Source organism: Hemitrygon akajei, chromosome 7, assembly GCF_048418815.1.
Source record: "Hemitrygon akajei chromosome 7, sHemAka1.3, whole genome shotgun sequence".
In the NCBI taxonomy this organism is placed as follows: Eukaryota; Metazoa; Chordata; class Chondrichthyes; order Myliobatiformes; family Dasyatidae; genus Hemitrygon; species Hemitrygon akajei.
The window spans coordinates 69,868,130-70,144,523 of record NC_133130.1 but is presented as its reverse complement, the minus strand read 5'-3'; the positions used below and the strand labels follow the sequence as shown (position 1 = coordinate 70,144,523).

At 39.2% G+C, this 276,394-nt stretch overlaps 3 protein-coding genes across 4 annotated transcripts; 1 reads left to right on the top strand and 2 right to left on the bottom strand.

Annotated features, from left to right (window-relative positions):
- Positions 1-12,697: 12,697 nt before the first annotated feature.
- snx9b (sorting nexin 9b) lies at positions 12,698-132,074 on the bottom strand. The gene is made up of 18 exons (XM_073051145.1): positions 131,699-132,074; positions 108,176-108,262; positions 94,986-95,060; positions 93,183-93,305; positions 88,296-88,476; positions 84,579-84,726; positions 84,062-84,146; positions 72,018-72,143; positions 70,340-70,457; positions 68,638-68,768; positions 64,121-64,224; positions 63,782-63,885; positions 31,840-31,917; positions 23,415-23,491; positions 22,803-22,892; positions 19,495-19,609; positions 16,562-16,653; positions 12,698-16,030 (listed from the first exon to the last, which is right to left on the bottom strand). Exons 1-18 carry the CDS (start codon positions 131,708-131,710, stop codon positions 15,980-15,982), a joined length of 1,797 nt encoding a protein of 598 aa, XP_072907246.1. The 5' UTR covers positions 131,711-132,074; the 3' UTR covers positions 12,698-15,979.
- A 17,234-nt stretch (positions 132,075-149,308) lies between these two features.
- On the bottom strand, positions 149,309-267,204 carry zdhhc14 (zDHHC palmitoyltransferase 14). The gene is made up of 9 exons (XM_073051143.1): positions 266,751-267,204; positions 205,266-205,426; positions 191,062-191,223; positions 183,594-183,731; positions 182,127-182,175; positions 178,995-179,097; positions 176,470-176,579; positions 175,239-175,341; positions 149,309-150,444 (listed from the first exon to the last, which is right to left on the bottom strand). Exons 1-9 carry the CDS (start codon positions 266,975-266,977, stop codon positions 150,088-150,090), a joined length of 1,410 nt encoding a protein of 469 aa, XP_072907244.1. The 5' UTR covers positions 266,978-267,204; the 3' UTR covers positions 149,309-150,087.
- A 622-nt stretch (positions 267,205-267,826) lies between these two features.
- Positions 267,827-276,077, top strand: tmem242 (transmembrane protein 242). 2 transcript variants are annotated; one of them, XM_073051142.1, is made up of 5 exons: positions 267,827-267,966; positions 268,552-268,681; positions 269,929-270,029; positions 272,285-272,422; positions 275,788-276,077. In XM_073051142.1, exons 2-5 carry the CDS (start codon positions 268,552-268,554, stop codon positions 275,896-275,898), a joined length of 480 nt encoding a protein of 159 aa, XP_072907243.1. In that variant the 5' UTR covers positions 267,827-267,966; the 3' UTR covers positions 275,899-276,077. The 2 variants fall into 2 exon arrangements, with proteins under 2 accessions (XP_072907243.1, XP_072907242.1); XM_073051141.1 differs by lacking the exon at positions 267,827-267,966 and adding an exon at positions 268,346-268,416.
- Positions 276,078-276,394: the final 317 nt, after the last annotated feature.

Here is a 276,394-nt window from a genome sequence, read left to right as displayed (position 1 = left end):
AGCGGAGTTTAAGTGGGGAAAAAGAAGGTTGCAGATGGGAATTAATGTCTCCCTGTGTACCTCACCAAAGATTGGGCTCCACCAGCTCATTTCCTTCTACCTTAAACCCATCGACCTCTATTTTCCAACTCCACTCTTCCTTGCTCACTTGGCTCCTTTGCACATTATCTTACACCCCTCTTCAGTCCACCAATCACTTACTGACCCCAGTCTCATCACTCCCCCTCTTCATGCTGGCTGTCTTTTCTCTCCATACCTGATGAATGACCTTGACCCAAAATGCTGATAATTAAATCAACAGTGGTAATGTGTGAAGACACAAGAGACTACAGATGCTGGAATGTTGTCCAAAACTGAAACTGCTGCAAGAACTCGAGGGATCAAGCAGCATATGTGGAGGCAAAAGATTGATTGATGTGTCAGGTCAAGACCTTACATCCAATTCAGTTCCGAATATCTGACCATTTTTTAAAAACTCAGCATTCTGCCAAAGAGAATAAACTCTCATTCTTCCATGTAGTATGCTATCTGTCCTGTTAGTGCTCACTCAATCAACTTCCCTATATCACTGCTCTTTGCACCTTATCACAACTTACAATTCCAGTCAGTTTTGCATCATTAGTGCCTTGGAAACATCACATTTGATCTTCTCATCCAAATCCTTGCTGTCATGAATTAGCTTGTGTCCAAGCATAGTAACAGACAACCAATCTGAGAAGGACCTGTTCATTTCTTTCTATTTTCTGAGGGTTCATGTTGAATGCATAAATCCATGTTCATTTAGCACTATGATCGTAGGGCAAGGGGTGCTGTAGAACAAAGGATTCTGGCAATTTAGGTCCATAAATCATTGAAAGTGGCATCACATGTAGAAAGGGTCATAAAGAAAGTTTTTGACACATTGCCCTTCATAAATCGAAGTACTGAGTACAGGAGATGTGATGTTATGTTGATGTTGGAGAGGCCTAATATGGAGTATTGTGTGCAGTTTTGGTCACCTACCTACAGGAAAAATGCAAATAAGGTTGAAAGAGTACAGAGAAAATTTACAAAGATGTTGCCAGGACTGGAGACCTGAGTTATGAGGAAAGATTGAATAAGTTAGGACTTTATTCCTTGGAATATTGAAGACTTAAGGGGAGATTTTACAGAGGCATACAAAATTATGATGCGTATAGATATGATAAATGTAAGCAGGCTTTTTCCACTGAGGTTGTGTGGGACTAGAACTAGAGGTCATGGGTTAAGGGTGAAAGGTGGAACATGAGGGGAAACTTCTTCACTCAGAGGGCCGTGAAAGTGTGGAATGAGCTGCCTGAGCAAGTAGTGTATGTGAGCTTGATTTTAACATTTAAGGTAAGTTTGGATAGGTACATGGATGGTAGGGGCATTGAGGGCTACGGTACTTGTACAACTCAATGGGGGTAGGCAGTTTAAATGGTTAAGCACAGAATAGATGGGCTGAAGGGCCTGTTTCTGTGCTGTACTTTTCTATGACTCTATGACAATCATATATCTTGGTACCACATCCTTTATTGTAGTTCCAGCACTTTCCCATCTACAAAACGTTTTTTGTCTCTCTCATTTCTTATAGTGTGGTCATATTTACCAGTTTCCAGTCTGCAGGAACCATTGCAGAATCATTTGTATTTTGGAAGGTGATAACCAGAACATCTACTTTCTACATAGCAGACTGTTTCAAAACACTGGAATGTAGTCTGAGGTCTCAATTTGTCAAGGTTTTTAGTTGTAGTTCTGTGAAGACAAACACAAAGTATTTAATTTCACTATCATCTCCTTAATCCACATTATAAATTCTGTAGTCTCCACCTGCAAGAGATCCACATCTGCCTTGCTATCTTTTTACAAACTAATAGATATTCTTTGGTTTGAAAAAAGGAAAAAAAATGTTTTTAGTTTACTCAAAACTTTTAGTTTAATTTACTCTCATACCCTACTTTGCACTTGTTTATGTTTTGGTCACTCTTTATTGAATTGTATAATGTTCACAGCCCTTAAGCTTGTTACTTTTTTCCCAGCACAATAGTAGTTCTAAATTTGCCTGCTCCCTCATTGGTTCAGTACACTAGTCTGGAAATCTACCAGGGACGCATTCCAGGAATTTATCCCCTAGATTGCTCCCTTTCAGATGCAGTTCTGCACTTGAAAGAAATTCATCTACAAAAAGCTTTGGTTTAACAAGTGTATTGTTCAGGCTGGATAGATCTATCATTTCTAAATTGAAGTTTATGTTACATTTAATTTTAAATTGCGCTCCATATAATTGATTTGAGTGAAAGCAGTTTGATAAGAATTGATGTGTAAAAAAAGAGCAAGATCTAAGAACATTAGTGCCTCTCCAAAGCCCAGCACTGAAACACAAACTGCAACCTACTGGTTCAGATCAACAGGAATGCTTGACATCAAACTCCCAAAATAGTTACAGTCGGCCCGCCTTATTCGCGGATTCAACCAGCCGCGGATCGGGAAAACCCGGAAGTTCTCGCTCCAGCACTCGTTGCTTGAGCATGTACAGACTATTTTTTCTTGTCATTATTCCCTAAACAATACAGTATAACAACTATTTACATAGCATTTACATTGTATTAGGTATTATAAGTAATCTAGAAATGACTTAAAAGTACAGGCAGTCCCCGGGTTATGAATGAGTTCCATTCCTGAGTCCGTCTTTAAGTCGGATTTGAAGTCGGAACAGGTACTATTTAGCGTTAATTAGTCTAACGTTTTTCTTAGTATATAGTACATATTTTACCTTTCTATGCATATAAAACACTTAAGAAACATACGTATTTCAATAATTAAACCACTGCGTTGCTTAGTAATATTTGTAGCTTTCATCGGGGCAGTGCCTTTCACATGCTTCATTAAAATTGTTCCGATCGTTGACCGACTGTAGCCTAACGCTTTTCCAATGACCGATGGCGTTTCACCTCTTTCCGATCGCTTTATTACTTCCACCTTATTGTCAATCGCGATCATTTTCGTGAACAGAAACACTTCGTATTTAAAGTCCGCCGCCAGGTCCTAATGTCCACCGCACGGTGACATGTAAAATAAAGTCCGAGGTTCCGCTGGGTCCTAAAGACCACGGCATTGATACATGTTAAATAAGGGACTTGAGCATCCGCGAATTTTGGTATCCGCGGGGGTTCCGGAACCAATCCCCCGCGGATAAGGAGGGCTGACTGTACTCTGCTTTGAACTCCATCATAGCAATAAGGAGAGAAGAAACTTTTCAAGGATGTTTTCAATGTCTTCTTATAAGAAAGAGGCAACCTCACTGACTCATGGAAGTCTTTGGCAACTGGCTATTCAAAATGGAGTATGCAGGACATTGAGAACCTTAAGTCAGTTCACCAAGAGCATGAAGAAGCCCAGTTAAATGACCTTCCAAACCAGCAGTCAAGCACTCTGTCAAACAGCACCTGGCCCACCTGTGAGAATGTCGGTGTCTCAATAACAACTTCATTGGAACAGTATTGGAAAATATGTTCTTTAAAAAAACTTCATTAGACATTTGCATTGCAAATGTGAATAGGCAAATAAGGGCTTTTATTTTCAAATCATCTTTACTAGTTGGACTAGTCATAGTCCTTTGAAACTAATGAGTTACTGTTTTGAAGGGCACCTGTGGTTGACAACTTGGAAATTATATCAAGAATAAATAGTGCTACAGATGACCAGCTTTTCAACTAATATCATTTAAGATGCAAATAGTGCTAGTTCTGTTTAAGATTGCTTCACAGTAAATTTCTTGTTTATTTAACAGATGGGATTTCAGTTCATTTGAGGTTTTGGTTCAATGTCTCATCTGTAGGAAATGCGTTCACTGACTAAATTCCCATTAGCTGACCTTTTTTTGTTTAGTCCTTTAACCATTTTTCTTCAGATAGAATCACAGAAAATTGATAGATTTAGATTTTACAGCATCTCTGAAAATTGCAAACCTACAAAACAGAATATTCTCAGTGTTTTAAGAAATACAATGTTATGTGGAGTACATTTCAAGGTAAAGTTTAATTCAACTCTACATGAATACAGCCAACTGGAAGAGTGTTCCTCCAGCTTTAGTCAGTGAACGCATTTCCTACAGATGAGACATTGAACTAAAACCCCAAATGAACTGAAATCCCATCTGTTAAATAAACAAGAAATTTACTGTGAACACATTACCAACTGTACACAACACATAGCACATATAGTTACGATAGCAGAAAAACAAAAAATAATGATTTAGCCCAAGGCCTGGAGATTGATGTTACATGGGATGTTGTTTTGTTCTTACTTGTCTGCCACCAAGCAAATACTGAAGTGCAGCACTAACAGGAAAGACCAGCCCCCAACCCTGTATGGATTCCAATGCACCCGCAGATGCCTCTGCTCTCACCCACACTGCCTCAGCGTCTCCTCTCCTGGGCGGCTTCAGCAGGCAACACCACAGCATAAAGGCCTGGTCCACACAACAACCAAGGCAATGCAGCTCCCCTGCTGTGGGTCCCAAAATGTATTCTGAACTATAAAGAACACATTCAATAATGTTATCAAAACCACATCTATAGCTAATCAGCAACGTCATTGTAACAATGTGTTTGAAGTGGACTTTCAACCTGCCGTGTGATACTTAAAAAGCAGTAATCTATTCCATTCTCAAGCAAACAATTTCCAACCCAGTTCTCACACACAAGCTTGTTAGCTAACCCACACCCTGGAAGTTGTCCTGATGAAGGCACTCAGCCTAAAACATCAACAGTTTATTCATTTCCATAGATGCTGCATGAACTGCTGAGTTCCTTCAGTATGTTGTCTGTGTTGCTTGTTAATAGGTGCTGTTACAGTAGGTTTAAGTCAGCATCCCATTTTTAATAATTTGGTCCCACTCCTTTCCCTCAGCCTCTACTATCTATGCCACTGCATGTTAAAATAACACACATTGTCTTTAGATATACCCTGAGGATATAATTAGGCTCATTTATAATGGAATATTGTATTCTTCTAGTATATATGAGCACTTATTATCTTGATCCTACACATGCAGAATAGTTAATTTAACCATATGAAGAGAGTATTCAGCAACTTAAGTGGTTCTGATGCACCACACATTAATACCTTAAGGAGGAAAATCATAAAAATAATGTTATGTCAAAGTTCAATGTATACCATTTTCACATTAACTGGCAATCAAACCTGAAGTTTGCTTTGGAGGCGAATGTCTTATGTTTTTAGACAAATTCTAACCATTAACTTTGAATTTGGGTAATGGATCATTGGTTTGTCTAAGAAAATGAGAAGCTCATTGCAAGTGCTGAGTCATTGCAGATTCTCAAAAGAAACAATAAAAAATGATATGAAGAATTCAGAAAGGTTGGGATTGGAATTCTCATGATCAACAATATTACAATATTGGTATCAGCTACAATTGAACTAATCATACTTATATATTCATATCCCAATCATTAATGTATATAACAAAAAGCGTCCCAGAATTGCTCCCTGTAAAACACCACTTTGTCTTTAAAAATAATTGTCCACCATCACCCTTTATGTCTCATTACCAAGCTAATTTTGGATCCAATTTGCCAACTCTTCCAAGATTTTATCAGCTTGCAGATGGGTTTCTTATGTTGCAGCCTTATTGAAGGCCTCGCTGAAATCCAAGCAGATTATCTCAGTGGCAATGTTCTCAGCAATAGACTCTGGTGCCTCTGAGAAAAGTATAAAATTCATCAAGTAGGATTTTCCTCTCATAAAGGCATGCTGACTTTCTTTGACTAATCACTGCATTTCCAAATATACTTTGATCCTATCCCTAAAATATATATATTTTAATAACTTGCCTACCATTTATATTAAATAGTCCTATAACAACCTGGCCTAACATTGCTACCTTTCTTAAATAAATGAATGTTTGATGTCCTCTAGTCATCTATCAAGTGGAGATTTAATAATCTTTACTGTGGCCCTACAAATGCCTGGGATACACCTAATCTGGATTGTCAACCTTAAAGCCCACTAAGGTTTAGCCCACTTGCTTTTAGTTGATAACTTGCTGGACTTTCATTGAGCCCTTTCTGAATTCTTCAAATACAATGTTATTTTCTTTTGTGAATACCGATGAGGAGTTTTTATTTAGGAGCTCATCTAAATCCAAACATGGACAGCCACTTTTGACCCACATTTTCTTGATTACCCTCTTGCTATTATTGTACCTATAAAATGCCTGGAGATTTTCCTTGATCTTGTGAGCCCCATCTTTTTTTCTCCTAACTTTTTAAATGCCACCACCCTGTGTTGCCATCCCTGTGCTTCCCGTATTTTGTTCGCTATACCTGTTGCATACTTCCTTCTTTATAAATGCTTGATATCCCTTGACAGCAGGAGTTCCTTAGATTTGCTTGTCTTATCTTTCAACTTTACAAGAATATATTTTCCCTTTGAATGGCTTTTATTGTGTCTATCAAGTCCTTTAACACTGTTGCCCTTGGACTTTTGCTCCTCCTACATCTACCCATGAACCATCTTTAATCGTGGCTTTCTGTAGGTTCCTCAGAGGTATATTCACCCATCATTTCCCAACAAGAAGGAACTATTTTGGAGTGTGATACAGTCCAAAATTCCCACCTTCTTCCACCTGGGTCACATTTCTTTGACTATCTTTTCTTCAGCTTCTGGGTAACCATCTCCTATGTACCTAACTTTCAGACTTGTGAATGCTCTGTAGCATAGTATCTCAGAACAGCATTCAAGCCGATCATCCCAAAGCTGCAGTTATCCAGACTGCAAGGAGAAACTTTGCATTCCCACAAGCTGCAAGTTGTACAATACACAGAACTGAGCTCACCTGCCAACTTAATTTAGAAAGAGCCTCTTAAAATATTATCCAATCTCTGTTCTCACATTTTATTTAAACAAGGATACTTATTGACCACCTCCCTGACTAAGCCAATGTCACACTCTCCAACCAAAAGCAGTGTTGAGAAATTTCCACAGACCCTCCCACTGAAGCTCCCTCACTCATTTTTGCCTATGCTCTGCAACCTCTACACACCAAGAATTGCTATGAAAATTCACATTGTGGTTTGGTCTTCAAATCATTGTAGGGTTAGAAGTGAAATATAATTCATTTGTGGTGTTCAAAAGGGAACTAGATAATATCTAAAAGCTAAGTTTTTTTTAGAGCAATGGGAGTACAATTAGCTGAATTGTTCTTCCATTGAGCTTGTGAGTCAGGCCAAATGGTCTCCTTGCATGTTGTAACCATTGTGATTTAAGACACTGGCTCTCAGTTTTGATGCCAGTGATATTCTTTAGAAATGCAGTGTAGGAAATATGACAGCCAATACTACATCCTGGAGTTTACATTGTTAATCAGAAATTCAAGCGAGCTAGTCACTTAAATATCATAAAGGACAGGCCGGAGGCTGGGTATCCTGTGGCAAGGGTCTTGTCCTCTGACAGCCATTTGCCACCATCTACAAGTCAGAAGCATGATGGAATACTCTCTTATGCCAGGAATGAACACAGGTCCAAAAACACTCAAGCTCAACATCAACCAGAAGAAAGGAGCCTAAATAATTGGTACCTGATTCACTATTTTAAACTTACAATCCATGTCATACAAGGTCACAATTAGGAAATGTATCACTGACACTTAATCACACTGTCTAAATCCTAGACCTCTCTGCATAACAGCATCATTGGTGCACTTACATCATGACTAGAAAAACTCAATAATGTAGTTCATCACTATTAGGAATGGACGATAAACTTTGGTCTTGCCAGAGATGCCCAGTTCCTGACAATGTCAACTCATTTCCAGAATCTGTTAAAGTCTGACATTTCCAATGACTTTAAGGGAAAACCTGGCAAAAGATGCATAATGGTTGCAAAATAGGTTCTAATTTTTGTTTGCATCTTTAATGGACTATAATATCCAAAGGTGCTTCACAAGAATATTATTAGTCACCTTTTCCAAAGGAGATGAGGAAAGAGTGAAATTTAGTCAGAGATATTAGTGTGTGTCTGAAAGGAGGGAAGAGAAATGGAAATGTTCAGGAAGGAAATCGTAGAAATTAAGGACTTTGAAACGGAAGAAGCTGCTGCCAACAGAAGAGTAATAATATGCAGGATGACCAGGAGGACAGAATTAATGGGACACAATGTTGGCCATTAAGAACTACAATGAGTCAAGGATAGTGGAAGTAGACAAACTAGTTGTCTTTGTTCTTGCCAGGAGCTTGAAGAAATGGAGGCTGCCATTTTGTGAGCTGTCTTATGAACTGGTTTTGCTCAGAAATAGCAACCAAGTGCTTTAAAGTAGACACATTGAATCTCCTCATAATCTGCAGGACCAGAGATAATTTCCAAATAAGAAGTTATTTGTGAGGAATTCTTTGGTATGATAGAACATGTAGATTTATGAATAGTTGGGTCTTTGTCTGCCCCGAGTAACTCGAGCTTAGTAACTGGCTGGTTTTCTCTGAGAAGAGACAAAACTTACCAGTTGTCACTCTCCAAAGGAGGCAATAAATTGATGCTATCTTGGACCATGGCCAATAGGGAGGTGACACAAGTCAGTCCAATGACCTCAAACTAGTAAGATTGAAACATGAAATTTAAACTCATAGTAAGTATTTAAAGTAAGGAGTTTTGAATACAAAGCAGCAACAACTCTGGAGGCCAACCATCGAAGATGTGGAGGACTCCACATCGGATATGTGGAAATCCCATTTGGACCATGAGGAACACCTGGCCAGCGTAGACTCTTTTTGCCCAGGTATTACAGTTTCTATTCTTTAACTGTTCATGGAGGGTCAGGGAAACCTAGTACATGTTCACAGTTAGTCATTTTGTGAATTCACATGCTTGTCAGTTGAGATAATAACAGTACTTGTCAGTAAATACTGTACAGATTTCTCTCTGTACCAAACTGATCATCATTACTAACGGGTAATCCTTGTAACAACAACTATTACAGAGTTATAGTCTATAGGGTTAGGGGGAGATAATGGACGGGATACAAAAATAGAATAGGATTTTAAAAAAATGATATGCTTCTTATGCAAGTAGTGACAAGTTAGGAAACTGTCGTCACAATGCTGATATCCTTAAGTTGATGACCTTTATTGATTCATTAACAGAATGCAAGTACTTCATTTAAAAAACATTTTATTCATAAGATTTGCAAAGACCTAATATTGTACAATGTCATCATTCCAACACAAGATAAAAATATTAGGTTTGCATTATATGAGCATGAGATTCTCAAGCTTCATTCTGGGAGAGAAAAATTCAGCATTTTTTTTCTGTGTTCCATTCCCTTCCAGATTTCCTTAGCAAGTACTCAATCCAGAAAAGAAGGATGGCAGTCTCATCCCCACTGCAGCTATTTCAAGGGCAGTCTGTTGTGCTATTGAGACTTTGGCATGTGCATGAAGAATTTAACTGGAGGGACAATCACACCACCAAGGTTTAGTGCTTGGTGGTGTCTTTTTTGTGAAATTATTTTGATGATCTATTTAGCAGATTCTGTGGATTTAAAAAAAATCTTATTTTATCAAAGGATCTCAAGGTGACTTCACAGCTTTCCCCCAGGTAGTGTTTGCTATGACTACATCCTCCTGCACCCTACAATGTAACAGTCTGCAGCATTCCGTTGTTAAAAAATGTTCACCATGGTAAAGGATGTTTCCCATGGTGGGAGAGTCTAGGACAAGAGGGCACAGCCTCATGATAGAAGGGCGCCCTTTCAAAACAGATGCAGAATTATTTCTTTAGCCAGAGGGTGGTGAATTTGCTGCCACATGCAGCTGCGGAGGCCAGTTCATTAGGTGTATTTAAGGCAGAGATTGATAGGTTCTTGATTGGACACGGCATCAAAGGTTATGGGGAGAAGGCCAGGAACTGAGGTTGAGGAGGAGATTGAGTGGCGGAGCAGACTCGATGGGCCAGATGGCCTAATTCTGCTCCCATGTCTGATGGTTAAAAGTTCCTTGCACTGGAAGGCCAATTATTTGTCAAAACAGAGGTGTATAATTAATTTTTGCCACAGTGTGTGTCCTGGAAGCGATCCAGACAGGCGAGAGTCATTGTGCAGATGTAGGGGATGATTCTTGACAAAGACCATGTCCAATCCAAACTGCTCAAAAAACTTTTTGAATATCACAAAAGACAGGAGTCTAGAGATGCTGAAACATATTACTAATGACTGAAAATTCCAGCTCATTTTGACAACAATCAGCAACTCTCATGATCATTAACAATAATAGGTTTTGCCTGGTGCTCCTGCACAGGATCAGCCAACCATACAGGAGAGAGGGCATTATGCTGGTTGCTGACTGAAGATGGAGAAGCAACAAATGAGAAACAGGAGACAGTTCTGATTGGAATTTTCATTTCCACATTCACCTTTGCCAACGTTATTCAATAGGCCAGTTTCACGTCTATACTACTGATTTGTTGGAGGATTGTTTGAAAGATGCAATTTCCAAGTCCAAGTCTGCTGTCCTCATTAAGCATTAAGGTGCACTGGTATCTAGAACGCACAGGTGAATACAAACTCATGTGTCAAATCAACTCTGTGGTATAATGAAAGAGATCATTTATTTCTGAAAGTAAATAAATATCATGAACTAGCCCTTCAATATCCACTGACTCCTGCTTGAAATGATTTCCAGTATTTTCTTGTCAAGTATGAACAATATCTGTGGAAATCCTGCTGGTGTCCTAGATTTTCTGCTGCTATTCAAAAATAACACTTTTCTTGAATGAATAGTGAAGTAGACTATGTTCATCAGAATGAACAGAGCATGAAGGACAGTCCTCATTTCAGACTCTTCATCATTGTTGTGTATTCTTGCTCACTTGTGAAATACAACCAGTTGAACAGGTTGAAATTTGCAACCCAATGTACATGTCTGAGTTAGCATATTGAGGGGAAAAATGCTCTGGAAAGGAGCACTCAGCAAAATGATCCACATGCTCTACCACCTGTTTCCATACATGTTAAGAATCTGGTGCGATTTTTTGTTGTAGGAAAGTTTAAATTGTTGCTGTTATTCAAATATGTCACTCAATGCTGAAAAAGTCAAAGTGATTAAAGTGTTATGACACGGGTATCTGATTTTTTTTTGTTACCAGATAGTTTCAAGATCACCAATTTATCTCCAATGGCTGGAGAAAAACAACACTGGTATTCTATAGCACTTTCTTCTGTTATCCTTAACTGCAGAATCTGTGGGGGACTCCTCCTAGCAACACACAAAATGCTGACTAACATCAGGTCAATAGCACCCATGGAAGTGACAAAACAGTCGACGTTTCAGGCTGTGACTGCTTCAGGACTGGAGAGGAAGGGGGATATACCAGAATAAGAAGGTCAGGGGAGGGAAGGAGGACTAGCTAGAAGGTGATAGGTGAAGCCAAGTAGGTGTGGGAGGAGGAAGAAGTTAAAAAGCTGGGAGGTAATAGGATAGAAAGGAACATGGGAGAAAGGGAAGAAGGTGGTGCACTAGGGGGAATGATAGGCAAGTTAAGAGAAAAGGTAAAAGTGGGGGGGGGTCAGAGTGTGGAATTGAAGAGGAGGGAAGGGGAAAAAATTACCGTAAGTTGGAGAAATGAATGTTCATGTCATCAAATTGGAGGCTACCTAGACAGAATATGAGGTGTTGCTCTTCCAACCTGCGAGTGGCTTCATCATTGTAGGAGAGGAAGCCATGGACCAACATGTCAGAAGTCAGATGCGGATTGAAATTAAAATGGTTGGCCACCAAGAATTACTGCTTTTTGCGGACGGAGGCCATACCAGGTGCAATGAATACAGTAGACAACCCATCAGGGTGTTAGGTTTCTTCTGTTCTCTCCCTCTCTCTAGTGTTCTTTACTGTCTTCCACAACAGGAGAAGGAACAGATCCATGTCTGACCTGATCAATGGAGTTTAATTTGGCAAGAGGAAGTTACCTTCTCAATCATCAAAATCTTTGTTATTAATTCAGCTGTAATGTTTGATAAATTTTCTGTTATAAAAACAATATGTATCATCATCAAGGTTTTGACATCTCCCCAATATGTGGTTCTCAAAACTGAGGCCCAGATATTAACATTGAAATGTCTGACATGATACCATTCGCTCTTGACTAACCATAGCATAATTTTTTTTTTGCTTAAATGGTATATAGGATGGCCCTACCAACCTACCAATTTAGATACTGGTTCTGAAATGTTCATGATGAAGACTTTACATGCTTTACTGATACATGAGCAATTTTCTGGGTCAAGAGATTTTGTGCCTGCGTCACTGCCACATGGTCTATCTGGTTTAGTTTAAAACTTGTTAAAAACTCAACAGCTATGACACACCCGAGAGTAGCTTACATTTCAGAAGGCAATTAAAAGTCAATTAACATGGATCCGGAGCCATAACCAAATCAGATCAAATCAAGGTTAGATAGACATAAGTGAATTGGCTGGATTTTAGGAACAACCTTTAGTTTCTGGCAGGTTTCATTTGAAACACCAATTTCAGATTTATTTATTTTTTAAACAGAATGATGGATTTGTTTACAAATTTAAGCACTGCATCACTATCATATCCTATCATTGTGATGGTAAGATACCTCAGGCACTAGTATCAAAACTATTATGTAAATGTAAAAACAGTATTACTGAATTGCTCTTGCATCATTTCAAACAAACCAATTTTATACTGAAGTTCATTTTGAAAATTGTACAGTAACAATATAAAATACAAAATAACAGATTCACTTAGATTGCTTAACTCCAGTAGCACATCCTTTTCCTCAGGCTCAAATCATTCATCAGACAAAATGGTGTGTCCCCACCTGCCTTTAGGTCTCCCAGAAGGACAGCATGGTTACATAGTGGTCCTTGTAATGCTTTACAGCATCTGCAATCAGAAGATTGGGGTTCAATTCCCATCACTGTCTGTACATTCTCCCCATTGACTGTGTGGGTTTCCTTCCACATTTCAAAACAAGCATATGGGTTTGGGTTAATAAATTGTGGCTATGCTATCTTGATGCCAAAAATCATGGCACAACTTGAGGGCTGCTCCCTGCAGTTCTCAGACTGGGTTGGTTGTGACGTAAATGCACATTTCACTGTGTTTTGATGAATATACAACAAATATAGCTAATCTTAATCCTAATTCCCTTGTTTGCTATAAACTAGTCACTTAGCCAATGAATTTCAGTGTTCAGAAGTAAAGCTTGGTGAGATTTACTGTTCTCTGAACTTGATGTTACAGCATTCCTGATAAAGTATAAACTTCCATCACAGAAATTCTGTGCTATAATAGGATTAAGATAAATCTGACAATTTAATTTCAACAAGATATTTTCACATTGGGATTAACAGAGATAATTTACATTTGTATAATTTGTGCACAGAAAGCACACCAATAATGTAATATCTTGTAACAAATCTCATATAAAGTTAACACATCTCAACAATTTAATACAGTAGACTGCAGTTAATTGGGACACATCGGGACCAGCACATTTTGGCTTTATTAAGTGGCTGCCCCAATTAGCCAACATTCCATAGAAATAATTAAAAAGGTATGAAAAAAGACAAACTATTTAACTGAGTAACAAATTATATATTCAATTGAAATACAGAACAAATTAGAACACAATCAATACTACTACAGTACTATAAAACTGTATTAGTTCCTATCAGTTATTGTCAAAGGAATTCAGCATAAGTAAAATGCCATGTTGTTTTGATTGGCTATAAATGAACAAAATCAGCACGTGTAAATAATGGACTGCGTTCATACAATGCTATTGACGATTGCATTTTCCAAATGTTCATTTTCATTGTAACATTCAAGATGATTGTTGATGCCTTCTTATTCTTCATAGTTCCTAACTTGTTAAAGTAGTGAAATTGTTTCATTTTCACTTCTGGGCATATCTGGAATCTTCAACCCTGAATGCTTGAAACTGCAGTTAGAAAAACAGTTCTGACTTGTCTATCTGCTTATTTCTTGCCAACAATGCGACAGAAATCACTGCTTTTTGAATACAAGCACATGCAATTGATGCGATTTAAAACCTGTTTGTTTTAAGGATGGTGCCATGTCTAATGGCCACAGAAGAGCATGCCACCGGCGCTAATTAGAAACTATTTGGTATCTGTCTCCTGTCCCAACTAAACGGCATAGTGCCTCAAATGAACGAAAGAAATCCCAGTTATTTTCTCAATTACTTTTTGTTCTTAAAGAGTTGGCCAAATAAGTGGCAGCCCCATTTAACCGATGGTCCAATTAATCAGAATCCACTGCATTTGTATTTTTCATCCACCAAATTGAGTATAGAAGGCAAAATATGAGTGCAAATATTTCTATTTTTTAAAAATATTCTAGTTAACCACCTTATGCACAGAATTTTCTTCATCACTGACAATATAAAGATGTTTTCTTTTGTCCTATATTACAAAACATTTTCCACATTTCAAATTTACTTGCTCCCAGCTTAGCACTTGAACATGACAAACTCAAATATCAAAAATGTATAAGCATAGAACATTTATTAGTTCATCATCCAAAAATAATGTCAATACAAAATTAAATAGTTATCTTTGGTGCAAACATGCTCTTATAGTCCTCTTAGATTCATAAATGTACGTCTGTATAATTACAGATATCTTTGTGCAGTCATTTTAAATTTAAAGCAGGGCTCTAGGTAATTTAATAGCTCTATTCAGAATTACTTTGAATTTTTTTTTGCATTTATATAAAGTTTAGGTCAGCCCTGAACTTTGGAGGGCTGGATTTCAAGAAGATCTGATAATCAGTTAAGAATAGCAATCACTTTGCTAAAATATGGTTAACATTATAAAAGCAATTTTTTGGTAGTTTGGTAGCTTAGGCAGCAATAATGATGGAGGCTAAAGATGGTGATTATTGTAAAAAAAAATCTGACATACACTTCATTACAAAAGCCAAATTGTAAACCAACTATGCCCATTAAGCTTTTCAGAGTGGCACCTCAGAGTATAACCTTTGACACTTCTACTAATGCTATCGCCAAAAGGGGATGGAACAAAAAGCCACGTCCCAAGTAAAATTTGGTCAAGAATAAATGGCAAAGTTCATAGTCAGGAATGTTAAGATATATTTTTCAAGGTCTGATATATTCTTGGTATCTGTATGAATTGAAAAAAAATCAAAATAATGAACAATAAAAAGTTTAATAACTGCAAGAGGTTTCTCCTTCCAAATGTTTCCATGTCTGTGCTGCACTACTCATATCTGAATTGCATCCATCTACTGGCATTTTGGAATCCTTTCTTTAAATGGCTTTCCTTTTGCTATCTGCTCCAATTGTTTTTAAAATAGTCTTGTCCTTGCCCACTTTCTTTATAGAATGCATAAGTGACATGAAACTTTATTAAATGTATTAAAAATAAAAAAGCACATTTGAATTGAAAGAATGCCTTCAGAAAGTACTTGTGTGGATAACAAAAATCAGTTCCCAAGTTCCATTGTTATTGCCTTCAATATCATAATAATCCCCCCACCCCAAAATGCAGCGTTTCTTCTTCCTGTAGCCCATTTAGAAACCAAAGTAATCTGCAACAATGAAATTTATACAGGCAGTAGCAGCTACCATGGCATCATATCAACAATAATTCCTAAAATGATGTCACTGCTGGTCAAAAATACAACTGTACATTTGTCCTGAAAAGGAACAAACAAGAAAGAGACAAAGAATAATGCATAAAGTAACAAAAGTTCACCATGTTTATACTCAAAGTCATGAAACAGTTTTGCAGCAACAGAATAAATGGTCCAAACAGCTGTTTTGCATGCTTAACATTATCTCAAACAAAACCTGAATTTGAGATGTCTTTCTTGTGCTTTTCCTTCATAAACACACGTCAGAGCATGGGTTTCCTCCACCATCTGGTCAATTAAGGCTGATTGCTTTGCAGGGTTTACTGTTGCACTGTAAAATGGCTCAATGCTTGCTTCAGTTTTGCTGCAATCTAGTGTAAAATAATAAAAATAATCTTCAGTTCAATAAACCTCAACATATTCTTCATACGATCTTCCAACAAATGTGTGAATATTGATCAACTGTTCAATGGCATTCTCTCATTCATAAAAAGAGTACTCTTGCTCTTTTCTCCCCATATCATTCTTCAGAATTGTTTCCCTCTTTATAGTCAATTCTAGCACATGGCCATCTCTCAACTGTACTCCTCAGGGGAAGAAAACAAGTTAGTTTTAAATAGCAGATAAGTTGGCAGAATAAGGGAGAGGCAAATGGAATAACTCTGATAAGGACAGGCATGGGTTGCTATGGGGGATAAGAATTGAGGTCATTTGGTCAATAGGTTATTGGAAACAGCAGGTAAAAAACTGGATCGTTTAGCTACAGGAAACAAATGCTTTTTACTTAAACACAACATAATTTTTAAAACTTATAAAATTTAATTGCAAGATGAAAAGAAATTGGCATTTCCCCAATCACCCCAATGGAATTCAAAGTAAAACAGATCAACTATGCTACTTACTGTCTCATAAAACTGGACTTGTTGCTGTAAGTAGTGTTGCATTACAGAATTGTAATCATAAATCCGATTATTGTGGAAGTGATTCATCTCAGCTGTAATGAAATTATGGAACTTTAATCATCTTTATTTACTAAAACAATGAAACAAGGAAAATTAACTATGTTTAACTTTCTATGATGCAATCAAATTTTCTGATACTCAGCTTTCTCTCTTTTATTTTTTCTTACAGAAACATCTGCATGATGCTAAGCTAGGGCACATCATCAGTGATGTTACCTGGGGTCATCAGGTGTTTTGGGTCTTTCAGCATCATACACCCTCACCCAGGCGAACCAACCGGGGTTGATCACACCCCGGCCTGTTCCCTAGCAGCAACCCACGGATCTGCCCTCTTTATCCAGAGCCATCTTGATGCTTTCTCTGCTGCATCTGTGGTGGTAGAAATGGCTCTCCTTCTTCTCTCTCCCGTGATTCCAAGTGCAGTGTATACTTTGCAGAGCGACTGGCCTGCAAAGCCACGACACCCGACCTCCACGGGCCAACACTTTGCTCTCCAGCCTCTTCTTTGACAGTTGTCCTTCAGATCCTCATACTTGGCTCTTTTCCGCTCGGAGGCCTCCTCCATGTGTTCTTCCCATGGCACGGTAAGCTCAAGCTTACAAAACGTGCTTCGATGAGTTGGACCACAACACCATGTCGGGCCGCAATGTAGACTCTGTGATGTGGGGAGGAACTCAGCTTTCTCTTTTTCACATTCCCTTATTCCAGACAACGCAGGGTGAAATGGCTCATGAACAGATTATGGTTAGTGAAATACTTATGACTCATCAGACTCTGTGCCCCTATTTACTATGTCTGTTTCCCATCAATAATCGGGAAAGTGATCTGAGCGATGAGCGGAGGGGTCAGAATAAACAGATCAAGATTAGGTCAAGATTAAACAGCAAATGTCAATAAAAAACACAAGTTCCTGGTGCAATATTTTAATATACAACAGAAGCAGGAGTTTAAACCAGGACAAATGTGATACGAGAGAGATTAATCCTGTTAAAAAAAAAATGGCCAAAATAAATAAAAGAATCTTGCATGTAGCCTATGCAGTTCAGGGGATTTTGGTTCCATATCAAGGTCAAAGTCAATGCATGATAGGATTAATAATTGACACAGGTAGAATAATGAAAAACCGAACCTGTTGTCAGTGGCTGAAAATATTATATATCATTGGTGATGGGTGAAAGGCAAGTGGTATCATCTTAGTAATCAGTGCAATTTCATAGTTACCAAAGTTACTGCACTATTAGTCTTCCTTTGGTTTCTCTCTTTTACTCACAGATAGAACATAGAAAACCTACAGCACATTACAGGCCCTTCAGACCACAACGTCGTGTCGATCATGTAACCTACTCAAGAAGCTGCCTGGAATTTCCCTACTGCATTAGCCCTTTAGTTTTCTAAGTTCCATATACCTATCTAAGTCTCTTAAAAGATCCTATTGTATCCGCCTCTACCAATTTCGCTGGCAGTGCTATCCACGCACCCACCACTCTGTGTGAAAATCTTACCTCTGACATCCCCCTTGTACCTACTTCCAAGCACCTTAAAACTATGCCCTTCATGTTAGCCATTTCCACCCTGGGAAAAAGCCTCAGGCTTTCCACACGATCAATGCCCCTCATCATCTATTACACCTCCATCAGGTCACCTCTCATCCTCCGTCGCTCCAAGGAGAAAAGGCCAAGTTCATGCAACCATTTCTCATAAGGCATGCTCTCCAATCCAGGCAACATCCTTGCAAATCACCTGTGCACTCATTATAGCATCCACATCCTTCCTGTAATGAGGTAACCAGAACTGAACACAGTACTCCCAAGTGGGGTCTAACTAAAATCTTATATAACTGTAACATTACCTCACCGCTCTTGAACTCGATCCCATGGTTGATGAAGGCCAACACACCATACACCTTCTTAACAACACTGTCAACCTGCACAGCAGCTTGAGTGTTCTATGGACATGGACCCTAAGATTTCACTAATCCTCCACACTGTCAAAAGTCTCACCATTAAAATAATATTCTGTCTCCAAATTTGACCTACCAAAATGAACCACTTCACACTTATCTGGGTTGAACTCCATCTGCTACCTCTCAGCCCAGTTCTGCATCCTGTCAAATGTCCCACTGTAATGTCTGACAGTCCTCCAAGACTATTCACAACACCCCCCTACTTTTGTACCATCAGCAAACTTACTAATCCACCCTTCTACTTCCTGATCTAGGTCATTTATAAAAATCACAAAGAGGAGGGGTCCCAGAACAGATCATGCAGAACTCCACTGGTCATCGTCCTCCATGCAGAATACAAACCATCCACAACCACCCTTTGCCTTCTGTGGTCAAGACAATTCTAGATCTACAAAGCAAGGTCTCATTATTTTCTGAATGAGCCTCTCATGGTGAACCTTATCAAATGCTTTACTGAAATCTATATACACTACATCCACTGCTCTATCTTCATCAATGTGTGTTGTTACAACCTCAAAGAATTCAATCAAGGTTGTAAGGCATGACCTGCCCTTGGCAAAGCCATGCTGACTATCCCTAATCAGATTATGTCTCTCCAAATGTTCATAAATCTTCTCCAACAACTTGCCCACCATTGAAACTTTTGATACATTCAAACTTTTCACATTATAGCAGCTGGCAGAAAGCTTTAAAGCCAAAATACTGAATTACCACAATAGTGTCTTAATATTTGTCAAGTGTTCACAATTCCAGAGCTGGCAAACTTAACTACTATTACTATTAACAATTGATGAAGGCTTCACATATTTACCCTTTTATCTACCCTGAGCCATTTTCGTCTGCCCCATGAATATCTGTAAACAAATATAGATTAAAAGCATGCCATTTTCCATTTTGTTTTTGTACCTACCTTGTAATGCATAAGACATGGTGCCAATACGACTCACCATGGTGTTCTTTTCCTGTGCTGTTATCTTATTTAAGGCAACCAACTTGTCACCCTCTTTGGCTTTTTCTATGGCACCCTATTGAAAATATCACAGTAAAAATAATGAAATAAACCATGCAAATCAGAGATATAATCCCTCCATAAAAACTCTATTCATAATCTTAGTTAATATCATCACTGATTAAAGTTCTGGAGCAATTCTTCATCAGTAAAGGACTTTGCCATGAAAATTTTCATCAAAACAAACATTTCTGAACAGGTTATTTCCTAACAGAAACTTAAAATAAGAAAATGTCAGATCAGGAGTAGCACAAGGCATATCTAAATATGAGATACCAGCCTAATCAAGGTTTGGTACAGAATTACGTGTCCTAAGGTGTGATAATTGTGTACATTTTTTGTATGGGTGAGCTCACAATCAATGGATCAGATTAAAACACTATAACATCTTGCGTAATGACAAGAAAAAAAAGTCTCTACATGCTCAAATGAGTGCTGGAGAGGGAACTTCTGGGTTTTTTTTTTAATCCCGATCCGCGGTAACCTATGCACATCCTCCCATATACTTTAGATCATCTCTAGATTACTTAGAATACCTAATTCAATGTAAATGCTATGTAAATAGTTGTTATACTATATTGTTTAAGGATTAATGACAAGAAAAAAGATGTCTGTACATGCTCAAACAAGTGCTGGAGAGAGAACTTCCAGGTTTTCCCGATCCGCGGTTAGTTGAATCTGTAAGGAGGGCCGACTGTATTTTCAGGTGAAATTTCAAGACTACTATTCAATCATCAAGAAAACTGTAAGACATTTTCTAACCACACGATGTAGGATAAATCCAATCTGTCCTCCATCTCTTCATAAATATCTCTAAAGTGGCAGATGACATCATAGATTATTATTATGCACCATCGGTAATCTGCTCAGTAATGCTAAAATTAGGCTTTGCCAGGATCACTTAGCTCCTAACTTTGATACAAATTTGGTCCAAATGCATCTATTGAAATATAATTTATGATAGAGGCTGGAAAAAGATTCCTCAATTGAGGCTGGAGTGCCTCTTGTCCTTCGTTGCCCTTGCACTGAGATACTTGCTTAACTACTTAAACATATTCAAAAATACAGTGGTATGCAAAAGTTTGGGCACCCCGGTCAAAATTTCTGTTCTTGTGAATAGCTAAGCGAGTAAAAGATGACCTGATTTCCAAAAAGCATGAAGTTAAAGATGACACATTTCTTTAATATTTTAAGCAAGATTACTTTTTTTATTTCCATCTTTTACAGTTTCAAAGTAACAAAAAAGGAAAAGGGCCCGAAGCAAATGTTTGGGCACCCTGCATGGTCAGTACATAGTAACACCCCCTTTGGCAAGTATCACAGCTTGTAAACACTTTCTGAAGCCAGCTAAGAGTCTTTATTGTTTGGAGGATTTTCATCCATTCTTCCTTGCAAAAGGTTTCTAGTTCTGTGAGATTCTTGGGCTGTCTTGCATGCACTACTTTTTTGAGGTTTATCCACAGATTTTCAATGATGTTTAGGTCAGGGGACTGTGAGAGTGCATTGTGGATTTTGAGGTGTGTTTAGGATCATTATCCTGTTGTAGAAGTCATCCTCTTTTCATCTTTAGCTTTTTTTTTTTACAGACGGTGTGATGCTTCCTTCCAGAATTTGCTGGTATTTAATTGAATTCATTCTTCCCTCTACCAGTGAAACGTTCCCCATGCCACTGGCTAAAACACAAGCCCAAAGCGTGATTGATCCACCCTGTGCTTAACAGTTGGAGAGGTGTTCTTTTCATGAAATTCTGCACTCCTTTTTCTCCAAACATAACTTTGCTCATTGTGGCCAGAAAGTTCTGTTTTAACTTCATCAGTCCACAGGACCGGTTTCAAAAATGCATCAGGCTTGTTTAGATGTTCCTCTGCAAACATCTGACGCTGAATTTTGTGGTGAGGATTTAGGAAAGGTTTTGTTCTGATGACTCTTCCATGAGGGTCATATTTGTGCAGGTGTCGCTGCACAGTGGAACAGTGCACCACCACTCCAGAGTCTGCTAAATCTTCCTGAAGGTCTTTTGCAGTCAAACGGGGATTTTGGTTTGCCTTACTAGCAATCCTACGAGCAGTTCTCTCGGAAAGTTTTCTTGGTCTTCCAGAACTCAACTTGACCTCCACCATTCCAGTTAATTGCCATTTCTTAATTACATTACGAACTGAGGAAACGGCTACCTGAAAATGCTTTGCTATCTTCTTATAGTCTTCTCCTGCTTTATGGGCATCATTTATTTTAATTTTCAGAGTGCTAGGCAGCTGCTTAGAGGAGCCCATGGCTGCTAATTGTTCGGACAAGGTTTGAGGAGTCAGGGTATTTATAAAGCTTTGAAATTTGCATCACCTGGCCTTTCCTAATGATGACTGTGAACGAGCCATAGCCCTAACAAGCTAATTAAGGTCTGAGACCTTGGTAAAAGTTATCTGAGAGCTCAAATCTCTTGGGGTGCCCAAACTTTTGCATGGTGCTCCTTTCCTTTTTTTCAGTTGAAAGTTGTACTAAACAAAAATAATACACTAATCTTGCTTAAAATGTTGAAAAGAATGTTTTATCTTTAACTTTATGACTTTTGGAGATCAGTTCATCTTCTACTCACTTAACTACTCACAGTAACAGAAATTTTGACCGGGGTGCCCAGACTTTTGCATGCCACAGTATGGTTGAAGATTCCACCATATTTGAATGTTTGTGACCGTGTGGGTTTCCTCCCACATACCAAAAATGTATAAGTTAGTAGGTTAATTGGTCACATGGTTATAATTGGGTGGTGCAGTGTAACAGCCTGTTACTGTGCAATATCGCTAAATAAAATTAGCTGAACAACTTAGCTGTTATGCTCAAACCAGCACTCTAAAATGCAAGAGTAGTAAATATATGGCCGATAAAAAATAATCTTTTTACACTGTATATCATAAGTTTCAATATTCAGTTTCCAGCTGCCACTCAGTTGACAGCATTCTTAATACTGATTGTAAAATGGAGTTTATTCCATTTGCTGGCTTCCTTATGCATTTTTCATCTCTATCTACACATCCTACTTTATAAATGTGTCATCAATACTGGGATTATGAATTACAATTATATAGTTCTCTGGCCTCATGTTGATGTTTAGCTTGACATCACCTTGCTTCAACTTTTTAAAATTCTGCTTATTGTTGTCTGACTCGGCAAAAAAAAACTTCAATAGAAGATTTCACTTGTTAATTTTCTTTTACCTTGTGCACTCCAATGATATCAGGGAAACATCCTAATAATCCTTTGTATTCCTGGTTGGTTTCCATCAAATAATGCAGATCTTTTTTGGGCTGTTGAAAACATAAGTTCATATGACATTTCCACACAATGGCACATGCTGCAAAAATCTCTCTCATACTTGGATGTCATAATTTCAATTCCAGTAGTTTCTCCCATGTGATAAAGAAGAATGTTTTACATATTGTAAGTGCACAACCTCTCTTCAAACCAAAATCAGTATTCCTCATGTTTCTTCATCACCTCTTTGATTTCCCTGTATTGAACCAAACCAGCAGCCTGAGGTATAGTATATCTATAATCTAACTCATACTTACTTTATCAGTCAATAATGACTGATAAAGTCATGTCAATAATACCAACCAAATTGTCAAGCTGAATCAAAATTTAAGTACTACTTGCAGAATGATCAAAATCTCACGTTTCACCACCAAGCTGTTGACTTAGATCATGGTTCACAATGAAAAAGCTGCCATTAAATTATAAAGACATTATTTCATTTGCAATGCATTTATAAGTTACATGCCTATTCTACATTTCCACGCAATCACCCAAATTAAAAACATTTTTTATACCTGTTCTGCAAAGAGGTTAGCTATTTCTTCATAAGTCTTTCCTGCTTCAGTTAAAGGATCTGTCAGAATGCATTCACCTGAAATACAAATGAATAAACAGTGAGTTCTTGGCAAATTATATTACAGTTATTATGAATAATACACTAAGCCACAGAAAAGATTTTTTTACAAAATGACTATGTCCAAATGCAAACAGGCTTAGAGCTTCCTTTTGATTGTATTGACTGTTTGGCACTGATATCCCAAGTCAAGTCAAGTTTATTGTCATTTTGACCATAAACTGCTGTTACAGTACACAGTAAAAATGAAACAACGTTCCTCCAGGACCCTGGTGCTACATGAAACAACACAAAACTACACTAGACTATGTGAGACAGCACAAGGCTACACTAGCCTACGTAAAACATAAAAACTGCACTAGACTACAGACCTGCGCAAGACTATATAAAGTGCACAAAACAGTGCAGGGCAGTACAATAATTAATAAACAAGACAACAGGCACAGTAGAGGACAAATTACAATATAATAATAAAATGATGTAGATATCAGTCTAGACTCAGAGTATTGAGGAGTCTGATGGCTTGGGGAAAGAAACTGTTGCACAGTCAGGGCGTGAGATCCCAAATGCTTCAGTACCTTTTGCCAGATGGCAGGAGGGAGAAGAGTTTGTGTGAGAAGAGTTTGTGTGAGGAATGCGTGGGGTCCTTCACAATACTGTTAGCTTTGCGGGTGCAGCATGTGGTGTAAACGTCTGTAATAGCGGGAAGAGAGACCCGGATGATTCTCAGCTGATCTCATTATCTGTTGCAGGGTCTTGTGATCCGAGACTGTGTAATTCCCAAATCAGGCAGAGATGCAGCTGCTCAGGATGCTCTTGATACATCCTCTGTAGAATGTGATGAGGATGGGAGGTGGGAGATGGACTTTTCTCAGCCTTCACAGAAAGCAGAGATGCTGCTGGGCTTTCTTGGCTATGGAGCTAGTGTTGAGGGACCAGGTGAGATTCTCTGCCAAGTGAATACCAAGAAATTTGGTGCTCTTAACGATCTCTACTGAGGAGTCTTCAATGTTCAGCGGAGAGTGGTCGCTCTGTGCTCTCCTGAAGTCAACAACCATCTCTTTTGTTTTGTTCACATTCAGTAACAGGTTGTTGGCTCTGCACCAGTCCATTAGCCGCTGCACCTCCTCTCTGTATGCTGACTCATCATTCTTGCTGATGAGACCCACCACGGTCGTGTCACTGGCAAACTTGATATGATTCAAGCTGTGTGTTGCAGCACAGTCGTGGGTCAGCAGAGTGAACAGCAGTGGACTGAGCACACAGCCCTGGGGAGCTCCCGTGCTCAGTGCGATGGTGTTGGAGATGCTGCTCCCGATCCGGACTGAATGAGGTCTCCCAGTCAGGAAGTCTTGGATCCAGTTGCAGAGGGAGGTGTTCAGGCCCAGTAGGCTCAGCTTTCCAATCAGGTGCTGAGGAATGATTGTGTTGAATGCTGAACTGAAGTCTATGAACAGCATTCAAACGTATGTGTCTTTTTTGTCCAGGTGGGTGAGGACCAGGAGGGTGGTGGTGATGGCGTCATCTGTTGAGCGGTTGGGACAATACACGAACTGCAAGGGGTCCAGTGAGGGGGGCAGCAGGGTCTTTATGTGCCTCATGATGAGCCTCTCAAATCACTTCATGATGATGGATGTAAGTGCAACGGGACGGTAGTCGTTGAGGCAGGATACTGAAGATTTCTTCGGCACAGGGATGATGGTGGTGGCCTTGAAGCACGTTGGAACGACGGCGCTGCTCAGGGAGATGTTGAAGATGTCAGTGAGAACATCTGCCAGCTGGTCTGCACATCCTCTGAGCACTGTGCCAGGAATATTGTCTGGTTCAGCAGCCTTCCGTGGGTTGACCCTGCAAAGAGTTTTCCTCACATCGGCCACGGTGAGACACAGCACCTGGTCATTGGGAGGAGGAGTGGTCTTCCTCACCACCGCGTCATTTTCTGCCTCGAAACGAGCGTAGAAGTTGTTCAATGAATATGGGAGGGAGGCATCACCAGCACAGGCAGGTGATGTTGTCCTGAAGTTGGTGATGTCCTGAATGCCCTTCCAGGACAGCGGTGACACGCGGCGCATGTGGAAGTGGCTGTGGATTCGCTGGGCGTGTGCACGCTTTGCCTCTCTGATGGCCTGGGACAGTTTGGCCCTCGCTTTGTCACCTGCTCTGAAGGCGGAGTTCCGGGTCCTCAGCAGTGTACGCACCTCCACGGTCATCCATGGCTTCTGGCTAACGCATGCAGTGATGGTCTTGGACACAGTGACATCATCAATGTATTTGCTAATGTAGCTAGTCACTGATGCCGTGTACTCCTCTAAGTTGGTAGATTCGCCATCGGTTGCAGCCTCCCTGAACATGTGCCAGTTAATGTGCTCAAAGCAGTCTTGAAGAGCAGAGATGGCTCCCGCTGGCCAGGTTTTCACCTGCTTCTAAACCGGTCTGGAGTGCCTGACGAGCGGTCTGTATGCTGGGATTAGCATAACAGAGATGTGGTCTGAGTAACCGAGGTGGGGGCGGGGCTCTGCCCAGTACGCGTCGGAGATGTTTATATAAACAAGGTCCAATGTGTGCTCCCCTCTCGTTGCAAAGTCCACATACTGATGGAATTTGGGGAGCACTGACTTGAGGTTCACGTGGTTAAAATCTCCGGCGACAATAAACAGTCCATCAGGATATGCACTCTGCAGTTCGCTAATAGCCCCATACAGTTCACAGAGCGCCTCCTTAGCATCAGTGCTGGGGGGGGAATGTACACACCGACTATAAGGACAGTGGTGAATTCCCGTGGTAAATAAAATGGTCTGTATCTTAACAGTCACTAACTCCACTAGCGATGAGCAGAAACTAGAGACCAGCAGAGTTCTTGTTGATGCAAATACACACACCATCACCGCCAGCCTTACCGCACAGAGTTCTTGTTGATGTAAATACACACACCATCACCGCCAGCCTTACCGCACAGTTCTTGTTGATGCAAATACACACACCATCACCGCCAGCCTTACCGCACAGAGTTGCATATCTGTCAGCCTGAAACAAAGCGAGCCCATCTAGCTGAATGGCGGCGTCTGGAACTCTGTCGCTAAGCCACGTTTCCGTGAAAATGAAAGTGCAGCAGACTCCGCTGAGTAGTCCGTTGGAGTCGGATGTAGTTCAATGTATTGTCTAGGGAGTGGACATTGGAGAGCAGAATGGACGGGAGGGCTGGCCGGCTAGGGTTTGTTTTTAGCCTGGCACGGACCCCTGCCCGCTTGCCGCTCTTCCACCTCCTCGCACACTGCTTACGACGTCCCCACTCCCGGCCATCAGCATCAGGCGACACCAAGGACTGTAGGCCTGGTCCCTGAAGCAGGCTGAGGTTGCATAGCTTCTCCAGCAGATCCTCATGAAGGTTTGTTGTTGGGCAATTTCTGTACCATAGCAGTGTCTGGCGATGGTAGATACGAACACTGGTTGCTCTGTTGTCCATGTGCAAATTAAAAAGAATTATGCCTTAGTTTAAAAAAATAAATTAAAGTGACACCAGGTCTGGAGAGGCCACTGCTGCTGCCTGCCGCACCACCAAACTCTGGCCTCAATAATATCACATAACTTTAAACGCAAGTTACATTCAGTCCCAATAAAGTCTCCACCATTTCTGCATTAATATACACTGTGTTAGATGCAGACTCTGAGCTGTACACAGAACCAACCTGCCACATGGAGTTCATGCTCATTCCTAGCCCAAAGTAGTATAGATACTTGATGAAGGGTCTCTGCCTGAAACACCATCTTGTTTATTTTTTTCCCCACAGATGCTGCCTGACCTGCTGAGCTCCTCCAGCATTTTCTGTGTGTTACTCTGGATTTCCACATCTACATAATCTCTTGTGCTTAGGACCTGATTTCTGTTTCCTTGTTTTGTTTTGCCATTTCTATCAATTTATTGTCAGGTATTCACATATTAAGCTGACACTGCTTTTTAAATAATTACTTTTTGTGACCAAGCTATTTTTTTTAAATGTATTGATCAAATCACAAAGCTACAGTTCTTCAAAAAGTAAAGTAGTTTAGAGTCATAGAGCAATACAGTATGGATAAAGGCCCTTCAGCCCAACCAGTCCATGCTAACCATGTTGTCCACCCAGCTAGACCCAGATTTCCTGTGTTTAGCACATGTCCCTCCAAGACCTAACTCCTCAAGTACCAATCCAAGTATTTCTTAAATGAAAATACTGGCCTCAGCCACTTCCTCGGTTAGTTCATTCCATATAGTCACTACCCCTTGCATGGGAAAAGATGCCCCTCAGATCCTTTTTAAATCTTTTCCTTCTCACCCTAAGCATGAACTTCCTAGATTTGAACTACTCTAGGAAAAAGGCTGTTACCATCCACCTCATTCATGCCTGTCAATTTTAAACACTTTAATAAGGTCTCTCCTCATTTCCCTACATACCAAAGAAAACACAAATTTTAAAATGTAACGATTATACTAATTCAAGGTAGATTTGTGACTACGCCAATGAGTTTAGCAGCCACCTATGGGGTTTGAGGAAGGGTTGCGACAGAAGAAACTTTCAAGGTGGCTGTAATTTGCATTAGAATCACAATTGCCTCTATGGTGGAAACTCCCCACTGTAGAATGTTTAACTTCACAAAAGCCCTTTTATTGCAGCCAAGAATGTAATCTCATCTTGACAAAAGAAAACAAACTCCTGACTTTGATGGTAATGTTAATGATGGAAATATACAATAAGACCCAGATTCTGAAATGTTAGTAAGGTAGTTTGCATTCTGTGGATCATCATTCACCAAAGATTACAGTATAACATCAATGCAGAAATATAATTTCCCTACATTCACTAGACTCGCCACCAATGATGTAAAAGGATCCAAAATCAAAGATGGAGAGTTTAAGTTTTAAAACCTCGACAAGTGCTGGAGTGATCGCAAAACATTAATTATAATAAACTAATACTTCCTGTAGCAGGCTGAAGTAATAAGCTTGCAAAAGTTTAAAACATAACCTCTCAAAATGTAATCGAGTCCAGCTGCAAGATTATGGACAGCCATACTTTTCCAGGATTTTTACGTATAAACTGGATTATGAATTACTTGAATTGACTTCTTCCTTTCAAAATAGTACTTTTCAGTTTTAAGAATCAATCACCACACTGGGCATGTACAAGAGTTATTGCAGCAATCTTTGTATGCACATTTATGATATTGCAACATATTTACAAAAAACTGTTACATATATACCAGGTTCATGCTGGAAAGTACATTTTTTTTTGTTGATGAATTTACTTGGTACAGATATAAAAGCCAAATTTTATGGACATTTAGGGAAGTGGCAAACAATAAGCAACCTCCTGTTTACACAGTTTGAATGCCAGGCAAGTAAGAAATAGCCTATTTATGTACAGGATATGAGCCTAAAACAAACATATAGTTCTTCAAATATGGCTTAGCTTGAGTCTAATTATATTCATTTATCAGTAAAAGGGAAGCACAACTGGAAGTGCGGCAACTAGGAGCTCATAGAAACCTATCAAATATTGAAAGGCCTAAACAAAGTGGATTTGGAGAGGATGTTTCCTATAGGCTAGAACCAGAGGGCACAGTCTCAGAACAGAGGGACATACAACTGCTGATAAAAAACTCACCCCTTTGGAAGTTTTCATGTTTTATTGTTTTACAACACTGAATCACAGTGGATTTAATTTGGCTTTTTTGACATTAATCAATAGAAAGACTCTTGTGTCAAGGTGAAAACTAATTTCCACAAATTGGTCTAAATTTATTACAATTGCTAAACACAATAATTGACTGCATAATTACTCACCCCCTTGAAGTCAGTATTTAGTAAATGCACCTTTGGCAGCAATTACAGCCTTGAGTCTGTGTGGATAGGTCTCTATCAGCTTTGCACATCTGGACACTGCAATTTTTCCCCATTCTTCTTTACAAAACTGCTCAAGCTCTGTCAAATTGCATGGAGATCACAAGTGAACAGCCCATTTCAAGTCCAGCCACAAATTCTCAGTTAGATTGAGGTCTGACTTGACCACTCCAGGAGATTAACTTTGTTGTTTTTAAGCCATTCCTGTGTAGCTTTGGTTTTCAGCTTAGGGTCACTGTCCTGCTGGAAAACAAATCTTCTCCCAAGTTACATTTCTCTTGTAGACTGCAACAGGTTTCCCTCCAACATTCCCTGTATTTTGCTCCATTCATTTTACCCTCTACCTTCACAAGCCTTCCAAGCTTGCTGCAGTGAAGCATCCCCACAGCATGATACAGCCACCGCCATGCTTCACGATAGGGATGGTGCGCTTTTGATGATGTGCTCTGTATAGCTTAGGCCAAACATAGCGCTTGGTTTGATGGCCAAAACGCTCAATTTTGGTTTCATCAGACCATAAAACCTTCTTCCAGCTGACTTCAAGAGTTTCTCACGTGCCTTCTGGCAATCTCTAGCCAAGATTTCAAGAATTTTTTTCAACAGTGGCTTTCTCTTTGCCACTCCGTAAAGCTGCGACTGGTGAAGCACCCAGACAACAGCTGATGTAGATGCAGTCTCTCCCATCTCAGCCACTGAAGCCTGTTACTCCTCTAGAGTTGTCATAGATCTTTTGGTGGCCTCGCTCATTAGTTCCCGTCTTGCACGGTCATTCATGAGGACGGCCTGCTCTTGGCAGATTTACAGCTGTGCCATATTCTTTCCCTATATTGATGATTGACTAAACTGTACTCCAAGGGATATTCAGTGACATGGAAATTTTCTTGTATCCATCTCCTGACTTGTCCTGTTCAAAAACCTTTTCATGGAGTTGCTTGGAGTATTCTTTTGTCTTCATGGTGTAGTTTTTGCCAGGATACTGACTCACCAGCAGTTGGACCTTCCAGATACAGCTGTATTTTTACTAATCAATTGAAACTGCACACGGTGATCTCCAATTAACTAATTATGTGACTTCTAAAACCAATTGGCTGCACCGGTGATGATTTGGTGTGTCATATTAAAGGTGGTGAATACTTATGCAATCAATTATTTTGTGTTTTATATTTGTGATTAATTGAGATCACTTTGTAGAGATCTGTTTTCACTTCGACACAAAAAAGTGTTTTTTGTTGAGCAGAGTCAAAAAAACCTAAACTAAATTGACTTTTTTTTTTGTTTTCAATGTTGTAAAACAATAAAACATGAAAACTTCCAAGGGGAGTGAATACTTTTTGTAGGCACTGTATGTTTAGAAGAAAAATAAGGGGGAATTTCTTTAGCCAGAAGGTAGTAAAACTGTGGAATTCATTGCCACAGATGGCTGTGGAGGTCAAGTCATTGGGTATATTTAAATGGAGGCTGATACTTTGTGTCAAAGGTTACAGGGAGAAGACAAGAAAATAGGGTTGAGGGGATAATAAATCAGTCATAATGGAATGACAGAGCAGGCTCAATGGACTGAATGACCTAATTAGGTCTTATGCTGCATTAATTTGCATGAACCTAACAAGGCTCAGTGGGGTTCAGGTGGATGATAAAAGGTTTACCAAAGATCCTTATAGCTATGGGACAAAAATGATCTCTTTGTATTTCAATAATTTTTATAAGTCAATAGTTAAACTTCATATTAAATAATTTTTAGTTGATTTAAATAAGTCAAGTGAAGTTTATTGTCATTAAATGACCTACATGTATATAATATGTAACCATATAGAAATGTGACAATGTTTCTTCATATCAGAGTGTAAAGGACAGTAGTACACACAACACATAACAACTTATGAAGGTAAGCATAACATCTACAGATGAATCACACATAAATAACAAACTAAAGTGCATCAATATTAAGTTATGTAAGGTACGGAACAGATTAACCAATGACACTTCCAATAGGTCTAATGGCCTGGGGGAAGAAATTGTTTCTCATCCTGACCATTTTTGTTTTCATGCATTATCATTTCCTGCCTGATGGTAGAAAGTCAAAGAGAATGCTGGATGGATGGGTGGGATCCTTAATAATACTAAGGGCCCTGCATATGCAGCGCTCCTGGTAAGTGTCCTGTTGGATGGTAGGGAGACCCCTATGATCCAACAGTTGACAAGTGGGAGTCATTCTAAAGTGGAATGTAAGTGTCCAGGGCCAATGAGTTCCCTGATGGGTGAAAGAGAAGGACAGTGATTCCAAGTAAACCTAAAAAAAAGGGGTATCGAGAGCTGGATAAAGGGAGAAAAAAAGAGGCATATAGTAAAACAAGATAAGTGAAAACAGGAGGGCTGAAAGGAATATAGAAAATGTAGGAGTACGTTCATAAGAAATTAAGGCAAAAATCTAATTTAACAGCTAATCAAATGTATATGCAAAACAGTTGTAACATTTATTACAATATAGTACCTTCATAACCACTGGTCGTGAAGACCTGTGAAAGATTTTGCAGAGCTTTTCCAATCTTCTGATACTCCTTAGGCAGTGCTTTAAGAGAACATAGAACATAGCTTAAATTATCTTCAGTGTTGAAATCAACACAAATTGCACATACAGTATCTGCAGTTGCTTAGGAACATAGGTAAAGCAGTTGACTTTTAATAAAGTTGTTCTATTATACTGCCCCTGCCTTTCTGACTGTAATTTCTAAACTTTACCTTGTACACTTTTTTTCAGCTATTTCATATCCACAGAGGAAATGACCATTCAGCTCACCTCGTCTTTGCTGGCTCTCAGAACATTTCCCATTTTCCTTATCCAGTGTTTTCTCTCATATACCCATCAATTCCCAATTCTCCTTCCACCCATCAATAGTAGGGACAAGTTACACAAATAATTAAATGACCAAATACAGCATGTCTTAGAAAATAATTTTTTTTAAAAACTGAAGCAGCCAGAAGAAACACAAGTGGCAAATAGTGCATAGATTTGAATTAAGCAGCCAAGATTGAAAACAATCCCCAGAATTGTGAGGCAGCAGTACTAATCAACACACTATATGGTGCCACCCTGTGATGTGCTATTAATAGAACAATAAAATGATAAACACATTAAAATAATAGTGCTTATTATTTATTTTTTCAAATATTTTAAATAATGGTAAATGGAATGAGAAAACTTCAAAACTGAGGTAAATTTTTACATACTACAAAATAAGACTATGATACAAGTTATTATAATTTATTCCTAGTAATTTATTTCAGACTTTTAGGTTTCACTTCTGTATCATTTTAAGAGCTTCTTCTTTCAGTTAGTATTCTGGTCTCTAGAAGCATAGTTCATTTGTATACAGTATGTTTTGTATGAACATCACCTCCTGTATGTAAGCTTTCTTTAAAATACAATTTCCTGCGCGGGATAATTTGAATTTCGACTTGAAGCACACAAGGTGGAAAGATAACTATCTCTATCCTCTCTTTATTTGCCCTTAAAACAGCAAAGCTTTTTACAAGGAACTTGTCATTATAACCCTGAAGAAAGCTTCTTGCCTGTGTGATTTTGAGGTCTTTAAATACACACACACACACACACACACACACACACACACACACACACACACACACACACACACACACACACACACACACACACACACACACACACACACACACACACACACACACACACACACACACACACACACACACACACACACACACACACACACACACACACACACACACACACACACACACACACACAGACAGTGATGGTAGTAGACCACACTACTGTAGGCTACATCCACACTACACCTGATAAATCTGTAACCAATGCTCTTTCTCCTCGTTTTTACCCTTCGTCCACACTAAAATGGTGTTTTCGTCCCCTGAAACCGGAGCTTTTCAGAAACACTCTCCAAAGTGTGTATTTTTGAAAACGCCGGATCGTCTGGATCAGTGTGGACGGGGTAACCAGAGACTTCTGAAAATGCTGTCAGACGGCAGCGCACTATTTCATTGTTTTCTTGAATGCAACCTAACAATTTCAGAACAGACAGCAATGAAACTGACACCAGAAGAGTTAGAAATGTACTCACCAAATACTTTGACCCATAGCTTACTGAATACTTTGCCCTGTTTTCTGTCCTTGCTCGTATGAAGGTGGTTTACCTATTTATGCAAGTACTTCTCTGACAATAGATGTGTAACAGCCTAATGTAACATTGTATGGAAATACAAGATAACACTGATGCAGACATGTTTTTATACATTTAACAAGGGTCTTTATTAATGCAACAGAGTTAGTCAGTTTTTCAATGTTCTTCGTCAGCCGGGTCAATCTGTCTGTGAACTCCCTGTTGGTTGCCTCCATATGCTCCAGTATTTGTGTTTTTTTCACTTTTAAGTTCTCCTGCGCAAAAGCCAACAGCTGTCCATCGTTTTAAGTTTTTCTAGTCTGTAACTACACAAACGTGCACTTTTACGGCGAGATTCGACACCAAACATGTTGCTTGTTTTTGGTAGATGTGTCCTGCGCATGCGCAGGAGGAGGAGATTCGCCGAAATCTCCGTTTCAATGTGGATAGAGATATTTTTTTTTTAAACGCATAGTGTGGACGCCTATCGTTTTTACACGAAACTGGCATTTTCAAAATTATCCCATCTAGTGTGGACGTAGCCTTAGCATGCTTCATTCCAGGAAGATAACATCACAATGTTTTCAGTTGGCTGATTTACACATTTAGAATGTGTAATAGAATGTAAAGTACCAGACCATCAACTTTTCAATCCAATCAAGGCTATTGCATAACAAGTTACTTGTTACAGTTTACAGATCTTGTTTACAGTTACTGTTTTACAGATTTGCTAAGTATGCCTGTAGAAAAAGAATCTCAGGGTTGTATGGGTGACATGCATGTACTCCGTTAATAAAATTTACTTTGAACTCCAGTTGTTACATTCTGAATGTTTCATAAAACACAGATACCTACTATGTCCAAAAATCTTTTGATTATGTTATTTATTATTCAATTTTAGGGCATTGATTTTGGAGCAAAAGGAAAAATTTGAGAGTAGAACCAAAATGTATTATTCACAGCTGACCACTCTCAGCCCAGTTTTCAAAATCTCTTGCTTTGAAAATTGGCAAACACAATCAGCAAACAGTAAAGCACAAGTATTTAAAGCTGTGATGAATTTGTCAGATTAAAAAAACTGTTAATGATGAGCATTATGTCAGCACAATCTGAGCAGAAAACAAGGACAAGTTTTATCACTGATTTAGGATTAAATTCTATTTTGCTGCCGTAAATAAAAATCACACACCTATCAGCATTGCAAACAGATAAATCATCTATTCACAATATAAGCAAATAATGCAAAAAACACTGGAGCATTTGGGAAAGACAAATAGAATGTGAGATTAATTCTGCAGTGAGCTGAATGCATTGCTTGGGTTCTTTTAGTTCCCCACCATCCCTTCCTAAACATGTGAGACATCTGACTGAAGGTTAAACAACCAAGAGGACAAAAGAGATCAGTCTCCATATTACAAATTAATTGCTATCATGGATATCTGAAAGTAATTACCAATGGTGGAGTTTCTGAGAAAAATGAGGGAAGTGCAAGATAGATATATTCCAAATTAGAAGAAATTTTTGGAAGGAAGGACACTATCGTGGCTGACAAGTCACAGCCAAAGTAAAAGCAAATGAGAGGGCATACAAGGAAGCCAAAGTAGCGGGAAGAAAGAGGACTGGGCTGCTTTTAAAAACTTGCAGAAGGAAAATAAGAAGGTCATTAGGAAGGAAAAGATGAATTATGAAAGGAAGTTGGCATCTAATATCAAACAAGATACTAAAAGCTTTTTTAAGTATATAAAAGGTAAAACAGAGTTGATTGTAATACAAAATGACGCTGGAGATATTGTAATGAGAGACGCAGAGATGGCAGAGGAACTGAATGCGTATTTTGCATCAGTCTTATCAGTGAAAGACATCTACAGTATACCGGACATTCAAGTAAGTCAGTGAAGTGAAATATGTGCAGTGAAAATAACAACTGAGAAGGTACTCAGGAAGCTTAATGGTCTGAGGGTGGATAAATCTCCTGGACCCGATGGAATACACCCTCGGGTTCTGAAGGAAGTAGCTGGAGAGATTGTGGAGGCATTAACAATGATCTTTCAAGAATCAATAGATTCTGGCAAATTGCAAATGTTAATCTGCTATTTAAGAAGGGTGGAAGGCAGCAAAAAGGAAATTATAGACATGTTAGCCTGACAATAGTGGTTGGGAAGTTATTAGAATCGATTGTTAGGGATGAGATTACAGAGTACCCTGGAGGCACGACAAGATAGGCCAAAGCCAGCATGGTTTCTGAAAGGAAAATCCTGCCTGACTAACCTGCTGCAATTTTTTGAGGAAATTACAAGCAGGGTAGACAAAGGAGATGCAGTAGATGTGGTGTACTTGGATTTTCAGAAGGTCTTTGACAAGGTGCTGCACGTGAAACTGCTTAGCAAGATCAGAGCCCATGGAATTACAGGGAAGTTACTAGCATGGGTGGAGCATTGGCTGGTTGGCAGAAAACAGAGTGGGAATAAAAGGATCCTATTCTGGCTGGCTGCCGGTTACCAGTAGAGTTCCACAGGGATCAATGTTGGGACCGCTGCTTTATACAATGTATGTCAATGATCTGGACTATTGGATTGATGGATTTGTGGCTAAATATGTCAATGATACAAAGATAGGTGGAAGTGCAGCTGGTGTTGAGGAAACAGAAAGCCTGCAGAGAGACTTAGATAGTTTAGGGGAATGGGCAAAGAAGTGGCAAATGAAATACAATGTTGGAAAGTGTATGGTGATGCACTTTGGTGGAAGAAATAAATGGGCAGACTATTATTTAGTTGGTGAGAGAATTCAAAATGCAGAGATGCAAAGGGATTTGGGAGTCCTTGTGCAAAGTACCCTAAAGGCCAACCTCCAGGTTGAGTCGGTGGTGCAGAAAGTGAAGGCATTCATTTCTATAAGTACAGAATATAAGAGCAGGGATATGATGTTGAGACTTTTAAAGCACTCGTGAGAGCATACTTGGGAGTATTGTGTGCAGTTTTGGGCTCCTTATTTTAGAAAGGATATACTGACATTGGAGAGAGTTCAGAGAAGATTCAAGAGAATGATTCCAGGAATGAAAGGGTTATCATATGGAGGAACGTCTGGCAGCTCTTGGGCTATATTCCCTGGAGTTCAGGAGAATAACGGGGCATCTCAGAAAAATTCCGAATGTTAAAAGGCCTGAACAGATTAGATACGCCAAAGTTATTTCCATGGTGGGGGAGTCTAAGACAAGAGGGCATGACTTCAGAATTGAAGGACATCCATTTAGAACAGAGATGTGAAGAAATTACTTTAGTCAGGGAGTAGTAAATCTGTGGAATTTTTGCTACGAGTGGCCAATCATTGGATGCATTTAAGGCAGAGGTAGATAGGTTCTTGATCAGCTAGATCATCAAAGGGTATGGGGAGAAGGCAGGGGAGTGGGATGACTGGAAGAATTGGATCAGCCTATGATAAAATGGTGGAGCAGACTCGAGGGGCTGAATGGCCTGCTTCTGCTCTTATATCTTATGGTCTTCTGGTGGATGAGAAAACCTGAGGAGCCCCAAGAACTAAGCCCCTAAGACCAAGGTAACATGTCTGAACAACTGGCATCTTGTTGCACTCACCTCAATAATAAGCAAATGCTGATGAAGTACTACATCTGCAGCATGCCCCCACCCACAGTGGACACCCTACAATTCACCTACTGACATAACGGATCGACTGATGACTCAATGGCCACAGCTCTACACACCGTCCTTACACATCTGGAGAAGAAGGATGCTTTGTGAGAATGCTGTTCTTGGACTACAGTTCAGCATTCAACACAATAATTCCCTCCAGGCTTGACAAGAAGCTGAGAGACCTTGGCCTTCACGCTGCCTTGAACAACTGGATCCTGGACTTCTTGTCAGATCTCTGGCAGGTGGGCTTCCTCACCTCTGCCCCGAAACCCTCAAAATGGGTGCCCCTCAAAGCTGTGTCCTAATCCCCCTCCTTTACTCTCTGTATACCCATGACTATGTCGCCACCCACAGCTCCAATCTGCTAACTAAATTTTCTGATGATACTATATTGATTGGTCTTATCTCAAATAATAACAAGACAGCCTAAAGAGAAGAAGGCATCACCCTGACACAGTGGTGTCAAGAAAACAACCTCTCCCTCAATGTCACAAAACCAAAGGAGCTGGTTGTGGACTACAGGAGGAACAGAGACAGGCTAACTCCTATAGTCATCAGTGGATCTGGGGTTGAGGGGTGAACAGCTTTAAGTCCCTCGGCATACATATCACTGAGGATCTCACATGGTCTATACATACTGGCTATGTGGTGAAAAAAGCACAGCAGAGCCATTTTCACCTCAGATGGTTGAAGAAGTTTGGCATGAGTCCTCAAATCCCAAGGACTTTCTACAGGTGCACAACTGAGAGCATCCTGACTGGCTGCATCACTGCCTGGTATGGGAACTGTACTTAACTCAATCGCACGACTCTGCAGAGAGTAGTGCCTGAGGGCCTGAGAAATTTAATCAGTTTGATTAATTCACATTGATGCACTTGTATTTCTATGTTATACTGACTGCCCTGTTGTACATACTATTTATTACAAGTTACTATAAATTGCACATTTAGATAGAGACGCAACATAATTTTTTTTACTCATACATGTGAAGGATGTATGAAATAAAGTCAATTCAACTCCTCGTATAACTTACAAATAAAAGGCCATTACTGTTTGAAATTCCGACTTTAAATTTCTCAGTTTTAAATTTCTCAGGCCCTCCAATCTTTGATAAACAGCATTTAGTTTGGGCACCACAAATACAAAATGATATATTGTGTAGTTTTCTCCAAGGTCATTCACTAAAATGGCACCTCAGATTCCATAAATATTACATGAAAGCAAAAGATCATTCAAACTGACAGGTTACTGCTGCTGTTCAGGCTGCTTCTAATCAACATTATTATTATATTCCTTTATTCCTTTCTCCTTCATAACTTGCCTCACTTCTGATACATTGCCAAGTCATTCACTTTAAGTACTAGGCTCTGTATTCTAATCATTTCTGGCTAGAAAGTTTCTCCTGAATTCCTTGATGGATTAATTAATAACAACATTATTTTGTGACCCAACTTTTTTAAATTTCTGCGCAAGTGGAAATACCTAACCTGCATCTTTCTCCCAAACACTTCACTAATTTGAATAAACCTTTATTCAGTCTCTGCAGCCTGTTCGTTTTCTCACACAGACAGTCCACACCTCAAAAAGGTTGCATATATTGTATCATTTTAAATTTTCAGGACTGGAATAGAAAGATTTTAATTAGCTAATTATACCAAACAATATGAAGTAAGGGAGTTGAAATAGAGACTAGCCATGAACTAACAGAATGGTGCACACACCAAAGGGAACTAAATATTTCCTTCTCCACTCCTAAACATTCAAAATTCATCCTTTCCTCCAACTTTTCTTTCCTTTCCAAATCAATGTTTATTCCTTTCTTTCCAATTTCTCTCTCAAAATGAAGTGCCACGAACTCTTCTTTTCAAATCAGACAGGTGGGCATGAATAACAGGCGGCCTTTAAAGAGGAGATTATTCTACCATAGCCTATGTACATTTTCTTAACAATTGATGGAAATGACAAGAAATGAGGGAGTATCAGATATTAATGTTTGATAATATGAGAGAAAATTAAGCAAAATATACATACAATGGATAACTGAAAAAGAAAGTCAATGGGCAGAAATGTAAAAATCTACCCTAATACGAGTTCAAGATTGTTTAATTAATTTCCAGTACACAAGTATAAAGGAGAATGAAATAATTGATCTGCCAATCCAATGCAGCCCACAAAAAACCCTAAGATGAAGAACAGAATTATTTTTTTAAAAAATCACAATAAATATAAATAGTGGATTCCAGTTAATTGGGCCATCGGTCATTTGGGGCAGCTGCTTATTTGGGACAACTCTTCAAGAACAAAAGCAAATCGACGGAACAGCCAAGATTCCCTTCATTTACTTGGGGCACTATGCTGTTTAATTGGGACAGAAGACGGTAGCCAAACATTTTCTAACTAGCTTCAACCACATGCATGCCATGTGGCCGTTAGTCACTACACCATGCTTAGAGTGAACAGTGTTTTTTTAAAAAAGTCACTTGCATGTTTGTGTTCAAAAATCAGTGATTTTTGTCGCTGACAGTTGGCGAGAAATAAGCAGGAACACAATTCAGAACTGTTTTGTTCACTACGGTTTCAAGCATTCAGGCTTGGAGATGCCAGAAACAGCTAGGTGTAAAAATGAACTAATTTCACTTCTTCAACAAGTGAGGAACCACAAAGAATTTGAAGGTATCAACAATCATCTTGAATGTTACAACTAAAATGAAAATTTGTAAGATGAAGTCACTGAAAGCACTGTTTGAAGGCAATCCATTATCTGCACTAGGTGTCTGCACTGAATTTGTTAATTTATAGTCAATCAAAAGAACATGTCAGCATACAGTCAATGAATTCCTCTGTCGATAACTGTTAGGAATTCATAATTTATTATTCAGTTAAATGGTAGTTTGTCTTTTTTTTTTATACCTTTACAACTATTTCCATGAAACTTTGTTTAACTTGGGCAGCCACTTAATTGGGCCAAAATGTATTGGTCTTGATGTGTCCCAATTAACCAGAATCCACTGTGCACAAGATTGCTTATATACATAGATTGATTTATGTACGTAAAGTGACACTAGGCACAGGAGCATCTGTACAGCTTGCGGAATGTTTGAATCTGGTAGTCCTGGCAGGGTTGCTACATAGCTTCCTCCCTGATGGGTGTGGGACAGAGTTTATGAGCAGGGTGGATGAGATTCTTCATGATATTGCTGCCCTTTGTTTGACACACACGCACGCACACACAAACACACAGGCATGCAAAAGTTTGGGCACATCTGGTCAAAATTTCTGTTACTGTGAATAGTTGAGTGACTAGAAGTTGAACTGATCTCCAAAAGTCCTAAAGTTAAAGATGACACATTCTTTTCAACATTTTAAGAAAGATTAGTGTATTATTTTTGTTTTGTATAACTTTAGAGTGAAAAAAATGAAAGGAGCACCATGCAAAAGTTTCCGCACCTCAAGAGATTTGAGCTCTCAGGTAACTTTTACCAAGGTCTCAAACCTTAATTAGCTTGTTAGGGCTATGGCTTGTTAACAGTCAACATTAGGAAAGGCCAGGTGATGCAAATTTCAAAGCTTTATAAATACCCTGACTCCTCAAACCTTGTCCCAACAATCAGCAGCTATGGGCTCCTCTAAGCAGCTGCCTAGCACTCTGAAAATTAAAATAAATGATGCCCACAGAACAGGAGAAGGCTATAAGAAGATAGCAAAGTGTTTTCAAACAGCCATTTCCTCAGTTCGTAATGTAATTAAGAAATGGCAGTTAACAGGAATGGTGGAGGTCAAGTTGAGGTCTGGAAGACCAAGAAAACTTTGTTGAAGATTTTGCCATGGCCCTCACAGTCCCCCGACCTAAACATTATCAAAAATCTGTGATGTACTGGTCCTGTCCTAGCTTAGAGAAATTTTGGAAAGATGTCTTCATAACTTTATCCTATATTCTGAATCACCACTTAGAACCTAACTTAGAACCCTTTAATTGCTTTGTTTGGTTTTTTGGGTGAGACAGATATACGTTTGAGTTCGACTAAGTTTTGAATATTATCTTTTGCTTCTCTCCTGGCTAGACGTTTAATCCTCCTTAGATGGAGAGATGTTGCCCCGCCCACGCATGCTCAATGGCTTAATGATATTATGTCCTGCTTAGACCTTGAAAAAATTCATTATTCAGTTCTTAATTCGCATATAAAGTTCCATAAGGTCTGGGGACCTTTTATTGAGTACTTTCATAACCTTCCTCTTAATTAAGGTTTTTTTTTTTTTTTTTCGGTCCCTTGCTTTCAGCTCTTTTTTTTTGGTAGTAGGCATTATTATCTTCTGTTTTCAAGTGTATTTACAGTTTTGGGGGTTTGAATGTCCTGATTTATATTCTCTATATTGTGTTGTGGTTGGTCTGGAGTTTTTTTTGTTGTGGGGCTTGGGGAGGATACTAATTTTACATGACTTCAATTTGGGTGCTTTCTCAATTATCTTTTTTGTATTATATTATTATTGTATGTTTATTTTTGCACTGTATTAATTTTCTTCATTTTGGTTTGGGGTTTTTTCTTATCTGTAGTGTTGTAGAAAATGCATAAAAAAACCAATAAAAAAAATAAAAAATCTGTGGATAGACCTCAAAAGGGCAGTGCATGCAAGACAGCCCAAGAATCTCACAGAACTAGAAGCCTTTTGCAAGGAAGAATGGGCGAAAATCCCCCAAACAAGAATTGAAAGACTCTTAGCTGGCTACAGAAAGCATTTACAAGCTGTGATACATGTCAAAGGGGGTGTAACTAAGTACTGACCGTGCAGGGTGCCCAAACTTTTGCTTTAGGCCCTTTTCCTTTTTTGTTATTTTGAAACTAAAAGATGGAAATAAAAAAAGTAATCTTGCTTAAAATATTAAAGACGTGTCATCTTTAACTTTATGCCTTTTGGAAAACAGGTAATCTTTTACTCGCTTAGCTATTCACAGTAACAGAAATTTTGACCAGGGGTGCCCAAACCTTTGTATGTCCCTGTATATGCACGTCCTTGAGGGCGGGTAGGCTGCTGCCCATGATGCGTTTGGCGGTTTTCACTACCCATTTTAGAACCTTCCTATCTGCCACACTGCAGTTCTGTACGTGCAGTGACATAACATATGAAGATGCTCTTTACTCTACATCTATTGAAGGTTGTAAGTATTGGTTAGCATAGTCCAGCCCTTTAGTATCCTCAGAATGTAGTGGCATTGGTGAGCTTTCTTGACTGTGAGAAGTGTTCTGAGACCATGAGAGTTGTGTGAGATGTGCACAAACTCTCATGAGTTTGCAACTGCTTGCAATTTCCACTGCTGTGCAGCCGATGTAAAGAGGGGTGTGGGTGGTGCAAGTTCTCCTTAAGTAAATAATCATCTCCTTTGTCTCGTTGACATTAAGGAAGAGGTTATTTGCTTTGCACCAGGCCTCAAGCTCTTCTACCTCCTCTCTGTAGGCTGTCTCATCATTGTTGATGAACCCCAACCACTACAACATCACCAAAGTCATCATGGCAGTTGGGGCTAATTGTAAAGGGCCAAAATGGAAAAGGAATGAAGGAAGCAGAAGGCATGCAAAGCACAGTGTATATCGTGCAATGGTCTTTGTCCGAGGAATGGGACTCCATTACAATAAAGGTAACTGTTGGGATAATGAATGATTAAATATTAAAATGGAGAAGGGCAACTGAAGGTGATAACATATAATGTCGCTGGGCATCCTTAGATGCAGAAGAAATTGCAGTGTTGAATTACAATCCTCAACATTCTTAACCACAAAGGTGGCATTAGATAGCTCAGGATATATAAATGTGACCATCAGATTCAACAAAGCAAAGTTTAAACTAGACAATCATTGACAAGTTATTGTTCTAACTACATGGCCATCACCCACTTACAAATACAGACTGTAGTCCAGGCTGATCATGTGCACAATCCTCTTTATCACTTGACTCCACACAGATTCCTTGACACCTGATTCACGTGCATGTCCTCTATCCTCAACTACAGCATTCAGTAATCCCAATGTGATTTCCTTCACATTGCAACAGAAAATGCAAACTCGGTAACAGGTTTGCAGAGCACCTCTGCTCTGTGCATCAAGACCATCGCATCTCAACATTCCATGTTCTTTCAACTCTCATTATTCCCACACAGACCTGTCCATCCTTGACCTTCTGTATGGCCAGGATGAGGCCCAATGTAAACTCAAAGTAAACCTCATATTCAACTTGGATAGTCTAACAACCCAATGGTAAGAACATCAGATTTTTCAATTTCAGGTAACCCTCATCTTCTGTGCCCCCCCCCCCCCAATCTGCACTCCCTCCAATCCATCTCTGGTCCTCCTATTTTTGTTTCTTTTCCCTTAACCACCCCATAATAACAGCAATTTCTTGCTGTTATCATTTCAGAGAACCTACTCTGGGACCACACTTAAGTGCCATTACAAAGAAGGCATGGCAGTGCCTCAAATTTCTTAGAAGTTTGCATAGATTTGCATGTCATATAAAACTTTGACAAACTTTTATAGATGCACTGTGGAGAGTATCCTGATTTGATACATCATGGCCTGCTATGGAAACACCAATGAGCAATAAAGGAAAAGCCTCCAAAAAGTGGTAGATACAATCCAATCGATCACAGGTAAAACCCTCCCCACCAGTGAGCACATCTACAAGGAGCACTGCCACAACAAAGCAGCATTCATCATCAACATTATGCTCTCTTCTTGCTGCTGCCAGCGGGAAGGAGGTACAGGAGCCTTAGGTTCCACAAGTTCAGGAACAGTTACTACCCTTCAACCATCAGGTTCCTAAACCAGCATGGATAACTTTTCTTACCTCAGCTCTGCACTGATTCCACAACCAAGGGATTCACTTTCAAGGACTCTACAACTTATGTTCTCAATTTTAATTATTTACTTATTTATTATTATTATTACGTATATTTGCACAGTTTGGCTTCTGCATATTGGTTGCTTTGTCAGTCTGTGTAGTTTTTCATTGATTCTTTTGTATTTCTTTGTTCTGCTGTAAATACCTGCAAGAAAATTAATCTCAGGATAGTATATAGTGACATATGAACTTTGATAATAAATTTGATTTAAACTGGTTCCATCCAGCTACTACCCACACACTTCACCTACTTGATCCTCTCTCACATCTTGCTTCACATGCCCTTTGTCTCTCCCAGTATCATCTGCTCTTGATGCTACTGTACTTGGCACATGTGGTCCATTACCCACTTCTCCATCCTGGCAGTCAACTGAGTCATCTGTTGCCAAAGGGGGTATGACCCAAGTTGAAAAGATGAAATACCCTACCATACCCCTACTGATGAGGAAATGCAACAAAGTGAAGTTGAGGAACCAGGTTTTATACAGGGTCACATCTCCTCCAGACAGGCCTCTGTGTTCCCAGTTGGTTTTTCCTGAGAAGCATCAGAAGATTGTATTTAAGTCACTTCATGATGATTCAGGTCATTTGGGATTTGACAGGACCTACAGATTGGTCTGAGATCAGTTCTATTGGCTCCGAATGAAGCCAGAGATTGAACAGTAATGCAAGTTGTGCATCCGATGTATTTGGAGGAAGATGCTGCCTACGAGAGTTGCTCCATTATCCAGTTTACAGAGTTGGGGGGGGGGGGGGCACTCAATTTATTGAACCCACATTATACTGACCCTAGTATATTGTTTAAGAAAGGTGACCTTCTCACTGTTGCGTCCTGTGGCTGCTAGCAGAGCTGGCTAACAAGCCAAGTTTGCAAATGAGCTTGGTGAGGAGGGTTGCACACACGCGTGCACACACACACACTGATATACTTATTTTTTTCCTTTCTATATTATCATACATTTGCCATTTTTCAGCCCATTTTTTCAACTGGTCCAGATCTTGCTCCAAACTTTGATAGTTTTCCTTACTATCCACTCCACTCCCTGTCTTGGTGCCATCTGCAAATTTGCTGATCCAGTTAACCACATTATCATCCAGATCATTGATATAGATGAGAAACAACAATGGACCAAGTACTGATCTCTGCAGCACACAACTAGGCAGAGGCCACTAGTCAGAAAGGCAACCATCTCCCATCACTCTGTGGCTTCCCCCACAAAGTCAATGGCCAATCCAATTTACTACCTCATCTTGAATGCCAAGTGACTGAACCTTCTTGACCAACGTCCCATGCGGGACCTCATCAAAAGTCTTGCTGAGGTTCATAGAGACAACATCCACTGCCCTGCCTTCATCAACTTTCCTGGTAACATCCTCGAAAAAATCTGTAAGATTGACTAGACACAGCCTACCACACACACAGCCATGTTGACCATTACTAATCAGTTCCTGTCTATCCAAATATTTATATATCCGGTCATTTAGAATACCTTCCAATAAATTACTCACTACTGATAATTATGGCCTAATTTTTCCTGGCTTATTCTTACGAGGGGTGATTGATAAGTTTGTGGCCTAAGGTAGCAGGAGTCAATTTTAGAAAACCTAGCACATTTATTTTTCAACATAGTCCCCTCCTACATTTACACACTTAGTCCAGCAGTCGTGGAGCATACAGATCCCTTCTTTGTAGAAGTCAGCGTCTTGGACCTCCAGCAGTTGTCCACAGCAAGGGTGATTGATAAATTCGTGGCCCAAGGTGGAAGGAGATGAACTAACTTCAAACTTTCTGCATAATCACTCATCAAGTGTTGAACTGTACGTGCACGTAATGAGAGCTGTATAACTCATCGCCACAAACTTATCAATCACTCCTACTGTAGTCCACTTCTGGAGGTCCAAGATGCCGACTTCTATAAAGAAAGGATATTATAAATCATTTTCCTCACTACTTTCATCTGTTATTCTTAGTTCTATCTGATTCCTTTAAACATGGTAAACTGCCAGCATCATTTAATGAGGCATGTATCATTCTGTTAGCCAAAAAAGGTAAAGATCCAACAGAGTTTTCTTTGTATAGGCCGATTTCTTTGTTAAATGTTGATGTTAAAATTTTGGCTGAAGTTTTGGCTTGTAGATTGGAGAACACCGTACCCTCTATTATTTGTGAAGATCAAACCGGTTTTATTAAAAATCGTCTTCCTTTTTTAATATACGGCGTCTATTTAATATCTTATATTCACCCTCAATCGGGATTCCTGAATCTGTCATTTCTCTTGATGCGGATAAAGCGTTCAATTGTGTGGAGTGGAATTACCTTTCTGTGGTTTTAGAAAAGTCTGATTTTGGACAAAGTTTTATTTCATGGATTAAATTGTTATATTCATGTCCCACCGCTTGTGTTTTGACTAACTCTAGCAATCCCAGTCTTTTCGCCTTAAACATGGCATCCGACAAGGATGCTCTTTAAGTCTCTTACTTTTTGATTTGGCCATAGAGCCACTGGCGATTGCGTTTTGTAACTGTGCTGAATTGACGGGGATTTGGAGGGGAGGTGTTGAGCATAAAGTTTCTCTCTATGCCGACAATCTTTTACTTTTTATATCAAATCCGTCCACTTCCTTACCCCCAATGTTTTTACTTTTTAATCAATTTAGCCAGCTTTCCAGTTACAAACTTAATTTACACAAGAGTGAACTCTTCCCAATTAATAGAGAAGCACAAGCATTAGTATTTCATGACCTCCCTTTCAAAGTAGTTAATAATCAATTTACTTACCTTGGTATTATAGTAACAAGGAACTTCAAGAATCTTTTTCAAGAAAATTTTGCTAATCTTTTAAATTCTACAAAACAGAGTTTGACACAATGGTCATCCTTGTCCATGTCTCTAGTAAGTCGAATTAATGTTATTAAAATGTATATCCTTCCTAAATTTTTATACTTATTTCAGTCTTTACCAATTTTTATTTCTAAAGCTTTCTTTGATTCGTTAGGTTCTATCATTTTGTCCTATCTATGGAAGGGCAAACATTCTAGACTTAATAAAGCTTACCTTCAAAAATCTAAAAAGGACGGCGGTATGGCCTTGCCTAACTGCCATTCATAATATTCGTTGTCTTATTTTTTGGTCCTTCTTTCATAATCAGTCTGACTGCCCAAAATGGGTGGCAATGGAGTTGAACTCTACGAAGGATCTCTCCACTTCTGCACTTCCTTGTCACTTGCCTAGACTAATTGTTAATCCTCTTTTAGACAGACTCTGAGAATATGGGTTCAGTTTAGAAAATATAATGGCCTTCATGGTTTTCTCTCTCTCGCTCTCTCTCTCTAGTCCTATTTTACACAATCATCTTTTCCTACCTTCTATGCAAGATTCAACATTTCATGATTGGTATAGAAAAGGCATTAAGCGCTTTGAAGATTTTTTCATAGATAATCGTTTTACAACTTTTCAACAACTGTCTGTAAACTTTAACCTACCTAATACTCATTTCTTTAGATACCTTCAAATTAGACATTTCATTAACCTTTTATTATCCAATTTAACTAAGATGCCCGAGAAAAATGTTGTGGACCTGTTTCTTTGTATTAATTCATTGGGTAAAGGCTTAATATCTTCTATTCGTGATAAGTTAGTGACCTTGAGGCATGCCCCCTTTGATAAAATTAGAACTGCTTTGGAACATGATTTAAATATTTCTTTACCTGATGCGGTTTGGGATTCAATTCTTAAGTCAGTTAATTCAACCTCTATGTGCTCGCCACTGTCTTTTACAGTTCAAGGTTGTACATAGGGCTCACGCCTAAAACCAAATTGTCACGGTTTTATCCTGACATTAGTCCTGTTTGTGACAAATGTAAAGGGGGCAAGGTTTCTCTTCTATGTATGTGCTGGGCTTGTCCTAGTCTAGAGAAATTCTGGAGAGAAGTCTTTTTATCTTTATCCTATATTCTTAATTGCCATTTAGAACCTAACCCTTTGATTGCCCTTTTTGGTACCTTGGGTGAGGCAGACATGCATTTGAGTCCCACTAAACGTCAAACATTTTCTTTTGCCTCTCTTTTGGCTAGACGCTTAGTTCGTCTCAGGTGGAGAGATGTTGCCCCACCCACTCATGCTCAATGGCTTAGTGATATTATGTGCTCTTTAGACCTTGAAAAGATTCATTATTCACTTCTTAATTCGGACATAAAGTTTCATAAGGTGTGGGGACCTTTTCTTGAATACTTTCATAACTCCTCTTTAGATTGAGTTTATTCTTTTTTTCTGTACCATAATCCCTTTCTTTCAGCTTTTTTGTCCCCTTAAGTTTTATGGGGTTTTTTGATGGGAATTACATTATAGTTTTGGTAGTAGGCATTATACTTTTTTTAAAAAATATATATCTACAGCTCTGTGGGGTCAAACGCTCCGATTAATTTTTCTTTTACATATTGTAATGGTTATCAATTATGCTATTGTTTGCACTGTTGTAACTATATGTTGTAACTATGTGGTTTTGTGCAGGTCTTGTAGCTTTAATTTTTGGTGGTTTTGTCTGGTGTGTTTGGAGCTCCTTTTTGGAGAATGCGCTAAGATGGTAGCGCGATATTGATACGCAGCAGCCCCTCCGGACTCTGGATTGGGGATTGCCAAACGTTATGTGGATTTTCTGGTGTAGTCTGTTTTGTCATGTGCTTTTGTGATATCATTCTAGAGGAACATTGTCTCATTTTTTAACTGCATTGCATTTGTAGTTTCTAAATGACAATACACTGAATCTGAATCTGGGTTGGCCTGGAGTTTTGTAGTGGGAGGGTGGGGAGGATACTAACTTTATATGAATTTATTTTGGGTGCTTTTTCCTTATTGTTATGAATTATATATTAGATACATTTGTTTTGCACTGTATTAATCTTCATTTTGTTGATGGTTCTTTTTTGTAGTTGTTTAGTAGAAATGCATTAAAAAATTAATTTAAAAAAATAAAATAAAAAAGAGATCTCCCCCATCACTTTTGGCTCCCTGCATAGATGACCACTCTGATGTGCCAGAGAACCAATTCTGTCACTAGCTATATTCTTGCTCTTAATGTACTGTATCTGTAGAGTCCTTGGGATTCTCCTTCACCTCATCTGCTAGAGGAACATCGTGCCTTCTTTTAGCCCTGCTGATTTCCTTAAATGTTCTCTTGCATTTCTTATACTCAAGTACCACATTTTTCCTTCCTATCTATACCTGCTACACCAGAACCAGTGTCCTCTCTAAGGTGCATGCGTGTGCACGCATAGACATTTTGCTACTACCACACAAAAGATTTTAAACTGTGCACAAAGAGTTGTCACCCTCTACCCCACTGGCATGTTAAGTATATTTCATGATCGTAAACAATCACATTTCCTTTTCCCATTTCTGATGTGGATGGTGCTGACAACATGGAGTTTGTGATGATTTGTCTCCAGATTTTAAAACTGGCTTATTTATACTGTGTTTATTGAAGAAATTATTCCATGCACACATTGTTGTCACTGGGCAAAAAATTGCATAGCACAACATTTTTCCGCACACTGGTCATTACCAATTAGAGGGAACATTCACCAGGACCTCAATATCTCTCAAAAATCAAGAATCCCTAAACCTGTTACCCTTGCCTTTTATTCTGATAGGCACACACAGGCTCATCAAGTACACCCTTTGCCAGAAGACAACCTGTTCCACACTTGCCAGATCATTTCTGATACCATCAAAATCAGCCTTTCTCCAATTTAGAATCTCAGTCCGAGGACCACACATATCCTTCTCCATAATTGTCCTGAAACCAGTGGCATTATGATCATTAGTTGCAAGGTGTTCTCCTATACAAACCTCTGTCACCTGCGCGGTCTCATTCCCTAATTGCAGATCTAGTATCGCGTTCTCTCTAGCTGAGACCTCTATATACTGAGTAATATTGTGTGTTTAATATTTCAGTAATATTTGAGTAATATTGTAAATATATCGTTTAAGTGTTTTTCATTTTGTTTAAATAATTCATTACTGGTTATACGGTCTGTAAAAGTATGCAAATGGCAAACATCATAATGCCACCATCATTTTCTAGCACCTCACTAAAAGTACAAACAAAATAGACACACATCTCCTTGTTTCTGTGTTTTTCTTTCAATTAGTTTTATGTTCTGGAGTTACAAAACGTAACAGTGGTGACAACTAAGTTTTAAAATGAACCGAAGATGACCTGTTGAAGCACAGCGAGACATTTGAGTCTAAAAAAACAAAAACAAAAAATTCGCAACACTTCCTCCTCCCCCCCCCCCCCCTTTAGGAGGAGGAAGATGGTTGAGTAAAAAGAAAGGCAGAAAATAGACAATATTAGATAGAAACATAGAAAACCTGCAGCACAATACAGGCCCTTCAACCCACAAAGTTGTGCCGAACATGTCCCTACTTTAGAAATTACTAGGCTTACCTATAGCCCTCTATTTTTCTAAGCTCCATGTACCTATCCAAAAGTCTCTTAAAAGACCCTATCATATATCTGTCTCTGCCACCGTTGCCAGCAGCTCATTCCATGCATTCACCACTTTGTGTGTTAAAAAACTTACCCCTGATATCTCCTCTGTACCTACTCCCCAGCACTTTAAACCTGTTTCCTCTTGTGGCAACTATTTCAGCCCTGGGAAAAAGCCTCTTAACTATCCACACGATCAATGCATCTCATCATCTTATACACCTCTATCAGGTCACCACTCATCCTCCGTCACTCCAAGGAGAAAAGGCTGAGTTCACTCAACCTATTTCTCATAAGGCATGCTCCCCAATCCAGGCAACGTCCATGTAAATCTCCTCTGCACCATTTCTATGGCTTCCACATCCTTCCTGTAGTGAGGTGACCAGAACTGAGCACAGTACTCCAAATGGGGTCTGACCAGGGTCCTATATAGCTGCAACATTACCTCTTGGCTCCTAAATTCAACTCTATGATTGATAAAGGCCAATACACTGTATGCCTTCTTAACCACAGGGTCAACCTGCACAGCTGCTTTAAGCGTCTTATGGACTCGGACCCCAAGATCCCTCTGATCCTCCGATCCTCCACACTGCCAAGGGTCTTACCATTAATACTATATTCTGCCATCATATTTGATCTACCAAAATGAACACTTCACACTTATCTGGGTTGAATTCCATCTGCCACTTCTCAGCCCAGTTTTGCATCCTATCAATGTCCCGCTGTAACCTCTCACAGCCCTCCACATTATCCTCAACACCTCCAACCTTTGTGTCATCAGCAAACTTATTAACCCATCCTTCCAGTTCCTCATCCGGGTCATTTATAAAAATCACAAAGAGTAAAGGTCCCAGAACAGATCCCTGAGGCACACCACTTGTCACTGGCCTCCATGCAGAATATGACCCATCTACAACCACTCTTTGCCTTCTGTGAGCAAGCCAGTTCTGGATCCACAAAGCAATGTCCCCTTGGATTCCATGCCTCCTTACTTTCTCAATAAGCTTTGTATGGGGTACCTTATCAAGTGCCTTGCTGAAATCCATATACACTACATCTACTGCTCTCCCTTCATCAATGTCTCATCCTTAAAAAATTCAGTCAAGCTCGTAATGCACGACCTGCCCTTGACAAAGCCATGCTGACTATTCCTAATCATATTATACCTCTCCAAATGTTCATGAATCCTGCCTCTCAGGATCTTCTCCATCAACTTACCAACCACTGAGGTAAGACTCACTGGCCTATAATTTCCTGGGCTACCTCTACTCCCTTTCTTGAATAAAGGAACAACATCTGCAACCCTCTAATCCTCTGGAACCTCTCCCGTCCCCATTGATGATGCAAGGATCATCGCCAGAGGCTCAGCAATCTCCTCCCTCACCTCCCACAGTAGCCTGGGGTACATCTCATCCAGTCCTGGTGACTTATCCAACTTGATGCTTTCCAAAAGCTCCAGCACATCCTCTTTTCTTAATATCTACATGCTCAAGCTTTTCAGTCTGCTGCAAGCCATCATTACAATCACCAAGATCTTTTTCCATAGTGAATACTGAAGTAAAATTTTCAATAAGTATCTCTGCTATTTCCTCCAGTTCCACACATACTTTCCCACTGTCACACTTGATAGGTCCTACTTTTTCATGTCTTATCCTCCTGCTCTTCACATACTTGTAGTAGAATGCTTGGGGTTTTCCTTAATCCTGCCTGCTAAGGCCTTCTCATAGCCCCTTCTGGCTCTCTTAATTTCCTTCTTAAGCTCCTTCCTATTAGCCTTATAATCTTCTAGATCTCTAACATTACCTAGCTTTCTGAATCTTTTGTAAGTTTTTCTTTTCTTCTTGACTAGATTACAGCCTTTGTACATCACGGTTCCTGTACCCTACCATAACTTCCCTGTCTCATTGGAACGTAGCTATGCAGAACTCCACACAAATATCCCCTGAACATTTGCCACATGCCTTCCGTACTTTTCCCTGAGAACATCTGTTTCCAATAAGCTTCCAATTTCCTGCCTGATAGCCTCATAATTCCCCTTACTCCAATTAAATGCTTTCCTAACTTGTCTGTTCCTATCCCTCTCCAATGCTATGGTAAAGGAGATAGAATTATGATCACTATCTCCAAAATGCTCTCCCACTGAGACATCTGACACCTGACCAGGTTCATTTCCCAATACCAAATCAAGTACAGCCTCTCCTCTTGTAGGCATATCTTCATATTGTGTTAAGAAACATTCCTGAACACACGTAACAAACCTCACTGCATCTAAACCCCTTGCTCTAGGGAGATGCCAATCGATATTTGGGAAATTAAAATTTCCCATCACAACGACTCTTATTATTACACCTTTCCAGGATTTGTTTCTCTAACTGCTACTCAATATCGCTGTTACTATTGGGCGGCCTATAAAAAAAACACCCAGTAAAGTTATTGACCCCTTCCTGTTCCTAACCTCCACCCACAGAGACTCTGTAGACAATCTCTCCATGGTATCCACCTTTTCTGCGGCCGTGACACTATCGCTAAATAACAGTGCCACACCCCCACCACTTCTGCCTCCCTTCCTGTCCTTTCTGAAACATCAAAAACCCAGCACTTGGAGTAACCATTCCTGTCCCTGAGCCATCCAAGTCTCTGTAATGGCCACCTTGTCTCCAAGTGCTGATCCACACTCTAAGCTCATCCACTTTGTTCACAACACTCCTCGCATTAAAATAGATGCATCTCAAACCTTCGGTCTCAGCGTGTCCCTTCTCTATCACCTGCCTATCCTCCCACTCGCACTGTCTACAAGCTTTCTCTATTTGTGAGCCAACCTCCTCTTCCCCAGTCTCTTCAGTTCGGTTCCCACCCCCCGACAATTCTAGTTTAAACTCTCGCCAGTAGCCTTAGCAAACCTCCCCGCCAGGATATTGGTCACACCTGCCCCAAAAGAGGTCCCAATGATCCAGAAATCTGAATCCCTGCCCCCTGCTCCAATCCCTCAGCCACACATTTATCCTCCACCTCATTCTATTCCTGTACTCACTGTCGCGTGGCACAGGCAGTAATCCCAAGATTACTACCTTTACGGTCCTGCTTCTCAACTTCCTTCCTAACTCCCAGCAGTCTTTTTTCAGGACCTCTTCCCTTTTCCTACCTATGTCATTGGTACCAATATGTACCACGACCAATATGTATCAATATTCACAGGATCATAAACAGTGATAATAAATAAAAATCATTAATCTGATGATAATTTTAAAAAAATTTAAAGCAGAAATGGCTGGCCACATTAGAAAAATAGATGCATTCGATTTCACGGCAGACAAATGGATCATGTATACTGGACAAATTGAGTATTTTGAAGCAAATAGAATAGCCGATGAGATACAAGTGCCAGGTCTGCTGAGTGTAATTGGTAGAAGGGCATACTGTTTAGTTAGAAGTTTGACTGCTCTAACCAAACCAAATGAAATCAGCTTTGCTGATATCGTTGAGAGTAATGCAGGAACATTCGGAACAGAAGCTATTATTGTTTGCAGAATGCATTCGGTTTCAAAAGCAGAGTAGATTTCAGTGAACATGGCAAAATTGAGGATATTAACTGAGCACTGGCAGTTCAGTAATGCATAATAATGCACAGAGAGATTCTTTCATTGGTGGAATCTTATAAGAAAGCATTCAAAATCAGCTCCTAACTGAAGCACAACTCATATTTAAAAGAGCAGTTGACATCACTGTATCAATAGAAATGACAGCCAGAGATGTAATAGAGTTGTAGTCAGGAATAAAAAGGAGTGTGAACAAAATCACAGCTAAACAGAAACCGGCCTGGCCAGAACAAATTGTTGCGGCAGGAGCGAACACACAACGGGCCAATGTAGGTTTAAAGGCAAAAACTTGCAGATGATGCAACAAAGTAGGACACAAAGATGCATGTTGGGCACACTAAAATAAGTGGACTGTACAGGGAAGAGAAAAAGATAAAAAGTCAAATTGCAGTTTCAAAAAGAACACTGATCTGCATGTTGTTGAAAAATCTGATAAGGATGAGCGTGGTACAAAATTGGTTAGCCTTGAGATTAACAATGAGAAAACTAACAATAGACAAACAATATGGCTTACACTAGAAATGAACAGCAAATTAATTAAAATGGAATTGGACATTGGCTTGGCTGTTTTGGTTATTCCACAAAATGATTTTGAACTGTATTTCAAAGATACTGAACTGAAGCCTGCAGATATCCAACTAAGAACTTATACTGGAGAAAAGATAACTCCTGTGGGAATGACATTTGTAATAGTGAAATACAACAACCAACAAGCCACATTTGGCTTGTATGTGGTAAAAATCAGGTGGGCCACATTGTGGGACCATGGTTGGCTGAGACAACTACAATTGATTGGAGATCCATCCACCATTTGCATGTCACATCCCCTGCAAGAGTCAACTGAAAGCGAAATGAGAAAGGTACTGGATGATGTGTTCAAGGTTGATGTTGAAAACCTCAAAACATATCAAGGGTAAAATAGTGTTAAATGAAAATACCACACCCAATTTTCCAGAGCCCATCTGGTTCCTTATATCATCTGTGATAAAGTAGCCAGTGAGCTAGATCACATGAGGCTGAAGGAATTATCTGCAAGGTTGAATGGAACCCATGGGCAACGTCAGTGGCCCCAGTATCCAAGAAGAATGGGTCTGTCAGGATCTGTGGTGATTTTAAGGTCACTATCAACCAAGTACTGAAGTAGATTAATACTCTCTGCCCAGGACAAAGGATATCTTTGCAAACCTGTCTGGAGCAAAGTGGACATAGCTAAGGCCTAACTACATTTGGAAATGGAAGAGTCCAAAGAGCTTCTCACTATAAATGGTCACAGAGGGCTTTACTGCTATAATTGTTTTACTTTTGGAGTAGCATTTGCATATGCACTCTGGTAGAAAACAATGGACTAGGTGCTGCAAGGCTGCCTAAGCACTCTACATGGATGACATTGTTACTGGTGAGGATGACAAGGAACATCTCCAAAATCACAAGACAGTGTTCAAAAGATTAGAAGATTAAGGGGCTCAAGAGCATGAAGCTAAACATGTGAATTATTTAAATCAAGCATCACTTACAGTGTTCACAACATTGGTGCACAAGCATCACACAACTGTGCTGAGAAAATTCAAATGGTGCTGGATGGCCCAAGGCCAAAGGACAGTTGTGGTCCTTCTTGGGATTTGTCAACAACTACAAGAGGATCCTGCCAAACCAGGCCACTGTGCTTCACTCCTTGAACTCATTACTACAGTTTGGGAAGTAATGGCAATGGACAAAGCAGAGTGAGATGGCTTTCAAAAAGGTAAAGGAAATGGTGACATCAAACACTGTACTCACACAAAACAATCCACATCATCCAGTGAAGCTTGCCTGTGGCGCCTCACCTTATGGAATAGGTGCAGGCATGGCGCATGTAATGAGTGATGGAAGTGAATGCCCCAGAGCCTTTGCATCACATTCCCTTACCACTGCAGAGAAAAATTTAGTACAGATTGACAGAGAGGCCTTGAGACTGGTTTAAGGTGTACACCATTTCAACCAGTACTTGTATGAAGAGAATTTACTCTCATTACCAATCATCAACCACTATGTCCATTTTCAACCCACATAAGGATATTCCACTAACAGTGGCAACACAAATACAGAGATGGGCTGTTTCTTGGAGGACACAGTTACAAGACTGAATTCATGAGGACAACCAAACGTGGAAATGCTGATGGATTGTCCCATTTACCCATGGATAAGGAAATATTTGAAAAATTGACAAAAGACAACACTCTTCTTGAATATTTCCCATTATGCAAATTAAAAGTCTTCATACTACAGCAGAGATGATCCAAAGGAAAACCAGAAAGGCCCCACACTGTCTCAGGCCTAAATGGCCACCGTAAGTGGCTGAAATGTGCTGGAGAAATCCCAGCTCCCTCACTTTTACCAGCGCTGGGAACTTTCCCTTGAGGGGGGTTGCCTTATGTGAGGTTTCAGAGTTATTATATCATCCAAGTTGAGAGCTAAAGTGTTGGAGGAGCTACCTGCCGGTCATCTAGAAGTGGTTAAAATGTAAGTGTTGGCTCGAAGGTTTGTCTGGTCAGCTGGGATAGATCAGCAGATCAGGTAGCTTGCTGTGCACTGTTTGGGATACCAACATGTCCAGAAGATGCCAAGAGCAGTGCCTCTCCATCCCCAGGAACGGAACTGGCAGAGGACTCATGGATTTTGCCAGACCATGGGCACAAATTTCTTGATAGTAGTGGATGCAGTTACAAAATGGCCAGAAGTGTTCCCAATAGCCTCCACTACAACCTCACACATGATTGGTATGTAGAGAAGCCTCTTAGGTTCATAAGAAATAGGAGCAGGATTAAGCCATCTGGCCCATCAAGTTTGCTCTGCCATTCAATCATCGCTGATCCTTTTTTTCTCTCTTCCTCAACCCCAGTCGCCCGGCCTTCTCCCCGTAACCTTTGATGCCATATCCAGTCAAGAACCTATCAATCTCTGCCTTAAATACACTCAACGACCTGGCCTCCACGGCTGCATGTGGCGACAAATTCCACAAATTCGCCACCCTATGGCTAAAGAAATTTCTCTGCATCTCTGTTTTGAAAGTGTGCCCCTCTATCCTAGACTCTCCCACCATGGGAAACATCCTTTCCACATCTACTCTGTCAAGGCCTTTCAACATTCGAAAGGTTTCAATGAGATTCCCCTCTCATCCTTCTGAATTTCAGCAAGTACAGACCCAGAGTCATCAAACATTCCTAGTATGATAACCCTTTCATTCCTGGAATCATCCTTGTGAACCTCCTCTGGACCCTCTCCAATACCAGCACATCTTTTCTAAGATGAGGGGCCCAAAACTGTTCATAATACTCAAGGTGAGGCCTCACCAGTGCCTTATAAAGCCAGAGCATCACATCCTTGCTCTTGTATCCGAGACCTCTTGAAATGAATGCTAACAGGGCATTTGCCTTCCTCACCACCAACTCAACTTGCAAGATTTCCTTCAGGGTGTTCTGCACAAGAAATCCTAAATCCATTTGCATCTCAGATTCCTGGATTTTCTCCCCATTTAGTAAATAGTCCGCACATTTGTTTCTAGTACTAAAGTGCATGACCATGCATTCTGCAACGCTGTATTTCACTTGCCACTTTCTTGTCCATTCTCCTAATCTAAGTCCTTCTGCATCCTACCTGGTTTCTCAACACTACCTGCCCCACCACCAATCTTCATATCATCTGCAAACTTGGCAACAAAGCCATCTATTCCATTATCTAAAACATTTATATGGAGCATGAAAAGAAGTAGTCCCAACACCGACCCCTGTGGAACACCACTAATCACTGGCAGCCAACCAGAAAAGGATCCTTTTATTCCCACTCATCGTCTCCTATCAATCAGCAATGCTCTAACCAAGTTAGTAACTTTCCTGTATACCATGGGCTCTTAACTTGGTAAACAGGCTCATGTGTGGCATCTTGTCAAAGTCCAAATATACAACATCCATTGCATCCCCTTTATCTATCCTACTTGTAATATCCTCAAAGAATTCCGACAGGCTCATCAGGCAGGATTTTCCCTGAAAGAAACCATGCTGACTCTATCTTATCTTGTCCTGTGTCACCAAGTACACCATCACCCCATCCTTAACAACTGACTCCAACATCTTCCCAACCACTGAGGTCAGGCTAACTGGTCTATAATTTCCTTTCTGCTGCCTTCCTCCTTTCTTAAAGAGTGGAGTGACATTTACAAGTTCTCTTCAAGGACTGGTGTTCCAGAACACCAGTAACAATGGACCACAGTTTGCTGTGGAACAATTTCCGTCATTCTTGAAAATGAATGGAATAGGACATATTACATCTACACTGTACCACCCAGGTACAAACGGCTTGGTCTAAAGAATGCACTGCAAGCAATATCAGCAAAGCACACTACACTCACACTGAATCAGAAGATTGCCAATTTCCTCTTTGCATATCACAATGCAACACACTCCACAAGTAACAACTCACCTGCTATGCTGTTCCTGGACCGTCACTTGTGCTCACACTTGAATCTCCTCAAATGCAATCTCAAATGCAGATCCAACAGCTGACACAGGTTAAGGGCTCCTCAGACAAGGAGGTTCAATGTTTCACTCCTGGTCAAGCAGTCCTGGCGAGGGACTAGAGGTGATCAAAAGTGGGTCCTTGAAAAAATTAAGGGCAGAACTGGACCATTCTCCTACATCTGAAGATGTCACATCGATCATTTGAGGAGAGCAGAGACAATTGTTGTGTTCAGAGCAGTTAGAACACTTCCTACAGTCCCAGAGTCAACTCCTGCAACCACAGAGGAAAACCCGGAACCTGAGATTGTGTCACAGCCAAGCAGAGCGACCACCCCCCTTTGTCAGGTAAGGTGTTACCCCACAAGAGTAGGGAATCCTCCACAGCAATTAAATCTTTAAGCATGGATATGTATATAATAATTGCATTATATAGTATATTGTACATATACAGTGCCTTTAAAAAGATTCACCCACCCTTCGAAGATTTCAAGTTTTATTGTTTTACAATTCTGAATCACAGTGGATTTAATCTGACGTTTTTTTAAACAATGATCAGCAGAAAAATACTTCATGTCAAGTGGAAACAGATCTCTCCAAAGTGATCTAACTAAACTGCAGATATAAAACACAATGTAATTGATTGCATAAGTATTCACCCCTTTAATATGACATGCCAGTTCATCACTGTGGTGGCCAAAAGGTAATTAGTTAAACAGAGATCACCTGTGTGCAGTCATAGAGTTTCAATTGATTGCAGACAAAAGAACAATCCAAGCAACTCTGTGAAAAGGTTGTTGGAAAGCACAAGTCAAGAGATGGATACAAGAACATTTCCAAGTTACTGAATATCCCTTGGAATATAGTTACGTCAATCATCAAGAAATGGAAAGAATATGGCACAGCTGTAAATCTGCCTAGAGCAGGCCGTCCTCAAAAACTGAGTAACCGTGCAAGAAGGGGACTAGTGAGGAGGCCATCAAGAGACTTACAACAACTCTGGATGAGTTACAAGCTTCAGTGGCTGAGATGGGAGAGACTGCACATACAACAATTGTTGCCTGGGTGCTTCACCAGCTGCAGCTTTATGGGAAAGTGAAAGCCACTGTTGAAAAACAGTCACATGAAATCTCAGTTAGAGTTTGCCAGAAGGCACGTGGGAGATTCTGAAGTCAGCTGGAAACAGGTCATATGGTCTGATAAAACCAAAATTGAACTCTTTGACCAGCACACTAAACGTTGTTTGGCATAAGCCAAACACCGGACATCATCAAAAACACACCATCCCAACTGTGAAGTATGATGGTGGCTGTATCAAGGTGTGAGAATGTTTCACTGCAGCAGACCCTGGAAGGCTTGTGAAGGTAGACGGTAAAATGAATGTAGCAAAATATAGGGAAATCCTGATGCAGTCTACAAGAGAACTGTGACTTGGGAGATTTATTTTCCAGCAAGACAATGACCACAAGAATAAAGCCAAAACTACACAGGAATGGCTTAAAAACAAAGTTAATCTCCTGGAGTGGCCAAGTCAGAGACCAGACCTCAAACCAATTGAGAATTTGTGGTTGGACTTGAAAAGGGCTGTTCACTCGTGATCTCCGTACAATCTGACAGAGCTTCAGCAATTTTGCAAAGAAGAATGGGGGAAAATTGCAGTCTCCAGATGTGCAATGCTGCTACAGACCTATCCATGCAGACTCAAGGCTGTAATTGCTGCCAAAGGTGCATCTACTAAATACTGACTTTGAGGGGCTGAGTAATTATGCAACCTATTATTTTGTGTTTAATAATTGTAATAAATTTCAACCAATTTCTAGAAACTTGTTTTCACTTTGACACAAAAGAATCTTTTCTGTTGATCAGTATCAAAAAAACCAAATTAAATCCACAATGATTCAATAGTGTAAAACAATAAAGCATGATCATTTCCAAGGGGTGGGTGAATATTTTTATAGGTACTGTATATATGCAGGTGTGGCCAACCAACCAGACATTGTAATATTTGATACAGAAGGAAACAATAGTAACAGACATGGCAACATGAATGACAGTAACATCGGGAAGAGAGAACGAGAAGCTGAAGAATTACCAGGGCTTGAAAGAGCAGACAGAATGGATGTGGAAGGTTAAAACCAGAGTAAATCCCAGTTGTGATAGGAGCACTTACAGCTGTGACACCTCAACTGGAAGAAACGCTCCAACAAATCCTGGGAACAATGTTTGAAATCTCGATCTAGAAGAGCTCACTACTAGGAAGAGCAAAGATACTGCGCTGAACCCTCAAGCTCCCCGGCCTCTGGTAAAGGACACAAAATTGAAAGGAAAATACACATGTATACCATCCATAAGGGGTGAGAGGAAAAAGATGTGAGTTCACAAGTTGAATTGCATTCTATATTCTGTTGGTGTGTTTTGAAATGCAGGAAGGAGTGTTATATATTTAATATTTGAGTAATATTGTAAACATTATTTAATAATTCATTGTGAAATGATTTATCACAAGTTATATGTAAAAGTATGTGAATGGCATATGTATGAGGAATGGACACAGTGTTCTGCACTGGCTGCCTATTTCCTTTCCCACTCCTGATGATCACCTGGTTACTTGTGTCCTGCACCTTGGTTGTAAATACCTCCATGTCGACAAGCCCCTCAACTTCCCGAATGATCCGGAGTTCGTCCAGTTCCAACTTCAGTTCCTTAAATCAATCTGAAAGATGCCGCAGTTGGATGCACTTCTTGCAGGTGTAGTCATCAGAGACTCCCCACCTTCCCACATTCCGCAAGGTAAGAATTTCACTATCCTGCATGGCAACCCCATTGCTCTAACTGTGTAAGAAGAAATGAAGGAGGAAAGGAAAGTTAAATGAAAAGAATCTATCTACAGCTTTCGCCTCTCCTCGCTAAAGCCTCTATGAGCCAAAGCCCGAGTTCCCCACTCTAACTCTGGCCTGCTCCCATGTATGTGGTGAATGACAATTTAACTTGAATGTTACAAAGGAGTAGGTACTGGAGATACTGAAACACAAACACAAATAAATTCCTGGTGCTGACGAAGGTACATACTAGAATGTTATGGAAAATAGGAGAGGAGATTGCTGGGTCCTTGGAAAATGAATGTATTTTCATTAGCCACAGCTGAGGTACCAGAAAACTGGAGGATGGAAAATGTTATGACTTTATTGGACAGCAGGCATATGTCTGGGAGCTACTGCGCAGTGAGCCTTAAATCAGTCATAGGAATGTTAATGGAAGAGAGTTCAAGGTACAGGATTCATTTATAATTGGAAAGCCAAGACATAATTAGGAATAACCTACAAAATGCAAAATGAAATCAAAGGGTCAAGACAGTACTTACACAGCAAATGGACAGTTCACGTTTCGGTCCAAGACCCTTCACCAATTCTTAACAGTCTACAGAAAACAGTGGCTGCTGCTTACTTTGAATATGATTGAGCATTGTTGTAAACTTTTGTCTAACTATTGCATCACCCACATATTGAGCAATGACCATCTCTGACAACAAAATCAAGTCATTTATGCTTGATATTCTAAAACTGATACATAAATATCTATATTTGAGAAGGGTGGAATCATCACTGACCTCAAATTCATCTGAATGAGCCACAAGAGTAGATCAACACCTGTATCTGTGCCAAGCAAATCACCATCTGATGCTCAGCCACCTTTCAACCATCTGCAAGGCATGTGTCAATGATAGAATACTCACCATTTGTCTGACTGAGTGCCAATCCAACAATAGTCAAGCAAACCCAACTTCATCCAGAATAAAATCAATACTGCAACTCCATACACCACGCTAAATACTCAAAACTCCACTACCATCATACCAAAGCTGAAGTGTGCATCAAATCACTTTCCAGCTACTCATCTAGGCTTCTGATCAAGCTTCCAAACCAAAATAAGCAAAGGCCACAGGTATATGGTAACACTACCACTTACATGATCCCCTTCAAGTCAAGTAGAATCCTAACATGGAAGTCTATCTATCTTTGTTGTTGGGTCTAAATCCTTTAAAACCTGAACTAATGGCACTGTGGGAATACTACAGCTCACCACTGCTCAGGGGCAATGAAGGATGGAGAATAAATAAAATTTTAAGGAGTTACTGGAGCAAAGACATGGGAACTTAGACTAAATCTCTGAAGGTGGAAAGTCAGACTATGAACAACGCTTGCTCGAAAAAGCACACAACATCCTTAGCTTTATAATAGAGGCAGTAATCTGCAAAAGGAAGTTGTTTTTGAAATTTATAAATTACTGGTTTGGCTCTGGTGCATGACTTTGTTTAGAATCAGACTAGAACCACACAAAGAATGAGTGATTTCAATTATGTGTAGACAGCAGAAAAGCTGATGATGTCCTCTCTCAATTGCCAAATAAGGTACACACCTTAACATTAAACCTTGGGATCACAACTTTGACCCAGCATTCTGTCAGGGGGTTTACATGAGATACCCATGAATAAGGAACCCGGGACCATATCAGGTCAGGTCTAATCTTCTGAGTCCAGAATTCAGAACCTTGTCCAGGTACAACTATGGAGCCACAGTGGCCACAACATTGTCACCATATAACACTGGGGTACAGTAGTGGTGGACACTTGACACCTTAAAACCAGTATAGTTCTATGCATATACATCTGTCACTGTATAATATTGAGCTAGAGTACTGGTGGGTACATGCTTGACATAGTAGAATAATGCTTTACATTAGTAATAGACTAAGGCACAGTGGAGCAATGAGAACTCTGTCTACAAACGTGATTACAAAGAAATAGAAAATCAATCTTTTTATATACCGTAATTAAATGTCCTCATCATCGTCAGATGTGAGTTTGATCCTAAAACTGATCTGTCCTGCATGCATGCATTTCTAAAATAGGGCAGAGAGCAGTTCACCATACCTTTCATAGGCTTTTAATCAATGAAAGGCATTCAGTATAAAACAAATCAAAGAGAGCAGATACTGAAAACCTGGAATAAAGACTGAAGTTCCAAAAATATTTAGATGCTCTGAGAGAAATTAAGAATCACTGGCCAGAAACATTCCTTTTATTTTTGCATTGCCTTAAGTGCTGAGTATTTCCAGCATTTTCTCTTTTTTATTTCATTGATAAAACAGCCTTTCATACTTACCCCCTGTACACCTCTTCCAATGCTCCTGTCCCACATTGAGAAGATCCTTGACTCCATCATCCATAGCCTTAGTGAATTTACTAAATAATTCAACCTTTTGTTCCCTGCAAGATAAAAGGCACATCAAATGACTTGATCCTTTACAAGGATCAATTAAAGTTCTGTGAATGCAAGGCCAAGCGTACAAAATAAAGCATAAACCCAAAACCAAAATAAGAATAAAGCAAAGGATTAGGCTTGATTATACTTGAAACATAAAATGATTCTGCCATTTCTTAAAATTACTCATTTTTCAGCTTTGCAGTGCTGAGCTTGCAGTTTTGTAAAATTAATGCATACGCATCCAATAGGCCAATGTCCTCGGCTGGTGGCTCCACTGTTGAAAAGATCATGACACCAACAACATCATCCTTTTCGGTTTTTCGCTTGCCTAATTTCCATTCCTTCAGTAAATAAGGGAGAAAAGAAGCATTAAATGTAGAGAAATCTAAAATCCTTCCAATCTATTCCCCTTTTTGCACTGAACAGGAGCTCATTCACAACAAAGGACAATTTGGCATCTGCTTGGTTGCAAAGCTATAATCCAAACAAGTGGCACAACAATTGTAAGTTGTTGTGAAGGAGCTGAAATTAGTCTTCATTAAGAGCTGCCAGCTAGAATGAATGTAGCAGTTTTTCAGATCTATCTACAATTGCTGAAAAAGCTTATAGTATAAATATGGCACAATGCCAGTTGATCTAGGCCTACTATGTTTCTTTCAAAATTACAGTTTAAATCAGCTCAAAAGGAGGACTGTCATGGTGGAAGTGCACTCCATGGAATACATTATTTGTCATGGGAAGAGGTCCACTTTCAGATCCTCTGAGATTCAGCAAGTATGCCAAATGAACTGATGGTTTAAGTTTTAAAAAAAATATATTTAGTTCATCAAACTCTCAAGACTAAATTAACACCAGAAAAAAACAGAACTATTCAAAATAATTAAGCAACAGTTATAATATCATTAATACTTATAACACTCCAGAGGGGGCAACTTTCTTAACAGAATAACTCTAATTCTGGTCTTGTTAAATATATCATAAACAGTGTCAGTCCAGATTTTAAAAAGTAAAGATCTGGCTTGACCAACTAGAATGAATCCTTTGAGATAAGACTACATGAAAATACAATAGTTACATACTAGATTCAACAAAAATATTACCCAGAATTGCAGAGCATTTATCAATACAATAAGTAATCATCAAGATATTTACAACCTCTGAGAAAATGGGTCAAGTTTGGTTAAGTACCATCCTATCTAATTAAATCCAATTTCTATTATAAAATCATTCATGCAGAAAGTGAGTCAAACAACACAGGAGCATAACATTTAATTAAACATTGGGATGATCATAGGACAAACAGGAGCAGATGAATCACACATCACAGCACTGTCAAGGCAAATTCATGTCACTTTTGGATTTTAAGTAATTACATGGAATGTAGAAGAATACAGGACAGGAACAAGCCCATTGCTTCAAGATGTTGTGCCTAACTAATTAAGCTAGTAATTAAACACATACTAATCCCTTCTGCCTGCACAAGTCCATATTTCTCCATTTTCTGCATATTCGTAAGCATATCTAAGAGCCTCTTAAAAGACTATCATATTTGTCTCCATTACCACCAGTGGCAGTGCATTCCAAGCACCCACCACTCTGAATGATAATAAAAAAACGTTATCCTGTACATCTTCTTAAAGCTTATTTCCTCTCACCTTCTATGCATGGCCTCTAGTATTTCAATCCTGGGAAAAATACTGTTTACTCTGTCGATCTTATAAACTTCCGTCAGCTCTGCTCTGAGCTTCTGTTATTCCGAAGAGAACACAAGTTTGTCCAACCACTCCACATAATACTGTACACACCCTCTCATCCAGGCAACATCCCAGTAAATCTCTTCTGCCTCGCCTCCAAAGTGAAAATACAACCTTCGTATAATGGGATAACCAGAACTGAATATAATACCTCAGATTTGACCCAACCAGAGTTTTATAAGGCTGCAACATAACTTCCTGACTCTTGAACTCAATGCTTCAACTAATAAAGGCAAGTAGGCAACATGCTTCAACTACCATTATCAACTTGAGAAGGTATGGATTTGACCCTTGTGCACCAATACTGTTAAGCATCCTGCTATAAACTGTGTATTGTCCCATTCCATCAGATTTCCCAAAGTGCAACACTTGACACTTGGCTAAATTTAAAACTCTGATCAATATCATGCTGTATCCACCATTGCTTTTTGACTGAATTCACCACCTCTCTTGCAGTCCAAAGATACCTGTCCTACCTCCTTACTGGAGCATACCTGTCTTGTACTCCTTGCAGTTGGGATTTTAAACACCCTCATCATGTCAGATGTCCATTTAAACAACTATTGCCAATTAATTTCTCCCTAGTTCCTGCCTGATACTCATATTATTCACATTAATCCTACTCTCTGGCTCTTGTACTGCATTTTCTTCTTTAATTAACAAATAATGTAAAACCAGGTCAGGCAGCATCTATGGAGAGGAATAAATAGTTAATGTTTCAGGCCAAGAGTCTTCCTCAGCACTGAAAAGGACGAGAAGCCAGAGTAAGATGTTACTCTCACCTGTACTTCCTCCACTTGCCATAATTCTGCCCTCAACTCATTGCCCCTCGTTCTGATCCAGCACATCATTTTCTGTAACTTTCAGCATCTACAATGGAATTCTACCACTAAGCACATTAATCTCTCCATCTTCCCCACTCTCTGCTTTCCACAGGGATTACTCTGTAGTTGATTCTCTTCCCCTCCTCCCACCTTATTCACCCTTTTTCTTATCCAGTCCTGATAAAGGGCATCATCCATTTCCAGCATCTGTAGTATCTTTTGTGTTAATGAAATAATGTGAAAGACCACCTCATGCCATTTAATTTGTTTGCAAAATAACTTGAAATCAATGTCATCAAGTTAAACAGTCCTTCTGCTACTGGAAATGATAATTCATTATCCTTTCACAACATTGAAAACCTCCACTAGATCTTCCTTTCATGCTCTTTGCTCTTAATTCTAACACCAATCTACTAATACCCATTACGCCTTTCCAAATTGTTTACATTCTTCTTGAACCATTATGCGCAGAATTGGATACAACACCTCAAAGGCTAAATCAACAATTTTTTAAAAAAGCAATACTCCCTCACTCTTGTTCCATTTATGGCTTTCTACAAAGGGTTACAGTGGGACTGCTGAAATAGGTTACAGAATGTGGATAGTGAAGATTGGCTTTATCAACTCGAATTTTCCAGCACAAAGGTACACAACTGAATAAGATCAGGAACAACTGATGGCACTCAAGGGTGTAACCGCCTGTCAGTTTTCACCAACTAGGCCCACTTACTAAGACTAGCCATTTCTAAGAGTTAGTGGATATTGAACCATACCTAAGCAAGGGTTTTGTGTAACTTTCTGGTAGGATTGGGACTGTGAAAATATACAAACAGTTGCCTTAAAATATCTCAACAGTGTGAGAATTACAGTGAATCTATTTAACTGAAATAAAAGATTGTTGCATGAAGTTTACTCTTATTGACATTCAAACCAGCATTTCATTAAAACAGATATAGTACAGCAAATTCTATATGACTCTAAAAATACAAATAGCTTCTAATATTCTATTTCTACACAATTTCTAAAAGAAAGCAGTATCTTATGGCTGAAAAGTAATTCATTCTAAAGGTTTATTCCTTCTCCATTGCTCAGAGAGCTGGATGCACTTTCTGTCTTTGCCTGAGAGATATCATTCGTTGGTAGCCTAAATGCAGCAGGGTCGGAATGGAGACCATATTCACCATACTATTGTATTTTTCAACCTGAAATTTTAATTCCAAGAGTACTGTTGATCTTGCTGAACTAGCAAGTGTTTGGTGGCATAATAAGGAGAAATGTGGAGAATAAACAAGAATTTCAACTGAATAAATTCAATAAATATTATCAAGGGATAATATTTATTAAATATTATTCAATAAATATTATCAAGGGAAGAAAAAAAATCACACAAGGTGACACAATAAACTGAATTATTTTTTTCCAGAGATCAATATTTAAAGTTTACACTAATAGCCTTTCCAAAACAGCTCAGATGTTGCTTCAAAATAGGATATTTCACACATTAGTACAGCAATGTTATACAACAAATATTAGAAATATGCTGTTCTTCTCATTCACCAGAGTATCAGAGATATCATTACTTAACTTTCAAAGCTAATTTTATTTTAAAACCAAAACTGTGAGAATACTGAAAAATAAACCAGTGAATGAACAGTAGTTTAGCAAATTGCTCTCATCAAGTTGTAAGGTTAAATATGTTAAATCACAATGGCAGTGTTTCTGTGCAGTACTACTCCATGAATCCTGATCACTAAACATCGCTGAATGGAATAAAGTCGGAGAAATGGTCACAAAGGTAAATTGCAGCTAGAAGGACAATCTCAAAACAATATGCTGTTTCTAACTGTCAGTTTTGGAGTGTATAACAAGATACTTTAAAGTGGGAATGAAGTCCAACACTTCCTCACCTCAGGGACAAGCAGAGAAAAAAAGCTTCCAAATTAGTTTATCAGCAAGAAAGCAAGGTACTAGCTGCAACCATCTGCTTCCACATCACACCATTAAGCTATTAAAATATTGAATATAATTTTTCAAATATTAGAGCTTCAATATACCAAGTAGAAAGTAACGATCATGTTTGATTATTCCTTTAATCAATTTTTCACAAAAAAATGTTTCATTATTTTACTAACATGACACAGACTCATTGCTAAGTATTCAGCTTCCACATTCTTACCTTTTCATCTCGGTAAGTGATAAAGAGCTGGAAGAGCTCACTCTCTGAAACGATCGGATGGTGACACATTCTATTCATCCAACCCTGCAATCTCTCCATTCGCATCTTGATGAATTCTTCTTCAAACCGACCTTTACCACATTAAATCAGGTGAGTAAGTCTCAAGGATATCAAACATCAAAGCCTACTTCACAGCTCAAACGCTAAGAAAATACACGTTGGAAAAACAACAGAAACTTTCCCCTTCGGGTTTTTGTATTATTCCTGGTGTAATATCACTATTTCAGTGCATTCTTATTTCAGCTCATAATTTTTAATGGCTCAAATCTTTTTACTCAAGCCCAACTTTCAGAAAGAAAGTTATATTTGTACTGTTTGTATTTAAACCATAAAACCCTGCCTTTGTTTCTTAAATAAATTTGTTAACCTTACTTTTCTCAGGGTCAGGAGGAGCAGGGAAGTTTTTCAACATATCCTTTCATATCACAATTATTCTTCATGCTGGGCATTGTGGAAATTATATTGTTCGGAAATTATATTGTTGGAGGTATTTAAAGGGGTAGATTTTTTTTTGAAAAGGATTGGAGAATTCAGAATAATGGAGAGCTGACACAGAAGGTGATTTGCAGCCTGGAGTAGATCAGCCATGATCATTTCAATGGGATGACAGGCAACTTCTTTTTCCCTCTATTTTCCTGTGTTCTCATATTGTGAGAGCTTTACAATCTTACAGAGTTAAATACAATATGGGCATATATTTAATAACTTGCTTATGATAACTGTAATTGAAATACATCAAAAATAATACTGGGAAGAAGATATAGTTTCTGAGGACAATGAGGTCACTATTGTGTTAATGAAACCGGTGACTCAAAGTATGCAGCTACTTAAGATGCTAAACAATAATTACTGTGCTGATGCTGCAAAAAGCTGATTTCTATGGCATTTATAACTTTGATATGCATGTCTACAACAACAAATTTAAATTAGATGCATCATGGCCTGGTGGGAGAAATTCAATACACAGGCACATAAAACACCACAAAAAGGAATGGACATTGTCTTATCTGTCACAGCCATAACCTCCACATCTACAGAGGCGATGCCTCAAGAAGGAAGCATTATAATCAGGGTTCCCACCATCTGGACCACACCCTATTCTTGCTGCTACCATTGGGCAGGAGATACAGAAGACTAAAATTCCACATCACCAGTTCAGGAACAGCTATTTTCCTACAACCATCAGGTTTTTGAACCAAACGTGCAAACCTAATCCTACCTCAGCAACTACCATGAACCCATTTCTCACTGCATTTTCAGCACTAATATCTTGGTCTTTTTCTTCACTGTTTTGTAGAAATGATACATAAATTACGAAGTCTATGTTTTCTGAATACATGTTCCTGTAATACTACTGCAAGTTTTTTCCATTGCATCTGTGCGTTGTACATGCTTATTACAATAAACATGACCTGAATTGAAACTGTGTAACTATACTCAAAATACCAAGTGCTGCATTTTAGCTAACTTTCAACGTTTGAATTTTACATACTGCAAAAGGATGCTGAGGATTTGCATAACAATAAAACAATGTCAAATAACTCTGCTTTGACTTATAAACCAAGTGGTGAATAGATACATTCAACAATTACTGCAGAACAACCAACATCAGTTATGTAGATTATAAAGTGTTTCCAGTTACCTGTAACTTGCTTGTCTGGAAGTGAAGGAATGGGAATAGCTGAACCAAACTTGATCAGTAAACGCTCATATAACCAGTCAAAATGCTTATATCTGTGGTTGACTGATCGATTAGTGTTCTGTACACAAGAGGCACAAAATCAAGAAACTTGAACACTCAATTCTGTACGCATGACTAAAAACCTAACAAATTAAACAAGTCAAATATTTTATTGGTATGAAGTCTAATGAATATTTTGCCATAAAAATATCAAAAGTCTCCTGCAAATCATGTTTGGGTGGTATACCTTTCAGAACAACTCATGATCAGAGATAATAAGCTATTCTAAGTTACCTGCCTAACAAATACAGTCCTTGCCACCATTATACATCCACTTATTCCTATTCTTTTCCATCTGTCAACAAGTTTTTAAAACAGTATATTTACTCCAATCACATCTTTAATTTTGTATAGCAAGTCCTTTGGAAAATCTGAATACACTACATCCACTGATCTTTCACCATCTACTCTACCTGTTATATCTTCAGCCTCAATTAATAATGTTCATGTGCATTTTTAACCAAATGACTTGCCAATTTCAACAGCCATGCACATATATCTTGCTCATTCTTGCTCTCAAAATTTAATACTTTCCATTTCTCAGCACTAAATTTGTCACTTATCTGCCCAAGCAAGCTGCCTGACACCCTCTCTTTAGTGTCCGTTACTATTCACTTTAATTCACTCTCCCTCCATGCTTTGTCATCTGCAGAAGAAAGTGGACAAATCTCAAAGCAGTAGAAAACAAAATGAATGTTTACAGGATTCCAATTATTTTGTGCTTAATGTTACCACGATTTCTCCCCCCCCCCCCCCCAAATTTAATTAAGTTTACCCAGCTGCTGAGGTGGGATTCAAATCCATAACACCAGGTCAATGGTCCGGAACTCTGGCTAATGTTCAGAAACTTAAACATCATATCACTACTAATAGCGAGTGAAGGGTGTACACTGTACTGTCTTGTTGGTGGAATTGGAGAGTATAGGTTAGAAAAATAATTATGAACAGTGCTGATCAGTAAAATGTACTCAGATAACACCAACAGGCCAAGAAGGAAATAAATGGTGAAAAAGATTCCAAACTTTAGGTGAGGCAATCCTCTCGGAAACGCAAATCCATTTTTGAACCTCATTTCCTTCAGTCCCACCTCCCTACTAAACCTCATGTTAAGAAAATATGCATTAGAGCAGGAGGCAACCAGGTGGCCTGTCAGAGTCAGCTCTGCCATTCAGGGTTATGCCTGATCTAATCCTGGCTTGACCTCACTTTCTTGACTCCTCCCTATAACCTCTGACTCTTCTAGTGTCCAAGTATCTCTAGTATTTAAGACTCAGTTAACCAATGGCCCAATTATCAGTATCCACTACACCTGTTCAGAATATTTCTTCCAAACAAGTAATTTATTTGATTTTTTTTAAAAAACAGAAACCTGCTTCCTTGAAGTATTTTAATAAATTATAGGCCATATCCAGAATAGACAAACCTGATCAGGTGCCCGTGTTACTGAAGTGGAGAGAAGTAGCCTTGTCAATTCTTTTTACAAGTTTGCAAGGTGGAATCACAGTTTGCCATGGCAATGCAGTTGGTGAAAGAATGCAGTACTAATCTTTTGTAAATAATTTTCTTTTTTAAAACTTACATTGGGAGTTACTTGATACTCAATGTAACTCTTCAATCCATAAAGCTTAGATCCTTTTTTTGGATCAGCAACCACACAGCTCAGAGAGGATGCAGGATATTCCCAAACAGGACCAACTTCACCTTTCTGAAAGAAGAAATCATAACATAATTCTCAAATTGGATGTAGGCAAAAAATATCTGGACTAAGACAAGATAGATTTTAATTCTTCCCATCCATTCAAAAGCAAAACAAAACACTTGAAATCATCAGGTGCTGACTTTTTCCTCCCAAATTACAAATGTGACCAAGTTCAAGGCAAACTGGGTTTGGGGGGGGGGGGGGGGGGCGGTGTGGATGACGAGCATAACCAACACACTTCAAGATTTCTTTTAAGGATGGTTCTGCCTGATAAGGCTTCCGAGGCACTGACAAACCTGACAGCCCCCTGCAGGTGAGAGCAATCATGCAAGGGAAGTGCTTTTAGACTGTCGCTTCTACAGCAGCTACACAGAAACATTTCTCTCCTCAAATGCCATTTTGCCCACATGCATCAAAAAGTGACATGCAGGTTTCCTTTTTGTGAAATGACCATTAGAGCATCACAGACAATTGGAATTGAAGGCCATCATTCAGGCTGACTTTAGGTGGAGTCAACATTAACGAAAGACGTCATGTAATTAAAACTGCACAACAGGTGGAGAAACAGGATTTTTCTGTTTCCCTGAACTGTAATGCTGCACCTACAAGATGACAATTTTATTCCCTCTGATCTAGTATTGCTTTAAAGTACTCCATTTTCACTCATTATATCACTAGAGCAGGTTTCTCAACCCGGGTTCCACAGAACCTGAGGATTCTGCGACAGAACATAAAAATAAACATTGTTTTTTGAACTTCGCACAATGCACGATACAAACACTCACAGTGGTAGGTAGTGACTGAGCAGCCTCATTAGCAACCTTGTTGGAGGTCTCGCAGTCCAGTATGGCACTGCACAGTAGGGCTGTGTTTATTTGGTTGAGTCCATTCTCTTGTTTTTGTCGTGAGATTGGGAGGCCATTCATAATTGGTGAGCACTGTTTTGCACGGAGAGGAGGATGGTAGGTAGGCTGATGAGGAGTGTGAAGTGTATTTACTGAGCACTGAATGGACTTGCCTAACTTGGGCTGTGACATCAGCCTCTCCTTCCCAAATTACCTCCCCCAACTTCCCCTCATGCACTGCCAATTGATTTGTGGGAGCAAACAAACTACTGGTGTAGTAGAAGATTGGAGGGAAATTTTCATTCTAAAGGCAGTTCAGGAAGCAAGTTATTTTGTAGCATAACTTATTACCCAGAAAAGGAAAAGTCACACAGTTGGTGAGAACCAAATAAATCCAGCAGGTAAAATGTTAGGACAAGATGCAATACGAGAAATTTAAAAGCTTTCACTCTCAAACTTATTGATGACATGTCACATGATGCTGAAGAGGTTTTGTGTGATAAACTGAAAAACAACAGCTTCTCTATCCAGGTTGATGAGTCAACAGATTTCACCAATAAATGTCATGTTGTAGCATTTGTAAGATTTGTAAATGATGGTGAAATCCAAGAAAACGTTTTCTGTTGCAAATTATATTGAGAAATATACCTGACATAATCATTATATATACCTGAAATATAATCACTATGTACTAGCTATTTACTATACTATGTAATGACTTCTAGGTACTGAATATTACTATGTATTATTTTACTAGACACATTTTGCTATGTATTGTTTTAACTAGATACTTTGTACTCTCTTAGCTGCATACTGTGGTACTTACAGAACACCTGTTTAGCTAGCAGCACTAATTAGCTGAAATGTACTCCATGTATTACACTCGGCCTTTGTTTAGTAAGAGATAATGGTGGCGGACAGGGTGGTACGAGCAGGAATTGTAATGTGAGGGAGGTTGTCTGGAAAAAAATAACCTTGGCCAGGAATAGGGCCCCAATGCAAACGGGTGAAAAATAATGATGGCGCACCGAGAGATAGGCAAGAGCGATTGATTAGTTAATATATAGATGATATGCAATTAAAAATTGATTGGGTATGCTGATGAAACTGAAATGTAACTGAGATAAGAAATTACTATAAAGAATGTTGTACACCGGAGCTCGGTGGGCTTTTGGTGACAAGTTCATTGATTGCCTCAGCCTTTGTTTGCAAATAAAGGTTTAATTTTCTTGAAGAATTGTCTGTGTCTCCAGGTCATTTCAAGTAACCACGACAATAGCAGCCTGAAACAAACAAATGCCAAGATATATTTAATGTTTTGTCTTCATATTTGGAAACAAAAGGTCTTGGAGGAACCATGTTGCCATTTGTACTGATGGTGCATCAATAGCTGACTCCATGAGAGGTTTGATTTCTCATGTGAGAAAAGAAAATCCTGACATTGTCACAACAAAATGCTTTCTTTGCAGAGAGGTGAGGATGTCAAAAACTCTTGAGATGAAATGAAAAAAGTTCTGGATGATGCAACAAAAATGGTTAAGTTTATTAAACAAAGGCTAGTTCACTTGAGGATGTTTAAAAACTCTGTGAAAACTTGGACACCAATCTCCTGCTACATACAGAAATCCGGTGACTTAGCAGAGGAAGAGTTCTCAACAGGGTCTTTGAGTTGTAAGGTGAATTGCAGGAGTACTTCCAAGTAAACAGTAAGCCAGATTTTGCTGAGTGCTTTGAAGATGAAGAATGGCTGCAGAAACTAGCCTACTTAGCAAACATTTTTCATCATATGAACCACTTGAATAAGTCATTGTCAATAAATTTGAATGTTGTAAATAGCATTAATTAAAATCAATTTACAACCTTTATTTAAATTAAATTTACTGAACCTACCTTTAGAAAAATTAAATCCCATTTTGGCTTAAGCCAGTTATTTAACAGTAATTTATTATGTTTGCCTTCTGAGTTTTTAAGATTTATGAAAGGGAAAGAAAGATTAATTTCAAGAAAGATAAATTACACTTAACTCCGTTTTATCCCCCAAGAAAGGGTGGCTAAAAATTCATTCTCTACTCAAAAGAGCACTGGCAATTATTTTTGGATTATTGTATCTACAACTTACTGATCACACTAATTACCTGTAGATATAATATTTTTTTTATGCAGGGGTACTCAGAGACCTGAAAATGATTTCAAGGGTTCCTCCAGGGCAAAAAGGTTGAGAAAGGTTGCTCTGGAGTTTGGCACTATATGACATTTCTTCTCTCACTATGCCATGATTGCATGCTTACATTCTCAACAACCTGAGAGAGCAAATCATAAACACAAGAGATTCTGCAGAAGAAGAAAATTTTGAGCAACAGACACAAAATGCTGGAGGAGCTCAGCTAGTCAGGTAGCATCTATGGAGAGGAATGAACAGTCAACATACTTTACCCCTTTCCCTTCTCCTCACTTGCCCTAATGCAAAGAATATTCGTGTCCCTTTGGTCAGAGGGACAACACTCACCAGAGGGAAGTGGTCTCCCTCTCACCAGAGGAACACCACTTTCTTTCTGGTTTCTCTCTTCCTTCCCTTTCTGCCATGACCCATTCTCCTCTCTAATCAGATTCTTCTTCAGGCCTTTATCTTTTCCACCCATCGCCCCTCAGCTTCTTACTTCATACACCCTCCTCCCCAGCTTCCCCTACCATCTGCCAAATTGTAGCCTTTCCCCTGCTTCCCCCCCCCCCCCCCCGCCAACCTTATTATTCTGGCTTCTCCTCCCTTCCTTTCCCGTCCTGATGAAGGGCTGTGCAAATGCAAACCAGCGAATGGTTGACCACAAAATCTGGTCCAAAATAAATGGAGATTTGTTTTCAAGACTCCTGCCCCTTTCATATTCTTAACAAATTTAAAATTAACCAAAATAAAATAAAATGCAATATCCATTTTAATCCACAATTTCAAGATCCTTTACAAGAATTATTGAATTATCAGAATAGCTTTAACTTTAGAAAATAATCTTGCACATTGGGGATAAATTAATTTTGAAGAACTTAATAGGAAGTAATAACGGCATGTTAAGACAAAATGTTTCACTGAAAAACAATTCAGCAGAGCAAAAGGGTCCAGGATAATTTCAGTAATTTGTATTTAATTTCTTATTTACAAAGCCATGCATTTCAAATTCTTGATTAACTTAACAACATGTCCTGGAACTTTGCAGATTGGAAAGTAGGCACTTAAAGCCTCTTCTGCAACTTCATCCCCCTTTGTGATTACATTTCCTCTCAAAATTGTTTTCCCATTGTAAATCTTCAGTTTCCCCGGACTTTGCTGGTGTCTAGATCATTCCTATATACCTTATGAAAAACAACAATCATAATGCTGACCACTTGGGGATCGCATTTCATTCTACCTTTGATAATAATTCATAGCCCATTTATCTGTCTAATTCAGTGATGTTACTTGTAGGGAAATGTAGCTCTCTGGCAGGGTGAGAGGCACCAAAAAGAGAAGAGATTCAAGATGGCTAGATGGATGAAGAAAAATATTTATTTTAATGAGCAGACAAGGAAGGCTCAAACAGAGGAGCAACGCTAATAATTAGGGCAGATCTGAGCTGCATTTATGTGGAGATCTGACAAACAATCTCCTTGAGCTGCAGAGATGAGATTATAATAAGGCAGTTAAAAACAATTCAATGACCAATTGTACAGCTACAACAGAATGAAAGAGTTCAAAAATAGAATCCTGTTTGGTTAGAATTGAGGAACAGAAGATTTGCTGTTATGCTGTAGAAAACATGACGTAAGCCACCAAATGTGTGCAAGATGGAGCAAAAATTGCAGCAAATTTCAGAAGCATGAAACCAAAGGAACTTCAACATAGTAACAATACAGGCCCATAAAATAACAAATGACAGAAACTGTCAAAAATGGATACATGAGAACTTTATTGCTCAGCATGTTGCTAACCCAAAAAGGAAGACAGCCACATTTGATTTGATTTATACTGAGGAAAGAAAATTGTGCGGAAATATTTGTGAAGAAGTGAAAAACGTTATCATGAAGTTTAGTGATCAGGTAAAAACCTGCTCAGGTAATGGTGTACAGTCCAATCTTGTCCTAAAAGAATCAAAGGAGGAGATTATATTTAAATTTTATGAATCACTGGTGTAGATAATAGTGTCCATTAATGGGCATCATATCTTGCAAAGGATTTCAAGGCCTTAAGTAGGATACAGAAAAAAAATTAGGATGGAAGCAGGGGCAAGGGACTTTAGTGCAAAAAATGAAGGTTTAAGAAAAATTTGGTAGAAGTGTTCAACATTTTGTGAAGTTCTAATAAAGCTGTTTACCCAATATCAGTAACCAAGGAAGACCAGTTTAAAAATACTAGCGTAGAGGTATTAGAAATATACTGTTCTGTGGTCCAAGAATAGGACACTAATAGAAAACTTGGAAAACTCTTCCAGGAAGAGATATAGACTAGATGACATAAATAGTGCCTTGCCTTGTTAAATGATTTTATGAAGGTGCAAAATAAATTCAGATCGAGAAACTCACAATTAGCTGATGGTAAAATAAAATTAAAGAATCACCAAAATAGCTTTTTCAGGTAGCATTAAATATAGGCCTGTAAATAAAAATGCAAATGATAAAGTATCCAGCAAACCACCTCTCCAGAATAACTTAATTCAAATTGTGCTGAGAAGTAAAAGTCAGTGTGTGAATTACTTTAATGTGAAAAGGCCATTTTCATTGCATGCCACAAATCAAATGGTGGCAAGAGAGTGAGATTTTCATCTGACAACACGAGATTCATAATAACTGGAGACCACATTTTGTTGCACTGACACATGGACATACACAGCCACAGTGACTACAAAGTCTTCTCCACATCTTTTTCCTCAGCTTCACTCCCTTACACTCCTCCCCCCCCAACCAAGATTGATTCCCTCCCTTCGCCCTGCTTCCCGACCCTCTACCCCTCACTATCTTAATCATTCAGTCTGAGAATGTACCATCATACAGGTCATGCTCTTGCTCAGATACTTTTACAGTACTGCAAGACAGTTTCTATATGGTAACTCTCAAGCCATAAAAGCAGATTAGAACTCAGAAAGTAGCACTAGAGGATGCAAGCTCCAACAAGTGGTAGCACCCATTTTGCTGCCAGTATACTCTCACCTGGCATGTTTCAGAAAGCATGAGAAAATCATCTGACTTGATTTAATTTTTATATTACTGATAAGCTTGTTCTTAATAAGTGATTATTATGTTTATATCTAAGCCTACTTATTCAGAGTTGAGTTTCTGATTACTACCAGAGGTGGTTGAATTAAATCTGGATGACGATGGTTTGTATCAATTTTTCACTTGAACATATTTGTTTGTCCCCTTCCTATTACACACTCAATGATTAAAATCCCTCCCCTCTGATTAGCTTCTTCATTGGATTACATTTCTAACCACATGCAGAATGTTAGTGATGCAGATGTTATTTTGGCACTTGTAAAACATACTATGAAGATAACTACTTCTTTTTAAAAGTAAAAGGGAAGTGAGAGTTGACATCGGACACTGAAAATAGTGCTGGGGGACAAAGAAATGGCATATGAACTTAATGGGTATTTTGCATGAGTCTTCACTGTGGAGATACGAGCAGTGTGCCAGGGGTCAGTGAGTGCCATTACTGTTACAAAGGGAAAAAGTGCGAGGCAAACTCAAAGGTCTTAAGATGGATAAGTCATCTGAACCAGATGAATTACATCCCAGAGTCCTGAGAGAGGTTACTGAAGAGATAAAGGATGCATTGGTCATGTTCTTTCAAGAATCACTTGATTCTGGCATGCACCCAGAGGACTGGAAGATTGCAAATGTCACTCCATTGCTTAAGAAGGGAGGAAGGAAGGAAAAAGAAAGGGAATTATAGGTCAGTTAGCCTAACCTCAGTGGTTGAGAATGTGTTGGAATCTATTATTAAGGAAGTGATTTCGGGTACAAATTATAAGTCATAGTCAGCATGGTTTCTGTAAAGGGAAATCTTGCCTGACAAATCTTTTGAGAGCTCTTCAAGGAAATAACAAGCAGGACAGACAAAGAGGCAGTGGATGCCATTAGCTTGGATTTTCAGAAGGCATTTGATAAGGTGCCACACATGAGGCTGCTTAAGATGATAAAATTCTATGCCGCTACAGGAAAGATACTGGCAAGAATAGAGGAATGGCTGACAGGCAGAAGGCAGCAAGTGGGAATAAAGGGGGCCTTTTCTGGTTGGCTGCCAGTGACTAGCGGTGTTCCTCAGGGCTAAGCCGCTACTTTTAACATTGTTTATCAATGATTTAGATAATGGAATTGATAGCTTCATGGCAAAGTTTGTGGATGATATGCAGACAGGTGGAGGGGCAGGTAGTGCTGAGGAAGCAATGAAATTGCAGCAGAGCTTAGACAAATTGGAAGAACGGGCAAAAAATTGGCAGATGGAATATAGTGTTGAGAAATGTATGATAATGCATATTGGTAAAAGGAACAATAGTGTGGACGATTATCTAAATGGGGAAAGGGTTCAAATATCAGAGGTGCAGATGGACTTAGCAGTCCTCGTGCAATCCCTGAAAGTTAATTAACAGGTTGTATCTGTGGCAAAGGCGGCAAATGCAATTGCAACAGAGCTCCAGGAGCTAAATAGAAGTACAGAAGGGATAAGCGGTGCAGCCATTGTCAGGAGTAGGCCAGTGGCAAGAGCAGAAGCGACAGGCTTTGGTTCAAAAGAGACTTCAGCTTAAAAGAGGCGTTGGCTTTGTGTAAAGCCTCCATAAAGGTTTCCTTTTTGTCTTTTCTCCCTTCTATTACTGTACCATTTAAATGGTTGTGGTGTGCTCTTCGTGCTCGATGTTGGAGAACTTAGAGACCCAGAGTCTCCCAGGGAATTACAACTGCGTGCAGCTCCTTCAAGACCGTGTTAGGGATCTGGAGCAGCAACTGGATGACCTTTGTCTTGTACAGGAGAGAGAGGACATAAGCGATCAAAGTTACAGGGAGATAGTCTGAAGTTGCAGGAGGTGAGTAGCTCAGTGACTGTTAGAAGAAATGGAAATAGGCGGTTAGAGCAGAGCACCCCCGTGCCCAACCCCTTCAAAGTAGATTGCTTTGGATATTTTTGTGGGGGTTGACCTCCCAGGAGAACGCCATGGTGACCAGGTTACAGGCACTAACCAAAAGTGACGAGTTGCACCTGAACCTGAGGGCAGGTTTGTTAGAGCTGTTGGGGAGGGCTTAAACTAATTTGGCAAGGGGTTGGGAACCAGAGTGAAGGAACTCAGGATAGGACAGATGGTAAAAAAGTAAAGATAGCGTGCAGTCAGATTGTCAGGAAGGGCAGGCAGGTGATAGGACTTAGTTGCAGTCAACAAGCTGATCATCAAATCATTAGGGATGCAGAGTCAGAAAAGACAGTAAATACGGTACTCAAGGTGTTGTATCTAAATGCACGTAGTCTAAGAAATAAGGTGGATGATCTTGTTGCAATATTACAGATTGCCAGGTATGATGTTGTGGCCATCACTGAATCGTGGCTGAAGGATGGTTGTAATTGGGAGCTGAATGTCCAAGGTTACACGTTATATCAGAAGGACAGGAAGATAGGCAGAGAGGGTGGTGTGGCTCTACTGGTAAAGAATGGCATCAAATCAGTAGAAAGATGTGAAATAGGATTGGAAGATGTTGAATCCTTGTGGGTTGGGTTAAGAAACTGCAAGGGTAAAAGGACTTTGATGGCAGCTATATACAGTCCTCCCAACAGTGGCTGGGAGATGGACCACAGGTTGCAACAGGAAATAGAAAAGGCGAATCAAAAGGGCAATTTTATGGTAGTCAAGGGAGATCTTTACATGCAGGTCGATTGGGAAAATCAAGTTGTTAATGGATCTCAAGAGAGTGAGTTTGTTGAATGCCCAAGAGATAGCTTTTTAGAGCAGTTTGTCATTGAGCCTACTAGGAGATCATCTATACTGGATTGGGTGTTATGTAATGAACGGAGGCGATTAGGGAGCTTAAGGTAAAAGAACCTTTAGGAACTAGTGATCACAATATGGTTGAGTTCAACTTGAAATTTGATAGGGAGAAAGTAAAGTCTGATGTAGCAGTATTTCAGGGGAGTAAGGGAAATCACAGTGGTATGAGAGAGGAGTTGTCCAAAGTAAATTGGAAGGAGCTGCTGGCAGGGATGTCAGCAGAGCAGCAATGGTGTGCATTTCTGTGAAAAATGAGGAAGGTGCAGAACACGTGCATTTCAAAAATGAAGAAATACTCAAATGGTAAAATAGTACAACCATGGCTGACAAGGGAAGTCAAACCCATTGTAAAAGCGGAAAAAAGGACATACAACAAAGCAAACATTAGTGGGAAGATAGAGAATTGGGAAGTTTTTAAAACATACAGACAGCAGCTAAAAAAAATCATTAGAAGAGAAAACGTGAAATATGAAAGCAAGATAGCAAATAATATCAAAGTGGATGAGTGGATACAGGACCACTAGAAAATGAGGCAGGAGAAATAATAACAGGGGCCAAGGAGATGGCTGATGAACTAAATGAGTATTTTGCATCAGTCTTCACTGTGGATAACACTAGCAGTATGCCTGATGCTATAGTGTGTTAAGGAAGAGAAGTGAGAATTAGTTACTATTACAAGAGGGAACTTGCTCAAAAAGCTGAAAGACCCAAAGGTACACAACTCACTCAGACTAGGTGAACTGCATCCTAGGATTCTGAAAGAGGTAGCGTTAGAAATTGTGGTGGCATTAGAAAGGATCTTTCAGAAATCATTGGACTCTGGCATGGTGCCAGAGGACTGGAAAATTGCAAATGTCACTCCACTCTTTAAGAAAGAAGGAAGGCAGCAGAAACAATATTATAGACCAGTTAGCCTGACCTTAGTGGTTGGGAAGATGTTAACAGTCAATAGTTAAGAATAAGGTGATGGAGTACTTGGTGACACAGGACAAGATAGTACAAAGTCAGCACAGTTTCCTTCAGGAAATATCCTCCCTGACGAACTGGTTGGAATTCTCTGAGGTGATTACAAGTAGGATAGATAAAGGGGATGCAGTGGATCTTGTATATTTGGACTTTCAGAAGGCCTTTGACAAGGTGCCACTCATGAGGCTGCTTACCAAGTTGAGAGCCCATGGTATTATGGGAAAGTTACTAACATGGTTAGAGCATTGGTTGATTGGTAGGAGGCAGTAAGTGGGAGTAAAAGGATACTTTTCTGGTTGGTTGCCAGTGACTAGTGGTGTTCTGCAGGGGTCAGTGTTGGGACTACTTCTTTTTATGTTCTATATAAATGATTTAAGATGATGGAATAGACGGCTTTGTTGCCAAGTTTGCAGATGATACGAAGATTGGTGGAGGAGTATGTAGTGTTGAGGGAACGGGGAGGATGCAGAAAGACTTGGACAGATTATGAGAATGGGCAAGAAAGTGGCAAATGAAATACAATGTTGGAAAATGCATGGTCATGCATTTTGACAGTAGAAACAAATGTATGGACTGTTTTCTAAACAGAGAAAATCCAGGAATCTGAGACGCAAAGGGACTTGGGAATCCTTGTACAGAACACCCTGAAGGTTAACTTGCAGGTTGAGTCGGTGATGAGGAAGGCAAATGCCATGTTAACATTCATTTCAAGAGATCTCAAATACTAGAGTAAGGATGTGAGGCTTTATAAAGCACTGGTGAGGCCTCACATAGAGTATTGTGAACAGCTTTGGGCCCCTCATCTTAGAAAAGATGTACTAGTATTGGAGAGGGTCCAGAGGAGGTTCACAAGGATGATTCCAGGAATGAAAGGGTTATCATACTAGGAATGTTTGATGACTCTGGGTCTGTACTCAATGGAATTCAGAAGGATGAGAGGGGAATCTCATTGAAACCTTTCGAATGTTGAAAGGCCTTGACAGAGTAGATGTGGAAAGGATGTTTCCCATGGTGGGAGAGTCCAGGACAAGAGGGCACACCATCAGGATAGAGGGGCGCCCTTTCAAAACAGAGATGCCGAGAAATTTCTTTAGCCAAAGGATGGTGAATTTGTGGAATTTGTCGCCACATGCAGCTGTGGAGGCCAGATCACTGGGTGTATTCAAGGCAGAGATAGGTTCTTGATTGGACATGGCATCAAAGGTTACGAGGAGAAGGCCAGGAACTGGGGTTGAGGAGGACAGAAAAAAAGGATCAGCCATGTTTGAACGGTGTTTATTTCAGGGGGGAAAAGAACATAAAACAAGGAGTTAATGCTGAGCCTTTACAAGACACTACTCAGGCCACACTTTGAGTATTGTTGACAGTTTTGTGCCCCATATATCAGGAAGAGTGTGTTGTCATTGGCGAGAGTCCAGAAGAGGTTCAGAAGGATGATTCTGGGAATGAAGGGGTTAACACACAAGGAGCATTTGGCAGCTTTGGGCCTGTACTCACCGGAATTTAGAAGAATGCAGGGGAATCTCATTGAAACTTAATGAATGTTGGAAGGACTAGATAGGGTGGATGTGGAGAGGATGCTTCCTGTGGTGGGGGCATCTAGAACCAGAAGGCACAACCTCAATTTGATTGACGACCTTTTAGAACCGAGGCAAGGAGGATTTTTTTAGCCAGAGAGTGGTGAATCTGTGGAATGTTCCGCCACAGACTGTGGTGGGTATATTTAAGGCAGAAGTTGATAGTTTCCTAATTGGTCAAAGCATCAAAGGATATGGTGAGAAGGCAGGTGTATGGGGTTGAGTGGGATATGGGATCGGCCATGATGGAATGGCAGAGCAGACTCGATGGGCTGAATGGTCTACTTCTGCTCCTATGTCTAATGGACTTTTTTTCTTAGATATTGTGCTGCCTTAGCCATGATAAAAAAACTGGTTGAAGTATTTTTTCATTTCACAGGTTCTTCTTTCCCTACCTAGATACCAAGTCATGCATTTGTTTGCCTTAGTTCAAACTGAATTTACAGAAAAGTTTCTGTAATTACTTTAACTACATTCTTAACCAATAGTGAACTGCTTTAAGGAATAACTTTTCCTATCCAATTGCTGCTATAACTTACATGGACCATGATCTTCTCATCAGTTTTTAATGGTTGTTTTGAAAGTAGGTAGACTTCAGGCCCATGTTTGGAAAATGTTGGAAATCTACAAAAAACAAATTTGGATTATGCATCTATATTTTCCCCCAGATAATCATACTTAAAACTAACATGGCCTTTTGTTTATTTTTTTTTAATTAGTCAGATTTCAATATAAAGCAGCAATGAGACCAACCACCACATTTTAACTAGCAACACCAGCACAAGATTGAAATATCTAAAGAAAAGCAAGACCTTCCTTTAGCCTCCTTGCTAAATGCTTCTCTTTAAATCAAACACCATCTTATTATTCATATCTAAACACAGTCTCACACACAGAGCCAACACTATCGACCAAGGTCAAAAGATTAAACAGTCTTCTCATTTTAATTATTTTGGCACATTTTACTTGGGTAATTATTCATCTCATGAGAAAACCTCTTTCTCACTGCTTTAGTAACGAGCACACCAACATGTCCCTGTTACTAATTTACCTTACCTGTTGAGTGACATCTTCACTGAAGCATTACGAGGACTTCCACGAGCCAAAGCTGTCTCCGGTGACTCCGTTTCAGTCCGTGGAAAAATATTTGGAGATACCTTGGCCTCATCCCATTCCTCATCCCACTCATCATCATCCGCAACACCTAGAGGAGATAAAACAAACTTGAATTAAGAGGAGTCATGCATGCAGGGGCTTTCTACAAATGCAATTTCCAACTTCCAGCAGTTTTTTTCAGTTTGCATTGTCTCTTCTCATTCTTTCAGTTAAGGTCAAGTTAAAAAGAAAAGGCCAATTAGTCCACCTGCATCTCGGAGCAGTTCTGCAAATCATCTGCAGACAGCTGAGATTCTTCATGGCACTACATTTAGCTTTGTCAGTTGAAAGGTGTATACTTGAAATGTGCAACTCCAAAATTGGGACTCAAGACTTATTATAACATAGGCAAGGGGGAAGTACAATGACTATAAATTGAGGCCCCTTCATGTTCATCTGCAAAAATAGCTTAATTTCTACCTTTGAAACCTCTCCTTTTCCTTTTCAGGGTGGATGGGAGTCCTGCTGAAGATCCTGACCTGGAGATACACTCAGACTTCTGTTCCTTGCAGTGGTGAGACCCGCTCCAGGGGCTCACGGCCCTGTTGACGGGCTGATTCTAAGCCGGTGCCACCAAATGAAGAGCATGGAACATTCGATCAGCTGTCAGATGCTCTGTACTTGGCTAGGCTTGTTTTTTCTTTCTCTCTCCCTCTCTCTCTCTCTCATTCATTCCCATTGGTGGGCGAGAGATTATTGCCAATTCTCCAAGCGGAGAATTCAGAAAAAAAAGTGGTGCACCAGACTTTTACCACTGTGTATCAGCGAATTGTTTTGTTATGTCTCCTGTCTCACTGTGACAGAGGACACTTCTTTTTCCCTTTATTAGGGAGAGACAGAGAGAACCTGTGGCATGTCGAATAGTCAGGTGAATGATGGGTTTTTTTTGTACTGCGGATCATTGTCTTTCCCACTGTATGTTTGGTCGTTTAGAGGGTGCTGATGCCTTTAGATCGAAGTGGGTGGGGTGGGGGGGGTCATTGCTTTGCTGTTGCTTGTACATGGGAGGGCAAGTAAGGGGGGCTTTGGGGTTCTCACGTTTTAACTGTTACTCATTTTTTGGGGTACTCTTTTGTTTTCGTGGATGTCTGTGAAGAACAACAATTTCAGGATGTATATTGTACACATTTCTCTGATATTAAATGGAACTATTGCAATCTAACTGAATTACGAGTGGCATTTGATTCTTAAAACAATTTTGAGGGCAAAGAATATTGTTCCAAACATAAATTTACCCAGTATTCAAAACTAATCCTCAAGGATAGACTAGGAGTGATATCCTAACAATAATCCAGCACACCAAATTGCCCCACCTTGGTTTCCAACAGAATTATGATCATCACTAATCAATCACTGCTTTTCCATCCAACAAAGCAATCATGGCACTGAAAATATTGCTAAAATACAAACTTCAGATTGTAAGAATAAGGTTATTAAACAAAATATGGAAAGACATGTACATTTCACTGTATTGCATCACACTTTGAAAACGATAATGAAGACTTTTTGTTGTAAATATGAACAGATATTATACTAAAAACCTAAAAAATTATTTTCAGATAGCAAGGCATTCCGTCACAATTTTAACAATTTTCATAATTCCACAGGACACAAAAGCTTGGCATCTTGATTTTTACAAGGATATATCAAATTATTTATATACAAAAAAACATTATAATGATTTTTGTAGGTGTGATAGCAGTGAGAAAGACTTACAAATGAAAATATCAATCTTTAGTCAGGAAAGCAGAAAGGTTGGAAATGGAATTTAACCTGCAGAAGTGTGAAGCCATTACAAAACAACTCAGCCATCATCAATACTCTTCAGAGATTGTCTGTCTGGAATCAGTGGTTGCATAACCAGGACTTGGTGGTGGCCAAACAAAAGAAGGAAATGTGCCGAGAACTGCAAAGGAAGAGAAGTACAAAGCCACAGATTGCTGAAGTTGGTAGTGAAAGTAGGTTAGGGGGCTAAGGTCTATGAGACATTTTATATGATCGCCACCACACTGCAGAAAGGATGTATTGTCACTGGAGAAGACAACAAAGATTTCAGGAATGGTGCCAGGAGTTTAGAATTTTAACAGCACAGAGAGATTGCTGAGACTGGTGCTATTTGGAACAAATACAAAGGGAAAATTTGAATATGATATATAAAATTACGAACAGTGTAAATTGTGTAGATAAGGTCCAATAGCAGTAAGATCAATAAAAACGCTGCACAGATTGAAGTAGATGATATTGCCTTCACAAATCAAAGTATCAATACAGGAATGAGATGTTATGTTGAAGTTGTATAAGATGTTGGTGAGGCCTAATTTTTAAAATTTGCTTTTTGAACTTATTTAAATCTTATCTCCGTCCCACAACGTGGTAGAGTAAAAATCTTAGCATTATGACTCCATCACAATGTACAAACATGTGAATTTGTAAGTCTAATGGCTTGTAGAAAGAAGCTGTCCTGTAGCCTGTTGGTCCTGGCTTTAAAGTTGTGGTTCCATTTGATAGACGGAAGCAGCTGACATAATTTATGGTTGGGAGACTAATTTGGAGTATCGTGTGCAGTTTTGGTCAACTAGCTACAGGAAATTGTCAATAAGATTGAAAGAGTACAATGAAAATTTACAAGAATGCTGTCAGGACTTGAGACCCAAGTTATATGGAAAGGTCAAATAGGTTAGGACTTTATTCCCTAGAGCATAGGAGAATAAAGGGAGACTTGATAGGAATATACATATTTATGAGGGATATAGATATAAATGCAAGCAGGCTTTTTCTACTGTTAGGTGAGACTAAAATTAGACGACAGAGGTTAAAGGCGAAAGGTGAGATACTTAAGGAAAACACGAGTGGGAACTTCGTCACTCAGAAGGTGGTGAGAGTGTGTTAAGAGCTGCCAGCAGAAGTGGTGGATGCAGGTCCAATTTCAACATTTATTTAAAGTTTGGTTCAGTACTTGGATGGGAATGGTATAGAGAACTATGGTCAAGGTGGATGGGACTCAGCAGAATAATAGTTTGGAATGCACTAGATGGGCCAAACAGCCTGTTTCTGAGCTGTAGTGTTTTAAGGCTCTATAAAGGATATTAGAAGAAATGCAAAGGAAGTTTTTAATCTGGAAATCAAAGATGTGGGAACAATGGAAGTGGAGAGTGGTGGTGTGGTGAGGTGTGCAAACAGATCTGAACTCAGCCATGTTTGAAAATTTTCTTGATGTCCAAATGACAAGCTTTAACTTAAAGCGTTACAGACGAGTAGGCAGAACGTGGGTACAGATGAACAGATGGATAGCACTTCCTTTGCAGGTACTGAGACACTGAATAGAAGTCTCCAAAAGTAACAGAACTGTCATAAATTGCTAATTACCAGAAAACAGTTTCATAAATACACCAGCCTTCACTGTTTGAGGGAGTCATCTGAAAAGAACATACATTTTACCCCTTATTCATATATTTATTTCCACATCACTCTAGTACCACACCAGCTTTGTAGATCATTATTTGCAGAGAAGATTTGTAAGCTACTGAAGCTATATTCATTCTCAAACATAGACATTAAATAATATGGGTACAAGTCCCAAAAATTATTTCAAAAGTGATATGCATGACTAACACTGACCTGGACCCTGGTAAGCCTGCGGATGACCGTAGCCACCTGTACCGCCATTGCCACTGCTCTGTGCATTAGAACTCTCTGTATTTGTCGGCCAGGCATTTCCACTATTACGTGCATTATCTGTGTTCCAGTTTCCAGCTGAGCTTGTCTGCCAGTTAGACCACGGATCAGTGATGTTCTGTGCCTATCAAGTTAATATAAATTATTTAAAAGTTAATGACAAAGCAAAAAATGATTTGTCAACCATAATGCTTGGATTTTGCACCAACACCAAATGAGATTATTATAATTTTAACAACTGGACAGCACATTCTGCTATTGGTACACGTGTCCTAATTAGGTGGCAAGGTGGTGATACACCTCTTTCACAGGAGGTACAGGGGACTCCCTCTCTCCACTAACCTCCAGGTCACACTTGGGCAAGGTGTACCACCTATTTAGCCCCTGATCAGGGTCACATGAAGCCATGGGAGCAGGTGGTGGATGGTCGTATGAGCGGCTGGTGCACATCACAAGTCCTGGTTATGAAACCACTGATGCCAGACAGACAATTTCTGAAGAGTATTGATGATGGCTGGGGACACTGCAATGGCAAACCACATCAGAAGAAAAGTTTGCCATGAAGAGTAATGTCATGGAAAGACCATAATCGCCTATATTATATGGCACGGCAGATAACAAACTAAGCCCTAAGAAAACAACACAATTCAAGCAGCTGCTTTCTGGTTACCCTGCCTTTCCATGGAATTCAGTTCACATGTAATTCACAAAGAGCCTTCATGACATGCTTACATCAATACAAAGTTCAGATATTTATTCCATAAACAAATCAAAATAGTTAAGCCTTCCAGGCTTGATTTACTTCTGAAGAAATAAAACCACATGTTCTACTTTATTACTTCTCTTCAACTCTATTTTCTGAACTCCATTTTGATTTCTGTACATGATTTTACATTGAATCAAGAATTTTAACTTGCAATTCCTAGTTTTGTACCAGATGATTAGCAACACTGCAAAATGAAAGCCCATCTTTTGAAAGATCATCTTTCAGAGGATAAAAAGCAGTAAAGAGAAATAACAACAAAGTTTCTAATTTCTTAAATCCAAACTGGCACTGACGTGCATGTAATTTATTCCAGGAAGTTCAATATAGGAAGTAGCAAATCACAAATTTTAAATTACTGGAGTGGGGCCCACTTGTCTTTATTGCCTATCCTCAAATGCTTTATCCCTGACCAGGTCCTGATGAATCTCTACCATTGAGTCTGTGTGGGAAAGGAACACACACCTTACAGCTCAGCAGAAAACTGCAGGATATTGAACCAACAACTACAAATGGGTGCCATTATATTTCTATCTCAGGTTTGTTTGCAGTATCAATGAATATTGCCATTCACTGATATTATCATTACTAAGGTCTCTCTCATCAACCTCTGAGGGTTTGGGGTTTACCACAGATCATAAACTGGGTATCCAGTGATAGGTAAGCTCACAATCTCTTTCAACTTTTCCTTGAGGAAGCAGTTCATTACGTTCCTAACATGCTGAAACAAATGGAGTTCCAAGAATAATTAAACTTCTCCAAGGCATCTGACCTCCTTGCAGATGCTGTCTGATATGCTATTTCCAGAATATTGTTCCTTTTCCTTCCAGGAAATGCAGTTTGTTTGATTGTACAAGCAAAAATATTTTCTCCACTAGCAGATCCCTGTGTCTGCGGGGAGGTACAGATATAGGAAAAAGATACGTCTCCCACCAAATAATTCCAACTGTTAATTCCTATTTAAGAGCAAAATCAGGTTTATTTACTGATACGTTTTGTGAAATTTGTTGTTTCGCAGCAGCAGCAGCAATGTACAAGACATAAAAATAACTATGAAATACAAAACTTAACTAAATAGTGCAAAAGAAAAAGGGGGAATGGCAAGGTTGCATTCCTGGACCTTTCAGGAATCTGATGGCACAAGGGAAGAGCTGTTCCTGAAATGTTGAGTGTGAGCTTTCAGGATCCTGCCTGATGATAGCAATGATAAGAGGACATTACCTGGATGCTGACTTTTTGAGGCACCTCCTCCTGGTGGAGGGGGTTGTGCCCATGATGGAGTTGGCTGAGTCTGCAATCCTCTGCAGTTTCTTTCAATCTGGCATTGAAGCCTCCATACTAGGCTGTGATGCAATCAGTTGGAATGCTCTCCACTGAACACTACAGAAATTTGCTAGTCTTTGATGACAAACCAAACTCCTTATGAAATACAGTTGCTAGTTTGCCTTTTTCATGACTGCATCAATGTGCTGGTCCCAGGATAGATCCTGAGGTAGAAACATAGAAAACCTACAGCACAATACAGGCCCTTCTGCCCACGATGCTGTGCCGAACATGTACTTACTTAAGAAATTAACTAGGGTTACCCATAGCCCTCTATTTTTCTAAGGTCCATGTACCTATCCAGGAGTCTTTTAAAAGACCCTATTGTATCCGTCTCCACCATCATCATCGGCTGCCCATTCCACGCACTCAACACTCTCTGCGTAAAATACTTACTCCTGACACATCTTCTCTGTACGTACTTCCAAGCACCATAAAACTGTGCCCTCTTGTGTTAGCCATTTCAGCCCTGGGAAAAAGCCTCTGACTATCCACACAATCAATGCCTCTCATCATCTTATACATCTCCATCAGGTCACCTCTCATCCTCCGCCGCTCCAAGGAGAAAAGGTCGAGTTCACTCAACCTATTCTTATAAGGCATGCTCCCCAATCCAGGTAACATCCTTCTAAATCCCCTCTGCACTCTTTCCATAGTTTCCACATCCTTCCTGTAGTGAGGCAACCAGAACTGAGCTCAGTACTCCAAGTGGGGTCTGACCAGAGTCCTATATAGCTGTAACATCACCTCTCAGCTCTTAAACTCAATCCCATGATTGATGAAGGCCAATGCACTGTATGCCTTCTTAACCACAGTCAACCTGCGCAGCAGCTTTGAGTGTCCTATGGACTCGCACCCCAAGATCCCTCTGATTCTCCACACTGCCAAGAGTCTTATCATTAATACTACATTCTGCCATCATATTTGACCAACCAAAATGAACCACCTCACACTTATCTGGGTTGAACTCCATCTGCCACTTCTCAGCCCAGTTTTGCATCCTATTGATGTCCTGCTGCAAACTCTGACAGTCCTCCACACTATCCACAACATCCCCAACCTTTGTGTCATCAGGAAATTTACTAACCCATCTCTCCACTTCCTCATCCAGGTCATTTATAAAAATCACAAAGAGAAGGGATCCCAGAACAGATTCCCGAGGCACTCCACTGGTGACTGACCTCCATGCAGAATACGACTCCTCTACAACCACTCTTTGCCTTTTGTGGGCAAGCCAACTCTGGATGCACAAAACAAGATTCCCTTGGGTCCCATGCCTCCTTACTTTCTCAATAAGCCTTGAATGGGGTACCTTATCAAACGCCTTGCTGAAATCCGTATACACTACATCTACTGCTCTACTTTCATCTACGTGCTTAGTCACATCCTCAAAAAATTCAATCAGCCTAATAAGGCACGATCTGCCTTTGACAAAGTCATGCTGACTATTCCTAATCATATTATGCCTCTCCAAATGTTCATAAATCCTGCCTCAGGATCTTCTCCATCAACCTACCAACCACTGAAGTAAGACTCACTGGTCTATAATTTCCTTGGCTATCCCTACTCCCTTTCTTGTATAAGGGAACAACAACCCCAACCCTCCAATCCTCCGGAACCTCTCCCATCCTCATTAATGATGCAAGGATCATCGCCAGAGGCTCAGCAATCTCCTCCCTCGCTTCCCACAGTAGCCTGGGGTACATTTCATCTGATCCCGGCAACTTATCCAACTTGATGCTTCCCAAAAGCTCCAGCACATCTTCTTTCTTAATGTCTAAATGCTCAAGCTTTTCAATCTGCTGTAATTCATCCCTACAATTGCCAAGATCTTTTTCCGTAGCGAATACTGAAGCAAAGTACTCATTAAATACCTCAGCTATTTCGTCCGGTTCCATACACACTTATCCACTGTCACTGGTCCTTGATTGGTCCTATTCTCTCACGTCATATCCTCTTGCTCTTCACATACTTGTAGAATGCCTTCGGGTTTTCTTTAATCCTGCTCGCCAAGGCCTTCTCACGACCCCTCCTGGCTCTTCTAATTTCATTCTTGAGCTCCTTCCTGCTAGCCTTGTAATGTTCTAGATCTCTGTCATTACTTAGTTTTTTGAACCTGTACTAAGCTTTTCTTTTCTTCTTGACTTGATTTTCACAGCTTTTGTACACCACGATTCCTGTACCATACCATCCTTTCCCTGTCTCATTGAAACATACCTATGTAGAGCGTCACACAAATATCCCTTGAACATTTGCCACATTTCTGCTGTACATACCCTGAGAACATCTGTTCCCAATTTATGGTTCCAAGTTCCTACCTGATAGCTTCATATTTCCCCTTACTCCAATTAAATGCTTTCCTAACTTGTCTCTTCCTATCCCTCTCCAATGCTATGGTAAAGGAGATAGAATTGTGATCACTATCTCCAAAATGCTGTCCCACTTAAAGCTGACACCTGACCAGGTTCATTTCCCAATACCAGATCAAGTACAGCCTCTCCTCTTATAAGCTTATCTATATGTTTTGTCAGGAAACCTTCCTAAACACACCTAACAAACTCTACCACATCTAAACCCCTTGCTCTACGGAGATGCCAATAAATATTTGTTAACACCCAAATGAGATATTTGCTTTAGCAAAAGTAAAACTCATTATTTACAAACTGCAGCTGGTAATTCATTAACTTTTTGCAGATTAAATCACAAGGAGCTTTAGCTTTTTTTTGAGTTAAACAATGCAGTACCTGACTATTATTTTGTGGGGTAAATGAACTTCCGAATCCTGCACCACCATGAGACGTTGAGAAGGGATCAAACGCTGCAAGGTTATTTGCTTGACTCTGTGCTGCTCCACTTCCTGAAATAATCTGAAAGTCAAAGCATAAAGTTTATTGCTCTAAAATTACCTCAGTAATCTTCAATCCAACAGTAAAGTGGCTCTAAATGGCCTTTTCCCTCACAATCTCGAATAATTTATTAATTGTTATAAAACTTCAGGAAAGTAATTCCTAAATAATTAATTCCTGTGAACAATGTCATGCAATTGTCACAGCAAGGATAGATTTTAGGAGGCTTGGAACATATTTTCATAACTGAAAAGGTTGAGATTTCAGTAATTGCTTCCACCAGTTTCCCAGACAATGCCCCTTCAGCGAAACTGACAGCAGATCGGCGATCATTTACGTTTGCAGAAAAAAAATCTAGGCTGACATTTCAATGCAATACTGAGAGAGAGAGAGAGAGTTGCAATATCAGAAGTGGTGACTTTTATGCCACAACAGATAACACAAGTAGATTTCAAACTTCTTTGACAGGCAGGGTAATTATTTCTACCATTATGGTCAATTTATATCCCTTAACTAGTATCAAGGAACAGAGTCTGGTCATTACTGCACTCCTGTCTATGAGAACTTGATGCTCACAATTTTACCGTCATATTCTGTGAATAGAATTTCATTCTGAAATGCTGGGATGTCCTGAAAAATATTAAAGGTAATATGTAAATATAGCCTTTCACCTTGAACCTGTATTCCTATGTTGCTTGTCACAATACATTAACATCTGTATTCCTTCCATTTATGAACACTTCATTTACTACAGATGCTGCCTCATCCATTGAGTAACCGAGGTTCCGTTTTTTGTTCTGAATTTCCAGCATTGATTGGGTTTTCTGTGTTTTTGTTGAACATATGCTATCACATTACTAAGGTCAATAGCATACAGGAGAGCAGACTTGTTAGTCCATCATATTAATCATTACTTTTTGAAACTAATCAATTTTCCTCACTCTCCTACCTTCCTCATTGGTCAGAGTTCTTATCTGAGCTTAATATCCTTTATGAAAGATACTAGTGAATCTTCTGGGTTGTTGTTCCAGAATTTAGACCCTGTAATATATTTCCAAGTCTGGATGGTGTTTGCCTTTGAGGGGAATTAGCAGGCAGTTGTGCTTCTATGCATTTGCTGCCATATACTGTTTAATAGAAAATATGTGTACATATCATTATCTCCACTATCCAGTTGCAGTGCAGGCTACTTTGTCCTGGATGTTGAGCTTCAGAATTGTTGGAGCTGCATTCATCTAGGCAAATGGAGAACATTCTGTCACACTGATGACTTTTGGTTTGTAAATGGTGACAGGGTTTTGAAGGTATCTGGGCAACTGACTCACAAGATACCCAGCCTCCTCTTGCAGCTACTGTTGCAGCCCACTATTTTTACATAACTGGTCCAGCTGAATTTTCAGTTAATGTTATCCTTTAGGATGCTGATAGCAGGGCCAGGCAAAGGGCTATCTTTGAATACTGAAGGTAGGCTAATAGACTTACATTGGAAGCTATCATTGCATGCAGTTTGTAGCACAAACCCATACCATATTGCAGTCTCCTTTTCCACTGCTATTTACTGAGGATAAAAAACAATGAAAGATTACAGGTCAATAAAAGATCTCTTCAGCTACTTATTGAATAGGAAATTTAGATTGATGTCGTCTTCCTCTACATAGAGAAGAGCCAGCACTTGGGCCATGTTAAGAGAGTAATACTCACCTCCACATAGTCTGTTGGAACAAGTCCTGTCACTCCCTGAGCATTTGTTGCTTCACACCATCCACCACCTACGTTCTGAAAATAAGCATGCTACATTTGAGAATTTAATGTCATAAAGAATTAATTGCCAAGAAATGGAAACTTTTAAGCCTCTGCAGCTAAGAGACAACCTAATAGCATCACTCACAAGAGAAAACATGCAAATGCTGGAAATCCAAGCAACATACACAAAATGCTAGAGTAATGCAGCAGGCCAGGCAGCAGCTATGGAAAAGAGTACAGTCGACATTTTGGGCCAAGACCCTTCATCAGGACTGGAGAAAAAAAAAGATGAGTCGGAGTTATAAGTTGGGGGAGGAAGAAGCACAAGGTGATAGGTAAAACCGGGAGGAGGGGAGATGAGGGGTGAAGTAAAGAACTAAGAAGTTGATTGGTGAAAAAGATACAGGGCTGGATAAGGGGGAATTTGATAGAAGAGGACAGAAGGCCACAGAAGAAAGAAAAGGGGGAGGAGCACCAGAGGGCAATGATGGGCAAGTAAAGAGTTCAGGTGAGAGAGGGAAAAGGGAATAGGGAATTGTGAAAGGGGGAGGGACATTACCTGAAGTTCGAGAAATCAATGTTCATGCCTTCCGGTTGGAGGCTACCCAGATGGAAGACAAGGTGTTGTTCCTCCAACCTCATCACCCCCAGTGGCAACCCATTTTCACCATTTTCATTCCCATTCCGATATGCCAGTTCATGGCCTCCTCTACTGTCACAAGGAGGGCACACTCAGATTGGAGCAGCAACATCTTGTATTTTGTCATGGTAGCCTCCAAACCGATAGCACGAATATAGATTTCTTGATCTTCCAGCATTGACCCGCCCTTCAACATTCCCCATTCCTTTTCCCTCTCTCACCTTACCTGCCCATCACCTCTCTCTGGTGCTCCTCCCCCTTCCCTTTCTTCCATGGCCTTCTGTCCTCTTCTATCAGATTCCCCCTACGCCAGCCCTGTATCTCTTCCACCAATCAAATTCCCAGCTCTACTTCAGCCTTGCCCCCCACCATCCGGGTTTCACCCATCACCTTGTGTTTCTTCCTCCCCTACTCCTATCTTCTAACTGACTCCTCATCTTGTTTTCTCCAGTCCTGATGAAGGGTCTTGGCTCAAAATGTCGACTGTACTCTTTTCCATGGATGCTGCCTGGCCTGCTGAGTTCTTCCAGCATTTTGTATGTGTTATCAGCATCACTCTTAATTTTTGGAATTTCTGACAGTCACAGAAACAGATTAAACCTGGAACAAGGATCCAATTTACTATTTCAATTTTGTAATACGTGTTTATCTGACAACGTGAAATGTAAATTTAATCTGGGACAATCCAATATACACCAGTACATATCTCAGTCGTCATTGTGGCTATCCCTCGAGGTCAAGGATGATGGTCTTCGTTCTGTTGATCTATTTATGGGCTCTCAAGTGGCTTACGAGTCCAATCTTGGCTTTGAAACTTCTTCTGCATTCAGGACAGGTGGTTCCAGATGGCAGATTGGGTTTTGGTTGTTGCTGCCTCTCTTTCCATTTTCTTCTCTTTTCTTCTAATTCTGCACATCTGTTGGCTTCGAAAGTTGCTGTTCCTCTCAGATTATGGTTTACCAGAGTTTCCTGTCCTTGGCATTGGTTTCCCAATTGTTAATGTCAATGTTACATTTCTTTATGTTGGCTCTTAAGACATCGTTGAATCTCTTCCATTGTCCGCCTCTTTTACATTTGCCTTCTTTAAACTGGGAGTAGATTTGTCTGGGCAGACGTTCATCTTTCTCCGAACAACATGACCACTCCATCTTAGTTGGTTCCTGATGACGTAGGGTTCAATGCTTGTTGTTTTTGCTTCATTTAGCATGCCAACATTGGTTCTTTTATCTTCCCAGCTGATATTTAAGATGTTTCGAAGACAGCGTTGATGGAACTTTTCAAGTGCCTTAGGATGTCGTTGGTATGTTGTCCAGGTTTCTGATGCATACAGGAGCGTTGGGATCACCACTGCTTTGTATACTAACATTTTTGTGTCTGTTCAGATGTCACGATCATGAAAGAATCTTGTTCGGAGACGTCCAAAAGCTGTTCCAGCCCATTTAAGATGCTGTTGGATCTCGTCATTAAGGTCGACATTGGAGGAGAGGTGACTTCCAAGATACGGAAAGCGGTCCACGTTTTCCAGGGTTGTTTCGCCAAGTTGAATTGATGGTTCTATCCAATTTGTCTCAGTTGGTGACGGTTGGTAGATGATCTGAGTCTTCTTGGAATTAATGGTAAGTCCAAGTTTCGTGTATGCACGGTTGAAGGCAGTCAGAATTTGTTGTAGGTGTTTTTCTGAGAGAGCTGCAACGCTGTTGTCATCTGCGTATCGGAACTCGATGAGGGAACTCATGGATGTCTTGTTTTTGGACTTGAGACAGGCAAGATTGAAAAGTCTGTCATCTGTTCTGTAGATTCCTGGGAGTAGGTCGTCCTTGATGAAGTAGATGATTGTCGCAATGAAGATGGTGAACAAAGTTGGGGCAATCACGTATCCCTGTTTTACTCCTGATCTGACTTGAAAAGGCTCACAGTTACTATTGCTGACCTTAACTGTGGCAAGCACAGTGCACATCTGGTTAATGGTTGAACAACTGTGTTATAATAACACATCCACAGATTTTTTTTAACTGTGTAACAAGCTCAAAGACTTACATGTACTGCAAGTAATTTGGATAAAAGTGCACATTCCCCATAATTATGTTACATAATAACTGGCCTATAAAGATTAAATAATATAAAAAGACACTGCAGCAACAATCGTCAGTCTACACTCGTGGAAAATATGGCATCAAAACTGATCTCAATGTTCTTGTATCATAAAAATCACATGGCTTTTTAATGTACTGCACGAGTTCTCATCTTTCAGTATTATATTTCCCATCATACACTGACTGACTTCCAGATTTGAATGTTTGCCACTGTAGTGGACCAACTAAAATTCTGTGTAATCCTGATAGACAACGGTTTCAGTAGTGGGTGAATCTAAAAGTAAAGGTCATTGTTCTAACCTGAGGGGTCACCCACATGAAAGGGAAGTGAGATTCTCTCTGAATCATGTTTCTCTCTTCCTGTGAAGGCAGTAGAAGATGTGGATGATTCACAGTTCACAGTTTTATAGCACTGAATTTTCAGTGTCAAAATTACTTTGAGAATGCATGAGGTCAAAGCCAATAAGCTCCCCTCCAACAAATGAAGAAAAAATTAAGGTACTCTCTGCCAGGGAAAACAGCAGCGGCATTAATTCTGAATCCTATATTTCTGAGCTGACTTTTTTTTAAAAATCACCGAAGAAATTACCAAAAATATTTTAAAACAGCCATAATCCAAAGTATTTCAATAACTAATTCCAGCTTTCTTCCTTTTCAGCAGAGGTCGTTCTTTGGTGAAGCAGCTTGAAGTTTAAAAAGAGCTTGGGAGCATTCAAATTTCTTTTGATGGGCTGAAATCAGCACGAGGTCATTCAATGGTGACACAGCACTAAGTTTATAAAGAGCTCAGAAGCTTTCAGTAAAAAACACGAAATGCTGGCAGAACTCAGCAGGCCAGACAGCATCTATGGGAGGAGGTAATAACGACATTTCAGGCCGAAACCCTTCAACAGGAGTGAAGTAACATGGGATGGTCGAGGGGGGATAAGAAGTGGGGGGAGGGGAGGGACTTCATTTTTTTTTTTATTTCCAGCATCTGCAGATTCACTCGTGTTACCTCAGAAGCTTTCAGCTTCCTTTTGGCAGGGTGAAATCATTGCAGGACCGATAAAAGAAAGAAGGTGTAAGCTGAGCAGACATTGTTGGAGCTGCCATAGTGTGAGTGGGCCTGAGTTTGAGTGGTCCTGCTTTGGTTCAACAGACTGGGGTGAGAACAGCCTTTGACAAGAACATGCAGGGGTTCCAAGTAAGAAAGTCAGTTTCTGGTAAGTTTTTTTTCTCTCTGTTCGTACATAGCTAGCACGCAGAGAATGTATCCAGAGCTGGCAATATGTTTCTTGTGTGAGATACGGGAAATTTGGGACAGCTCCAGTTTCCCTGATAATTACATCTGCATGAAGTACATTAAGCTACAGCTCTTTTAACAATCTTTTTATTAGTTAAATAAAAAAAGTACATATATCTATATAAACAAGAGGAGAATTGTCTCAAAAATCTGTATCAATAACAATTCAAATAAAAGGAAAAATACAAATTATCACGATCATACATTGAATTAATCTAATAGTATATAATAAAAAGATAATGGATTCTCCTCTTATCCATAACAAGAAGAAAAAAGATGTAAACTTTTATAATTGAAATTTAATTGTAAAAAAACCCAAAACACAAAAGAAAAAGAAAAACTGAGCAGTTCATCTTGAGGGTAAAAGCAGGAAAAAAGGAAAAACTTTCTGATCAAATCCAAAACTTCAAAAAGGTAACTGGAAGGGCCATAAGTCAGAGTCTATGAAAATAATGAATAAAGGGTCGCCAAGTTTCCTCAGATTTAAAGGATGTATCCAATGTCTGACTTCTTATTTTCTCTAAACTTAAACAGGACATAATGGAGGAAAGCCAAAAAAGGACAGTAGGTGGATTGGAATCCTTCCATTTAAGCAAAATGGCTCTCCTAGCCAATAAAGTTGTAGCTACAGCTCCTTAAAGGACTGCGTAAAGGAACTAGAGCTGCAGCTGGATAACCTCTGGCTCATATGGGAAAATGAAGTGGAGATAGATAGGAGCTACAGGGAGGTAGTCACCCCTAAGTTGCAGGAGGCAGGTAGCTGGGTAACTGTCGGAAGATGGAAAAAAAATAGGCTGCCGACACAGAACAACTCCGTGGCCTTTCCCTTCAATAATAAGTATACTGCTTTGGATACTGTTGCAAGGGGACAACACAGTGACTAGGTTGCTGGCATTGAGTCTGGCTCTGTGGCTCAGCAGGGAAAGGAGGGATAAGAGGAGGGCAGTAGTGAAGGCAGATTCTGTGGACGTGGAAGAGAAACCTGGATGGTATGTTGCCTCCCAAGTGCCAGGATCAGGGATTCTAAGGGGGAAAATTGGTTACACGGCATTACATCTATGGAAACACAGTGTATCCAAAGACAGGCAAGGAGGTAGGTGGAATGGAGGGGGGGGGGTTTCAAATGGCTCTATTAGTAAAAAATGAAATCAAATCCTTGTTAAGAGGTGATATAGGATCAGAAGATGTCGAATCCTTGGAGTACAGTTAAGAAACAGCAAGGGTAAAAAGAACCTGATGGGAGTTATATACAGATCTCCAAACAGTAGTCAGGAAGGGGGCTACAAAGTAGAACAGGAGATAGAAAAGGCATGCAAAACTGGCAATGTTGCAATAAAAATCATGGGTGGACTGGGAAAATCCTGTTGGCGCTTGATCTCAGGAAAGGGAGTTTATAGAATGCCTATGAGATGGCTTTTTAGAGCAGCTTGTGGTTGAGCTCACTAGGGGAACTGCATTGTGTGTAATGTAATGACCCAGATTTGATTAGGAAGCTTTAGGTAAAGGAACCCTTAGGAGGTAGTGATCATGTGATTGCTTTCACCTTGCAGTTTAAGAGAAGATAAAATCAGATGTATCAGTATTACAATGGAGTAAAATGAATTACAGCAACATGACAGAGGAGTTGGCCAAAGTTGATTGGAAGGGGATATTAGCAGAGATGATGCCAGGAAAGCAATGGCTGGTGTTTATGGGGCAAATTCAGAAGGCACAGGAACAATACATCCCAAAGATGAAGAAGTATTCTAAGGAAGGATGAGGCAACCATTGTTGACAAGTCAAATACAGTATATGAAAAAAGGGCATATAATATAGCAAAAAATAGTGGGAAGTTTTAGTGAATTAGGAAGCTTTAAATAAAAACAACAGGAGGCAACTAAAAAAAGAGCAAAAATAAAATATGAAGGTTATCTAGCTAATTATATAAAGAGGATACAAAAAGTGAGATTTGATTTTGGATGACTGGAAAGGATGCTGGACAGGTGGTAATGGGGTCAAAGAAATAACTTATGAGTTCAATAAGTATTTTGCGCCAGTCTTCACAAGGAAGATCACCATTGAATGCAATAAATCCCAGAGTGTCAGGGGGCAGAAGTGAGTGTTGCTGTTATTAGTAAGAAGTTTCTTGAAAAGCTGAAAAGCTTGAAGGTAGGTAAGTCAGCTGAAGCAAATGAACTACACTCCAGGGTTCTGAAAGAAGTAGCTGGAGAGATTGTGGAGGCATCAGTAATGATCTTTCAAGATTCACTAGATTCCGGAGGCCTGAAAAATTGAAAATATCAATCCACTCTTTAAGTAGGGAGGGAGTCAGAACAAAGGAAATTAGATGCCAGTTAGCCTAACTTATGGTTGGAAAGTTGTTGGGAGTCTAATATTAAGAACGAAGTTTCGGGGTATTTGCAGCCATTTGAAAAACTACACCAAAGTCAGCATGGCTTCCATGAGGGGAATGTTGTCCGACAAATCTGTTGGAATTCTTTGAGGAAATAACAGGCAGGATAGACAAAGGACAGTCAGTGGAAGTTGTTAACTTGAATTTTCAGAAGGCCTTTGACAAGGTGTTGCACATGAGGCTGTATAACAAGTTAAAAGCCAATGGTATTACATGAAAAGTACCAGCATGAGTAGAAGATTGGCTGACTGGTCTTGAGGTAAAGTGTGGGAATAAAGGGGGCATTTTCTGGTTAACTGCCAGTGACTAATGGTGTGCCACAGGGGTCATTGTTGGTACCATCTATTTTCACACTGTATGTCAATGATTTGGATGAAGGAATTGATGACTTTGTGGCCAACTTTGGTCGATCAAAGAAAGGTGGAGGTGCAGGTAATGTTGAGGAAGCAAACTGTCTGCAGAAAGTCTTAAGATTGTTACAATGGGCAAAGAAGTGGCATGGAATAATATGTAGGTAAGTGCATCGTCATGCACATTGGCAAAAGGAAAAAAGGTGGAGACTGTTTTCTAAATAGGGGAGAAAATTCAAAAATCAGAGGTGCAAAGAGACTTGGGAGTCTTCTTGCAGGTTAAGTCGGTGGTGAGGAAGGCAAATGCATCCATTTCGAGAAGATTAGAATACAAAAGCAAAGATGTAATGCTGAGGCTTTATAAGGCATCATTTAGACCATACTTGGAGTATTGTGAATAGTTTGAGCCCCTCATCTACGAAAAGATGTGCTGGCATTGAAGAGTGTTCTGAGGAGTTTCACAAGAATGATCCCAGGGACACGTATTTGATACCTCTGGGACTATACTCACTGGAGTTTAGAAGAATGAGAGGGAATCTCATTGCAACCTATTGAATAATGTATTGAAATGTCTGAATCAAGTGAATGTGAAGAAAATGTTTCCTATAGTGGGGAGAGTCCAGGACAAGTCCTCAGCCAAACCCACTGGTGGGACATAGCAAGGCCAAGGCTGTTACTGAGCAGAGTCTCTTGACAAAGGAAGTGACTGGTATTTTCTATTACAACTATGGGGAAGATGAACATTGCAAGTGGAAGTGTGAAGGGCAGGAAAACCTTCAGAAAGTTATTCAGTGGTTAATCAAACAGAGAAGGAAAGAGGTAACACTATGGAGGGACCCAGTGAGGAGTGGGTTGGCATTTTGGAGAGGATACGTTCCCGTCAGTGTCTCAAGGGAAATACTAAAGTACAAAACACTATTCCTTAAGGTTTAGTGGGACCAAGCTCTGATGTAGCCATATGGATTGAAGGTGCTTACACTAGAGCCATACTTAACACAGGTTTTCAAGTTACTTTGCTTTCTAGATCCTTTTACAACTGATATTTGACACATTTACCATTGACGTCACTCAGTACCCTTGAGATTCAGCTGCTTAGTAACTGATGAGTACCCATATGATGGTTGCTTGTCATTGAAACTGGAGTTTTTGGAAACAGATGTTAGAGTAACTGAGACTATTGAAACAGCAGTGTTGGTCTGCCTGGGCCCAGCTGAAAAGGGTGGAGCCTCCATGCTTGTGGAAACAAATATTGCTGTTCTGAGAAGGTTCATGGGAGCATACAAGGAGAGAACTTTTTGAAAACCTTATCCATCCACCCTGTTCATGGCTGCTTTTGAGAAGGTACAAGTTCCTCCTAAGCAGGATGAAGAGCAGAAACAAGGAACTGTGTGGTACACCCAGTCTATACCTGTCATGTCAGGTCCTGGAGGAGTAGCTAGTGTGACAGGAAATACCAATGCCAAGATTGCTGGAATGCCCAACAAATGGAAAAGGAGATTAACTGAGAAGGTGTTGGGACATGAAGATGTGTTTTCTACTGACGAGCCTGAGGTTGGTTACTCCAGGATTACTTGCCACACTATTAGAGCAACTGAGAACACCCCTTTCTGAGAGAAGTCTCACTGGTTAGCACCAGTGGAGGTTGAAGATGTTTGTCAGCACCTGCTTAAACTGAAGGAGACCAAGTTCAGTCACGGAGCAGGGGGACCGAGCCACCAGATGACACGAGTGACAGGCAGGGGGAGGCACCCTCTAGTAGACAGGAAAGGTTACAAGGAATGGTTGAAGATGGAAGAGCCAAAGATGGTATAAGGAAGTCTCAAAGGGTCAGGAAACCCCCAGATAGGCTGGCCTATGATGCACTGAAGGAACAGTGTTGCACCTATCCCGCAGTGAGATATGTCACTACTATTTACAAATGGACTGGAGGTCCTGATGTCACAAAATTCCTTTGAAAACTGTTAATACAGATGGGTTGATAAATTTCAAAGTCATGAGGACATGACTAATTTTGGTGGGGAAAGAGTGTAACACCCTGGTTAAGATTTTTACTGCTGCACTGTAGGTGTTTCATTTTAGTAGATTTGAAGAGAAGCCTGTTCTGCTTTCAGCATGTTTGGGTTTGAGCTAAAGGGGATGTGATGTCATCTAATCAGGATGGTGAAACTGGGAGAAGGTTCTATAGAATACTGTGCAGAAAGAGTTTTGTAATGGACACCGGTGAGGGATGAGGTCTTTATGGTGGGAGCTGGGAGAGGACAGGAGTGAAGATGGCTGAGGATGCTGTCCCTGTTGCACAAGGCACTTTGTGCAAATGAATGGCTTCAAGGAGGAAAGACCAATACTCTGGAGGAGCCCATTTGTTCACGATGGATTTCCAGTGACAATCAGAAGATAGTGTAGGCTTTCACGCAGACTGTAATGGGCCCCTTTCATTGTAGGGTCCAGTGCGTGAGTTAAAGACAACTTCAAGATGAGCTCCAACTTGTGTACATTTTGACTGGATTAACTGTAATGCACCCTTTTTATTTTTTTCCCTTTTCTTTTTCCTACTAACTGTTCAATAAAGCTGAAATTTGTAAACATACTTTCTTTATAATTGTATGCTGTGGACAGTCTGTTATTTCTTGCCGATGGGCGATTCCACAGGAACAGTAATTACACAGTATTCACACAGATCAAGGTTTGGGTAGGCGAGACATCCAAACACCCTGGGTTTGGTGGAACCCAAGTCATATCCATCCTAGACGTACGGAGCTGAGAAAGGTAGTTTTCTCACCGCTGAGTCCAGTGGCTGTTAGCGAGGGGTTAACGAGCTGCCCCTCTAGAGACACCCGGTAAAAAGGGGTTTCAAACACTTTTCCCAAGCAATTTTAAGGTGTCTTAAAGGCAGAAATACAAAAATCAGAGAGCAGTGGGTGCATACAATGCCCTGCCAGGGGTGGTAGTACAGGCAGATATATTAGGGACATTTAAGAAACTCTATATCAATAGACACATGAAAGAAAGAAATCTAGAGGGCTATATAGGAGGGATGGGTTAGATTAACCTTAGAGTAGGTTAAAAAGTCAGCACAACATCATGGACTGAAGGGCCTGTCATGTGCTGTAACATTCTATGTTCAACTTACATAGGTTATAAATTTAGATGAGAATGACTGGATTTTTTTTGAGTAGGCAGAATTAAAATAGGTAGAAATCAGAAACAAGGAGCACAAACCGATTCCTTACCTCTAATATGGAAAGCCTCTCATGTAATTGTACTTTACAATGGTTTCAATCAAGAGAAATGGGTTTGTAAATCGGGTCATGCAATAATTGTTCCAGGAGAATGTAACTTGTGTACAAAGTGGACAATCTGCAGCTGTAGCCTGGAGAATGTCCAGAGAACGCAGAGTTCTACCAACCACATAATAGATAATTTAAATTCCATGCCAGAATAAATTACATTGCAGAAAAGGTAAATGGCCAAAATAGTAAACACATTTGTGCCTATTCTGACATCTTGTACCAATTTGGCCATTAAAAGACACAAAGTGATAAAAATAATGGGAAACCAAAGATTGAATGCAATCAGTGACATAAGAGGGATTGGAGAAAGCAATAATTCTAAATTATTAATTTAACAAATTGTTAACTAATTTCTGGCCTGATGGCCTTCATATTGAGCTTCTCAAGGTGGCGGCTGCAGAAATATTGGAAATATAATTTCTGGGTTCTCACATATGCATTCATTTGGGGAAAAAGCATATTTCATATAAATAGTTAACGGAGGGTAATGTTCATGTCCTCCTTAAGCTCAATTATGAAACAAATGCTGGAAGTTACTATCACAGAAGTTGAAAATTATCAAATGAGTATGCAGACAAGATTTTATCAAAGGGAGATGTTTACCAAATTTAATAAAACATTTGAAAGATTGTTACAAGAGCACAAGTCTGTCTACTCTACTTGAATTTTCCAAAGGCATTTATTGGGAAATTGACATATAGAAAATTTTACACAGCAAGTTGGTGACAAAGAAAGCAGCATGGATGGAGAGCTTGTTAAAAAGCACAAGACTAGAAATCACGAGGAAAATCAATAGCATACAGTCAATGGAAAGGTGCAAATATGTAAAGGGTAGAAACAACTGATTTCCTGAAATTCAAGAAGTACCATGTCTATTTTTGTCGAATAAAGGACATACATTCAAGTTACTGAAAATGTATTGCTAATAATATAGAAAGAAACAATATTGTTAATTAAAATATTTGTGGCAATAAAAATGCTACAGAGGACTTTAACAGTGAAAACATAAGAGGTGATCCACTTCCACCATATTTATTGACCTTTGCAACAGAGAAAAATATCAATAGCAAGAGTACTAAGCTTTAGATTTAAGGCAAATAGCATATATCATAAGTGTACAAAGCTCTAATGAGGCAAGAGCTGCAATGCAGAGAAATCCTGGACACTCCTCCATGTGCAATCCTGCTGCCTCCACACAATTTTAAGCTGCCCCTCTTTCTTTTAAAATTTCTGTTTTAGTCAGTTTCATTTTATTTTAATGGGAACCTTGCACCCTTGCCCTGATGCTCCTGATTTTTCCCTCTGCCATTTTGCTTACAGGTGGTATAATAGCCTTATATTAATTCCACGGTTCTACTTTTATATGAATGTTATGTCTTTTCTTACATTTCTTGTTGATCTCTCCTAAGTCACTGGCTCTTCTTGGAGCACAGATTCAAATCAAGCCAAGTTGCTTTTTACTGTTGTTTCAGCCATAACTGCTGGTACAGTACACAGTAAAAATGAGATAATGTTTTTCAGGACCATGATGCTACATGAACAATACAAAAACTACACTGAACTACGAAACCAACACAAAAACTACACTAGACTACCAACCTACCCAGGATTACATAAAGTACTTTGTACACAGAACAGTACAAGCATTATAAACAAATAAACAGGACAATAGGCACAGCAGAGGTCAGTAGGTTGGTAGTCCAATGGCTTGGGGGGAAATCTGTTACATAAATAAACAGCTGAATGGCGGCACCCGGGATTCCGTCCGTTTCTGTACTCTCACCAATTACACCGAGTATTTCTCACCAATTACACAAAACTGCAAGTGAACTTCCTACTCTTACACAAACTGACATTTATACACTTGACAAGTCTCATTCCTTTCCAGCCAACTCGCAATGCAGCCAGTGAATTTGCTTTCTATTCATTTATGTAAGCTATTGACAAATGTTTCTGTATTGTCAGCTTATCAACAAAAATACTGATTTTTTAAAAAAAAATTCTTAATGTCCTTCATTCCATATTGAAAGTTAAACCTGTATTTCAACCTGAAAAAATTCAGTTCAATTATTGAATAATATGCATATCTCTTGAAAAAAGTCCTACATACAACAGCTTCAATCAAAATATATGAAATACAAAAGAAGTGTTGATAAATACAGGAAGTTAAGTGCAAATATAGTAGAATTAATGCAGAAGCTGTTGTAGAAATAAGAGTTAATGTATATGTAAATCTATTGACAAATAAAACAAATTGAAGTTAAAAAATCAGATCAGAATTATAAGGTCATTATACACCAAAACAATCTTAGAGAAATATGAAAAGATGGAATCTTTGGTGAGTGTTATCTTCAGGCCTCAAGTTATTTATTGTAGTACAAAAAGCAAAGAAGTGCACATAAGTAATGAAATTCAGTGCAAAATAAAATCAGGAAACTGATAGACAAATGTAAAGGCTAATGATCATGATATGCATTTCAAAAAGGCACTGGAACCTAAAGGACGAACTTTCTTTAATTTAAAATGTTAATTTATTGAAACTAAGATCTTATTGGGACTGTTTTTCTAAATATAAAGGAAAAAATGTTCAGATCTGTATTTTACAACAATTTCTTGATGTTTTCAATATACTCCCTATAACATCCAAAAGTCACCCTCCCTTGACATAGTCCTGCTGAATTCCTAAATTATTTTATTTTACTTTACTTATGTTATGGATATCACTGAATCCTTTATTTCTTGATGTTGAAGGAATATTTATAACAAGGAGAGTCAACTATCAAGGCATACATCATAAAGTCATAGCTATCAGCAAAGTATAAACACAAGAAATAATGCATTGATATAAATCTTGGTTTTGTCTTTAACCCCCTACATTTCCAGTCCCAATGAAGGGTCATGGCCCAAAACATCAATCTCATATTCCCTTGCAGACATGCCGCCTGATTGGCTGAATTCCTCCAGCATTTATGTGCGCTTATCAGCAGAGTAGACTTTCCACAGGCAGCAAGATCAAAAACTCAAGTGGTGTCCTGGCTTTCAGAACAAAAGGAAGAAACCAATGAAAGTAAAGAAAACTATTCAGAAAAGAGTTTTACCCGATTGGCTATGGTGATGACCTCTCCTTCGTTGACTGTCAGTTCATCATTTCCAGGTTCAGCTACGAAGTTGTACAAAACACGGGCCTGTTCAATGACAAGTAAATAATATTAACTGAATGTTGTCAAATTGTTCTGAAATAAAATAACAGTAAATCAAATTCACCCCAGTCACCTAACAAAGCCTATTGGGGCAACAACCAAAAGATGAATGAGACTTATTTTCCTCCTTTGTCTAAGGTACAAACTTAGTAGTGATTTGAACAAAACTGCCAGTTTACTCTGTAGACTATTTGCACTTTTTCTGAAATTAAAAAAATCATTTCATCTACCAAGAAAATTTTTCAATGATGTGCTGTCTTTAAAGTCATGTGAAAATAATAATTCAATAAAATAAAGTCATGACAAAGATAAAATGTTTCATGCCATATTTTCTTTTTTAATGATCAAATTGGACTAACTGTAAACCACGTACATGTAAAATAACTCCTTTCAGAAGTAGGATATAAACATTTGACAAGAATAATTATTTTAATGCATAACTGCTATTTTAATACACAATTCAAAATTCAGTGAACAATATCAATCCAAAACAGAGACACAAGAGATTTTGCAGATGCTGGAAATTTGAACAGCACATACACAGCAAGTCAAGCAGAAGCTATGGGAAGAAACAGTCAATATTTTGAGCTGAAACTCTTCAGTAGAACTGGAAAGAACGCAGGAAGGAGGCAGAATAAGGTGGGGGAAGGGGGAGGAGTACAAGTTGCCGAGTGATAAGTGAGTCCATACCAATCTCCCAAACAAAAGGTGTAGCCATGGGGACTTGCATGTTACCCTGCTATGCTTGACTTTTCACCAACCATGTGGAACAGTCAATGGTTCAAACCTACATTTGTAATGGTCCTACTCTTTCTTTGCTACATTGATGAATGCATTGGTGCTGCTTCTTGCACTCAGGCTAAGCTCATTAATTTCATCAACTTCCCCTCCAACTCTGCCCTAAACTCCCTTCGCTTTCTTGATTAGGGCACCACAGTAGCGTAGCGGTTAGTGCGATGCTATTACAGCTCAGGATGTTCCGGAGCTCAGAGTTCAATTCCAGAGCTGTCTGTAAGGAGTCTGTACGTTCCCCCTGTGACTACATGGGTTTACTCCAGGTGCTCCAGTTTCCTCCCACAGTCCAAAGACATACCGGTTAGTACCGTAGATTCCGGATTTTAAGCCGCTACTTTTTTCCCACATTTTGAACTGCTTTGAATTTTGCGGCCTTTAATACGGAGCGGCTAATGCATTATTTTTTTTCATGCCGCCTCGTAAACATTTTGCCTCGTAACAGTAGACCAATAAAATTGATGAGTAGTTCACAGAGGTCCAATGAAATTGTACGATAAATCAAGCGCACTTTCACAATTAAATTATTGTAAATCAGTCATTTGTACTCACCCTCATCAACATGGAAAACACTCGAAGAAAAGCATTGTGCTGCCTTTATGGCAGTTATTTAGTTTATAATATTTTCGCTTAGTAATTCATTTTCTAGTTAAAGTTAGAAGAGTTTTAACTATATTTGTTTTCTGTACTACATCGCGGGATGCTATGACATCACACCCGGTTTCGCCGCGTCTTGTGGGATACCAGTTTGCGATAAACGGAAAGGAGGGGGGGAGCGGCGGAGCCAAAACGCTGCTTTTAAGTTAAAGGCGATCAATAACTTTTCCTGGTAGGCTGCAGTATATATATTTTTTACCAGTCGTTAGGAGATATTGGAATATTGTTCAGTAAAGAAGTATACGCAACGTATATTTAAAAGTAGCCGCGTTACGGGCACGGTTCGAAAAAAAGCATTTGCAATATGTATTTGTTTTTGTTACCATATGGATTTAATTAAAAGTTAAAAAATCCTCACGTGTAATATCTTTCTGTGTAAATATCTCATATTACAACGTGGGACACCTGCGGCCGAAAATCCGGTGCGGCCTTTACAAGTAAAAAATTGATTTTATTTCTAAAATTAGAGCCAGCGGCTTTTAATCAGGTGCGCTCTGTAGTCCGGAATCTACGGTAGGTTAATTGGTCATTGTAAATTGTCCTGTGATTAGGCTGGGGTTAAATAAGCAGGATGTAGGGCAGTGCAGCCTATTCTGTGCAGGATCTCTAAATGAATTTTAAAATATGCTTAAAATAATCAGTATCTCTGGACCCAGATTACCTACTGACGTCTTTCACAAACCCACTGACTCCCAGCTATCTTCCCATCTTGTCACTAATAATAAAAAAGTCTCAGTTATTCTACCTCATTTGTTCTCAGGATGAAGCTTTCCATTCCCAGACCACTATCATTTTCCTTCCACCACTCTTGATGCTCCCTGCCGTATGTCCTCCATTTTCCACATTATCTGCTCTCACATCCCATCCAACTCCCACATAACAGAGATAGGGTTCCCCTTGTCCTACCTAACATGCCACAAGCCTCCTTATCCAGCACATCATTCTCCACTACTTCTGACATTTCCAAAAGGATGGCACCACTAGGCACATCTTCCTCCTGTGCGCCCCCCGCCCAACTTTCCATAGCAATCATTCTCTCCACGAATGGTCCACCCTTGTCCACTTGTCTGTCCAAGAACTTATCCCTGCAATTATGTTAAATGCTACACTTGGCCCTACACCTCTTCCTTCACCACCATTTAGATGAGGAGACACTTTACCTGCAAGTCTGTCAATGTCATTTATTGAATCTGGTGCAGCCTCCGATACATCAGTGAGAATCAACACAGAGTGGGAGATCACTTTGTTGACCATCTTCACTCTGTCTAAAACAGCCAGGATCGCTGGGTAGCCACCCATTTCAATTCCATTTCCCATTTCCACATAGGCATATCTGTCCACAGCTGCCTCCTGCCACGATGAGACCAAACTCAGGTTGGAATAACAATGCTTAATATTCTGTTTGGGCAGCCCCAAACCTGATGGCATCTACATTGACTTCTCTAACTTTCAGTACCCACTTTTATGAGCTCCCCCTTTGTTTTCCCTTATTCTAGTAGCCCTCCTACCCTTCCCTCTTTCTCACCCTCATGTCCCGCCTATCACCTCCCTCTGGTTCTCCATCTCCCTCTCTTTATTCTATGGTTTACACTCTCGCCTATCAGATTCATTCATCTTCAACCCTTTCCCTCTTCTATTACTTCGTAGCTTCTCACATCTTTCCCACCCTCCCCAATGTACCTACCTTCCCCCTCAACTGGCCTCACCTATTACCTACCAGGCTGTACTCCTACCCCCTCCCAACATTCTTACTCTGGTTCCTGCCATGTTCCTTTCCAGTCTTGGATGAGGACCACAGCTCAAAAGTTTGTCTGTTTATTTCCTCCATTGATGTTGCCTAAAAACAGAGCAGTTTTATCTCCAAGGAGTCCAAAAAAAATTCAAAGAATGTGACCGCAAGGTTCGACAAAACTGAGAAGCAACAAGAACAGAAAGTTAATAAAAGTAGCACAGAAGAACCCGAACAATTAAAGAGAAATAGATACAGTGGATTCTGGTTAATTGGGCCACCGGTTAATCGAGGAAGCTGCTTATTTAGAACAACTCTTAAACAGCAAAAACCAATTGAGAAAATGACTGGAACTCCCTTCATTGATTTGAGACACTATGCTGCTTTATTGTGACAGGAGACTTGCCAAAAAGTTTCTAACTAGTATCTGTCAGGTACACTCATGCAACCATTAGACCATGCTTAGAGCAAACAGTTTTTAAGTAGCGTCAGTTGCATATTATTGTCACTGATTGTTCATGAGAAATAAGTAGCAAGACAATTCAGTTTTGCTCACTGTGGTTCTAAGCATTCAGGCTTGGAGATGCCAGAAATGTCCGGGAATAAAAATGAAACAATTTTTATGAAATTTTTTAATGAAACAAATAATGCTCAATGAAAAATTTGAAGGTATCGATAATCATCTTTAATGTTAACCATGAAAATGAAGGTTGGGAGAATGCAATTATCGAAAGCATTGTCTGAAGGCACTCCATTATCTACATGAGGTGTCTGTGCTGATTTTATTCATTTACAGTCAAAAGGACACGGCAGCGTAGACTGGATTAATTCCACCACCAATAACTATTAGGAACTAATACAGTGTAAAACTATTGAGTGTTCTAATTTGTTCTGCATTTCATTTAAATGCATAATTTGTTACTCGGCAAAATGGCAGTTATTTTTAAAAATTTATCTTTTTAATGATTTCCATGAAATTTTCACTAATTGAGTCAGCCACTTAATTGGGCCAAAATGTACTGGTCCTCAGGTGAGCCAATTAACAGGAATCCACGGTAATTCCATTATCTTAGGATACATGGCACATCATCTGCTCATGATCTACACATGGGAAATCTGCCAGGCTGAGCAAAAATATTTCTGACAAATAAGCCATGTTTTCAATTGGGTGAAAATTCTGTTTCGAATTAAATATACTTTGCAGATTTTTTTAAATCCGACTATAAGATTCCAAATGATTCAACCTGGATACCTTCTTTATCAATACTTCCACATCCCACAACACTTTATATTACTCTTCCAACTAGCCTCCCATGCTCCATAAAAATTCACTTTTAAAATGATTCTCATTGAAATTCTTGCAGTTATCAGATTTTTCCTGTCCAATTATCTGCACCACCTCTAAGTTTACTTATCTACATAGAATATTACTTTCTTGGGAATGCTGGGGCCAAGTTAACAGTTTCCAATATGCCCTTAATTTATTTAATCTTCATCTCCTTCGTCGGCGACTTCCAACAGTCGACTCCAAGGCACATGGGCCATTTTCACATAATAACCAAGGTAATGAACCAGTGTACTGAGCTTGCAGTATTCTACGTTACCAATATCTGACAGAGTCTCCCAATCACAATAAAAAACATCCAAGACAATCATTCGCACCTTTTTTTGGACTGTACACTATCTCGGCACAATGGTATGCCGGGATACCACAGGTCCAGGTGACAACTCAACAAGTTCAGCTCTATCACTATCGAGCAATTCACTGATGGGATAGTCCTGCAGTACTCAACGTTCTTAGTATCCAGCAGCGACTTGTGATCATAAAAGAGATGTGCAAGATGAACAATTAAACTGGCAGCTGCATCCGAGTGCGTCACCATCTTACCACTCCCTTCTCCTTAGTCTTCAGTTATTTTTGTCTTAAGCTTTCTCCATGGCTGAATATCTCCAATTTTTCTTTTAATTCCCAGGGGTACTTTTATCAATTGCACAAGTACAAATTGTTGTCCAAGATCTTAAACATATTTGATCAGGACTGTGGTTACAGAAACTAGTTCCTTATTTTGTCATAAACTGACAAAGGCCTCCTGAAATCTGGAGGTTATTATCCTGTACTTTCTGCTGTTACTTTATCTTTTTAATTTGTCCCTTGGGGTGGAGATTTCAAGATTCAAGATTGTTTAATGCCACTTCCAGTACACAAGTGTAAAGGAGAATGTAATTGTTACTCTGGACCTGATACAGCACAAAAATAAGATAAAGAACACAAAAGAAAACACAATTTACAGATATAGAGCTAGAGAGAGAAAATGTCCATAAAGTGATACTAGCAGTGGTGGTTGTGGGTGTGGATGAGTGGATTAGTGGATGGAGATATTGATCAGCCTTACTGCTTTAGGAAAGTAGCTGCTTTTGAGTCTGGTGGTCCTAACATGGATGCTATGTAGCCTCCTCCCTGATGGAAGTGGGACAAACAGTTCATGAGCAGGGTGGGTGGGCTCCTTCATGATTTTACTGGCCCTTTTCCGACACCTTTCTATACATCTCCTTGATGGCGGATAGGTTGGAGCCAGGCATTCACTGGAGTGCAGTTTCTATACCATGCAGTGATGCAGCTTGTCAGGATGCTCTCAGCTGTGCATCTGTAGAATGACACGAGTACAGATGTGCATAGTCAGCTCTCTTCTGCCTTCTCAGAAAATAGAGGCATTGGTGAGCTTTCCTGATTGAGCTGAATATGTTCTGGAACCATGAGCAGTTCTGAGAGATACAAGGATAGGTGTGAGTAGTGCAAGTTCTCGTGAAGTCAACAACCATCTCCTTTTTCTTGTTGACATTGAGGAAGAAGTTATTTGCCTAGCACTAGATCTCGAGCTCTTCCACCTCTTCTCTGTAGGCCATCTCATCATTGTTGATGAGCCCTACCACTATCTTGTCATCAGTGAACTTAGAATGACTTACTCCCTCTATAAAAGTGGGAGTAAGTGTCTTGCTTCCACTATAATCTGAGTCGAAGGTGCTTGACAGCTCCAATGCAGGACCCACAGTCTCTGTCACAGATGCAACTCAATTAGGATTAAAAGACGAATTGATTCAGTTCTTGCACACTGAGTTTGCACTTGATCTCCCCAAGTTTCTTTTGGAGACATAATGTTCCAATTACATGTTCAGTAGCTTCCTTCCAATTTAACATTCTAATCAATTTCTGCAAGCTAAATGGTTACAGAGTACCTATTATAAAACAAAGGTTAGAATTGTATTCCACAAACATTCCTCCTTTCCTCACAGACCACTTACTCACATTTTCACCTTAAATAGAGAGCGCAACAACCACCCATTTTCTTTCTACCTCCCGAATCCATACAAACCACCAAGCACCGATTTAAACTCATCTCATTTTATTCTCATCAATTTTCTCCAGATTCCTCAACACCCTGACTCACTGGGGTCAATTTACAAGAGGTTTATGAACCCACATCTCTGGAAAGGAGGAAGAAAGTGGTCTAAATTGAAATTACAATGGATTTACCCTTATTTCTATTCAGCCTTAGGTACAACTCAACTGTATTACCATCCTGAGTATTTCTCCATTATAGCCCCAAGTTCTCCAGGTTCCATACTTGCTGCAGCAAACACCTCCAGCTCATCAATATTAACATCTGGCATACCATGAACTCCATTCACAGCCTATTCTCATTACCAAAACAAATACAGGTCATTAAATCAGAGTCATACAGCATGGCAACAGGCCTTTTAACTTCCTGAGTCCACACCATCAACTACTTAAAATAACTCCCAACACTCTTGAACAATTTCTAGAGGTTAAATAATCTACCAACCCAAACAACTTCGGAAAATGAGAAAAAAACAAGTTGAGGTAAAACAAATCCAAGCAGTCACTGGGAGAACATACAGTCTCCAAGCAGAAAGCATCAGAGGATTGAATTTGGGTTACTGGAGCTAACACAGCAGCTCGACTAACTGAAGCACTGAATCCAGATTCACTGCAAATTATATTTGTCAGCACAAGAACAATCTCAAGTCCCCTCTGCCAGTGTTGTCACTATATATCATAAAAATGACCTAGATTGTTTCGTACTCTCCAATTTTTAACTTAGTGAGCTTCAAGTTTATAAACTATTTCCATCTTTAAAAACTTATATAATAAAGACAATAAAGTCACTGAATTATCCTTTGCAAACAACCAAACTATCAGAAATAATATTCCTAAGACTCTGCAAAAATGAGCAGACCATGAAGGCTTCTTGTTTCCTTAAATGTCTAAAAATTTCATGTCTATTATTCCAACCAAATAACTGTTGTCCCTCACAAAACAGGAAGCAAAGCCGAATAAGCATCAAAGGCTGCTTGATTATTGCTACACAAGTGTGCGTTTGCAAACTTCCTAACATTAAATGAAAACCTCATTTATAACCATTTTTCAACTGATTGATAAATTGATCAACAGGTGCAAGCAAAGTCACATCTGCTGTTCCCCTTTGGACTGGTGCAAGAACGACTTTCAGTTTAGATCAGAGAATTACATCTGAAGCAAGCTGACATCCACAACCACATTCAATATTCCACATGGCTCCTCAGTCAGTCACAATAGATAGGCACAGCTTGTTAACAGTAAGTACTCGTTTTTCATGTGACATATAGCTTTCGGCTTGAGTGTATTATTGAAGAGTCCACATATTAAACAGAATCAGTCCACAGACTGGGATGTACGTTAAACTAGAAAATAAGGCTCAAACCTTTGACTGGTGGATACCCGCACATTTCAAAATTAGTAGAAGTAAACTCCACACAGTCATTCCTGAAATCAAGCTCCATTTTCCACACATGGGACACTTTGCACTATGTCAAGGACAAAAATGTGATAAATGAATTAAGAGACTCAAAGCTGGTGCTGTCTAGTATCAGGAGCAGAAAGCATTCCAGCTCTATGATCTGGTCCTCAAAAGAAAAAATTATATTTATTACAGAACAGAATGAGGTCATTCATCCTATGGGATCCAAACTTGATCCCAGCAGGGCAATCATATCACACACATTTCTCTTTTCTTTTCCCCTATTCTCTCACATTCCCATCAACTCCCTTCTGTTTCTTAGAGTAAGTCACAATAAGTGGTAACTTGCAGTAGCCAGCCAGTTTCTGAGGTATGTGAGGAAACCCTGGAAGTCAGCAGGAATGCATATAGGTCACAGGGAGAATGCACAAATTCCACACAGACACAATCCAAGGTTTGGACAGAGGTGCAGCACTAACTGCAGAACTACAAATGACACACTGGGTATAGTTCATGCCAACATAGAACAAGGCATTTTTGAAAGTAGGATGTCATATTGGTGATAGAACAACACAAAACTGCATATGGTAGACTAAGAGTTAGAATCATGCACCTTAAACATCAAAAGAAAAACACTTCAGTGCTGCAAATTTAGTCATAAGTACACTGGACATTTACTGAACTATCAGTTGGTGGATCCTCTACAAACGCCATTTTCAAGGCTGAGCCCGGGATCAGAGGTGAAACACAAACCATAAGTATACTTGCTATCACATGCTATCAGGGGTGTCCAATAAGAGATTCTCTCATACTCTGAAGTCCCCACAAATGAAGATTTCAAACAATGCAATTCACTTAACATAATATGAAGAGATGAGTGAGTTTGTGGAACAATAGATAAGGTGTGAGAGAATAGGACTAATCAAGTGTGACAGTGGAAAAATGTGTATGGAACTGGAGGAGATGGCAGAGGTAGTTAATGAACACTTTGCTTCAGTCAACACACACAAAATGCTGGTGGAATGCAGCAGGCCAGGCAGCATCTACAGGAAGAAGCACTGTCAACATTTCTGGCCGAGACCTTTCGTCAGGACTAATGAAGCTTCTTCCTATAGATACTGCCTGGCCTGCTTCATTCCACCAGCATTTTGTGTGTGTTGCTTGAATTTCTAGCATCTGCAGATTTCCTTGACTTTGCTTCAGTATTCACTACGGAAAAAGATCTTGGTGATTGTTGGGATGGAGTTCAACCCTGATAAGTGTGAGGTGGTTCATTTTGGTAGGTGAAATATGATGGCAGAATATAGTATTAATGGTAAGACTTGGCAGCGGGGAGGATCAGACGGATCTTGGGGTCCATGTCCATAGGACACTCAAAGCTATTGCGGAGGTTGACTGTGTGGTTAAGAAGGCATATGGTGTATTGGGCTTCATCAACCGTAGGATTGCGTTTAAGAGCCAAGAGGTAATGTTACAGCTATATAGGACCTTGGTCAGATCCCGCTTGAAGTACTGTGCTCAATTCTGATCACCTCATGACAGGAAGGATGTGGAGACTATAGAAAGGGTGCAGTGGAGACTTACAAGGATGTTGCCTGGATTGGGGAGCATGCCTTACGAGAATAGATTGAATGAATTTGGCCTTTTCTCCTTGGAGCGACGGAGGACGAGAGGTGACCTGACAGAGGTGTACAAGATGATGAGAGGCATTGATTGTGTGGATAATCAGAGGCTTTTTCCCAGGGCTGAAATGGCTAACACAAGAGGGCACAGCTTTAAGGTGCTTGGAAGTAGGTAAGTACAGAGGAGACAATGTGGTAAGCTTTTTTTTAAAAACGCAGAGAGCAGTGAGTGTGTGGAATGAGCTGCCAGCGACTGTGGTGGACGTGGATACAATAGGGTCTTTTAAGAGACTCCTGGACAGGTAAATGGAGCTTAGAAAAATAGAGGGCTATGGGTAACCCTAGATAATTTCTAATGTAAGTACATGTTCAGCACAGTATTGTGGGCTGAAGGGCCTGTACTGTGCTGTAAGTTTTCTATGTTTCTCTGTCTCAAATCATTTTTCTCCTCAGACTGCTTTAGGATAATTATAGGTCAATATATTTTTTATTCATTCATTCTTTTTAATTTTCTGAAAGTCCCCTGCAATATACTTCTATTTATATGAGAAATAGGAGACCACAAGGCTCCCGATTGTGCAAGGCTTCAAAATTTTGTTTTCTAACCAAATGGAAATCAGTCAATATAACAGATGTTTCACTGCTCTCTTGCTTAAAATATTTTCACCATTTAAAAATTGCACCGTTTTGCTATTCTTCCCAACAAAAAGCTTACATTTCATGCATTAACTCTCCTGTATCCTCTTGACCACTTGTTCAACCTGCCTGTTTCTCACTGCCAACTCGATCATCCTCAGGACTCCAGAAGACCATACAACATTGGAGCAGAATAAAGCCAGTTGGCCCATTGTGTCTGCTCCGCCATTCAATCATGGCTAATTCACTTTGCATTATCAGCAACTTAAAGAAAGGTACTTTAAAAGTACATCCAAGTCATAAATATAGAATGTAAAAGCAGAGGTTGCAATATTGATCTTTCTTCTATCCTTGCTAACTCGTTAAAGGTTGCTCAATCATTCTCAATGTTTTGACCTTTGACTAATCCTCTACTTTAAAGCATTTTTCCTCATTTGACAGAACAACCTTTCATGCAGATTTTCTTTTCATAACAAACCCAGAGATCAATGGACTGAAACCATCCCTTGCTCTTTACAAACAAGAGGAAAATCTGCAGATGCTGGAAATCCAACCAATACACACAAAATGCTGGGGGAACTCAGCAGGCCAGACAGCATCTATGGAAAAAAAAGTACAGTTGGTGTTTCAAGCTCAAACTGTTCAGCCGTCCTGAAACATCAACTCTACCTTCCCCCCCCCCCATAGATGCTGTCTGGCCGTCTGAGTTCCTCCAGCATATTGTGTGCCTTGCTCTTTAAGTTCATTTTGTCTGCTATGCAATAATTTTGAGAATTTTAAAATCATAAAATTTTCCAAATTCTTAACCAAGCACTATTACTGTCACTGATATGATTCTTACTTCTTGATTAATATTCCTCCATGGCCTTCGTATAGTAGTTGAGAAGCAGTTTAATAGTTCCTCTTGCCAGCAAAAGCAAATGGATTTAAACTAAACTGAATTAAATATAATCCTTTTCCAAAAAGGCAACACTATCTGGGATCACAAAAATAATAAACCCATCAGCAACACTTGCCTACAGGAGCTCTTCACTTGCATACATGCACATAAAATCCACATTTAAGGTGTACTGCATCTCTTTCAAAATTACTCCTCCCACTTCTGAAGGACCTTTTATTCTGACATTTGTCCCTAATGATTATCCATGCGTTCTCTTCATCTTAGTTCTTCTCTCCTTACCAAATTAATTTCAAAGCAACCCCACAACAGCATCCTGCCCCAGATCTGGTCCCAATGTCCCAGTATATTAAACATTGTAACCCCTGGGTCGCCTCAGGCATCGCTCAAACTCGTTCTAGTCTAGGGGGAGCGGCCTTCAGCCCCACCAAACTGGGTAATCAGCTGGTGTGGATGCTGTGTGATGTCCCCGCCTCGCCCAAAAAACAGACAGTACACCTTATGCGATTAAATGAGTACAATTTATAAAGATTACTATAACTAAGCGATTCCTAACGATACAGTATATATGAATAAAAGAAAAAAAAGAAAAGGCGCCAAACTTATCAAAGTCCAAACCACTTCGTGCACAACCGTTGGAGCTCAATTACTGAAGTATTTTGGCATTCGATCCCCTCCGACTTCCTCGACCCGCCTCCTGGGACCCCCACGGTGGTCGACCAGATGCTCCACACTCCTCTGTCTCCGTCTCCTCTCATCACCGAAAACCTTGGGCCGGGGACCGTCGCCCAGCTTCCAGCACCCCGTCCTCTCTCTCTCACTCCATCGCGCCGACTCCCCAAAATCCCCGCCAACAATCAGTTTACAGTCCCAAACAAGCTTCCAGCACTTATCATAACAAAGACGCTAGCATTCCTACTATTAACACAGGCGCCAGCATTCCTACTATTAACACAGGCGCCAGCATTCCTACTTTTAACAAAACAAAGACGCCATTTTGATTACATACACAGTAACAAAGAAAAAGAAAAAAACCTCCGTTACAACATTACTGAGAAATAATATAGGAAACACTTAGTTAAAACAACCACTATTTAAACCCAAATGCATTACAGCCAAACAACTACTCTTAAACTTAAGTCAGCATTGTAATGGTGGGAGAAATAGCAGTAAATTTAAGCACAACATCCCATAATCCACACTGAGATAATCACCAGATTATCTGTTTATATATTGGTTGATGAAAAGCTATTGGTGAACAGAACTGCTAACTGCAAGACAATTTACATTCACTTGAGCAGCAGAAGGGGCCATGATTTCATATCTTATTTGGAAAGTATCTAACAGTGTTGGAAGTACTAGCATGGATTACACTCTCAAGTCTTTAGATTAAAGCTCAAAGCAGAAGACCATTCTACGCAGTTTGAATTCAGATCCCTGGAAGCAATCAAAGATAGATATCCCCAAAGATCTACTGTTCTCTGTGTGGTGTGGACCCAAGTTGGTTTAGCCTGGTATTGAGTTCAACAATAAATCAGATTATTTATCAGATCAGCCAGCCAAGGATGGTGAAAAATACAGGAGCTTCCCAGGATACTGAAAACCTGAGTCATGGAAACCAGATTTTATACTTTTTTCCCCATTAACTGTTAAAGAATTTTTCCAGATAATATGTTATGTATTATTAATTAATGACCGGATATAGTACAAATTCCTTTGAATTAATCAGACGTACAGGTGACAAATAAAAGTAATCATTAAATCTTTGAAATTATGTGAGTGATTATTTGATGAAAATAAATTATAGAAACTATAGAGAATGGATGTCCGTCTTGGAGAGAGAAAAAAAACATAGGCTTATGGACAGTTCTCAGGAATGAATTTCCCTGATAAGCCAGGCCAACCAGTACTTGCATATGTAAACAAGGAAATTAAAAAGACATCACCCTTTTCAATCACGTAAGAAGATGGCATTTTTACAGAGTACAAAATAAAGTTTACGGCTGTCATATTAGTCATAAAATAGTGAATATTTTAAAAGTTACATTGTATTTTGAAATATTTATTGGAGAAAATCACACTCATTAGACACAGATTACTAATAAAAGAAGCTGCTGAATAGTGAACACATAAGATGCTGGAAGAACTCAGCAGGCCAGGCTGCATTATGGAAAAGAGTCAACAGTTGATGTTTCGGTCCTGATGAAGGGTCTTGGCCCGAAATGTTGACTGTTGACTTTTTTCCCCATAGATGCTGCCTGGCCTGCAGAATTCCTCCAGCATTCTGCATGTGTTGCTTGAATTACCAACATCTGCAAATTTTTTCATCTGTGTTAAACAGTAATTATAGTTTATAACTTTAAAAACAGTTGCACAATATCATATCAGGGTACCTTGAGGTGAAAATGATGCCTAAATAGCTTAATGTTTTGTATGATCAATCATGACTAGAGATGGCTGCAAAACAGTTCTCTGTGGTGGGGGGAATTATTGGCAATAGCTGGTTAACTGCAATTGTGTGCTTCATAAATTGCTGTCAGTTTCATGATGAGCAATGACATGAAACTAGCAGTTTTGCTGATGTTACAACCACCAAATCTATGTATGATTTTCTGATCTAGCAGTGAGAACGCTTGTATTGAGCCAAAATATGTTGGAGTACATACACCTTTGAAAACTAACAGTCACATTTCTACTGTGCATCAAAAGTGTAAAAGTTACATGCAGATAATACAACTATAGTTGTAGACTTTGTAAAGTTACGGCCATTTCCACATCACAGAAAACAGGATAACTTTTTTAAAATGTAAAATAGAGGAGTTAACGTCAGGACTGTCCTCCCGTACTTCAAAATTCACAGCAAAAAAAAATGGCACTTCACTTGGCAGTTTGAACTAACCTTTTGGACCCTATTAAAATAGTAAACATTCATAGAATGAGGCATTGCTGAGGCAGTCAATTGGCCCACTGTACCGTTACAAACATTTTGAAAAGATGTTCAGTCTCGCTCCTCTGCTCTTCCCCACAAGAAGTTTTCTTTATTCAACTATTTATTGAGTTTCCTTACAAAATGTATTATTGAAGGTCTAGCACTGTTTTTGGTTTTGCATTCTACTTCACAGTTCAATTTTCAAAGTCAAGCCAATCTCTTCAGGTTCCAAGCACCTTCATCTCTAACCACCCCCCCCCCCCCCCCAAGACCTGGGACTCAACACCTCCCTTCATAACTGGATCCTTGACTTTCGACCAACAAACCACATCAGTAAGGCTAGGTAGCAGCACCTTCACCACAATTATTGTCAACACCAGACTACACCCTCAGCCCCTACTCTACCCCTAATACATCACAACTGCGTGGCCAGATTGTGTGCTAATTCCATCTACTAGCTTGTAGTTAATATTACTATAGTGTGCCATATCTCAAATAATGAGTCAGAGAACAGTTAGGAAATAGAGAGCCAAGTGACAGTTTCATGACAACCTTCCCCAATGTCAGCAAAAAAGAATTAATCACTAACTTTCAGGAAGGAGTGCTGCACATTCTCCAGTTTACATCAATCAACCACATACGTCACAACCAAAAGGGCACCTTTACTTCCTCAGACCATTTGTCCCAATGATCTCACCAATTTTTATAAATGCACCGTAGAAAATAACCTATCTGGACGCACCATAACTTTGTATGGCCACTTACTCTGTCCAAGACTGCAAAAAGCTGTAGAGCTGTGCAGTACACCAGAAAACCCGGCCTCCCTACCAAAGAGTCTTTGTACCCCTATTGTTGCCTCAGTAAAACAGCCAAGACCCAAACTCACACCAGATATCCCCCTCTTTTCCTTCCTCCCATTGAGCAGAAGATACAAAAGCCAGAAAGCACCTACCATTAGGCTCAAGGACAACATCTATCCTTCTGATTGTAAGATAATTGAACAGTAACCTGTGTATGATACTGTGGAGTTTTGGCCTCGCAATTAACTTTGCCCTAGCCTTGCACCTTCTTGTCTGCCCACACTACTGCCTCCCTAATTTAACACTATATTCCACATTGTTTGGTTTTCCCTTCATGCTACCTTGATTGCTAATGTGATGAAATGATCCGCATGGATGGCATGAAAAATGAAATTTTCCACTGTACCTTGCTATATTTGAAAATAATAAACTCAATAATTAGCATGTTTAAGTTCCTTTAAGTCTGCTCTGAGGAGAACAGCACCAACCTCATCTCTCCACCAGCTAAAGCTCCATTTCCACATCCCTTGTGAATTAGGAAATATCATTTATTACTTCATAGGAGCCAGCTATACATCCCCTCAACAAAACAACTCCACTGCATCCACTCTATTCTCTAGTAACATTGTAAATTATTCTCTCTCAAATATCCACATCTCCACTTAGATTCTTTTGCAACTTAACACAAAGGAGTAGTTTAATACTGACAAGTGCCATTAAAAAAAACCTAAATTAAACCTGGAATGTAATAAATGCAATGGGAATCTCTGTGATAGGGTAAAATGAGGGTTGCCCTGGGGATTAACTATAAAGCAGGTCAACTGATCAAAGGTTTAATATCTATAGCGATATCCTGGTCCTTTATTTATACAAGCTAATGAAATAAGGTCAACAGAGTGAGAATTCAGATAAAGGAATGAAATGTTTTGAAATGCAGGGCTACAAGGCATGACTGGCCCATCAGGGTATGCAAATTGGAAAGTAAAACTGAGCCATATCACGAATGGGTGACCTAGTCTGCTCTGATACAGACATACATCACTGTGCAAAAGTCTTAGGCACCACAGATTTGTTTTTTGTCTGCTGCATTATTATGTCAGTTTAAAAAAAAGAACAAATTTTAGATTTCCAAATATTCATTTTTTTAAAAATTTTGTTGAAGAAAGTAACATATTAAGTAAAAGCAGCACACAAAGAATGCTGGAAGAACTCAGCAGGCCAGGTAGCATCCATGGAGAAGAGTAAACAGTCAAAGTTCAGGTCAAGACCCTTCATCAGGGCTAACTAATTGACGCTGCCTGGCCTGTTGAGTTCCTCCAGCATTTTGTGTGTGTTGTCTGCATTTCCAGCATCTACATATTTTCTCATCTTTGTGATATTAAGTAAAAAAACCACTTTTCAAATAAAAACTTGATTACTTTGTAGGTATATATCCCAGTGTGTGATTAAACAAAGATACAAATAAGATGCTAATAATCAATGACATAATGAGTTGAATGAACTGCAACTGATTAACGGAAACAAACAGATGTGAAAGGAAACAAACTATGCGAAGGACAACCAAATTAAAAGGTGAGAGTGTGCAGATGTGACAATTTAACCTACAAATCATTAATTCTTACACCATGGCAAGAGTGAACACAGCAACAAAACACAAGGTGGTCATCTTGCAACAGCAAGGTCTCTCCCAAGCAGAAATTTTACAGCAGACAGGTGTTTCAAGATGTACTGTCAAAACTCTTCTGAGTCCAAAGAAACTCGAGGTTGAGGGCCAGAAATGGAGTGGTCAGCCAGGGAAACTGAGTGCAGCAGATGAGAGATGCATCATACTGATGTCTCTTCTAAATTGGAAATAGTCCAGCACCGTTAACAGCTCTGAACTCACAGAAACCACTGGAACACAAGAACATGCCTGTACAGTCCAAAGAAGTCTTGTCAGAAGTGGTCTTCGTGGAAGAGTTGCTGCCAAAAAGCCATTCTTCCAAAGTGGAGACAAAGGCAAGAGACTCCCCTATGCACGAAAACACAGTCAAAATTTGAAGTTTTTGGCTCAAACAGGTGGCTGTTTATCTGTAGAAGAGCTGGAAAATGCTACATGGATGAGCGTCTCCAGACAACAGTGAAGCACTGCGGAGGTTCCCTGCAGATTTGGGTCTGCAGTTCTGCAAATGGAGTTGGTAATCTGGTCAGAATTAATGGAGTCCTTAATGCTGAGAAATACAAACAAATTCTCATCTACCACACAATACCATCAGGAAAGCATCTGATTGGTCCCCACTTCATTCTGCAGCAGGACAATGGCCCCAAACACACGGCCAAGGTCATAAAGAACTAGGTCTCTTCAACAAAAAGAATGAAGAGTTCTGCAGCAGATGGTATGGCCTCCACAGTGCCTTGATTTCTAATTTGTTGAGCTTGTCTGGGATTACCTGAAGACAGAAGCAAGTGAGAGAGCCCAAGTCTACAGAACTATGGCAAGTTCTCCAAGATGTTTGGAACAACTTACCAGTTAACATGTACCCAACAGAATTGATGTAGTTTTAAAGGCAAATCAGATGTCACAACAAATATCGATTTGGTTCAGTTGTTTTTTTTACTGTTTACTGCTCTTTATCGTAAATTTTTCTGGTATTTCGGAACTTCTCATTTCATTATTTTTGAAAGCATCTTTGCTACATGGAATTATTTTTACATGTGCCTAAGACTTTTGCATAGTACTGTAGTGTTACTCAGTTTTGTAGAACTCAACACTGAATGTAGAAGGCTACATGCCCTGATGAAGATCAGATGCAGTCCTTAAGTTTACATTGAGCCCATGCAGAGTCCACAGACTAATAGGTCAGAGTGAGGGTGGGATGGAGAGTTTAAATAAGATACTCAAGGACATCCTAAAACCCACTTGCTCGACAAAGTGATCACCCAATCTACATTTTCTTTCTCCACTGGAGTCAAGGTCACATTATGAATGCTACATGCAGTTCACTAGATTGGAAGAAGTGCAATTGAACTACTGCTTCACCTGGAAGGATGATTGGATGATTGGATTCCTGGATGGTAGAAAGAGGTACACTGCATTGTATATTGTTGAAAGGAAAAGTATTGCAAGGGAATAGTTAGTGGAGATGAAAGAGAAGACCAAAGATTTTTGAAGGGAAATGCTGGAAGAGGAAGGAGAGGGGAGGATAAAGGAATCTCATTCAATGTTCTAGAAACGGTGATTGGTGCATTGAGCGCAGAGGCTGGTGGGATAGAAAGTGAAAGCCATTGGAATTCTGTCCTTGATCCATCCAGAAAGAAAAAAAGGGTCCTCTTTACTTCTGTACCACTTAGTGTCCAGTGTGAAAACTAACCACTACTACCACTTTATCCTGTGACACGCAGTCACGTACCTATTTTAACTCTGCAGCCTCAAATTTTGCTGAAAATGCTAAAGTGAAATACTTACTCAACGAATTTTGAAAACTTATATAATACTGACATATGATCAACCTTCTGTTACTTCAAAGAATTCACTAAAGTTAGTCACATCTGATTTGCTTTTAGAAGACTGTACTAATGTGTGTTTATTTCTAAGAGCTACCTAATTTAGCTTTGCATTTGCATGTCCAGCAAGGTTTCTCAACCACTTAAATTGGGAATTGTAGATTATATTTGGCAGTCTCAAAACTTCCTCAACCACTTTTTAAAACAGCAAAATAATTTTTGCATATCTCTAATCTTCAACCACTAAATACCAGACAACTAAAAATGTTTGAATATTGTTAGCAGAGCTTCCATTAAAGCTGTACCTCATACACATCAGATGACTTGGTCAATCTCAATATTGTTGTCCTCTCAAGTAACAGAATTTTATTTTTGTTATTTGTCATCTCTAGAAAATTAAACTTAACATGAAAATAAATGGTGACTATTCTGTCCTGAACCATGATCCTGCTTCCTCAAGTACAGACAATTTTATGTTAATACCATAAGACATAGGAGCAGAATTAGGCCAATTGCCCCAACAGTCCGCTCCGCCTTTCAATCATGGCTGATCCTTTTACCGCCCTCCTCAGCCCTATTTCCAGCCTTCTCCCCGAAACCTTTGATGCTGTGTCCAATCAATTACTTCACATCTGTTTTAAATGGATGCCCCTCTATCCTTGAGGCTGTGCCCTCTTGTCCTAGACTCCTCCATCATGGGAAACATCCTTTCCACATCTACTCTGTCTAAGCCTTTCAACATTTGAAAGATTTCAATGAGTTCCCCATCACCATTCTAAATTCCAGCGAGTACAGACCTATCAAATGTTCCTTGTATGATAACCTTTTCATTCCCAGAATCATCCTTGTGAACTCCTCTGAACTGTCTCCAATGCCAGCACTTCATTTCTTAGACTAGGAGCCCAAAACTGTTCACAATACTCAAGGCAAGACCTCACCAGTGCCTTATAAAGCCTTAGCATCACATCCCTACTCGTATTCTAGACCTCTTGAAATGAATGCTAACATTGCATTTGCCTTCCTCACCGATTCAACCTGCAAGTTAACCTTTAGGGTGTTCTGTACAAGTCCCGTTGTCTCAGGTTTTTTGGATTTTCTCTTCATTTAGAAAATAGTCTGTACATTTATTTCTACTACCAAAGTGCATGACCATGCATATTCCAACACTGTATTTCATTTGCCACTCTCTTGCTCATTCTCCTAATCTGTCCAAGTCCTTCTGCAGCCTTCCAGTTTCAACACTACCTGCCGCTCCACCAATCTTTGAATCATTTGCAAACTTGGCAACAAAGCCAACTACTCCATCAGCTAAATTGATACACAGCATAAAAGGAAGTGGTCCCAACACCTGCAGATGCCTGCATAACACCACTACTCACTGGCAGCCAACCAGAAAAGGATCCTTTTATCCCACTCACTGCACCTACCAACCAGCCAAAGCACTAACTATGCCAATAGTTTTCCTGTAATACCTTGGGCTCTTAACTTGGTAAGCAGCCTCGTGTGTGGGATCTTGTTGAAGGCCTTCTGAAAGTACAAATATACAACAACCACTGCATCCCCTTTATCTACCCTACTTTTAATCGCCTCAAAGAACTCCAACAGGTTCATCAACCAAGATTTCCCCTGAAGGAAACAATATTGACTTTGCCCTATCATGTCCTGTGTCACCAAGTACTCCATAACCTCATCTTAAACTGAATTCAACATCTTCCCAACCACTGAGATTAGGCTGACTGGTCTATAACTTCCTTTTCTAAAGGGTGGAATGACATTTGTAATTTTCCAGTCGTCTGGCACCATGCCAGATTCCAATGATTTTTTTGAAAAGATCATTACTAATGCCTCCACAGTCTCTACTGCTACCTCTTTCAGAATTTCCGGGTGTATCTCTCTTACTTTTTTTCCATACTTGGAAAAAGCTTTTACTATCCACTTTAGTTTTGTTTGCTAGCTTGCTTTCAGATTTCATCTTTTCCCTCCTGATGATTATTTTAGTTGCTCTCTGTAGGGTTTTAAAAGTTTCCCAATCCTGTCTTCCCACTAATTTTTGATTTGTTGTGGGCCCTGTCTTTTGCTTTAACATTAGCTTTGACTTCCCTTGTCAGCCACAGTTGTACTATTTTACCATGAGTATTTGTTTTTGGAAAACATTTATTCTGTATCTTCCTTATTTCCCCCCCAGAAACTCACACCATTGCTGCTCAGCTATTATCCCTGCCAGCATCTCCTTCCAATTTACTTTGGCCAACTTCCCTCTCACACCACTGTAATTTCCTTTACTCCACTGAAATATCGCTACATCAGACTTTATTTTCTCCCCATCAAATTTCAAGTTGAACTCAATCAAATTGTGATCACTGGCTCCTTAGGGTTCTTTTACCTTAAGCTCCCTAATCCACCTCTGGTTCATTACATAATAACCAATCCAGTATAGCTGATCGTCTTGTAGGCTCTATGACAAACTGCTCTAAAAAGCCATCTCATATGCCTTCAACAAAATCTCTCGAGATCCATTACCAACTTGATTTTCACTCTCAACCTGCATGTTGAAATCTCCTATGACTATCATAACATTGCCCTTTTGACACACCTTTTCTATTTCCTGTTGTACCTATGGTCCACATCCCAACTACCGTTGAGAGGCCTGTATATAACTGCCATCAGGGTCCTTTTACCCTTGCAGTTTCTCAACTCAAGCCACAAGCATTCAATGCCTTCCAAACCCTATGTCACATATTTCTGCTGATTTGATGCCATTCTTTAGCAGTAAAGCCACGCCACCCCCTCTGCTGACATTCCTATCACTCCAATGCAACATGTAACCTTGGACATTCAGCTCCCAACTACAAACATCCTTCAGCCATGATTCAGTGATGGACACATCATCATACCTGACAATCTGTAAAAGTGCAACAAGATCATCCACCTTATTTCTTATGCTCTGTGCATTAGATATAACACTTTGAATACTGTATTTGCTACCCTTTTTGATTCTGCATCCTAAATACACTGATACTCACCCTGCTGGCTGAAATATGCCCTATCAACTGCCTGCCCTTCCCGATTGCCTGACTGCATGCTATTTTTGCTTTTTTTTAAACCACCCGTCCATTCTCCACCATTCAGGAGACAGCTCATGGGTAGTCTTCCATTACTAGCTGATCTTTTTTTTGGCTGCTCTCTAGCTGCCCAACTTCCTCTTCCAGTTCCCCCCTTGTAGCTGCAGCTACACATTTAGAAGACCCCAAAGAATCCAAAGAGTTTAAGAAGTGTAACTACTTTATCCTTTGCATCAAGTGAAAGCACATTTGTTCTGGAGAGAGCAATTCAACACCTAGATTGTTACTTGATATCAAACTTAGTATCTGCAAGTAGAATCTACAATTATATACAAAATCAATTCTGCATTTTCTGTCCATGTATGAAAATTCTTTTTGTTACAATGGAGGAGCTGCCTATAAAAGTTAAGTAAGTCTGAAATTTATAGGATAACTACAGAGTTGTGAACACACAATCTAAGCGACACTCTGCGCTCTATCATCAAAAGGACCGGCTTTGAACAAAAGGTTTGACCAAGATCATATCAAACTTCTTGGTGACTGAATAGCATAAACATCCCTGCAGAATTTGAATAGAATAAATGGAATTTTCATTTTTGTCTTAGCTAATGTCTGCCATCAAAACTATCAGAAAACAAGTTACGGTAATTACAATTATGCTTTCTGTAAAATGATAATAACATTTATTAAAACATACAAAATGCTGGAGAAACTCAGCAGGCCAGGCATCATCTATGAAAAAGAGTAAACAGGAAGAAATACAAATAGGTGATATGTGGCCATCGTAGCGGGCCTGGGTGAGCACTTACATCGAAAGGACAGTTCGCCCACTGTGATCCCTGTTGACTCTGCAACCATGTGCTCACCCATGTCTGCTACTAAGGCCACATATCACCTAACACCTTGTATTTCTTCCTCCCCTCGTCCCACTTTCTTAATCTGATTTCTCATCTTTTTTCTCCACTCCCAAGGAAGGGTCTAGGCCCAAAATGTTGACTGTTTACTCATTTCCATAGATAGTGCCTAGCCTGCTGAGTTTCTCCACCATTTTGTGTGTGTTGCTTGGATTTCCAGCATCTGCATATTTTCTCTTGTTTATAAAATTTATTATGATCCAAGCTTCTAACTTCCTTGATTTGTTCAGGCTGCTTGATGACATCACTGCTCCTGACAACAGAGATAACAATGCCAGATTTAAAACTTATAAAAATCATGAGAAACTAGACTCTGAGGTTTGATTTCTTTTAGATAAACATAGCTTCCTCCCTTTGCTACACGACAAAATCTGAGTGAGCCAACTTTTGATAACACTGTAGCTAAACCACAGACTTTGGGCTTTGAAGCAGATTAAATAGACAATAGACAATAGGTGCAGGAGTAGGCCATTCGGCCCTTCTAGCCGAACGTAATAAACATTCCGAGTCTAAAGTAATAAACACATTATTGACAAGAGAATACCTGCACGAATGCTGAGTACTACCCCCGAAATAGTTTTAAACCAAAACTGCAATAAAGTCATTATCGGCTTTTTGTCAGTGCAGGAGCATGAGTCATTGTTTTCTTTTAAAGCAAGTCATGTGAAAACTCCACATTTTCAGACTCCCGGGCAGCAAGACGAGTCGATTCTCAAGTCACCGTTTCAGCGCATCTCGGGATATAATTTCCAGACACACCCGATTTCATCTCACGCAACTCCAGTTCAGCCCTGGCTTCACACTCCGTGAGTGTGTGCCTCAACAGGGCCCGAAGTGAAATCAGCCCCAACTCCCTGGTTATGGTGTAGGAGAGCCCTCTCCCCCGCCATCGCCACACTTCCAGCTCGACAGCTGGAAGTTCCAATTCTTGTTCGAATGACTAATTCGGGAGAACATTCCCGAACGTCGGACGGCTGGGGAGAGGGGGAATCGAGAGAAGCTGGCAGGGTTCGCTGTTCGGGCTGGGGATCCGGGGCCGAGACAACGACCCCCACCCCCCGAGCGCGTTCACGCCCGTTTCCCCCATCGCTCCCCCGCCTTACCTTCGTCGCCATCCCGTCGCCCTGTTCTTTGTGCTGGTGGTTTGACTTCCCCGGCCGCCGCAGCCGTACCTTTCAGTCTTCCCGGGCCAGCCGGACAAAGTTTTAATACATCACCTAACACAGATGGCCTTTGACCCGAGCAACCTCCGATTTACACAACTTCCTACAGAGTTTCCACACAAGCCAAATTCCAGGCTCGGCTCGGCCGCGGAGGATGCGCGCCGCCGCCTCTCGCCGTCACCTCCCACCGCCACCGCTTCTGCTTTGCAAATAGAAACATAAAACATCGCACATCCGAAGCATAAAACGAAAACAGATTCGGTTGTTTAAAATGTGGCGCAGGGATCGGGTAGGCCCAGCCAATTATTTCCTCATCAGATCCTCCGGACCGTGGACCACAGCTGAGGGGCGGGTGGGAGATGGGGCAGCTGAGGCTCGGCGACACAGTTGGGGCGGTCGGGAGTGAAGGTTAGGACCTTCTGACAGATGGTAGATTTAGAGGGCTGAAGCGTCTCAGAATGGAGGGATTCAGTAGTGGGAGTGGTCTTTTGGACGCAGGGTCTTGGGATATTGGGGACGTGCAAAATCATAATAAGGGGGGAAGTATGCTCACAGAGAGAGGATACCCTTCAACAAAATGGGTATTCTGCCTGCTGCTGAATGTACGTTCAGCCGCGCGTGATTAAGGGTCACAATCGGTGTTGGACACAGATTTGCTGATTTGCAAACTAACAGCTTCTCCATATAGCGACAAATGTTATCCACGGCAGAAATGGTGTCAAAATATTGGATAACAGATCTGAATTGTGGACGCTTAAATTTTATGTAGTTTGGGGGAAGAAACCCAAAATGAGTCCAGTAATCTGTATTTTTCTGTTTGTGACAGCTTTAAAATAATGGCCCAGATTTTACTGTGGTAGGGTCTCCTTAGAACTTGCTCATCCAGACTACAACGTTTTTAGTGGAGAGAAATATTGAAAGTGCTTATGATTTTATAAGCACTTTGAAAGTGTATGATTGCACCATGAAAAATCAGGTACCTGGCACCCAAAGGGAAGAAGGTAAACAATTGGTTAAGTAATAAGAGATAAATGATTAAGACCCTGCAAGCGGATAGTGAGGTCAGCTGAGAAGATCATCGGGGTCTCTCTTCCTGCTATTACAGACATTTACTCCACACGCTGCACCCGCAAAGCAAATAGTATTGTGAAGGACCCCACACACAAACTCTTCTCCCTCCTGCCATCTGGCAAAAGGTACCGAAGCATTCGGGCTCTCACGACCAGACTGTGCAACAGTTTCTTCCCCCAAGCCATTGGACTCCTCAATACTCAAAAGTCTAGACTGACGTCTACATCATTTATTATTATATTTTAATTTGTCTTCTACTGTGTCTATTGTCTTGTTTATTAATTATTGTACTGCCCTGACTGTTTGTGCACTTCATGTAGTCCTATGCAGGTCTGTAGTCTAGTGCAGTTTTTATGTTGTTTTATGTAGTCTAGTGTAGCCTTGTGCTGTCTCACATAGTCTAGGGTAGTTTTGTGTTGTTTCATGTAGCACCAGGGTCCTGGAGGAACTTTGTTTCGTTTTTACTGTGTACTGTACCAGCAGTTTCTGATCGAAATGACAATAAACTTGACTTGGCTTGATCAATAAATTAACAGAACAAGGTTTAGGAAGGAAGTGTTGAATGGATAATTAATAGCAAATCAAGAACAAAAAGGCAAGTGAACAGCCTTAAGGATTGAATTGAAAATTATGTAAATTAGTATGTTAAAATTGTTTAGATGTAATTAACAATATTGTATAAATAATAGAGGCCATTGAGAACATCTTCAAAGATGGTGCCTCGAGAAAGTAACATCCATCATTAAGGACTCTCACCTGTTCTCATTACTATCGACAGGAAGGAAGTACAGGAGCCTGAAGATGCACACTCAACATTTTAGGAACAATTACTTCCCCTCCACCATCAGATCTCTGAACAGTCCACAAACACTACCTAATTATTTTGTTCACTTTTTGCATTATTTATATTCTTCTTGTAACTTATAGTAAGTTGTATGTATTGCACTATACTGCTGCCAGAAAACAACAAACTTCACAACTGATTCTGATTCTAATAAGAGTGATAGGCCAGCTGAAATCCATAGCCTGCAATTTCTGAATGATGTAGAAACTGCAGGACATCTCCATGAGGTTTTTGTATGCAGGAAGACTTATCACCTATTGAACCTACGCTAAGGAGTTTTGAACTTCTGCTGGAATCACTACAGAGTACAGAGGTGACAGTTTGTTTCACGGATTCCAAGTGTTAGGACAAGGTCATGACTTAGCCAGGGGGACGTTGAGAAGTCTTAAGTCTGCAACAATTCAAAAAGTAGGAAGCAGCAACCAATGGAGAGGTACCTTTTGGTATTGAATACCTCTAAAGATGACAACATCCTGAAGCATCAGGCTGCTGTTTATTACAGAGCAGTATTCAACACAACCATATTGTCATTTCTAATCAACAGTCTCCAAAATTGGGCCTCTGTACCGGCTTCTGCAACTCGATCCTTGGCATCCTCGTCATGAGACCATAGTGCGGATTGGAAATAACACCTCCTTCTCACTAACAACACTGGCGCACCTCAAGGATGTGTACTCTCTCTACACCCACAACTGTGTGGCTAGACACAGCTGTTTATAAATTTGCTGGTGACAGCTATTGTTGACAGAATTTCAGATGGTGACAAGGAATTTCAGATGGAGCCAGATAGATCAGTGGTGTCACAACAACCTTGCACTCAACATCAGTAAGATCAAGAAATTGATTGTGGACTTCAGGAAGGGGAAATTAAGGGAACACACACCAATCCTCATCAAAGGATTGGCAGTTTCAAAGTCTTGGATGTCAGCATCTCTGAAGATTCAAGATTGTTTAATGTCATTTCCTATACATAAGTGTAAGGAGAACAAAATAATTGTTACTCCAGATCCAATGCAATACATAAAACACAAAAGATAAGAACACAAGAATTTTACAAAAAAATACACAATAAATATAAATACATTCGATAGTTTATATATACAGTATAAATTGATTGTCCATGAAGTGATGGTAGGTTATACATAAGGGGACTGATGGGATATAATAAAGTAGTGGTGGAGTTAGTGGGTGCCGGTGTTGATCAGCCTTACTGCTTGGTGAAGGTGACAGCCAGGGTGGTAGTCCTGGTGTGGATACTAGATAGCTTCCTCCCTGATGGGAGTGAGACAAACAGTCCATGAACAGGGTGCGTGGGATCCTTCATGATGTTACTGGCACCTTTCTGTATATATGCCCTTGATGGCAGATGGGCTTTTGCCAGTGACCTGCTGGCAGTTTTGACTATCTGTTGTAGAGGCTTCTTGTCTGCTGCAGTGCAGTTTCAGTGGCCAGCAATGATGCAGATTGTTAGGATACACTCTACTGCACATCTGTAGATAGAATGATGTGAGTATGGACATGCAAAGTCCAGTTCTCTTTTATTGTGTAGGACATGGTCTGGAGTTAAGTGTGTTTATTTGTGATGCACACTTCCAGGAGTTTGAAATTGATTGCAATATCCATCGCTATGCTGCCAATATAAGCAGGGGGTGGGAGTCTTGCAAGTTCTCATGAAGTCAATAACCATCTCCTTTGCCTTGTTGACATTAAGGAAGAGGTTATTTGCCTAGCACTAGGCTTCAAATTCTTCTGCCTCACTTCTGTCGGCCCTCTCATCGTTCTTGGTGATATGCCCCATCAGCGTATCATCAGTGAACTTGACAATGTGATTGCTTGGGTCTTTGACTGTGCAGTCATGTGTGAGCAGAGCATACAAGCAATGGGCTCAGCACACAGCCCAGGGGGCACGCACCGGAATTCAGGCTGATGGGGAGGGGGGGGCAGTTGAATATCCAGTTTATCTGAGGTCTGTTTGTTAGGAAGACCAACACCCAGTTGCACAGCGGTGTATTTAGACTGAGGAGTAGGAGTTTGTTCACCAAGCTTTGTGGGTTAATAGTAACGACTGACAAACTGAAATCTAGAAACAGCATTCTGACATGAGTGTCCTTGTTTTCTAGGTGTGTCAGGGCCAGGTGCATGACAGATGCAATGTCATCTGTTGTTGTGTGGTTCAGTAAGCATATTGGTGGTTGTCCAATGTGGCAGGAATGTAGTTTTTGTTTTGTGTCATTATCAGCCATTCAACACACTTCATGATGATTGGCGTGGAATGCATAGGGTTTATCCAGGTGCTTTAGTTTTCTCCCATAGTTCAAAGATGTACCGGTTAGTAGGTTAATTGGTCATTGTAAATTTTCCTGTGATAAGGCGAGGGTTAAATTGGGGGTTGTCAGGAATTGCTGGGCGGCACGGCTCCAAAGGCAAGAAGGGTCTATTCTATGCTGTACTTCTAAAATAAAATAAAATAATTAAATTTCATTGGGAGTATGAGGAGACAAGGTACATTACTAAAGACTCTCCCAAATTTCTACTGTTGTACTGTGGAGAGCATTCTAACTGGTTGCATCACCATGCGGGATGGAGGGGTCACTACAAAGGATCAGAAAAAAATGCAGTAAGTTGTAAATTCAACCAGCTCCATAATGAGCATTACCCTCCGCAGCAACAAGGACACCTTCAAAAGGTGATGCCACAAGAAGGCAGCATCCATCATCAAGGACCACCATCGTTCAGGTCATACCCTCTTCTTATTGCTACCATCAAGGAAGAGGTACAGGAGCCTAAAGACACACATACAGCGTTTCAGGAACAGCTTCTCCCCCTCCGCCATCAGATGTCTGAATGAACAAGGAACCCCTCTGTGGTGAACTACATATACCTGTCTGGACTGCTCCTGTGGCTCCTCCCACAGACCCCTGCTGACTGCTCCTGTGGCTCCTCCCACAGACCCCTGCTGACTGCTCCTGTGGCTCCTCCCACAGACCCCTGTATAAAGGCGATTGAGGCCTGAGCCCAGCCTCATTCCCCAGGATGTAGTGTTGTTCATTCTTCCAGTCAATAAAAGCCGATATCTCGCTTCTTACGTCTCAGAGTGAGTTATTGATGGTGCATCACCCTCAAACATTACCTCACTATTTTTATTGCTCTGTTTTTGCACAACTTAAGTTATTATCACTGCTACCACAAAACAGTATATGTCAATGATATTAAACTACATTCTGATTCTATTCCCTAAACGGGAACTGTGAAGATTCTTTTCAAGCCACCAACATAAATGCAATATGGTATCAGGGGTTGGAGTTTTTTAAAAAATAATAATTTACAAGGTGTGGAGATAACATTTATTTCCTTGAGAAAGTTTGGTGAGCTAAAGTTTAGAACAGTTGCAGTCAGTTTGGTGAAGGTATTCCCACGGAGCTGTTGGGACCGCATTATAAAACTTAGATTTAATGATAATAAAGTGTTTTCCAGGTCAGGAATATATGTGAATTCCAGAGGGAAACATGCTGGTTCCTTTGCACTTACCTTACTTGGCCTTCCAGGTGATGAAAATGTTAAGTTTAGGAAATGCTGTTGTGGGAGAACTGGCAAGGTAACTGGCAGTGCATTTACTTCAGGGTTTGCTCTGCACTAGTGGTATAGGGTATAAATGATTAGGGGAAGTGGAGAATATTCCATCAAATTCTTGGTTTGTGCCCTATGCATGGTGCAAACTGTGGTGAGTCACTGGGGACAGGATGTTTAGCCTTTATCCTACTCTTCATGGTGCTGATCTAGTTGAGTTAATGGTCAATGGTGACATCAGGATGTTTTAGATAGTAGGGGATAAATAATGACTGATAAATGACAATCCGTCATCTTGGTCATTGCTTGGCTATTTGTCATGGAAATGTTATGCCATTTATCAATTCAAGATTTAGTGATGCCCAGATCTTTCTGCCTAGTGACGATGGCTCCTTTATTTTGCAATCTCCAGACATGCTCTCTTAGGACATTATAAGTGCAGCACAACAGAGTAGGGTTGAGGGCAAGAAAGATGTTATAAGAAGTAAGACTGAAAAGAAGGACAACAAAGGGCAGGTTAATAAACATACTGAGATTAATGGGCTGAAATATTTTTATTTTAACACTAGGGGTATTATGCATAGGAGGATAAAGTTAGAGCCTGGATCAGAACATGGAATTACAGAGACCTGATTGCATGAGGGACAGGACTGGCAGCTGGGTTTTGTTGTTTTAGATATGATAGAAAGTGGGTTTAGAGAAGTGTTGGGCTTGTACTACTGATAAGGGAGAATTTTACAGTGAAGAGTTCTTCAACAGAGGCAATTTGGATGGAGCCCCATAATAAGAAAGGTGCATGCAATTATGCTGATGGGGTAATACTGTGCACGTGACCCCCCCCCCCCCCCACCACTACTAACAGTCATGCAGAAGTGAAGGAACCGACATGTAGACAGATTCTGGAATGATACAGAAATAATAATGTTGACATCATTGGGAACTTTTAACTCTCCTGGTATTGATTCCTTAATACAAGAGGTTTAGATGAGATAGGATTTATTTCATGCATCTGAGAGGGGCTCGTGAAACAGTATATGAAGAGTCCAGCAAGAGAAAATACTTAACCTGGTTTGGGAAATTAGCCAGCTTAGCAGTGAAATCTGATAATGGGTTAACATTTTGGGAATAGTGACCACAACGCTTCATGTTTTAAGATGGTTATAAATAAGGACAACTTTGAATCTCTCAGGAAGGTACTAAATTAGGGGAAGGTAGCTTATGACAGGATATGACAGAAACTTAAGGGGCTTTAATTGGGAGCAGCAGCTGTCAAACAAGTCCATGTTTAATATGTGCAAGTTGTTTACAGGCCAGCTGATTACAGTTCAGGATTGACATGTTCCAGTAAGGAGCAAGGACAAGAATGATAAGGTAAGGAAACCGTGGATGACCCAAGAGGTCTTACATTTAGACAGCAAGGAAAATGAAGCATATGTAAGGTTTTGAAAACTAAAATCAGTCTGGGGCCTTGTAGAATATAAAGATAGCAGGAAATTGCTTAAGCAGACAATTATGAAGGCCAAAAGGAACCATGAAAAATCTTTGGTGAACAGGATGAAGAATCCCAAGGTATTTTATACTTAACAGTGTATTAAGAAAAGGAAGAAAACTAAGAAGGGCATATCTACTCAAGGATAAACGGGGGGGGCGGGGGAAGTTGTGCTTGGAGTCAGAGCAATGACGGAGGCGCTAAATAAGTACTTTGTATTGCTGTTTACTGAGAAGGATTGGGGGATAGTGAAGGGAAAGTGGTACATGCAAATGTGCTGTGATATTTTGAGATGAAGGAAACAGTAGTGCTAGGTCTTCTGAGAAGTATTAAGGTGGTGGATAAATCCCAAGGACCTGTTGGCCTATATCCCAGTGTTTTGAAAGAAGCAAATGAGGAAATTGCTAGGTCTTTAAGAAAGATCTTTGTGTCCTCACTAGCAACAGGGAAGATCCCAAAAAATTGGAGAGTAACAAATGTGCCTTTGCTCAAGAAAGGAAATAGGAATAATCCAAGTAAATATAAGCCAGCAAGCCTCACATCAGTGGTAGGGGAGCTATTGGTAAAAGTACTAAGGAATGGGGTGTATCCATTTGGAAAGGCATGGCCTTCTTAGGGATAGTCAGCATAGATATGTACAAGGCAGGGACACTTGATTGAGTTTTTTGAGGAGATGGCACAGGAGCTTGATGAGGCTAAGACAGTGGACATTATCTATACAGACTTTAATAAGGTATTTGATAAGGTCCCTCATGGTAGGTTGATTAGGAAGATAAAGATGCATGGGATTCAGGATAAAATGCAGGTTTGGATTCAGAACTGGCCTGTCCAAAAAAGGCAAAGAGAAGGGGTGGAAGGCTATTCTTTTGACTGAGGGTCCATAACCAGTGGTATTCTCAAAGGATTGATGCTGAGACCTCTGTTGTTTGTGATATATGTCAAAGATTTGTATGAAAATGTATGTATTACTAAGTATTACTAAGATAATATGGTCTATTGGTAAGTTAGCAGATAACACCAAGATTGATGGAGTTATGGACAATGCAAAGGACTATCAAAACATACAGCAAGATATAGATAATTTACAGTTGTGAACAGAAAAGTGGTAGATAGAGTTTAATCTGGGCAGATGTGAGGTCTTCACTTGGGGAGGTCAAGTGAAAGGAGAAAGCATACAGTTGATGGCACACCCCTTAATACCATTGGGGGTAACAGAGATCTTGGAATCCAGGTCTGCCATTCGCTAATAATGGCTGTACATGTGGATAAGTTGGTAAACAAGGCTTCTGGCATGCTGGCCTTTGTTGGTAGGGGTGTTGGTTATAAGAGTAAGGAAGTTGTGCAGCAGCTGTATAAAACTTAAGTCAGACCTAACGCTGAGTATTGGTGTATTTCTGGTCATCTCGTTATGGGAAGGATTTGTAAAATTTGGAGAGGGTGCAGAAGAGATTTACAAGGATGCCGAATGGATCAGAGAGCATGAGCTATAAGGAAAGGATGGGCAAATGTAGGTTTTTCTCCCTCGTGCCAGAAGCTGTGGGAAAGCTTGATAGACATTTTTTTTAATAATGAGAGGCATATATAGAGTACAGTGTCAGAATCTTTTCCCATGAGTACAGATGTCAAACTGAGGACATGCTTTTAAGGTGAGAGGGAGGAAGTTTAAAGGCAGCCTGAGGGGGAAGTTCTTTTATACTGAGAGTAACAAATGCCTGGAGTAAGTGGAAACAGGCAGTTTGGTGGAGTTTAAGAGGCTTTAGCTAGGCTTATGAAAATGAAGAGAAGGCAGGGGTATGATGACATAGATAGGGACAACACTGGGTCAAATAGCCTGTCCATTGCCGCACTGTTCTGTTTTCTGCAGTGGAGAGAAAATCGGTGATGCAGCAGGTGCAGATTGAAAGGGCCTCAGCCACAAGTATGAGGAACTCTTAGTCAATTTAACGATAACAACTGTGGGGTATACTTCAGATGAAAGGGGAAGAGTCTGAAATTTTAGAAAAGCAACTTTGAGCTGAACAGGGCAACCTGTACTCAGCCAATAAGCCACTTTGGAAGAAATTGAAAAGCAGGATATCTGATATAGTAAACTCTGGATTATTCCCCAAATTACTCAAAAATCAATAAATTTAAGTTTAGACACCTAACATTTCTGGACTTATGACATTCTGGAAAGACAGTGATGGAAAAGTGTTACCACTTTTAATTAAATATTACCATGCCTAAAAGAGTGAATTTCCCCATGAGCTCCTGACAACCTATTTATTTGGAGTAAAATAATAACAAAAGTTGAGCACTCCTTATCCAGAGTTCCAAATTCTGAATTTTTTTGTGTGCACTGACAGTGACGTCACAAATGGAAAATTACACAAGGTGCTAGGAAGGTTCCTCGGTAATGTGCAGGTCTCTGCTCACCAGACAGTTCTGAGAAGTGACTTCACATATGTAATGAATAGAAGTTAATGTAAAATAGAAAAAAACACTGCATAAAGCAAAAAATGAAGATCTCAATCGTATATTGAAGAAGTGGATTGGTCAGCGTGGGAGTGAACATATTCCACTTAACAGTATGCGGATCATGAAACAAGCAAAATCTATCAAGGCGATCTGAAAATTTAAGGTAATTGTGAATATTCAGCAGGCTAGCTGCAGAAATGTATGAAAACATTAACTTTATAAAGATTTATGGTGATAGGATATCTGCTGATCATGAAGCAACAGAGAAAGTAATTGTCATTAATGAAAATCTAACATGCTGAACGGTTGTATCAGTATCAGTACATGTCTGATAAACAAGTGTAAGAAGAAGACTGCTTACCGGTAGCACATAAATTCAGAGATGGGATGATGGTGATGCCAAACAGCCACTGATCATCCACCTGAGCAGTTGAGGTAGTGATACCTTACCTTTCTGATGGTTCAATGTACACTTCATTGTTTCATACACAAAGTTATTAAAAAAATTATATAAAACTACCTTTACAGTATATTATAAGCTGCTTCTAGGTTGACCACCGATTTTCCGACACCCTCAGTTCCTGAGCCTTGCCAAATTAATGTTTTTGCTGGATTAAAAGAGGTCACGCAGTAATAATGGTAAAAGTGGACAGTAGAAGCTTAAAAAGGATTATCAATTAAACAGAAAATAAATGTAGATTTATTAATTACTGTGTTTACAAAGAATGTTGTTTATCAGTTCTCTTTTAAAACATTCCATTCAGGCGAAGTAGTTTGACGTGTTTTGATCTCTCCCTGTGTAATTTTTCTTGCATCAAATAAAAATGAATTAGCTCTTGTTCCATCACAAAGGCATGTTTTTAACCCTCTGATTAAAACACCCAACTCAATTAACTTATCAATAGTAAATCTTTGTTTTATCATCACTGTCATCTTCATCACTTGCAGTGTTTTTATCATACTGCCTGCCAAGTCAACTCCATCAACTGATGGAACCATTCAATCATCACTCGATCATGCTCAGAGCTCTTACCAACTTCCATAGTCCTTTTGAGTGCTCATTTGTTTTAGTAAATCACTGTTTGCATATAATTGCAAATTTTTCACCCTTTGGTGCTTTATATCATACAGAGTTGATGAACCAATGCCATACAAGTCATACAGCTTATGCACAGAAACATCTTGGTCCAGTTTATTCCAACATTTCAACCTTCTCTTGGATCGATATGTATTGAATATCTTAGAAGCGATAGCTAGGGTTAAATTTACATAAAATAAGCACAAGGTATTGGAACTACCACAGATAAGTGCAATGTAAATAAGAAAAATATTGTAGAATGCTTTTGTCAAAATAATCCACACCACAGATGGCACTGCATGCGCTAAACAGGGTGCCATCTGGTGGCCGCCCAGTAAACATCCCACAATTTCATTTGAATCATCAGTTTCTGGAAAATTAGTGTGGTCAACCTGAAAAAATGTAAATGGATTTCATGTTTAGACTTGGCTCCCATCCCCAAGGTATCTCATTATATAGATGCAAGTATTCCAAAATACGAAATCCAAAACACTTCTGGCTCCAAGCATTTCAGATAGGGGGTGCTCCATCTGTATTAGACTAGAGTATTCATCAACAATGGACAAGTGATCCAGGCTGTGAGCAGTTTTGGTCATTTACACATAGTTTTATTTACTTAGTCTATATCAATAAATTACTTTTAATCATTAAAAACACAGAAGGCTTTTTGAGGAATGTCATCAGATACTAAACTAACCTCATGAGAAAGATAAAGGATAGATAATCAGAGGCTTTACCAGAGTTAGTTCTTAAGAGAAGACTTCACAATGAGTAACCTCCAGCAATTAGGACCTTCCTTGGTCTTTAATGGTGAACAAAGGAAGCTGGAAATACAAGGAAGACATAATTGAAGGAATGCAGTGGGTAGAGTGACTGGAAAAGGTGATGGAGATAGAGAGGAATTTTCTCATTGTCAATTTTAAGATCAAGATGTTGACAGAACAGAAATTAATGTAAATCACTGAGTATAGATTTGAGTGAGAATAACAACTTAAAACTTCACTGAGTCTAATTAGAAAATTTTTTGTCTCATTCAAGATCAGATAATAATCTAGTTATCAGTTGGTGGAATGGAGTGGTCAACATCATTGATGCAGTAGGTTGGGTGTGGTCACCATGTATATACAGACCATCCCTGGGTTAAAAACTGCTTCCATTTTTACAGAAATCCTTTAGTCGATTTTGTCTGTAAGTTGGAAAGTACAGAAAAATCACTCAAGCTGTTGACAATACCTGAACAATATTGCAATAAGTAGCATCAAAAGCAAAAAAAACCTGTTAAAACCAATTACTGAAAAGGAGAGAGAAACAAAACTGCATCTATTTGTAGGAAAGAACACGTACTTATTTCAGACATTTGCATTTTGTAATATGGGAGCTCGTTTTAATGTTCAGGGAGTCAATAACTAGGGCGTTTCTAATCTTGGGATGGTCTGTAAGGCCATAAGACATAGGAGCAGAAATAGGCCATTTGGCCCATCGAGTCTGCTGCACCATTTGATCATGGCTGATCCATTTCCTTCTCAACTCCATTCTCCCACCTTCTCCCCGTTATCTTTCATGCCCTGACTTACTAATCAAGTACCTATCAACCTCCACCTTAAATACACTCAATGACCTGGCCTCCACACCCACCTATGGCAATGAATTCCACGGAGTCACAACCCTTTGGCTAAAGAAATACCTCCTAATCTCTGTTCTAAATGGACGATCCTCTATTGTGAGGTTGTGCCCTCTAGAACTGGACTCCCCCACTATAGGAAACATCCTCTCCACATCTACTCTTAGCTCAATAGGTTTCAATGAAATCCCTCTCATTCTTCTAAATTCCTGCGAGTACAGGCCTAGAGCCATCAGACGCTCCTCAAATGATAACCCTGTCTTTTCCAGAAAAATTTTTGTGAAATTCCTTTGAACCCTCTCTAATGTCAGCACATCCTTTCTTAGATAAGGGGCCCAAAACTGCTCACAGTACTCTTCACCAGTCCCTTATAGAGCCTCAGTATTATATCCTTGTTCTTATATTCCAGTCCTCTCAAAATAAATGCTAACATTGCAATTGCCTTTCTCACCGCTGACTCAACCAGCAAGTTAACCTTTAGAGAATCCTGCATAAAGACTCCAAGTCTCTTTACCCCTTGGAGTTTTGAATTTTTTGCCTATTTAGAAACTAGTCTATGATTTTATTCCTTCTGCAAAGTGCATTGTCGTATTCTTCCCAAAACTGTATTTCATTTGCCACTTCTTTGCCATTCTCCTGATCTGTGTAAATCCGTGTGCACCTTCCCAGCTTCCTCAACACTTCCTGGCCCTCCATCTATCTTTTTATTGTCCACAAAGTGATCAATCCTGTCATCCAAATCATTGAAATACAACCTACAAAGAAGCAGTCGTGACACTAACCCTACGGAACAACACTAGTTACCGAGCGCCAATGCTGTATCCAAGCTAATATCTCTGCTGTAATACCATGAGCTCTTATCTTGCAGTCTCATTTGTGGCACCATGTCAAAACTTTCTGAAAATCCAAGTACACGTCCACCAATTCTCCTTTGACTATCCTGCTTGTTATTTCCTCAAAGAGTTCTAACAGATTTGTCAAGCAAGATTCTCCCTTAAGAAAATCATGCTGACTTGAGCCCATTTTACCATGTACCAAGATACCGAATATCCCAAACCTCATCCTTAACAATTTACTCCAACACTTTCCCAACCACTAAGTTCAGGCTAACTGGCCTGAAATTTCCTTACTTCTGCCTCCCTCCAGTCTTGAAGAAATTCTTTCCCTTGGGATTTAAAATCAGCACCAACATGATTTTCCCAATCTACCTGCATATTGAAACCTCCCATGACGATCATAACATTGGCCTTTTGACATGCATTTTCTATCATCTGTAGTAGTTTGTAGCCCATCCTGGCTACAAGATAATCTACCTTATTCCATATACTGCATGCATTCAGATATAACACCTTCAGTCCTGTACTTGTAACCGTTTTCAATTTTGTCCCTGTTACACTGCAACTCATCCCACAGACTGCAATTTTGCCCTATCATCTACCTATCCTTCCTGAAAGTCTCACTATACACTGCCTTTGCTTGTATACCAACTGCCCCATCCTCAGCCCTATCACTCAGTTTCCCACCCCCTGCCAAATTAGCTTAAAACCCTCCCCAACAGTTCGAGCAAACCTGCCTGCAAGGATGTTGGTGCCCATCAGTTGTAACCTGTCACTTTTATACAGGCTGTACCTTCCCCTGAAGACATTCCATAATCCAGAAATCTGAAACACTGCCCCCTGCACCAGTTCCTCAAGCACATATTCATCTGGCAAATCACCCTATTGTTACAAACAAGAGAAAATCTGCAGATGCTGGAAATCCAAACAACACATACAAAATTCTCTACTCTTCATCTTTTCTCCTCCAGTCTTGCTGAAGAGTCTCGACCTGAAATGTCAGTTGTATTCTTTTCCAAATATGTTGCTTGGCTCCCGAGTTCCTCCAGCATTTTGTGTGTGTTGCATCCTATTATTACCTTCACTGGCACTGTGTCACTATCCCGGAAGACCTGCTTTTCAGCTCCCTAATTTCTTTCTTCAGGGGCTCCTCCCTTTTCCTATCCACATCACTGGGTGCCAATATGCATCAAGAGTTCTGGTTGCTCACCTTCCCCCTTTAGAATGTGGTGGACCAGATCCAAGGTATCCTTGACCCTGGCACCTGGGAGGCAACATACTATCTGGGTGTCTCTACCGCGTCCATTGAATCTCGTGTCTACTCCTCTATGTAATCCCCTATCACTATTGCAGTCCTCTTCTCCCTCCCCTTCCTTTATGAGCCACAGAGCCAGACGCAGTGCCAGAGATCCCTCGGTAGGTAATTCCCTCCCCCCCCCCCCCCCCCCCGTATACAAAGCAGTATACTTATTATTGAGGGAGTGGCCACAGGGGTTCTCAGCATTGGCTGCTATGGATGCTGATGTGTTCTAATTTAATTGCTGTTATGGCTACCATCAACAGTAACGTGTGTAATGATAATCTGTGAACCATTATGCAATACAACAAAAAAAAATCTGAGGATATAACTCAAAGAGAAATTATAATTGAGGCAATGGGCTTTTTTCAACAACTGAACTAGCTTTGATCTGATAGTTTAATACATGGAAGATTAAACTAAAGTTATGTGACATCATTCAATACAAGTTTCATGAAATATTAATGAGGGACAATTAAAGAACGCTGATAGTGGCTATACAATTGGTTAAACTGATACTTTTCAATTGACACCCATGATTAAATTCATAGCATCTTAAACAATATGTTATGGAAAAATGACAGTTACATTACTTCAATATTGCTGGTCTTCCAATTTCATAAATTTCTGCTTTTTAACTTTAAATAATGTTAAAACAGCCAAAATTATGTTGTAAATGTAAAGGGGGTTTCTTCTTTTTTCTTTGTTACTGTGTATGTAATCAAAATGGCTTCTTTGTTTTGTTAAAAGCAGGAATGCTTCTTTGTTGCGAGAGAGTGCTAGAAACTTGTTTGGGTTAAAATTTACTGATAACGAGAATTCTATTCCTTTGTAAACCAATTGGGATTAATGTTCTTTCTTCTGAGTCTGTAAGCTATTGTTGGCAGGCTTTTGGGGAGATTGGCGCGAGGGGTTGAGAGAGAGAGGACGCGATGCTGTAAGCTGGGCGAGGAACGGACCCCAAGCGGGGGTCCAAGGCCAGGAGGTACTCCGAGGAGAGGAGATAAAGCTAGATGTGCTTGGTTGACCAGTTCGGGTGGTCCTAAGCTGCGAGTCGAGGAGTTCGGAGGGGATTGAATGGTGGCCAGAAGACTTCAGTAATTGAGCTCCAACGGTTGTGCACGAAGTGGTTTGGACTTTGATAAGTTTGGTGTCTTTTCTTTATTGTTTTTCCTTCATATATACTGTATCGTTATTAATCACTTAGTTATAGTAACCTTTATAAATTGTACTCATTTAATCGCATATAGTGTACTGTCTGTTTTTGGGCGAGGCGGGGACATCACACAGCATCCACACCAGCTGATTACCCAGTTTGCCGGGGCCGAAGGCTGCTCCCCCTAGACGAGAACGAGCTGAGCGAGCCTGAGGCGACCCAGGGGGTTACATAAAGTTGAACTTCAGTCCTTCAGTCTTACATCTGCAAATAGTCCCTGCTCTGAGAATTTTTTTTTAGCACTTAACAAACAAGTCTACTGCATGTACTTCCACCACCACCACCCCCAGACTTCCTATAAAATAACCCTTTGTCCTCCTTTGGTACAATCACAAAATAAACTTTATATTTTATAATACATGTGCAGCATAAAACTTCAATTCAATATTCTTCCATGTTCTCACTGTAACATACTCATCTTTAGACCTGAACAATCTCCCAGAGAAAAAGAAATTTTTCTTCACACTTCACATATTTTTTTTGCCAAATATACTTTCAGTTGTGTGGGTGATGATCTTAAAATGATACATAGGTGAAAGATTTGCCTTTACTTGTCATTTACGTTCTAATGAGCTCAAAGCAAACAAGGATGAACTGAGAAAGAAAAAGTGGGTTGGTCTGGCAATTCTGATGAATGCTAACTAAAACCTTGGATGGGAATGGCATGCTTGATGGTTAAAAGACAAACATATTTGGGTGTAATTATGGAGAAAAATGTTAGCTATTAGACCAGCTAACTATTTAAATATAATGCTAGATATAATAATATAACTATTAAGAGGGGAAGGGAGATGTAAAGTTATAATAAAATTTTATGAGGATGGAAAATTACTAATAATGGAGGGGTGGATGGCAGGCTAAAGATTTCACATTACTCTAACAAGTGAACAACATGGAGAGGAAGAATTCTGGAAATATATGTAGTAGCATTTCTTCAGTACCTGTACTTGTTTCTAACTCAGTGAGTAAAGAAGATGCAATCATCTAATTCTGACAAATGAAAATGGGACAGAGGACTGTTTTTGCAAAACAAAGTATCTCGCAGGTGACATGGAACTTAGTGTAAGAAATAATGAAGACAAAACAGACTAATGAAACATCGCAAAGTCAGATTAAATTTAATGCAGGGAAGTATGAAATAATGTGTTCTCACCAGATAAGAAAATTAAATATAAAATGGGTCAAGAAAAGTACAAAATTTGGATATGGTAGGGCAAGTTAAGAAAGCTTAAAACAAGTCCAAGGGCTTCTGTGTTTTATAAATAGAGCAACAGGGTACAAGGAGAATAAGTTATACTAAAAATAGAAGCAGAGAATGTTGTTAATAATCAACAAGTCAAGTAGCATTAATGGAAAGAAACAAAGTTCACATTTCAAATCAATGACCTCCACTGAGGCTGCCTCTTTTTGAATCTTTTTTGTTTTTTGAAGTTATACAAAAGCAGTATAAATTAATCCAAGTGTCTCATAAGGATTAGTGTGTCATATTGTGGGCACTGCAATTTAGAAAACATGTTAAAGCTTTGGAAAGGATACACCAGAATGGCCTTGGATAACAGATCAGATAAAGTCCAGTAGAGCTAGCATTGTTCCTTTTGGAGCAATTAGCAGCTGAATATAACATTTTATTGGAGTAAATAAGGATAATTTTTTCCCATTGTGAAGAGGAACTGTAACCAAACAACACAAATTTAACATGATTGTAAAAATGTTCAGAGGAGATTCAAACAGAATTTCTTTTAGCACACTGTGTTATTATGATCTGCATGCACTCCTTGAACAGGTGATAGCAGATGATTTCAATGAGGTTTCAAAATATAGTTAGAAAAACACCTGAAAAGAAACACCTGCTAGGCAAAGGAGAAAGAGCAGGGAAGTGGGACGAATTTGTCAGTTATTTCCAAGCTAGATCAATCACATAATCAACGTAATTACTGTATGGTTATTTGTTCCTTGCACATAAGCAGATAAATATTATCAAGAATTGTGGGGAAAACAATCAAAATTGAGTTGGAACATTACATTTTAGCTGAAAACAGGAAGTCCATTGCACACAATCACCAAGGTACAGCAATTTAAAGAATAAAAGTGTTATCAATTTTTTTATTAATAAACACAGGAAATAAATATCACCCATTTTATATGGTGACATGGCACAACACAGCTTCTTTTCAAACACTGTACATAAAAAAGAGATAAATGATAATGGTCCTTAATATTCTTGGTCTTTCTAACCAAAAAATGAATACAGTGAAGGATAATAGGATTTTTCACTTCTCTGCTTTCCTTTGCCCTTGTTTGTATTCTTTGGAAAACAAAATATATTTTTTTTACACAAGTTCTTTAACACTTGCTTACAATGTGGCATAGTGACTTAGATTACAGTATAAACAGGCTTTGTCTGAACACATTGTTAATTAGTTATTGCAAATCACCGACGCAAGAGATGAATACTCATATTTTGATGATAAAGATGATTCATACTGTGTTTAGCAATTGATTTACTCAGTGTTCTTCTATTTCAGCAACCTGATATATCATTGATCTTTCTGACTGATCTCAACTGTGCAACATCTTCAAAGCACGGCACTGTAGAAGTAACACTTGAACAATATCAGAGTGCAGTTGAATAGTTTTTTGCTATGGCCCCATTGACAAAAGAATGTCCACTGTGTTGCTTCTTAGTCTGAGTGATTCAGGATGGCTCTTCTTTACACCGTGGCACTTATTCTCTGTATCGAGATGGAAGTGATTGTCTGTTGTTTCTAGTCTGTGCTGGAAAAAATGATGCCCTTTCCTGAAATGACTTTTGGTGTTTACAGCAACATCTGGAATTTGGGAAGTTATAATGGGTCAAACTGAGCTAAGCTTGACAAGGCCTCGAACTGAATCCTCGTGCATTGAATCCTGGGTGACCGCATTCAGGACATGCATTGTGTGGCTATGAGGAAGAGGAGTACCTGGAGTAAGCATTCCTGGAGGTGATGGTGCCTCTTCCGGTGTGAGGAAATGGTGACCTTCACATTTTTCCTTCACTGGCACTGTATCTGTAAGTAAGGTTTCTGCTGCAAGGTTTGGAGTAGATGGTGGAGGTGTTGGTTGGCTAAGAGCCAATGTGGCACATGGGGGAGAAATTGTCATCTTTCCAGGTAGAGGAGGCTCTTCGCTGGTTGGACTTAACTCATTCTGTAAAAGTGGTACGGCTGCAGCCTGTAAAACAAATTTAGTTCTCTGATTACATTGATTCTGATCGCACTCAAGTATAAATGGAGAATAGATGAAACAAATCTCAGAAATATTATAGAAGCAAAAATAAATTGTTTCAAGTAGGATGGGAAGAGAATGAAGAGAAAATTGGCAACTCTAAGTGTTGCATAATTAACTTACGAGATATTTCTAAACATTATTAAACAGCTTTCCCATATGAGCTCCAGTTATGACTACAATAGGACATAGCAACATGTCCATGACTTGCCCAGAAATCTGAGAAACAGATATTTAAAGTAATTCTCATGTTTTTTTTTTAAACATTAGGACCTAGATTTTTCCAGAGGTCTTTGTACAAGTGAAAATTGCTTCTTTGAGGCATCAACAAGCTTTTATAACCTACATGTACTTGATTATGAAAAGTAGGTTCTGTAATATCATGCATAATTTCAATTACATCTAAGCCGAGCATTTTTTATGGTGAAGGTATCCAGAGGTCTAAGATATAGAGTAATGCAGTGGATTCTGGTTAATTGGGGCAGCCGCTTATTTGGGACAACTTTTAAACAACAAAAACGAATCAAGAAAATAGCCAGGATTCCTTTTATTTGGGACACTGTGCTGCTTAATTAGGACAGGAAACTGTTGTGGAACAATTTCTAATGAGCACTTGCATTACCATTAGACACTTAGAGTGAACGATTTTTAAGTCATGTTAGTTGCATGTGTTTGTGTTCAAAAAACAGTGATTTTTGTCACTGTAGTTGGTGAGAAATAAGCAGTAAGTCAATTCAGAACTGTTTTGCTCACTGCAGTTTCAAACATTCAGGCTTTGAGATTCCAGAAATGGCTGGGAGTAAAAATAAAACAATTTCACTACATCACCAAGTTTAGGAACTGCAAAGATTTGAAGATATTTGAATATATCTTGATTGTTACAATGAAAATGAAGACTTGGAATATGCAATCATCAAAAGCTTTGTATGAAGGTAGTCCATTATCTGCACTAGGTGTCTGCACTGATTTTGTTCATTTATAGTCAAATGAACATGGCAACATACATTGAATGAATTCCTCCACTGATAACTATTAGGAACCAATACAGTTTTTTAGTGCTGTAGTAGTATTGATAGTGTTCTAATTTGTCTGTACTTCATTTTAATACATATTTTGTTACTCAGTTAAATGGTAGTTTGTCTTTTTTATAACTTTTATACTATTTTCATGGAACTTCAGCAAATTAAGACAGCTGTTTATTTGGGCCAAAATGTACTGGTCCCGATGTGTCCCAATTAACCAGAATCCACTGTATTTATACATGATTGTTCAGAAGATAATGAGAAGCAAAGCAAACACTGCTAGATAGAAGGAAAAGCTGAGAACTAATGTATTCCTATGAAGACCACTGGAGAAGATGCAAAATATGTGCCAGGATGATACCAGACCCGACAGCATGAGCTTGGGAGGAAAGACTGGACAGATGGAGATGACTTTTCTCTGGAAAACAAAGCTGAGAAATGACTCCTAGCTTATACTATTATGACTGGTTTGGATAGGGTGGATGTAGCAAAATTTCCACTGACAAAAAGACAAAGGCCATTCATATAAAATAGTCACTCATAAAATCCAATAAAGAATTCAGGAAAACTCTAAATTGATAGGTTAGAATGCAAAACATCACTAGGTGTAATTCCAGTGAATAACTAGATGCAATTAAAGTGAAGCAGAATAAACAGAAAAGCTCGGGGGGGGGGGGGGAGTGGTGGAATTACTGTAACTATAAGGTCAAATTGGTTGCATGTCTCTTGTGTAGACAGCTGAACTGAATATTCTGTATTTCTGTACTCAACGTGATGATATCTAGTTCATGCAGAAGAAACTGGAACAGAAGAGTAAGAGATTATGGTCCAGATTTCACCCAATATAAGTTGTGTACCAAGGTCTTTTTGAAGACATAAAATCATGAAGGACAAGTTCCCTTCCTGGATGACTTGCAGAATTTAAGTATAGATCCAGCCTCACAGGCTGGATGCCTTTCAGCTTGGAAGCTTGTAACAAAACATCAACGCTAATGAAAGCAAAAACACAAGAGATTCTGCAGATGCTGAAAATCTTGAGCAACATATACAAGTGCTGGAGGAACTCACCAAGTCAGGCCCATCTATGGAGGAAAATGAACAGCCAACATTTTGAGCTGCGACCTTTCATCCAGGACTGGAAATGAAAGGTAGAGAAGGCTGAATAAGAAGGTGGGTGGGAGGTGGGGGTTGGTGGTGGTGGAGTACAGACTGGCTGGTGATAGGTGAAACCAGGTGAGTGGGTGTGGGAGGGGTAGATAAAGTAAGAAGCTGGAAGGTAATAGGTAGAATTGAAAAAGGTCTGAAGAAGGAATGTAATAAGAGAGAACAGTGACCATGGAAGAAAGAGGAGAATGGGGCACCAGAGGAAGTTGGTGGGAGAGTGTAACCAGAAGTGGGAATGGAAAGAGAGAGAGGGGCATGAAGGGAGAAATTATCAGAAGTTAGAGAAGCCAACGTTCATGCCATCAAGTCAGAGACTAGGAACATGAAGTGTTGCTCTTCCAACCAGAGTGTGGCCTTATCTTGGCAGTAGAGAAGGCCATACTCAGGAGGAAGCCATGGGCCAACATATCAGAAAGGATGTGGGAAGTCAGATTGAAATGGGTGGGTAAATCCTGCCTTTTGTGGAAGACAGAAAATATACCAATACACTTTTGTGTGTTTGCATGCGATTGCAGTTTACGGTAAATTTAAATGATTATTGAAACAGTCAATCTTAGGAAACTTTCATTTAGCATTCCTATATATGCCCTGTGGTGTCTGTTTTAGTCATCTTTAAAGTGACTCTGCATCACCTGTGGTCTTCAAAGTCACAAGACTCTGAACTGCTCAGCTCTGGATTATTCCCAACTGCCGCAATTAATGTAAAAGCACTGGCCAGTCAGCCATGTAGTCTCTAATTAAAGAACTCACAGATGTTACATACTTAAGGACAAATACTTATATCATGTTCTCATGCACAACAACAGCTGCCATGCTGTTGACAGCCTTAATCTGCCCCAGATGCAGGGAGCAAAAGACTGCACTCATGACCATGTGAATCAGCAACATGAGCGATCAGAAAGAGATCTCATTTGCTGAAAAGCCAGGTTGTTGCAAAATAACACTGATGTATTCCAGTTCTCCAGGCAGGGAGGTGCTGTGCTGTTGCAAAGCGCAAAGGTAATACCAGTGTCTGGGACAAACTGCCTGGTTGATAATGGAGTTCCACCAGCACTTGTTGCTGAACATCAATTTACAATTACCATTCAGAATTGCATCTTACAAACTGGTCATGTGGTTCTGAGAGCAGGAGCCATGGAATACAACCAAACTATTTTATTGTTAATAGCAGTGAACTGCAATTTATCAAGTTAAATCATGGAGAAGAGCAGCAGTAAGCCTGGGAACACAACGAAAAGGGATGAAGGTGAACGTCCCACAATGATAAATCACATCAAACTAGTGGTTTCCTTCAACTCCTCAGCCACACTATACCTCCTCTTCCCAATACTCTGGTGAAGTTATTTTAAATCTACAGAGGAACTGCAAAAAGATAAACAATGACCACTAGTGGAAGATTCAAGAGCCCTAAACATGTGGTGAGGCATTTCCAGACAGTTTACTCCCTGACAAATCTGTGCAAATACAGAAAACAACCAAATTCTGATGTTCCAACCCCCTTCATATCCCATCCTTCAGTCAGAAGGAAGTTTAGTCTCCATAACTTCCAACTTCATGTAAAATAGGACCCAAACTGGCATTCTCTCAATCAAATCTGCTCCCGTTGTAATATATGTTGCAGAAAGAAGTCTGACTTACCAGTATGGGACTCCAAAGTGTGAGTTTTTGAGATAAGCTGATAAATAAATGTGTGTGAAGTGGGGAGATGCATTAAGCAATGAAACCATACGAGGAAGCGTCACCAGGGGGCGACAAACTCTAACAACAGCATACTTCGCCTGTGTCTTGGTAACGATGATATGCTGCGTGTTTTAATTCTGGCACCAGACTTTAAAAAGGATGTTTTAGAGATTAGCCTAAAGTGACCAGAATACTCCCAGTGATGAGGAACTATAGTTGTCTCGATGGAATGAAGTAAACAAGAACTGCTCTCTATGCAGCAAAGGAATTGATGCAAAGATCTGATAAAAAAAATCAATATGTTGCGCGTCTTTTCAGGCTAATAAAGACACTTCCCACAGGCAAAAGGGTTAGCAACAGAGGAAACTGCTGTGAATATGCTACCATTAAGTCCAGCGTGGACAGGAAGGTATGCCATTAGCTCATCTAAATATGCAATAAACTTACCTGACAGGAAGTGAAATATAGGCCACGATCCCAAAGTACCGATCTTACTGATTCTAGATACAGCAGAAACAATGCTGAATACAGTTTGAACTTACTGTAAAGATGCACTTTAAACTTACTATGCAATTGACCAGACTGCAGCACTGTCCTTTGGGCAAAGGAACGTCTTCAAGGGAAGAAAGGAGCGTTCAAAGTAATATTCTTTAATTTATGTTCCTAATTTTACTTCAAACAATAAAAGCATTAATGTCTTTGTCCCTTTAATGGAGGAAAATCTTTGGACGCTTCTACTTTGAGGAACCATGTTACTTTACATCTCCAGCATGGCAGCAACATGGTAACATTTCTTGGGCTCTGTCTGATGTAGATAGATAATGGTCCCAATCTTAAATGAAATACCAAAATGTAATCCTGACCGGACATCAGTTCTGAGGTTGCATGAAGTACACTGGGCTCTTGAAATTTCTCCAGTTTGGGTGAAACCTTGCAGTTATCGTGCATTTTCTACCAGAAAAAAAACGACTTCTTTTGAAGAAAGAGCCAACTATGTATACTAGTTCTGAAAACTTTTAGTATGACTTTAATCAATTTCCAATAGTCCCCAAGAACTGAAATCTGAAAATTGTACTAGATTACGCACTCCAGTTGTACCAAGTAAAAAATAGCAAATAGTTGCGAAAGTTTTAATGTTTTTGCTTGTCAAGTTTCAATCCATTTCTTGAATAATCTGCAGTGTACTCAAAGTACACAACTGGTTCTCTCTGATTGCTGGAAGCAGACAGAAACTTGTCTGTTTACTAACAATATGGTTGCTGCTGTGGAGGTAAAACAAAATGGAGCTGAGCAAATCAGATCATTTGTACAATGAACTTGTTGGAAATCATATTTGGCACCAAATTGTTAAATATCTCTTTTAGAGTTTACCTATTTAGATATTTAATGAAATAAGGCACCATATTTACAGAAACTGATTATCTTTCAAAGCTTGGTAAATTCTAAATGTAGAATGATAGGGCTGTTAAAAGTATATCACAGAAACCTATTCAAACTTTGTATTTCTCAAGTTAAACTATTGTTTTCCAATCTAAGATACTGTGAAGTTTATTCAAAAAAGTAAAATAAGAGAGTGAGGGTGAGAAGTAGAAGGGGCTGAAAGCAAGATGCAAGTAACAAGAGAGAATTAAGGAAGTGAGGAAAATATAAATAGCAAGAGTCAGAAAATGAAAATTAGATAAGTATACAGGGAGAAAAAGAGAATTATGAATCTGACAGAAATTGTAATATACTGAAAGAAAGGCAAATATGGGTAAAAATGAAAAGAGAAGACTCTTAGAATGAGAGGCAAACAGTGGATAACAGATTAGAAATCAAGGGGGAGAAAAGGGCCAGTGAATGACAAAGAATCTCTGGGACATAGGGACATAGACAGTGTATAAGCCAGATAAGCTGGGCATTTAAATAGTTACACTGCTAAATTATATTCCATAATTTATTTAATAGTAAATTTGGACCAATATTAGTCCATTAGTGAATTTAAATACACATGCTATTATAAGGAATGTTAACTAAAAACTAAACACAAGGAAATCTGCAGATGCTGGAAATTCAAGCAACACACACAAAATGCTGGTGGAATGCAGCAGGCCAGGCAGCATCTATAGGGAGAAGCACTGTCGACATTTCGGGCCAAGACGTCAACAGTGCTTCTCCCTATGGATGCTGCCTGGCCTGCTGCATTCCACCAGCATTTTGTGTGTGTTACTTAACTAAAAACTAAATGGCACTGTTGTTTGCTACCATAATAGTTTCCTTACAAGCACAGAAGTAATTCAGAATAAACTTGATCTACTGTGCGACAATATAATAGTCAAATGGCTATTATCTCTGCTCCAATAATTGTATTATTAACTATGGCTATTTTTAATAGCCTTATTATTTTGCATTGAATTTGACAGCAAAAATACTTGCTAGAAAGACTTAAACAAGCCATGCAAATAATACATAACAACATTTAGTTTATCATGCAGATTTATTGCTAGAAAATACATGCAGCTTTCATGCAAAAGTTTACAGCTTGTTAAACACTTTATACATAATATTATTTGCCAGTGATATTGCTGCGTTTAGAAAATGCTCAGGTGCACTACAACTCTTCGCAGGCTCAAATGTGGCAGCACAAAAAATATGTAGCTTTCCCTGCAACTTTTTTTTAAAGAAATGAACAAAGTTTTTTTTATCAATATGGATGACTTTCTACATTACTTCCTACCCAGAGTCTGGTTGACACAAGTGACCAGTACTCTACGTAAATGGCAATTTTTGAAATGCAAGACACAACAATGAATAGTGGTAGGCTATGTGAACATGATAGGTAAGTTTTTCATTGAATCTCCATTATCGGTGTGATGAAGTGAATTTTAGTGCCTAGGCTATGATCAACTAACTAAAAGATTGGGATTGCAACTGCTTCCTTCCTGGTCTCCACAGTTAGCTGCTGAATGGATAAACTTGGAGAGTAATATTTTAACTTCTATCCTCCAAATAACTGCCATTTTCGTTTGTAGATAATCCTTGTTCTTGTTGAATGTAACATTACAATTTTATTAAATCATTTAATTAAGACATGTAATAAATAAAATTAAGTAAACATTTTGAATAGGCATACAAATGTACATTGCTTCTTCGTGGCTGCTCTTCGCAGATAGCACAACATTTAGCAAAGTAGGAAGTTTGAGAACAGTCACATATTTCAGGGCGACAGAATGCCAGACAGTGAACAAGTGGGAGTACTAATATAGGTAATCATAAAGTGCAAATGATATGCTACGTGTAAGAAAGAATTAAGAGTGTATATACATAAATCCTTAAACATGACAGACCAAGTTGAGGAGGTGGACTGTGGACAATTCCTGGCACCACATTTCAGAAATCATGTTAAGTCTGTGGCAAAAGGTAAGGCAAGATCCTACTAGGGATGTGAAACTTCCATTAAGAGGCGATCAAAAAATGAAATAATGAGTTTTGATAAAGGAGGGAGAAAAATATCATACCCTTTAGTAAGTAGAGGCCATAGATTCTGCAGCACCAGTAAAAGAGGCTGAGTAAGTTGTTTATTTGATTTATTGAGATACAGCGCAGCACAGGCCCTTCCAGCCATACTGCCGAGTAACCACCCCCACCTCCCGATTTAACCCTAGCCTAATCACGTGACAACCAATTAACCTTCCAACTGGTACATCTTTGGACTGTAGGAGGAAATGGAAGCACCCAGAGGAAACCCATGCAGTCACGGGGAGAATGTATAAACTCCTTCCAGACATGGGTGGGAAATAAACCCAGATTGCTGGTACTGTAAAGCATTGTGCTAACAACTATGCTACCAAGCCACTTGTTTTTTTTAAAAAACCCAGCTTCAGTAAAATGCTAAAACCATAACCCTCATGCACTCTATGTCAACTGTTGGGCGTATTCAATTTGTGTATGAGAAGATTAACAGTGAGCAATTTGTTATTTCTCAAAGTGAAAAATACTTGAGAAATTAGTGCACATTTCCTTAAAGAGATTAAGAGTCCTTAAATATGCATTTCAGTTAATTACATGCTAAAGGGTACACTTGTCAGTAGATAGAATAAGTCACTGCTCCTGTTCATCAACCCTGCTTACCAATGTCTTCAATGGTTACCATTTCAAATAAGTGTAAATACTATCTCAAAAACCTTAATTGGTCTTACACTTCCCTATTCAACATACCGGTAGTTTCTGGGAACTTACTTGGATACAAGGTAATTATAACACAGCTTGGCAAATGGTAGTAGAATCATTTGATGGCAGGTAACATTAACTAACACCAATTGCAGGGGAAATTTAGTAGCTTCAGGCATTACATTGCAAGGTAAAAAGTAGACTAAAAATTATTTGGTAGAATTTCTGTATTGGCGTATTGTATCTCCCCTGTAAAAATGCCAGAATTGGGTTTTTGCTACACTTACTATGCAAATTTAAACAAAATCCATTATTAAGGATGAGTTTTTGGGGTATTTGGAGACACATGATAAAATAGACCAAAGCCAGCATGGTTTCTATAAGGGGATATCTTGTCTCAGAAATCTGTTGCAATTCTTTGAGGAAATAACAGGCAGGATAGACAAAGAAGAATTGGTGGATGTTGTGTACTTGGATTTTCAGAAGGCCTTCGACAAGGTGGCACATGAGGCTGCATAACAAGACAAAAGCCCATGGTATTACAGGAAAGATACTAGCATGGATAGAAGATTGGCTGACTGGCAGGAGGCAACGAGTGGGAATAAAGGAGGCCTTTTCTAGTTGGCTGCTGGTGTTTCATGGTGTTCCACAGGGGTCGGTGTTGGGACCACTTCTTTTCACGTTTTATGTCAATGATTTGGATGACTAAATTGATGGTTTTGTGGCTATGTTTGCAGCCAATACAAAGATAGATGGAGGGGCAGGTAGTGTTGAGAAAGCAGGAAGTCTGCAGAAGGACTTAAGATTGGGAGAAGGGCAAAGATATGGTAGATAGGAAAGTGTATGGTAATACACTTTGTCAGAAGAAATGAAGGCGTAAGATCAATTTCTAAATGGGGAGAGAATTCAAAAATTAGAGGTACAAAGACTTGGGAGTCCTGGTGCAGGATTCCCTAAAGGTTAATTTGCAGGTTGATTCATGGTAAGAAAAGTAAATGCAATGTTAGCATTGCTTCATATTGACAGGACTAGAATATAACAAGGATGTAATGCTGTGGCTTTATAAAGCACTGGTAAGGCCTCACTTGGAGTATTTTGAGCTCTGGGCCCCTTACCAAAAAGATGTGCCAGCACTTCTCGAGTGCAAAGGACATTCACTAGAATGATTTCAGGAACAAAAGGGTAAATGTTTGAGGATTGGTTGATGGCTCTGGGCCTGCACTCCCTGGAGTCTAGGAGAATGAGGAGTTGGGGGAATCTTATTGAAAATTATCGAATATTGAAAGTCCTAGATCGAGTGGCTGTGGAGAGGATCCTTCCTGTCATGGCTGAGTCCAGACTACAGGGCAAAAGCTCAGAATAGACAAACATCCATTTTGGACAGAGATGAGGAGGAATTTCTTCAGCCAGAGGATAGTTAATCTGTGGAATTCATTGCCATCCACGGCTGTGGAGGCCAAGTCATTGGGTATATTTACAGATTAGTCAAGGGTGTTGAAGGTTAATTGGAACAAGCAAGAGAATTAAGTTGAGAGATAATAAATCAGCCTCGATGGAATGGCAGAGCAAACACAATGGGCCAAATGTCCTAATCCTGCTCCCATGTCTTATGGTCTTATGGAAATGTTTTAAGTAAGCTAAACTCTATATGGATTAAAACAAATCAACATTTTCAGTTATTAAAATACAAGTTTCTTTTTTCATTATAATGAGGTATCAAGTCAAATGCATGAGTAGCACCTTATTTTCTGGTAAAGTGAAGACACGCAGTACACATACACACACACATTTTTATGATATATGTCAATGATTTGGACTATGGGATTAATGGATTTGTGGCTAAATTTGCCAATGATACAAAGATAAGTGGAGGAGTGGGTAGTGTTGAGGAAACAAGAGAGCCTGCAGAGAGACTTAGATAGTTTAGGGGAAAGGGCAAAGAAGTGGCAAATGAAATACAATGTTGGAAAGTGTATGATCATGCACTTTGGTAGAAGAAATAAACAGGCAGACTATTATTTAGATGGGGAGAGAATTCAAAATGCAAAGATGCAAAGGGACTTTGGAGTCCTTATGCAGGATACTCTAAAGATTGCCATTCATTTCTAGAAGTATAGAATATAAGAGCAGGGATGTGATGTTGAGGCTCTATAAAGCACTCATGAGACCACACTTGGGAGTATTGCATGCAGTTTTGTGCTCCTTATTCTAGAAAGGATATAACTGACATTGGAGAGGGTTCAAAGAAGATTCACGAGAAGGATTACAGGAATGAAAAAGTTACCATATGAGGAACATCTGGCAGCTCTATATTCCCTGGAATTCAGAGGAATGTGGGGGGATCTCATAGAAACATTCCGAATGTTAAAAGGCCTGAACAGATTAGATATGGCACAGTTACTTCCCATGGCGGGGGGAGTCTAGGACAAGAGAACATGACTTCAGGATTCAAGGATGTCCATTTAGAAGAGATATGTGGAGAAATTATTTAGTCAGAGGGTGGTAAATCTGTGGAATTTTTTGCCACGAGCAGCTGTGGAGGCCAAGTCATTGGGTGCATTTAAGGCAGAGAAGGATTGGTTCTTGATTAGCCAGGGCATCAAAGGGTATGGGGAGAAGGCAGGGGAGTGGAAATGACTGGAAAAAATTGTATCAGCCCATGATTGAATGGCGGAGCAGACTCAATGGGCCGAATGGTCTACTTCTGCTCCTATATCTTATGGTCTTATGATCTAAAATGCTGGAGGAACTCCACAGGCCAGGTAGCATTATGGGAAAGAATAAACAGTTGACATTGATGTCTTGATAAAGGATCTCTGCCCGAAATTTCAACTGTTTACTCTTTCCCATACATGCTGCCTGACCTGCTTAGCTCCCCCAGCAATTTGTGTTGCTGCTTTGGATTTACAGCATCTGCAGATTTTCTCATGTTTGTACATTGCATGAGAGAGTTCTTTGTTCCATTTTCAAATCTTGAGTAGTAACTTAAGAAATCTATAAAGGTGAATTTCATTATCAGAACATCCATAAATAACATGGGGGTCACCTGTAGTTCTTGCTAGCTCTCAATATAATTATTGTTCAGAGTTGTTAAGTCTATCAAACTTAAGATGAAAATCAGTTTAAAAACAATGGATAACTTTAAATTCATCAATATAACTGGAAGAAAAGTAGCAAAGTTGAAATTGAAGAACTTTATATAATACTTAGAGCAACATACAACAAAAACATAATCAAAACATTAGCTCATTTTCCAGTTGCCCTTTTTGTTTAAATTGTTAATTTTAAATTGATTTCCAGGGTGACAACAGCATTAAAGCTTAGATTAACAATATTAAAGAAAGGATTCATTTCAGTTGGTGTCAGCATTACTTGAGAATATTATTCCTTTGGGTTTTTATTCTCTTGCGAATCCCAGTGAATCAAATAACATTTCACATATCGGAAGAAAATACAAATTTATGTTAATTTTTACTATCAAATGCAAACTTTGGATGGATGGAAATAAATTGACCACAGTAAACTATTAAAGAAAAAAATAAGACAAACAGTGGGCAGTGTTCATATATTTAATGTGGTACCAGAGCAAATCTAAAAGGCAGAGTCTTAGTTTGTTTAAATAACCATGATCAACAAATAAGAGACAAGATTAGACGAAAAGAGAAAGCAAATTGGGGCAGCCATTAATAGCAGCAAATGGACACAAGTAATAATAGATACAAAATGGGAATTGAGGGAAAGCTTAAAAGCAATAAGAGTTATAAATATAATGAGAGGAAGAGCAATAGAGGGAATATGGATTCATTAAAGAAAAATATAGGCAGGTCTATAATGGGCAACAAAAATAACAGGCTTTACATTTCCAAACTGTGAAAAAAGTCAACAAAACACCAGTGATACAACAGAGCCATTAGATTTGTGGTTCCCAAATATTGCCCCCCTGTGGGTGGTGGGAATTTTTAAGGGGGCAATAAAGATAAAGGGGTGTCGGATTGGGCACTCGGTAGCAAGGGGACAGCTGAGAGATTACAGGCTGAATTTAATAAATGAATTACTTATTATAAGCATTTGATCCTCTGCCTCATAATTGATAACAATGATTACATCATCACCTCATTTCCTGCTAACCCACCGTTCTTAGATTTTGCTTGAAGCATGCTCGGAGTTGTTGAAAGGCAATGTAACACTTCAGTATTTGGCATATCATGAGAAATCTGGACTGAAGAAATTGTATTTTTCTGGACCCAGCCCATGCATTATTGCCATTCACTACTGTAGTAGGGTTAGCTGGTACGATTCCCACACTCTAAGCATGCAGTGGCACAATTCATGTGAATTGGAGTATGGCATTCAATAGGGTAAAGGTCCGAATTTGCCTTTTGGAATGCTCTTGGCCACATTTCCCTAACCCATGGCCCAACAGAGATTTGCTGCCTCACTTTATGTGCCTTCAGGCAAAGTGTCAGGTTTTGACAGAGCTATGATGATGTCATAACTTTCCCTTTATTGATTGTGGAGCTTGAGCAGAGAACACTTAAACTGCTTGCCAGCACCTCACAACAAAACAGTGATGGTTTACATACTTCAAACATCATTGCTGAATTTGGAAAACCCCATACAATTGGAGAAGAACTGATTCTGCCAACAGTGAAGGACGTTCTGAGTACGGTTTTACATAAGTCACCAGACCAAGTGATTCTGCTCAATGACAGATATGTTCAGAGGTGAATAGAAATGTCTGAGAATGTGGAAGACACATTGTGCAATGTACTTAGACAACGGGAATGTCAACTTTACCAGCCAACAAATCTTTGCTTCTTGGTTATGTTCACTTCATAAAAGTTGAAAGCATAGTTCAAGAGTTGTTATTTGCAAGTGGACTAAAAATGGGTATGAAGGGGGAGTAAGTATTGTTGAGCAATTTTTCAAAGGGAAGGCCATTCTGCTCACCAACATTCTTACTTGTGCAACAGATGGGGCACCATCAATGACAGGACAACACCATGGGGTTTAGTTTGTTGAAAAAAGCTGTACCTCACAAATATACCATTCACTGTGTAATTCTCAGACAACATCTCATCACATAAAATCCAGGTCATTGGCTGCACAAATTATTAAATAACTGTTATTACAGTGGTAAATAAAATCAAGTCCCATGTTCTCAATTTGTAACTATTTTAAGAGCTTTGTATTGAAAATGATGAATAGTTTGAAAGCTTGCTGTTATGTGCTTTTTGCAACTGAGGTAGCAATGAATGTCATCAGCATAAATGCTTCATCCAGTAATCAACTATAACCAAGAATAACAGGCATGACATCGCTTATTTGTCAGAATTATTCACAAAGTTTAATGAAATCAAACTTCAACTGCAAGGAAATGTGGTGAATCTTATCAAAGTCAAATCAATATCCACGTTTCTGTCCAAGTTAACCCAACTGAAGTACAACATTGGCCATCGCAACCTTTACCAATTTTGAAGTCTCTTTGAGTTGGAAGAAAGAAAGAAAGAATACCGGATGTTGATCTTCAAATATACAATATGTTGATTTTCAAACGTGCCCACTTGGGTGAGCTGCATAAAGACATGTCAGAGAGGTTTCAGGAACTTCTCCCAATCCAAATTGCAGAAAGACATCCATGAACACTATCCTGCATTGTGGAAAAAGGTTAAGATGGTCTTTATTGCCTTTCCAACATAATATTTAGTGAAGCATGGTTTCAGTGCAGTCACCCAACTTCTCTGAAAGCAATGAAACAGACTGCAAATTACTGAACGCTGGGATCTGAGACTCCCTCTGAGTGACATTCTGCCTGATGTTGAGAAACATATCAATGCACCAAGCCCATTCATATCATTGAAATGTGAAAAAGTGATATAGTGAATAGTTGGACTACTAATGTACACTCTAAAACTGTTGATGAAAATTATTTTTACTGTAATTAAAGAAATAATTTTATTTGTAGCTTTGCATCGATTTGAATAATGTTTGTAATTATTTGTCACTAGTTTGGATTTGCATTTCCTATTTTCTTTTACTGTGCATCATAAATAAACATCATTTATAGTTTTTAATCTCATGGCCAGAAAGGCAAAGGGGTGTACTAGGAGTATAGTCTGGGATGTAACAAAAAAAATTGTGAACCACTGCATAGGGTGAGTGTAGAGGAGGAAGTGAATCTTGTTAAAGGAAAACAGACAATAGAGGAAATAATAGAAATTTATACATTGTACAACTGAGGTTTCCACTTCAGGATATTAAACACAAAGCAACAGTGTGCGCAAAAGCATTGGTTATAATATCCAAAATCTCTACTGATTAATTTTAAAACAAAATGTGGAAAGTTACTGAAATCATTTATTACTGACATTGCTTAGCATTTGGACATTTATCAATGATAGGAAGAGGTCAGCATGGATTTGGAAAGGATAGTTCATGCCTGACAATTTCATCAAACTACCTGAAGAGGTCAGTAGAAAGGAGTCTCTATAAATATTAACTCATAAGCTCTGAGGCATGGGATTATTAGCAAAAATAATAATACATCAAATTGGCCATCACTTGTAGCAAGGGTCAGTAACTGATTGAGTGGCAATAGACAAACTTTAAGGATAACTGAAGGTAATTGATGTTTTTAAAGGGTATGCAATTTGTTTTCAGCAGTTAATTTAAGCAAGACATTATTATATATGTACTGGAAGGGAAAATAAGGAAATATGTAAATAAAATATGACTAAGGTTCATTCTTGGTCACTTCCTACTTCTCATTTCAATGCTGCTGCTCTGCACCTTTATCCCACAACACACAATCTATTTCCACATTTATGCTGATGACATTCATTGCTACCTCAACCATCTCTTCAAAATCCCAGACAGTTTGCCAATTCCTAATATTAGAGAAACAATGAACAACCAAAGCTATTTTCAGTCCCAATCCAAAAATCCAAATTCCAAATATCAACTCTATTCCTCTCTTTGGCTTGTTTGTATCCAAAGTTGTTGTCAACCTGTGTGTCATATTTCAAAATGAGCTTCAGATGTTCCTAAAACTCTACATTTCTTTTCTTCTCAAAGCTACTTTTGCCAAGACTTAATGTCTGCTTTATGGCTCAACGTCAGATTTTAATTGATAATCATCCAGAAAATGCTTCATGGATTTGCTACGAACTTTCCTTTCATTAACATAGCTTGAATGAGAGGATATTTGACATGTACTTGGTTTTCTTGTCATGCTTCACTACATGGCATTGACAAACATGTTTTCTTGATTTATTGGTAAGAGACACATGGCTCCCGCTTGCCAACTCACTATATTATTGTGATTAAGAATGGAATTAAAGTACAAGAAAAAGGTGTTACCTGTCTGTTCCGTAGTTCCTCATATTTATGTTCTATATTTTTAAAAAAATCTTTAAGTTCTATTTAGAAAGAATGATCCCATTTTGTAATAAACTTCACTCAGTTTTGCATCATCAGATTACATGTCTTCCTATGTAACAACAATAGGTGAGCAGATGCAGTCAAGAAAAAGGCTATTAAAATAGATATTGAAACAAAAGTATTTGATAAGATCAAGTTAAATTGTCTTTGTGACATGTTAACCAAAAAACTTAGTGATCTCATTAATTGTATTTTTACACAATTAAATTCATAACTTAATAGTTTTCATCAATTTTGCATAAACTAAATTTCAATTATGTAAACTATACTAATAATTAAGGAAATGTAGGTACAGATAATATTCCAGAAAGACACAAGCCCTGAACTTCAAGTTTAGTGGCAATAGCAGTTACTGCTACTGACTTCAAAGAAAGCCCCACTCATTAGTGGGAATAACACTTGCATTCTCTATACTGCTGCTGTCAGGCATCAGGTCATGTGAATTTTTGGCAAACAGAAATTATGATATAATCAACATGCTGAGCACCCAATCACATCCAAATATTCTCACAGACAACTAACCACACTGGAAGAGACACTGTTAACAATTAAGACAACAAAAATGCACATAGAACCATAGAACACTACAGCACAGAAACAGGCCTTTTGACCCTTCTTGGCTGTGCCAAACCATTTTTTTGCCTAGTCCCACTGAACTGCACCTGGACCATATCCCTCCATACACCTCTCATCCATGTACCTGTCCAAGTTTTCCTTAAATGTTAAAAGTGAGCCTGCATTTATCGTTTCATCTGGCAGCTCATTCCACACTCCCACCACTCTGAAGAAGCCCCCCCCATGTTTCCTTTAAACTTTTCCCCCTTCACCCTTAACCCATGTCCTCTGGTTTTTTTCTCCCCTAGCCTCAGTGGAAAAAGCCTGCTTGCATTTACTCTATCTATACCCATCATAATTTTATATACCTCTATCAAATCTCCCCTCATTCTTCTACGCTCCAGGGAATCTTGGTTAATTTCAGATTCCACATGGTGGAACCTAAAGCAAACAAGCAAATTCCTGAGTAACTCAGCAGGTCATTCAGTAGTTGTGGAGGCAAAAAGGAATATTCAGTGTTTTGGGTCAGAACCTTGAATCAGGACCCACCTCTGACTACCCTTTGTTTGGCTCCACAGATGCTACTTCAGATTACAAAACAATTCCTACTTTTCACTATCTAACATTACGACAGATACAAAACTGTGTTAATCAAGTCCACTTTTGGATCTTTATTTGGTATATTCACTCATGAATGGAACAATCACTAATTTCAGTCAAGTTCTTTAAATCATCTGGAAATTTTATTCAATTGTGCATACTGCTCTATAACAGCAAGTCCCTGCAGGCATTGCCCTCATTACACTTCTCCAACCTGCATCAGAAGTGTCACATTGTGTACAAGCTTTACCAATAAATCCTGGCAATTTTTGATATGTGATGAAAGAGAACAAAATATCAAAATGAAGGCACAGTTATCGCCATATTCACAATAAAAATTCAAATGCAGTAACAAAACACAGAATCCATACTTCTAATTGACAGTTTTCTTGATTTATATAATCCACAGTTGACTTTCCTCTATTGTTTTAGGAACTATTGACAATTTATTTTGTTGAACAAGATTAGTTTAACGGATTCCACTGTAAAAGAATGCATTACACATGGTGTTAAAGTTCTGAAAATACTATTTATTAAACTATATCTGACCAGATTGAAACACTCTAAGTCCAGCATCCCTGGGACATAACTGGTGCCAGATCACAGAAATCACCCCTAAATAAATATTTCCCTCTGAGCAGGGTAACTGTACTTTTTAAGTTTAGATACTGTCCATGTCACTGAAGATTCCGAAACACAAAGTTTCCCCAAGTCAGAAATGCTGTTGGTGCAATCGCTTTCAGATGACAATGCAAAAGTTCCACTGGTAGGTTAATCAGCTACGTAGTACAGATCTTGGTTAATTTTAGATTTTAGTAAGAATTATTCAGTCCAGATCTATACCACATATTCAAAACATACTGAACCATGGAAATAGCTGGACCAAAGACAGTTTCAATCTGTAGGAACAACATAAATATATAAATTTGGAAAAACATGTTTATATGGCTGTTCAAAACTTGACTGAAAAATTTTCAACCTGATATTATTTATCCAGTCTTCTGATTATTGATTATCCAAGAAAATTCATACTGTTTGGTTTTGATACCTGCTAGAAATCATCAGCATTACTTCTGTACTAAATCCTAAACCAGGTAAGTAAGTAAACTTATGAACTGCATTAACTCTGTGCAAAAAAAAACCTTGATACTTAGAAAAGTGAGCCAGTGCTGTCGTGAACAGAATTCCCACAGGGCAATTCCTGACTCCAGCTTTGCAGCAACAGCCTTGCTCCATACAAGAAATTCTGATCACCACTTAGTGTAGAACTTCCAAATTCACTGTAAACTGTGTGCTTCTATCACTGGATGCAATACCTTTGGTACTTATGTTAGGCTCAGGAAATTTGGCACTTTCTCATAGCCTTGCTCTTGGCCATATAGGAAGACTGGCAACCCACATCAAAATAGTACAATACAGTCATAATTTCTTTTAGATATGGTAGATTTATGCCACTGTCAAAACTTTCAGAAGCACCAGGGTGATATTAGCTGCCCATACTGTAAATTTTAAAAAATACTTATCACTTCATATAGTAATTATATTTCATATACTTTTTAAAAAATCACATTTTCTTCCTAACCCACAGGTCTAAAACCCCATTGGAATGTAATTCTGAATCTGGTCATTACACATACATGAGATGCTGTTTGATTGGATGCATATTGTCACTTCCAGTACACTGTGGTCTTGTTTTTTTTGTGTTTTTTTAAAACCAAAGATTCACAATAGAACAGAGTATAAGCCTGCATATCTGAAATAAATATAGATCATGCTGAAAGTACTTAGCAGGTGCAGCATCATTTGTGAAGAGAGAAAGTTACAATAGTATTACTTCAGTCATGAAGCCATCTTTGAAATATATTTAAATGACTGCCTGAATTGTTCACTTCAGTTCATCTGCATATTTAATATTGCCTAGAACTCAAGGAATCAATTCAAGCGATCAGAGAAATCTGGACAGTACATAGACTGGTTGCAACATATATTGAAGCCTGTCATTCTTACAGCAAAAAATAAGGCAAAACCCAAGAAAACAACAAATACAAAAAAAAATCAAGTGGGAGTTGAAGCACCATAAACATAGTTGATGTGAAAATTTAATCTAATATCGCTGGCTGCATCAAATCTTAAGGAGGTTAAGGAGCTTTGTTAAAACAGAAGGCAATGGGCAACAAGGGAAGGTATCCAATGGTTAAGGCCATGCTTCGCAGAAAAAATGATTGTACCTTTTGGATGGCTATCATCCTGACCCCTGGCATCACAGCAAGAGTTTATCAAGGTAGAATACTAGACTCATTCATCTTCAAAAAGCTCCCTTACCTTCATAAAGGTCAAAAGTGAAGAAATTTACTGAAATTTGACAATATCTAATGCAACTCTCCTCAGCAAATGAATCAGGTCATTGGTGCATGCAGCAGGACCAAGACAACATTCAGGCATGGTGGAAGTGGCAAGTAGCATTTACACCACGGAAGTGCCGGGCAACAATGGCTGAATGCCTCAACATCAACACCCTGCGAGTCATTAATGACCTGAAATTTACAGGACCACATCCATACCATAGCTGCAAAAGCAGGTTGGTTATGCAAGTCAAATAATTCTCTTCCTGATCCCTCAAAACCTTTCCACTATATTCAATGCTCAAGTCAGGGGTGTAATGGAACACACTCCATTTGTTTGTATGAGACCTTCTCCAACAACTCTCAGCAGTTCAACAACACATAGGGCAAAGCAACCTGATTGTCAGGCACATGATCCACCACCTATATTCATTTACTACTCCAGGAGTGGTGAATCTTTTTGAGAGCGTGTGCCCAAATTGTCGGTAATCTTCAATAGTTGTATGCCATGCTAATTTTGAGCAGAGATAATCATGAATTGTAATGACTTAGTAACAATAATTATGGACTTATTTTAAGGAAAAAGAATGTGCCCTGTTGTTTATGTATGTGCATTCATTGTTTTACTATTAATAAAATTATAACAAAGACAGATTGAAATAAATAGAGCATTTTACAAAACCTGTTTAAAATTATTAATATCAAATTTTTAAAAAGATAATTGAAAAATATACATGGAGGTGCTAAATTACATCCAATATTTACTGTTATTATTACTGAATAGCCATTGTTCACTCATCAATGACAGAAAAAAGTATTTAATCAGAGTAGGCCCCTTCGGCCACACTGCCCAATGTAACCCAAGCCTCATCACAAGACAATTTACAATAACAGTTTTTGGACTGTGGGAGGAAACCATTGCAGACATAGGGGAACAAACAAACTCCTTATCGACAGTGGCGGGAAACCATTGCAGACATAGGGGAACAAACTCCTTATCGATAGTGGCGGGAAACCAATGCCAATGGACAGAGTAAAGCCAATGCTGTTTACTATCCAAATACTGATGTGTACATCAGGTCAGCAAGGATTTCAAAATGCATTATCCAACATCTCATCATCGTCTAGCTGGCCAGCATGAGGCATTTTATGTGAAAACCTCTCACTGTTCTTGGGTTATAAATAGTCATTTGTTGCTTCATTTGGCAGTAACGATAATCATTATGTATCTTTTCTTTCAGACCCACCCATAATGAATCGAGGAGCACACTGCATGCTGCGTGCCAACAACACTTTTGTGTATGGCTCTTAAACACATGGCAAAGGTTCACCACCCCTCCACTGTTCTATTTGCACGTGCTGGCTGCAATGTGAATCATCTGCAAAATGTAGTGATGACTTGGTAAGGTTACAGTAACAGATTCGTCCAAATATACAACCTCCTTCCAAGAAGAACAAGGTTGGCAGGTAGATGAGAAGTCCAGTACCTGCAGATTCCTCCTTCAAGTCACATACCATTCTAGCTTAAAGCTGTATTAGTGGCCCTTCATCTGTACGAGGTTTAAATCCTGGAAATTCCTCCCAACAGCAATATGGCAATACCCTCACCAGAATGATTGCAGTGATTCAAGAGATGGCTCTCAACCACCTTCTGAAGGGCAATTAGACACAGGCAAAGAATGCTGTACTTGTCAGCAATTCTTATATCCCACAAAATGAATAAGATAGAGCTGTTAAAAATAGACATTTCAGGAATAATTTTGGATACTACATTGCAAAGAAGTCAAAATTCCAACCAAAACATGACAGTTCTATACAAGACACTTCAATTTGGCATAAAACCTTTGGAATCAACTTGAAAACGGTTATCTGATCTCCAAGGTATACAGAGAGATGGGAAAAAAACTTTGTTTGAAAAGATATTAATAATTACATTATTTCTGTATGCATCATAAAAATATTTTTTCACTCCAAACTACAACCTGTGTTTTCAAGTTGATTCTAAATGAAGAATCATTTGAGCAGCCATGCTTTGTTTTGGCTGAAAATTTTATCTTATGATTTGCAATATACTACCCAAAATTATTCCTGAAGTCTCAAATTTTGGCTCTTTGCAGAAGATGCATCCACGGCAGACCTACTGTCAAATGCATAACCAAAGTTCCTCTAACAATCCACGGCTCAGGGATAAGTAATATTCATAATATCTGAAGTTCTATTACATGATTGAAATTATAAATAAAGGCCAAAAAAAATTAAATGTTAGTAAAAATATATCAGTGTTCTTGCTTCGGATCCCAATGCACCACTTATTTTTTATTAGAACATGGCAAAATCATTCTCTAAATTTCTCACAAGTTTCAGTTCTTCTGGTGTGAAGGAATAATGAACAAAATAAGGATATTAAACTTTAAGGAGATCTGACAACAGTATAACTGAAAACAAAACAGAAGCCAAAAATAATGTTGATATAATTATAAATGGTCTGGAAATACACATGATATAAATATTAAAGTTAAAAATGAACTGGAAGGAAAGGTAATAATGATCCAGATTTGATAGGGACAAATGAAACATGGTTACATGGGACTGGTAACTGAATATTGCCAAGTATTACAGATTTAAATAGGATACAGAAGGAAGAAAGAAATGGGGTTTTTACAGAAATGGGGTGGAGGGAATTTAATGGCCAGTGGGAATGACAAGGATACAACAAATATTAAAATAGAAACAGAAGCTTCCAGTAGAATGAAAGAAAGGATAAGGAATTGGACATAATTAGCGAGGGAATCTACTGTGACAGGAAACTAATGCAGCTAGTACAGGGAAATATTCAAGATTTGAAAAGTAAATGAAATCTAGCTATTCCTTACAAGATTCAAAAATAATAACGACAATGGGCCTCAGCAAAATATAGGCCAAGTAGTTGAATGATAAAAATAAATACAAAATGCCAATGGAACTTGCAAACATAAATTGGAGAAAACTAAAGTGCAACTGCAATAACAGAGAGATTTATTCCACCAAAACAAAATCAAGAAAGCGAAAAACCATTTCCAAATAAAGTCAATTTTGTCCCATAAATAAATAGGAAGGAGGAGGAGCTGCAAAATTAAAAATCCCTTTCAATTTTAAAAAGTTTATAAAAGGTCCAATTTCCACAAATACATGGAATAAAAGTTATATTAATTACAGAGCACCATAAACAATATTTCCTATTTACAGTAAAACCTCATTATCAGTATGGAAGACTGCAATAACATTCTTATAGTCGTAGAAACTGCTTTTAGCAGAATGCAGCCAATTTCTGAGATACCCTACCCCAAAGAATTACAGAGTCAAGCACATTCCAAGTAGTTGAAGTACAGGTAGTTACATTTTGGAAGGATTGGACAATTGAGGTCTAGAAGAAAATTAAATGTTGAATTAAATTTTCTTGCCAAGCTTGACTAGCTAGTTGTTGCTCAGAACATGGATCATGAGGGTGACAGGATAAGAGGCAGACACTGCCTTACCTGTGCAAGCTAACAATAGCTAGAAGTAGATCATACCAGTGATGAGCTATTGTTAACCTTTGTCCGAGATTGTCTAGCCAATAGAGGAACTGACCGTAGACTCCCAATTCTAATTTTGTGTGTTGTGCTGATACTCAACAAGTGCTTCTTGAAATCACTGACCAAGTATATTTAGCTATTGCCCAAAATCTCCTGTATAAATTTAAGATGTAACCTGACATCAATGGAGTCATAAGACAACAGTTCCCGGTGATCATGTATTAAAGGGTTAACCTTATACCGTGGTCTGTGTCTTTATTTCTGTTCCTAGCACAGTAAAGTCTCTCACAATAAGTTGGCAACAAAATTCTTTTACACTAAAATATGATAAAACGGTATATTCTTTGACAGAAGGCTTGAGGGAATCTGGCACAGAAGAGTTGAAGTCTGAGATTGATTAGTCAATGATAATATTAAAATGGCAGGGCAGGCTTGAAAGGCCAAGTGACTTACTCTTGCTCCATTTTCTCATGTCTGTGTGTGTGTTCTCAGGAATCCACCTACCAGCAAACAGAGGATAGGATTTTATACCCTATCATTATATTGACCCAACTATTAAGTAAATAGGCCCCCTTCCCCTTGACCTTGACTCAGTCTCTCATGATTTCATATATCACAATGAAACATCCACAATGTTTCCTTCATTCCAAGGGCAATTCTACATCCACCAGCCAGCCTTTTACTCAACAAACATTCTGCAGCCCTGGTAACATTCTTATCAATTTCCTCTGGATATTCTATTGCTGTTGCACATTCCATTACTGTTGTAACCAAAGCTCTCTGCAGCTCTGGCCTAACTGGCACTTTTATATAGCTTGACTAAAACTTCCCGTTTTCTACATTTTAGACATTAAAGGCCTTATTAACCACTTGAAATATCTGCTCTGTTACCTGCAGGAAACTCTGGACAGTCCAAGATCCCTCTTCTTTCCTCCATTCTTCTCAGAATCTTCCTATGTATTCTCTATTTTCTTGTCTTGTTTCTCCTCTCCAAATGCATTACCTCCTACTTCATTTATCACTTATGTCTCCATTAACTGATCCTTCAGTCTGTAATTACTTCATCACTAGCAATCATTATGCCTATTTTGGTTCCCTGAATACTTCTAAAATGTGTCTCCAGAATTTAAACCCAAATCACTGATGTATATCACAAACAAAATAACACCATATGCTTGGGAACCTCCCCGATGTCATTGAAGCTCCCACTAACCATTATACTTCATTTGGTCCATTAAGCCAATTTTTATTCCAGTTTACTACTTTCCCTCTGAACCCCAAAATTCATTTATTTCTATTAACAGCTTTGGAAATATTTTATTCAGGCCTGATGATTAATCACTTAATAAAAATGTACTAGCATGAAAAATTGCAGAAATAATATCAGAACCAAAAAATGACAAAAACTGAATGGACTCAGAGTCTCTAGAAAGAGAGCCGGAGTAATATTATAACACAATGGATATGGCAAAAGGATAGAATTTGCCAAGCACACACAAATTATTTCTACAACTGAAGTATCCTAGATGAGGGAGAGGATATTCTGATCCTCCGGGATAAATCAGACTGAAAATTAAGGAGAAATATCTTTACCCCTACAGGATGTTTGGAATATGGAGTCAACAATTGCAGGAATGACCGAGTCAAACAGAATACATACCTTTAAGTGGAAGCCAGGTAAGTACAAACAGAATTAAATGAATTTAAGTGGGAAGGAGACTCAGGTGAAGCATAAGCACTAACACGAACAAATGAACACATTTGCTTATTTATGTATTGTAAATTTGATCTCATTTAAAGACAAAAATTTCACACCAATATCCGATAGATGTTTTGAACACTGGAAGGAGGATAAAGGAGTCTATTTTTCAAATTTATGAAGACAACTCAAATGCAATTTAGCCATTTGAGTAAAGAAAAAGTGGTATCTCATATTCCTATCCTTCCTAAAAGATTGTATTCACCCTCAGATGAAAATATTCTTCCTGATATGCAAGTACAGAAAATTAGAAGTTTCACACGGCTAAAAGCAGACCTCATACATATTCCCGTGAAGCAATCAGTTTTCCAAGTGTTCAGGACACCTCTTTAATCACAGTAGCTTAGATCAGCTGTTTTTATGAGATTTGGCTTTCCTGGTGTAGCTGAAAATGGACTATAGAAAGATGGGAGGAGGATGATGGAGATAAACAATGACAGGATCTTGGTGAGCAACACTATGGTATGGATCCTACCATGTTGCTCTGAGTTTGTGTGGCCCCATATGTGGTGATTCCATTTGGTGGCATTGCTGGCTGTGGTGTATCTGACTGGATCGTTCCTCTTCTATCAATTAAGCTATTTTAAAAAAGCATAAAGTATAGTTAGTCATTAACCATAGTAATCAGTGTCTAAAATTAATGCAAATTTCTTCATGATTATGATAGGGAATTAAAAATAATGTGACTAGCTTTCAAAACATTTGAATGCAATAAATAATTACATTTAAAATAACTTCCTTTTGTTACCTTAAGTCTACCTGCCAATTTTGCAAGAGGTAAACTGAGCACTAATGTCACTACCAGAGTATTTATTTGAACTACCGGTACTAAGCATGACAGCTTCAGATAAATTAAGTTGAAGCAATCTTGTAGCTGCCTAACATGGCAAAACAAAGTAACATCCAAGCAGCAATGCTGGCATCTACTTGAATTAAGTATGTCCAAGAGTCTGTGGAAGGGCTGGTTCGAGCGGCACGGCAGCATATTGGTTAGCACAACACAATTACAGCACCAGTGACACAGGTTCAATTCCCACCACTGTCTGTAAGGAGTTTTTATGTTCTCCCCGTGACTGGGGAGGTTTCCTCTGGGTGCTCTGGTTTCTCCCACATTCCAAAGATATACAGATGGGTTAGTAGGTTAATTGGTCACGTGGGTGTAAATGGGCAGCACAAGCTTGTTGGGGTAGAAGAGCCTGGTATAAAAATAAAAGGTACAACAGCTAATGATCTTTTGTGATTGATATCTGTAAAGCATACCTCTTAAAATTAAATGAATCCTATGGCTGCTGTTATAGTGGGATTTTTAATCCATTCTTCCAATTTGCCATAATACCTAGTTATTGCTATCCTTCAGAACGGAAATAGGCAACATATCATTAGGAATGGTAAAGAAGTAAGACATTGCAAAGCCATCTTGTATACTTCTGACTGGTAGATTTTCAAATGCTAATGACACATATTAATTGTCACAATCCCATGGATTGTTAAAAAAGGGTGATAAAAGTTCTTGAACAGTAACTAAACTAATAGCTCATGTAATAATTCATTTCCATGGAGACTTAAAAATGTAATTGTTACATAATGGCTTTTGAATTCATCTGGAGATATTTTTGTTGAAACAATTATTAACTGAAATCACATATAGGATTAATAAACCAGATAAAGTAGAAGAAAAAACCAGAACAATTACAATAATTTCCCACCTTGGTGGCAATGGCCCACAAAGAGCTGCACAGCAATTTGTGAAGATGTTCCCATAGCTATATGGATTGTAATTGTCTTTGCTTCTTTTATTTGACCACGATCCTTTAATCTACAAGAACAATTTTTTTTAAATCACATGGATTTTTCAATAAATTGGACTTTCAACATTAAAGGAAGCAGCAAGTATTTTAAATTCATATTCCCTCTAGTTTTGTTACTAATCATTTGAGAATGACAGTGATAAATTAATTTACAACTTGCAGCCATAGCTGCTAATTAGGAACATCCACAATATCACAGTTGAACCAGTCTTTGTAACGTGTTATAGCTCGTATCTAAAGAACAAAAATTAACATTAGTGACTGAAATATACAAAACTGCACCTGTTTAAGTAAATGCAGAAACAACTCAACTACCCACCTAAAATAAAATTTCAAGTTCTACACTCTTGTACTTTTGAAAATGAATTAATACTTTCAGATTCTAATTTATATGGATTCTAAATAACATGGTGTTTATTAATTCATTATCCTGCATTAACTTCATAATGCAGCCAGCAGATTTTTGGTTCTTGGATCAACTACTTGCTGAAAGGAAACATGACCTGTCATGTTCAAGCTGACCCATTAAGTCCAAAGTATATATTTTTTATATACTCCCTTCAACTACATTGTTGTTTGCAAATGATGCAACCATACAATCATAATGTCATAATGATTCTAGAGATTCTGTTTTATTTCAATTTTGGTAGGCTTGGTGAATAGAGATATTCTTAATGATAAAATAATTTCTATCCATGCCAGGAATGCATTAAATAACTCTGCAATTGCTATTAAAGGGAACCCTAGTTAATTTTGCTCTTCCTCCTCCCAGCATTTTGAGACATCCACTGAGAGTACCAACTAATGAATGGGGAAGCTCACCTATACAATTTGTTATCCCATCCCAACTGAGCAACGGGAAGTGTTAATCCTAGTCTCCTTAACCGCACTGAATATCAGAGTTGTACCGCACAGAATCAGGCCCTTCTGCCCAACCTGTCCATGTCAACCAGTCCTGAACTAGTTTCTGTTGCTAATGCTTGGCTCATTACCACCACCCCCCCCCACCCCCACAGCCTTTCCTATCAGTGAACCTGTCACTATATCTTTAAAAACGTTGTAATTGTACTGGCCCCTTACCATTTCCTCGGCAGCTAATATCATATGCGTACCACACTATGTGTGGAAAAACATGTCCCTCAGATTCCTATCAATTCTTTCTCCTCACACCTTAAACCTATGTCCTTGAGTTTTAAACTCCCCAACCTATGTGACCATCCACCTTATCTGTGTTCATGATCTTATAAACATCTTTAAGATCAGCCCTCAGCTTCCTTCATTCCAGGGTAAGCAGTCCCAGTCTATTCTGTTTGTCCTGGAAGCACAGGCCCTCCAGTCCCAGCAATGTACTCATAACGTTCTCCACACCCTCTCTAACTTGAACACATCTAATTTACAGAATGGGAGTAGAACTGCACATGATATTCCACATGTGGTTTCACAAAAACCCTGTACAGTTGTAACATGACATTCTAAATCTTGCACTCAATTCCCCATTTGTTGAAGGCAAGTATGCCATACGCCTTCCTCACCACCTTGTTTACACTTGTCACCACTTTCAGAGAAATGTGCACTTATACCCCAAGGTCTCTTTGATCCATTACACACTCAAGGCCCTATCATCTACTGTCTAAACCCTGCCCTGATTTAACTTCCTAAAATGGATCACTTTGTACACTTCTGAGTCAATTTCCATTTTCATTCCTTTAGTCCTTTCCCAGTTAATCTAGAACTGGTTGTAACCTAAGACAACCTTTTTCCAGTGTCCATGCACTACTAATTATAAATCTTACTACTCAGATATTTACCTATATTTTCATCAGAACTGTTACCTAGCACTGATACATGTTGTACACCTGCTCACAGGTATCCAAACTGAAAAACAACACTCCCCTACCACCTTCTTGACTCCTATCACCAAGCCAATTTTGTATCCAATTAGCTAGCTCACCCTGGATCCACGTGGTCTCACCTTTTAGATCTGTTTACCATGTAGAATCTTGACCAAAAAAAATTCCTCAAAGTCCATGCAGACAACTTTTACTATTCTACCACATCAGTCCTTTTGGTCACCTTTGCAAAAAGCTCAATAACATCCAAGAGACATTATTTCCCCATGTCCAAAGCATTGCTGACTAGGTTTGTTTGCTTGGAACCTAAATCTTCATTCTTAACTACAATGCAGGTCTTTGTTTTGCCAAATTTTAAGATAAATGGGGTTGCTAACTAAACACAATTCCTAATTTTCAAGGAACAAATTTAAGTAAACTACTGCTAAGATAGTGAACCTAGCTACACTTGATATCAGAATTTCCAACTACTTAGCACATTAGAATGCAATTGAAACTGTTGATTATTAGCAAGCACTAGAAACAAAAGTCAGACCATAAGCAAACTACTATGGAATAATTCAAAATACTTACATCTTCATTTGTTGTCTGATTTGAGCTGATCAGATAAGTATGAAATCCTGAAAGGCCAAGGATTGACCACACAGAGAAGAAACAAACAACTGCCTCCAGTACAGTAATAATGGAATCAAGGACTAACAGAGAATTAAAACTGATACAAGAGTGAAAAACAATGATGCACTTTCTACAATTTAAACCTATTTCTGTTGATTCTAAAAACCAATGGCAGAAAATATTGAACAGAAACTTTAAACATACAAATGCAAATGTTCTATAAATATGCCTTTAAAAGGAGGTTTGAAATAAATGTTACATACTTGACCACAATGTTATCTTGTGAACTGCAAACTAAATTAGAATATCAGTCATTTTCCCCAAGAGGTCTGTTACATAAAAATCAGATTCAAAGTCAACTTCACCAAAAATTAGTCAGTAAATCCCAGCTTTGCAACTTGTACAGTTACATTACTGAACATTCACTACCAATGCAATTGATGAGGGCAAAAGTCAATTGCTCCCGTTTTGATTTAATTTCTGCAATTAAATATTTTCCTTCCTATCTGAATACTCCATTTGAAATCAGATATTCACCATAAAGAACCAAAACAATGAACAGGTGACAGTATTAGTAGTGTGACTGATAGCGAGGAAGAAGCCTTAAAAGCCATCTGTCTACATTGAATATTTAAATTAGATTTAGATTAAGGGATTGGAGTGTTAGAAGGATCTAAGAAAGAACTTTTTCACTCAGAATCTGAACCCTCTGCTTGAGAGGTACTAGAGACCAGTACTCTCATGACATCTGTATTGACACGGCATAGATAGTTACAGGTCAAGTGCTTGTACAGGAGGTAAGTATGGATAGATATTTGATGGTTGGCATGGATTCAATGGGTTAAAGTGTATGTTTTGTGCTGTATGACTATGATTATCAATAGACTGATCAGGTGGTAAATAGAGAGTCAAACACAATTCATTTTGGACAATATTAAGGTAACTTATTTCAGGAGAAAAACAAGACAAGGGGTAATGCATTAAAACACTGGATCCAGAAGTGTATAAAGCATGTCGCAGTATCCTTAACTTTGGTAGAACTGGTTGTTCTACATGAGAAACTGGATTAAAAGGAGGAAGGTCATGCTGGAACTGTATAAAAGGTTGAGTTAGTTACAGCTAGTGTACTGTTTTCAATTATAGTCACTTTGATACAGGATATGATTGCACCACAGAGGATACAGAAGAAATTTACATTACCAAGGCCAGAGAATTATCACCTAATGAGACTGGCTAGATTGTGATTGTTTTCTTTGGAATGAAGGAAACTGAGTGTTGCTTTAATAGAGATCCACTTTCTCTGTAACATTTTATTCTGCATTACTGTTATCCATTGCACTACCTCAAATGATCTGCATGGATCAATTATTTCTGCATGAAACAATTTTCTCATAGTACTTTAGTACATGTTACACTAATAAATCAACTCCACTTCAAATGATGAACTCCACCAGAGGTGGTCCCAAGCCTGGCTGCGAAAGGAGGGTTGGGCATGAAGCTAGCAACTCCATCCCGTAAAAACCCAGTAATGCCAACAGAACCTCCAACCACCTCATCCCTGGGAGAAGGAGGATTGTGCTAATGGGATTGATCTGCTAGGCAAATAAGAAATTAAAGAAATGTATTTGTTATTTATTTATACTCAATTAAAGAACACATTTTACCTAATATTTTGCTTCCTTACAATCTTCTTCTCCATTCAATGCTCTTACTGCACAAGTACAGTGGTCAGATTTCCCAGAAGCTGCCATAAGTTTGCATTCTACTACTGGATTTTTTGTAGAGAACAACATTGCTGCACCTTTGAGAAATACCAGCAAGTTCAGGGCTTCGCAATCATGTAAGAAGAACATGAGTTCTTGCCTTCTTTAGCCAACTCTGCCATTTAATAAAATGATGGCTGGTCTTTTACTCGAGCATCACTTTCCTGTGCTATTGCCAGATTTTTTGTTACTTCATGTATTCAATATAATTTTTGAAAGCAGATCAATAACTAAACCTCAGCAGAGGAAAAATTCAAGCATTCAGCCTCCTCTGAAGAAATCTCTCGTTTCAATCCTAAATGGTCTGTCCCTCAATTTGAGACTGTGACCTTGAGCTCAAGAGCCCTCAGCCAGAGGAGACATCCTCCCTTTTCTACCTCATCTAGTTCACCAAAAATATTAAGTTTCAATTACATTATCTTTCATTCATCAAAAACTCTACAGAAAAGATTAGCCTCATTGAAGCAAGCCAAATGACAGACTCACCTTCCCAAGTACCAACCTAGCCAATCTTTGCTATATTTGCTCTTTAACAAGTACATTCTTTTTTTAAGCGAGAGCAAAATTACTTTAGAAGATACTAACATGGATAGAAGATCGGCTGACTGGCATGAGGCAAAGAGTTGAAATAAAGAAAGCCTTTTCTGGTTGGCAGAGGTTGGCTTTGGGACTACTTCTTTTCATATTGTGTGTTCATAATTTAGATGATGAATTTTGTGGCCAAGTTAGCAGACAATACAAAGATAAGTGGAGAGGCCAGTAGTGTTGAGGAAACAGAATCTGCAGGGTTTACACAGATTGGGAGAATGGGCAAAGGTTAACTTTACAGGTTGATGAGGTGGTAAGAAAGGCAAATGCAATGTTAGCATTCATTTCAAGCATTGTTGTGTAGGGATTTTTATTTTTAAAATGTGTTCTATTGTGTTTCCATCTTCTGTTACTGCCTGCCAGAAGACAAAACTCTAAGTTGTCTAGAGTATACAAACTTTGATAATAAATGTACTTTGAACAAAACTAAAAGCTAATTCTAATGTGTTATGGGGACATTTGCTCTAATTTAATTCTCAGGTTCTTATTACATCTCTTCCAAAAACTGGAAACTAATTAATTGTGCAACTTAATATGATTTTGTTACAAACAAAAAAAGTTACATTATGAAATTATTTAAAAACCAGAAATACTAAAATATTTATTGAAGAGTTATGTAGTAGGTTACTACAAAAATGCAAACTGACACCAACCGCCAGTACACTCTCTGAAGGAGGAGTAAACATTCTGGATTTTTTTTACCCCCCCCCCCTCCACCAAATGTAACAATAAAGGATATCTTGCAGGACTGTCTTTAAGCGCATTTAGAAATCCGGTCTTCTGAGATCCTATGTAAAATTGATCAAATGTTAGGTTAAAAGAAAATTTTAAAAAATCAATCATAAGAGTTTATGATTACTTTCTTCAAAATATAATGATCACATTCAAACATTATTAATCATGAAGCTTTAACATTGTATCCTATATTCATCTATAACACAGTTTCCTTTTAAGCTACAACTATTGCAGAAACTTCCCACTTTTTATCTGCATGAAAATGACATATAAACACAATGAAATGTTTAAATTTCAAATTTTACTTTGAACACCTCATTAATTTGCATGTATCTCAACGCGCTAGTATGAATCTACCTTACTTATGGCAAAGATTTATTCACCAAGCAGGACAACCAAAAGATAAGAAAGGCAGCATATGAACAAATTGCCTGAGCATCACACTGCCAGTTTGGAGTTCTTGGTCTCGGCATACTTCACAATAGAAAAATATAAAATCTTTAATGATACAGAATTGAAATTTCTGGTACCAATAATTCAGGTAGCAATTAAATCAAATACTATTTATACATTTCATACTTAATTGATTAGTATGATTAAAAAAACATTAGAAAAGTTTTTTTGTGTTTTCAACCAGATTTGAAACTCTTGATGCCAGAAATGAATTGTAAATATTATTACATTAAAAGAAAATATATCAACTTATTATATTGAAGAAAACTGTAGTTCACTTAGAGTACAAATAAAATATACTCATTCGAAGATCTGAATTAAAACTGTGTTGAAGTCCAACTATAACTGATGGACAACAATCTCCTCTGTAAACTAGCTGTATCCTTTATAAATTGAAACTGTCTTAATCCAGTTTCTACAATGTCTACAGGCTATATTTTCTGGGAATTAGCTCAAGTCACTCAAGAGGCCACAGGAGAGGATGATATGGGAACTAAAATAAGAACTTGATATGGGATTCTTTTTCACCTGACAAGTACAAGCACATAACAAACAAAATCCTTTAAAAGTCTAATTTTTCCATTTACAGTTCAAAGATTCTGTGTAAAAGAGCTAAATGTATTTCTATTCAAATAAGAAATACACAACTTTCTTCACTAATATCAACTTTTATTGTTTTGCCATTAAACAATAAAATCCACATCTGTCCAATTTTTTTTTAGAATAAATATCTCAATGCACAGTTCAAAAGCATTGCATCAAAAATATGTTAGTGTCTATCAATTTGTGGTCCAACAAATACATTTTCATTTATGATGCAGTCATGCATGATTGACTGTCTTGTAATATAAAGTATTCTTAGAATGTGGGTTTTCAACTATTTCTACATTGAACCCAAATGCAGTCATATCCAAGGTGTTATCACTCAATCAGAAACTACTATTTGCTTCATGTCAGAAGGTGGGAGGAGAACTAGAAAAGCCACCCTACAAGTAGTCCAAATTAAAACAATACTTACGGAGAATGACATGAGTGATGACGAAGGCGAAGATGAATACTGTCAAAAATGACAGTGACAAAATAAACATGTAAAAAAATCTGTAGTTCCTTTTTCCCACGCAGTTGCCTACCCAGGGGCAATGGTGATCAAATCGTTCTAAAGGGGGAAGAGCAATATTGGAAAACAAATTATAGCATCAGGTTACAAAATGGAGTTTGCATGACTGGTTATTTTTAACCTAGATTGACTTCTTGCAATATCTGGAAAATATTTTGAATGCCACATCTGCTTTTCATCCAGATAAAATTTATTATATTCCAAATGCTGTTCCAACTATGGAAAGAAACATAATTGATCTGATAATATTTCATCTTCCCTCTTCATGCACTTAACATTAAAAAAGAATGAGGAAATTAAATTTGGACATGTATTCTCAAATTTTCTCCAATAAAACCACAAATATTCTCAAATAAAGTTGCTTTTAAATCAAAAATATGTGTAACAAAAATGCTGAAACCCACTAATTGTAAGATTAAGTTTCAACTACTCTATTCAAGCCAACAAGAAAGAATTTAATGATAAATTTAAAATGTATGAGACAAAGGAAGCTGCTCTATTTCCTCAAACGGAATACTGTACTGTACTTGAATTTTCTTCTTAATAATTAAAAATAGTTTATTTATTCCTAGATATAGAAATCTCTTCTTAATGATTAAAATATGATTCATATTCAGTGGGAAAGGTTAGTACTTCAATTTTGGCAAAAAGAAGTGCCAAATATTTCTGAAACATTGCTCACTTCAACAAAAGAATTACGGTTCGGTACAATCCTTATGAATCCTTATGGACATCCACTTTCACTTTGTAACCACAATACATTTTAAAAAGGAATCTTGGCTATTTTCATTAACATTTTCATGACAGTTGAGCTCACAGTCTCATGCAAAGTACAACTTCCAGAAGCTTACAGTTAAAAAAAAAACACCAATTATACTCTGAATACATGGAAAAGCTTTATTTGTTGTTTCAAAGTGTGGTAAAATAGAATATCCTAAATTCACAAGCCTTTTACTCCAATTCAAAGATAGGTCAACAACTCTCTATTCTAAAAGCAAAACCCTGCATAGATGGGCAGGTTATCCTTTTTGTAGTGATATTAAACTTAGGCCCAACTGCCAACTTTGATGGAAATAAAAAAAGTTCATTGTTATAGTTTGAAGAAAGGAAAGGGGCTTCACCTTAATATTCTGGTCACTGCAAATTTTTATCCTACAAAATATTCCTCAGTGCCAATTGTCCAAATATTACTGGATTCATGTTAGCAGCCACTTATTCTACTTTTAAAAGCTGCTGTATAGTCTCTCAAGGCTGGAAATAAAAACCTTTTATAAATGTAGACCCTGCTATTTAACTATACATAACTGTTTGTATGTTACATTTTTCAACAAAGGATTGACATGATCATGCCGAAATCAGGCCATAAATGAGGCAGGTTTGGCAACCAGCAAAACAAAATACATTACTATAAGCTTCCAGTTGGGAATTATTCCCACTTTTGTTGCAGTGTAATACTGTACACTGAAAACAAGGCTCTTCTAATTCTAAAGTGCAATGTATACAGCTTGTGAGGGACACACATTAGAAGAGCACCAATATGATAATGATCAAATGGAGGGAAAACAAAAGAACAGGTCTCAAAAAAGCCAAAAGCCTGAGACAATTCAAGTCATTATTTTGGATCCGCTTCTGCAGGATCTGTATAGTGAGGCCAATGTGTGGGAACCTGCGGAGTCTTTCACTAGTGGAGTAGGTGATGCTTGAAGAGGTGCAAAGATGAGTAACTTATCAACTGAAGGATTCTTTCCTGACACAGGCTCCTGTGTGCTCTTGACAGTGTAACTCAAGGTTCTCAGTCGATGAGACTATGTTACACTTTTTCCCAGGAAACTTAGAGAACATCCTTTAATCATTCTCTACAGTCAAATGGTAATTTCTTGCCATAGCTGAACTTATTTTGCCAGCCAATTTTTAATTATATGAATAATGCGTCCTATCCATCTGAGCCAAATAGCTGGTTATTAGGACCTCACTGAGGATGCTGGCCTGGAAGATGAAACTCCTGCTGGTCACTTATTGTGCCAGTGGAGTCTGGAGGATTTTTGTCAGCATTGTTAGTATCTCTCCAGTGCCTTGAGATACTTCCTTCAGGTAGTCCATTTCTTGGAAGCATGCAGGGATCAGGATTGCTGCAACTTGCTAAACTATAATCATTGGGTTGTGTTTGAGATATTTTTCTCCAAATATTCTTTTACAAATGAACACTTAAGGTTATAGTGAAATTTATCAGACTTGATCACCCTTCCCTGAGGGTTGGTTCCCAAGGTATGAGAAAGACATAATAAAGGAGTTCATGATAGAGTCAGTAAAGCAGTAATAAAGCATGGAATCAGGTCCTTTAGCCCAGCTGTTCCATCACAACCTCCCTGCTCATCCCAGTTGCCCACATTCCGTCCTTAACTCTAAAAATCATCTATTCTATACAATTCCCCTCCATTCTCTTCATGACTCCCTGGTCTGGTCTTCCATCCCAACTTCCCTCTCCTCATCTTACAGTATACTTGTTCCATGCAACTGCAGGAGATGCAACATCTGTTCTTTCACCTCTTTCCTTCCCACCAGTCAGTTTATCTTTCCACATAAAGCACATGATGCACCATCAATAACTCTCTGAGACGTGAGGCGAGATATCAGCTTTTATTGACTGGAAGAAAGAACAAGCAGCAATTGACCACCATGCTACATCCTGGAGACTGAGGGCAGGGCTCAGGCCTCAATCGCCTTTATACCAGGGTCTGTGGGAGGAGCCATGGTCAGTGGGAAGAGCCACAGGAGCAGTCAACGGGGGGGGGGGTGTCCAGACAGGTATATGTAGTTCACCACAGCACACCTTGCCTGTTATTTTTCTAATTTACTGTATTGCCCTTGGTGTACAGAACGTCAAAATAGGCCGATTACTTTATGGAGAACCTGTGTTCAGTATTCAAGAGCAACACTACTAAGTTTAATGTTGCCTACCACTTAAATTGTCCATACTACTCCCACTCTGACCTATCTGTGGTATCCTGAATTGTTACAAGGATGTCCAACTTAAGCTTGAGGAACATTACCTCACCTTCTGCTCAGCTCACTACAGCTTTTCAGAATCAATATCAAATTCATTTAAGGTAGCCCACTTGCTCTTTGCATCAGAAGTGGCTATTTCTGCTCTAAGTCATCCATTGGTGACATTGGCGCAGCTTTTCTGTCCATTGGTATAACATGGCGAGCTGGGCACGTCCAGCATCCCTACTATTAGCAACACATTGTTTCTTTCTGCTATCACTTCAATTTCCCTCCAAAATTCTATTGATGGGCTGGCTGGTGGTGTAGTGGCATCAGCACTGGACTTCAAGGCAGATGGCCTGGAGCTCAAACCCAGCTAGGCCCCAACCTAGGCAGTGGCAGTATCTGCACGGAAGAAAGGCCTGGCTATATCTTGCCATGCAAACCCTATGGACCCTATGGTCCATGAGGTCACAAAGAGTCAGACTTGACTAAAAAAAAGGCATATTCTATTGATAGGTCAATCCCGGCATCTTATCACCATGACAACTCTGACATCACCTTAATATAAAGATACCTTGCCTTTACTCTATCCACTATTCCTGCAATTTAAAACTCGCATTTATTCTCTCCTTCCCAGTTCCAAGAGTATTTTTGATCTGAAGCTTCCCTTTCCACAGATACTGCCTGACTTACAAGTTCAAGTTAATTTTCATTCAACTGTGCACATGTATACCATCAAACAAAACAACATTCCTCTAAACCAAAGTGTGCAACACAGTACATATAGCTCACATACATAACTGAGTATTATCACAAATAAATTAACAAATAATTAGGTGCATTAATGACACAAATGAAAAAGTAAAGAGTAAAACATGTCTGGCATTTAATACATGATGAGACCTGGCTGGTGGCAGGGAGTTCAGTCATCTCATGGCCTGGGGGAAGAAGCTGTTTTCCATCCTAATAGTTCTTGCCCTAATGCTGTGGTACCTCCTGCCTGACAGTAGGGTGTCAAAGCGATCATTGGATGGATGGGAGGGATCACTGACAATGTTAAGGGCCTTTGTATGCAGCACTCCTGATAAACATCTCTGATGAGTGGAAGAAAGACTCCTTGCATTCCTTTGAAGGGCTTTGAGGTCAGATGCCTTGCAATTCCTGTACCACAATGATGCAGCTGGTCAGTACATGCTCAATAGTGCTCCTGTAAAGTTGGTTAAAATGGGGGTGGGGGGGGGGAAGCATCACTCATCTCAATCAAAAGTGGAGTGAATAAAATTCTTAAACGGGTTAATAAATCATCTTTCTGTGCCCGTCATTCTCTTCTACAATTTAAAGTGGTTCACAGAGCTTACATTTCTAAACAGAAGCTGGCCAGTTTTTATCCGAACATTTCTCCACTTTGTAATAAATGCAACTCTGCTGATGCCTCTTTAATTCATATGTTTTGGTTTTGCCCTAAAATTGAAAAGTTTTGGCAGGAAGTATTCCATACCTTCTCACAACTTTTTAGGGTCCAATTTAACCCAAATCCCCTTACTGCCTTGTTTGGTATTATTGCAAACGAAGATATAACTTTAAATACTCCTAATCTACAGGTTTTAGTTTTTAACCTCTCTTTTAGCAAGGAGAGCAATCTTACTTAAATGGAAGGAGTCTACCCCTCCTACACATCTTCAATGGCTACGTGATATTATGTCTTATTTAAATTTAGAGAAGATCCGCTGCTCAGTTTTAAATTCGAAACAATCTTTTTATGATATCTGGGGACCTTTCCTAAATTACTTTTCCAATTTATAAAGTTTACCAGTGCACAAACTTTTATGTATATTTCTATCTTCTCTTCTTAAGTGCATGTTTTTTTTCCTAATTATTCATTATCATCCATCAGCTTTTTTCTTTGATAGTTGGTAGGGGGTTGACTTTTTTTTTATATAAAAAATTTATTTTATGATGTATGACCCATCTTTAAATTTTTGATTACAGAGTGGTATACCTTTATGTGATATGCTATAACATTTTGATCAATTTTATTACAATATATGAATGTACACAATTTACGTTGAGATGTATCTATGTGTTGCACTCTGTAAATCTTGTTTTTTCTTCTGAATAAAAATATTGTAAAAAGAAAAAAGTGGAGATACTGCTGTGCTTTCTTGAACAAAGAGATGTTGTTGAGGGACCAGTTGAGATCATCCATTTTGTGCACTCACAGAAACTTGTGCTCCTAATTCTCTCCATGGAGGAGCCATGTATGTGTAGAAAGGAGTGGTCAGCCTGCACCTCCCTAAAGTCCACAATCGTCTTTTTGGTTTTGTCCATGTTGAGACTCAAGTTGTTGCGCTTGCACCATTCTATCAGTGCCTCTACCTCCTCTCCGCACACCGTCTCACATCATTGCTAATGGACCGACCACTTATGTCCTCAGCAGACTTGATTCGGTATGATCTGGATCCAGCAATGCAGTCAATGGGGAACGCCAGTGCTCAGTGTGATAGAGCTAGAGATGAATCTGCAAACATGGACTGATTGCGGGCTTTCTGTCAAGAAGTTCAGGAACCAGTTACAGAGGAGGTGTTGAGGCCCAACGACAGCAGTTTACCCGCCAGCTTCTGAACACCGAGCCAAAGTCAATAAACAACATCCTGGAATACGAGGCACCACTTTCCAGGTGGGTGAGATCGGAGTAGAGTACAGAGGCAATGGCATCATCAGTGGACTGACATAAGTGATAAGTGAACTGGAAAGGGTCCAATATAGTGGTGAGATGCAATTTAATGTGATTCATAACCAGCTACTCAAAGCACTTCATTATCGTTGATGTCAGTGCCACTATCGTTCAGGCTGGTTACTGTTGCCCTCTTGGGCAATGGATGATGGTGGTTGCCTTGAAACTCAAGAAGACAGTGGGCTGCTCTGGAGAGATATTGAAGATGCATTTTTGAACCTTAGTTAATGGAGCTACACAGTCCCTCAGCACCTGACCAGGTATGTTACCAGGCCCCGCAGCTTTACGTGGGTTGACCCTAGCTAAGGTCTTCCTCACATCAGCTGCAGCTAGAGCGCCTCAGGGGAAGGGGACCTTCCTCGCCAGCGCATCACTTCGTGCATCAAACGAGCATAAAAGACATTTGGGAAGAGAAGCATGTCGTTGATGTGCAGGGTGAAATTGTAATCTGTTATGATCTGAATGCCCTGCCACATATGCCCTGTGTCACAGAAATGGCTGTACACAGTATTCTCTGTAACTAATCCCTTTTTGTGTTCCTGATGGTGTGGGAAAGCACAGCTCTTGCTGACCTGAGAGCTGTGCTCAGACCTCTGCCGGCAACTGTGACTTCTGATTTTCCCTCACACAGATGTGTTTATAATGGTGATGTACTCAGTGAACTTCACTATGTAGCCAGTCACAGCCATACTGAGTGTAGCAGCATTTCCTGCCTTTATTCCATGAGGTTGGCAGGTTTTTTATTTAAATTTTAAAGGTTAGCTCAAAAATTGAATATCAGACAAGAATAAGGCTTAAAACTTTTTTTAAAAAATAATTCATATCATTCATATTAAAAATAATCATTTGAAAATCTGCATATAATTATAAATAACGTTTTTCACTAATTTCTAAACTCTGGAATAAATGGCTTCTCCTTTAAAGGCAGCATTTCAATATCATATGGGCAGAAATAAGTTCTTGAAAAATTATTTTTTTTGTTTTGCAAAGTTTTGAAATGCTTTTCTAAGATGTTACCTACTTATATACTGTAATTGCTACAAAGGCCGCAACATTCAATTACTGGAAGATTTCATAGTTACCAAGTTTTATTTTAACTTCTGTCCATTAATTATCAGCTGCTTTGTTCGGAGGGATAGGTCTACTCAGTACATACACTCTCACAGATTATATACCATGCAGTTATACCCCTTAGGGCTCTTCCTCACAACCTTTCATCAATGCCCCAAGGCTTCAGATTGTTTCTTTGTAGCTCTTTCAGATATCCCTTAGTGAATCACCCTTGCTGCAGCTGCCATTGTAGAAACACTGGAATGTATAACTTTAACATTCAGTCTGGCTATCCCAGCAGAACTCTGCTAAAGTATCAGGTATCACTATCTGTGATACTGCACACAAAAAGAGCAGCATTTGTAATCCAATCCTGCCAAAATTATGTGCTATTTTTAACAGGAGCAGAGATTTCTAATAAGGCAACAAAGGATTACCCAAGTGTCACAGCCTTGAAATAGCATATTCAGTTATCTAAGTTCTACAACTTTGAAACTTTGCAATCAGTCATACTCCTTTTAATTGCAACTTCACAATTCAATTAAACATTTCTTAGTTATGAAAAAATTTGAACAGCTTTCCAAGGAAATTCCTTACCTACACAGTTATCACAAAGGCTACAGTGAGAGGCACGTGGTGGACGGAAGATCTTACAGGTGAAGCAGTATTTTAACTTGACTGTCTGCCCATTAATTATCACCTCTTTTGTTCTGGGGGGAGGACGATACCCACCTCCTGAACTTGAACCATTGGCAATATCTACAAGGGAAAAGGAAAACAAAGTTATAAAGTGCACAATTGCAGGATTATTTTATTTGATATGCTTCTTTTAAAATACCACATAATACATTCATTTGAAGGCAATTACTGATAAACTATGGTTAACAAATAGCAAGTTGGTTCAGCCTTATTTTGTTTTAAGCAATAAGAACAGAATGCTGACTACTTTCAATCAAAAATATCAGAAATGCTGTATCAGGTTGTTACCTTGGCATAAAGTTTTTACCTTTCATGAGCTTACATGTGGCAATGACCTTCGATAATACAAAGAAGTTAATGCAATTGGAATTGCTATCGATTAATGTGCTATATGAGTTTCCAGTTACTTCAAATGATATAACCCAGGGCCCAAAACTGCTCACATTACTCCAAATGTGGTCTGACCAATGCCTCAGGAGGATTGGGAGAATTTGGCAAAATCTAACCGAGGTCCATTGGATTTACCTGTTTGAAGGGAAAGGAATGAAGAGCAAGTGGGAGGCTTTAAGGAGTATGACATCAGGAATCCAGGAGCAGATGTCTCTGACTGGATGAAGTGCAAATCTGAGAAATTTAGGGAAACTTGACTGATGAGGGATATTGAGGTTCTGATCACACTTGGAGTACTGCACATAGTAAAGGTTACCCTTTTGTAGGACAGTCATGCTTAAATGAGAAAGAATGCAGGAATTATTTATGAGGATGTTGTGAGGACTAGAGGGCCTCAATTATAGGGAGAGATCGGCCAGGCTAGGTCTTTATTCCCTATAACACAGGAGAATGATGGGCAACCTTACGGAAACGCTATGAAAGGCATATATAAATTTTTCCAGTAAGATGGCGGTGTGCACAGATGCAGCAGCCACTCTGGGTCCAAAGGCATATTTGTTCATCTTGTGTGCCTTTAAGAGACTAAGAACATCAAGCACTGCAGGACTACCCCATCAGTGTGTTGCTCGTTAGTGATGGAGTTAGACTTATTGTGTACCGTTTTTATGTTGCTGCCTGGACTTGTCGTGTTCCTATGGATGGTGTGCAAGTGATTGTTTTGGACATTTTTACTGTGACCTCAAGACCCCATTGGACATTGGTAATGTAGAATCCTACAAGCCCAGTTCACTGGTTCATTGATGAGGCAGATGGTGGGGAAGCTATATGGCCTCAGATGTGCTGAGGAATAGCTCGAAGCCGCGGGGATGCCTGTGGCAACAGACCAGGAGAGGAGACAGTGTGGAAAAGCCTCTGTGAGGCACACTGGAATCCGTACTTGGGATGGGAGCTGTCCCCTTCCATCAGTGCTGCTGTCCCCTGTTCGCTCAGTGAAAGAACAAGCTGGACCAGAACAACTTACCTCAGTTCTACAGTCATGCCACACAGGAATTAGGGCTATATTATTTTTTTCCTTCGAGTGTTTGTTTCTGAAATCGTAACAATATGTATGATTTGTGCTATGTGCTAATTTGCACTTTGGTCCTGGAGGAACGCTGTTTTGTTTGGCTATATTCATGGATGGCTGAATGATAATTAAACTTGAAGGTAGCTGGTAACTGACTTTTCCCCCAGGGTAAGGAACATAGATTTAGGATGAGAGGATAAAATTTTTAAAGACTTGAGGAGAAAATTTTTCCACATGTGGGGGAGGGGGGCTGCATGAATAGATACAGTGATTGAGGGAACTCTAAAAACATAATTTAAGAGGCATTTGAATATGTATATAGTATGGTAAGGCTTAGAGGGATGTAGGCTGAACTCAGCAAATTGGGACAAGCTAGGCTGGGCCTGTACCTGTATTGTATTGTTCTACGACTACACAATAATCTGTCACTATGACCAAAAATGATGAAATATAAAGAACAATCGAAGTAGAGATAGAAAACCAACTAAAAGACAGGAAGCTGTCATGGATTTTCCAGACAGGAGGTATGTTAAAATTAGTTGCCCACTGGTCAGTATTTGAGCTACTGTATTTCCTAATAAAGTGGATTCCAGTTAATTAGGACACATTGGGACCAGTACATTTTGGCCCAATTAAGCAGCTACCCCAATTAGCCACAGCTTCCAGGAGGTAGTTAAAAGCTATTAAAAAAAAAGACACTGCTATTTAACTGAGTACAATTTATGTATTAAAATGAAATACAGAACAAATTAGAACACTGCCAATACCTCTACGGTAGTATAAAACCATTTGATACTAATAGTTATTTACAGAATTCATCTGTTATCTTCTTTTGATTGACTGTAAATTAATAAAATCAGCACAGACACTAAGTGCAGTTAAAGGACTCCCTTCATACCATGCTTCAACCAATGGCATCCTCCAAATCTTCCTTTTCATTGTAACATTCAAGATGATTGTCGATACCTTCAAATTCTTCATAGGTCCTTATTTTTTGAAGTAGCAAAATCATTTCACTTTTATTCCCAGCCATTTCTGGCATCTCCAAGCCTGAATCCTTGAAACCATGGTGAGCAAAGCAGTTCCTAATTGTCTTACAACTTATTTCTCAACTACCAGTGACAAAAATTCTTTTTTTGAAAACAAACACACGCAAATGACCAATGGCAACGCAAATGACACTGTTTTAAAAATGATCGTTCTAAGCATGTAGTGTATAACAGCCACACAAGTGAGGAAGAAACTGTTCAGCAACAGTCTCCTGCCCCAATTAAATGGCATATTATCCCAAAGAAATGAAGGGAATCAAGCTATTTTTTCATTTTGTTCTTTAAAAGTCATCCCGAATAAACAGCTGCTCTCATTTACCGATGGCCCAATTAACCAGAATCCACTGTATATAAATAACTTGGACTTGAGCGTGCAGCATAGCCTTCACTTTTGATGTGCTGGTGTTCAGAACTGGAGTGAATTAAGAGATTCATAAAGGTCTTCATGAGGATATAGACAAGCAATGGATCTGACAGACATGTACCAAGCAAAAACTTTTGTTTTAAAAATTTTTTTATTCAATTTTTAAGATAATTACATAGAATGAATAGAATGATAGAGTAATATGATATCAGCCCTCCCCCTCCCCCCCCCTTAACATCCCTATCTTAAAAAAAAAGAAAGAAAGAAAGAAAAAAAGAAGAAAGACTGCCTGGATATCGGAAGATCCCCACATGCAATTCAAAATAGCTTTAATATATGTATTTATTTATTTCCCCAGATGACCAATAACTTTATCTTCGGAGCACCTATATATTTGATCCTATCTTTTGTAAGTAAGGGCACCAAATTCTCGGAAATATGTCATATTTGTTTCTTAAATTATAAATAATTTTTTCAAGTGGAATGCAGCTAAAAATTTCATTATTCCAACGATCCATACTTAAGTATGAATCCGATTTCCAAGTAACTGCAATAGCCTTTTTGGCTACTGCCAATGAAATTTTTATAAATTCTTTCTGATATTTGTTCAATTTATGTTTCGGTTTTATCCCTTCAATATCACCTAGTAAAAATAATATTTATTTTTTGTGGTATAATATACAGTTGATGTAAAAAATTGTATTGTACTAATCTAAGTCGGACATTTGTTGTATTTGTCATACTGTCAAGACAGTCTTGACCAACTTGTTTCATCAATTTTAATATTCAAATCAGTTTCCCATTTTTGTCTTGACTTATGAATTCCTTGTTTAATTGTCTGTTTTGGAATCAAATTATACATACAAGAAGTAATTTCTTAAAATTTTCCTTTTTGAATTAAAATTTCTATTTCATTAGGTTTCGGCATTAACATTGTTTGACCCAGTTTCTCTCTTAAATAAGCAGAAGCGGAAATAACAGAAGAGAGTGTTATTTGATATTTTATATTTATTCTTTAATTGATTAAATGACATCAATATACCGCCTTCAAAACAATCTCCAATATATCTAATCCTTTTTGAACCCTGTTATATGAAAGTTGGTTATCCATTGTAAAAGGAATGAGTCTATTTTGAATTAGAGGTCTCTTTGCTAATAAAGATTTCTTTATCTCATCATCAACATTTGTCTTGTTCCACAAATCAATCAAATGTTTTAATATAAGGGATTCTTTCTTTTCCCGTAATAGATTATCTAAATATTTACCAAAATTAATACATATGGATCAAACAGGACTTATTAAAAATAGACAATCAGCAGATAATATAACTCTGTTACTTAGCATAATTCATTTGGCACAAGAGGGAGGAAATGAGCGTGGCAGTTGCTTTGGATACAGAAAAAGCATTTGATAGATTGGAATGGGATTTTTTATTTAAGGTTTTGTAAAAATATGGGTTAGGAGTATCTTTTATAAATTGGATTAAAACCTTAAATACTAGTCCCAAAGCTAAAGTAGTGACAAACAGCCAAATTTCAACATCATTTCAGTTAACAAGGTCAACTAGACAAGGTTGTCCACTATCACCTGCTCTATTTGTATTGGTGATAGAACCATTAGCTGAATTAATTAGAATCAACTCAGATATTATGGGTTTCAGAGTTAACCGGGGGAATACAAGATTAATCTATTTGCTGATGATGTTCTGATTTATCTAACAAACCCATTGCATTTGTTGCGTAAATTGTCTTCTGGATTGGAAGAATAGGCGAAAATATCAGGGTATAAAATAAACTGGGATAAAAGTGAAATTCTATCCCTTACTAAAGGAGATTATAGTCAATGTCGATTAGTAACTCAATTTAGATGGCCGATAAATGGTATAAATTATTTAGGTATAAGAGTTGATAACGATATAATTCAAATAAATTGAATTATTTGCCATTATTGAAAAAAATTCAAGAAGATCTTGATAAATGGATGATGTTACCAATAACATTAGTAGGTAGAGTCAATGCTGTAAAAATGAATATATTTCCTAGATTACAGTATTTATTCCAAACATTACCAATACAACTGCCGCAGAAGTTTTTCAAGAGTCGAATAAATGTGTGAGGAAGTTTCTTTGGAAAGGTAAGATGTCAAGAATATCATTGGAAAAATTGACATGGAAATTTGACCTAGGAGGGTTACAACTCCTAAACTTTAAGAATTATTATAAAGCAAATCAACTTAGATTTATTGCATCTTTTTTTGATGAAGATAAACTGGCATGGATTAGAATAGAGTTAGACAAGATAGGAGAAAATATACCAGAAGATTTTTTTTAATATATATATATATATGGGAAACCAAGCAAAAACTTGAAGAAAAATGTTAACAGTTCTGTTAGAAGAACAAGGAAAAATAATATTGTATATAAGACAGAATTGCTTACTGGAAATACTCAATGAATTTTTGTAACAACCATTTCTACATCAAATTTTTTACATCAATTATATATAACACCACAGAAAATAAATAGATTAAATTCAAATATGTCTGACCAATGTTTTCGATGTAATCAAGAAATTGGTACTTTTTTACATTCTACTTGGTCTTGTTTTAAAATTCAACCATTTTGGATAAATCTAAGACTTTTATTGGAACAAATTACTGGCGTACAACTCCCACATAGTTCAATATTATTTTTATTAGGAGATATTGAAGGGACAATACCGAAACTTAGATTTGAATAAGTATCAGAAAAAATTTATAAAAATTGCATTGGCAGTAGCTAAAAAAGTTAAATTACTTGGAAATCTGATTTATATTTAACTATGGATCGTTGGAATAATGAAATATATAGTTGTTTTCCACTTGAAAAAATTACATATAATCTAAGGAATATGATATATTTTTGAAAATTTGGCTCCCATACCTACAAAAGATGGGATTAAATATATAGGTCCTTTGAAGATAAAATTATAAAGTAACTGGGGAAAGTAAAAATAAATATTAAAATTATTTTGAACTCCATGGAGCATGTGGGGATCCTCCGATATCCAGGCAATCTTTTTCTTCTTTCTTTTTTTTTCTTTCTTTAGATAAGGGTTAGGGGGGGGGGAGGGTTAAGGGGAGGGGGGAGGATTAATATTATTTTTATTTTTCTTACTAATTTTTCATTACATTTATTCTTTGTAATTTTCTAAAAATTTAATAAATAAATAAATAAATATTTTTAAAAAACCCTTTTCTCGGTACTCACTATACTCTGGGTAAAGGTGTTACTTTCCAGGACTCCTTTAAAATGTCTCCCCATTATCTTTTATCTGTGCTCTCTAGCTTTGGCAAAGACCATTACTGTCCTCAACCTTTATCCATACCCTTTCTGATTTTATAAACTTTTTTGAGGTCACCATTATTCTCCTGCACTCCAAGGAATAAAGATCCAGTGTGGCTAACCTCTCCCTACAAAAATGCTGCAAAAAGTAGTGGATACAGCCCAGTCCATCACGGATACAGCCCTCCACACGAAATACTGTCACAGGAAAGCACTGACCCCCACCACCCAGGACATGCTCTCTTCTTGTGAATGCCATTGCGAAGAAGGTACTGGAGCTTCAGGACTTGCACCACAAGACTCAGGAACAGTTATTACATCTCAACCATCAGGCTTTTGAACCAAAGTGGTAACTTCACATTCTCCATCATTGAAAAGTTCCCACAAACAATGGGAACTCTTCATCTCACATTCTCAATATTTATTGTTTGTTTATTTATTTATTTATTATTATTATTATTTTCTTCTTTTTATATTTCCACAATTTGACTTTCATATGGTAGAATGCCCATGTTGGTGTGGTCTTTCAATGGATCTGTTATGGTTATTATTCTCTGGATTTATTGAGTATGCCCGCAAGAAAATGAATCTCAAGGTTTACACAGTGATGTATGGTTTTAATAATAAATTTATTTTGAACTCTGAACTCAGGCCCTCCAGTCCAGATGGCACTCTCATAAATCTGTTCTGCACCCCTACCAGCGTGACAAAGTCTTTCCTATGATCAAACTATATGCAATACTCTAAGTGCAGTCTCACCAATGGCTTACATAACTGCAAAATGATGTCCCTAATCCAAAACTCTTTGCCCTCATTGTTGATGGCCAGCATGCTACATGTGTTTTTTTCACCATGTTGTCTACTTGTGAGGTCACTTTCAGCAAACTGTACATTTGTGGTTCCAGTCTCTGTTCCACAACTCTTGTCAGTGCCCTGCCATTCATTGTATGCCCTATCCTGGTTTGACTGTCCAAAATGCATCACCTCACACTTACCTAAATTCAAATCCATTTGGCTCAGCCCATCTCTGATTATTGATCAAGATCTCTTTGTAATTCATTGTAACCTGCTTCACTATCAATAAGATCCCTTAATTTAGTCACATCAGCAAACTGCTAACCATGACATGCACATTCATATATAAATAACTTACATAAATAATGAGTAAAGATCTTGCCCTTTGGATATTTCCCTACAACTGAAGTCATGCTGAAGTGTCCCCTGGACTGCTATCTTTCTTGAACAATGGAAAAACATTATACAGCCTCCTGGAACTTCACCAGGGACAATGACAAAGCAAATGTCTCTCCACGGCCTTTGTGATGTTTTTTCTCTAGCGTCCTATAAAGTCCAGGGAGTGCAGCCGTGCGGGACAGGGTGAACTTGGTCAGGCCCAGGGAACTTGCCCACCTTGATGGACTTTAAGGCTGCAAATACCCTTTCATTACTTATTACCCTCATCTCTTTGGCACCCACGTTAATTTCCATAGCACACACCGAGAGAGATAATAAGAATCTCAGTCACAAAAACATCCTCTTAAAAATGAGTTCTGACGAAGGGTCTCGGCCCGAAACGTCGACAGTGCTTCTCCTTATAGACGCTGCCTGGCCTGCTGTGTTCCACCAGCATTTTGTGTGTGTTGTTTCTCTTAAAAACCAGATGGTCTTTCAGAGGACCTCCACTTTCTCCAGTTATCTTTTTGTGCGTGAGAAGATATTCATGTAACTGAAGTACCTTTTGGGAATACCTTTAACCATGCCTGCCAAAACCAACCCATAGCTTCTTTTTTGACCTCTTGATTTGCCTTTTAGAAGGTCTTAAACTTGTTTATATTAATTCAGGATTCTTTGCACTCAGCTGTCTCAAGACAATGTATGCTTCCTTCTTTTTCCTTACCAGAGCCTGAATATTTCTCGTTAGGCAAGGTTCCCTGAACTTGGTATCTCTACCCTTCACCCGAAAAAAATGTGCTGCCCCTGAACTCTTGATATGACCCTTTTAAAAGCTTCCCACTTTGAACAATCAACACCAGTTAGATCTTGCCTTATGCCCTCAAATTTGGCCCTGCTCCAGCCAGGTCTTCAACCTGTGGAACTGTTCTGATTTTTTGCCCCACAACTATTTTAAAGCTATGGGTCAGTAGACCCAAAGTGCGCCCCAACTGCTGCTTCAGTCTTGGCCCACCTTGCTCCCCAAGAGGAGGTCGCCTCTGCACCAGAACAAATCCCAATAATCCAAGAACCTAAATCTCTGTCCCCTTCATAAGCCCATCAGTCACACATTCATCTGACCTATCTTTCTACTACAGGACTCAATGAAATGTTGCCCTGGGAATCCAGACATTCAATGTCCTGCATTTTAATTTCTTACCTCGTTTCTAGAAATTTGAAAGGAAAGAAATCTGTGGGGTACAAGGAGAAGGCAGGAAATTATGCCTGGCTGCATTGGCTTGATGAAGCCAGCTTCACCTTGAACATACTGGCTGTCTTCTATGCTCTAACCAACAATTATGAATAATATCTCCAGTGCCTTTTCAAGGCAAGTCACTGCAAGTGCTTAATTACCATTTCTTATGCCTCCTTGCAGATGAAACCAATGCCAGTAGACATTTAGTGATTCTACATACTGAGAGATCAAGTTATTTCAAATTTGTTCATAGAAAATACCAAGTAGTCTATAGGTCAGTAACATAGAATGATGTAGGTTTGTTCTCAAGGATCTATATTGGTGGTTGATAACACTCCTTTTCCCTCTTTCCACCTTCCTTCATCTCAAATATTATTATATCCTTCTATTTGCTTCCTTCACGCACTCATTCAGCTTGCTCTTAAATGTATCTTGGTTCTTCAACTTAACTGTTCTTTCTGCAAATATTTTTATACTGATTTTATATTAAATTTATCAGTGACAACCTTATTTATTTGTAACATAGGATTGATATTTAAGATGTGATTCTGTCTGGAACTCATGAAATTATTTCAATTCCTATGTCCAAAAACAGGTCAGAAGCTTTTATCCTGTGACATGCATCTCACTCCAATGAAACCCCTAAGTCTCCATCCTTGCCTCACACTCTCCTATCCAGATAACATATTAGAACAGAAAGCAATACTCTCCACTTGCACAAATGAGTGAAACTCCAAAGCTACCCGAGAATTTTTGATTCGCCTCCCCCAGATTAAAAGTCTACTTGATGCCATATTTATCCCCTTCATACATTCATTCTCTTTGCTGTCAAAGCTCCTAAGATGAGCTATCTCCAAAATGCACTGTAGTTGCTCACCACATAATGTTGACAGAACAATCCAAACCTATCGTCTCTACCAAGAAAGTCAATGCAGGTACTCTTCCAAGATACACACAATCTTGAACTTCCCTACCAGACAACACAATGGGAATACATTCATGGTTGTCAAGATCAGCATATGGTACCAATTCTAATTGCACTTGAGGACATAAGTAAGCTGTTCTCAAGTACTCAGTGGTGATTTTGAATTGGAAAAAAAGCTGACTTTGTCAACTTTATCTAATCTGTAAATGAACAGAAAACAATATGCAAATAAAGTCAGAACTGAATATTGTACTCTGATTAAAACTTTCTCAAAAATATTAAATCATTTTGTGATGCCTTGGCATTTTCTGCAGTTTCCTTTTGTACATTTTAATTTACTAATTTCATATTTTTCCAGAGAGCAGAGTCTAAGGAAAGTGGATAATTTAAAACTTAAAACTGAAAATGTTGTAGATTGGGAACTCTCAGCAAGTAAAGCAGAATTAATAAATATCTGGAAGGATAAAGACTAACTGGATATCTCAAACTTGCTTCAAAAGCAAGGCAGAAGTTCACCTAAGAGCATCATCAACTTTGGAGTTGCACTCATTTGTGTAACTGGAGCGATTTCTTTCTGTTCAGATGTGTTTTCTGGATAGGAGGGAATGAGGCAAGGACACAAGGACAGCTGCACTACACCAGAATGATTGTACTGGAATGCACTTCTTAAATGCAAGGCAATTGGTGAGTAAATAACCCAATGCAAAAAAACCTCCAAACTACACTGTATTAATTTTCTTTCACATCAGTCTTCTCCTGCATTACTAATAGCAGGGGTCACCAACCTTTTTTGCACCGCGGACCGGTTTAATATTGAAAATATTCTCGCGGACCTGCCGACCGGCGGTGGGGGGGGGGGGGGAGCGCGTTAATCACGACGGGAATATAGGCGATAAGTCACTTATAAATGGCTAATACACTTCATTTCATTTCTAAAAGGGTTTCTCTAACGAATTTAATATTGAGCACACAGCACATATTTTCCTTGTATGAACATATAAAATAATTGCAACACACCAGTGAGAGGACAAGGTAAGGGCCAGAGGTCCCTGTACCAGGGCCGTGGTGGTCACAGTCCAGAGAGAGCGACCGACCGAGCGAGGAGTGCGACAGGGCATGTGCCCGTCCTCCTTATAGGTGGATAGGATCTATCGGCCAATAAAAGCTTGGCTGGAGGGATTACTTGCAGTAGATCGCAGCGAGGTAGCTGCTCTGCTACTTACGAAACCCTGAGCCTGAATTAGGTCGTCCGTGAATATTTTAGCACCAGGTTCCCCACGAACATTCGGTGTGCTAAACAGGTTTAGAGGTGGAACCCATCTGTCAGCGCTCCAGGCCAACCAGTGATCCCTGGCGCGAGGGTATCACTGCGTTTAGGCAACTGACGACCTCATGTGGGTAATGACCTCGCGTGCGTTTAAGTTCAACAGTGGGCGTGACAGGGAATGAGGAAAGATGCAGCTGACTCATATCGTTTCATATCGCCAAATCATATCATTTCCTCGCGGCCCGGTAGCACATGCTTTGCAGCCCAGTACCAGTCCGTATCCTGGTGGTTGGGGACCACTGACGAACAGAAAAGAAACTAACGTAGCTTTACAACATTGAGCATCTATCACAACAAAGCATATTTTTGTGTGTGTGTGCGTGTGTGTGTTATAAAGCATATCACATGAGCTCTTCCTCATTCTGAATGAAACAAGGTTTCAGTGGTATTGTGATACACATTATAGTACCAAAATAGCATGCAACAGTAGAAACGCCTGGGAAAGCCTGCTTTCACCCAAACCAATATTCCCTTTATCCTGTCCATCCGCCCCACCCTCAATGCAAGTTAAAACAAACTCGCTTTCTCAGTTTTGATGAAGGGTCTACGGTCTAAAACATTAACACTGTTTCTCTTTCAACATGTTGCCTGAACTGCTGAATGTTTTCAGCAAGTTTTGTCATTACTTCAGATTTCTAGAATCTGCAACTGTGTTTTATTTTGATTTTCATCAAGTCACAGCCAGAGTTGGCTTGTTGGAAAAATCAAAAGTATTACAGAGTCCTGAAGCACAGGAGGAAGCCATTCGACCTGTAAACTCCAAGAGTTTTCATTTAGTCTCAAATTCTTGCTCTTTAGCAAAGTAAATTTCTTCTCGAGTACATGTACACCATTAAAGTTACCACTAAATCTGCTTTCACCATTCCTTCACATAATGCATCCCAGATGATGGCAACTTGATAATCATGTAGAAAACAAACTTTTCTTCTGCAACACATTTTTGGCTACTTATTCCAAAACTTCCTTCTGATTACTGGCTATAATGCCAGTGAAAAAAAATCCTCTCTCTCATCAGCTTCCACCAATATTCAGCTCCAATTTACAGCACTTGTCTCAACCCCTCCGTTCCATACTACTTGCCATGCTGTCTCTTACTCTGCATTAGCTTCCTCCAACTAAATATTAGGAAGAACATGTGATTGCTTTCAGGAGTTAACTAAAATTTCATCCACAACCTACTATATTCATTTTCTGGGCAACTGCCTGAGATAAAACAAACTATTAACCTTTATAGCTGTGCCCACTGATGTTTGGTGTTCAACATCAAATGAATCAAATTCCACCTCACTCACTACTTCAATCTCTGTTCATCTGGCTGAAATCTTCAGACATGCCTTTGTTACCTCAAATATGGAACATATGAGAACATTGGCTACTTTTCAACTTGCATCCTGAGCCTATCCAAAACTGTGCCAAGCCCCATTCACCCACCAACCTGTGGTCAGCCATTGGCTCATGGTCTGACTTTGTATCAATATTAAAATATTAATCCTTGCTCTCGAATCAATCTAGGCCCTGTCCTCGTCATGTCACTAACATACTTGTAACACTAATGGGCGCCACCTCCAAATGTACACTTCCTTTCTTCTCTTGACTTTATAACCCACCTTTAGCTGCAAACATTACCATGTGGCATTCAACCTCTTTTGTCCTCTAGCATATAAGACTTCCTTTTTATCCTTTCTGCGACTCCTCCATCCTTTGCATCATAAAACCCTTTGTCACATCTCATAATCCCCCATTTTGAAAGATTTATCCTGTTCCTCTCTCCAAAGAAACTACCAAATATTTCAGCAGTTTTATTTCATTTTATGGCTCATATGTGTATCCAGTTCTGGTTTCAGATGTGCCCATCTCTCTACTATAGGCAGAGATATTATCAACCATTCAAAATATAAATTTTTCTCCATAAATATACAGGCTTATTCCTCTTCCACACCAAGATGCTTCTGTAACCTACTAATCCAAACAAGTTTAAGTTGTTTGATAACTCCTGTCATTCAATGTCGAATTTTATTATTTATTAATCCAGTGAAGCATTGCTGTTCACTTCTCTCTCTGTAACATGCTTAAGATCAAGATTACATTATGAAACAGAAGCATGCATCATATACCTATGGACGTATGCTATGTTACACCAATTCCTGATGAAATAATTTGCTGTTATATAGATTCAGCTCAAGTAATTAAACTTGGTTCTGTGAATTTCTATTGATTGGATAAGGATTTGAGAGGATTTAACACATCTTAATAATTTACAAAATTATTTCATCCCACTGTTTTCACATGAAATGGTATTAACTCAGGCTAATTGGAATGTGAGATACCAATTACTTCTCGCCCATGTTTTGGTCTCCCAAATGACAAATTCAAATTTAGTGAAGGTAGCCCTACTTACAATCACCTTCTGCTCTTTAGAAGTGTTCTGGATTCAGTTTATCAATTTCTAAAATTAAACTGTAAACAGTAGTTGAGAATAGGAAAAGAGGAATTCCCATTAATGCATAGAAGAGGTTTACCTTACAGTTTAAAAGTTCTGGAATGTTTAACCTCTTGAACAAACCTGCGACTGTTCAGTATCTGCTTCCTATATAAAGGTAGTAGCCACATATGCAAATATGCAACAGCTCATGCAATGATCAACTGTATTCTGGCTCATCATTTATCCAAATGAATCATAAAAATTAAGGGACACTTTTAAAAATTATTTTTAAATGTTCAGGAAAATGACAAAAATATCAAAAGATGTCTGAAATACATAGTTAATAAAAAGAGGCAAAGCATTTGCTTCTGCTGAGAAGCAAATAACCACAACTGCAACTTATTGCTAAATGACACATGATCATCTCAGTTGGCTCAAGTACTTTGCATATATTGCCAACTCATAAGCTTATGCAGCTGCATGCACTAAGCAGTCCAAGTCTGCACATCACTTTTCAGTGGGAGGTCGGGTTTAAATATACTGCTTTGTGTGGGAGTCCTCTTATAAGTAAAACATTACATTAGTTCACAAACACGAGCTCTAACAGCACACAATAATAATTCTGACCTGCACTTCAGTGACATTTAAACATTAACTACTTAAAACCAAACTGTAACATTCTGTGCGTCAAGGAATTACTGGCTTTCACCCAACTATTGTTCCTGACAAAAATCGTCAAGATTTTAAAGATTAACTTTTTTTTATATAGAAAATCAAAAAGACAAGTGGAGGAGAGAGGAGAGACAGAAAGACAGTCCTTCACTGTTACCTATCTGTCTTTCCAGGTCTGCTGCTTCATCTTGCGTGGCACGAGGTAGAACTCCTGGATCACTGAAGCTTGTACGAAGCAACGTTCCCATCACAAAAAAGAACAAAACTCCTGCTATCGCTGGTATCACGGGTGTGATGTTTACTGCTAGGTATGGACAGCTGTTAAAAATATAAATAAAAAAAATTAAAACTGGTTTCTAAAATGGCACACATCATTGTGTACATTTAGGGGCAGTGACAGAACTTCCTATCTTGAAGAACTATGTAGTCCCAGGATTCAAAGATAGGATTGAGAATGAAGAGCCAAACTTTGCGACAGAAATTACAACTGCCACCAAAAGGTAATGATGGAATCAAGTTCCTTCTCCAAATTTTCCAGGTCATACACAACTAATCACTTGATGAATAGACCTATATATCCTAAAAAACCAACTCAAATGGCACAGTTAAAATAGTAACAGCTATAAAAGTTAAAATGAATTCTTACTATAACAGATTACATAAAACATTTCCTGCTATCCAAAGAATTTAAATCATACTCTAGAAGTTAACAAAACAAATATAAAGTCATTAAATTTGGCACATACTGTTTACAGCATCTCAGTACCACTTCGGTCACTTTGTCGAGTAATATCAATGTGTCAAAAGTGTCACCACTGTATTACAAATATAAGTGATGGGCTGTGGGTAGTCAGTAAGTGCTACTGTATAAAGGACCTTGAAAGAAGATGCTCAAAAGGCTAAATTGTCTCCTATAATATGGGGCACTGCCTAAATGATGTGAAAGATAAGACATGACATAATCCAGGATTTATCAAATATCTGCTTCTTAAAATTCATCATTTAAGTTAATGCAGTCCTCAAATTGTGCAATTACATTCAGAGAAACTTCAAAAACAAAACCTGAAAATCTGAAGACATTCTAAAATAATTGTTCTTGTGTTCAAAAAAGCTGGCTGTTCACACCTTCCTATAAAGGGGGTAATCATTTTCTACTCTATATTAGGAGGCTGTACATATTACTTTCATGTCCTCTTCAAAGTTCCCTAAAGCTCAAATGCACTGATGTAAATTCAAAGCATGTTATAATAGCCCATTTTCCCATAATAGCTCTTGACAAGAAAGCCTTGAAAATACATTTAAAAGGCAAAGTCCCATTAATACAGTACCCCAGTATTACAAGTTCGACAAGTGCCCAACAATATGGTTCCCAACTAGTGCCTCAGTTTTATACCGCTACAGACCTAAGTCCACAGCACTGCAGTCCTGTATACATGTTATACAGCAACAGATCTGCACTCAACAATATTAAAACTAGAAATAGATATGGACCTGAGTTTATTGTCATATGCATAAGTACAGTACGTGTATGCAGAGATGCAATGAAAAAACTTGTTGCTTGCAGCACCAAAGGTACATAGCAGCATTCGCAATAAAAATATAAATTTAACATAAATTAAACTGGACCCAAAAATGACACAGTGCCAGGGAGGGGAGCAGTATATTGGATCCCCTGAACCTATGCCCAAAACTAGTCAGATGATTACTGTCATGCTTTCTGCAACCAAGTTTAGTGCCTGCTCCCCATGGCTGGGGTTGATATCATGAAGACTGGACACCATTTAGATGGGATGGTTGGTTGAATCCCATCTTGGATTTCCTGTGCACCACATGGCACAGAGCTTACAGGTGCAGAAGAAACAGTCCCGCCATGTCACTAGCTGCTCTTTTTAAAGAGCAGTAGTGACCTGATGATTTCTGGCCACCTTCTCATAACCCTTGCTGATAAGCATCAGCTATCTTTATGTGAAAGCCAATGTTTGCTTCAGCTGCAAGTTGTTCTGTATCACACAATACTGCACAAAGTAAATGACCACATTACAAAACTAAGTACCCTCAGCTACTCAGATCAAGTGACAGGGCTCAATGTGGCAAAATTCTGCAGATGTCCAGCACCAGCTGCTGGCCAACCTCTGGAAGAATTCTGCCTTTTTTCTCTCTCCAAGAGAAAACTTACAAAGCCTCTCTAACATGGTGTCAAAGTTCAAATAAAGTGCTTTTTCACAGAAATCAAAATCATTCTTCAATGATTTTATTAAGGTAATTAACAGTACACTGTGAAAGTTAAGGTACATTCTGCAAATACTGATCTAAGGAACGAATGGTAGTTCCTTTCCCCATTTCCCAAAAAAAGGCAAATAAATTAAAGCCACAAGTAAACTGTCAAATTCACACCTTCAAGTGCCTTTTGCAAAAATGCCTGTTTCCACTCAAAATAAATGAAACTGCTTCCATGGCCAAGTTAAATGCAATAAGGTCATCAGGATTTCTGCCCCTATCTTCAGGCAGTAAAATATGAAATGACAACATGTTTAGTTATGAAAGCATGAAGAATGGTCATTGAAAAATTACAATTGAATGAGATTAATTTCAGGGAGCTGAGAACTGATCTAACTGGTCAAAGATTGGCAGGCTAGTGGGCATTTGGTTGGGGCAGTTGTAGACTAGAATGTACACTGAGGAGGAAGGACATCTAAAAGTGTGAGCTCGTTGAGTGACTCAAGATACCTAGGTTCAAATGAAAAGACAAAGGCGGCTTCTGTTGAGTGTCAAAACCATATGGCCTCTTTGCATCCAAGGGACAGCAGCAGGAATACAATGGTTCCTAATACACAGAGACTACAGGTACAGTGTTGGTCTTCCAGAATGGAGGAACTACACAATGAAATCTGCAGAGATTAATGCTATGAACCCTGCTTTTCTTTATTTTGGTATTAATTTGTGTAATGAAGACATCACTGTCAAAGCCAGCAATACCACAATTACTGATCTCACTGAGAAGAGATACAGTGAACTGCTGATGTCCAACTATAGGGGCATTATGTATATATTTAATGTTTGGACATCAGCAGTTCACTGTTTTCCAGTGATGCCATTTGCTGAACATAGACCCTCTACTAGTTAGAAGGCCAGGGTAGTAGGTACCCATTTTCTTTAAAATTTGTACACTAAGCTGACTGTTTAGTATATTCCCATCCATTTGTGTGAAGAACTTGGCCTTATGATCTCTCAAAAGATCTTTAAAATGTCTTCCATTCTCACCTTAAACATATGGTTTAACCTCTGTATTTTCCTCATGCTATGAAAAAGACCCCAACTATCTGCCTTTCTATGCCCTTATAATGTTATGGCCCTCAAAGCCACCTCTTAAGCCCTTCATTTCTAGCAATATGCTGGTAAATATCTTCTGCATTCTTTCTAATGTGATCACATATTTTGCATTGTGTGGCAACCAGAGCTATACAGAATACTCCAATTACAGGCTGACCAATGTTTTGTACAGTTCTATTATAACATGCCAACTCTTATATTCAATGCCTTAACCTATGAAGGCAAACATACTGAATGTCTTGACTATGCTCTCCACTCTCCATCTGTGTGCTTCTATCCCATGGTCTCTCTATATAGCAACATTCTTGAGGTCCCTGCCATTTACGTACATGTCCTGTTGGTATTTGATGGCCCACAATTCATGTCTCTTTGCTGTGAGACTCCATATTGTTCATCATTTGATGAGAAAAAGGATGCAATCGATAAATTTGAGTTAGACTATTCAGAAGTGAACTCAGAAGCTGTCATTTGCACAAACAGAAAGGGACATTCAAAATTCTCAATCCCAAAAAGCAAAAATCACACTGAAAAACTTTGATTCTGAGCTTTCACCACCAATCATTTTAGGGATATCCTGAATTTCTGTACCAAATGAGACCCCAGTTATTTTAGTCCCATCAACACAATGAAGGCACACAGCAGCTCTACTTTATCAGGAGTCTGAGATTTGGTATATTACCAAACACTCTTGCAAATTTCTACAAATGCACAGCACAGAGCATTTGGACTGCTTGCATTACAGCCTAATATGAAACCTCCCATGCACAAGGTTACAAGAGACTACAGAAGGATGTAGATTTAGCCAGTTCCATCACGGGAACAACCCTCCCTGCCATCAAGGACATCTTCAAGAGGTAGTGATTCAGGAAGGCAGCATCCATCATTAAAGATCCTAATCAATTGGGACATGCCTTCGTTGTGTTACTTCCATTGGGGAGGAGGTACAGAACTCACACTTTATGTTTAAGAACAGCTCCTTCCGCTCCACCACCAGATCCATGAACACTACCTCATAATTCACCTTTTATGCTGTTTATTTTGTAACAATTGGATCTAATGGATTTTGCTATCCAATGGTTCTTCAGGTCAATAATGATGCAAAAAATCTATTGCTAAGCAATTTTATCAAGTGTTACAAGAACGAAGAATGAACAAAGAAAAGAGAAAAAGGGAAAAAAACTATGTTCATCTCCTTCTCAGACTAGAATAACAAAAATTCCAATGATAACAATTAACGGTAACTATGAAGTAACCAGATCAAATAAGTAGTGTGACACCTGCTACAGAAAACTAAGAAGCTTCTAAAAAAAATACAGGAGTAACTGTACCACAATTGCTGAAAAATTCACTGAACAATTATATGTATACAGATGATTTTATAAAAATGCAAGCAAGCTTAGCAAACGAACTACAAAGAAAATACCAGTTCTACACACTAATTCAATATTTTTATTTATTATTTATTAAGATACAGCATGGAATAAGTCTTTCCAGTCCTTGAAGCAGTGCCACCCAGCAATCCAAGTCTTTTCGAGGGACAATTTACAATGACCAATTAACCTACAAACCGGTATGACTTCGAACTGTAGGAAACTGGAGCATCCAGAGCAAACGCACGCAGTCACAAGGAGAATGTACAAACTCTTTACAGGCAATGGCATTATTGTAATTTTTAAAATATATATCTTGTGCTATTCTGTTACCGCAAAGCATTTTTAATGACATACAGTATATCAGTGATACTAAATCTGATTCTGATTCTGCTTCCCTGTCCTATCTTAAATCTTCCTTATAAACACGTCCAATATGTTGGCATTGCCTGACTTTGCTATCTCGGATGTCTCCACTCTTTTTAATTCAATATGGACAAAGACATCTCTTACAACTTAACTGTACCACTCAGGATCAGATTTATTATCACCATCTAATACGATATGAAATTTGTACTTTTGTGGGACTTTGCAAAAACATAAAATTACTATAATTTGCAAAGTAAATAGAGCAACAAAGTAATAATGAGGTGGTGTTTATGGACCATTCATAAATCTGATGGCAAAGGGGAAGAGGCTGTTTCTGAACTATTGATTGTGGGTCTTCAGGCTCATGTACCTCTTCCCTAATGGTAGTAAAGAGAAGAGTGCATGTCCTAGATGTTGAGATACCTTAATGATGGAATTCACCTTCCAAGTGGCAGTGCTTCAGAAGATGCCTTTGATAGAGGGAAGGGTTGTGCCCATGATGGAGCTGGTTAAGTCTATAACCCCAGGCAACTGCTTGTGATCCTGTGCATCGGAGCCTCCATACTAGGCTGCGATGCAACCAGTCAGAATGCCCTCCAGTCTACAGAAATTTGCAAGAATCTTTGGTAACATACCAAATCTCCTCAAACTTTGAATAAAGTAGAGCCCCTTTCATGCATACTCCTTTCACCTTCTCATCTCACTTCCAAATTGTTGAGTTGTTGGGTAGACTGTTGAGTCTGAAGGCTGATAAGTCCCCGGGACCTTATGGTCTGCATCCCAGGGTACTTAAAGAGGTGGCTCCAGAAATCGTGGATGCATTGGTAATCATTTTCCAATGTTCTATAGATTCAGGAACAGTTCCTGCTGATTGCAGGGTGGCTAATGTTGTCCCACTTTTCAAGAAAGGAGGGAGAGAGAAAACAGGGAATTATAGACCGGTTAGCCTGACGTCAGTGGTGGGAAAGATGCTGGAGTCAATTATAAAAGAGGAAATTACGACACATTTGGATAGCAGTAGAAGGATTAGTCCGAGTCAGCATGGATTTATGAAGGGAAAATCATGCTTGACTAATCTTCTGGCGTTTTTTGAGGATGTAACTATGAAAATGGACAAGGGAGAGCCAGTGGATGTAGTGTACCTGGACTTCCAGAAAGTTTTTGATAAAGTCCCACATAGGAGATTAGTGGGCAAAATTAGGGCACATGGTATTGGGGGCAGAGTACTGACATAGATTGAAAATTGGCTGGCTGACAGGAAACAAAGAGTAGTGATTAATGGGTCCCTTTCGGAATGGCAGGCTGTGACCAGTGGGGTACCACAAGGTTCGGTGCTGGGACCGCAGCTGTTTACAATATACATTAATGATTTAGATGAAGGGATTAAAAGTAACATTAGCAAATTTGCTGATGACACAAAGCTGGGTGGCAGTGTGAAATGTCAGGAGGATGTTATGAGAATGCAGGGTGACTTGGACAGGTTGGGCGAGTGGCCAAATGTATGGCAGATGCAGTTTAATGTGGAAAAATGTGAGGTTGTCCACTTTGGTGGCAAGAACAGGAAGGCAGATTACTACCTGAATGGAGTCAAGTTAGGAAAAGGGAAAGTACAACGAGACCTAGGTGTTCTTGTACATCAGTCAATGAAAGCAAGCATGCAGGTACAGCAGGCAGTGAAGAAAGCTAATGGCATGCTGGCTTTTATAACAAGAGGAATTGAGTATAGGAGTAAAGAGGTCCTTCTGCAGCTGTACAGGTCCCTGGTGAGACCCCACCTGGAGTATTGTGTGCAGTTTTGGTCTCCAAATTTGAGGAAGGACATTCTTGCTATTGAGGGAGTTCAGCATAGGTTCACAAGATTAATTCCCGGAATGGCGGGACTGTCATATGTTGAAAGATTGGAGCGACTGGGCTTGTACACACTGGAATTTAGAAGGATGAGAGGGGATCTGATTGAAACATATAAGATTATTAAGGGATTGGACGCACTGGAGGCAGGAAGCATGTTCCTGCTGATGGGTGAGTCCAGAACTAGAGGCCACAGTTTAAGAATAAGGTGTCAGCCATTTAGAACAGAGATGCGGAAAAACTTTTTCACCCAGAGAGTAGTGGATATGTCGAATGCTCTGCCCCAGAAGGCAGTGGAGGCCAAGTCTCTGGATGCATTCAAGAGAGAGTTAGATAGAGCTCTTATAGATAGCAGGGTCAAGGGATATGGGGCGAGGGCAGTAATGGGGTATGATTGTGTATGATCAGCCATGATCACAGTGAATGGTGGTGCTGGCTAGAAGGGCCGAACGGCCCACTCCTGCACCTACTGTCTATGGTCTATTGAATCATATAAAGAATCATTTGTCAAAAGTCACATATAAATGTACTTTCAAACCAGAAATACCTTTTAGCTTTTGAATTCCATTCACTGTGATATTCTGATTGTTGATAACACATTAAGTTATTTGCTCTGTATATTCTTTCTTACTCCCCTTCTATGTGTAGCTCCTATTCTCCTTTATTCCCTCAGATCCAAGGAACAAGATCTTCCAACACACTTCTGATGCTCACTCTTATCTGACACCATCTGCTCAGGTCCCATTATCATCTTATTTTCCAAGCTCAAACTTCACCCAAGTGATTCCTCCCCATCCCCTTATTATTTGTGTCCCAGGAAATTTATCTTTCTCCAGCTTCATTTCCCCATCTTATGCTGTCTTAGGTCTATGCATTACTTTATTACCACTAAGCTGTTAGTTAACCCACTGACATTTAAAACTGCTCTTGGGGTATTGTAATGCTCACTTCAAAGCAGACATCAAAATTCCTCCCCTGATTTTCCATGATCTATAAACCTATTTCTAACATTGGTTTCAGCCCCAGATATTATTAACCTTTCAAATTCATCATCCTTTTCTCTGTAACTTCCTGTTAATCTCTTTGGTCATAGACTCAAAGAAAAGTACAGCACATGAACAGGCCCTTTGGCCCATCTAGTCCATGCCAAACCATTTAAACTGCCTACTCCCATTGACCTGCACTGGGATCATAGGCCTCTATACCTCTACCATCCATGTACCTATGGAATCTTATCTTAATCATTGAAATTAAGCTTGCACACACTTATGCTGACAGCTCATTGCAAAAACTCTCATGACCTTCTGAGTGAAGTTGTTTCACCTCATGTTTCCCTTAAACTCTTCACCTTTCACCCTCAACCCATGACCTTTGGTTGTAGTCCCAAACAACCACTGTGGAAAAAGCCCGTTTGCATTTCCCCTACCTATACTCCACATCATTTTGTATACCTCTATCAAATCTCTTCCTCTTCTGCCTTTCAAGGAATAAAGTCCTCACCTATTCAATCTTTCCCAGCAACTCGGGTCCTCCAGTCCAATTAACATCCTCGTAATTTTTCTCTGTACTCTTTCAATCTTATTTACATCTTTCCTGTAGGTAGGTGACAAAGACTGCACACAACACTCCAAATTAGGCCTCATCTATATCTTGCACAATTTCAGCATAACATCCCATCTCCTGTGCTTAATACATTGTTTTATAAAGACCAATGTTCTGAAAGCTTTATCTACCCTATCTACCTGTGTCGCCACTTTCAATGAATTATGGACCTGGATTCCCAGATCCCTTTGTTCTACCTGCTCTCGGTGCCCTACCATTCACTATGTAAGACTTGATTGGTCCGACTGAAGTGACACTTGTCCGTACTGAATTCCATCTGCCATATTTCAGCCCATTTTTCCCTCTGATCCAGATCCCACTGCAAGCCATTATAGCCTTTCTCACTATTCACTATACCCCAATCTTGGTAAAACAGGAATATTCTTTTTCATCTGCACCCAATTATTCAGAGCTGTGGAATTTCTACTTCTTCTACTCCATGAATTGATCCTTGATCTCCTCCTCAAAAACAATATTCTATTTAATAATATCTTTCAACCAATCACCAGTTTGCAAATTAAAATCTACAATTCCCAGCTCTACCTCGACATCATTCTCAAGGTTGCAGCCTGCTGCAACGACACCAAACAGAATCATCTATTTTTTCTCAGTTGTGGAAGACCAAGGTAATTGGATGATGGATAAAGGAATTGACAAACAGCAGATTTGTATTCTACTAAGCTACAACTAGTCCTGAGGAAAAGCACAGGCTATCTCGGTAATGTTCTGGACAGCTGTTTGCTGAATCATTATATTTTCAAATTCTTCACAAGTGGGAAAATAGAGCCATGGTTGCAATAAGCTATGTTTGGATGCAAAGAACATGAGATTCTACCCCAATGTTCTTATACTGGATGTTATATACCTGTACTGCAAAGGAGATCTCAACCTCTGCCATCAGAAACTGCATGATGATTGGTGAAAGTTGACCAGCACTTCCTTGTGGAAAGAATGGGCATGTGGTTCCATACATAGGCATATTGGGCTCCCCCACAATCACACAAGTCTCCAGCCATATACAGTGAAGCTTCTTTCCAGGGTCTTCAAAATAAGAAAGATATAAAGGTTTTACCATGATGTGGGGAGGGTTCATGTAAGAAATGCATGTTTAGACTATCTGACTTTCATAAGGCAAGAGTTCTCATGTGATGCAAGGTAGTAAGATCTAAGGAGAAGGATCCTAAATTAGGACACCTTCATCTTGTGATTTAAGTACTAGTCACTGGCTTGAAGATGGTCAAGCACATGATCACTAGTAATCTTTTGTACAGATGGCATGGTTGGCAAAGAAGGTTAAAAATTGGCAAAAAAGGTTAAAAATTGATACAGCAGTAGCAGCACCTACTTCCTTGAAGGCATTCTGTGCACTACAGAGGGAACTTTATTCTGAATGTGATCTGGATGTCCTTGATATCAAAGTTGCGACTGGCAAGGGCATCTCTACTATTGGCATCACTTGGCTTTAGAAACATGAGTTCAACCAAAAATGTACCCTCTACAAAGTACTTCAAAACAGAATTTATCCACTGGGCTTAAAAAGCAACATCACTTGACATGCTATTTTGTAAATTGATCTTTCTCTTAATATGCAAAAATGCTACAGCCTCGGGCACTTTAAAGTTTCCAAACTAATAAACATTGGTGAGTCTGTCTGACACAGAATATTAGCAAGTTGCTATTTTTAAAAAAAGAGAGCATCACAAACTGCTTTTGTTTGTCTCAAACCTACAAATTGGTAAACATGCTTAAAGGGGGACATGCATGACTTAACTAAATTTAAGTCTGATCATTTCTAAACAGTATCAAGCATTATTTGAACCATACAATGAAATCTATGCAACATGTTTCGATGTTACAACCAGCATTCAGTGCTACCTAAATGATTTTAGTTTTTCACTTAATTGGTAAACAATTCCAGCTCTTCAAAAAGTTTGCATAGTGAAATCCTAAAGATAATTCAAAACCCATCAGTAACGTTAAAACACGAGAAAGCCTGCAAATGCTAGACATCTAAAGCAACACACAGCAGGTCAGGCAGCATTTATGAAAAGGAAATGAAGTCGTCGTTTTGGGCCGAGACCCTTCTTCAAATGCTATTTTTCCAATTCTGTTACACAAGGGAACTTAGAAATAAAAAAAGATAAGCTTTCCTGGTGTGCTTGAATGCAGTGAAACAAATGTGTAATTTTAAGCAACAGGAGTGTCAAGCTTCTTGCCTTATTAAGAAAAATATTTTCTGGTTGCAAAAATGTAGTGTGCCCCAAAACATAAGACCATAAGAGAGAGGAGCAGAATTAGGCTATTTGGCCAGTTGAACCCGCTCTGCCATTTGATCATGGCCAATCCATTTCCGTCTCAACCCCACTCTCCTGCTTTCTTCTCGTAATCTTTCATGCCCTGACATCAAGAATCTATCAAACTCTGCCTTAAATACACCCAATGACCTGGCCTCCACAGCTGCCTGGTGTAAAGGATTCTACACATTCAGTACCCTCTGGCTAAAGAAATTCCTCCTCTCCATTCAAAAAACAGACGTCCCACTATTCTGAGGTGGTCCCCAGACTCCTCCGCTAAAGAAAACATTCTCCCCACATCCACTCTATAAAGGCCTTTCAAGATTCAATAAGTTTCAATGAGATCCCCCCATCATTCTAAGTTCCAGCGAGTACCGTCCAAGAGCCATCAAACACTCCTCATATTATAAACCTTTTTGTGAACCTTTTTTGAACCCTCTCCAATATCAGTGTATCCTTTCTTAGATAAAGTTGGCCCAAAATTTTAACCAAAATCCTAGTGAGGCCTCATCAGTGCCTTGTAAAACCTCAGCATTACATCCTAGTTTTTATATCGTCGTCCTCTTGAAATGAATGCCAACATATCATTTGCCTTCCACTCCACTGACTCAACCAGCAAGTTAACTTTTAGGGAATCCTGCCTCAGGACTCCCAAGTCCCTTTGTACCTCTGATTTTTGAATTTTCTTCCCATTTAGAAAATAGTCTACACTTTTGTTCCTTCTACCAAAGTACATAACCATACACTTTCTGACACTGTTTTCCATCTGCCACTTCTTTGCCCATTCTCCTAATCTGTCCATGTCCTTCTGCACCCTCCCTGCTTCCTCAACACTACCTGCACCTCCACCTATCATCGTATCATTCGCAAACTTGGCCATAAAGCCATCAATTTCAACATTCAAATTATTGACATACAATGTAAAAAGCAGTCCCAACACTGACCACTGTGGAATAGCACTGGTCACCGGAAGCCAATCAGAAAAAAGCTCCCTTTATTCCCACTCTTTACCTCCTGCCCATCAGCTAATATTCTGTACGTGCTAGTACCTTTCCTGTAATATCATGGGTTCTTATCTTGCTAAGCAGCCTAATGTGCAGCACCTTGTCAAAGGCCTTCTGAAAATCCAAGTACACAACATCAAACAATTCTCCTTTGTCATCCTGCTTGTTACTTCCTCAAAGAATTCCAACAGATTTGTCAGGCAAGATTTTCCCTTAAGCCATGGGCTTCCAACCCTTATTTTATGTCATGGACTCCCACTATTAACTGAGTGGTCTGTGAACCCCAGGTTGGGAATCCCTGCCTTATAAGGAAACAATGCTGAATTTGGTCTATTTTACCATGTGCCTCCATGAAACCTCATCCTTAACAATTCACTCCAACATTTTCCCAACCTCTGAGGTCAGGCTAACTGGCTGGTAATTTCCTTCCTTCTGCCTGCCTTCTTGGAGAGTGGAGTAACATTTGCAATTTTCCAGTCCTCCAGAACATGCCAGAATCTAGTGATTCTTGAAAGATCATTACTAATGCCTCCACAATCTCTTCAGCTACCTCTTTCAGAACCCTGGGTGCAGTCCATCTACGTTCTACCTTCAACCTTTCAGCTTTACAAACACTATCTCCCTACTGATAGCAACTGCACTTCCTTCTGCCTCTTAACACTCTCAAACTTCTGGCACATTGCTCGTTTCATCCACAGTGAAGAACGATACAAAATACTTATTCAATTCATCTGCCATTTCCTTGACCCCATCACTACTACCTCTCCAGCATCATTTTCCAGTGGTTCGATATCTACTCTCGCCTCTCTTTTGCCCTTTATATCTGGAAAAAAACTTCTGGTGTTCTCTGTGTTGTTATAGGCTAGCTTACCTTCATATTTTATCTTTTCCCTCATGGCTTTCTCAGTTGCCTTCTGTTGGTTTTTAAAAGCTTCACAATCATCTAATCTCCCACCATTCTTTCCTCTATTATATGCCCTCTCTTTTGCTTTTATTTTGGCTTGGACTTCCCATGTCAGCCATGGTTATGTCATCCTGCCTTTAGAATACTTCTTTGGAATGCATCTATCCTGCACCTTCCAAGTTGTTCCCAGAAACTCCAGCCTTTGCTGCTCTGCCATCACCCCTGCTAGTGTCTCTTCCCAATCAACTCTGGCTTGCTCCTCTCTCATGCCTCTGTAACTCCCTTTACTACAACTGTATTACTGATACATTTCACTTTTGCTTCTCCCTCTCAAATTGCAGGATGAATTCTCTCTTATTATAATCACTGCCTCCTAAGAGATCCTTTACCCTGAGCTCCCTCATCAAATCTGGCTCATTACACAACACGCGATCCAAAATAGCTAATCCCCTAGTGGGCTCAATCGCAAGCTGCTCTAAAAAGCCATCTCATAGGCATTCTACAAATTCTCCCTCTTGGGATCCAAAGTCTGCACCAACCAATCTTTACAATTTCCTAATCTACAAACATATTGAAATCCCCCATGACTATCGTAACATTCCCTTTTTGACATGCATTTTCTATGTCCCGCGATAACTTGCAGTCTACGTTCTGGTTAGTTTGGAGGCCTGTATACAACTCCCATCAGGGTCTTATTACCCTTGCAGTTTCTTAAATCTACTCAAGGATTCTACATCTTCTGATCCTATGTCACCTCTTTCGAGGATTTGATTTCAATTTTTACCAACAGAGCCATGTCACCCATTCCCTCTGCCTACCTGCCTGTCCTTTTGATACAATTTGCATCTTTGGATGTTAAATTCCCAACTATAACCTTCTTTCAGCCATGACTTAGTGATTCCCACAACCTCATACCTGCCAATCTCTAACTGCACTACAAGATCATCTACCTTATTCCATACACTGCGTACATTCAAATATAACGCCATCAGTCCAGTATATGTCACCCTTTGATTTTGTCCCAATTAAACTGCAACTCATCCCATTGACTGCAACTTTGCCCTATCACCTGTCTGTCCTTCCTGACAGTCTCACTGCATACTGCCTCTGCTTGCATATCAGCTGTCCACATCCTCAGCCATATCACTGAGTTTCCCATGCCCCTGCCAAATTAGTTTAAACTCTCCCCAACAGTTCTAGCAGGACCCCCCCCCCCCCACAAGGATATTGGTTCACCTCGCATTCAGGTGAAACCCGTCCCTTTTGTACAGACCATACCTTCCCCAGAATAGATCCCAATGATCCCGAATCTGAAATGCTGCCCCCTGCACCAGTTCCTCAGCTATGCATTCATCTGCTAAACCATCCTATTTTTATCCTCAATGCATGACTTTCACAGAGTCTAGAGGTCTCCCAGAATTCCCACATCTCACACAAAGAACACAATACAGCCCCTGAAGCCATCCTCTCTGGTCCAACTATGCACTAACAGATGAAAAATGTAGAAGAAACTTACCAAATACTTAACTGCCCCCAGGCCTGATGAGCCAAAACATGCTATAGTTACTGAGTGCATCCCACCACTTCCGTGAGAGTGGTGAAGTAATGGTTGCTGGACAAAGTCCATCCAATCAGCTACAGTAAGGGAACACAAACAGAAAATGCTAGAAATACTGCGCATGGGAAGAGCAGACACCGAACGTAGAACAGTACAACACAGGAACAAGACTTTTAGACCATGATGTTGTGCTGAACCTATTAAATTAGTAATCAAATGGCCAGCCAAACTAATCCCTTCTGCCCGCACAATGTCCATATCCTTTCATTTTTCTCACATTCATGGGCCTATCTAAACGTCTCTTAAAAACTCACTAATATACACTACCTGTCTCTACCACCACCCTGGGCAGCGGAATCCAGGCACCCACCAGTCTGTTTGAAAAGCTTGCCCTGATATCTCCTTTGAAATTACCTCCCCTCACTTTAAATGCATGTTTTCTGGTATTAGACATTTCAATCTCAGGGAAAAGATACTAGTTGTCTACTCTACGTCTCCATAACCTTATAAACTTCTATCAGATCTTCTGTCAGCCTCTACCACTCCAGAGAAAACAGCCCAAGTCTGCACCCTCTCAATATCCTTCCTATAAATGGGAGATCACAACCTTATTCAATACTCCAGATGCAGCCAATCTCGAGGCTTATAAAGCTGCAACATAACTTCCTACTTTTGAACTCAGTACCCCGACTAATGAAAACAAGTATGCTATTTGCCTTCTTAACTGTGTAGCCACTTTTGGGAAGCTATGAACTTAGACTCAAGATCCCTCTGCTCATCACTGTTAAAGGTCTTGTCCTTAAGTGTACTGTCTCTTCATATTTGACCTCCCAAGGTGCAACATTTCACATCTGGCAGAGTTAAACTCCAACTGCTATTTTTCTGCCCATATCTGCAACTGATCTGTATACCGCTATATTCCTTTTGCCAATCTTCTTTGCTATTCCTGATACCACCAATCTTCATATCATATGCAAACTTTCTAACCACCATCTACAATTTCATCCAGGCTATTTATATGCATCATAAACAGCAGAGGTCCCAGTAAAGATCCCTACAAAACACCACTAATAACAGACCTCCAGCTAGAGTAAGTCCTTTGACCTCTACCCTGTCTTCAAGTTGCAAGCCAGTTCTGAATCCAAATGGCCAATTCACCATTGATCCCAAGCATCTTAATATACCATTAAAGAACATACACAGCTCTACCTTCATCAATCACCCATGTCACCTCATCAAAAATCTCAGTCAAGTTATTAAGACGTGACTTACCCTGCACAGAGCCAAGTTGGCTCTCCCTAATTAGGCTATAGTTTTCCAAGTGCTCATCAATCCTATCCCTGAGATTTCTCTCCAGTAACTTCCCTACCACTGATACGAGACTCGCCAGTCTATAGTTTCCAGGACTATCCCTGGTTCCCTTCTTGAACTATGGAACAACATTAACTACTTGCCAGTCCTTGAGGATCTTGCTTGTGGTTAGAGAGGACACAAAAGTATTAGTCAAGGCCCCAGCAATCTCTTCTTTTGGCTCTCACAATAACACTGGGCCTATCCCATCAATCCTGAAGATTTATCCATCTTAATGCTCAACACCAACATGCTTAAGTGACTCAACACCAAATACTCACTTCGAAATGCCTAAGCATATTAATACTATACACCTGGTCAGGTTCATTACCCAATACTAGATCCAGTACAACCCCTCCTCTTGCTGGTCTATCTACAGTACCCATAAGTAGTATTCACCCTCCTTGGAAGTTTTCATGTTTTATTGTTTTACAACATTGAATCACAATGGATTTAATTTGGCTTTTTTGACACTGATAAACAAAAAAAAAAGAACATTTTGTGTCAAAGTGAAAACAGATCTCTATAAAGTGATCTAAATTCATTTCAAATATAAAACACAAAATGATTGTTTATATAACTCTTCACCCCCTTCAAGTCAGTATTTAGTAGATGCACCTTAGGCAGCAATTAGGTCTCTGTCAGCTTTGCACATCTGAACACTGCAATTTTTCCCCATTCTTCTTTACAAAACTGCTTAAGCTCTGTCAGATTGCATGGGGGGGGGGGGGGGCAGGGGGTCATGAGTGAACAGTCCTTTTCAAGTCCAGCCACAAATTCTCAATTGGATTGAGCTCTGGACATTGACGGCCACTCCAGGACATTAACTTTGCTGTTTTTAAAGCCATTCCTGTGTAACTTTGGCTTTTTGCTTGGAGTCACAGCCTTGCTGGAAAACAGATCTTCTCCCAAGTTGCATTTCTCTTACAGACTGCATCAGGTTTTCCTTCAACATTTCCTTGTATTTTATTACATGCATTTTACCCTCTACCTTCACAAGCCTTCCAGGGCTTCCAGTGAAGCAACCCCACAGCATAATAGAGCCATCACCATGCTTCATGGTAGGGATGGTATGTTTTTGATGATGTGCAATGTTTGGCTTATGCCAAACATAGTGTTTAGTCTGATGGCCAAAAAGATCATTTTGGTTTCATCAGACCATAGAACCTTCTTCCAGCTGACTTCAGAGTCTCCCACATGACTTATGGCAAACTCAAGCCAAGATTCCATGTGAGTTTTTTTCAACAGCGGTTTTCTTTTTTTTTTAATTAACAAAATATACTTTATTCAAAAGTAAAATTATGTACAATAAACCATTCAATGACTCTCAATCCTTTACAGACGTTTCCACTATATTCTATACATTTCCACACTTTTGCCACTCACGTGGCACTCTGTTGTTTCAGTTTTACACACCATTGTTGAAGGGTATACTCCCCACCACCCGGCCCCTCCCACTCCCGCGGGAGAAGACCCTAAACTGTGGTCCGTTCCCACTGGGCTGTTGCGGTGGCTGCACCAAGTTTAAGTGCGTCCCTCAGCACGTACTCCTGCAGCCAAGAATGTGCCAGTTAGCAGCATTCTCCCATGGGCATCTCCATGTGCTGGTGGACCCATCAAGTTTCGGGCTGACCAAAGAGCGTCTTTCACCGACCGAGTTGATGATCTGCCAGCAGCACTGTGTGTATCCCCGGGAACAGCCCGTAGATCAGAGAGTCCTCTGTTACGCAGCTGCTGGAGATGAAGTGTGACACTAGCCCTTCCATCCTCCTCCACACCTTCTCTGCAAACTTGCAGTGTGCAAAGAGGTGGGTCACTGACTCCTCCTCACTTCAGTCCTCCTGTGGGCAGTGGGTGTAGAGATGACGTCTTACAGGAGGGATCTGACTGGGAGGGCCCCTCTCACCGCCAGCCAGGTGAGGTCTTGGTGCCTGTTGGTGATGTCTGGCGATGAGGCATTTTGTCAGATGAACTGGACGGTCTGCTCAGGGAATCACCCCACTGTGTCCATCACGTTCTTCTCCTGCAGTGTCTGCAGGACATTATGTGCCGACCACTGCCTGATGGCCCTGTCTACGAAGGACAGGTATGATGGCAACGACCAGCTGACTGGGGTGTTGCAAGGGAAAGGGGCCAGACCCATCCTTATTAGCCAGGGCTCAAACTGTTCGCAGATGCTGATCAGCCTGAAAACCGACCATGGATCAGAGCAGAAGATGGTGACATCTTCCATGTACAGGGGGGTTTTGACTTGGGTCCCTCCATTGCCTGGCAGCGTCAGCCCTCTTATGCCCCCATTACTCCTGATGGCTTCGGCAAAGGGTTCTATGCAGCACACAAACAAGACGGGACAGAGGGCAGCCCTGCCTGAATCCAGACCTGATGGGGAAGCTGTCTGTTCACCACCCGTTTATTTGGACTACACTACAGATGTCTGTGTAGAGCAGTCTGATCAAATTCCAGATTCCATCCCCAAATCCCATTTTGGAGAGTACATCCATACATGTGCGATATCCTGTTGAAGGCTTTCTCCTGGTCCAAGCTGACATCAGGCGTCCAAACCCGTCCTGCACGTAGGCGATGGTGTCCCTCAGCAGCGCGAGGCTATCCGAGATCTTCTTGCCCGGTACAGCACAGGTTTGGTCGGGATGGATCACCTGTTCCAGAGCAGACTTGACGCTGTTGGCGATAGCCTTGGACTGGATCTTGTAGTCCACGGTCAGGAGTGAAATGGGCCTCCAATTTTTAATGTCCTCCCTCCCTCCCTTCTGCTTATAGATGAGAGTGATGATGCCCTTCCTCATGGATTCCGACATGCTGCTGGCCAGAAGCATAGCGTTGTACACTTCCAGCAGGTCAGGGCCCATCTAGTTCCACAGAGCTGAATACAACTCAACCGGTAAGCCGTTTCTTCTGGGAATCTTACTCGACCCAATGGAACGGATGGAGCCTGTCAGCTCGACCAGGGTTAGTGGCTGCTCCAGATTCTCCCACTTGCCGTCGTCCAAGACCTGCGTGATAGATGACAGGAAGTTGCAGGAGACTGTGGCATTTTCACTGTACAGAGCGGCATAGAAGGACCTGCAGATCCTCAGTATCTCTGTCTGCGAGGACGCGACTGAGCCGCCCTCTTCCTTAAGGTTGTGGATCACAAAGATCCCCCCTGTGCACCTTTTGGAAGAAGCATGAGCACGTCTTGTCCTGCTCCACGGTTTGGACCCTTAATTGGAAGATGATCTTGGAGGATTCAGCAGCCAAGTGCTGGGTTTCACTTCTTGTAATTCCTCCCAGACATCCACCCCCTTCGACTGCAGGAGGAGGAGTTGCCGCAACTCTGGAGTTTACACAGTTCCCTCTGCCCCTGCCTTGCTTTCTAGGTACCCTTGCGGATGAAGAACCTCTTGATGTTCTCCTTGGTGGCTTCCCACCCAGTGAACCAGGGAATCAAAGAAAGCTTTCAAGGTTCTCCAACGTTTACTCCTTCTCTTGTTCCTCGATGTTCACAGTGGTTTTCTTTTTGCCACTATCCCATAAAACTGTAACTGGTGAATCACCCAGGCAACATTCTCTCTCACCTCAGCCAAGGAAGCTTGTAACTCCTCCAGAGTTGTCATAGGTCTTATGGTGGCCTCCCTCACTAGTCCCCTTCTTGCATGGTCTGCTCTCAGCAGAATCACAGCTGTGCCATATTCTTTCCATTTCTTGATGATTGACTTAACTGTAAGGGCTATTCAGTGACTTGGAAATGTTCTTGTATCCATCTCCTGACTTGTGGTTTTCAATAACCTTTTCGCAGAGTTGCTTGGAGAGTTCTTTTGTCTTCATGGTGTAGCTTTTGCCAGGATACTGACTCACCAGCAGTTGGACCTTTCAGATACAGGTGTATTTTTACTACAATCAATTGAAACATTTTGACCGCACAAAGTTGATCTCCATTTAACTAAATATGTGACTGCTGAAGCCAATTGGCTGTACCAGTGATGATTTGGTGTGTTATATGAAAGGGGGTGAATACTTACACAAACAATTATTTTGTGTTTTATATTTGTAGAGATCTATTTTCACTTCAACACAAAAGTCTTTTTCTGTTAATCAGTGTCAAAACACAATTAAATGCACTGTGATTCAATGTTGTAAAACAATAACACATGAAAACTTCCAAGGAGGGTGAATACTTTTCATAGGCACTGTACATATTGATTTAAGAAATCCTCCTGGATGCACTTTTACAAATTCAACCCCATTTAAGCCTCTTGCACTAAGAAGGTCCCAGTTTATAGTAGTGAAGTTCAAGACCCCCTGTGACAACAACCCATTCTCTCTCTCTATATATATATATATCTATATATATCTATCTCCCTCTTCCTCCCCCCCCCCACCCCCCACCGTACAGGGTGAGAGAGAGAATCTCTTTGGTAGGACAAAACCAAGGTTTAACTGTGGGGATAGGCTGTAAACAATGTTATCTGATCAATGCAGTACATAAATCAAAGGATGTAGATTATAGAATGTCATTGTTGTAAAATGCAGAGCAGGAGAACAAGCCCAACAGGTCAGGCTCAATACGCATTCCACTCCCACACTTGGGCCATTTAGGGACTCCAATAGTCTTTCTCTGTGAACCTGTGATTCAGTTGCATTTCTTCCTATCTGGTGTTGAATGTTCACAATATGGTCTCCTCTGCATTCAGAATTAGCATCAGAATCAGGTTTACAATCATTCACAAATATCATGATTTTTTTTTGCAGCAGTACAGTGCAAGACAAAAAAATACTATGTTACAAAATTAGTGCAAAAGAAGAATAACAAGTAGTGTTTATGAGGTTCACGGACATTTGTGTATGTTGCCCTGAATTTGTACACATTCAGATTACTTGATTTCTCTCTGTATTGCTTATCCACCTATTAATTAGCTCTACTTCTATTCTCTTTCTTTTTCTCTCTCCCTCTCAGAGTGGAGCACAAGACCTGCCTGACCTGCTGGGCTTGTCATCCTCCTCTGCAGTTTGCAACTCACACATTTTTGTCAACAGTGCTTTCATCTTTGTTCTCACTCTCCGATTTCACTCATCAACCAGATAACGTGGTTCCCTCGCTTTTACTTAATCAGAGACACACACCCCTGATCCACAGCTTTACAAACTTCTGACTCCTTTATTGTTCTGGCAGAGGAAGTCCAATTTGAAACGCTGACTGTATCTTGCCCTACAGATTCTGCCTAGCCAGATGAATATTTTAATAACTTTCTGCTTTTGTTTCACATTTCCCATGCTTTTTTTTGGGAGTTTCACAAAGGGAGATGGGGGTGATGATAGATACAATGATTAGGGAAGAAAGGTTGGTGTGTGACCATAAACATTCTTGTTCTACATAGTTCAATTTTCTAAACACAATTTCAAAACTAGAGCTGTGTATTATTTTGTCTAACTGCATACAACCACTCTTCTCTGTATACATAATACACTGAGGATACTATGTAAAACATTAGCACAACCATTTTTAAACTTTCAAATTTCATCTCATCACAACATACTTTGCAATCGATATTTTGCAATGGTCATGAGAAATACAGAGGAACAGTATTTGTAATCCCTTTACTCTCAAAGGAATGAAGGTGTCAGAAGAGAAACTCAGTATACTTTGCTCAAAAATCATTCAGTTGGAAATGAGGCAATGATGTTGAAGGGTCTCTAAAGTCTTAGTTCTTGGGGACTGTTTTGTTCACCCTGTTATAGAAAAGACATTATGAAACTGAAAGGGTACAGAAATTTACCAGGATACTGCCAGTAATCAAGGGTTTGAGTTACAGGGAGTAGATAGGCAAGTTCAGACTTGGCACTTAGGAGATGCTGGTCAAAATGGCGCCAGCATACAACACTTCCTTGGGCGACATCTTTTAGACAGTCCACGAAACTGTTTACTTAACTTTTTCTACATCATCTTTTTCTCTTAAATGAGTTTCTGCAATATACAGTTTGGAGAGGGATTGAATGATCTAGCACTTTGCTGTCTCTGAGAAAATTCCAAGGGGTGAAGATGCTTAGAGATGGGGCACAAGCCCATGATTAACTCCAATTCGCCTATTAAAGCATCCATTTATCATCAATTAAAGCATCAAGGAAGATTGAAACGTCAAGGCGAATGCAGAAGGCGAACTAGGGTTCAGAGTAAAGACAGTAAGCACCATTATAGAGATAAAAAGTGATTCTGAAGGTTCTGTCCACAAGGTTGATCATCCAATGAGATAAGGTTTATTAATATCATGTGACAGATATCAGCTATTTTTCCTCCTCATTCCACAAATGCTGCTTACTTTGAGCATTCTTTTTTTTTAGATGTCCAGCAACTGCAATGTTCTGTCTTCATTTTCAGTATTGGCAATCCTTCTCCCCCAGCGTCATTCATTTTCTTTCACTTCTGACACCTCATGAAGATCAGCAATGATTAACAAGCTACCAACATCCTCTTAGCCAAGACCACAAATTTTTGCATCATCTTGTTTCGCTTGGCCTCCACCCATTACAGACATTCACTTTGGTTTCTTCATCCATCTCTTATCTGGCTAATCTGTCTTTATGATCCATCTTCTGACTAAAACTTCAGTTGGTCTTTGTGCTATACATTACCCTCCCCATCCCCCTCCAAGACTAAAATTAGATAACCAGCAGGAATATTGCTGAACAGCAGTACTTGCAATATATCAAGACATTAATCCACAATGGACTCCACAAAATAAACACATTGCAGCTACTGCCTGGCTAAAGAACATTCAACAGAACTGTTATTCATTTTGGTGTGAAACTAACAGCATATCACTGAATGGAACTCTTCTATAAACGTGAATACACTGAGTTGTTGTTGAAGTTGGGTACTGTACTGATTTGCAAAAGGCTCCTTTTCATGTATCATTTTCCTTCAATTTGGAAAATAATGAATCTCTTTTTCCTCAGTTTCGTTCATGCTCTGACAAGCTGAATTTTTGGTTTTTGGTAGTGGCTAAAGTTTTCGTATTATTGCTAAATCCAGTATGGTCTCCAAAACCATTCTCTCCCTGAAACTGCTATCCATATAACTCCATTTTCTAACTGACATCCACTCCCCCCTACATTTGCAAACACTGATCACTGTCCATCATCCTCATAAAACTGATGGGATTAAATTATCTCCTCCTTATCATCCCTCCTCAACCCTTTCTTTTTAACTTGTCACTGGTCTTTCTAAAATAATTTTGCTTCATCTCAGAGTTAGGTTATGAACACTCAAATTGCCTACATAACAAACATACAAATCAGCATTTGGGAGACCTGTGGAATGGATTTGCCAGCTGCTGCAGTAACATTGTTGTTTCTGTCAGAGAAGTCTTAATGGTTGAATTAAATGCCATGGGTTAACTGCACATTATCAAAACATTCAGTCCATGTTTTTATTTAAATATATTACTGACCCATTGCATTTCAGACTTGCGAATTGTTGGGTTATGAATAGTCCTCAGGAACAGAACATATCATAACCTTGATGGTACCTTTATTTACTTCTCAAATCAGTATAATGAAGTCACTTGGAAGTATATCTAAATATTTACTGAATTGTGGTATATAACCACAAAACACGGTTGCCATAATGGAAAAAATTTGCCTGGAAGTTTGGATTCAAAACACAATGTAAATCAATGACATCTTTTGATATGTGTATGGATAGCAAATGTCTGAAGACTCAAGCTGCTATAACAGAGCCAAAAGTTTAACACACTTCCAAACTGGTTACATATATTTTATGCTGCTACCTACTCAAAATCTGTTGTTGCATTAACCTGGTACTTCAACAACGTTAAATATCATCATCACTACTACTGAACTAATTCTTTTTAGTATGTTGTTCATATCAAAATTACTTGATTGTCAACCTGCTTCTTCAAATAACATGGAGTATCATAGTTCAAGAATCTTTAAGCCCCATTTCAATATGAATGACATAATTATTGAGACAAACTCTGCCCGAGGAATAATGCAATCTATGCAGCGTTAATTCTGACATCCATCAATTGGGCTATTTTCTGCTCCTTAAGTACACGCAAACATCTATTCAAAAAAATGGGATATCCATAATTAATGAAAAATTCCATTTCAACAAAACAAAGTGAACCTATGAACTAAGGAACAAACTGCCATCAGACATGGTAGATGTCTGCTAATAGAAGTTTTAATAGAAACATAGATGAGAGGGGTGTGAAGGACTGTTTTCCAGGTGCAGGTAAATGACTTAGCAGAAAATTAGGTTGACACAGACTAGACAGGCCAAAGGGCCTGTTTCTATGCTGCAGTGCTCTGATACTTCCAACTTGGCTAAATTAGCTAAGTGGAGAAGCAGTAGGTGAAAATGTCTTTTTTCCACTAGAAAAACTATTTCCTAATGCTATTAAGTAAATCTGATCATTTAAAATATCAATTATACCTCAGAATATATCTGAATTCAGCAAAGGTTTTAAAGAAAGCATGCTCATATCTCTATTAATTTGATTTTTTTCATGTCAGATATATTTAAACTAAAGTCATGGAAGTTATAATAGAGATTTACAAATCACTGGTTTAAGTGCAGTCAGGCTACTGTATCACTTGAGTTTGTGTACATAAATTACAGCTACAGAGAGGATGCAAAGCGTATTCACGAGAACATTTCTAAGCCTGAGGAAAATCAGTTATGTAGAGTGATGAGAGAAGACTGCCTTGTTTTTCTCTGGGGCAGAGAAGGTTACAGAGTGATTAAGCAGAATGATTCAAAATCATTAAATGTTTCAAAAGAGTAATGGATGAGAAATTTCCCCTGACATTAGAGTCAGTTACAGCAGGATAACCTTCCTTAAAATAAAATGCAATGATTTGGAATTCATAGCTCAAAAGACTGGTATAACATTAAATTTTATATTTCAACAAGAGAGCATAAGAAATTGGTTGAGTTGTTGAGACTATTCTGCCCAATAAACCTGTTCCATCATTCAACAACGTCACAATGGGTCCTCAGCCTTTATATTGCCATGGACTAATACCATTAAGTAAGGGCTCTGTGAACTTCAGGGTGGGAACCCCTGCTTCTCAAAATCACTTTTCTACACTTACCCAAAGGTGCAGGGCAATCTAATATAAAGAATCCAGTGACTGACCATTGTGTCAGTTAAGAAATTCCCCTTTTCAATCTTCAATATTAAAATCTTTGTGACTTGGATAAAACCTTAAAAGAAAAAAAATATACAATGCAGAGCAGAAAATATATTTTAAAAAATTGCAGTTAAAGAATCAGAGAACACTATAGCACAGAAACAAGCCCTTTGGCCCATCTAGTCCATGCCAAATTATTATATTGCCTAGTCCCATCAACCTGCACCAGATACTCCCCCCATTCATGTACCTATTCAAATTTCTCTTACAAACCCCATTTCCAGAAAAGTTGGGATGTTTTCCAAAATGCAATAAAAACAAAAATCTGTGATACGTTAATTCACGTGAACCTTTATTTAACTGACAAAAGAACAAAGAAAAGATTTTCAATAGTTTTACTGACCAACTTAATCGTATTTTGTAAATATACACAAATTTAGAATTTGATGGCTGCAACACACTCAACAAAAGTTGGGACAGAGTTAAAATAAGATTGAAAAGTGCACAGAATATTCAAGTAACACCGGTTTGGAAGACTCCACATTAAGCAGGCTAATTGGTAGCAGGTGAGGTATCATGACTGGGTCCATCAAAGGCTCAGTCTTTGCAAGCAAGGATGGGTCGTGGCTCACCCCTTTGTACCAAAATTCATGAGAGAATTGTTAGTCAGTTCAAAAGGAACATCTCCCAATGCAAGATTGCAGAGAATTTAGGTCTTTCAACATCTACAGTACATAATATTGTGAAAAGATTCAGAGAATTCAGAGGCATCTCAGTGCGTAATGGGCAAGGTCGGAAACCACTGTTGAATGCGCGTGATCTTTGAGCCCTCAGGCGGCACTGCCTAAGAAACCGTCATGCTATTGTGACAATTATAGTCACCTGGGCTCGGGAGTACTTCGGAAAACCATTGTCACTTAACACAGTCCGTCCCTGCAACCAGAAATGCAACTTGAAACTATATTACGCAAGGAGGAAGCCATACATCAACTTTATGCAGAAACGCCAGCAAGTTCTCTGGGCCCAAGCTCATCTCAAATGGACCGACTGTGGAACCATGTGCTGTGGTCAGATGAGTCCACATTTCAGCTAGTTTTCGGAAAAAACCGGCGTCAAGTTCTCCGTGCCAAAGATGAAAACGACCATCCTGATTGTTATCAGTGAAAGGTGCAAAAGCCAGCATCTGTGATGGTATGGGGGTGCATCAGTGCCCACGGCATGTATGTGAAGGTACCATTGACTCTGAGGTGTATATTAGGATTTTAGAGAGACATATGTTGCCATCAAGGCGACGTCTCTTTCCGGGACGTCCATGCTTATTTCAGCAGGACAATGCCAGACCACATTCTGCACGGGTTACAACAGCGTGGCTTTGTGGACACAGACTGCGTATGCTTGACTGGCCTGCTGCCAGTCCAGATCTATCTCCTATTGAAAATGTATGGTGCATCATGAAGAGGAGAATCAGACAATGGAGACCACGGACTGTTGAGCAGCTGAAGTCTTATATCAAGCAAGAATGGACAAAATTTCCAATTGCAAATCTACTACAATTAGTATCCTTAGTTCCAAAACGATTAAAAGGTGTTATTAAAAGGAAAGGTGATGTAACACAATGGTAAACATGCCTCTGTCCCAACTTTTGTTGAGTGTATTGCAGCCATCAAATTCTAAATTTGTGTATATTTACAAAATACAATTAAGTTGGTCAGTAAAACTATTGAAAATCTTTTCTTTGTACTTCTGTCAATTAAGTAAAGGTTCACGTGAATTAACATATCACAAATTTTTGTTTTTATTGCATTTTGGAAAATATCCCAACTTCTTTGGAAATGGGGTTTGTAAATCTTGAAATTAAACCCAAATACACCACTTCCGCTGGCAGCCTGTTCCAAACTCTCACCACCCTCTGAGTGAAAGAGTCCCTTAATGTTCCCCTTAAAGATTTTACATTTCACCTTTCACCCAACCTCAGCAAAATAAGCCTGTTTACACTTACCCAATTTGGTATACCTATCAAATCTCCCTTCATTCCTCTATGCTCTAGGGAATGAAGTCTTAACCTGTTAAACCGTCTCCCTTCATTCCTCTATGCTCTAGGGAATGAAGTCTTAACCTGTTAAACCGTTTTCTATAACTCAGGTCCTCAAGTCCTGGCAACAACCTTATAATTCTTTTCGGCTTTCCTTCAATCTTATTGATATCTATCCTGTAGGCATGTGATCAGAACTGCACACAATACTCCAAATAAGACCTCACAAATGTCTTATGCAACTTCAACATAAATTCCAATTCCTTGGATTTATGAAGGCCAATGTGCCAAAAGCTCTTGTTATGACCCTATCTACTTGTGGTTCCGCTTTGACAGAGTTATGAATTTGAATTCCCAGATCCCTCTGTTTTACTTCTCCATGTCTTACTACTCACCATGTTAGTCCTACCCTGGTTTATCCTCCCATTGTGTAACAATCTGTCATTTTTCAGCCCATTTTCCCAGCTAATTTAGATCCCACTACAATCTTTGATAGCCTTCCGAGCTATTCAGTATGCGCCCAATCTTGGTGTCATCTGCAAATTTGCTGATCCAGTTTACCACGTTATCATCCAGATCGTCGAAATAGATGACAAAACAACAAGACCCAGCACCAATCCCAGCAGTATACTACTAGTCACAAGCCTCCAGTCAGAGAGACAACCATCTACTACCACTCTCTGGCTTCTCCTGTGAAGCAAATATCAAATCCAATTTACCGAATGCTCAGCGACGGAAACTTCTTGACAAAACCTCCCTCGTGGGACCTTGTTAAACGCCTTGCAAGTCTATGTAACAATATTCATTGCCTTGCTTTCATCAACTTTCCAGGTAACTTCTTTAAAAATCTCTAAGATAGGTTAGGTACGACCTACTATGCACAAAGCCATGTTGACTATCCCTAATCAGTCCCTGTCCATCCAAATAATTATATATCTGGTCTCTTAGAAAATCTTCCAATAACTTAACCACTAATGATCTCCCAGCTTATTTTTAGAGCCATTCTTAAACAACAGAACAACATTTGTTATCCTCCGATTCTCTAGCACCTCACCCAATGCTATGGATATTTTCAAATCTCTCTGCTAGAGCCCCTGAAGTTTCTGTACTTGCCTCCCACAGGGTCCGAGGGAACACCTTGTCAGTCCTGGGGATTTATCCACCCTAATTTGTCTCAAGACAGCAAACACTGCTTCCTCTATAATCTGTATATGGTCTAATAATACAGATACAAAAAAATTCCATTTGAGATCTCCCCCACTCTGATCTTCCAGAGGATCAATTTTGTCCCTTGCTATCCTTTTGTTCATAAAATATCTGTGGAAGCCCTTGGGATTTCCCTTCACCTTATCTGCAACAACCTCAAGCCTTCTTTCAGCCTTCCAGATTTCCTTCTTAAGTGTTCACTTGCATTTCTTATACTCTCTAGTACCTCATTTGCTCCTTTCTGTCTACACCTACTATGGACCTCTTTCTTAACCATGGGATTAGTATCTCTCAAAAACTAAGGTTCCCTAAACCTGTTATCCTTGCCTTTCAGTATGACAGAAACATAGAAACTGTGTACTCTCAAAATTTCACTTTTGAAGGCCTCCTACTTACCAAGCACATCTTTGCCAGAAAACAACCTGTCCTAATCAGATCCTTTCTGATGCCACCAAAATTGGCCTTTCTCCAATTCAGAATCTCAACCCAAGAAACATTCCTATACTCTATATTGAAAATAATGGCATCATGATCACTTGATGCAAAGTGGTCCTCTACACAAACTTCTGTCATCTGCCCTCATTCCCCAAGAGATCTGGTACTGCACTCCCTCCAGTTGGGACCTCCATGTAATAATTAAGCAAATTTTCCTAAACAAATTGCACAAACTTGAAGTTTATGCCATCTAGCCCTTTACAGTCTGTGAATCCCAATCAATATGTGGAAAGTTAAAATCACCTCCTATCACAAACTATGTTTCTTGCAACAGTCTATACTCTTGCTACAAATTTGCTCTTCCAATCCCTGCTGACTGTTGGGTGGTCTATAATATCCCATTAACATGTTCATCCTTTTCTTAATCCTCAGTTCCACCCATACAGCTTCAGTAGACAAGCTCTCCAGTCCGTCTTGTCTGACCGCTGTCAGGGAAAATGATAAGACTAGTAGTTCCACTCCTCCTCGTTTAATCCCTCCTGATCTATCATGTCTAAAATAATAGAACCGCAGAACACTGAGCTACCCGTCCTGATTCACCCTCAACTATGTCTCACTATGGCTACAGTGTCATAATCCCACTTGCTGATCCATGCCTTAAGCTCATCCTCCTTTCCTACAATATTCTTTGCATTGAAATGTAAATATCTCAGAACATTGCTCAACCTTTCAATTCTTGGCCTAATATGTAGACTTAACAGCATCTTTCCCCACAACCACTCCACCATCTGCTCTGGTTCCTAACCCACTGCAACTTTAGTTTAAACTAACCCCACTCCCCTATCCAAGTGTAGCACTTGCAAACATTCCTGCAAGGATATTAGTCCAACTCCAGTTCTGATGCAAACCATTCAGCCTGGAAAGGTCTCACATTCTTTGGAAGAGAACCCAACGATCCAAAAATCTGATGCCATCCTTCCTACTCTAATTCCTTAGCCACACATTAAACTGCATTATCTTCCTATTTCTGGCCTTACCAGCACGTGGCACAGGTAGCGATCCTGAGATCACAATCCAGGAGGTGCTGTCCTTTAACTTAGCATCTAACTCCTTGAACTCACTTTGCAGGACCTTGTCACACTCCTTACCCATGTCATTTGTACCAATTTGGACCATGACCTCTGGCTACTTGCCCTCCCACTTAATGCTGTGAACCGAGATGTCCCTGAGCATGGCATCCAAGAGGCACATACCATCTGGGAATCTCATTCTCATCCACAGAACATCCCACAAGAGGAGCTTCCCACAATCCTGCCTGCCATCTCCACTGTTCTCACTGTGCAAAAAGTAAGAATGACAAATTAAACAAAAAACAAAACTACCTACAGCCTCTGCCTCTTCTTGCCAAAGCCTCTACAGGCCACTCTCACAATGGGGTCCCTGATTAAATGTAACTTCTTTTTAATAGACTTTGCCAGGTGCCTAATTATGTACACTCCACCGTCTTCTCATGAAGACTGGCATGCACCCGCTCACTTCTTTTGAAATTGCACTCTCGCTACACACAAATGTCTCCTCGTGACACGTGACATGCAGAATGTCCTGACAGTCCCTACTTGTTTCTTATGAAATCTCTCACTTGTTGTGCACACACTAAAATCTCTTAGAGAATTTTTCCGTACAGCTGGTGCAGGCCTAACGGGCTGAATAGCTTATGATCATATTTTTGGAATATTGTATGTTAGAGCAAATGCTTGCTTAAAAAGCAGTGTGCAAGTTTTGAGCCTCCAGCTAGAACAGTCAAGTGTTCTTTGCTTCAGACCCATGTGACACTGATAATGCTATAACTGTCACAGCCACCAGTATACATTGCATACCAGGATGATATTTTTGGTAAATACATCACACAATTTTCACCATTTCTTTAAAATTGGGTACGGACATGCAGAAATTCATCTGGGAATGGCATGCCAGCAGATCCCAAACATTAAATATTCGACTGTTGTGACATTGTAAGAGAAATTGATCATGTGGATAGTCAGAGGCTTTTTCCTCAGGGGCTGAAATGGTTGCCACAAGAGGAGACAGGTTTAAGGTGCTGGGGAGTAGGTACAGAGCAGATGTCAGGGGTAAGTTTTTTTTTACTCAGAGTGGTGAGTGCGTGGAATGAGCTGCCGGCAACAATGGTGGAGGCGGATACGATAGGGTCTTTTAAGAAACTTTTGGATAGGTACATGGAGCTTAGAAAAATAGAGGGCTATGGGTAAGCCTAGTAATTTCTAAGGTAGGGACATGTTCGGCACAACTTTGTGGGCCGAAGGGCCTGTATTGTGCTGTAGGTTTTCTATGTTTCTATGATCTAAAGCTGCTTCTCCTGATAAAGCAGGTCTTGGATTACCATGCATGGTACTGATCTGAGAGTTCATCAATACTGGCACTGTACTGTATAATATGATAATTATAATAAAAAGGTTTTGACTAACTTGGGCTGGAAAAGAAAAATAAGAAATATACTGGCTAAGCACTCAGCTCTAGATAACCTTGCTGGACAATGTATACAGTATGCATGTGCATTTAGATTTGGAAAATAAAAAATCCTAACAGTGAACCTACACAATATCTAGGCTCCAGAAGTGGAAAAAAACATTTGCATTATGTTTTTCCACTTTGGCTTTCTTCCAATATTAATATTTCAATATTCACTTCAGTGATTAACACATACCCAAAGACACACATCTCTGCTTTTGAATTTACTTGCGAAATCTTACATTTTTATAATTTTACAATATGGTAGGCTTCTCTAATAGAGAAAAAACGTTGGCAGTATGTAAAAGCCTCATGACAAGGCCATTGTGGGTTTACAAATTTGTCATTTTCTACTCTCATTTGTATACTGCATTAAAATACCAATCCAGCTTGCTGGAGTTATGGATTGCTCCCACGAGTTGGCATTCAATTATATTTCAGAATACAGTGCACTGAGGAGTATGAAGCAACTTCGCCCACCCCCTCACGGAGGCAGGCTAAAACATTTAATATTTTACTAGGTGAATATTCACATTGGCATAGCTGACAAGAGAAGCGTTAAAACAGAGCTGAGAATAGTTTGTTCAATCTCCCATGGCCAAAGAAGATGACTATGCATTAAAACCTCCAATGTTTAAAAAAAAATTAACACAAAGAGATTCTACAGATGCTGGAAATTCAGAGCAACACACAAAATGTTGGAGGAACTCAGCAGGTCAGGTAACATCTATAAATGAATAAACAGTCAACTTTCCGGGGCGAGACCCTTCATCAGGAGTCTGAAAACAAAAAAAAAATAAACAAATCACACTTGGGAGTATTGTGCTCAGTTCTGGTCACCTCATTATAGGAAGGGTGTGGAAGCTTTAGAGAGGGTACAGAGAAGGTTTACAAGGATGCTGTCTGGATTAGAGATAATGTCTTATGATGAAAGGCTAACTGAGCTTTGGATTTTCTCTTGGGAGTGAAGGAAGATGAGAGGTGACTTGAGGGAAGTGTTTAACATAAGAGGCAGAGATAGAATGGATAACTAGCATCTTTTTTTCCCCCAGGGCAGAAATGTCAAATACAAGAGGGCACAATTTTAGGGTGAATGGAGGAAAATTGCTGGGGATGTCAGAGGTAGCTTTTTTAAAAAAGAGTGGTGGAGATAGAGGAAATAAATCAAGGACATTTAAGAGACTCTTAGATAGGCACATAGATGAACAAATGGAGGGTTCTATGGGAAGGTGGAGTTAGACTGATCTTGGAGTAGGGCTGAAGGGTTTGTACGGTGCTGTATTGTTTTATTGTCTATGTCAATCATCCTGGCACCTTTAATGTCATTCACTTATCATAATGCAAGCCAGAAATTTTTCCAAACTAGCTAATCAAACTAGCTGACAATGTTTTCAGAATTAGAACATTTCACACTAGAAACAATTTAAGAGATTGTGCAAGTACAACCAAGTGATAATTCTTCATTTTCAAGTCCATCAATGAAAGTATAAAACAAGCCGTTCAATATCAGAGGCATCATGAGCTCACTTGTCATCTCTTTTACAAGTGCACATTCTAGTTAAGATCACCAATGGCAAACACTAACACCCTTAGTTTAGTCTGTTTCCTTGCCTGTCTTATGTTGTCCCTACATTCCTTCGGGGTGTAATGCACTATACAATAACATTAGTGCATGTCCAGGTAGAATTTCAAACAGTGACATCGGAATCAAAACAATTTGGAGAGCCCTTTGCTATAGAATGCATAACTGAGAGAATTGGTAAATTTTGATACATTGTCTTGTAGAGTGGCAAAGCAGAACAGCTCTGTCCTAGTAAATATACATCTTAAGATAGGGCAACAGAGTAAGCAGTGCCAGCATCCTACTGCTATAATTACATCGAGTTGCCTGTATAGAGCTTGGACACTCTCCCTATGCATTTTGTGGATGTTCTAGTTTCCTCCCATCTCCCAAAGATGCAACAGAATCAGAGGCATACAGCACAAGAACAGGCTCTTCAGCCCAAGAAGTCTGTTCTGACTGACAACCATTTTTTTTAATTACACACTCTCCTATGCTAATCTGTTTTATTCTCCTTGTATTCCCATCAACTCACCCCCTGATTCTACCAATCACCGACACATTTGAAGCAATTTATAGTGGCATATTAAACTACCATCCTGCAGCACTCTGAACACAAGAGATCCTACAGATGCTGGAAATCTTAAGCATCACATCTACAGAGGGAAATAGATAGATAGATAGATAGATACTTTATTCATCCCCATGGGGAAATTCAACATTTTTTCCAATGTCCCATACACTTGTTATAGCAAAACTAATTACATACAATACTTAACTCAGTAAAAATATGATATGCATCTAAATCACTCTCTCAAAAAGCATTAATAATAGCTTTTAAAAAGTTCTTAAGTAGTTTACTTAATACATTGAGTCCTAACCCCGGCACTTTAACATATCTTACTCCTGGCAGTTGAATTGTAAAGCCGAATGGCATTGGGGAGTATTGATCTCTTCATCCTGTCTGAGGAGCATTGCATCGATAGCAACCTGTCGCTGAAACTGCTTCTCTGTCTCTGGATGGTGCTATGTAGAGGATGTTCAGGGTTTTCCATAATTGACCGTAGCCTACTCAGCGCCCTTCGCTCTGTTACCGATGTTATACTCTCCAGTACTTTGCCCACGACAGAGCCCGCCTTCCTTACCAGCTTATTAAGACGTGAGGCGTCCCTCTTCTTAATGCTGCCTCCCCAACACGCCACCACAAAGAAGAGGGCGCTCTCCACAACTGACCTATAGAACATCTTCAGCATCTCACTACAGACATTGAATGACGCCAACCTTCTAAGGAAGTAGTCGACTCTGTGCCTTCCTGCACAAGGCATCTATGTTGGCAGTCCAGTCTAGCTTCTCGTCTAACTGTACTCCCAGATACTCGTAGGTCTTAACCTGCTCCACACATTCTCCATTAATGATCACTGGCTCCATATGAGGCCTAGATCTCCTAAAGTCCACCACCATCTCCTTGGTCTTGGTGATATTGAGACGCAGGTAGTTTGAGTTGCACCATATCACAAAGTCCTGTATCAGTTTCCTATACTCTTCCTCCTGTCCATTCCTGACACAGCCCACTATGGCCGTGTCATCAGCGAACTTCTGCACATGGCAGGACTCCGAGTTGTATTGGAAGTCTGATGTGTACAGGGTGAACAGGACCGGAGAGAGCACAGTCCCCTGCGGCGCTCCTGTGCTGCTGACCACCGTGTCAGACCTACAGTCTCCCAACCGCACATACTGAGGTCTATCTGTCAAGTAGTCCACTATCCAATCCACCATGTGAGAGTCTACTCCCATCTCCGTTAGTTTGTGCCTTAAGATCTTGGGCTGGATGGTGTTAAAGGCACTAGAGAAGTCCAGGAATGTAATCCTCACAGCACAACTGACCCCATCTAGGTGAGAGAGGGATTTGTGCAGCAAATACGTGATAGCATCCTCCACTCCCACCTTCTCCTTATACACAAACTGAAGAGGATCCTGGGCGTGCCTGGTTTGTGGCCTCAGATTCTGTATTATCAGCCGCTCCATGGTCTTCATCACGTGCGACGTCAAGGCAACAGGTCTGAAGTCATTCAACTCCTTTGGTTGTGGTTTCTTCGGTACCGGGACAATACAGGATGTTTTCCACTGTCTGGGTACTCTTCTCTGCTCCAGGCTCATGTTGAAGATGCGCTGTAGTGGTTCTCCCAGCTCAGTCGCACAGGCCCTCAGTAGTCGTGGGGAAACTCCATCCGGTCCAGCCGCCTTGCTGGTACAGATCTTCCTCAGTTGACCTTCCACCTGTGCAGCCGTAATCCTGGGCGTGGGCAAGGTCTCCTGTGAGTGGCTATTTTCCTGTGAGGGAAGTTGACATAAACAGTTGACATTCATTGACGCTGCCAGGCTTGTTGAGTTCCTCCAGCATTGTGTGTGTTGGAGGACTCTAGGATATGGGAAGAAACCTGAGCACTCTGAGTGGATATACGGAGAACATACAAACAGCACCCAAGGTCAGACTGGTAGCTGGCTAGAAGGGGAATCCATGTGAGGCTGATGGGAAGACAAGAAAAGGTTTCAGAAATATACAAAAGACAATGGAATTGATGAGACTACCCCAGGAAGAGCCTCCTACTCTGTTTGAAAATATTAGGAAAAGTGTGCCCAAGTATTTCCACCAATGAGACAAGAGCCCTCACTTTGGATTACAAAGGTGCCACAGCAGCCAGTGGACTGAGTACTAATAGCTACCTGGTTAGCTTCAAAAGGTACTCATGACACAGTTAACAGCAATGGAACTATACCACTGCAAACTGGTAGGGCTGTATGAGGAAAGGCCATAGCTCAGGCCCTACCCACCACTGCACACAAATCAGCTAACACTGAAGCATTTACTTTGTAACTGGATGATTACTGATGTGTTAATGTTGCAATGGAATAGTATTACTTATTAAGAAAATGTTGACTTGAATATTGTTTATGTATACATTTTAGATTTTTATGAATACAGTACATTTTAAAATAAATATATTTTGATAATGCTGATAGATGGATTTAATCTAGCATGGCTGGGAAGTGGGATTCCAAATATAAATTCAGAAAGGAGAAATGATAGGCAGAAAATAGTCAAGCAAGTTTGGAAGGCATAAAAACAGACAAAGGAAACAAATAAGGACAAGAGACTGGAGATGCTGGAATGTGGAGCACAGAAGGAAGTAATGGAGCATATCTATATAAGAGACAAGAGCAGAATTAGGCCATTAGGCCCATGTGGAGGCAGTATCTTTTAATGCTTCAGATTAAAATCCTGCAGAGGGGAAAATACTAGTTAAAAGAGGGAGGAAGAAGCAGACATTGTCAGGTAATAGGCAAAATCAGGTGAGGAGGGAGACGATGAGGTGAAACCAGGTGTGGAAGGGGAGAGTGGAGATACAGACAGATTGGAATGTGGTAAGTGGAAACTAAAGGCTGCAGATGCTGGAAACTGCTAAGGAAAATGACAAGTGGAACCAGATAAGGGAAAACGAGGAGCAGATGCAACTAGTTTGGGGAGGGGATAAGAGAATCAGAAGGGTGCAGTGTGTGGGTCACATCCAGATGGAACTAGATGGTGGAAAGGAATGGGTCAGAGATGGTGGGAGGAGGAGGGAAGGGAGAGCAAAAGGACAAAGAAAGCAGCACAGAAAATCTGGGCTACCCAAAGTTGGAAAATTCAATGTCCATGGTACTGAGTTGTAGAGTACCGAGGTGGAATATGAGGAGGTGGTGTTCTTCTAGTGTGTATTTGGCCTTACCCTGGCAGTGGAGAAGGTCAAGGACTAACAGGTTAGTGTGGGAACAGGAAGGAGAGTTGAAATATATTGCAACTGGGAAGTCAAAATGGCCACTGCAGCAAGAGCATAGGTGTTCCACAAAACAAATCGCCTGATCAGTGCATGGTCTCAGAATGTACAGGAGACCACATTGAAAGCACCCACTGGGGTAGACAAGGTTGGAAGAGATGAATGGAAATTTTTGATCTAGAAAGGCTGTTAAGGTTTCTGGCTGGTAGTTCGGTTTGGAGGTGTAGGAATAAATGTTGCACTTCCTGCAGTTAAAGGGAAAGTGACAGGGCAGAGGAAGAGAGAGGAGAAGAATATGTGCCTAAATGGCCCTTCATCATTTCTGCCTGCTACAAAGGCTGGTAGGGTGGCAGGTGAAAACCCAAGGGGAATCTTCCTCTGTGCTATTCATGCAGAAATGGGCTGAACAATAAGTGCAGGTTATGGCTCCATCAAGAACAGTAAAGTGGGTGCCATTTTTCCTGAAGGAGATTTCAGATGTCCTTAAGCAGAAAAGCCTTATCCTGAAAACAGATACAGCAGATATGTGGAAACTGGGAAGCTAGACTGCATAGATTTTAATGACGTCAGACCTTCAGATAGAATTAGGCTATTCAGCCCATCAATTCTGTTCCACCATCCAATAGCAGATGCTTTTTATAACCCCATTCTCCTGCATTTTCCCCATACCCTTAACCCTCTGCTAATCAATCTCTGCCTTAAATACACCTAATCACTTGGCCTCATCCACCCCTCGTGGTGAATTTCATAGGTTTCTGCATTTCTCAGTTCTGATGGGATATGCCTTTTCATTGAGGCTATGGCCTCAGATCCAAAACTCTCCTAGTAATGGAAACACCCTCTCTTTGTCTACTCTATCTGTCTGGTTTCAATAAAATCTTCCCTCATCCTTCTGCACTCCATTCACTACAAACCCAGAAATATTAAACACTCTTCATATGTCAAGCCTTTCAGCTCTTGGATCATTCTTGTGAACCTCTTCTGGATTCTCTCCAGGACCAGCACTTTTTAAAAAATATTTTTATTTACATATACGTATGTAAATAGATAAACAAATGGGGCCCAAAGTTACTCACAATATACCAAATGCAATCTGATAAACACCTTATAAAGCCTTAGGAGTACACACTTGCTTTTTTATTCTAGTTTTTTCAAAATCAAGACTAACAAAGCATTTGTTTTTTTTAAAAATACTGACTCAACCTTCAAATTAATCTTAAAGAAAACCTCAACTCGGACTCCTAAGCTGAAATGCAAGGAAACAGTAAGTAAGGAAAATAAAGCGGGAGTGCAGATAACATTTAATCTTTCAGAGTTTTCAGACTAGACGCAAGAGATGTTAAAACGGATGAGAACACCAATATTGGTTTAAATAGACATTGAAATTACCACAGAGTTCAAAATAACAACACAAGACCATATAGGTTGAGGAGGAGGAGGAGGAGGAGGAGAAAAGACTTGATAGAGGTGTATGGGGCGGGGGGTGTCAGAGGTTCAAACTTGCCCCGAGTTCAAGTTTAATTATCATTCTATCAATCATGAATACAGCCACACAAAACTGCGTTCCTCTGGGGCCAATGGTATTTTCAATGAAATCACCTCTCATTCTGCAAGATACAAGAGTAAAGAGCAAGTCTGCGTAACCTCTCATCACATGACAAACCTGTCATCCCAAGAAACACTCTGATGAGTCTGTGTTGCACTCCTATATTGCAAGTATATCCTTTCTTATATAGAGAAACAAAACATTTACACAAAATCTCAGGGTGGTCTCACCAGAGTTCCATATGTCCACTTCAGGAGGTTCCTGGTTAAACTATTTCTTAAGTAGCTCAATAAATATTAAACAAGGCTATAAATGGCTGTCCGTCATCTTGAGAACATGACATTTATAACTGTTTATATTACCCAGTATGGTAATTGATGCTACACAAATGCGATTCTTAACTAAAATTCTCATTTCAGATTTTACTGGATCAAATCAAATCAAAGTAACATCAGTTCAGAATTCATAACACTAATGGGGAAAATGTGAAATCATTATTCTGGATAATTACACCAATGTCAGTATGCAGAATAAGTCTGATCTACATGCTATATCATGGATTAAAATATTTCCTCATTTTGAGAGGATACAAATCCAGTTCTATTTTCGATTAATCCTTCCACACCCCAAAATGACAAGTGCCATTAAAAAAAAGGCAGGTTTCCAAAAAAACCACTTCAAAGCTGACACCAGGAAGTTCACAAGACCGGAAAGGACTTCCTTCCCAGTGCAGAATGGCACAAAGTAACTGAGACCAATTCATCTATTGTCATTTGTTGCTACTTCTCCCCTAACTGTTCAAAAACACCAAAACGTCCTTCCCAACCCTGCATACTTTTCAACCAATTCAGTTCTTTAAAAAAATTAACACATTAAAATAATACTTCAACAGAAGAATCGTCCACTCAATTCTTTGTATTATTAGTGCTCCAACATGTAATAGTCCATGTATAAATAATACTTTGTATTTAAATTTAAATGAATGCTTTATTTTAACCGCAAAAAACAAAAGCAGATTTAAAATTTTAAATTCAAGGCCCATTTCCTTTTACAAAGGTCGCAGGCAATTTGTATTGAGAACAAACACAAGGAAGTGTTTAATAATTTAAACAATTCTTTAATAAACAAACATGTATTTTGTGACTGAATCATCACATACAATGTAGGCAAGTGAAACAAAGGAAAATCTTGCGACACAACTCATTTAAATTGTCAAAGCATATATGCTTGCTCTGTACTAGCTGCAAAAACAAAGTGCACTATTAATTAAGATTCTCAGCATTAAAGATTAATTTGATCATGGTTTGTGCTCATCAATTTCAGGAACAAAATCTTCTCACTTTTGTCATCCATGCAATCACAGATAACATGACCTTAAAATTACTGCAATGTCTTCTTTGCCCTAACAATTTGTCTTGGCCTAATTTCAACAGAGGTGGCAATTTTGGACTAAACTTGAATTGTGAAGGGATGCTCGACAACTGTGAGCGGGTTTGAATGCCATCAACTGCTACAAACCAAAACCAAGCAATGGAAATGAGAACAAGCTTTCACCTAAATGAGCTTGATGCTTCTCATGCTCACTTTGACCAGCAGATTATAGAGCACCTTCATGAACCTGACAGACAGCAATGACCCTGTCATCTCAGTATCTAAGGCCAAACTAGTGAGCATTCTTTAGGAGGGCGAATTCATGGAAAGCATTGGAGCCAGATGGCCCACCTGGCCAGTACTGAAGACCAGTGGTGATCAATTGGCTGGAGTGCTTATGGACATCTCCGGCCTCCAACTTTAGCAGTCTGAGGTACCCACCTGTTTCAAGCAGGTTTCCGTCATAGCAGTGCCTAAGACGAACATGGTAACTTGCCTCAAAGGCCATCATCCAGTTTCATGCATTGTAAGGGTTAAAAATTACCCTTGATGTACATTTCTCCAACAGTTATTGTTTAGAAAAACAAACTTTTGGATCAACCATAATTTAATTTAAAATATTATTAAAAAGGAGAGAGGAAAAGAATATGTTAAAACTAGTATATTAATTTGTAAATGTAATTTCTTTTTTCTAAAGCTAAAATAGGTGCTAAAATCTTAGTTTCAGCAAAGAAAAAGTCAAATTCAAATTTATTGTCCTATGCACAAGTACAAACAAGCAGTATACACAAGTTACGGGACTTCCACTTCTTTATAGTTTGTACAAGTAACTTGGATGAAGATAACTTAAGACATGATTGCTAAATTTGTTGATGGTAGGTAAAAAGACAGGTAAGAATACAAGTTGCAAGGACACAAAGAGGACATAAAGGAATATTTACCCCTGCAGTGAATGAGCAAAGATCTGGGAAATGTAATCTAGTGCATGAAAATGTGAAATAGTTAATTTCAGCAAGAAAAATAAAATGAAGCATCTTTCTTAAACAATGAAATATTGCAGTTCTGAAATGCAAAAATCATAATTATTTACAGAGTTTTTTTCACGTTGGTTATTTGTCAGTTTTTGTTAATGTATAGTTATCCACGTTATCAATTTCATGTTATTTATTTTCCTATAAATGTCTGTAAGAAAATGAATCTCAAGGTAGTATATGATGATGTATACTGTATGTACTTTGATAATAAATTTACTCTGAACTTGGAAAAGCAGAAGGATCAGGGCATCTAGTGTATGATTCATAGAAGGACAATGAGTCATGAAAATTAACAGTTTTATCAATTATTGATAGGGAATTGAATACAAAAGTAACAAAGTTCCACTACAGTTGCACTGGGTAGCCAGACTGCATCTGTATATCATGTACAGTACAGCTGTTCAGGTTACAGAAATTCCCCCTTACAAAATACTCAAATCACTACCCATAAATTTGGGATACAGACCACCCACCCCACACATTCTTTCTTCTGCCCTCTTCCATCCAGAAGATGCAAAAGCATGAAAACACATAGCACCACATTCAAGGACAGCTTCTAATCCTCTGTTAAAAGTCTACTGAACATTCCTCTTGTATGATAAGATGGAGTCTTCACTTCACAATTTACTTCGCCTTGCACCTTATTGTCTGCCTGCACTGCACTTTCTAACACTTTATTGTGCATTCTGTTATTGCTTTCCCTTGTACTACTATCTAAATAGTCTGATGTGATTAAATAACCTGTAAGGATGGCATACAAAACAAAGTTTTGTCAAGTGCGGACTTCTGTATGAAGGAAGGGTTTCACAACATTGAAAGCATTTTGGAAATTTACTTTACTAATATCTGGAATGGTTTGTCTTTCAAGGAAAGATTGAATAGGTTAGGCTTGTAGCCATTAGAGATTAGAAGAATAAGAGGATTTAATTGAAATATACAAGACCATCAGGAGTCTTCACAGGGCAGGTTAAGAAAGAATGTCTTTTTTCTTGTGAGAAAATCTCAAACTTGGGATCATTGCTAAAAAAATAAGGGATCCATTTAAGGCAGAGAAATATTTCTCTCATAACTGAGTGTCTTTGGTGTTTTATTATGCCAATGAGGGACCAGTCACAGTTCCATATTCTATTGTCTAAGCATAGAAATTGAGAAGGACCAAGAGGGGTGTGTGATTCATGAAGATAAACACAGTAAATAAAGAAACAAGTCATTTTTTTCAAATCCACTGTAATGCTAGGTTCATTATTGCTCATTCAGTACCATATTCTAAAATGAACTACAGCCAACATCAATACAAGTCAGCCTCAAACAACCAATCATTTATTGCATGACTTACTGCCATTATCACGTCCCAGAAAAAAAGTGAACTCAGGATGGCAGCATTGATCATTATAAGATCATAAGACATAAGAACAGAATTGGGCCATTCAGACCATTGAGTCTGCTCCACCATTCCATCATGGCTGATTTATTAACCCTCTCAACCCCATTCTCCTGCCTTCTCCCCATAACCTTTGACACCCTGGCTAATCAAAAATCTCTGCTTTAAATATACTCAATGACTTGGCCTCCACAGCTGCCTGCAACAATAGATTCAACCAAGTCACTACCCTCAGGGAAAGAAATTACTCCTCAACTCTGTTCTGAATGGATCTCACTCTATTCTGGGGCTGTGCCCTCTAGTTCTAGATTCACACTATAGGAAACATCCTCTCCACATCCACTTTATCTGGGTCTTCCAATATTCAATAGGTTTCAATGAGTTCTCTCATTCTCCTAAACTCCAGCGAGTGCCGGCTCACAGCCGTCAAATACACCTTATGCATTAACACTTTCATTCCTGGAATCATTCTTGTGAACCTCCACTGGACCCTCTCCAATGCTAGCATATTTTTCTAAGATAAGGGGCCCAAAGCTGCTCACAATACCCCAAGTGCAGTCTGACCAATGCCCTATAAAGAAATGCTAACAGTGAATTTGCTTTCCTTATCACTGGCTTAACTTCAAGTCAACCTTTAGGGAATTCTGCACAAACACTCCCAAGTCCCTTTGCACCTCAGATTTTTGAATTTTCTCCCTGCTTAGAAAATTATCTATATCTTTATTCCATCCAACCAAATTACACAGCTGTACACTTCCCTGCACTATAATCCATCTGCCACTTCTTTGCCCATTTTCCAAATGTTTGTCCATTCCAAAAGTTTGTTCCATTCTTTGTGATGACACAAAGGTTGGGGGTGTTGTGGATAGTGTGGAGGGCTGTCAGAGGTTACAGCTGGATATCCATAGGAAGCAAAACTGGGGTGAGAAGTGGCAGATGGAGTTCAACCCAGATAAGTGTGAGGTGGTTCATTTTGGTAGGTCAAATATGATGGCAAAATATAGTATTAATGATAAGACTCTTGGCAGGTTGGAGGATCAGAGGGATCTTGGGGTCCGAGTCCAGAGGACACTCAAAGCTGATGCACAGGTTGACTATGTGGTTAAGAAGGCATATGGTGCATTGGCCTTCATCAACCACGGGATTAAGTTTAAAAGCAGAGAGCTAATGTTACAGCTATATACGACCCTGGTCAGACCCCACTTGGAGTACTGTGCTCAGTTCTGGTCACCTCGCTACAGGAAGGATGTGGAAACTATAGAAAGGGTGCACAGGAGATTTACAAGGATGTTGCCTGGATTGGGGAGCATGCCTTATGAGAATAGCTTACGTGAACTCGGTCTTTTCTTCTCAGAGCAGCAGAGGATGAGAGGTGACCTGATAGAGGTGTATAAGATGAGAGGCATTGATCGTGTGGATAGTCAGAGGTTTTTCTGCCAGGGCTGAAATGACTAACATGCAAGGGCACAGCTTTAAAGTACTTGGAAGTAGGTACAGAGGAGATGTCAGGGGTAAATTGTTTTTTTTTATGCAGAGAGTGGTGGGAACGTGGAATGGGCTGCCAGCGACGGTGGTGGAGGCGGATACGATAAGGTCTTTTAAGAGACTCCTTGATAGGTACATGGAGCTTAGAAAAATAGAGGGCTATGGGTAACCCTAGGTAATTTCTTAAGTATGTACATGTTCTGCACAGTGTTGTGGGCCGAAAGGCCTGTATTGTGATGTAGGTTTTCTATGTTTCTCGCAATCTGTCCAAGTCCTTCTCCAGACTCAACACTGTCTACTCCTTCACCTGTCTTTGTATCATCTGCAAACTTGGCTACAAAGCCATCAATTCCATCATCCACAATCCACATCATTGACATGAAAAGAAATGGTGCCAACACTAACCCTCGCAGAACATCACGAGTCACCAGCAGCTAACCCGAAAATTTCCCTTTTATTCCTACTCTTTGCCTCCTGCCAGTCAGCCAATCTTCTATCCCTGCTAGTATCTTTCCTCTAATACCATGGGCTCATATGTTGTGAAGCAGCCTTGTGTGTGGCACCTTGTTTACCTGGATTTTCAGAAGGCCTTTGAGAACATCTACTGACTCTCCTTTGTTTATCCTGCCTGTTATTTCCTCAAAGAATTTCAACAGATTTGTAAGGCAAGATTTCCCCTTGAGAAACCACATTAACTTTGGTCTATTTTATCATGTGCCTCTAAGTACCCTGAATCCTCATTCTTGGAGTTCATAATTAAGTCCATCTTCCCAACCACTTAAGTCAGACTAACTGCCCTGATTTCCTTTCTACTGCCTCCCTCCCTTCTTAAAGAGTGAAGTGACATGTGCAATTTTCCAGTCCTCCAGGACCATTCCAGAATCTAGGGATTCTTGAAAGATCATTACTAATGTCTCCACAATCTCTTCAGCTACCCTTTTCAGAACCCTGGGGTGTCATCCATCTACCTTTCAGCTTTCCAAGCACCTTCTCCTTACTGATTACACTCACTCCTGTCCCAACACGCTCGAATTTCTGACATACTGCTAGGGTCTTCCATAGTGAAGACTGATGAAAAATATCCAAGCTTGTCTGCCATTTCTCTGTCCCCCATTACTACCTCTCCAGCAGACTGATATCCACTCTCACCTCTCTTATATTCTTACTGTATCAGAGAAAAATTAATATCCTCTTTTATATGATTGGCTAGTTTACTTCCATATTCAATTTTTTCTCTCCTTATAGCTTTTTGTCATATTGATTATCTACATCTTACAAATAAATCTCAAAATTTCAATCAAGCAAATATATGAAAATATGTCAATCATGCAAAGAATAACATTGTTAAACTTCAGTTAAAGGGCACCATGAGTTAACAATTAGTTAATTAACAATGATTAAGCAGTGATCATTGGAGTGAAAATGAGCAGCTCAATTCAAACCTTAATCAATATGCTGAATAACACAATTGAAACTGCTAGAAATTGTAATCACTGCAAACTACATAAGGCAACCACATGCAGTCAGATAAAGTGGAACATTTTGCTGGAGCTCAGCAAAAATTAAACCCAAATGCAATGTGGCAGAAGACTTCAGAATGTTGGCTGAATACAAGTTTATGATTCTCAATTTAACCATCACTAACTCTAATCACCTAAACCACTTCAAGATGTGTGCCAACCTATGCGAAAATTAAATCGGCAACAACTTTGAAAGCGATGGCACAGCCTCTGATCCTCCAGCTCTGGCTGCCTGCCTCAAGGTAGTGTATGACATCCAATACCGGATGCAAATCTCATCAGGATTCAAACATTGTGGGCTAATCTGGCAAAGAAATTTAAAGAGCACATCATTCATGATTCAATTTAAGATTAAAAATGCAATTCAAAAGGTCATATTCACCTTTAAAATTGAGCTTTTTTAAAAAAAAGGCCATATCATTTCAAAGTATTCAAATGGCATCTACCCAACAATGTGGCGAATTGCCCAGGTGTGTCCCATCCACAAACAGCAGGATAAATTCAATCAGCTAATTACCATCCCATTAGTCTATGCCCAATCATCAAAGTGACGGAATGAATGATAGATAACATTATCAAGTGACACATGCTTAGCAACAACTATCTCACAGAAGCTCAGCTTGGGATCTGCCAAAAATCACTCAGTTCCTGACTGCATTACAGCCCTGATCCACACATGGACAAAAGGAGGTGAACTTGAGGTGAAATGAGAGTGAATGCCCTCAACATCAAGGCAGCATTTGATTGAGTACAGTATGCAGGAGCCCTGGCTAAACCAGTGTCAATTGGAATCAGGTGAAACCCCTCCACTGCTTGGAATCATACTATAATTATAATCTAATCATCTCACCATAAGTGCACACAATTTGATGGAGCATTATCAGTTGGAAGATCCAATGTCTAAAGCAATGTGATTGTAATCAAATGAAAATTGTCGTCACTTTCATGAAAATTGACATGTTTCAATTATCTTGTGTTTTTTTGATAAATGAAAAACATACACTCACGATCCACTTTATTAGGTACAGGAGTGGATCCCTGTGTGCTCTTTTGCTGTAATACATCCATTTCAAAGTTGAACTTGTTGCATGTCCAGAGGCTCTTCTGCATACCATTGTTGTAATGCATGCTATTTGAGTTACTGTCGCTTTGTTGTCAACTTGAACTCGTCTGGCCATTTTCCTCTCACCTCTCATTAACATTTCCATCTGTTTTGCCTTCAAGAACAAAAATGAACTATTCTCATCGTTGAGCTTCATTGCTAAATGCCTTCTTCACATGTTAGGAGACATTAAAAGCTTAAAAATTACTTACAGGTTTCACAGCTGGCAATGTTCCAGCTCCAACTGTCAAAGCCTGTTATGGCATTTCAGGAGCAAGGATTCCACACAATACCACCCATGTCTCAGACATTGTTCAGAGTCTGAAGCTGGACAGTGCAGAGGGCTAACAAGATTAACTCAGCCTGAGGCAAGTGCAGGCTGGAATGTTCATGAACATGTCCCAACCAGTTACTTATTTTATCTAACAACTGGATGTGATTTTATAAAGCCACACAAATTCAGCTATTATTAACCTTTTTGTAATTTGAAAAATGAGGAAACATTTTACACTTTAATTTTGCCTTTCACAATAGTAAATATTGACATTGTGTTTTTTTTTTAAACTATATATTTACAAGAAACAAAATCCCAAAAACAAAACAGGAATGACATATAAATGGCTAATCATTTTGAGGGTTTTAATTGAAAAATGTTACCAGAACACCAGAAGATCACTATCATTCCATCAAATACTGCCACAAGATGTTCTATACCCTTTAAAGCTTGGAGATGGTCTCAGTGTATTTCACAAATTAAACAGCCAATGACCATCTCACCCATGTATCTGAATGCTCAAAGAATATTCAAATCTTGAAAAAGGACTTGAATGCATTGACATCTGACTCTGAAATAGGAAGAATATAATAAATCAAAGTACATACCAGAATAATATCCTGGTGTAATTATATAAAACATTAATCTTTAAAAATTGATACAATGATAAAATTGCTTAAGTACTTGACAAATGATTCCTTACAATATTCATTACAGCACTCAAACACCAAGCTAATTATACAAAACAATTATTTTTAAAATCTATTCTGATTTCACTTTCCATCCAAAAAAGACAGTCGAAGAACGGTGCAAATGGATTGCAATTTATTGGTCCATCAGTTAATCAACACAGCTGCTTATTTGGGACAACTCTTAAAGGACAAAAATTGAGAAAATAGTTTATTGTTTATTCGATTAATAATACTATGTTGTTCCAGTCCTTTTCTATCTACCTGGCTTTACTTTCTATCTTCTAGCTATCCTCCTTCCCCTCTTCCCCACAATTTTATTCTGGTGTATTTCCCTTTCCTTTCCCAGTACTCAGGAACAGTCTCAGCCCAAAACATTGACTGTTTATTCATTTCCATTGATGCTGCCTAATCTGCTGAGCTCTACCAGCATTTTGTGTGTTGCTTTGGATTTTCAGCATCTGTAGAATTTCTCATGTTTACACTATGCCGATTGTTGTAAAAACCCATCTGGTTCACCAATGTCCTTTAGGGGTGGAATCCTGCCATCCTCACCTATTTTGGCCAATATTTGACTTCAGACCCACAGCAATGTGGTTGACTCTTGCATGTCCTCTGAAATGGCCTAGCGAGCTATTCAATTGTATCCAACCGCTAAAAAGAAAATAATAAGGAATGAACCCAGATGGACAAGCTCACATCGACCTAGGCACTAGAAACGACAGTGTCAAAACCAGCCCTGTCAACCCTGCAAAGTCCTCCTTACTAACGTCTGGAGACTTGTGCCACAGTTGGGAGAGCTGTCTCACAGACTAGTCAAGCAACACCCTGATATAGTTGTACTGACGGTATCAGACCTTACAGTTAACATTCCAGACTCCACCATCACCATTCCTGGGCATGTACTGTCTCACTGCCAGGGCAGACCTAGCAGAGGTGGTGGCACAGGGGTACAGTAAAGAGGGAGTTGCCCTGGCAACTCTCAACATTGACTCTGGACCCCATGAAGTCTTACGGCACCAGGCAAGGAAACCTCCTGCTGATTACCACGTACCATCCTCCCTCAGCTGATGAATCAGTACTTCTCCATGTTGAGCAGCACTTGGAGGAGGCATTGAGAATGTCCTCTAGCTGGGGGACTTCAATGTCCATCACCAGGAGTGGCTCAGTAGTACCAGCACAGACTGAGCTGGTCAGGTCCTACTGACATAACTATTAGACTGGGACTACAGCAGGTAGTGAGGACACCAACAACAGGGAAAAACACATGACCACATTCCCACCAAGCTGCCTGCTGTAGAAGCATCTATCCATGTCAGCATTGGCAGAAGTGACCACCACACAGTATTTGTGGAGACTCCCACCTACGAGGAGTCTACCTGGAGTAACAGGTGAGAGCTGAGTATCCAGTGAGAACCAAGGGTGAATGAGCTGCCCCAGAATATACACGACATGCCCCATACATTGCGGTGTACACTGGATGAATTCTACTGTCAAGAAGTATGAGGAACCAATACTCAGTTTTATAATCTTTTATAGAGGATTTGGTAGTGTTCTAATTTGTTCTGCATTTCATTTAAATACATAATTTGTTACTTAGTTAAACGAGTTTGCCTTTTTAAAAAAATACCTTTTTAAACTATTTTCTTGAAACTTTAGCTAATTGGGGCAGCTGCTTAATTGGGCCAAAATATGCTGGTCCCGATGTGTCCCAATTAACAGGAATCCACTGTAATTGGAAAGCACATTGAAATGAAAATTAAAAGTCAAGAAAATTACACTGAATTATATATCTAGGAGTGCAGAAATGAATGGTTGCTGACCAACGAACTTTCGTTTTCCTTGAAAATCTTTTAAATATTGATGTAGTTTCTTTAAAAAACTGAACAGAGCATACAGTTGCATCTGCTGAACTTAAATGTGTTATTAACAACATGTCTATAACAAGTTTCGACAAACTATACCGGCAGTCGGTCAACAAAGCATAAACTGAGAAAGATACAAGAGGCAGGAGATGAACCAAAACCAGGAATCAGTGTTTTCAAAGAGTGAATCTTTTTTTCCCCCCACAGTCATGTTGGCTAGCAAGCTTTATACAATCTCCTTTTCTTCAATGATTGTATGAGCTTAGGGAACTACTGGAACCATAAAATAAGGAGGGGGTCAGGAAACAACAGTCTTCCTAGATTACATACTATTTTCTTAAGTTATTACCATGTTTCACAGCTACCAAACTTTACTTGGTACCAAAGTACCTCAGGCAAATTAAGCAATATTTAATTTTTAGAAGAACATGTAATTTAGAGCTTCTGAAATATGCAACAGAACCATTTGTTCTGGATCAATCTGTCTGTAATGATTATAAAAACATAGTTTTCCCATTAATCTTCAAGTTTTTGGTACCTGATAAACTTAGCTAAGAACAATTACTGCAGTCTACAAAATTGGAAAATTACAATCCATTAAAAACTACTCAAAATACAAAAAGGTCATTATTTGTTAGCTAAAACTAGAATTAGACCCAATATAAGTTAACTGGATGAACAAAAATGAATTGCTAGCAATATAAACTAGATTTTGAAAATAAAATTTTTCACTTCAATATTCATCCATAATCTTACAATATAATTTAGACACATTTTCAAGCAAGGGCATATTTATCAAAATACCCCAATTTGTACCTTCAGCAATTTTAGTTCTGCAAGATCATTTGAGTCCACCCTGCCCCCCCACTTCATTAAGGCAAGTTTCTTTTGAAAATTGAACAACCTGTCTGAGGTATTATTGCCTTTAATCATTCACAAAAATCTTGAGTTGACATGCTACTTGCTCAAGATCTGTAAGAAAACACACTGAAAAATGGTTGCAGTAAAGATTCCACATCTGCAAATGACTCAGTAATTACATAAAATTCAAGTACTTAAGTTTTTCTCTGACAAAGCATTTGCTTCAAACTTTGAACCTGTATGTAAAATGGACAGTCTCGTTCCAGTGTATTACAAGTTTCACCATGCAATAACAGAAAGAAATTACAAATGAGGGACTTGGTCATTTTGAACTCAAGCAGAATGAAAATCTTTAGTACCCATCTCTCCAATGACACATCTACTTATTTACTCAACAAGTTCCTGAATGTTTACCTTCTACACATCCACCAATTCCATTGGTTCTTCATCGCTTTAACAAAAAATGACAAATGTCAATGACTCTTTTTAAAACTCAAACCTTCTATGCAATTTTCTTTCACTGACACTGTCATATTCCTTGTAGTATTTTTGCCATCCCTTCAAACCTTCGCTTGAAAAAATTGGAAGCCTTCATATAATCCCCTTTTATTCCCATCCAAATGTATTCACAGCCTATCAAGTTATTAAACTGCTCTTCTACAGCCTTCAACTTTGTTCCCATTTGTTTAGCCAACAACCTTCATCTCTGACAACTGAGGTTTCTCCTCTTCTGAATTCCCAACCCACTCTGCCTGGCTTCTTGGCTCCCTGACATCAATGGTGGCACTTAACGCTACATCTCTGGCAGCACAGTAGTGTATTAGGTAGCACAGCACTTTACAGCACCAGTGACCTGGGTTCATTTTCCGCTGCTGTCTGTAAGGAATTTGTATGTTCTCCCTGTGACCGCGTGGGTTTCCTCCAGGTGCTCCAGTTCGTACTGGTTGATTGGTTAATTGGTCATTGTAATGTGTCCTGCAATTCGGCTACGGTTAAATTTGGGGTTGCTGGGCGGCATGGTTCCAAGGGCCAGAAGAGTCTATTAAACACCATATCTCAATAAATAAAGTATTTACATCAAAACTGTTGGAATAACATTGACTATCTCAATTTTCCCTTCCATTTACCCTGAACTTGCAGCACTGCTCAAACACCAACCTAACAATATAATTAAGTCTGTCAACAAGGATAGTAATTGTTCTTGTTTGACATGACAAAGACTTGCTTAGGGAAACCAACTCCAACTCTCTAACAACTTTTCATACCTCTTTTGACTATGATCTCACCAAAGAACATCAATCTATTGTTGGTTTCTCAAACAGTAACAGATTTTATTTCCTCGGGAGTCCATACCACTTCAACCTCCAAGTCATGGTCTTTAGAGAAAGTGATTTAAGGTGAGAAGAAAAGTCTTAAAGGAGATCTGAAAAGCAAGATCTTTTTATTCATAAAATGATTATTATCTCAAGCTTTGTGTTAGAAAGGGTGCAGGAAACCGGTACAATCAATACACTTAAGAGACATTTGAACAGTTACTCAAATCAGTTAAGCATAAGTAGTTACAGACCTAATGCATGCAATGGGGTCGGTGTAGATGGGCAAGGTCAGTAAAGACATGGTGGTCCTAAATGGTGTATTTTGGTGCTATTAAGCTCCATGATTGATAACCTTGGGAAAGAAGAGATTGAGAACAGAAAAGGGAACATATGCACTTCAGAGCCTGTCAGTTGTGGCGAATCTAGTGGATCTTCTAGATTTAAATTATACTGTCTCTGTGGGATGCACAGAGTACTCCGTATTTCAGTCCAACAGAGATAACCTCATTCATCTCATTTAAAATACGGATTATTTTATGACTACCATTTATTTTACACTAAGAGCAGTGTTCCTATTCTAACACTAAACTATTACTTTTGGTTTTGGTTTTGATCCTGCTTAACAGAGGCCATCACCAACTCCTCTCATCCACGAGTATTGTCTCAATCTCAGGCAACAGGTTAGTGATCACAAACCATGCTGCATTCCAATATGACCATGACTACATTTGCACCATCATTTCTTGACAACCCATCCCACCTCCTACATTAACTCTGTTCCAATATCCCAACTTCCCCATTACTGTGGAATGTTTTACACCAATGCCACAAAGGTGGCAGGACTCTCAAACCTTATATTTTCTATAGATCTGCTCTTAATCTCCTCTATTCACACTAATAATAAGAAAGTTTGTCTGCTTATCTACCTGCTTACGATTTACCCCATCAGCCTTCACTTCCAATGGGTTTTGCTGAAATTTCCAGCTCAATCTGACATCACCAGAAAACACATACTCCTCTCTGCTCTCCTAAAAGACCATTTCCTTCAAGAGTGTAGCTGCTGATTGGAACTTCCATTTACTTTTCCAAAAAAAAAAAAAAAAATTAGTTTACTGGCAAGGCTAGCAGTTATTGCCCAACTTTACTTTCCCTTGAGGTGGTCTTGGTTTAACTACCATGTCACTATCATATCTGATTAGCTTCACCAGCAACCAGTGACCTTCTGAGACCACCTTCCCTCTAAACCACACATTGCTCTTTCATATTCCACTGTTCAGAGAGTGAAACACACTTTCCAGAAGGAGCAGTTTAATCCTTCCAATTTTGTGTGCTGCTTACAATATGATCTTGTCTACCTTGGAGAAACCAAGCAAAGTTTTGGATTAAAGTTACAATGAATCAGCCATGACTGCATACTTGAGGAACAATGGCCTTCTACAGTACAGCATAAAATGTGACAGCCGCTGAAGGTATAAGTTTAAGGATGCTGAAAAGACACCAATTGTCAAAGTATAAAGCTTAAGAAAATGGAGATAGAGATTACAGTAACAGGAAAAGGGATACATTAATATTTCTAGATAACTAAGTAAACCATGAAAATATCAACCACAAACATACAGAAAGATTTGAAACTAGCAGATTAAAATGTGCTTAATAGTAGTCAAACTCACAGCCAAGAGTGAGGAAAGAAAATTAAGTTAATACTTGAGAAAGATATTTGATCTGATACAGCTATACATGAAAACATTTGAGTCACAAAATCTAATTAGCTACTTAAAATGTTACTGCTTGTATATTTAAGTAGTTAATTAGATTGCATGACACGAGATGAAGACTTCATTACATCAGGGTAAAGTATATTTTAAACAAAGTTTGTTCAAGTCTGATACCTTTTTATAACAAAATTCAAACCTCAGAAGGGAAAATATCCAATCTAAAAATTACTTGTCATTTTTTACAAAGCATAAAACTCTTCTGATATATGATGAATCTGCTCAATTTGATGTACAGTAATACTAGATAGCGCTAAATCTAAAAATACTCATGCACTTTTGAGTTTCATAATGACTTTAAAAATCATTGTAGGTAATCATTGTAGAAAAAATTCAAAACCACAAGCATTTTTAGATTTAGTGGGCAGGATGGAAACACAAACTCATCTGTGTGTGCAGCCAGGGATAGTAAAATTTGATGAATTCAATACTGGCAATCAATGCAGAAGAGAGACATTACATTATCGATCACACAGTAAACAGGAAATCTATAAAGTTGTGTGTGTATATATATCTATCTATCTCTTGGCTAAATAAGCTTTTATTTGGCAGAATTTCTGACATACTTCACTTCTGAGACTCACACACAGCTCCTCTATAATCGCACAGAAGTTCCTGTGCTCCAAATAAAATGACTAGTTAATTGACTATGCAAGTAACACTTACAATTTTGTATTGTGCAAAAATAAATTTTAAGTTCAATACCTGTCCTCTTACACCATTTCACTTGAAAATATTGGGTTTTGATTATCCTTTTGTAAATTCCATTAGAAATATCAAGTAGTAATACACTAAACTCCAGTAATCCCATTTCAGAATTGGAAGATCTTAATAGCACAAGAAGAAATCTGTCAGCCCTCAGCGCATATTCCTGCAACTTATTCATCTTTGAGTATATGTCCAATTATATTTTGAAACTTCCAACAGAATCTGCTTCCATCAGCTTTTCAATCTCTCCAACCCTCTGTGAAATGAAGTCTCAGTTCCTCTCTAGTATTTTTTGCCAATCATTTTAAGATCTGTGACCCCAGGTTACTGACCAACATGCAAATAAATCCATTTACCATACCTACAAGTAGCATCCTGACTATGTACCAGTGCCCTACTTCAAAAAGACAGCTATTAAATTCCACAGAACCAGACATGTGGAACCTATCCAGTCATGTTACCACTTTCCCTTAAACATTATGCACAACCCCCAGTAGCTGTCAAGCCAGGTCCTAAATCCAAAGGTACACAATAAAAGCAAAATCTTACAGTTGCTAAATATCTGAAGAAAAGAGGAAGCACTGCAAAAGAATGTTAGCATTTCAGGTTCTTGACCTTTCATGATAGTCAAATGTTGCCTAACTTAATTGGCATTTCCTGTATATTCAGGTTTTATCAAGCACAAAATCCAGATTGACATAAAATAGATCTTAAATGGAGGAAAAGTACAGTATTTTGCTTTTTTGGCTGTCAATGAACACTAGATAATTACAGTATCAGTTAAGAATGCACATACACAAAATTGGCACAAGGAAGGTGGAAAGAAAAAAATATTTTGTCAATATCATTGCTTCTATACACGAAGTTAATGTGTGAACAATTATATTAGCCCAATTGATTCTGGACCTCCAGCACTTATTCAAATCTCCATTGGCATTACTCCAACCCTACTCCACTTGGTATTTATTATACATAATGAAATAAAATAGCTCTACCACAGCAGGACATAACTTGGTTTTAAACTCAGGATCAAGCAAAGGCCCTTCAAAGGAGTAAGTATGCCAAATTTTAAGTCTATTATTAAGTATGAGGTCTCAGGGTACTTGGAGGCAGATGATAAAATAGGCCGTAGTCAACATGGCTTCCTCAAGGGAAAATCTTGCCTGACAAATCTGTTGGAATTCTTTGAAGTAACAAGCAAGATAGACAAAAGAGAATTGGTTGATGTTATTTACTTGGATTTTCAAAAATCCCTTGACAAGGTGCCATACATGAGGCTGCTTAGATAGATAGATAGAAAGATAGATACTTTATTCATCCCCATGGGGAAATTCAACTTTTTTCCAATGTCCCATACACTTGTTGTAGCAAAACTAATTACATACAATACTTAACTCAGTAAAAATATGATATGCATCTAAATCACTATCTCAAAAAGCATTAATAATAGCTTTTAAAAAGTTCTTAAGTCCTGGCGGTAGAATTGTAAAGCCTAATGGCATTGGAGAGTATTGACCTCTTCATCCTGTCTGAGGAGCATTGCATCGATAGTAACCTGTCGCTGAAACTGCTTCTCTGTCTCTGGATGGTGCTATGTAGAGGATGTTCAGAGTTATCCATAATTGACCGTAGCCTACTCAGCGCCCTTCGCTCAGCTACCGATGCTAAACTCTCCAGTACTTTGCCCACGACAGAGCCCGCCTTCCTTACCAGCTTATTAAGATGTGAGGCGTCCCTCTTCTTAATGCTTCCTCCCCAACACGCCACCACAAAGAAGAGGGCGCTCTCCACAACTGACCTATAGAACATCTTCAGCATCTCACTACAGACATTGAATGACGCCAACCTTCTTAGGAAGTACAGTCGACTCTGTGCCTTCCTGCACAAGGCATCTGTGTTGGCAGTCCAGTCTAGCTTCTCGTCTAACTGTACTCCCAGATACTTGTAGGTCTTAACCTGCTCCACACATTCTCCATTAATGATCACTGGCTCCATATGAGGCCTAGATCTCCTAAAGTCCACCACCATCTCCTTGGTCTTGGTGATATTGAGACGCAGGTAGTTTGAGTTGCACCATATCACAAAGTCCTGTATCAGTTTCCTATACTCCTCCTCCTGTCCATTCCTGACACACCCCACTATGGCCGTGTCATCAGCAAACTTCTGCACATGGCAGGACTCCGAGTTATATTGGAAGTCTGATGTGTACAGATGCTTAACAAGCTACAAGCCCATGGAATTAGAGGAAAGATTCTACATAGACAAAGCCGTGGCTGATTGGCAGAAGGCAACGAGTGGGAATAAAGGGAGCCTTTTCTAGTTAGCTGCCAGTGACTAGCGGTGTTCCACAAGGGTCTATGTTAGGATGATATATGTCAATGATTTGGATGATGGAATTGATAGCTTTGTTGCAAAGTTTGCAGACGATCTGAAGATTGGTGGAGGGGGTGGTAGTTTTGAGGAAGTAAAGAGGCTACAGAAAGACTTGGGTTAGGAGAATGGGGAAAGGAATGGTAGATGAATATAGTGTTGGGAAGTGTATGGTCATGCATTTTGGTAGAAGAAATGAATGGGTTGACCATTTTGTAAATGGAGAGAAATGCAAAATACGGAGGTGCAAAGAGACTTGGGAATCCTTCTGCAGGATTCCTTAAAGGTTAATTTGTAGGGTGAATCTGTGGTGAAGGCGGCAAACATGCTGTTAGCATTCATTTCAAGAGGACTAGAATATAAAAGCAAAGATGTAAAGTTGAGATTTTATAAAGTGCTGGTGAGGCCTTAATTGGAGTATTGTGAGCAGTTTTGGGCCCCTTAACTTAGAAAGGGTATGTTGACACTGGAGAGGGTTCAAAGGAGGTTCACAAAAATGATTCCGGGAATGAATGGCTTGTCATATGAACAGCGTTGATGGCTGTGGGCCTGTATTCACTGGAATTCAGATGAATGAGCAGTGACCTTATTGAAACCTATCAAATGGTGAAAGGCCTTGATAGAGTGGATGTGGAGAGGATGTTTCCTATGGTGGGAGAGTCCAAGACCAGAGGACACAACCTCAGAATAGAGAGCGTCTTTTTAGAACGGAGATGGGGAAGAATTTCTTTCGCCAGAGAGTGTTGAATCTGTAGAATTCTTTATGTATATTTAAGGCAGAGGTTACAGATTTTTGATTGGTCAGGGCATGAAGGGATACAGGAAGAAGGCAGGAAATTGGGCCTGAGAGGAAAATTGGGTCAGCCATGATGAAATGGCCTAAGTCTGCTCCTATATCTTATGGTCTAAACTTTCTAGTTCAACTGTACATGACTCCAGCCTCAAAGCAATGACTTTCAACTCTCCTTTGAAATGGCTGAGCATATCATTTGGTTATGTCATAATTGCTCCACTGAATTAATTTAACAAATAAACCTGACACCAACTGGTTAGTAAAAATTAGGAACCAAGTTCAGTCATGGCACAGTTGGACCCATACTTCTTGACCTTATGGCCCCAGTGTGTGGAATTCAGGAGAGATAACTTGAGTAGAGTAGAGAAAGTGGAAAGAGTCAAAAGAAAAGTTTTGTGGGCAAGAACAAAATCTGTACATTGAAGAGGAATTAGTTGGGTCTCTTTGCCAAAATACAGTGCTTTGAAGCCTTTCTGATGGGTAATCAAAATGTACAAGACTAAACATCCAACATGAAAATGAAGTAGCAAAGACCAGGAAATTGAAGTAGTGGAGAGCATGTGAGATGTCATGGATGTAGGTACGAAGGGACTAGACCAAGGGAACAAAATAGAGTCAAGATAAGAGAAGAGAACTTCAGTAGTAAGGGAACAAGCAGAAACAATGGACCTACCAGGGCAATTTGGTTTGTGAATTATTAGAAACAAGCAGTGCAGGGTTGGACAGTAATGAGGTTGGAGGCTGTGAAGGGGAGATCTCTGGAAGTGATGAGGCTGTTGATAATACAGGAAACAGTTGTCTGATGATCCAATGATTAGGTCCTGGTCCAGCGATAGGCAAGAGGAAATCTTCAAGAGCTGCCAAACTGGCCTCTGCAAAATAGAGTTTAGTCCACCAGACTACAACAGCACTGCCTTTTGTCTGTGGGTTTGATGGGGAAGTTGGGTATTGGTGCAGAGAAGGTAGAGAGCAGTGCACTGACAACAACGAGGTGATGACAAAAGTTAAAGGTTCAAGCAGGCCAATTTTCACAAGGACATAACAATTTCTAAAATTCCATTCCAACTACCTCCTCACTTGGTTGAGGAGTAGGGTAGTGGTACATATTCCCAGAATCAGGTAAAAAGCTCTGTGACATCAGAAACACAATGGATAGTTGCTAAGAAGGGGGAAAAAATTCTTCTAATAAAAAGCATCAAACTGTAATTTCTGCTTGTTATGGCAGGCATTGTAAATTTAGTTTTGAACTTTTTACATAATATTTGCTGAAAGAAATTAGGCATCTGGGATCTTAGTGAATTGGGAATCATTTTACACTTCCTGAAGTTATGTTATTAGTTACATTCAGAGGTTCAACTTTGAAAGAGTGACAATAACTAACAACCGATAAGTTAAAATAACTAAGAGTGATACGAAAGCAATTGAAAGGCATAGTGAAAGAAAATTACTTTTGGACCAAAAAATGAAAGAGTTAATATTATACTTTTACATATTGTATGAATTAGGCTGAAGAAATGAAAATCCACACTTGCAACTGTTGACATTCAATTGTCCAAAATTGTCTTTCAGTAATTAAAGCTTTCAAAACATGAATTCAGCACTTAGACAGGAATCAACATGACAAGACCAACTGAGTTTCATTCCATTACACATGTACAGTAACATTGATTCATGATCAAAATGCATTAGAATTTGCAGTTAGAGGAGACCAGCGGTTTTACAAATTCAACTACATATCACCCACCCCATACACTTGATACTGCACTTCCCATAAATTATCTTGAAAAATATTATTTCTGTTGCTTTCACACCAAATTATGGCACTGTGTTAGAAGGTTGGGGGGGGGGGAGAAAGAGTCTCATTTCAGATTAATAGAAATTTAGGAAGTTGATAAGGCAGGGCAGAAAACAGGTGAGAACATTCTAGTGTTAGAAAGACACAGAGAAAAAAATTAATTGGAAGTACGCTCTTAGAAGGAAAATGCAAAAGACAAGATTCCTGATGTTTTAGTGGATGCACAAAATGCTCATAACATCTGATGGTGTTAGATGCAATCTATTAGATATTGGAGAGACCAAGATTGGAATTTAAAAATTGCAGAATTGTTAACTTTCAGAGGAGATAGGTAAAGTGGAAAAAGAAAATGAATAACACTGACAATGAAGAGTGCATTAATGGCAATGGGAAGGAAGGATCTTAGTTCTGAAAAATCAGCAAGTAGAATCTAGATGGAAGAGAAACAACACGGGGCAAAATCAGAATCAAAATCAGGTTTATTATCACTGACATATTTCATGAAATATGTTGTTTTAGAGCAGCAATACATTAAAATTATGATAAGTTACAAAAATATTAAAAAATAAATTAATGCAAAAAGAGCAAAATGTGATGTAGTGTTCATGATTTGCTCAGAAATCTGATGGCAGAGAGGAAGAAGCTGTTCCTAAAACATTGAGTGTGCCAGAAAGACAAAAATCATAAAAGCTTTTAATACAGACAGAAATGAAACAACCAGCAAATGTTACTGTTGACTGTCAGAATGACACAGGAAAACCTATACAAGGAAATAAAGCAATGGGAGAAAATTTCAACAGATATTGTTGGAACAAATATTATCCCAAAAATGGGAAAAAAAACAACAGGTCTTGAGAGAATCAATGAACTATATTGGAGAAGATACCGGGTCACAGAGAAAAAAAAAATCAAAATCCTCTGATCTGCATCCCAATGTTTCGAAAGGTGGCAGCTTTTGAGTTTGTTGAGGAACTAGCCGATGCATTTTAAAATGTCAAGTTCTGGAACAGTTCCCATAATTGGCAGGTAACCCACTATCAAGAAGGAAAGATTAAATGAAGTCAGCCTAGCATGAGAAGTCAGGAATATGCTTTGATCTGTTTTAAAGGACAGTTCAGCAAGGCACATAGAAATAATAAATAGGATTGCATCAAGGCAGCATGGATCAAAGTCGAACAGCACAAAAAATGGGTTCCATGGCAGACACAATCTTTAATAACTATCAAGCACCCAACCCCATTAATCCCATTTTATTCTGCCTACATGTCTCTAAACTTCTTCATCTTGCTACCATTTTCCTAAACACTAGGAACAACTTACAGTGGTCAATAAACTTACAAACCTGCATGCCTTTGGGATGCAGAAAGAAATTTGCGTAATAACAAGGAGAATAGACCAATTCCATATAGACAACTCCTGAGGGCAGGATTGAACCCACGTCACCTCAGCAGCTGTGACACTATCACTAGTAAAAAGAGAAATTGCATTTGATAAATGTGTTGGAGATTTCTAAGACTGCAAAGAGATAAAAGGAACCAGTACACGTTATGCTTTTGGACTTTGATAGAAAAACAGCACTTTTTTTTGAATGCCAAAAGAATACAAAGTTTTGGTGACCTAAGGGAAATTGGTGTCATTTCACAAGAATGACTTGAAATTAACCAGATCAGGAAAGCAAATAATAGATTGGCCCTGAATGCAAAGGGATTTGATTGTAATTGCCTAAATGTCTTTGCTTTTGCAAAGACCCATGGAATCATGTGTATGGTCCTGGTCTACCTACTTACAAAAAAGGAAATTCTTACAATTTAGGGACTTCAATGTAAATTCATCAGATTAATGCCTGGAATGGGGAAATTGCTCAGGAAAGCTGGGAGACTGAGAGGTGCTCTTACAACAGAAACAGTATCTTCAGCCACCGAGTCCTTGCCAACCATCACTAATCATTTACATGAATTTACCACTAATAGAACCATAGAACACAACAGCACAGTACAGGCCCTTCAGCCCTCCATGTTGTGCCGACCCATATAATCCTTAGAAGTACTAAACCCACACTACCCCATAACCTTCCATTTTTCTTTCATCCATGTGCCTGTCCAAGAGGCTCTTAAATACCCCTAATGTTTTAGTCTCCACCACCATCCCTGGCAAGTCATTCCAGGCACTCACAACGCTCTGTGTAAAAAACTTACCCCTGATGTCTCCCCTAAACTTCTCTCCCTTAATTTTGTACATATGCCCTTCTGGTGTTATTTTATTTTATTCTTCCCATTTTGGAATCAATAACGCCCTCACCCCCAAACACCAATCACCTGCACACTTCTCCATGACATTTTTATTTCACCCAATAAGAGCACCTGCAGAAACTGGTGCTCCGATTACACACAAACAAGCTCTTCAGCCCAACCATCCATAGACAGAGATTCCATTAAATTCTGGGCCCAAATGGCTAGAATCCAAGGAGAGCTATTCCATACTTCCCATTGGGGCAGCCATATCAAACTGTACTGAATTTCACATAGACCACACCTAAAATGTTGCCCCCATTGACCTTCTTTCTTACTTCTTCAAAAAAGTTCAATCAGATTCATGACACAATCCCCAACCATAAAGATGTTCTGCCTATGCCTAATCAACCCGGTTTTCCAAATGGTTGTATATCCTATCCTTCAGAACCCCTCTAGTAACACCTACCACAGATGCTGGGCTTACAAGGTTCCCAGTGTTTTCCTTGTATCCACTCCGAAATAAAGGCTAATTAGCAACACGCTACTCTTCAACTAACGATAAGGAAAAAATTCTACATTCAGAGCACAGCTCATTTTTAACTTTTTTCTCCAAGGCTATGGAGACTCAGCTGCTAAGATGTTTTATACATTTTTGTGGGATATCAAGGAAACTGATGAATATTGTTAGTGCTTTGTTAGAAAGTAGTACTGAGATATATCAGCCAGGAACTAATGGACGGAAGAGTTGGCAACTCCTGTTTCGTTTTCTAAGTTCCATCTGGAGATTGAGTTGCAATATCATTTTGAAAATGAAACTCATTAATCAGATGCCTCTAAGGAAATTTGAAATTCATCCTAAAAATTGCGAGTGCTGCGGATTTAAAATACACAAAACTGGGGAAGTTTTAGTTTTGAACATGAAGATGCAGGAGAAAAAAATGTTGGGGGTGAAATACCTCTAATCTACTAGTTAGCAGAAAACACACTCTTCTCACGTTGAAGCATGTAATGCGCAAATGCAGGTTTCAATGTATTCGCCCCAACCTGCTTTCGCAATACTGTACTTGTCTAACCGATACATTTACAATAGAAATCAGTTAAAATACTGGCATCAGCTCCGCATCTTACACAGAATTCAAACACGCAAAACTTTACGAATCAACATTACTTACTCGAACGCAAAAAAGAACCCACTGGTGACCACGATCAATACAAGTGTGAGATAGAAAACCCCCGTTTGACTGGCCATCATGATTCTGCCATCGCAGTAAAATTTATTTCTCCCTGGGAAGACTTCCCATTTCCTCCGCGGAATTTTCTTCTTCTTAGGAGACTCCATAGGAGACGAGCTCTGAGTGGCAATCTGACTATATTCGCACTGTTTCATTGGGGACGGCATCAACGCGCGGTGTTATATTCTCACTTCAGGACAATCGCTAAAATCATGCGGATGTCGGGATAGCTGTAGAAAAAACACAAAAGCATCCCAGCCTTGTACGTATGGGGTTTGCTTCACATTGTGTAACGATATGGACAGTCATGTTTTTTTTAAATATCCAGTAATTTTCTATGACCGTATTTGCTCATCTTCTGTCACACCTTCTGCTCCTCATTGCAAGTACGATTCGGATGATTTTTGTTCAAAACAGCCACGTTTCCTTTTCCTGACACTCCAAACGACAGTTACAAGAAACTAAATCTTGCAATGGGTGACGCGCCCGAGCCAAGTACCATTTGAAATCACCAATTTTCTTCCTGAAACAATAATTTCTATGAACATTTACAAAATTCTCGCTTGAAATCGCCCTAATCTTCCGAAAGTGATCTATTGGGAAAATACTCAGAATCACACCTGTCCGCTAAAAAAAAAGCAAGTTCCTCATGGAATAAACAATTGAGGAAATCCTCGCAATCACGAGTCCCTGGGGATTGAACCACCTTCCTCGATGTTAACAGATAATCTGGCTGTTTGAAGAGACCCTTCACAATTCGATATCCATGCGTGTGAAGCCTAGAGGATCCGGACTCGCTTCTTCTCGCCAACAGGCACTCCCTCGCCTTTGAACTTAAGGTGCCCGCAGCGAACGAAGACAAGTATTACTACGAGCAACAACAAAAATGAATCAACGAGATAGGGTTCAGCCGGGTTTGTTCCCAGTTAGTCTCCACATTTCCAGGCGGAAAATCTGAGCACCGAAAGATGGCTTCTGGAGACGAGTGCTGCGGACTGGAGACACTCAGATAACAGCGGGCAGCGCCTTGCTCTAGCCACCGCCGCCGCTCTCCGTTGCTACCCTGCCCGGGGATGCCTCCCGTCCACGGCTGACACAACCCTGACCCCAGGAATGGGAATCTCCAAATAACGCCTCAATTGAAAACGTTCAGCAGGTAACCAATCGAAACAAAGGGATACGGCGGAAACTCCGTCTGCCCTCGACACTTCCTGTGAGAAAATAACGATTTAAATAACAAACCGGGGGGGGGACGCCCACTGCCACCACTCCGCTCCGACTGTGCAACCCGGGGGTGTTTGGGGGGGGGGGGGCAAAGGCTGCGTTGCTTCCTCAAAAACAACACGGACGAGGGTCGGAGAATGGGGCATACACTGCATTCTGGGAGTTGTAGTCTCTGGGCATGCGAGTCGTCTGACGCTGAAGGCCTGTGAAAACTACCTGTACCATGATGCAGTGCGCGGATTCACAAAGGTTGGGAACGTCGGGCTGATTTCCGCCTGCGTTCTCGCTCTTCTGGGTCGGGGTGGGCGGGTTCCCAGCAGCTGTCAATCACGGCGTCTTCCGCTCCGTTTGCCCGGGATCGCAATGGACGGGGACAGCGGCGGTGAGTCCTGAAGAACGAAGCCGGACTCGGCTGTGGTTGTCTAGAGGGAAACGAACTGAACCTTGCTGGACCAGATGCATGGATTTTATTGCAAACTGAATGCATAAATAGTTTTTATTCGATTCCGATTTATAGATGGAAACTCAGAAAAAGACGTTCTGCCCTGGAGAGGTGCAAGGCGAATGTGTTACCAGAAAACCTGAAGTGCAGGCCCTAAACGAGTCATTCGGCTGCAGTGCCGAAAGTAAAGTGCAAATGATTAAAGGTAACTCTCATCTTCTAAACAGTGATACCGAGAAAGCCCATTACTCGTGCCTCCGAAGAAAATCTTACTTCTCTTTACATAAACACAAAAGATTCTGCAGATGCTGGAAATCCGGAGCAACACACAAAAATGCTAGATGGAGGAACTCAGCGAGTTGGGCAGCATCAATGGTCGACGTGTCCAGCCAAGACCTTTCATTAGAACTGGTCTCGGTCCGAATCGTCGACTGTTCATCCTCTTCCATTAATGTTCCCTTACCTACTGAGTTTGTCCTGCATTTTGTTTGTGCTGCTCTTAAATCTGTTGAGTTCACGAGATCCTTTAGCTTAAGTTCTATTGACTTGTTATTTTGTTATCATACACTCGTTCTACATTTCTCATCAGTATTGTAAACATGATTTTTATGAAAAGATTTAATTCTAGTCACTTGACATTTTCAGGACCTATAATTTTCCTTCTCTCCTGAAACATGGATTAGGATCTCAACCCTGTTTGAACTCAAATCATTGATTTCTCTGTGGACAGACACTTTTGGCTCTTTTGATTCCTTTTCCTCCCTGTTCCAAAATGTTCTGCACTAATTATATGATACCTTTTAGACTTGAGTGAGTAGTTGTAGAAACTGGTTTTAAATTGCACGATCTTTTATCACTGGAATTCAAATTTTTTTGCTGTCTTCATCCAGATATTACTTGGCCCAGTGATGCTATGGACATACTTGTTTTGCATTCTCAGATACTGTCACTCAGCACCTAAACCTAGCCTGAGAGTATCATACTGCTGCAAAGATTCCTGTACTACTGGCCTCATTTTTATTCCCCTGTACGGGCAGTCTGTCAGATTCAAACTACAGGTTACTTACTATCTCCTGGGATCCACATTCAGAATCAGAATTGTTATCACTGACCTATGACATGAAGTTTTACATTTGACAAGAGATTTCCTGCTTCCCGCATATCTTGACGCCCCAAAATTGAGTTTGAACAATTGGAAACTCATCCTGCAGCCACATGGTTATCCAGAACACACAAAGTTTGCTGGAATTTGAGAGTGACACAAGTTACAAGCAATCAATGTCTGCTCTCCCAGTTATACAAATGATTGTTAACTCTAATATCACTCGTGTTTCATATGTTATTGTTAGTCAATGATGTTTGTACACTGTAGATACTTAAAACTTTTCCATCTATTGACTACTTTACAATGTATTTGAAAATGGACTTTAGTATTTTCTGACATTTTGTCAGGTGGTTTGTTCCTTGGTTCTGTGGCTACAGCAGGAATGCTAGCTGGTTTTGGCACAACACTTGCGATGGCAAAAAAGAAAAGTCCTGGATGGTTTAATAAGGTAGGTGCAATGGCAAGTCACTGTATTTAATACTTAACATTCTACCATTAGTAAATCAATATTATTGATCTAACAGTAATTCAGTTCATTGAGTTTTCACTAAGCTAGTACAGCTTTACAATAATAAGCAGGTTTAGATTTGTTTCTCTAGCTCCAGAAGTAGACAGCTGGTTTCTACTGCTTAGTGATTTTTTTTGAATTTTCATAATCTGCAAAATTTTGTTTTGCTTTTATATTCAAAGAAAATATGCCGTTTTATTGGAAGATAAAACCAAATCCAAAATTGGCAGTTTATGTCACCATCACAAATAATATATTTTTTTAAATATTTACTTTACCAAATTTAAAATTCCCCAGTTACTGAACATTGCTTATCTGGTAACATAATCACTATCCTGTTGAAGTGTATGCTTGCATGAGATCTTCCAGTTACTGTTGGGCGATCTCTTTGAAGCACAACAAATTTAAATTTGTACAATTCACATTCCATTTTTAACAAAGAACACAGGACAGAAAATGGGCACTTTAATTTGCAGCAAAAGCTCAATATGTGGCATTCATTAACAATATGCAATGTCATGATTCATTATGTTTTGTAACTTTTTATACGGTCTAAATTTATAATTCATATTCCATGCAAGTATTATGAAATTTCATTTTGCATTTTTGTTTCTGTCTCAACAAACATTTTGTATTGTTCTGTACTCTCCATTTTACATTTGAGTTTATTTTATGGAGTGCAATAAAAATTTGCAACTTCACCCTTTTACTGAAGAAAACAAATTGACTTTGAAATATTATAAGAAATTGCCTTTAACAGGCTTTTCAATGTGGCAGGAAAGAAGAACCGTTTTAAAGAAAAAAATATATTTTGTACTAATTATGTTATAACAAAACTAAGTATGCCCAATAAGAATTGCTTTGAGCAAACTTGAAAACTCTGAAACATTTTCTTGCTTAAATTCAACATTGCCATAATTGAAACTACTTACTTACATTAAGCACAGTGGTGCAGCTGGTATGTAGTAAAATTCAGATATTACCAGATGAATGCAATCATACAATTTTCACTTTTTTTCTCCTAAAAAGTTGCAGGATGTAACACTTGTGTAAGGTAAACCTATTTTTATAGTATGATCAGAACATCAGCTTTTTACTGTTTATTCTGTTGATGTATAATTTTAATTTTCAAAGCTGCTGTTTAGAATGATCACATGCCATGTCATATGAAGGAGTTCTGTGTAATACATGAAACTTCTAAGTAGGTGGAAGTAGAGTATTGTGAAGTTTGTATGATTTTAAAGTTCAAAAATTACCAGTCAAATATCTGTTTTATCCAGCTGGTTAGCAAGTGCATCTTAAACAGTGTGCACATCACAAATGTTTTCAGTGTGCCTCATAATATCTTGTCCAAATACTGGACTCCACTACAAGATAATGTTTTAAAATTAATTCCTGTATTTTCATGAGGTTTTTATGGTTATCTCTTTTTAGGAACTCATTTTAAGGGCCTTGAATTTGACATTTATTGCAAATCTGTTTTTGTCCTATTCTTGTTATTTTACAGATTTATGTGACATAACTTTAATATCTTATACAATTCAATGGAAGGTCAGTCAGCGCCATTGAAATTTTTCAAAGGCATGACTTCTCCAATCTTACCCCATGACTCTGATATTGGACACCAGCCTCATTGTTTATCTATGTAGAGCCTTCAGTGTTTGAGCTCATCATTACTTACTCAGTGATTAAAACTGCGCACTATTTTCTGTTAAATGTTTCAAATCAATGGACTTTCATCAGAACTAGAAAATGTTGGAAACTCAAGAGGATTTGAGCATGTGCAAAGAGTTCCTATAATGACTACTTTGGAAGACCAAAATTTCAGTCTATTCTTACCACAGAGAAATACCATCTCCTCCTTTTCAAGACTTGCACCCTCGCCTCCAGAAGTCTTGAATTAACTTGGCACTTTAAAAAAAAAAAATCTTTTTCTAAGAGATTTTCCTACTTTAATTACCTGTTCTCAAATGGTATAAGTTGAAGTTTAATGATATGACCATTAAGTTGACATAATTGGGGGAAAAAAAGTCAGTTAATTGGAGGAAACCTTGCAAGTTTGATTCTAGTTGACTGATTTGATCTTTTATTCTGTTCCCATATGCAGTAAGTTATCAAAGTAGTTCACTAGATGCAAAATATTTTGAGGTAGAAAGCAAGTGGAAGCCTTTGATGTTTTTCCCCTTACATTCTAGGGTATGACTGCCACCATTGCAGTTCCTGAGAGCGGTGCTTCACTTGCTTTGAGAGCCTTGGGTTGGGGCTCTCTGTACGCATGGTGCGGGGTTGGTTTGCTTAGCCTAACCATTTGGAAGGCTGTAGGAGCACACAGTGTAAGTAACTAATTTCTTTCAACTTACCAGAAGCATCCAAATTGTCATCTGTCCATTTCCCTTCCACACATGCTGCCTGACTTGCTGAGTTCCTTCAACAGTTTTTTTTTGCTTCGGATTCCACCATCTGCAGTTTCTGAGTATTCTATGCTATTATGGTTCTATTGTTCAAGGGTAGATCAAAATCCAGTTTGGCTCTGTTTTCCATGCCTGGGCACAGAAATTAAGAAAATTTTAATGCTAATCAAATAAAGGACCAATAGTCTGGATTTTGCCAAATCTCTGATTATTTGACAATGATTAGAACTTGCCCTGAGTGATTCTTTCAAGAATAGCTGGGATCTTGAGTTTCAAACTCTGCCCAGAGCAACAAATCTTTCCCCTGTTAAGTTGCAGGAGCAAGAATCAAACTTTTAGGAGCATGGCATAGTCAGGGATGACTGCTGCTGAAAGGAAAAAGGAATGTGCAATATGATTGCCAACAGTCCCATATGGGGAAACATGCATTGTAATTATACGGCTAATAGGCTGCCCCATTAAATCTCATTACAGCACTCATTGCAATCTTCCTTACTTAAGCATTCAGTGTTTGACTGTAGGACAGGAACAGGACCTGGGATTTTACAGTGAGCAGATCTCGTCAAATTAAATGAAACTCAACTGAACTTCCAGAGATTGCCAGAATCATTCTTACAACCTGTCACAAGATGAAAGTAAAATGTTCGGAATCTTAATAGTAGGATACAGGGTCAAGCCAGTAAAATACAGATTTAGGAATTCTTCTCATATGGAAGAATGATTTATTATAAGTGAAGAATTCTTTAAAATCAACCTTGAAATCATTTAACACATTAGTTGGACCACTTGGATGGGCCCATTTATCATGTGAAATAACAAGAAAAAATCTGCAGATGTTGGAAATCCAAGCCACACACACAAAGTGCTGGAGGAACTCAGCAGGCCAGGCAGCATCCTTGGAAAAGAATGAACAGTTGACAGTTTGGGTCGAGACCCTTCATCAGCTGATGAAGTATCTCAGCCCAAAAGGTTGACTGTTTACTCTTTTCCACGGATGCAGCCTGACCTGCTGAGTTCCTCCATCATTTTGTGTGTGTTCACTGCAGTACCATTGATATTTATAGGACTTGACATGTAAGGTTTTTAAAATTGCCATAATTTTCTTGGTTTCAAATGACCTTTACTGAATTTGACAACCTTGACATTCAATCCCTGAAGCAACAGTCTTACAGAGAATAAACACTACTTGTTTTCATTCTGGGTAGAGGAACGGTAATTGGTTAATTCTTGTCTTTAAGATTTGTGTAGAAAACTTTTAAGACCTATGAGTTTCAAGTCAATGAAGGCATTCCTTCTATTCTTGACGATTCATTGTGGCGAGTTAGCAATTGTTTTGCAGTTGTTTTCATTACAGAAATTAACAGATTAGTAACCTTCTTATCTAGAAATCCATTAACTATCTTATTAATCATTCCATGCTAAGCAATGACCTCCCTCACTGATAAAACCAATTCCCTGACGAATAATGTCAAGCTCTGAAGCGTATTGGGAAATAGCAGAGTAACTACTTTACTCTCTTTGGTCTTGGTGATGCAAGATTGTTATTTTTAGAGAGAAAATTGTTTTAAAAATTCAATTGTGAGATTATGCATAAATCTTTAGTTCAGAGGAAAAAGAATTCAGTGCTCTGATTCTTGGATTCACCTCTTGTCCATCTGAGATAAAACCTGGTCTTTCCTAAAATGGCTAACTATCCTCACTATTGGTATTGTGATACTCCTTGAAGGGGATGGGGGGGGGGGGGGGGGAAGGTAAATCAAATAGATTCTTTGACAAATTATTTCAAAGTATATAATTGTAAACCTGAAAATGAGGTGAAGGGGTATGCTGCTTATCTGCAATGGGAAAAAGAATTGCAAATCGTATGAAGTTTTTTGGAAAATGCAGTATGTTTATAATCACATACTGTATAATACTTGATTACATACGATATCTAGCTGATGTAACAGCATGTTACATGTTATGACAACGTTTGCAACAACAGGCAAAACTGAGCCATCAGTCATCCAAGAGTTAGTTTTGTAGTCACAGATCTGGTTCAGGTTACACATCAAATAAATTAGTTAAAAGCCCTTAAGTGTCAAATAAAATATCCGTCAGACATTGCATTCAAAATTTTTGCTCGCTCTTCCCTCAGGTTCACCACCTTTCTAGAAGTACCTTGCTGGGAATTCTATAATATCCAATATTGCACTGCCAGATCAGATTGGCAGTTTTGAAATCAAGTAAAAATTTATTCCAATCAAGATTGGATCAAAAAAATCATTTGGTTGTCAATAAAATAGATCTCAGGGTAATTTCTTGTTAAATATAGGCATGCCCTTTTCTCACTGTTACCATCAGGGAGGAGGTACAGAAGCCTGAAGGCACACACTCAGTGATTCAGGAACAGCTTCTTCCCCTCTGCCTTCAATTCCTAAATGGACATTGAATCCTTGGACACGACCTCTTTTTTTAAATATACAGTATTTCTGTTTTTTGCATTTTTTAAATCTATTCAGTATACATATAGTAATTGATTTACTTATTATTATTCTTTGTCATTTTTTTCTGTATTTATTGCATTGAACTACTGCTGCTAAGTTAACAAATTTCATGTCACATGCCGGTGATAATAAACCTGATTCCGATCTTGAATTTTATTCAATTTTATCAATCCAAGTGCATGTGAAAAAGTACCTTGTAGCATGATCTAGAAAACATGTTAATTTGTTGGGGAATATTTTTAAGCAAAGTCTGGCCTTTTTCTCAGGAAGAAGTCAATCATGAAATTACTGTTTTTCTATTTAATTGGCTTGAATTAGGGTTGTCAATTATCATTAAGAATTTCATTGGTTGAATTGGAGTGAGCTAGTCATGCACCAATATTGTGAGAATTTATTTATAGTATCTGAATAAGTTAGGGTCCAATATTGTTGTTCATAATTTATAATCATATAAGATATTCAGAATCAATTTTGTCCAAGACTCTTGATGAAATATTAAATAATGCCAAGAAGTGGATAAGAAGAAACAAATTCTGAGCCATTTTGAAATATAACCACAAAGGGAATGATTCAAAACTTTTCTCAACCAAATACTGTATATTTCAAGTATTTGCAAAAATTAAGACTACTTAATTCAGAAATCCAAGCTGAATAAATTTAACAAAGCAAAATGACATTCAATAAAAAGTTCCTTAAAATTGTACCATGGTTAATAATCTGTTATATGTTAACAAATTTCACATCACATGCCGGTGATAATAAACCTGATTCTGATTCTCTTTTTTCCCCCAACACCTGCAGCTAACAGAATTCAGAGAAAAGATCCAAGCGATACTCCCTGAAATTCCAAAAAGCACAGACATGGAGGTAGCAGAGCCATTTAGCTGGGAAAACCTGTTCAAGTCAAAATGAGAAGATGCTGATTAAACAGAACAATAAATGTGATCTTAGTGTCTGGCCAATTAAACAAAAATTAGCAATTGCACCTTTTGTAAATTAAGGAACTTTATTGTGCTATTTAAAATGTATTGTTATTTGAATGGTTTGAATGCTGTACAGATATTTTGAAGAATAAAATCCTATAAATAACATTTCCTTGTTGAAAATTTCACACCTATTTTGAAGCCAGCAACTTATTCCTGTGAAAGGGACATCTCCACAACTGTTCATTGATTGGTGATTTCCATGTGCACACTTTACAGCAGGAGTTACTGATAAGCATATTGCTCAGTGTTATCTTTTCCCCCTTTCCTATTCTCAGCATGCTGTGGAAAGTGGCCAGTCTTAGGACAACACCTCCCACTTTAAGTAGAAAGTATACAAGTGAATGAGAACTACTCTGAGATCTTCCTCATCTGAATTTAAATATTACAGCATATGGTAGCTTTACCCATTAGGAGCTTTACAC

What these genes read in the sequence shown, in the direction of transcription:
- tmem242 (XM_073051142.1), top strand. Translation starts at nt 268,552, where the DNA reads ATGGAAACTCAGAAAAAGACGTTCTGCCCTGGAGAGGTGCAAGGCGAA. An exon ending in TAAAGTGCAAATGATTAAAG is followed by an intron (nt 268,682 to 269,928) that starts GTAACTCTCATC and finishes ACATTTTGTCAG; the next exon opens with GTGGTTTGTTCCTTGGTTCT. An exon ending in AGGCTGTAGGAGCACACAGT is followed by an intron (nt 272,423 to 275,787) that starts GTAAGTAACTAA and finishes CAACACCTGCAG; the next exon opens with CTAACAGAATTCAGAGAAAA.
- zdhhc14 (XM_073051143.1), bottom strand. Translation starts at nt 266,977, where the DNA reads ATGCCGTCCCCAATGAAACAGTGCGAATATAGTCAGATTGCCACTCAG. An exon ending in AGACCTGGAAAGACAGATAG is followed by an intron (nt 191,224 to 205,265) that starts GTAACAGTGAAG and finishes TTTCCCTTGTAG; the next exon opens with ATATTGCCAATGGTTCAAGT. An exon ending in CACAAACTCAGAGCAACATG is followed by an intron (nt 150,445 to 175,238) that starts GTAGGATCCATA and finishes TTTGTTTTACAG; the next exon opens with GCTGCAGCCGTACCACTTTT.
- snx9b (XM_073051145.1), bottom strand. An exon ending in ATATCATTGGAGTGCACAAG is followed by an intron (nt 19,610 to 22,802) that starts GTAAAAGAAAAT and finishes TATTTTCAATAG; the next exon opens with GGTGCCATAGAAAAAGCCAA. An exon ending in CATGTCTTATGCATTACAAG is followed by an intron (nt 16,654 to 19,494) that starts GTAGGTACAAAA and finishes ATTTCATTACAG; the next exon opens with CTGAGATGAATCACTTCCAC.